This window comes from Sminthopsis crassicaudata, chromosome 3, assembly GCF_048593235.1.
Source record: "Sminthopsis crassicaudata isolate SCR6 chromosome 3, ASM4859323v1, whole genome shotgun sequence".
Lineage (NCBI taxonomy): Eukaryota > Metazoa > Chordata > Mammalia > Dasyuromorphia > Dasyuridae > Sminthopsis > Sminthopsis crassicaudata.
Genome location: NC_133619.1, coordinates 267,421,337 through 267,709,694, shown reverse-complemented (window position 1 = coordinate 267,709,694; position 288,358 = coordinate 267,421,337). Strand labels below are relative to the sequence as shown.

Genomic DNA, 288,358 nt, shown 5'->3' with positions numbered 1-288,358 from the left:
CTGAGGCAGCTACCCCCTCCTCCTTTACAAAGATTATTTGTCATTAAAATGTTCTCTCTCTCTTGCACTCAATCTTTCTCTCACTTTCACTTTCTCACTCTCTGGCTCTCTCTTTTAAATCTGGATGTTGCCTGCACTTTGAGAAAGGTTTTTGAAGAAAGATTAGCAGGATTAGGAAAGGTTCACATATGTTCAGTTTCACTATTGGTATTCAAGACATCACAACTCTGCCACCACCCAGGAAGCACAGGAAAATCAGAAAAAGGGAGTAGGAGAGGCCTCTAGGATAGGAAAGGGGGGAGGGAGGGGAGAAAGCTCTCTACTGACTAAAGGAATGTTTGAGGCAAAGGAAGATAAAGAAATATTTGCATGCTGGGAGCATTCCCAGATGTTTTGCCAGAAATTTTGTTTTCACCTTTGTTTAAATCTTTACTCTCCATGTGGCCTTGGAAGGATCATTTCCCCTAGAATAATCAACAGACATAGTAAAAGGAGGAATCAGAAGTATATACAACAATGATTTTATGACTCTATCAAATTTCCAATATCTTTAATAATTGTTCACTTCTCCCAGCCCAAACCATTCCTCTTACCCTGACCATTAACTTCTTCAACTTAATAGGAACAAACTGTTGAAGTTGGCAATTATGGTAGTAGATTGATGGGAAAGGGAGAAGAGGACACTAAGAAAAATAGCTTTTACTTTCTATAGTCTTATAAAATGCTCTAAATCACTCTTGATTAGAAAAATGCAGATTAATAAAATTCTGAGGTACCACCTTACACAAGAGATTGACTAATATGACAGAGAAGACAAATGTTAAATGTTGAAGAGGATGTGAGAAAATTAAGACAATAATTTATTGTTGATGAAATTGCAAAGTGATCTAACCTTTCTGGAGAGCAATTTGGAACTATTTCAGAAAAGTAATCAAACTGTGCATACCCTTTGATTTAGCAATACCACTACCATATCTGTATCCCAAAGGGATTTTTTTTTAAAAAAAGAAAAGAATTTATTTGTATTAAAATATTTATAATAGCTCTTTTAGTGGTGGCAAAGAATTGGAAATTGAAGCAATGCCCATAAACTGGGGAATTATTATGGTATATGAATATAATGAAGTTATGGTATATGAATGTAATTAAATACTATTGTGTTATAAAACACTATTGTGCTATAATAATTTCAGAAAAACCTGGACTCACATGAACTGAAACACTGATACAAAGTGAAGTGAGTAGAACCAGGAGAACATTGTATACAGTAATAGCAATATTGTATGATGATCAACTAGAAGGACTTAATTATTCTCAACAATTCAATGATCCAAGATAATTCCAAAGACTGATGAGGAAAGATGCTATTCACATCCAGAGAATCAACTGATGCAGTCTGGATGAGTTCAAAGTGTACTATTATCATTCTATCTGTGTGTGTGTGTGTGTGTGTGTGTGTGTGTGTGTGTGTGTTTCTTTTGGTCTCTTTCTTCTTTCTCAATATGACTAATATGAAAATGTTTTACATGATTGCCCAAATATAACCTATATTAAATTGCTTCCCATTTTACAGAGGAGGAAGATGAGGGAGGTAGAAAGAAAATTTGGAACTCAAAAAAAATTAAAATGTATGTTGAAATTTATCTTTGAATATAATTGGAAAAATAAAAGAATATATATATATATATATATATTTTAAATCCTTTTATTCTTTTGTTTAAAAAAGATAGGGGCCCAGGGGAAGAGGGGGGAGAGGGAAGGAGGCCCCAGCCCCACAACCCCTCCCCACCCACCCCCTTCCCCCTTATATATTTATATCTATGTACAGGCCCCGGGGGTGGGTTGGGGGGTGGGGTGAGGGGTGGGACAGCTCCCTCAGCGGGGTGGGGGCAACCCAAGATCCTTGTCCCCACGGGGCCCTCCCTGACTCCTCTGCCCGCCGGGGTGGACCCTCACGAGAGGGTGGCCCTGCCCGCTCCCAGGGCTTCGGCATCCAGCGCAAGGCATCCGGTGGGGAGGCCTGAGGGCAGGTACACATGGAGTCAAACTGCTGATAGAGGTCAAAGCGCTGGGTGCAAAACACACCAACTCCACTATATCCAGTGGGTGGAGCCTTGAGGCGGGAGCTGAGACCAGAGAAGGGCCTTCCCGCTGGAGGGGTTCGAGCTCCAGGTCCCCCAAGGTTGCTCAGTTTTCGATAATCCTAAACGGCTTTAGTTCCATGGGTGCAGCTCTGCTCTCCCCAAGCTGGGAGGGAAAGGCCGGGCGGGTGAGGGTAGCACCCGGGCTGCCGGAGCAGGTGGGGGCCGGACAGCCAGACTAGGGGGCTGTAGGGCAGGGCCCACAGGCAGCAGGGAAAGTGGAGGTGGGGCTGGAGGTGGGGCAGGAGGCAAGGAGCTGAAGTTCACCACAGGTAGCTGGGACTCCACTACTGGTAGCAACATCTGCTGGGTGGGAGCAGCTGGGGGCAGGAAGCCATTTTGGCTACCAGGCTGCAAAGGAGCAGAGTAGAAATCTGAAGGGGATGGCAGATCCTGGCGCACCTGTAGCAAAGGGGGGTCAGGCAGAGGACTGGGACAGAAGGCCGGTGGGTAGAGGAAGGAAGGTGGGGGATAGAGGACACCCCCAGCTGGCAGCTTTCCCAGCTCTGCTGTCTGCAATGCTGAGAAATCCAGGAACTGGCCCTTGAGGGCTACACCAGAAAGCAGTGCTGAAGCAGGGGCTGGGCCAGGGGGTAAATAGAGGGGTTGTGACCTGTAAGGGTGCAGTGAAGGAGTCCCTGGGCGGAAGCCACCATTGGTGGGGTGCAGCTGAGTCTACTATTCCCCCTGGGACCTGAGTGCCTGGAGGCCCTAGGCTGCTGTAGAAGACCTCAGGGTATAGGCGGGGACCGGAGGGATTGGGATCTGGGCCACAGTGGCTGGGGCCCAGGCTTTTAGATGTTGCCTCAGCTGAGGTGGGACCAGGGGGGAGCAATTCCCAGTCTCGGGGAGGAGGCACCTCAGGTCCAGATTGTGGCAACTCCTTCTCTGGCTTTAAGCTATCTCCCACCGCCAGGCGGATATCAGAGTCCTTGTCACTGGTTCCAAACTGGATAGGGGGACCAGGTCGGTGTAAAAGAATATTTTAAAAAGATAATAGCTTTTAGGCTATTAAAATTATTAATTTAATCATTGGTACTTTAAAATAAAAATGTGAATTTCTTTAATTATTAGTGATATAGAATTATTGATAGATTAACTTATCATTTATACTTAGAATTACTTTTATTCTTATAAATTTGAATCAGTTCCTTAAATAGCTTAGAAATGAAAGACTTGAAAGGATCCACATGTGCAAAAATATTTGTAGCTGCCCTTTTGTAGTAGCAAGAAACTGGAAATTGAGTGAATGCACATCAGTTGGCAAATGGCTGACTAAGTTATGATAGATGAATGTGATGGAATATTATTGTTCTACAAGAAATATCAGCAGGATGATTTCAGAGAAGCCTGGAGAGACTTCCATGAACTGATGCTAAGTGAAGTGAGTAGAGCCAAGAGAACATTGTCCACAGTAACAAGAAGATTATACGATGATCAATTCTGATGAATGTAGCTCTTTTCAACAGTGAGATAATTTAGGTCAGTTCCAAAGGACTTGTGATGGAGAGAGCCATCTGCACCAATAGAGAGAACTGTGAGGACTGAGTGTGGATCACAACATAGTATTTTCACTTTTTTGTTACTTGTTTGCTTTTTATTTTTTCTCATTTTTTTCCTATTTTGATCTGATTTTTCTTGTGCAGCATAATAATTCTGGAAATTGTATAGAAGAATTACACATATTTAACACATATTAGATTATTTGCCATCTAAGGGACAGGGTAAAGGGAAGGGAGAAAGAAAAAAATTGGAGTGCAAAGTTTTACAAGGGTGAATGTTGAAAGCTATCTATGCCTATATTTTGAAAATAAATGCTTTAAAAATTTTTTTAAAAAGAAATGAGACTTTACAAAGGTTCTGATAAAGGCTTCATTTCCAAAATATATAGAGAATTAACTCTAATTTCTAAGAAATCAAACCATTGTCCAATTGTTAAATGATCAAAGGATATGAATAGACCATTTGCAGATGAAGAAATTGAAACTATTTCTAGTCATATGAAAAGGTGCTCCAAATCATTATTGATCAGAGAAATAAAAATTAAGACAATTTTGAGATACCACTATACACCTCTCAGATTGGCTAAGATGACAGGAAAAGATAATGATGAATGTTGGAGGGAATGTGAGAAAACTGGGACACTGATATATTGCTGGTGGAATTGTGAATGAATCCAACCATTCTGGAGAGCAATTTGGAATTATGCTCAAAAAGTTATCAAACTGTGCATACCCTTTGATCCAGCAGTGTTACTGGGCTTATATTCCAAAGAGATCTTTTTTTTTTATTAATTTTATAATTATAACATTTTTTACAACATTATCCTTGTACTCCCTTCTGTTCCAAATTTTCCCCTACTTCCCTCCATCCCCTCCCCTAGATGGTAGGCATTCTCATACATATTAAATATGTTATAGTATATCCTAGGTACAATATATATGTGCAGAACCGAATTTTGTTGTTGTTGTTGTTGTTGTTGTTGTTGTTGTTGTTGTTGCAACGGAAGAATTGGATTCGGAAGGTAAAAATAACCTTAAAGAGATCTTAAAGGGAAAGGGACCTATATGTGCAAAAATGCTTGTGGCAGCCCTTTTTGTAGTGGTTAGAAACTGGAAATTGAATGGATGCCCATCAATTGGAGAATGACTATATGAATTGTGGTATATGAATGTTATGGAATATTATTGTTCTGTAAGAAATGAGCAGCAGGATGATTTCAGAGAGGCTTGGAGAGACTTACATGAACTGATGCTGTGAAATGAGCAGAACCAGGAGATCATTATACATTTCAACAACAATAATGTATGGATCAATTCTGATGAATGTGGCTCTCTTCAACAATGAGATGATCCAAATTAGTTCCAATTGTTCAGTAATGAAGAGAACCAGTTACACCCAGTGAAAGAACTATGGGAAATGAGTGTGAACCACAATATAGAATTTCCACTCTTTCTGTTATTGTCTGCTTGTATTTTTGTTTTCCTTCTCAGCTTATTTTCACCTTCTTTCTAAATCTGATTTTTCTTGTGCAACAAGATAACTATATAAATATGTATACATATATTGTATTCAACATATATTTTAACATATTTAACATGTATTAGACTACCTGCCATCTAGGGGAGGGGGTGGGAGGAAGACAGGAAAAGTTGGAACAGAAGGTTTTGAAAGGGTCAATGTTGAAAAATTACCTATGCATATGTTTTGTAAATAAAAAACTTTAAAAAAGAAGAAGAAATGAGATTTTATTAGAGAAGCTTAACATAGATAGGATTTTTCCCACAGTTGCTTATATCAATTTTAATTCTAGCTGCATTTGTGTAAAACTTTCTAATTCTGAGCAAAGTTGCTCATTTTATCTCATCATCCTTTCTGGCTTTTGTTTATAAATGAACAATCTCCCTATCTATGTATCTGAAAGATAATCTCTTTATAATTGCTTTAATTTAATTATGATGTCACTGTTTCTGGTTATATATTCATTTGGAGCTCCTCTTGGTATGTGGGGTGGGATATCTCTATGAACTTTCTGCCAGACTGCTTTTTATTTTCCCTAGCAATTTTTTATTGAATAATGAGTTGTTACTTCTATAAACAGGGTTTCTGGGTTTATCAAAATCTAAGTTATTAGTTTTTTCTATGTATAGTTTTCATTTCATTTCATTCATTTTGTTTCTATGTATAGAATTTAATCTGTTCCATTGATTGACCTCTGTATTAATTAACAGTACAAAATACTTTTGATATTTTACAGAAGAGTTTGATAACTACCTTACTTTTTATTTTTCCATTAATTTCATTTAGATTCTTGATGGTTCATTTCTCAAAATGGATTTTATTCTTTTTTCCTCATTTTACAAAATAATTCTTTCATAATTTGATATATTACTGAATAAACAAATTAATTTGTGTAGTATTATAACTTTTGTTATATTGGCTCAGCCTACACATGAATAAATAATTTATTTTCATAAAAAATATTCTGTAGTTTTATGGATTTAATTCCTGTGTATGCTTGGTAAATTGACTCCCAAGTGTTTTATTACATTCCATAGTTATTTTAAATGGAATTTTTCTATCTTGAGTTTCTTTCTCTTCTCCCTCCATCATTGACTATATCATTAGAGAGACTAGACCAATAGAAAACAATGCATCTATTCAGAGCCAAAGTGGTACCTCAACAACAAAGAGATGAACAATGACAGTCACTTAAGAAAGGGGACAGCTTTAAGAAGCATGACTCCTTATACCAGAGAAGAATGTCACTATGTGCTCATCAATGGACTTCCAAGTCTTAAAGTACCAAAAGTTGTAAGTTACCTCCTTTTTCCCCAATCACCAGCAACTACCAATGCCTCACATAATGAATTCACAAGGGCTAGTTTCTTTATGGAAGAGAAGAGTAAAAACGGAGGTTTATGTGGCTTTGAGTGAATCAAGCCTTAAGTAATTTTCACTTCTGTAATGATCCCAATATCTAAAAATGCAGAATTTCTCTTCAGTTATTGCTGAGTCTCTAAAAGTATAGTGATGCTTATCAGGATTGAAGACATTTAATGCACTTATCACTTTGTGGGTTGTCTAATACTATAGCTTTTAATCAATGTGTACTGATTAGAATTGTTAGAAATTCCTCATAGATAAATTAATTCACTCCCTGACTCCAAAGACAAGCACCTCAGAGGGAAGCAGTTACAACTGTAACTCTTAATTCTTAGTCCAAGTTCCCTTCCTCAGCTTCCCATTTGGTTCTTTAGACTTTATGGGAAAGTCTAGTGAAACAGTTATGTTTCTTCCCATGGACAAAACTTTTCTGTCCCCCCAAAATTATTTGTAGAATATGTAAATTCACATTAATATGACAAGCTATAAAGCAAATCATTGATTAACAAATTCTTTGAAATGGACTAAAACAAAATGCCATTAGCAACAATATTAACAATGATAAATAGAATTTAAAAAAATAGAATAGAAAAAAAATGAATATCTGTACTTAAAATCAAAAAGTATGAACTAATTTGATGGTTTATTGCATAACTTACAAACAACTTTCTTCCTCTAGTATTATGCTTATATATTTACATGTGTGTAGGTATAGATATCAAAATAGTACAGGTATAATAAATAGATATAAATAAAATATAATAATCCAGCATAGATAGATGACACAGAGACAGAGAAAGAGAGAAAGAGAGAGAGAGACGAGATAGAGCGAGAAAAAGATAGAGATGGAGAGATGGGTAGGTGGATAGAAAGAGAGATACATAGATGAGTAGATGGATGGATATAGATAGATAGATTTAGAGATAGATATAATAGATAATAGATAGATATAAGATAGAGGAGACAATGGTAACGTTCAGGTCTTCTAAATTTTTCCATTCATGATTCCTTTTATGCCTGAGAATTTTGTGTATATAGATGTATAAAACATATACAAATCAAACATTTACTGATAATAATTCATAATTTTTCAACACCATTTATGAGACCACATATGGGTTACAACACATAGTTAAGAAGCTTTGGTATAGTTGAAAAAGACCTGAAGTTTGTGCCACAGGGTCTGATTTCTAGTCCATGGCAAATTATTTACCACTTGTGTAACTTTCAGCAAGTCACTCAGTGGTCCCCTACCACTTATTATCTATGGTTCTGTACATAAAATTTGGTTTTTTTTAATTTTTGCAGTATGTGTTTGTTTTATTTTAAATTACCATATTTAGTTTTTCAGTAATAGTTTGTTAGTCCTTTCAAAGAACAAGTTGATCACTTTTAAGTCTTTTTGGTTTCAAATTTATCTATTTATTCTTTAGCTTTCAATATCTCCTTTTTGGTGCTCATTTAATCATTTCCTTTTCAATTTTGTTAATTTGTGTTTTTAGGAATATACCCCTCAGGACTACTTTGGCTGCATCCCAGAAATGTTGGTATGTTGTTTCATCATTATCACTTTTTTCATGTACCTATAAATTATTTTGTGATTTGTTCTTTTAATTATATAGAATTTCATTAGCAAGTCTCTAGTTTGGTCTAATCTTTAGTTTGTACTCCTTAACCTGATTCCTACTTCTATTGCATTATGGCCCATAAATGATATATTTACGAGTTTTGCTCATTTACAGTTATTTGCAGTATCTTTATATACTAATACAAATTTTGTGATGGTAAGAAATAGGTATATTCTATAGCAGTTTCAAGATAACATAATTCTTTTAGCTCTAATTTCTACAGCCATTTGTTCAATTCCATAATTTTACTTTTGTTTACCTGTTAGTTGTATTTAGAACCAAAAGGACATTAAAAGCTCCTACTATTACTATTACTATTTTTCTTCTAATTTATTTTTTCATTCATGATGATAAAGTAATTGAAACATAAATTTAACATTCATATTGGCTTAATATCTACAGTTCTTTTCAGCATAAAGGAACTTTCTTGTTTGTTTCTCAGATTAGAACACTTTTATTTTTGGTTTCATACCACAGTTAATTCATAACCTCCATTTGTTACAAAGTTTTTACCTTTCCTTATCAAATCCGAAGACCCAGATGCTGCTAATGAGTTTGTGTTATAGTAGAGTAGCTTGTAGGCAATAAAATGATCAAGGGAAAGTTAGACAGGGAGAGATAAATTAGAAGAAAAAAAACATAAACCAAAGTTTTAGTCATTAGCATAATGTCAAAGTTGTCAGGAATGTCAATGGCCTGGAAGATAGAAAAATTTTTTAAAAGTTTGTACCACATATATGAATGTTATGGAATATTATTGTTCTGCAAGAAATGACCAGCAGGATGAATACAGAGAAGCTTGGAGAGACTTACATGAACTGATGCTAACTAAAATAAGCAGAACCAGGAGATCATTATACACTTCAACAATGATACTGTATGAGGATGTATTCTGATGGAAGTGGATATCTTCAACATGAGAAGATGCAATGAAGTTCCAATTGATCTATGATGGACAGAACCAGCTACACCCAGAGAAGGAACACTGGGAAATGAATGTGGACTACTTGCATTTTTGGTTTTTTTCCCCAGGTTACTTTTGCCTTCTGAATCCAATTTTTCTTGTGCAACAAGAGAACTGTACGGATCTGCACACATATATTGTATCTAAGATATACTTTAACATGTTTAACACATATGAGACTGCCTGCCATCTAAGGTAGGGGGTGGAGGGAGAGAAGGAAAAAGTTGGAACAGAAGTGAGTGCAAGGGACAATATTGTAAAAATTACCCATGCATATGTTCTGTCAATAAAAAGCTATAATAAAAAAGTCTGTACCACATAAGAGGACCCTATATTACCATACTAAATCTCCTTACACTTAGCCAGTGAGTAACTCAAGCTTTGCAATAGTATTTGTCATAGGTCTCCTCAGTCAAGTCTCTGCCAATGGACTCAGCTATGCTTGTTTGAATTCCCTTTGTAAATGTTGCTGCTCCCCACTTCTGTCCCTTTACCCACATGAAAAGGTTGCTGATCTCTGCTTTGGACAATTCTCTAATTGGGCAATTGAGAGTTGACTTTAATTATACCTATGAAAGAGATGGTTGCTTCCTCAGGGAGACCAGTTTACATTCTACCAAAACTCTTTGGATTCTTTTTTCAACTCTTGGGAATCACAAAGCAAAATAAACCACATCACATGCACTATTTAAAAAACTTTGCCATATTTTGAAAGCATTATTGAAATAAAATTTCTGGGGTGGTCAGCAATCTTTGTATAAGTACCATCACTGAGACAACATTTCCTAAACTAATTTAACCAAATAAAACTTTGGAGCATGAAATATTATCGACAAAATGAATGCTTATCATTCGTCTGATGAAACTCGAATTTGGGGGGAAACATTTTGCAGCAACATAGACAAAATCAAGCCTATTTTATACTAAACTGTTTCCACACGTAGTGTTTTTGAAACATACAATGTGGTCAGGGATGGCATCCTTTTTTGTGAAGTTCTGCAGTGGAAGTTTCAGGTGACAGGTGACACTAAATGTCAAGAGAGGAGAGCTGCTGCTTCCTGCGGAACTTCACAGTTAATTCCCAAGCTTAATTTCATTCAAAGTTTTAGCCTTCTTCTCTACCAAGCCTTCCCCTCTCCTTCCCTCCCCACCTCCCTCACCAGGTCCTAATGAAGAATGACAGATGACAGGTTTGACCTGAAGATAGTTCAGGATCATGAAGGTGCCAACCCTAACTTAATTGTTAAAATTTCAGTGTGAGTATTTACACCTCAGAAATTGATACAAATCAAGGCTTGAACTATCATTTTGTTGGTTAACATATATATACTTAACATATAAACGTAAGAAAATGATGAAAAAAATAATTGTAATGTAGATTAAACCTAAAAGATATAGTGAGTACATTTGTTTTCTTAACATTTCAAGTTGTCTTTCTTCACTTTTTAAGAGGCTATAGAGTTGTTTATGTGAAATGGCCAAAAGAGAAAACAAAAGAACTATAATCAAAAAACAGGGTCAGTAAAAGATAGGAAAAGAAAAAGGAATATATAAAAAAGAAAAGACAACAGAAATTAATTAATGTGTTGACTAAAAGCAATTATTAGGTGCTTTACACAGTAAAGGAGGACATGAATTGAAAAGCATTTGCCTTTAAGGACTTGTGTTCTTAACAGATCCTCTGGACAAGGGTAACTGCTGGAGTCAATTCAATAACACTTTGAGAATCTTTAAATTTTTAGTGTTTGCATATGCACTTCAGAAATTAGAATTTATCATTTTGTTGCTTGTTAAGATTTGAAAAATGTTAATGTAGATAAAATTTTAAAGTAAAAGATACATGTTTTGGAGTGTGTGTGTGTGTGTGTGTGTGTGTGTGTGTGTGTGTCTTTTCTAAAGAGTCTCTTTCTTAAAAATTTAACAGCACATACAAGGTATTAATCTGTAAACATTACTTGAGCTGAGTAAGACTGCAATCAAGTTCATTCAGGGAATGAACTCATCAATAGTCTGGAAGTTTGGTGACTGTAGTATAAAGATAATAATAATAATATCAACAGCAATTATAGTATGTACAGGGTATTTTAGGTAGCTAAGTGGTATAGTGAAAAGAGTACTAGGCCTCATTGTTCTGATTTCAAATCTGTCATCAGACACTTATTAGCTGTATGACCCTAGGCAAGTCACTTAACCTTGTCTGCCTCAGTTTCCTCATCTATAAAATGAGCTAGAGAAGGACATGGCAAACCACTTCAATATCTTTGCCAAGAGAAAACATTTTTACAGTTAAAGGTTCTGATAAAGGCCTCATCTCCAAAATATACAGAGAATTGACTTTAATTTATAAGAAATCAAGCCATTCTCCAATTGATAAATGGTCAAAGGATATGAACAGACAATTTTCAGATGATGAAATTAAAACTATTTCCACTCATATGAAAGAGTGTTCCAAATCACTATTGATCAGAGAAATGCAAATTAAGACAACTCTGAGGTATCATTACACACCTGTCAGATTGGCTAAGATGACAGGAACAAATAACGATGAATGTTGGAGGGGCTGTGGGAAAACTGGGACACTGATGCATTGTTGGTGGAGTTGTGAAAGAATCCAACCATTCTGGAAAGCAATCTGGAATTATGCCCCAAAAGTTATCAAAATGTGCATACCCTTTGACCCAGCAGTGCTACTACTGGGCTTATATCCCAAGGAAATACTAAAAAAGGGAAAGGGACCTGTATGTGCCAAAATGTTTGTGGCAGCCCTTTTCATAGTGGCTAGAAGCTGGAAAATGAATGGATGTCCATCAATTGGAGAATGGTTGGGTAAATTATGGTATATGAATGTTATGGAATATTATTGTTCTGTAAGAAATGACCAACAGGAGGAATACAGAGAGGCTTGGAGAGACTTACATCAACTGATGCTGAGTGAAATGAGCAGAACTAGGGGATCATTATACACTTCAACAATGATACTGTATGAGGATGTATTCTGATGGAAGTGGATATCTTCAACATAGAGAAGAGCTAATCGAATTCCAATTGATCAATGATGGACAGAATCAGCTACATCCAGAAAAGGAACACTTGGAAATGAGTGTAAACTGTGAGCATTGTTTTTTTGTTTTGTTTTGTTTTGTTTCTCTTCCCAGATTATTTTTACCTCGTGAATACAATCCTTCCTTTGCAACAACAACAACAACAAAATTCGGTTCTGCACATATATATTGTACTTAAGATATATCATAAGATATTTAATATGTATGGGAATGCCTACCATCTAGGGGAGGGAGTGGAGGGAAGAAAGGGAAAAACTCGGAACAGAAGGGAGTACAAGGGATAATGTTGTAAAAAAAAAAAAATTACCTATGCATATGTACTGCCAAAGAAAATGTTATAATTATAAAAATTAATTTTAAAAAAGGGAAAAAATATCTTTGCCAAGAAAACCTCAAATATGGTCCTAAAGAGTTGGATAAACAAAAAGAACTAAACAAAAACAACACATAGCATTTTAAGGTTTTTAAAGTGCTTTATATCTATTATCTCATTTGAGACTCATAACATCCCTGCTCATAGGGTTGCTCCCCCAACTTTTTCTTGTTCTTGAATGTTAAGATCTTCAGAGAGTGGTTGTTACCTCAGGTGCTCCCCTTTGGGGAAGCATTGCACCTCATAACCCCCAACTGGTATGCTTCCTATTAACAATCAGTCAGACTTAATTAGCTTTCAACAAAAGCATTCACCAAAATAGTGCAGTAGATAGAATACCAGACCTGGAGTCTGGAAGACCTGAGTTCAAATCCAGTCTCAAGCACTTAATGACTATGTGATCCCAGGAAAGTCACTTCACCCTGTCCCATTTAGTTTCCTCATCTGTAAAATGAGCTGGAGAAGAAATTTGTAAGCCATTTATTATCTTTGACAAGAAAACTCCAATAGGGGTCACAAAAAGTCTGAAATGACTGAAAAACAGCAATATAATAAGAAAAGCTGGCACATAACATTTTCTTCAAAACATGGGCACAATCTCATGAATCCACACAGGTCATTGGGAAAAGGGGGCTCACACTTAGAGTGTAATGACAATGATGTACTCATGTAGGCAAAGGGGAAAATCACAACTAGTACTTTATGGCTTGAAAATACTTTATTGAGTCTATAATAGTATTCTTATTTGGTACTGTAACAAATGGATAGGAATTTTATTTCCACAGAGTTATGAAAATTAAATTGGAAAAATAAAACTTAAATTAGAAAATTGAAACCCAAGGACAGCAAAGAATAATCAGGGGTTGAGGTTTTAGATTTGAGCAGAAGCCCTCTGAACTTTGTCACCATAAAAATGTAAGCTCTTTGAGGGCAGGGACTGGTTATGTAATGAGAGGTGGAGATTCACATTCTGTAATTTCTGTAACATCCAGTTAATGGAGAATCAAAGGAAGGGCTTTTTGGATAAGAAATAAAACACTGCATCTGAGGTTTTAAAAGTGTTTCTACTAATCTACACATCCATTCTTGCAAGAATGTAAAATAAGGAGCAAAGCCAGGAAGCTGCTGGAGCTCTCCCAGTTTCCCTCAAAAATCACATGAAACCAAGCCCTTGAACAGAGTTTGATGGAATGAAACCACTCTCCAGCTCAAGATAGACTGGAAAAACTTCAAGAAAAGTCAGTTTCACTGGAGTGAAAAGAGTATTCAACCCACCTCAAATAGACTCTGGGAAAGCTGGTGAGAGAGTCTTAATCACAGCAAATCAGTAACTAAGACCTTCAGCCCTGGTTTAGAAGAAGAGCACAGCAGGGGGCAGTTTCCAATCCTAATTCAGAAGGCAAACTCTGGGAAACCAGGCTGTTTCCTAGAAAGAGCAGGCAAAACTATCTCCTGAAAACACAAGGGGCCCCTGGGCTCAAAGCCAAAGCTCAGAGGTGCGCAGGAAGCTTGGGACAGCACCCACTTTACCCCAAGAGCAGAGATCAACCATAAAAGTAAAAAAGAGGAAATATCAAAAGAAAAAGAAAGAAAAGAAACAAGAAACAGAAAAGAAACTTGACCATAGAAAGCTACTATGGTGACAGAGCAGACCAAAATATAAACTCAAATGAGGACAAAATGTGCACAGAAGAAATATCAAAGAGTAATATGAATTGGTCTAAAGCCCAAAGAGGCTTCTTGGAAGTGCTCATGAAAGACTTTAAAAAGAACATAAGAGAGGTAGAAGAAAAAATGAGAAAGGAAATGAGAGGTATGCATGACAATGTCAGCAGCTTGGAAAAGAAAGGAAAAAAAATGTCTGAAGAAAATTCCTTTAAAAAAACAGAACTAACCAAATTTTTAAAAAAAGAGATACAAAAGGTAACTGAAGAAAATCACAAATTGAAAACTAGAAAAGGGCAAATGAAAGCTAATGACTTTGTGAGGTAGCAAGAATGAGTCAAACTAGCAAAAATGAGTCAAACTAAAAAGAATGAAAAAAATGGAAGAAAATGTGAAATACCTCATTGGAAAAACAACCAACCAGGAAAATAGATTCAGAAGAGAAAATTTTAAAATGATTGGCCTAACTAAAGGCCAAGACCAAAAAAAAAATCTGCATATCATTCTTCAAGATATCATTAAGGAAAACTGCCAATACTCTAGAAAGAGAGGAGGAAATACTCTTTGAAAGAATTCCCCAATCATTCTTAGAAAGAAATAACACAAGAAAAACCCCAAGGAACACTGTTGTGAAACTCCAGAACTACAATCTCAAGGAAAAAAATATTGCAAGATGCCAGACAAAAACAATTCAAATATCAAAGGAGAAACAGTCAGGATTACTCAGTATCTGGCAGCTTCTACAATAAAGGATTGGAGGGTCTAGATGTCAAAAGACTTAGGGTTATAACCAAGAATTAACCACCCAGAGAGATTCAGCATGATCTGTCAAGGGAAGGGATGGAGCTTCAATGAAGTAAGAGACTTTCAATCGTTTCTATTGAAAAAATCAGAACAAAACAGAAAATTTAATGTACAAACACAGGAATCAAGAGAAGCATAGAAAGGTAAACAGGGGGAAAATAGATATTATTTAAAGGTTAAACTGTTTACATCCATAGATGGGAAAACTATAACTGTAACTCTTAAGAACTGTATCTGTCACTGAACAGACAGAGTGGGGCATCACATGGGCTGAGAATGTGATTGTGAATGGATTCTGATATGATGACATCAAAAAAAGACATTAAGGGGTGGGAAAAGGTCTTTACTAAAAAGAGAGGAAAGGAGACCTATTATAATTGAGGAAAAAAGGGAAAGGAACTTTCATTAGTTTTGGCTCTAAGAGCAAGTTACTTAGTCATTCAGTTGTGTTCAGAAATTTGTCTAACCCTATAAAAAAGTAGGAGGAGAAAGAGAAAAAAAAGATAGGGACAAGATAGAAGGGAGGGCAGAAACACTAGGGGAAAAGGAAAGAGAAATGTGGAAGGGTTGATAGAAGACAAGGTAGTGGGTGGAATGGGTTTAGAAAAACACTAAGAGAAGGGGGAGGAATGGTAGGAGATAAGGTAATAGGTGGGGTGAGTAAAAAAAAAAAAAAACACCACTAAGGACAGGGTGGAAAGACAGAACAAAAGTATATGCAGGGGAGAAAGTAAGATGGAGGGAAATACAATGCTAGTACAGAATACAGAGTAAACATAACTGTGAATGTGAATGGGATTAACTCTCCCAAAAAACTGAAGCAAACAGCCAAGTAGATTAAAAAAGAGAATCCTCCAATATGTTTACAAGAAACATTTTTGACACAGAAAGATATATACAGAATAAAGGTAAAAGGCTGGAACAGAATTTATTATGCTTTGGCTGAAATTAAAAAAAAACAACAAGTAGCAATTCTGACTTCAGATAAAAAAAAGTAAAGATAGATCTTATTAAACGATATAAGAAAGGAAAATATAGCTTGATAAAGGGTATTATAAACAATGAAATAGTAATGATACTAAATGCATATGCACCGAGTGGTAGAGCAGCTAAATTTCTAGAGAAGATTTTAAGGCAATTAAAGAAAGAAATATACAGCAAAATTATTCTCAACCTTCCCTCTTAGAATCAGACAAATCTAACCATAAAATAAATAAGATAGAAATTAGAGAAGTTAATAAGATACTAGAAAAGCTAACTATCATAAACCTCTAGAGAAAATTAAATAGGGAAAGAAAGGAATACACCTTTTTTCTCAGTAATACATGGCACTTGCACAAAAATTGATCATGTATTAGGGCATTAAAACCTCACAATCAAATATAGAAAGGCAAAAATAGTAAATGCTTCTTTTTCAGACCACAATGCTGTAGAGGGCTGGAACTCTGGAGAAGTATACTTGAAACAAGGTGTTAACTCAATGGAATTGATGAGATGATGATTCTTTAATTCACATATATACTTAGTATGGTGATGTAATGGTTCTCTAATTCACACATAATCAGTATGCTGTAATGATGTAATAACAATAAGTTAAATAAGAGCTAAGAAGTACTGGAAGATAGACATTCTATCTGTGACCAGCCTCATGGTGGCTCTCATGTCTCCTGCACTAAGATCAAGACTGGGCCAAAATAAAGAATCTAGACTCTCTTCTTGACCATTCTTGTGGTGTCTATCCTGCTGAGAACAAGGCCTTTCTGGAGGACCTCCAGAAAGCTAGCTAGAACATTACACAATGCAATAAAAATTATATTCAATAAAGGATCAAGGAAAAATAGACTAAAAACCAAATGTAAATTATATAATCTAATTCTAAAAAATGAATGGGTCAAACAATAAATCACAGAAACAATCCATAATTTCATTCAAGAAAATGACAACAAGGAGAAAACATACTAAAACCTATGGTATTCAATCAAAACAGTTCTTAGGAGAAACTTTATATCTCTAAAGTAGATAGATAAAAAAGAGAGAATTAGGCAGACAAATAAAAGAGCTAGAAAAAGAACAAATTAAAAACCTTCAATTAAGTACCAAATTATAAATTCTGAAAATCAAAGGAGAAATTAATAAAATAGAAATTAAAAAAAAACTATTGAACCAATAAATAAAATTAGGAGTGGTTTAATGAAAAAACCATCAAAATAGATAAACCTATGGCCAATTTGATCAGGAAAAAAAGGAAAAAAAAAACAAATGACCAGCATTAAAAATGAAAAGGATGAACTTATCACCAATGACAAAGAAAATTAAAGCAATAATTAGGAGCTATTTTGTCCAATTGTATAGCAGCAAGCTTGACAATCTAATTGAAATGGATGAATATTTACAAAAATATAAAATATAAATACATAGGTTAACAGAAGAGGAAATAAATTAATTAAATAGTTCTATTTTAGAAAAAGAAATTGAACAAGTCATTAATGAATTTCCTAAGAGGAAATAAGTTAATTAAATAGTTCTATTTTAGAAAAAGAAATTGAAAAAGTCATTAATGAATTTCCTAAGAAAAAATATCTAGGGCCAGGTAGATTCACAAGTGAATTCTACCAAACATTTAAAGAACAATTAATTCCAATACTATGTAAACTATTTGGAAAAAATAGACAAATTCCTGCCAAATTCCTTCTGTAACATAAATGTGGTACTGGTACCTAAACCAGGAATAGCTAAAATAGAAAAAGAAAATTACAGACCTCTCTCCCTAATGAATATTGATGCAAACATTTTAAATAAAATATTAGAAAAGAGATTATAGCAACTTATCAGCAGGATGACACATTATGATCAAATGGGATTTATATCAGGAATGAAGGGCTGATTCAATACATTGCCATAATCAACCATATCAATAACAAAACCAACAGAAATCATATGATAATCTCAATAGATGCATAAAAGGCATTTGACAAAATATAGCATCCATTCCTATTAAAAGCACTACAGAGCACAGGAGGAAAGGGAGCTTTCCTTAAAATAATAAGCAGGATCTAATTAAAACTTATAGCAAGCAAGATGAGACTAATGGACAATGGACTTATGGACATTTATAAATTTTCAATTTATGATTATTTGATTATGTTATATACTTCTAGCATGCGTTATGTTACTATGTTACTATGTTATGCTTATGTAATTTATGTAATTATCTGTAATACTTCCCATATTGATGGATTTATGTTTCAAGGTCATTTATGTAATTATCTGTAATACTTCCCATATTGATGGATTTATGTTTCAAGGTCATGACTGTCCTATGTTCTAAATCAAAAGAAAAGGGGAGATGTTAGGATTACTAAGTGAGAACTGAGGTTGTCTGGACAGTGACAAGGTGAGAATTCAGGTTTTCTGGACAATTACAAGGTGAGAACTCAGGTTGACTTGATAGAGGGGGCAAGCTCATTGGCTGGGGTGGTTCTTCCCAGAAGCCCTTGCATTATCCCACGCCCATTCTCTGGGAGAATAAAAGAAGAGGACTCTCAGAGAAAGAGGAAGACTCTCTGCATTACATCAGGCCTGACGGGGCTCTCTGCAGGAAGGGAAGTCACTTCTTTGGACAAGAGTTAACAGCAACTGCCTGGAGACAACGGTTCGTTACAGGAAGAAGAATCTGTCTGAGAGATTTGAGTAGACACAGCAGATCTCTTCCCAGAGAGCGATCCAGCAGCTTCTGGAGACGACGGCTCGTTACAATTTGCTACTAAGAAATAAGAGTGGTGTATCAGTGGAATAGATTAAATTCACATGACACAATAAGCATTATTGTAATCTCATGTTTGATAAACTTCTGAACTCCATCTTTTGGAATAAGAACTCATTATTTGACAAAAATTGCTAGGTAAACTAGAAAATAATGTCAGAAACTCAGAATAGACCTACATCTCACATCTCATACCAAAATAAGGTCAAAATGGGTACATGTTTGGGGCATAAAGGATGATAACATAAACAAATTAGCAGAATAGGAGATGATTTCCTATCAGGTCTTTGGAGAAGGAAAGATTTTCTGACCAAAGAAGAACTAGAGAACATTATGAAAGACAAAATGGACAACTTTGATTACATTGAATTAAAAAGTTTTTGCACAAACAAAACCCACATAAACAAGGTTAGGGAAGTACAAATATGAGGGAAAATCTTTATGGACAGTGTTTCTGATAAAGGTCTCATTTCTAAAATATATAAAGAACTGTGTCAAATTTGTAAGAATACAGGTCATCCCCCAATTGATAAATGGTCAAAGGATATGAACAGACAATTTTCACATGACAAAATTAAAGCCATCTATTGTTGTATGAAAAAAAATTCTAAATCACTATTGATTAGAGAAATGCAAATTTAAAAATCTGAAATACCAATTCACGCCTCTCAGATTGACTAAGATGACAAGAAAAGATGATGAAAGTTGAGACATTAATGCATTGTTGGTGAAGTGAAATAATACAACCATTCTGGAAAGCAATTTGGAACTATGCCCAAAGGGCTATAAAACAGTGAATACCTTTTGACCCATCAGTGTCCTACTGGGCCTGTATCCCAAGGAAATCTTAAAGGAGGGAAAATTATCTACATGTGCTAAAATGTTTGTAGCAACTCTTTTTGTGGTAGCAAACAACTGGAAAATGAGTAGATACTCATCAATTGAGAAATGACTAAACAAGTAGGGGTATATGAAGGTAACAGAATATTATTGTGCTATAAAAAATGATGAACAAGATAATTTTAGAAATGCCTGGAAAGATTTACATGAACTGATGCTGAGCAAAATAAGCAGAACTAGGAATACATTGTACACAATAATAGCAAGAATGTGTGATGATCAACGATGAAGGACTTGGTTCTTCTCAGTGATTCAGTTGTCCAAAGAACTCCTAATAGATTTTGGACAGAAAATGCATCCAGATGGATGCATCTGCATCCAGAATTAGAAATAAGAAGACTGAATATAAAGCAACACATGCTATGTTCATTTCTTTTTTCTGTTTTTTTTTCCTCTCTCCATGGTTATTCTTTTTTTATCTGATTTTTCTCTCCCAATATGATTCATAAAGCAATGTGTATTAAAAATAAATAAATTTATTAGAAAAAAATAAATAAATTTTGGGGGGAAAAAGAATGTAAAAGAGGTCTTTCCTGCATTCATTAGTGAGTCAGTGGAATTCATAATAAGATAATTTTGTTTCTTACAGTACTAGAGGTCGAAATCCTTACAGTTGCTTTCTCCTTCAAGTCTTGTCTATTTTATTTGTCTTTCTGTTCCATGTGATGCATTGTTATTTTTTTTTAGTGGCACAGTTTCTTTAATGATGTAGTCATTTAGGGAAGGGTAGAAGTTGAGAGGAATTGCAAAAGTCCCTTCTTCCTCCTCTCCCCTTATTAGATGCCTCAGTTTTTCCAAAAGTTCTGGCTCCTACTTGAACTGACAAATTCTGATCTAGAACTTTTCCATCAATGGATACACTTGCTATACTAATAAATTACTGTATTTCTCTGGCTATTTGAAGCCCTCCAGAAGTAGCCAGCCTACTGCATATCAAAAAGTACTGTTCCATTCTCTACTGAATTAAAAAGGAATGACAAATCATCTTGTTGACACTATTTAAACTTTATTTTGAAATGAGGACATTCCATGTGATTACATTAGTTAGGCTAGAGTAGTTGTTAGAAAAAAATCAGATACACACACATCACAAAATTAAAATGTATTTTATATACTTTTCATATGTCAGTTGGTATACTAAATAATGGAGAAGAAAACAACTACAAAAATGGAGAAAGTGATTTCATAGGATTACATTCTAATAGTGGCAGACAATACATATAGAGGAGTAGTGAATGACCAGGAAAAGCTGTTAGTCAGTTTGGTAACCATTATCTTTTGATATTGATCTTCCCTTTTCTGACAGAGGTTAACTTATACTCTATCCTATTCCATCTCTTCCTCAACCCCCTCTTTTTAACTATTGGCCTGAATCACTGCAGTTTTTTCTTCTAATATATAAAGGCAGATAAAATGAAGATCCAAGGGTGCCTTGAAGGGGAAAAGAAATTATACAAGGATAAAGTAGTTTTAGGATATTTGCAGAAAGTCTAAAGACTTTGTCTTACTGTGGGAAAACTAGGAGCTTATTAGAGGTATACATTTCCTTTAATAAAAGTGCTTATATGTTTACAATCCTCCTATTTGCACATCATTTACAATTCATTAGCCCAAAATCCTCAAAGAAAGGGTCTTTCAGGGAAGAATTATTTTTTTAAAATGTTCAAATGTATAGATTTTTCTGAAATAAAAGGTTTTAACCAAATCTTTTCAGAGGATTGCAAGGGTAGGTGGCTGAGGATGCCTTCTGAATATGGGTGCTGAAATCACAATTTATGATGAGGGTAGGGGAGTAGGGAGTTGCTATTTATTCCCAGTTTTCAAAGAGGAGCAATGATATCATGAAATAATATCCTGACCTGGAAGTGAATTGGATTTAAGTGAGACATAGTTACACAAATTAATTTTCCTTAATTTCTCTTCTAAAGTTATCCAAGGGGATAAAGGCAGGATGCCATCTAGGGAAATTATTCTTTGTATTTTCTTTATTATTGCAAGACAGACTGAAAGCTTTATATGAGCCAAAATAAAATCAAATAATTAATAATTAACATTCTAATGTTGAAAGCAATTGGTGCATGGGAAAGAGGATTGGGTTTGGTGTGAAGAGACCAGATATCAATTCTATGTTCTAATACTTAATAACTTTGTGACTTTTAGCAAGTCACTTAAAATCACTGAGCTTTTAGTTCCTCCTTGTAACGTGCTGTTGTCTCCAGAAGCTGCCAATAGCTCTCTGGGAGGAAATCTGCTGTGTCAGCTCAAATCTCTCGGACAGATTCTTCTTCCTGTAGAGAGCCAACTTCCCTTCCTGCAGAGAGCAGCCTCAAGTCTCGTACAGACAAAACTCTCTCTTTCCTCCAGAGCTGCCCTCTTTTATCCTCCCAGAGAATGCGTGTGGGATAATGCAAGGGCTTCTGGGAAAAATTACTTCAACCAATGAACTTGCTCCTCCTAAGCATGCAAGCTCCTCCCCAGGAATTCACAAGTAAACTCCCAGTAAAGACAAGAACTAGAGAATTGTCAAGTACCTACTTAGCACTTAGTAAGAACCTAATATCTCATTATCTCATTAGCACTTAGTAAGAACCTAACATCTCCTCATCTATAAAACTGGAATGATTATGTCTATACTATACTTTTTAAACCTTGCAAATGTTATATAAATGTGGATTTACTATTATTGTAGCAGTTTTATAAATACGAAGTTCTAAGTCGGTAGGTCAATATTTAAGTATTTATTACACACCTATCACTTTCAAAGCATTGTGTAAAGTGGTGAGGTCCTGAGTAATTATGCACAGTTGGCAAAGAAAGACTGAAGTATTGATAGAATTAGTCCCTGAGGCAAGCAGGGAAGGACAATAATAGGGATCAGTTTAGCCTTATAGTCCTATCCTATGTGGAGCTCATAGGTAGCCCCATTTTACTATTCTTGATCAATAATCCAAGTTATGTCAAAACTCTGAGGTTAAATTTCCCCTATAAATCTATCCGTGGCTCACACCCATCTATGCTAAATCCTTTTCAGGGTTATAACTCAGAGGAGTGACACTTCAACTCCTCACTCTTTCTTGCCCTTCCTTTATCTAATCTGTTACCAATTCCTATAGATCTTCCATATTAACACTCCTCTATACCATATTTATTCCTTAAAGCAATTTTTTACAGGACAGTCACCCTTAAATTTCACTTCCAAAAAAACCAACGGGACCAATGGATGAATTTGGATAGATAGCTGCTGCTCCCTCTGGCTGTTTTCCACTTTATACTAGATCAAGCAGGTTATTTGGAATTTCCCTCTTCATCAGAATCCACAAAAATTTCACAAAGACAGCATTATCTCTAAAGGCAAATCTAGACTGGTGAAAAGTCAAGAAGACTTAGGGCAGAACAGAGATCCAACTGATACAATCCAAGAAGATTCAAAGAAAAACTCCAGGCCCAGGATTAACCTGTGTGAAGTTTAAATACCTCTGGGCTAGCTCCACAGAAACAGCAAGGGAATCCCTGGGGATAGCAGGGTTTGGCTGGAGCCTCAGCTGAAACCACAGAGACTTTTACTTCCCAGACAGCTTAAGGAATTTCGAGTCTGAGTCCAGGAAAATTGAGGAAACCCCAGCTGATTAGAAACACTAGGTCCAGCTGTGTCACAAAGCCCCAGCCAGGGAGAGAAGGAACCACAAAATCCATGAGGGGGTCAGGGATGCTGAGGGCTACTGGGACTTGCAGGAGGAGGAGGTCTTAATTTGGGGTTCCAAGTCAGAGGGGAGAGCTGAAGTGAAACTAGATCCATCATTCCCCCACCCCATGATTAGAGGTGTTTACACTAATATCTCCTATTTAAAAGAAAAATGAACCAGTAAAGAAAAAAGAACCCAACAATAGAAACTTACTGTGGGAACAGGGAAGACCAAAGTTCAACTTGGTGCTGAAGTAAAAAAAAAAAAAAAAAAAAAAAAAAAAAAGCTTCTACCTCAAAGAGTAATATTAAATGGCTCTCTGCCCAGAGAAAATTTATAAAAGAATTCAAAAAAGAACTTAAAAATCAAATGAGAGACATTGAGAAAAAACTAAGAAAATAAAAATAAAAACCATACAAAAAAGAAAAATGATTATGGAAAAAAGTTAACCAACTAGAAAAGAAGATATGGAGTCTCGAAGATAAAAATAACTCTTTGAAAATTGTAATTGGGCAAGGGGAAGCCAGTGAAACTATTGGAGACCAAGAAATAACAAAACAGGTCATAAAGAATGGAAAAAAAAAAGAACAAAATGTGAAACATCTTATTAAAAAGGTAACAGATCTGGAGAACAGATCAAGAAGAAAAAATATAAGAATAATTGGACTACCTGAAAGGTGTGACCAAAATCAAAAAGAACCTTGACACAATAATGCAAGAAATAATCCAAGAAAATTGTCCTGGAGTGATAGAAGATGAGGGAAAAATAGAAATAGAAAAAAATCCACCAATCATCACCTCAAACAGATCCTTTGCAGAAAACACATAGGAATATTATTGTCAAATTTCAAAACCCCCAGTTCAAAGAAAAAAATTTAGAAGAAATAAGAAAAAAACTAATTCAAGTATGCTGGAGTTACAATTAGAACTGTACAAGTCTTATCAGCAGCCACAATAAAAGACTGCAGGTACTGGAATCATATCTTCCAAGAATCAAAAATATCAGCAGCCAAAAATATCACATCTAGCAAAATAATCCACAATATCGAATAAGAAAAACAATGGATATTCAAAGACTTGCAGATTTTCAGAAATTTCTTTCAACCAAACCACAACTCAATAGAAAATTCAATATTTAAGAGCCAATATCAAAGATCAATTTCAAGGAATTCAACATGGACAAATTGATTTTTTTACATGTAAATGTATACCACAGATTTAAGATTAACATCAATAAGGTAGTTCAAAAGAAAGATTGGGGCAGAGTTAAGGTAAAAAGTAATAATTATGTTATACAAATAAGATACAGAGGAAGAATGGACACAAAGACATTAGGTGAGGAAGGAGGTCTAGTGAGTCTGTAAACCTCACATCAGGAATGGGTTAAAATAGCAACACTACTTATATACTATAAAGGTTATAGCATCCTCCAAAATATATAAGAAAAACAGTAGGGGGGGGAGAAATACATGAAGGGGAAAGAAAAAGGGTGGGGAAAGAAGACAAGGGAGGGATCCATGGGTGAGGGGTTAAGTGACAGCAAGACAAGTTAAGGAACAGAACAAATTAAAGAGTTAGCAGGGATAGAAAAGATATGTGTGAGGGGGTAAGGGGACAAGGGGGCAAGGGGGCAAGGGGGCAGGGAAGTGTGTGTGTATATATATAAATATTTATATCTATATATATAAATATATTCTTGCTTAACCATAGCATGCTTGGTGGAAGGATGAATAATGAAAAGGGAAAAAATATGCTCAACAGAGAACAAAAGAACAACCAACAAGGAAGTAAAGGAAAAATGGACACCCATAAATATAATTTCTTCTACAATTATATATTCTTTCTTGAACTGGTAATTCATTGTTATATATTTTGAATCTTCCCTTATGTTCTATATGTTTCTATGTGTATATGTTTCTATATGTATAGAAATATTGATAGCAGCTCTTTTGTGATTGCAGGAATTAGAATCTAAGAGGATATCCAGTTAAGGAAATGGCTTAATGAACTATGATGTATGGACGTAATGGGACTCTAATGTGCTGTAAAATATGATGAAATGAATGGTTTCAGATAAAACTGGGAAAATTTTATCAACTAATGGAAAGTAAAGGGAGTAAAACAATTTATACAATATCAATACTATAAAAATGTATATTGAAAGACTTAAGAACTCTGATCAATGAAATGACCCATGATGATTCCAGAGAATCAGTAATGAAGAAAATACTACATACCTCTTGACAGAGAGATGATAAACTAAAGATTATGGAATGAGACTATTGTTGAATATCATCAATATAGGAATATGTTTTTGCTTGACTATGAATGTTTGTTACAAGGGATTTATCACCTCGCCCCTTTTGGGAGGCAAGGGAGTAGAAGAAAGGGAAAACAAATGCCTATTAATTTAAAAACACAACTACAAAACTGGAAAGTGCCTAGTGTAGAAAAGATCCATAAAGTATTGGCTCAAATGATTTATAATTAATGGCACATAAATATTAGCAAAGGTAGGTATTTTAATGATGAGGTAATTGAGCCTCAGAGAAGTTAATTTCCCAAGATAACACATTTATTAAATGCCTGAAATCTGTATGATTCAAAGCCTAGAACTCCATTTGCTATCTCATGACATCTATGATGCAGCACTCATTTGTGGGATCCTTGAAAATAACTTCTAAGCATCAATTTCATTATAAAAAGAAGCTTTAAAAGATCAAATCATGTTGCTTACATCATAAAGTTATAAAAGAAAGATCTTCATAACTTATAGAGTCTTATATAAATGTGAATCTTTCAATTAGTAATAATATATTACCAGATTATATATATACTCTATGTGACTGTGAGCAAATTAATTAATCCCTTAGAAAAGAAATCTCTGAAGACAATACATAACAGTTTTATTAGTGTTCTGCACTAGTTGAGGAAGCTACCACACTGGTGGTCCCCATCCCAACGAACTTTCAGATCCAAAACAAAAAACTGCAAAAGTACTATTGCTAACTATAATAGAGAAGAGTCCCATACATATCAATTAGCAAAGTTAGAATGAATCTATGGAAGACATATGTTTGCAGTACATGGTAGCAATCAGTAATTACTGTGCTTAGGTTACTGTCTGTCCTATTCCTATAATGAGTAAGATAGTTAAAGTCTCGAACTGTGTATGTGACATTTCAATAAGCAATGCAGAAATTTAGCAACATTTCCATATTCCTCTTTTAATGTCTGAATGTCTCTGACTTAATCCTAGTTCCTTGGCATTTATTACTGTTTGTTACACTAACAAGTAAGATTATGAGAATTCTAATGAAGGCTTCCAGTGAAAAACTCTGTGATTAAAATGCCATAATAACAGTTGTATGCATTTATGTGCCTGATTATCATAATCTATTTAGCACAAGTAAACATACAAACAGAAGGAGAAAAGCAAGCACACTCAAACTCTAGCTAAAGGAGAATTTTAAATGTGGGGAAGACAATGTAAATATGTAAATGTCTGTGTATTCTTTTTTATCTTTTCCTTTTCTCATCCTAGCCTTTTTTCTTTTCTGTTTGTTAATGAGGCATCTATGCTTCATCACATGTGGTACAGGCTCTACTAGGCCAGGGTGCATTTGGGGGCCATCTGCTGGGGACAATATCCTAAACAATGCCATCCAGAAAGCAATAGAGATATTGGCAGCCACCTTTGACATCATGGAATACAAGAGATGGTATCATAAAGATGGTGTCTTTGATGTGCTCATGCTGAACAATTAAGTTCAGCTGTTACTCCATTAATGCAAGTCCCAGTATAACATGATCATACAATAATATGTTCTTCTCTTCCTCATTCTCTTTCCTTCCTCTGCTCCCCCAAATCTGCATACTTTACTATCTTGTTGACATTTGAAAAGCAATAACATCAAATTTTGTCTTTTTAAAATAAATTTCTATTTATAACTTATGGGTTTTCCCCAGTATCCTGCTTCTAGCCCCTCTTGGAAGAATCATTCCATATAAGAGGTGTGTGTGTGTGTGTGTGTGTGTGTGTGTGTGTGTGTGTGTGTGTGTGTGTGTAAGAGAGAGAGAGAGAGAGAGAGAGAGAGAGAGAGAGAGAGAGAGAGAAGAAAAATTAGCATAACTACTGATTACTTATTAGCATTTATTTTTACCATTTATCTATTGAGGAATAATTTTACATTGGATGGAAAAGACTGAAAATATATGCAATGTGCAATACTTGTAAACTTTCCCCCTCTGCAAAGGAGTAGGTTGAGAAGAATCCCTCGTTTCTTTTTCTTTTTAACTACGTTTGTTCTCTATAGTTTTGTACCACTTACTTTTGAGAGAGAGAGAGAGAGAAAGAGAGAGAGAGAGAGAGAGATCATTATATTATTATACTGGTATATATGTAAATTTTCTTCTTATCAATGGTCTCCTTGGTGTTTAAGCCCTGTAATGGAATCTTTGGGTTAAGGGAATAAACTTTTTAGTCACTTTCTTTACATGATTCCAAATTCATTCTCCAATTGGGCAACCTGATTCACCAACAATGCACCAGCATACTTAACTTCCCATACTTTCTCCAACATTGAATGTTACCATCTTTTATCATATTGAAATTTTTATGGTATGAGAAAAATAGAATTATTCTTGATTTGCATTTCTCTTATTGGTAGTAATGTAATTACTTTTTCATGTGGTAATTAATACTTTACAATTCTTCTTTTGAAAACTTCATATTCTTTTATTACTTGTCTATTAGGCAATAGATATTGCATAATACATTTCTTAATCAGTCTCTCTGCTCTCTTCATTATTTCTAGTTCTTTATCAAATATCAATGGACAAGCTGATTAGAACATTCTTATACTTTTGTCAGTGAAGAATTTTGAAAACGTTTAAGAAATGGTGAAGAACCAAGATAGTGAGGGGAATTTATTATTTCTACTGAGCTCATCCAACCTAACCCACTAAATAACTTTTTTAAAAATCTCAAATCAAACTCTGAATGGAATAACAACAATAAAAAATATCTCTTGTTTTTCAACCCAAGACAGCTTATGAGAGCCAAAGAATTGTCTGTCTCATCATCACTGTAGTAAGGACTGGCAGGGAGTACCTAGAGAAAGAGAAAGCACCAATGGCAGTACCACCACTAGCACCAATACCAGCAGCAGAAGCAGCAGTGACAATGCCAAGACAGTGGTAAGTAGACTAAACTCTTGGTTACTTGGATACTGGGAGGATAGTGACCAGAAATCTATGCAGTCATACAAGCTTAGAAGTACCAAAAACCTACAGGCCCCCAGACCCAATGACAGAAGCTCAGGTCTCCATCCTCAGAAGTGACCAGACACTAACATAAAAGTCCAGAGCCAACAAAATGAGGAAATGACTCAAGAGAAGCATAAAAAAGAAAAGATGAGAGAAATCATAAGGGACTTAAATAAGGTTTAAATATTTATATTCCTATATGGAAAGATAATACATGTAATTCCCAACAACTTTATCATTATTTGGGCAGATAGAAAAACTCTACATGGACAGAAAGCATGATTACAAATGTATTATGTTGTATAGAAGGATGAGAAAGAGGGATATATTGGAAAATGAGAGAAGGTTAAGAAGAATAGGGAAAATTACCTCATATAAAAAAGCCAAAGAGAGGAAGAGTTTTCCTAGTAGATGGGAAAATGGAAAGGGAAGCCACACTTGAACCTCATTATCATCTGAACTGTTTCAAAGAGGGAAATATATATATGGGATATAATTGAGGATAGAAATTCACCTTATCCAAGAGGGAAAAGGGAGGGAAAGGGGCTAAGGGGAGGAGGTATAGCAAGAGGGAGAGTTGATTAAGGAAAGCAGTGATCAAAAAGATAAAATGTTTGAGGAGGGAACAGAGTCAAAAAAGGATATACATAAGAGAATAGGATAGAGGTTCTCAAACAATCTATTATGCTTCAAATTGAAGTTTAAAAGGCAGAGGTTGCCTTTTTTGATGTCAGAAAAAGTAAAAGTAAAAATGGACCCAATTAAAAGGTATTCAGGGAAACTACATTTTGCCAAAAGGTACTATAGACAATGAAATAATATCAATGCAAAATATATATATATGCATCAAACAGCATAGTATCCAAATTCTTGAAGGAAAGTTAAATGAGTTATAGGAGAAAATGTGGAGGACCTAAATTCGCCCCACTTTTACCTAACTAAATCTAACCATAAAATAGACAAAAAAGAAGCTGAGATGAATAGAATTTTAGAAAAGTTAAATATACTAGATCCCTGAAGAATATTGAATGGGAATAGAAAGAATATATCTTTTCCTCAGCTATACATGACCTTAACAAAAGTTGACCATGAATTAAGACACAAAATCTTCATAAATAATGGAAGACAAGGAAAAGTTTTAGTATGTCCCTTTCAGACCATAAAGCAGTAAAAATTACAACCTATAAAGGGCCTTTGAAGTACATATTAAAAATTAATTGAAAACAAAATAATCTAATCCTAAAGAATTAGTAAATCAAAGGACAAATCAAAAAAGCAATCAATAGTTTTATTAACGATAATGACAATAAGACAACATACTAAAATTTATGGGATGCAGCTAAAGAAGTTCTTAGGGGGAAAAAAAGTGCGTACCTAAATACTTACATCAATAAAGCAGAGAAAGAAAAGATCAAAAAATTGGATTTGCAAATAAAAAAACTAAGAAAAGGACAAATTAAAAATCCCTAATTAAACACCAAATTAGAAGTTTTGAAAATTAAAGAAAGATCAATAAAATTGAAAGCAAAAAAAAACAACACATTAAACTAATAAAACTAGAAGCTGATTCTATTTTTAAAAAGCTACAATAAAATAGACAAATCACTGGTTAGTTTGATTTTAAAAAAGAAAGAAGAAAACCAAATTACCAGAGTCAAAAATTAAAATGAAAATAAAATTAAAGCAATTATTGGAACTACTTTGCCCAGCTATATGTCAATAAAACTGACAGCTTAAATGAAATGAACATTTCTAAAAAATATACATTGTACAGATTAACAGAAGAGGAAATAAAATACTTAAATGACTAACTTAGAAAAATAAACAAGCTATAAATTAACTCCCCAAGAAGGAAAAACTCTAGAGCCTAATGGATTTACAAGGTAATTATACCAAACATTGAAAGAATAATTAATTTCAATATTTATAAATTGTTCAGGAAAATAGGTAACAAGGATATCTTGGCAAATTCTTCTATGACACAAAGATAGTTTTTATATCTAAACTAATTTCCCTAATGAATATTGATGCAAACATTTTAAATAAAATACTAGCAAGGAGTTTATAACAATATATCACAAAGAATATACCAAAAACAGTAATCATCAAAACAATCTGGTAGTTCATAAGAAAAAAAGAGTAGTTGATCAATGGAATAGATTAAGCACATGATATACACAAATAAATGATCACAGTAATCTGTATTTGACAAACCCAAGAATCCAAGCTACTGATACCAAATCTAAAACTAAAAGAAAAAACCGTGTACCATCAAAACATCCAAACTACAATGGCAAGAACTCACTATTTGACATAAAATGCTGGGAAAACTAGAAAGTAATGTGATAGAGACTAGGCATAGACCAACATCTTATACTGTTAAGTTACTAAGTTAAGATCAAAATGGGTACATGATTTAGACATAAAGGGTGATAACAGAAGCACATTTCATCAAAAATGCAAAAAAATACATATTAGATCTATGAGTAAGGGAAGAGTTTATGATATATGATATAATAAAATATCATTGGAGGAAAATGTACAATTTTGATTAAATTAAATTAAATAGGTTTGGCACAAACAAAACAAATGCAACCAAACTTAGAAAGAAATCAAGAAACTGGATGAGGGACAGAAGATTAAAGCAGGTTTCTCTGGTGAAGGCCTCTTTTTTCAAATATACAGAAACTGAATCAAATTTCTAAGAATAACAGCTATTCCCTAAATGATAAATGGCTAAAGGACACAAACATGTAGTTTTCAGAAGAAAACAAAGCCATTCCTAAAGAATGAGATCATAAATAGATTAGAGGAACAGAGAATAGTCTGCCTCTCAGACCTGGAGGAGGAAGGAATTTATGACCAGAGGAGAACTAGAGATCATTATTGATCACAAAATAGAAGATTTTGATTACATTAAACTAAAAAGTTTCTGTACAAACAATACTAATGCAAACAAGATTAGAAGGGAAGTAACAAATTGGGAAAATATTTTTACAGTTAAAGGTTCTGATAAAGGTCTCATTTCCAAAATATATAAAGAACTGACCCTAATTTATAAGAAATCAAACCACTCTCTAATTGATAAATGGTCAAAGGATATGAACAGACAATTTTCAGATGATGAAATTGAAATTATATGCACTCATATGAAAGTGTTCCAAATCAGAGAAATGCAAATTAAGACAACTCTGAGATACCACTACACACCTGTCTGATTGGCTAAGATGACAGGAACAAATAATAATGAATGTTGGAGGGGATGTGGGAAAACTGGGCACACTGATGCATTGTTGGTGGAGTTGTGAAAAAATCCAACCATTCTGGAGAGCAATTTGGAACTATGCCCAAAAAGTTATGAAACTGTGCATACCCTTTGATCCAGCATTGCTGCTATTGGGCTTATATCCCAAAGAAATACTAAAGAGGGGAAAGGGGCCTGTATGTGCCAAAATGTTTGTGGCAGCTTTTTTTGTAGTGGCTAGAAACTGGAAGATGAATGGATGTCCATCAATTAGAGAATGGTTGGGTAAATTATGGTATGTGAAGGTTATGGAATATTACTGCTCTGTAAGAAATGACCAGCGGGAGGAATACAGAGAGGTTTGGAAAGACTTACATCAACTGATGCTGAGGGAAATGAATAGAACCGGAAGATCGCTGTACACTTCAATGCTGTATGAAGTGGATATCTTCAACATAAAGAAGATCCAACTCACTTCCAGTTGATCAATGATGGACAGAAACAACTACACCCAGAGAAGGAACACTGAGAAGTGAATGTAAATTGTTAGCACTACTGTCTATCTACTCAGGTTACTTATACCTTTGGAATCTAATACTTAATGTGCAACAAGAAAATTGGATTTACACACATATATTGTATCTAGGTTATACTGTAACACATATAAAATGTGTGGGATTGCCTGTCATCTAGGGGAGGGAGTAGAGGGAGGGAGGGGATAATTTGGAAAATTTATTACAAGTGATAATGTTATAAAAAATTTACTCATGCATATATACTGTCAAAATTTTTATAATAAAGTGACTTTGTTTTTAAAAAAAAAGAAAAAGAATAAAAAAAGAAAAAAAGAAAAGAAAATTAAGCCATTAATGATCATAAGAAAAAAATACTCTAAATCAATAATAGAGAAATGCAAATTAAAACAACTCTTAGGTACCATTTTACACCCATCAGTTTGACAAAAATGTTAGAAACTGAAAATGACAAATCCTAGAAAGGGAGGGAAAGAATTTGGAGCTAAAATTTTTAAAAATTTTAAATGGGAGAGGAAAAAACACTTTAAGAAAAATTATTATATATATTTCAAAGAAAATGGTTTAGCTTGTAATAAGGACTTTATAGGCACAGTTTTGTTTGGAAGGATTAAAGAAATTTAGCAGTTTGGTGGACTTTTTATTCTGGTAAAACTTCAGTTTAAATATTAGCCACTCAGAAAACTGTAAGAATTATAACAAAAATGTTACTAAATTCTATTCTAATCATTTAGTTGATGCATGCTATAATTATTTTATGCATGGGAATAAGTTATCTATCCCTTATCTTGATTCATATTTCATACTGCACACATATTTTTCTTTATACTCACTTTGGGGGGTAGCAGATAAAGAAACTTCCTAGTAACTCATTTGTTAGAGGATAAAAAAAAAATCTTTCAAAAGTTTATCAAGCAAGTAGTTATTTCCTTACAGCAGAAAAATAAGTATAAAGTATTTGTTGAAAAAACAGAAAAGTTATTTTAAAATATCTTTATCATGTTAATTGACATTTATATAGTGATTTAAGATATGCAAAGAACTTTACATGTGTTGCTCATTTTATAGATAAAGGAACTGAGGGATAGAAAGGGATTCTGGTCCCTTATGTAGGAATCACACTAAAGTATTAGAGGGAGAATCTGAACTTGCATCTTCTCAAGTTCCTGGAATTGGGAGAACACAGATTCAAGCCTTGTCTTGATACATATTAAGTGTGTTACCAAAAGAAAATTATTTGAGTCCTTCAAATTTATTAAGTTAAAAGTTTAGATGGAAAAAAATCACAGTTTATTAGTTTGAAAAAAATTGAAATAATGTTTTAGTTGATAATTATATTTTAATATATTTCTTTGGCATCCTATTATTTTATTTTGTTTATGTGCTTTAATTATGTTTTTCTAATTATTGGTGATTTAGATAATTTTCTATTTGGTGATTAGATTTCTTCTCTGACTATAAATTAGGAAATGTTTCATAGTTTTATAAACTTCTATTCATTTCTTAATTATCTTAGATATGAGATCTCTATCAGAAATGCCTGGTATTACAAAAATTTCCCCCCATTTATGTTTCCGTTTAAATTTTTGCCACATTATTTGTGCAAAAACTTTTATGATTATTTTTAAAGTAAGTTATACTTGACAGTTAAAATAGCACATACTTTATTGTAGGAAGACATGGCTACTTCAGTGCACATTCCAATCCCCCACCAAAAAAAAAAAAAGACACAGCACACACATCATCATACATATTTCTAATTAAATGATAATTTTTTTTAAAAAAGAATAATGAAGCTGGAGAGAAACCTTATTGTTCACTTCCCTTCAGTGGTGGTGAATAGGGCATTTGAATGAATCTAAAGGAGTCATTTCATGGAGCGTGCACCTAGAACTCCACTGGAAACTTCCAGGGATTCCAAAAAAATGACAATTTATTGCTTGAGTTTTGAAAGTTTGACAAAATTCTAAATTCTTCTAGTCATACTGAGATCCAGCACTTAAAGGGATTTATTACTTGAGAATGATGTGGAAAATGTTGAATGATCTCTTGATTCTACCCCTTGCCCGGTGACTAACAAGGAAGTGAAGAAATGTCTCTTTTAAAAAGAAATAGTTTTTGGCTCCAACCTCTTGGATGAGATTCCCCTTTATGGCAAATAGTGCATTGATCCTCTAATTCAGGGGAGTAGAGAATATGTGATGTTCATTTCCTCATTCTGCCACTGGTCCCCACTGGAGCATGGACTCAATGAAGCAATCACAGTCTCCTTTGGGTCCTTTCCATTTTGTATTTCCTCTCCTGAGTAGGAAACCTTGAGATTTTAAAGATTTAAATTTTGTAAGTACAGGAGCAATGATGGCAAAGTTTACCAAGACTGGTTGTGTCATTGGCACATGCAGAGGTTAAGTAGAATGTAGAATGACTAATTTGCAACTTGACAGACTTTTAAGTTCTGAAAAAGCTTAAGTTTAAATATTTACTGAATTCTGTTTTCTTTGTTCTGTTAAATCATGCTGATTTTTTATGCTTAGCATTTCTTTTTGGAATTAGGAATAAATTATCTAAACCATAACTAATTTATTTTGTGCACAAAATATCAATTTCCACCCCACCATTTTGGGGAAATAAAATAGCACATGTAATGTGTTTTGCAAACCTTAAAGCACTATATAAATGCTAGTTATCATTATTATTACTAGTATTGTAAATGTTTTTGACTTTTGGCTCATTATCTAATTTCCTATAATTAAATCATTCCTAGGATAAGGAGGAATAATCTTATAAAGTCAATGAATATGAGATAGAGACAAGTGGCAAAATCCCCAAGACTGAACCCAGTCCAAACCATGTTGCTAAGTATAGGATAAGGAAGATCAAGTGCTCCAGCCCTTCTAGGTTGCTCAAATGAGGAGTTCCTCAATGTTAGATAAACATTTAAAGTTTTTTAAAGAAAAAAAAAAGACTTGTAAACTATATTACATTTATGCTTCATGCAATATGTACCTAATAATGACAGGAATAGGATGAAAATGGAATTCAAGAGATATGAACCCATAAAAAGGGCAATGGTCCAGTTAGAAGACTGGAAAGCAATCACACCCTCTGCCACTTCCTGTTTATGTGACCTCAGACAAATTTATGTTACCTCTTTGGGTCTTGGTTTCTACATCTGTATAAGGAAAAATTTGAACTAAATGGTCTTAAAGTTCTCTTATATTTCCAAATCTATTATCCTAAAATGGCAGTTTTCTCCCAAACTGGGTCAATTTGACATGGAGGGGGGGATATTTTGTCAATGAATTCATTTTTAATGTAGTGAGGGCTCTTCCTCTACATATAGCATGTGAAGTGTCATTATGTGACTTGAAAAGGAGACACAACAAAAATCTCTAGTCTATCCATCCCCCTTCGCCCCCCCTGCCCCTTCCATTTTATCATTCTCCAAGGGAGGCTTTACTTTCTATGAGGAGGAAAAGCAATAATCTTTTACCAGAAGCTTGGCCATTCTACTCTCTTCAGAGAGAGGAGGGACTAGATTAGAATTATATCCATCTGCTCCTTTAAATATTATCAGGCTAGGTAGTGAGATTATTAGGTTCAGCATAAACTTCTGATCCCTGATTCTGATCCTTCTTAATGGGGAAAGAGAGCCTCAACTTTTATATTCAAGGCTTAACTCCCTTCCCACCAAATGCCAGTTCCACAATGATAACATCTATAAGTAGCAAAGAAACCCATTTATTCAAGGGAATGGCAAAAGAGAAACCAGAGAAAGTATAGAGAAGATAATAATATACCAGACAATACAGAATGAAGAAACTTTCATTCAGAATGAAATCCAGAGCATCCAGAGTGCTCAAAGATCTCACCTAAAGGGGAAATTCCCCCAAAGTCTCTTGCAGATTAAGCTAGGGATAGAAGCATGCCAGAGACTGCCAGCTCCTAGTTTGTTCCCAGAATATTTTCTTTCAGCAATTGGAAATAGAGTTAAAGTCTTCTATTTTCTCTTTTAAAATGGGAAGCCAGGAGCAATAGGAGAACCCAAAAAGACAATAGAGTTTGTAGATACTGATGTCTCCTTTCTCTTTAATTCTTGCCAGTTCTGTCCCAACCCTCTCCCAAGCTCAAGGAATTTAAAATAAAGGATTGAAAAATAATTAGAAAATGATAGGAGATACCTGCTGTCAATGAATGTTGTTGGATATAGCATTAATTCAATAAACTTGCTCCATAGAATTTCTTGCTAAGATAATGGCATATATAACAATTATGTATAGCTAGTGTTTTATATAGCACTTTAAGGTTTGCAAAACACTTTACAAATATTATCTCCTTTTATCTTCATAATTATCTTGAGAGGGGGGAATGCTCTTTTTATATTTTATATCTTATAAATTTTTGTTTTTTCATTTTATAAATATTTTCATTTATAATTTTATAAATGAGGAAATTGTGGCAAACATTGATTTCAGATGGATCAATATATTTACAAAATAATTTTAATCATTAAAAAAATAAAAAGTTAGAAGTTCTATCTCTGCCACTGTTTCATAGTGGTAGAAAAATTTTATCTAGTCAAAAAGTAGAATAATGTAGAGTATACAAAATAAATCAATTTGGATCTATAAAAATAAAGTTTTGGTACAGGATATAATTCATCCTGAATTAAAAGGAAAGAAATAAAATCAGAAAGTAAAATCTTTGCCATAATTTTTTTTCTGATAAAAATCTGACATTTAATATCTATAAGGAATTGACCTAAATCAAATCAAGCTATTTGGAAGAACAAAGAACTGCACATTGAAATGATTCTTAGACACTGCCTTATTTATTATGTGCATTAAATTAGCAAAGATGGTTAAAATTCAATGTTGGCAAGATTGTAGCAGAACAATTACACTAGAAAAACTCTGATGGAACAATGGACGGACTCATTTTTTAAAAATATCTTATGGCATTGTACTGTAAAGACTATAAAACTATTCATATCCTTTGTATCAGTGATTCCACAAGTAGGAAAAATGATCTATTTATACAAGACTATTTGTTTTGATAGGGATATTAGATTAGTGTAAATAACTGATATGTTCAACAAATGAGGAATGGCTAAACAAATTTTGGCATACACATGTAATAGAATTATTTAGCACTAAAAGAAATTATAACTATGAAGAATGCAAAGAAATGCAGGATGACTTGTGAAATGATACATGGCCAAGAAATCAAAATCAGGTCAAGATAGACACTGAGCAATTCTGTAAAACATTATAATAAAAATGACAATAATAATAATAATAAACATACACAGAATAAAAAGAATATACAAAGTGCTTTCTGTACAGAGAATACAGGTTTTTTTTGGGGGGGGGTAAATATCTAGTGAAATTTAATATACATTTAAAAGCTTTTTTACATACCAGAACTTTGTAACTCCACAAATGAGAAATATTCTGCTGTTATTGCCATCTGTATGTTAGAATTCTCATTTATGGTGACGATTATTAAATTTAGAATAATTTAAAGAAAAGTAAAGGAAATACAACATTGTGTTCCTTTGTTCATTTTTGCTCGCAAATCAAAATTCTCTCTATGTTGGAGGAAAAGAAGAACAACAACAACAGAAACTACTTAAAAAAACTGGTAATTTAATTTTTATCTTTTCCATTGATTTCATGTCTCACTATAAGACTTGTATGTATCCCATTTGATCTTTCCAACAATACTGTGAGGTAGGTAAATATAATCTCTGTTTGACTTTTAAGACCTTTCACAACCTGGCCCCAATTTACTATGCCAACCTTATTGTAAATTATACATACATACTATGTGTGCTACTCTTCCCATACCCTATCATCCAGCCACACTGATTATGTTGCCATTCTTTGCAGATAACACATCTTCTTCCATCTTCATGATGCTGCACTGGCTAGTTCTGGAATATCCTTCCTGCTAACCCTACATCTCTTAATATCCCTCACCTTCTTCAAAAATCAGCAAAAGTGCCATCTTATATATGAAGCCTTTCTACATCTTCTCAGTTAAGTAACAAAGGAACAAAAATTATATCCTCTCTCCCTCCAAGATAATGATTTTTGTGCACAACACACACACACACACACAGAGAGAGAGAGAGAGAGAGAGAGAGAGAGAGAGAGAGAGAGAGAGAGAGAGAGAGAGAGAGAGGGAGAGAGAGGGAGGGAGGGAGGGAGGAAGAGAGAATTGCAAGACACCCTGGAAGCTAAAGAGATAAATACAAAAGGAAAAATAGACTATGTTCTGAAGGTCATTGGAGTCCCTGATTAATGTAGAATGCAGAAATATAAGATCCACCTTTTCTAGAGGTCTATGAAATAACTCAACTCTTGTCTTTTCCTTCTCTTTCTCTCCCTCTTAGACTTCTAGACCTAAGATTAATGGGAGGGACTTCGTCCTTCACCACCAAGGAATAGAGATTGGTGTCTTGCAAGAGAAACACATATCAAACCTGAAAGAAGTTTTCTTAGATTACTAAATCCTGGTTGACACACACTGCTTCTCAGAGCCCAAGTGTGATAGGACCAGGATTCATCCCATTTCCTAGGAACAAAGATTAGTTACTCCAAAAAAAAAAAAAAAAAAAAAAAAAAAAAAAAAAAAAGGACACAGTCATTCCCAAGACCTACTTGACTCTTCCCTCCTTTAGCACAGTTTTCTGGTCACTCTAGGGTATAAAAAAATTCTACCCTCATTGAGTCAGAGCCCCTTGAAGTTGGTGGATATATCTGAAGACCAGTGAATCTATAGAAGCTAAGTACCATTATATCCTTGTTTTATATCTGGATCAAACAAAGCAAAGTGAATCTGTTTCTGCTCCTCTTAGAATAACTCATGAGTGCCTCATTTCATTCCATAATTGATCTTATACCATGCTAGTCTAAGATTTATCCCTAAAAATAGGCCATAGACCATTCCTAAAAATGGATTGTACTTATAAATTATGAGAGTATTCAAGAGACAGTTCCTAATTTCTCTTGGTCAGCTAAAGTGAGAGAAATTTTCCTCAACACCATGTTTTTTGGTAAAGGAAATTGAAAAGAACTTATGCAGATGAAGGACTGAAAGCCAAAAGCCTGGGGGAAACAGGGAAAACTTTTCTAATTTTCCATCATATTGCTGTGAGTTGCTGTTAAAGTGCAAGTAGGCACTGAATAGGTGGTTAAGCACTCTTCGGATTGTATTTACCTTCCAGATCAGAGTTCAATTGGAAAGAGAGGGCCAGTATTTGAGTGCTTTATAATACCAGTATTTCTTTTAATATGAATTTTTCCATAGTATGTAAAAGAATGGCTGTATTATGCATAATATTCATACCATTTATTGATTTCCTTTGGGAGTTGAGCATGCTGACACCCATATTTATTCCTAAGATTTCTTTTTTTAATTTCTTTCTTATTTAATATTTTATTTTTCCCCAATTACATGTAAAAACTATTTTTAATGTTCATTTAAAATTTTGGGGGGTGTTCCAAATTCTTTCTCCCTCTCTTCTTCCACATACCCCCTCCATGAGGAAGAAAATAATTTTATATGGGTTATTTATTCAAAATATTTCCTTATTAATCATGTTAAGAAAGAAAGAAAACAAGACAAAAACAACAAGAAAAAGAAAAGTGTTCTTTAATCTATATTTAGTCTTCAAATTTTTTTCTCTGGAGATGGATAGCATCTTTCATCATAAGTTCTCTAGAATTGTCTTTAATCACTGTATTGTCAAGAATAGACAAGTTATTCACAGTTGATCATTATCCAACATTACTATTACTATTTACAATGTTCTATTTGTTCTACTCCTTCCACTTTGCATCAATTCATGTAATTTTTCTGAGTTTTTTCTAGAAAAACCTTTGTCATTTTTTATAGCACAATAGTATTCCATCATAATTACATACAACAATTTGTTCAGCCATTTTAATGAATGTTCCTTCAATTTCCAAACCTTTGCCACCACAAAAAGATCTGCTATAAATATTTTTGCACATGTAAGTCCTTTTTCTTTGTAATTTCTTTTATCTTTTTGGGATAGAGACTTTGTAGTGGCATTCCTTGGCTAAAGGATATGGAAGTTTTATAGCCCTTTGGGTATAGTTCCAGATTGCTCTAGACGCAATGGTCCTCAACCTTTTTAAATAGGGGGTCAATTCACTGTCCCTCAGACTGTTGGAGGATCCCAGACTATAGTAAAAACAAAAACTCACACTCTGTCTCCGCCCCTCAGCCCATTTGCCATAACTCTGCAGGCTGCATAAATGTCCTCAACAGGCTGCATGTGGCCTGTGGGCATAGTTTGAGAACCCCTGCAGAGAATGGTTGAAACAGTGTAAAAATTCACCAACACTAAATTGGTGTCCCCAAATTTTTCACATCCACATCCACATTTGTCATTTTGCATTTCCATAATATTATGAAATATGGTAGTTATGAAATAGTATCCTCAGAATTATTCTAATTTACATTCCTCTAATTAATAGCAATTTAGAGCATTTTTTCATAGTTATGAACAGTTTTGATTACTTTATCTGAAAATTGCCTGTTCATATCCTTTGACCATGTATTAATTGAGAAGTAGCTCTTATTTCTAAAATTGGACTCAATTCTCTATATATTTGAGAAATGAGAAATATTTATCAGAGAAATTTGCTATACATCTTTCCCTGTAGTTATGGTTAGTAATTTTTGTTCTCTACCCTATTTTCTAAGATTTAGTTTAGAATTCTGTTTTTTTCCTGGAGAATTCCCAGTAGAGACCATGAATCAAAGATAAATGGTGACCCTTTGATGTTTAGGTTCCCAGAATTAGATCCAGGGCCTTTTAGGGACAGTGGACCCATGAGTGATACATTATTTTAAAAGTTAAACTTCCAGGCAAAAAAGGAGGAAAAGAAGGGAAGGGGATAAGCATTGTTTGAACTTTAGTTTTATCAGCTTTGCCTCACAGAAGAATACCATACATATTTAGTTTGTTATAGAAACTTGCCTCACCCTGTGGGGGAGTGGAAGGGGAAAGAGAAGAGGAAAAGGGGAGACTAATAAAAGGAAGAACAAAAGTAGAAAGGAAAAGGGATAAAAAGGAGGAGGGGGTGAAAAAGGAGAGGACAGATTGAAGGAGGTGATGATCACAAACAAAACACTGGTGAGAAGGGAAAGGAGAAAAGGAAAAGGGGGAAAATGGGATAATGAAAAACACAGTCATTTTAACTGTGAATGTGAATGGAAAGAACTCTCCCATAAAACAGAAGGAGATAGCAGACTGGATTAAAAGACAGCATTCTACAATATGGCGTTTACAAGAAACACATGTGAAGCAGAGAGATAAAGAGTAAAGGTAAAAAAAAAAAGGCTGAAACAGAATCTTTTACTTCATCTGAAGTAAAAGTTACACTTCAAAATCTATTCTGAAACCTAATTACATAAAATTCTCCAGAAATGACCCTGGATAATCTGGTTATGTGCTTTTAGGTGTGTTTTTGATTTAGACAAATACGGATTGTTCAGTTCTTTACAAAAAAGCTGAAAGAAAAAAAAAAGAATTAGTGGAGTAGTAGCAAAATACATATATAATATAATGACATAATCACAAAAATACACTAATGAATGTTGCAGATCTCCTGACTCTAATTAGGCTCCTCAGGGATAATAATTATGAGTTATATTAAGTGTGTATTGCCCCCATTTTCTAGCATATTGCTTTGCATATTTTAGGAACTTAATAAATAAATGTTTATTGAATTGAATTTTAAAAACAAGAATACCACCAAAATATTGACTTCTACCATAGAGTTTACTGAACAGTACTAGGAAAGTGTGAATTTTCTATTTATTTCTTCGAAATTTTCCTCTTGGTTATAGTATGATCTGTATGTAAGTCAGTTTATTTTGGAAATCATGGGTAATTACACACAGCACAGACTCTAGATTTAAACATCAGTTCATAAAAATTGCCCTACACACACTCACACACACTTTTCATAAAGAAGAATTTGGAGAAGAGAACATAGAAGTGATGGGGAAGAAAAAGTGAAGAAAAACATAATTGAAGAAAGGAGAAGGAAAGAAGAGAAGCAGGAGGAGGAAACAAGGGGAGGGAGAGTATATGAGGAGAGGGAAAGGAAAGTCAGAAGAAAAAGAAAGGACGAGAGAAGGAAAAAGAAAGAAAAGGAGAGAGGAAGCGATGAAGAGTATGGGACAATAAAGGCTATGCAACGACAGTTTATAGAAGAGCACGAAGTACTTTTGAGAGAGCCCGCCTGCTCTTAAAAGAAAATGCGCTTCAAATTTCGCTGTCTGATGTCCAGTTCCCTCCTACCTCTTTCCCAGTCGCATAGCTGCACAGCACAACTAAGACTAAGGGACTAGAAGGAAATGCTTGACACCTGCAGAAAAAGACAGCCCTCGCCAGCGACCTAGAAATTTCAGGTTCTCTTCTCTATAAGGAACCCAAGGAATGAAAAGATAGGTTAATGAGGAGACCCCAATAACTCTTAATAAATCTCAATTGCTCATAAGCTGAGTCGGATTTACCATTATATTCTCCTTGACTATGAATGAATGTGCATGGATGAATGGATGGAAGCATGAAAGAATGAACGAAACGAATCAACCACAAAACTTTCTTATTTCTTCACTTTTATTTGGCTTCAGCTTCCTTCCACTCCCTGCCCGGGCACCTCCGAAGGTCCTTTGGCACAAAATACCCATTACTCTTCACTTGTCAGGATTGGAGAATAGTTCCTGTAGTCTGAAGAAAAGGGTGTGCAGGTGGGTGGTACAGGTGTAAGTTTCTTTGAGAAAGCCGGTCTTGTCCTTCGAGCTTAAGAGATTGCCTAGTGCTTTGTTCCCTGAGCACTTGAGACCGCTGTTTTTGAAGTGGAAAGGCTCCTAGCCTCCTGGATCTCCGGGAACGCGAGGTTCCACCAGCCCGAGCTGGATTCTCGGTCCGTAGGGAGGAGCGAGGGCGCCCTCTGGACCTGAGGGGCCAGCGAAAGAGTGGAGATGGTCGACTTTACAACAATGAAGTCTTTCCAGCTTCAAGGGACTAGCCAAAAGACAGGGTCACTCCCCTACTATCAGATCAGGACTTCATTCAAAGACACTTATTATCATCTTCCCATGTGGCTATGAAAGAATACTTAAATTAGTGTGAATGTAAAGATACTGCAGAATTTTCTTATTCTCATCAGAATTGATAATGGTGCAACATAGGAAATCAGTCTCTGGTAAAATGTGATTTCTCCCCCCCAATAATAATTACAATAACTATTGCCATATCACTTTAAGGTTTTCAAAGCATTATTCCCACAATAAGCCAATCCACAACATTGGGTTGTGGAAAAGTGATTGAACTTGGAGTCTTAGGAGAGTGGAATTCAACTTTCATCTTTGCAGCTTACTACCTGTATATCATTTAAATCTTTCAGGGCTCTGTTTTGTCTTCTGTCAAATAGGGAATTGGACTAAGTATCTTGAAACTTCCTATTTTGTTGGGGGAAAAAATCTGAAGTCAAGCCAATCTATACATGTAGTGAGATGACAATGTAGATATTTTGACAATATCTCTTACAAAATAACAATAATGATTGTTTAAGTTTAGTGTAGGTTTTTCTGATAGGATCAGAGGTTCATAAAATACATACAATTTCAGTTAAAAGGAGGAAGGTCGAACCAAGGACATATATCTAGTTAAATGAGAGGCTGAGTTCTTCATGTTCCATTGTACTTTTCATACCTTTTGGAGGTGTAAGGGAAAGGTGCAGAGCCTGCCTCACAAACCAGATGGGAAAGTTCTTTTTCTCTGAAAATCACCATTTTCTGGGACGTCTGTTGTAAGAGCAGGGAGGTGAAAGCTTAAACTGTTGCATTTGTTTTATGCAATATCCCATTTCTAATGGGATTGAATCTGGTATTGCTGCTTCCTGTAGAAAAGACGACTGTAAAAAATATAGGTTTTATCACTTTCAGAATCCTCTAAATCTTTTTACTCAAGTACTCATCTATGCTCCATCTTCAGGAAGCCTTATTTTATTCCTCCAGTCAGCAATAACCTTTTATTCATACACTCCATTCCCTTTGTTTATGTCTCTTTGTGCTTAGATCCATACACTTAGAGAAGAGTAAACTAATCTCATTTTACAAATGAGGAAACTGAGGTCTGGAACTCAAAGTACCAGAAGCAGAATATCAACCCAAATCCTCTAACACACAATCCAATTTTTCCACTACCACGACTATAATGTTTCACCTTATACTATAATGATTTGAGTCCAGTTTTCTCTTGAGATCAACAAGTACTCCTTGTATAGCACTGATGAGTCTTTCTACAAAGGGATAATGGGAAAATTATACTGTTTATCCCTTGATGTTTTTTATAGGTTAAATCAGATCTCATTTTCAGAGTTATCGAGATATCAAGGGAAGTGTTGGGTTCACTCTGTATTTAGGTATGCAGCAGGCTTTGTGATGCCTTGGAAAGAGCTTCAGCTTTGCATTTACTGGCTATGATTTTTGGCACATCACTTTAGATCTCTGGGCCTCTATTTCCACATCAGTAAAATAAGAGGAAGACCAGATGAATCTCTAGGGTCACTAACCGCTCTAGGTCTACAATCTCGTTGGAGCACCCTGCAGAACTCCCCAGGCAGCATTTAGCAATCCAGAAGCCTGAGGTTCAGAAAAATAACCCTCATTAACATCAAAATAAAGAGAGATCCAAGCAAGTTCCTTAAAGTCCTTAAATTGCCAGGGGAAGAATCAACAACCTGGAGAAGTTACTTCACAGAGGGTCAATTCAGGAACTAAATTATTTTTGATCTTTCCATTGAATTATATAGACAGATAGTAAACCTCATTGAGATTTTGAGAGTTTTGGGGTTTTAAGAGCTGAGGAAGATCATAGAGATAAACTCCAAACCATTCATTTTTCAAATGAAGAAATTAAAAGCCAGAGCTATTTAATGATTTGCCCAAGGTCACCTTTCTAGGTGTCTGGTGGTTTTACCACTCCCTCCTTGCCAATCACAATGGTTCCCAAAGTGGAAGCCTTAAATTAAGCCTTCCAAACTCAGGACCAAGTAAGGGTTTAGATACACTGTTAAATAGAAATAGTGCTCATTCATTTTCTATCTATCCTACACACATATACTCATTCATATGTAGAAGTCACAATGACATCATTTTATTCAGAAACTTCCACCAAAACAGAAACCTACACCTCAAGTTCTTAATTCTTCAAAAACAGCAGTATATGTACCACTTAAATGGATGCAATTATTCTCATTAACAACCCAAAGATACATGCATACAAATCCATTGACATGTACTTCTATAACATGCAGACATGTCAATACATGTTAATGCTACAAAATTTTATTGTATCTGATCTTAGTACTGGACTGAAGACTATGGGCAACGATACAAAGATGAATAATGATAATAATTGCTCACATTTCTACTTTCCTCATAACAATCTTGAATCAGCATCACAGAATTGCACTGTTAAAGTTGGGAGGGATCTCAGATGTCACCTAAAGCAACCCATTCTTGAACCAGAAAAGCAATTTATAATATCCCAAGTTCGACCTCTAAAGGCAAAACTCAGAGGAGAGCAAACTGCAAATATCGATTGCTCTTTAAGATTTTTTTTTCTATGAGGCGGTTCTGTCCAATATACAGGTGGAGAAATTGAAGTTTAGAAATATGATGACTTTCAGGGGACCAGAGTGGTACTCCAGTCCAAGTTTTCTGATTTGAGCCTATGACTTGCTACTGCAAAAGATCAGGAGAAGATGCACATTCAATTGCTTTTGGAGTTCTATGGTCTTGAAGTTTGTGGTCTTGGTGTTGCTTTTTTGCCCTCCCTCATGGCCCCATTGGCTGAAACGGCCTTTTCCCCTCTGCCAGGAATTGTTACTGCTGTGCCTTTTGGACCGCGTTAGACAGGACAGGAAGCCGTTCAACTTGGCAGCCACGGCGCTAACAGCCCAGCAGGCAGAGGGAGGGATAAAACTTGAATGCCCAAAGGAAGAGGAAAGGGAGGAAAGATAAAGAAAAGAGAGAGCAAAGGAAAGAAGTTGGGAGGTCTATCTATTTCTAACTCTGAAAGTAGAAAACCGAGCCTGAGAAAGTTCGGCGGGAGCTTTTCCCACCCAGCCACTAGGCGGCTTGAGCAGAAACCGACCCTTTGTGAGAGGAAAATGCAAAAAGAGGAAAAAGAAAGAAAGAAACTCCATAACTCCAATGCATTTGAACAGCGGATTCTGAGAGCTCCAAAACGCCCGCATCTGCTAAGAAACTCCCTGGGATTTTATCGACAGTAAATACAGCGAGTGACTCTCCTGCAAAGCGCGCGCGTGTGTGTGTGCGCGCAAACACACACACACACACACACACACACACACACACACACACACACACACACACACACACACACACACACACCAACCAGCACCACACCACCATCCCTCAGCTGGAAGCAAGTTGAAAAGAAGAAAGCGAAGCATTTGAGAAGCCTTTTTCCTAGAGCTTCAGAAGCCACAATGTTTTTCTTTAACTACAGTTACTTTCACTTCTCCCCTTCACCCTCCAACCCCCTTAGTTTTTTTTTTTTTGTTTTTTTTTTCATGAAGTAGAAAAGACCTTTCTGACAAGGAAGTCTGGAACTGTACAGAGGAGGACACGGCTTCAAAGCAATGAGCTCAGCTTTATCCGCAAGTCTGGGGGCGAGATAACTCCCCTAAGCACTGTCCGGGACCTCAGTCTCTGCTCCGCCCCTCCCATCCGCCGCAACTTCTGCGCAGCCACTGGACTGGCCTGAGGAGAATAGGGAGGTTACTAGCCTTGCGTACTCTGCTCTGTACACAGCTGGTTACGGGAAGGATGCGGTTGAGGGCCTAGTTTTCTGATTTGATAATCACAGACCCATAGGACTTTAAAGCTGGGGGATAACAAAACAAAACAAAACAAAAAAACATAGATCTCCTTCTAGTCCAACACTGTCGTTTTATAATTCAGTGCTATTGCCCTACGTTCAAGCTGCTGCTGCTGTTCTACTGCTCATTTGGTTTCATATTGAGTGGTATCCAAGTTTCAGATGCTCTTTTTAGAGACCCTTGAACTAGATCTCTTTGCACTCCTCCTCATACACAGGTGCAATTACGTAGAGTCACCCTCCTGCCCCGCCTTTAATCCCGCTACAGTCAGCTGCCTGCGGGCGGCTAAGTCTTAGCTCCTAACCTGGCGGGTAGCCATGCCTTCTGCAGCTGGTTGGCCAGACTCAGACTAGCCTCCTTTACAGGCCAATTTGCCTATAACAAAACCAAGACAAACGGCACCACGTTCTCTTGGGGATGGTTTTCCACACTGTATTGGGGGACGGAGGGGGGGGAATGAAGAAGAGTAGAGTGTGTATACTTATGGATGATCATACATACAAATGAATTGTTTATACTTGCACAAACCAGAAAATGCGTGCACACATAGCACAAATGTTTGTGCATGTGTGAACACACATACCTAAAAGCACGGAAATGCAAAAATTAGACTCACAAGCACAGAAATGGGCGCTTTCGCACACCTTTTATTCATGGAGACTGTACGTATCGACTCTTGTGCACAAGCAAGCTTTCCCAACCCCCCACCCCAGCCAGATTGTCTATGTGACAGATTCTCCTAATTGAACTGTTATGGGTCATCATCATAACCGTTAGGCAACATATTTCCACGCTTCAGGTCTTAACGTTTTAAATACATATTTAACGGACGGTTTGCAGTGCCAGCTGCGAAACACACGGTTAGAAAAGCAATTCTTCAGAAAGAAGATACCAAGCTGGGGCTGGGAAGAAAACCTGCTGAGATTTACGTAGATATATGGGCAAGGGCAAGTGAGTAAAGATTACAGTAGTAAGGTCCTCTCACTTCCAAAGTTCTCAAAATGCATTTGAATTCAACTCATTGGTTAAGTATTGCATAGAGAGCATGTTACTGTGCGAGGCACTGTGTATAGAGTCACAGCTTACTCTCACAAAGAAGTTCCCTGGAGCAGGGATAAATTTATATTTTCTTATTGAATACACATTGGCTCTGCCCTTAAAACATTTTTAATATGGGAAATAAAGTAAAACAAAAAAAAACTCGGAGACAGTTATCAGCAAATTTCAAAGCAGAATACAGTTTCCCTTTTCATTATAACAACTTTCCTAAAAACTCGTGTGATTCCAAAATGTACCAAATCTAGAAGATCGGGGATAGGGAGTAGGTTTAGGCAGATCGCAGTAATTTAGGAAGCAGCCAAAGCAGGATAGCCATTGTAAGGGCTCGCTGATTTTCTCAAAGTGCCTGTTGATTATAATGAAGGAACTCTTAAGAAATGTTACCGGCATTCAGTTCCAAACTGTCAGGACTTTTCTATGTAGCTTCTCTCAAGACCTTTGAATCTCAGTTTCCTCGTTTTTACAATGGATGGAAAATAATCTACCTTTAAGCTACTTCGAGAGATTGTTCTATCGACAGAGCAGTTACGTCCCATGGAGTTGTTTTGTTTTTAAGCTTTCAAAGACGTTCCGATGTAGCCTTGTAAAATTGGCGAGATCCCGTTTGTACAATATCTGAAAGAAGTTTATCTAGGCCTAAAAGATTTCAGACTCAAGGCAAATAAATTTAATTGCTACTGCTTCTCCTAATAGTGGAAATACAACGTAGAGCTCCAGTTTTGTATGTTAGAGTGTTATTAATATATCAGTGGTCAGCACTCACTATATTTACACTTGGTTGCTCTAACTGGCAAGGAGATCTGAGACCGGGAGGAAAGCTAGTAAACCTACATGAAATTCAGCATTCAAAAATTTCAAAAAATTTAAAAACCATCTATCCAATCAACAAATATTAAGTACCTATGATTATTTGGTGCGATCAAAATTATCATGCAGATAAAATAGGGTACTACCAATAATGTTTTAAAATTTGGTTTTCTTGCAAGGCTACTTTAATTTATAATCTCTGTCCATTCTCCTGGATCTTTTCCTTCTTCCTTCGACTCCCAAAGGCACTCGGAGAAAAATATAAGTTTTCGGGAATCAGCAGATGGCTGGAGCGCCGTTATTGCCTCCCAGACACGAGGTAAGTGTTTAAGTGTGGGATGGGTTGGTTAGCATTGTGCCTGGTGAGTGTTTACATTCGGGGCGAGAAAATACAGATGGGATTGTGAAACCTATTAAAACTCTCCAGAACTGCTCGAAACCAAGGGAAGATTCAGAAGGGCAGAGGCAGACGGGACAAGACTGGGAGGGTGGGGACGAGAAGAGGTTAGTAAGATATTTTTCAAAATGGTATTGTTGCTTGCTTTAAGTTTGTTTGGTCTGCGTCTTCCTTTCCCTACTCACGCTAACAGCTGTTCCTAACACTAATCATTGTTGTATTTTTATAGAGATTTGACAAAGCTTCTCTCTCTTCCTTCTTTCCTCCCTCCAATTCTACCCTCCTTTTCTCTCCCTCCCTCCCTCCTTCTGTCCCTCTCCACGACTCTACTTCTTGAAGACGTCCATTGGCTCGGGGGTGGGAAGAGGCGTGTGCCCGGGGTCCGTTTCATTGAGCGGAATTAGCCTGGATGACATCAGCTTCCCAGCCCCCTGACAGAACGGTGCTTATTGGTGCAGAGGCCCCTCCAGGACAATAACATTGTTCTCCTTCCCCCAACCCCCCTCCTCAACCTCGGCTGTTGCCGGCTGATGTGCCTATAAAAACCCGTCGAGACCCTAAAGGTGCTAAATATCATTACAGCTCTGAAACAACGCCTATCGCCGAACGCGCAGAGCGGATACCGGTTTCTCCTGGCTGCACCTTGTTTAGAGATCGCCTGGAAAAAAAAAAAAACAACTAGTAAGTGTCGGCCGCCAATCAAACCTTCTCCCCACTCTTTACCTTAGCCTAGCAGCCCTCCGCCCCCAATCCCAACCCTACCGGTATTTCTGACATCGAGTCAGAGTAAATAATCAGTTTACTCAGCTCAGATCCGGAGTTAGGGGCTGAACTCTAGACGAGATGTACCGAACCCAGAAATAGAGGGTGGGGGGAGGATGTCTTCTCGTCAGCACCCTTTTCTTCTACCTTGTTGACACTTCTGCCCTCATCTCACCCTCAAAGCAACAAATAGGAAAAGAAGTAGCAAGTAGTTGCTTCTGTTTATTCGTGTTCCTATCACCTTGAAGAGTTAACCGACAAGAAAAAAAAATAGAAAATAGAGCGTGCGTGTTTTTGTATGTATGTATGTATGTATGTATGTATGTATGTATGTATGTTGTGGGGTGCCGGTAAGGGCTAATATAACAAAAGCAAAGTACTCTGCTATTCAGATTAGGTTTTCCCACTCTACAAGAGTTTTCCTCTCTTATAACCCTCATTCCTCCTGCCGACTGCCCCGATTTGCTTGAAACCTAAAGCTAGTTTTCCCACACTGACACAATCCTCCTCCCTTTCTAAACTAGTCGTTCTCCTCACCCCTACCCCACTCATACTCCTAAGGTAAATTTCCGTGCACTGCATTGGAGAGTAGCATGTAATGAGAACCAGTAAGAGAAAAACGAGGAATAATAAAAAGATTGCCTACTGCGGAAGGCCGGGATGTGGGTGGGAAGTGGGGGAGAGAAACCTAGTAGTTGTGGGAATTCTTGTATGTTGCTAAAAGTTAGGTTAACGTACGAAGATCTTAAGCTGCTGGGGACTTGCTGCTGCTGCACGGTTGTAGAGAGGAGGAAATTTTTCTTTCACTGACTTAGTGTTTCTCTCTCCCTCCCTCTCCCCTCCTCCTCTCCACAGGAGGCGTGCGAAGCGGCTTGGCGGGCAGGGACTCCGACTGTGAAAGAGGGAGTTCACTAAGAGACCACCGGTGTGTGTGTGTGTGTGTGTGTGTGTGTGTGTGTGTGTGTGTGTGTGTGTGTGTGTGTGTGTGTGTGTGTGTGTGTGTGTACGCGCGCGCGCGCGCGTGTGTTTGTGTGTGTGTACGCGCGCGCGCGTGTGTGTGTGTGTGTGTGGCGCCTGCCCAGGGGATATGGACTCCGATGCCAGTCTGGTGTCCAGCCGCCCGTCCTCACCGGAGACGGATGACATCTTCCTTACAGCCCGGAGCAAGGGTAGTGGCGGTGGGGGTGGGGGTGGCTTCTCCGGGGGCACGGTCTCTTCCTCCACACCAAACGATTGCCAGTCGGAGCTAAGTGTGGAGCTTCGAAACGCCATGGGCGCGGCGGGCGTGCACCCGGGGGACAAGCTGGGCGGCGGCTGCTTTAAGTCTTCGTCCTCCACCACTTCTTCTTCCTCTTCCACCTCATCATCTTCTTCGGTCGCATCTTCTACCAAGAAGGACAAGAAGCAGATGACAGAGCCAGAGTTACAGCAGCTTAGGCTCAAGATCAACAGTCGTGAGCGCAAGCGGATGCACGACCTAAACATCGCCATGGACGGACTTCGAGAAGTCATGCCATATGCGCACGGGCCCTCGGTGCGCAAACTCTCCAAAATCGCTACTCTACTTCTGGCCCGCAACTACATCCTTATGCTTACCAACTCCTTAGAGGAAATGAAGCGGCTGGTCAGTGAGATCTATGGAGGCCACCACGCTGGTTTCCACCCGTCAGCCTGCGGGAGCTTGGCACATTCGGCGCCCCTGCAGGCGGCCGCTGCGCACCCAGCAGCTGCGGCAGCGCACGCCTCTCACCACCCAGCAGTCCATCACCCAATATTGCCGCCCGCTGCGGCGGCTGCAGCGGCGGCGGCTGCAGCGGCTGCGGTCTCCAGCGCCTCCCTCCCAGGTTCTGGCCTCTCAGCAGTCAGCTCCATCCGACCTCCTCATGGCTTGCTCAAGTCTCCTTCGGCGTCCGTAGCCACCCCGTTGGGTAGTGGAGGGGGAGGCGGTGGCAGTTTCCAGCACTGGGGTGGGATGCCCTGCCCGTGCAGCATGTGTCAGGTGCCACCACCTCACCACCACGTTTCAGGTATGAGCACGACCAGCCTCCCCAGACTCACTTCCGACGCCAAATGAGCTCAGCCAGAACCAACTAAGTCTTTGGAATGGGCTCTGGGTGGGGACCAAGAGGGTGAGGAGCAGAACTAGCTCCAGCTGTGGATCATTTTCCTAGAGAAAAAGGGAGAGGAAAGGATGAGGAACCCTAGACTGTGAATCTCTAAGAGACCGAAAAGACAGAGGCCCCAGTTGCTAAGGTCGGTGACCTTTTCCCTGTGGCCTCTGCCATCCCTCCCGGACCTACAAACAAAACAAAACACTTGTTTGATAAGGCAATTTAAAGAAGGCACTGGCAACTTCCACTTCTATGTTCCCCTTCTCTTCACTAGGCAATACACTGTTTCTTTGCTGCTGATTGAAGCCGAGAAGGATCTGACAACACTTGCACCAATTTTTTTTTTTTATTATTTTCTTCTCTTCTTCCCCCAGTTTCTTCTTCCTATGGATCATTTAATTAGCTCAGAGACCTGGAAAAATGAGTCCGAGAGGGGCTAAGATCTGGTTGCAACAGGCAGACTTGCAACACACCTCGTATACTAGTTCTTTTAGTTTCCCCCTTGTATAGAAGTTGGATGGCGGTATTCTGTACAGCGCATACTTGTTCTTTCCATTTTCACTAATTGTATACACCCACAACTTACCGTGAATTATGGCAATTTTTTTTTTTTTGCTTTATTCAGCGTTGTTCTTGTTCATCCGAGCTTTTTGTTATTCTTGTTGGCTTTTTAATGTGAATTTGTATTTTCTCAAAAGAGGAGACACTTGGTAGGCAAAGCGAGAATAGATGTTTTTGAATTGGAGTAACCAAAACGGCCAATGCCTTTTTAGTGGTGTTCTTAGTTATATACATTTTAAAGGCATTTTACTTCTCTCTTCCTATTTTTTCTGTTGCAGATCACAAAATGTGAAGGTGGATTAGTTTCATTTCTTACATGAAGTTTGATATCCAGTAGTTTGAAAGAACTAAAAAAAATGTTGCTGTAAATGTAGTCTAAGTAATTTTTGTTTGTTTGTTTTTAAAGTTTTTCTTGTGAAGTTGTAAATATAATGTCAGATGATGAAATGCGTTCTTTTTTTGCTGGAGCTTTCTGTTTGTACATGTGTGATGTATGAGGCTCGTGATTGTCTAAAGTTTTCCTTTATTAATGTTTTCTTTAGGCCACATTTAACAATGTTATGACAAACCTTCAGTGTGCTTTCTTTGTCAAAACAAAACAAAACAGAATTCCATATTACCTTACTGTAATACTTAGTGCTGGGCTTCTTAGTATCTGCAACATAACATCACTTTTCTTATCGCTGCTCCCTGCAGAGATTTTATCATCTGTTTTATTTTTGTAAAAAAAAAAATGCTAAATAATATTTATTACTTGTTTGGTTGCAAAAACATAAAATAAATGATCAACTGTTGAAATTTTAAATAAAAACACATTTTAAGTAAGTAGCAGGTTTTTCCCATCTGTTTGTAATATGAGAAAGTCTTGGGAACCTATTGCACTGAAGTATAAGACTTTGAGCCGGGAAAGAAAAAAAGTATCTGATGCCTAGGATCACTAAGAACTCCATCCCAGAAATCAGTCAAATTTGTTCCACAATTTGGGAGAAGATATAGTGAAGGGGAGCACTTTTCCAGATTAGATTTAGAATTAAGAGAATCATTACTGAATTTATGTTCCTTCAAACTCCAATGACAAAACTAATTCACTAGGTTATTATTTAGCCTGGTATGAGATCCAAATTCTTAAGATTAGTGAGTATGGAAACAACTGAAAGATATGAAATTGGTCAATTTTGAAAGGAAGCTAAATAATGTAATTTGGGGGATAAAATTTGTCATTAAACTAATTTTTTTGATTCTCAGCACATCCTTCAGTTAGATTCACAGGAAAAACTTCTCTGTTTTTCTAGTCTAGTTTCCTGGCAAGTCATTGGGGTTTCTCCCTCATCAGTCACTAGGTCATTTAATAAATCTTAAAAACAAATATGTGAAAGAAAAAAATATAATGAAAAGTCTCATCAAATTCTTAACTGCTCTCTTCTTAATTTGGACCAGAAAAACGCCTCTCTGGAACCACAGAACAGGTCTATGGTTTCCTTGTCTTCTTTTTCTTCTCCTAATTTAAAAGAATTTGCCACAGATGAGTGTCCTTCTACAGCCTCCACCAAGTTCCAATTTTTCCTCTTGATTCAATGTTTTTATACTCAGATCTCCCAGACTAGCAGCCAAACAGGTTGGCAGACCCTATTCCCTTTTTAAGGAGTATAAGGGAGAAAAGATATTTATTAGATAGATAGATAAACATTTAAAAAATCATTTCTGTTTGATTCCAAACTTGTTTTTAAAGTTAAAATTATGCTGTTCTAAAGTACATAGGCTGCTTAACAAACCTACTGGCCTATACCCATTATCTTAGTAAATTTTGTTGTTGCTGCTGAGGGATAGAAGGAGGCTGAAAATGGTTTTGGTGCCAAGCTTGTTTCTCCAACTGTAGCCACTTCTTTTCCCTTATTCCACAGCGCAGCCCTCAGTCAACCCTACCTTCTGTTCTCAAGGAGTTAGCAATATTGGGGATGGGGGGAGGGAATCAACAAACACAATATACAACCTAATGAATTCCCAGGAGACATGTTAAAATAATTTGGTTCATCTAATCAAAAGATAAAGGAAAACTTTACATTAGTCAAATAACCCCAAACACAGTTCAATCTAAATTCTCCTGGCCCTGGTTAGCTGTACTTGTCTCTAGAGCAGAAGAGTGAGTATGTGGGAGGATTTCCTTCCATGACAAATTCATCAGGAAACACTGAGGGGAGGAGACATTAATTCACACATTTTCTCATTGATGGAGAAGTTTTGTGTGGCTATATTTCTCTTAAATAAATGCTATTTCTTTTAGCAGTAGGAAAACAAATGTCATAGAGGCCATTTGTGAACCATTTTAAAGGAAATGTTTTATTTTTAATAATATTTTCAGAGAATGATTTAGGAGCTGCCAATCTGGTTTCAGAAGGATGGATCCTAAACTAGAGGCATTTTGTCTTTCCAAGAGAAGCATTCACCTTATTATGGGATGGAGTGGAGGGTGGGGTATAGGCCAAGAAAAGGCAAAGAACAGGAGGAGTGAAAGAAGTTTAACTTTTCTCAAAGCTCCATTTTAAAAGGAAACGGAAAAAATTCAAAAAATGTTATTTGCTCACTCTTCATTAACTATTCTATTGGCTAGAAAGAGATTAGAGAAAGAGGATAGGTAAGAAGGGATCTGAGGAAATGAGAAATGATCTCTGTTTTGCTTTGTTTTGTTTTGTTTTGTTTTTTCTATTGAGTTGTTTATTGGAACCTTCCTTGGTTTAGATAGGGTATAAATCAGGTTATTGAAGGTTAAACAACACAGGCCCAACCAAGATCCCCTCCAGATTCTTTCCAATTCAGAGCAGCCTTCTTCAACCAACTAAAAAGCAAGTCTTCTGCCTTAGTCCTATTCTTTGAGCAACTCTGCAGAGTTAGAACTCTACCCACTCTCCAGCAGCTCTGACCCAGCCATCCAGGGTCTATAAGAAGATGAAATATGCTGAAGAAAAGCCCCTAGAATCTCAACTGGGAAATGTATTTGTCCATTCAATATTTCCTTTCAGCCCTTTATATTCCACCCATGGATTGATTCATTCTCTCTCTCTCTCTCTCTCTTCTTCCCTCTCTTCGGTCCTGCCCTTCCCCACCTCCCCTCCACTATGCTTTTCTTCCAATTTTGTCCAGAGCCCAGGGTCTAGCAGCCAAAGACTAATTCACTTGGGTTGGGTATTTATGTGTCTCTGAGGGAGTGGGAATGGAAGGAAAAGAAAGAGGGGGACTTGTAGGAGGGAAATGTTTACTAGAGATGACTTGGAAAATGGAAAGGTGCCTTAGCTAGAAATCTGCTTTTGTACTGAAGATAGTTGTCGTCTAGTGTCTGCAGCAACAAGCTCAACTTATAAAACAAGAACAAATGTATGACCCATAGGTCTCCTCCTCCACCAAAATTTCCCTCTCCTTTACAGAATTAAAGAGGGGTTTTCCTTTATTGTCATCCCACACAAGCCCCCAGGACCATAATATGACATCCCATTCATTCCAAGAGGTTGAGTAAGCAGTTGTATGCAGGTGGAAATCATCTTCACTTTTCTCTAGGAGGCTGAAGCCTCATGGTTTTCCCAAGGGCAGACTAGATTCCCCTGGATCACTTGGAAGATTAGAAATTGAATTCCATAGGTCAGATTCCCTAGCTCTTGTGAGTATAGAAAAGCTCTACATTGTTCAATTACTATAAATGATTTGTTTTCAAGATTCCTATGAACAACAAAAAAGTGCATGGAAGCAAAACAAACCCATAGAGGAAGCAATTTATTTTGAGTAACTGTATTCTTGTCTTAGAAAACAATTAGTAAACATTTCACAATGTAATTTCTTAAAATGTCCCACAAATTCTAACTATAGTTACAAGTGCTAGACTCCATTAAATGTTCTCAGTCCTACTGAGAATTTTTAGCAGCCTAGAAAGGTTAGGAGAACTTGAAATCAGATTTTGCTTCTTCAGATAATTAGATACATCCAAACCTTTTAAGCCCAGTGCACTCTCGGGGCAGAAACCAAAAAGAATCTTCTGGCTTATTATAAGGGAAAGGAGAAATACTCAGGGATAAAAGGCCTAAGAAAATTAAGGGAGGAAGGGAAGAAGAGTTATATTAACATAATATTTGTAAAGAGCTTACTAGTGTACCTGATACAAAATAGGTGTGTAAATAAAACTTGTTTCTTTTCCCTTCTCTCACACCCAAGAATCTATAAAGTTCCAAAGAAAAATCAGACAATATTCCAACTGCCTCCAAATTAATTTGTTTCTTCTGACTAGTATTTTTAGAGCTTTCTCCTTTATTGTATCATTTTGCCTTTATTCCCCAAAATTACCTATAAGCAAATGTCTGGGGGGGGGTATAGTGCCATAAATTGTGATTCTTTGGATTTGCCTATATTTGGTGAGGGCCTAACTTACAGAAGAAAAAAAGGAGCTTTCCAGGAAAGTATAACCAATAAACAATTCTCTCCACAAATTTGTGAAGAGGCAGAGACGCTATGTCTGAGCATGGTAGAGAAATCCTGAGGTCACAAAGAAAGAGTTAAACTTCTTTACCCAAAGTCATAAATATGTTCAGGAAAGGGATAATCAATATAACCAAACACCCTAATCACTGATTCAGGGACTTTCTCTGTATGACTCAGCAGAATCATTTTTAATGAGTCAGATTGGGTTTGGTTAAGATGAACAAAACAAAGGAAATCTCTGCTGAAGTTTATATATTGTAAAAATTACTTATTTGTAATTTATAAATATCTTCTTAAGGGAAAATCATTCCAGGGAAAACAAAAATATGAGTGAAATATATACACACATAGCTTTGGAGTATGGTGTTGCTTGAGTTCTGACATAGCTACTTACTATCTATATCATCTTACTATCTACTACTCATTAACCTCTTTGAGCCCCACTTTTTTGTGTGGAATTGCACTAAATGACCCTTGAGACTTCTTTCCCCTCTAAATTTAATGTAATAGGTTTAAAAAATAACATGTGCCCCATGTATAGCAAGTTGGAGAGAATTATACTCTATACCACATGGAGCAAGATTATAAAATCTGGAATTAGTTCACACAAATTTGTAGATAATTTTAAGGTAGCCTCGGCCTACTACTTGACTCATTAAAGCTTAAAATTGCACTAAAATATTTGGGATACTCTTGAGTTCTACGATGGTCTAGGAATATATTTAAGTGATTTATTTCTTATAAACTTGAAATCTCTTTCTCATCTGATAATAAACTCAAACTCCTATTCCAATCATTAAATAGTATTTTTAATTTTTTTCAATAGTTATATTCAAATAATATTATTTTGTATATCTAAATAAGTATTAAATTATTACATATGTAACTTAAATAGAATCAATAATAAACATAAATGTATTTTGATTCTGACCATGTCATAGCCCAAGTTATCTACAATCCTCAGTGTATCAGGAGATATAGCAGGAGATTTTGTCTGGTAATAGTCTCAAATCATTCAACTGAATCCAAATAATGATCATAGTCTCAAAGTATTTTCTACTTATTTCCTCCCAGGATTAGTCCTTTTTCTTTGTCCTCCATTCACAATAATAATAAGAAACAGTCTTTCAATGTTTCTCAACTCTTTGTTAGAATTTCTTTATAAATGTTTTTCTAACATGACAGTTAAAACAGTTCCAACAAGGAAGATTTTCCTAATGTTCTTTCTCTTCCTTCAGACAAACCCAAGAGTTTATAAAGACCTTAGTCTTTATAAACTCTTGAGTTTGTCTTTTTTTAGGCAAGGAGACTTTTCACATGAAGTTCTGGCAAGAAAGGAACAGTCTGAACTAGGTTCCAGTCCTACCAAAGTTGTTGATTTTCCTGGTGTAATGTTTTCTTTATTTAAAGCAATATTTTTTTCCACAATTTTCCATGATTTCTGGAAAACAAGGTTGGCTACAGAACTTTTGAGTTGCTTCAAGTTAGCCATTTCTTTTAGAGCACTGTTTAATAGTTCTTTTGTAAGTAGCATATTGCTTATTTCATTTCTTAAGAATGATTACTTCTCTTCTGAATTTTTCACCTTCTTCAATTGAGATTTCTCACATTTAAACATTTCTATGAGGTTATCAAGAATTCTTTCAGTTATTGTAGTTTGTTCTTGAGTTGTGCTACTGGTTTACTCTTGTGGATTTTATGACTACATTATTTTCCAATTTAACTATTTCTCCAATACTCTCTAACTACCAACAGTTGTCAGTTTTATGAAAAACTTTATCATAGCATCTCTTGTATTTCATCACTGGTTTTTGGGCATCAGTTTCCTCTGAATCAATTGGTAATTCTCAAGTGCAGTTGATGTTTATAACCATCCAGGGCATTTACAACAGAAATTAGTTTTACTTCTCTGGTTGCATCTCAGTTGTGTTATTCTTTAATCAAACTATAGTGATATAACAAGTAACCAAACCAATTTTTATTGTTTTCTTCATTCCAGAATGACTTCTGTATCTAGCCCTATCTAGCCCTATCTTTGCTTCCCAATCCTGACTCTTTAGAATTCACCTTCTTACCCTCCAATTTGACACTGCTTTTTCCAGAATATTCATCATTCATGTGTTCTTCAAGGCTACAACTGCAACAGAAGATACTTTTTCTCCAAAGTACTGGGGTTGAGAAATTTTTCGTCAAATAGATGTTTTCTTTGTTCCTTTGGTCTTTTAGCTTTACAAATGGAATTGTCTATTGTTCAATTTTCCAAAAAAAAAAATTGGTAAATTTTTGTCTCTGAATCTGTATTATGACTTCTTTGCTGGGCTTCTTTAGTTAGGAAAGGCTCCTTCTAACATCAGTCAGCATTGATTCTCCCTGTGAGGATATATGCTCCATTGCTCCCATAAGCATTATTTTTCCATAGTATTTTCTAGAGATACATCTGAGAGAGATTACACTAGAATCCTATGAGCCTACCTTCATGCCTTTGTTCAATTCACTTAGACTTTCAGGAACCTAGTTTCTTCTTGTGTAAAAGAAGAGATTATAAATGAACCACAAAAGGTCCACTCCAGCTCTAAATCTAGACAGATCTTTATTCCCTCCCTCACTTGAGAGTAACTACTAGGCTGTCTCTCCATCAACTAGTACTAAATGTTTTCTGTGCAGATGATTGAAAACTGGAGAAAAATCCTGAAAGCCCTGGCTTAGGTTAGGACTCAGATCCAATGCAGAGAATTACACCTGAACTTGTACCATTAACATTCTTCTCTCCCTGCTCACATACCCTTTCTTCCCCCTTTAGACTATAAACTGAAGACAGGGACTTTGTTTTTAATTTGTATTTGCATCCTCAGTTCTTAATACAGTGGGTGGCACATAGTAAGTGCTTAATTAATAAACATTTTGATTAGTAACTGACTGAAGGTTCCTTTACACTCTAAGATCCATGAGGAAAGGAATATGATACAAAGGAAAGAATATTGAGGCATTTGTAGAGGGAATATTGTCCTTCAAAGCCCAGGTCTGCTATTCTTTTAAAGCCTCAGTTTCCTCAAGTAAGAAGGTTAGACTGGATGATTTTTCAGCTTTATGGATCTAAATCTATCTCTTGCATATTGTATATTATATAGAGTTATCCATATGTAGATAGATAGATAGATGAAGTATATATAACCTGAAGCTCATTTTGAATTTGAGCCCAACACAATGTTATTTCTTTGTATATAATGGATCTTGAATGTTCATTCAGGTTAGTCAGAGACTATTTCTCAGAATCCCATGCATGGATCCACCAGAAAAAAAACCGAATGCTTCTAGGACCCATCTGACCCCACCCTTTGACCTCAAGCTCCTCCACCCAGATTGTAATGCACTTTCCTTTGATGCTTTAGCAATTTCTGGTCTATTCATCCTCTCACCTCACTTGCACCTCTCTGTGGGGAGATGGAACGAGCAGACCAGCTTTACCAATTAACTTAGCTCCGGTGCGTTAGTGCTGCTGGAGGGAGGGCAGGAGCAGGTGAGAACGAGGGGGGAACACTCATTAGGACATATTCTTTGCCTCTATTAGAGGCAATAATTAAGTGCTCTGACAGCTGCAGCAGCACATCATTGGAAGCCAGAAGCTACCAAATCCGTCCGTCTGGCTTTACCCAGAGCACTCCTCAGCCTAAAGGGTTCCTTTTCCATTCCCACAGCAGTTAACAGGTGGAGGGAGAGATGTGGTAGGTGAGGGCACGACAGACGGACAGGAAGTCAGCTCTCTTAATCCACTTGCAGCCTGAACTACTTGGCAGGTAGAGAGGTGTCCCGGGTTTCCTGGGTTCGTCGTATTCCCTGGAGAAAGGGACAATTGGGGTCAACGGGGAAAATCAGGGACGTCCTCACTTTCTCCCTCTATCCTTCCACCCTCCTTGGCTCTGATGAATCCCAAGAAAATTCAATTCAAAATCCAAGGCTTCGGGAGACAGATGAATCACGGAGAGCATCCTATCAGAACTGCCCAAATCAGTGGCATTTCCCCCGGTTTTGAATTCTGCTCTACTATAGGGCTCTCCGCTTTATTCATGGTGCTAATGAATTGAAGTCTTTTGTTTGTTTGTTTTAAGAGTAGACTAGCAAACGATTTTATGAACTTACATTAAAGTAATAATTATAAGTAGTTTTCAAGTGTATTTCCTAAGTCCGCTTTTCCTCCTTCGATCCATCATTGAATTCCATACTGATGCTGCTCGCGCAGGGCTGAGATTTCTCTCCTCTGCACACGCCAATCTGAAATCCAGTGGTTTGAGTTTAAGTTTATGATGTGTGTGTGTGTGTGTGTGTGTGTGTGTGTGTGTGTGTGTGAGTGAGTGTGTGTGCGTGTGTGTGTGCAGGATAGTTTCCAGGACTCGGCAAACAAGTTCTTTTTCGATTGGAGGTTCGAAGTTAACTTTTCTTTGCTTTTGGCCCCGTTTCTTGGGGGTTGGGTGGACAGAGGTAAATTCCAAACTTACTTAGACCCAGTTAGATGAGTCCTAACAAAGAGCGTTACTACAGTGTGTCCAGAGACCAGTTAAATACACCCAAAAGTGAGTTTGTGACGACCCGAATTACGGAAGCAGGAGATCTGGATTGTATAAGATCAGCTTCTCTTTAGAGCCAATGCAGTCCTCGAATCACGTAGGGCTCAAGCAAAGCAGCTGGAGAACTGGAGAACCTAAAGGCTACCTTCTTGTGTTTTTATACCCACAGTTTAGAGCTGGAAGAGACCTCAAAAATACCTGATTAAATTTCTTAGAAGTGGCAATTGAGGACTATAAAAGTTTTTGGGTTTTTTTTTCTTTTTCTTCCCCCCCCCCAAGTGATGTCGTTCATCTTAGTAAAGATACAGGAGTGGTTTGCCATTTCCTTCTCCAGCTCATTTTATAGATGACGAAACTGAGGTAATCAGAGTTAAGTGATTTGCCCAGAGTAACACCTCTAGCATCTGAAGCATCTCAGGATTTGAACTTAGGAAAAATGAAGCCTCCTACTTCCAGATCCAGCATTCTATTCACTGCACCATCTAGCTACCGCAAACTAGTAGTGTCAAGTAAAAAAAAAAAAAAAAAAAAAAGATAGAATTCGAACCCTCCTCCAACTCTCCCTTTCTCCACTAACTTGAAATGCAGGTATACTACAGTCTCTTCCTGTAGCAGCATCCCCCCAGCAATTTTTACAGGATCTTTTACTGAAGCTTCAACAGACGAGGTCCTGGGCTCCATCAATCAATCAATTAATCAACATTAATCCCCCTTTTCAATCCTGAGCTGTTAAAACATAGCATTTAAAGCAAATTCTAGTGCCTTGGACAGCCCCTTCTTTTTTTCTCAAGTAAGGACCACTTTCCAATAGTTTAAAAAAGCCAACTTGGCAGCATGCAGCTTTCTATTTCTCTGTCATAATGAAACCACATCAGCCCAGCAAAAGGCTCCCAATCATGTGGTCTCTAAGAGCTGGGACTGTAAGAGGCTTTGGTTCTTGACCTTGATCTGAGAAAGGATCTCCAGGCTGGACTTTTACCTCCTGGCTGGTCTGCCAGACCCTCCCAGGGAGAGTCAATATCCACAGATGTCATCAAATGGAAGGTTAGAAGGAAACTTATTGACCATCTAGGTTCCTCCACTCCTATTGTCAGACCAGAGAAGTAGTCACATATACCAGGTTAGTAGTGGGAAAATCATAGGATTTGGAATTGAAAAAGACTTTAGAGTTTATCCAATCCAGCCTCCTCCCTTACAGATAAGAAAATAGAGGTCAAAGAGACTAACTAAAATAAACACAGTCACACAGATGCCTCATACTCACTTGTTCTCATTTTCTTCTGAGAGGCAGTATTTTAGAACCCAGAGATCTGTCACTCACATATGAAAAAGAAAATGGATGGAAAAAAAAACAAATATGGAAATATTTTCTATAACTTTATGAATTGTAGAAATCTGACCAGAGGAATTTCCTTAGACTACTACTGTAGCACTCCACATGTTCTTTTTCTTCTAGGTCATGCAGCTCTTCAGCATTCAAGGTAAGGCTCAATGAAAGGAAAATAAGAGATTTGGTTCTACATCCACTATATTAGTCTGAGCAAGTCATTTCGCCCTGGAACCCTGTGCTTTGTAGAATGAGGAAGTTTATCTTTGAGATAAAATCCAACTTTCATATTGTTTGATTCTATGAAAAAATGATTTTTTTCTCACTTTGTTGAAGCATTTTTTATTTTCTTGACTAGAATAAACCAAATAAAAGTAGGAAAGAAACCAGGATAGAAGCTCATCCTGGCCTAGATCTTGGAGGGAGCACTGGGAAAAATGTTAGCTTGTAGAATATGGTCCCTTGAGAGTATATTCATGTCCTCAGATGTATTCATGGATATGCAACTGACTATCCCTGTCTAAATATATAGAAAGAAAATTATAAATAACTCCAAGCATGCCTAGAAAAACTCTCTCTACTCATTATACTGTGAGCTCCTTGAGAACAGGGACATGTCTTTTGCTATTTGGATCACTTGTTCTTAGCACAGATCCTGGAACATAGTAGGAAACTAGCAAATTTATTGACTGAATGATTACCTCACAAAGAGATGGGGACCTACAGAACAAAGGAAAAATGGGAAATTGGGGAGGAGCTAAAAGAAAGATAACTAAGGTTTAAAATGGCCTAAGGAGGAGCAACAAAATCACATATGGGAGCAGAGTAGAAGTCGTAAACAAAGTCTAGTTATAGACACATCTAAAATGCTCATTTCTCTTTCCTATCTATTACCTTGGTTTCTAACATGCTATAGAATCTACTTCCTACAGATAACTGGACTTGCCCAGTCCAGAGATTGTACAATTCCCTTCCATCATGTGTTGTTCTCTAGAAGATTCTCAGCTGTTTATTACATTATGGATTTTTCCATTTCCCAAAAGAGAAAGAATTCTGGAGTCAATAAATCTAGGTTCAAGTCCTGGAATTTGCACTTTCTGAGTTTGGGTGACCTTTAGGAAATTATTTGACCAGTCTGGATACCAGTTTCTTCAATTGTAAAATAAAAGGGTTGGACCAAATCAACTCTATGGTTTATAGTTTTTTTTAGTCCCTAGAAAAGAAGGGAAAGTTGTCAGGGAAGGTAAACATGCTTGGCCAGAGTTACCTACATACTTCTCTAACAATAAATATACTAGATGGACATCCTTGCTCCCTGATCCTAACAACAAGGCCTCTATGCTGAGCTACTGAAAACTCTTCCAGATCTTGCTGAGGACATAAACACAAATGAAACAGAGAGGGTGACAGTTTGAGAAGTAGAAGCTAAGATTTTAATAATTGTATGATATGATTGTAATTCGCAAAATGCCTTCACAAATGTATGTATATTTGTACATATGTATATGTGTGTATATATTCACTAAAATATACTTTGATGCCTCATTGAATATTGTAATAAGCAGTATATTATCACCAGCGAGCAACTAATGCAAAGCAATGGGATGTTCCTTTGTCTGCCTCTACCAAAGTCAGCAATGTTTTGTTTGTGTGTAGAATCTTATCAGTCTGGGAAAGCAGATGTAACACTACAGTTTATATGGCTACACAAGAACCCTATTTTTGGAACAGACTAAGATTAAAGCCAGCAGTCAGCGACTCAGAAAAGCGGTCAAATTTAAATCCCATGTTTTATATTTAACTATATGTTGGGCAGTCAACTTCTCTGGACCTTGGATTTCTTCATATGTAAAATAAGAGAATTTTATTCAGTGGTCTATAAGGTACTTTCTAACTCTAAATATATGATCCTAAGATAAGTAAACACCCTCACAAAGTATATTATTAAATACTCTATTTATTACAGACACACTCTTCTCTACATCATAGTATGTTACACAGACATAAGATGAAGCCATTTTAAATACTTAATATCAAAGAATCACATATTTAGAGCTGTACCTAAGAGATGAGTTAATCATTTTATTTATTAGAAACCTGTGATCCAGAGAGATTGAGTGACTTTCTGAGGTAACAGAATTTGTAAAATGAGTAAACAGAAGAGAGGAATTTGAGTACCTCTCTTCTGACTCCAAATCTAGTGCTCTCCATTGTCAAGCTCTCTTACTGAAGGCTTTCAAACAGATGCTGGAGGCCACTGGTCAGTGCTATCATGCAAGAGAATCTTGGTGAGATAGTAGTTGTTTTTCAGTTGTGTCCAACTCTTTATGCTCCATTTAGGGGTTTCTAGGCAAAGATACTCGAATCTGCCATTTCTTTCTCCAGCTCATTTTACAGATGAAACAAACAAACAAACAAACAAACAAACAAGCAAGCAAGCAACAGGATCAAGCAATTTGCTCAAGGTAACCAAGCCAATAAGTGTTTGAGGCTAGATTTGAATTCAGGAGAATGAAGACTTCCTGACTTGAAACCCAGTATTTTACCCACTGTGCTACCTAGCTGCTCTTAGTTGAAGTAGAAGTAAGATGGTCTATGAAGTCCTTTCCTACTCTTAACATTTTGTGATTCCATGCAAGGTGGGCTATAATGTTAAGGCAGTGAGTTGGTGGAAGGGTCAGATGGGGAGAGAAGGCAATACAAGAAAGTAAGATGCTCAAAAAGGCAATCTACAATAATACAGGCACTCTATGCTTTTTCAGGGAATGTTAAAGAATCTCAGATACATACTAGATGGTGATTTGGAGAGAAGATTCTCCAATATTTTATCAAAAATAACATATTTTATAAAATTAAACAAGTAATAATCAGCACTCTGAAAATAAATACCATCTCCTAAGCCTCTCATACAACTCTGTGCACAAAAAGGATCAAGGCCTCAGATGTAACACTGTCCTGAAGATTAAAGGGATTTAAAGTTGGATGCTTTTTATAATTCTTTGGGAGACAAATAAATGAGTTGTTGTTCTTGTAAGTTTTTTTAAGTCAAAAATTTAATGCATGTATGGCTTCTATGATAAATATATTTGAAGAATTTAAAAATATTCCCTTATGAACATAGTTTCTTCAACAACACATTCACTTCAGTGTCATAGATAGAAAGAATTATATTCGAAAGGAAAAGGGGAGGCAACTTTTCTATTTACATCACTTATAGCCCATAATGTTAAAACCTTAGTATCTTAGATCTTTAAAAAAAAAAAAACCCTTCAGTGCATGTATTTACCCCAATGCAAAACTGTCCTCTTTTGTTAAGGATAGCTGAATTCAGCCCAGAGAACAATGTTTAGGCTGACTGGCTGAGCCATGTGTTAATGTGTTAATGCATTACAGTCTGCAACAGATGGTTGTGAGAACACAGTCTGACACTGCTACCCAGGGTTTGGACTCAGAGCTTCAAGAATACAGTTTTCTTTTCTATGCAATCAATCAAAATGCTGCATCTCTTTACAATAGGAAAGATGGGCTTCATAAAAATCATCCTTTACAGCCTTAGGTCATGGTTTTTATTCTAAAAACAAATTGAACTGAGGTCTCTTTCTGGAGAGTATAATCAGGCTAAAATATAAAGATAAAACTTTTAAAAATCATCATCCTTCTTAAAAATTGGCTTCACTAAAAATACCTCTACCAAAAACTTTCCTCTGATCCCTCATTTTCTGATAGTGACTCTGGCCTTTAAGATTTCATGAATGCTATGACAGCAAAGTATAAGACCTCTAGATGATCTTACTAAGCTCAAAATAGTTTAAAAATTGCTCCAGCAGGGGATTGCATATTTGTTACTCAAGGACCTTTCTTGTCGAGCATGGAGAAGCGCATTACCAGAAGGCTGGCCACCAGAGATGAATCATTTTTTGTTTCAATGACTTACAAAGACAATAATACAAAATGAAAAAAATGAACATTAGTACTATAGGAAAAGACAGATATGTTATATTCATTACAATATGGTATATTCATTACCATATGCTTATTACATATTACATGATGAATTTTTCTGACTTCTGCTATGAAGTAGCTGTTGAACATTTAGTGTCTCCATACTAGTCAAACTCTCCTTTGAAACCAAAATGCCAGCTTCAACTAATGAGGGCCCTTGGCAACCCATTCTATTTCTATTGCCCCAATTCTTCTTGTACTTTGTATTTATTTATTCACACAAATGTTATATTCTCCACCCCTTCAGTAAAGTTCCTTGGAAAAAAGGACTATTTCTTTTGGTCCAGAAAAGCACCAAATGATGAATAACTACCTAACTCATGATCCCATCCTATCCTCAGGAAGGCTCAGCATTCTTGGGGGCAGAGCTGGAGCTAGCACAAAAAAACTACAGCTATGCTCAAGCAGAGACATGGAAATACTATTTCCTCTGCCATTTGGAGCACCTGCTGCGCAACTTCACTTACCCAGCTGGGATCCAACAAAGAGGGTCTTGTGGCCTTCTCACCCCTCTCCTATGACCACCTGGGATTAGCTAGGGACCAGGAAGGGGAAAGGAATCATTGAGATGCAGACCAGTGGGTGATGACTGCTAAACATAGTGCCTATCAGCTGCTGTCCATGTCTCCCTCCAACCCATTACATCACATCTAGACCATGATTGACTAGTAAAAAGGAGATAATAAAACATATCAAATTTAGAGGTTACTTGGAAAGAAAGTGCTTTGCAAACAAGCCGATTGCATTAAGACTTTTGAGTTCTAGACACTTTAATACATTTTTTACTTAGCAGTAAATATTCAATACATATTTATTTGATGAAAATGGGATATTAATAAAATATTGTGTTAGCAGATAGTGATCACTTATAATACTATAAAAAGTCTAAAATAATCTCATTTCACAATTATCAAAAGAGAAATCTAAGTTAACATAGAATTGACTAGTACTGACCATGACTGTGATAGATTGTAACTATGTAACTCTTTATTACATTTCTCATACAAATCAATAGAAAACACTCATTAGAGAGAAATGTTTTTGTGAACTCTTTGAGTTTAGAAATAACCAGATTTTTTTGCTAGTTTTATTTCTTTTTATTTATTTCAACATGCTTGAAATAAAGGATTTTTAACATTTTGTATCAAGATGCTCTTTGAGTACAACCTGAGAGAGATTGTAGAATTGTATCTCAAAAAGCATTATGCAAATGCACAAACTGGAATACACAGGATTACTAAGAAAGTCAATAATTTTTAAAATATAATTACCAACATTTGTGTATTTGTCCAGGTATGCATATATATGTATGTGTAATGTATAAAATGTATCTGTATATGTACATATTTAAGCTTCACAGACCTCAGGTCAAGAATTCTTGCTTTTAATTGTGTTCATCATTAAGTCACTTGGACATGGTAACAGAAAATTATATCAATGTCAATGAATAATAGAAAATGATAACAGGCAAGAATTTTACTTCAAGGATTTGTTATTACATTAATGATGATAATTCTTTCACTGACTGACACTGTGACCTTTTTACAACTTAGTTATTTTTTGTGAATTATTGTGGCCAAAAGAAAATTCCCATTCTGTAGTCAGCCTTGTGATGAGTGTCTCTAATTTAGCTTGGAATGTTCTTGGACAACAAATAATGGTCCATTATAGTAGGATTCTACTCTGATGTCTTATCACAGTGTGGAGGTGACTTTGCCCTCACCCCCACCCATCTACTCAACTGAATTTTCTCCCCATTTCAAATTTTGCTTGAGGGCAAAGGGTTACTGAACCATTATGGCCTCTGGGAGATAGAAGGTGTCCAAAGACAGATTGTGTTAATTGGTTAAGTGGTGTTGGGAATTCTGGCTGTAATGAATTCCTGGGACCTTGTCCTACTATGGTACCCCACTGCACATTCTTATTTGAAGAGGCTATCATTGTAGGACAATTGAAATAACAGGTTTTTGCTAACTCTTCCTTTCTGTGTCCCAAAAGATGCTTATCTTTCCCTTTGCTCATATTTTTTTCAAACACAATAAAGCAATTTAATTTATGTTTTATATAAATTTTCATAACAGAACAAGTAGATACCTAGTACTTTAGAGCTTCCCTAATGCACTTCAGGATAAAATCTAAACTTCTAGGTCTGGTACCTAAAACCTTTTATATTTGTTTCCCACTTATCTTTCTAGTCTTATTTCATATTCCTCTCCTTTTGTGTCTTTCTGTTCCAATCAAACTGATGTATTATATGAGACAGGTTATATAGAATTTCTTATTTTACTTCAGTGTCTTCACAAAGCATACCTACATGCATGAAATATAGTTCCTCTTTAACTCTATGGAATATCCAGGTTCTTTCAAATCATCACTCAGGTAGCATGTCCTTGAAGAAGTCCTTCCTGATTGATGTTTACAAACACTCTCTCAGACCCTCTTGAACTTCCTTCATACACGTTTTGTATTTACTTGTGTATATGTTATTTCCCTTATTAGGATGTATGTTCCCTGAGAGCATTTTGCTTTTATCTTTGTATCCTCAACATTTTGCATTGTTCTTATAATATCAGAGGTACTTAATAAATCTTTGTTGAATTGAATTAAATAGAAATAGACTAAATATTGAGTAGATGGTGGACAGAGAAGTTTCCTAGGAGCAGCTCACTTCAATCACATCAAAGGGAGAGGAGAGTAAAAAGTCCCCAAAATCAGAATGATGAAATAATGTTTGCAGAATGAAATAGCTAAAGATTAACTCACCAGAGCTTTCAGAGCACTCAAACTTTTCAAAGTATCTCCCATATAAGACAGACCTTGCCACTGCCCTGAGCCCTATGATTCTTATGGCTATTGGAGTTTTAGAGTTAGATTTTGAAATGAACCTCTTTTCAGATTCCTGGAACAAGGGATCATATTTCCAAGGCAGGTTGGGACTCTTATCTCTCCAAGATGTTCCTGCCACTTTCTAGCCTTCTACTTTAGCATCATATGGCTACTGAAGTTTGGCTGTAAACCTGGAAATAGGATGTAAACCTGGGAGAAAGCCACTATCAGGTGAACTAAGACTCTTGAATCATACCTTTCCCAAACATTAAGAAGAAGAAATGGGGGGTTGTAGTGGAACTTGAGTAGCAAGAAAGTTGAGAAAATAGAAAGATGCCTTTAATTAAAAATATTTAGTGTTGCACAGGAGTAAACAGGTAGCCAAGAAGAGGAGGGAGATAAAACTGACTAAAAGGCCCATATGCAAAGACTTCTACAAGTATTCCTTCCAGAAAGGTCTTAGGAGACTCTCCTCTTTAACCTTTATAATCAGGGAATATTTTAAGGACTAAACAAAGTCAGTTGCAAAAAGTATGGCAGAACCCAATAGAGTAGGATTGGTAATGATGGAATATACCCTATAATATAGTGACCACTCAGAATCTCTGTAAGTTGTCTCTTAACTGTTCACCTCTGAGGGAAACAAATATAGCTCTGAGGGTTGGAAGTAAAAGATAATAGGTAGAAAAAGCTGGAGAGGAATATGGCAGTGATGGACCTCCTAAAAGAAAGGGGTTTTCCATAAAGCATTTATTCAACAAGGACACCTGAGTAAAAGACAAGGCAAAACACTGATCATTTAAATGAGTGACATTGTGCTTTAATAAATACTGGGGATATTCATACAAGCAAAAAAACACAAAATAATCACTGGTCTCAAGATGACTACAGTCAAATGAAAGGAAACAATATACAAAGAGAAACTGGAAAACGGGGGTAGAGGATTGGAGAAGAGGTAGTCAAAATTAGAACACAGTATTCAAGTTCTACAAATCAGAAGTACACCCAAAAGAAGAATGGAATGGAAATTCAGCAGAATGAATTACTGAGACAAAAGCTGATTGAAAAATAGAAATCAATAAGCATTCAAAGACAACATCCATCTCAAACAAGTACTTTGGATATTGAGTCAAAATTATCTAAGGAAAATGAAAATAGCACAACAAATTATGTAGTATCCCCTGAAACAAAAATGGAACAATACCAAAAAACCATCAGATTTGAAAAATCAACTGAGGATATAAGGGTAGTATGTTTTCTTCTCACTCTGGCAATGCCTTTCTCACCATGGCTTCTTCCTCCAAGTGGTAAGTTCCTCTCCAAGCATCCATTTGTTATTCCATCCATGTTGCAGAAGCTATCATGTTCTCTTCACTGCTAGAGTCAACACTAAGCAAGCACCTTTCCCATCATATCTTATTCCTGCTTTTCTTTTTTTAATTAATTTTATAATTATACATTTTTGACAGTATATATGCATGAGTAATTTTTATAACATTATTTATTCCTGCTTTTTAAATCCTTTTTTGTCTTCCCTCAGTACTACATAAGTAACTTGAAGGTCAGAGACTGGTTAGTTGATGTTGTTGTTTTACTTATATTGATATTACCTGTCATTATTATCTTAGCACGGTACCTTGCACATAATTTATACTTGATAAATATCCTATTTATCTATGTGTGCAAAAATGTTTGTAGCAGCTCTTTTCATAGTGGCAAGAAACTGAAATTGAATGTATGTCCATCAGTTGGAGAATGGCTGAATAAGTTAGGGTATATAAATTTTATGGAATACTATTGTGCTTTAAGAATTTATCAGCAGGATGATTTCAGAGAGGCCTGGAGAGATTTACATGAACTGATGCCGAGTAAAGTGAATAGAATCAGGAAAACATTGTACACAGCAACAGCAAGATTATATGAAGATCAATTCTGATGGACAGGGCTCTTTTCAACAATGAGATGATTCAGGCCAGTTCCAATGGTCTTGTGATGAAGAGAACCATCTGCACCCAGAGATAGTGGACTGTGGGGACTGAGTGTGAATCACATTATAATATTTTCATTTTTTTATTGTTGTTTGCTTGCATTCTGTTTCCTTTCTCACTTTTTTTCTTTTTGATCTGATTTTTCTTATGCAGCATGATAATTGTGGAAATATGTATGGAAGAATTGCACATGTTTACCATATTAGATTACTTGCTGTCTGGGAAAGAGGGTAGGTGGAAAGGAAGGAAAAAAGTTGTAACACAAGGTTTTGCAAAAGTGAATGTTGAAAATTATCTATGCAAATGTTTTGAAAATAAAAAGCTTTAATAAAAATGTCATATCTATCTATTACAATACCCACAGAATTTTATAAAAATTACAGTACCCACAGAAATCTAATCATATATTAGAGAAATTACAGTAAAACATAAACAAAAATACTCTCTAAATCAATCAAGATTCTTTGGGGTGAAAAATCTCTCTTCCCCTCCCCCCCTCTCTGTCACACACACATACACACACACACCAGAATTGGAATAAAAATTAAAAAATAGAAACATTTTTAAAAGATTAGAAGTGTTGTTAAATGGGAGCCACCTGCCAGTGGCTGCTGGAGACCTGTAGAATGGATCTCTTCATGTGAGAGCATGATGATGATACAAGAAGACTTAGAAGCAGTGGCTGTTCTTTGACCTCTCCACTGAGAGGCAGTTGCGTGGTCTGACCTCTCTCTTCTTCCCTCTGCCTCCAATTTATTTCATTCCCAATCCACAAGGAACATCTACATTAGTAAAGGCCGCTTTGCAACTCCTTCAAGTGTTATTATTCACAGCTGTGGAGGCTCTTAGAGAATTGACCTGCCCTTTCACTTAGGTATGGTCCTTAACAATTCTCTGTTTTTTGTTTTATGATATTGTGATTATTTTTCCTCCACAGCATGGTCAGTAAGTTTATGCATTAGCTATTATCTAAGTCCACATGCTAACTTATCTGAGTTCACATAGTAGGGAGTGCAAACACCACTATAGCAGGTATTGGACCATGTCTTGGAGGCAAATTTTCAAATGGAGAAGAGGACTATAGTCAGAACAAGCATCTTTCTTCTCCTGGCTTGGCCCTTTGATGTATTGGCCCATTTAATTACCCCAACTAAAAAAGTTTTAACACGGCTCTTCTCCCTTTCCCTTCCTGCCGGTTACTGAAGGAACTCTGAGAGGATCCTACTCATGAACAGCTCTCAAGTATTGCTGCTTCTTAGTTTCTTGTGTTTGTTATGTTCCATGTTTGGGCACCATATATTGGGATATGAGAGCTGCCTGCCAGTGGCTGATGGAGGTCTAACTCAGACCTATAAAATGGATCTCTTCATGTGAGAGGATGATGACAATGATACAAGGAGACTGAGAGGCCATTGCTGTTCTCTGACCTCTCTCCTCTTCCCTCTGCCTCCAATTTACTTCATTCCCAATCCGTAAGGAACATCTACATTAATAAAGGCTGCTTTGCAACTCCTTCAAGTGTTATTATTCACAGCTGTGGAGGCTCTCAGAGAATTGACCTGCCCCTTTATTTAGGCATGGTCCTTAACATAGAAGAATACATGAAAATAAAATTTTTGAATTTGAAGATAGGATGTGAAGAGATACTCTAGTACTTATAAATCTTCCTAGGAAAAAATCAGATAGATAAAACCTAAATATCATACAATAAATCATACATACAAATTGCCTCCAAAATATTAGAAGCAAATGCAAATTTCAGATCAGAAGAATCCATAGAAAACAAACAGGAAAAAAAATTTAACTTTAAATTACTAAGAAACATCATGGTTAAACTTTAGAACTGCAGCTTAAAGGAACACATTTTACAAACAGAAAAGGCAAAAGTTCCTTCAGATTCCAAAGAGAAATAATCAGATTGTATTGAATTATCTGTAATTCCAAGAAATAGAAGGGGAAAATGGCAATGTGCTATCCCAAGAGTAAAGAACATAGACTGGGGTTTCTAAAATGCAGAAGTAAGGAAGGTTTAATATAGCCAAAAGCACAAATTTAAAGCAAGAGATATCATTATTTGTACTAGAATAACATGAAAAAATTTTCTAGTACAAGGAATAAAAGATTCCTTTCTCTTTTCTATCATTATTTGATATTTTTATAGAAACACTTTTTGGGGAAATAATACAAGAGGTATAAAATGAAATATATTAAATATCAAAGAAGAGATGAAGCTTATTTTATTTGTTGATGGCTTCTTATACTTAGAAAACTACAGAGAAGCAGAAAAGAGACTAGATGAAACTATAGTTATAGAAAGAATGATGTAAAATAAATCCACAATACTCACCAGTATTTTTGTTGAGTAATAACAAAAACTGTTAAGAAACAAGAGTAAGAAAAGTCTCCTAGAAATATTTACAAAGTACATCAAATATGTGTCAAACCACAAAGACGCATATAAGATTTATGTAAATGTAATTACAAAACACTCTTGGAAGAAATAAAGAGTAAGAAGTAATTAAAGAGGCATATTCCCTACTCATGGCTGCTTCCTGTGAATACAATAAAAACAGCAATAAGCCTACAAGAATAAGAGCCTATATAATAATATAATAATTAGATTGTAAGCATCTTGAGAGTGGAGACTATTTTTTCAATGCATAGTGCATTACCTAAAATATAGTAGGTGCTTTTAGAAGAACAAAAGGTCTAAAATCTTAGAAAAAGGAGAAAAATTATGAATGAAGGGAGAAATAGAATTGGCTATTCTTGCTCTCATTTTCTTTGGGCAGTTTCTGCTTCTGGGTCCCTTTCCCCCTCCCTTCCACTTCTACAAGTAAATGGAGACAAAGAGCAGGTGCCCAAATTGTTCCATGATATTAGTAACAAAGTAAGTTTTTTTGACTTTCAAGACTTCCATATCCTCACTAGGCCATATTGCCTTCCATGCATACACATGGATAAAGTCTGTAAATGCAAATCCAAATTTTATTCCTGTTTCAGATTTGTTATTATATCAAGTTTTTATTTGGTGATCTGGCCAGCTTATTATAAGAGAATAATATTTATTTGTATGAAAATTATGCAGAGAGAGCTATTTTAAAAACAATGAAGCATCCAGAAATGAATGGCACAAGACATGTCTTGAGGTAGCCTGTGATGTGTCATCAGGATGGAATTCAAAGAAGAGTAAAGATTGCTTTCTTTCAACTATCATTTTTGGGGAAATCTATATGGAGGAATTGGGATTTTACTTAGGTTATGAAGGAGGAATATTAAAAATAATCTTTTTTCATTATAAACAACACAGCAAATACTAATAAATAATCAAACTGCATTTGAAGTAAATCTCCCTCTGAAACGCTTTTTCAAAATTCAAAGTATTCACATTTTATTAATAATGAAAATATTAGGATATAAATGTTACAAAGATTTAAAAAGACATTATATTTACTTTGTCTCCTTTTAACTTTGATTTTGTATTTTAAGAAGTTTATTTTCTTTGCTGTTATTTTATATGATTACATGTGTTTTATGAAAACATGTGTTTTGTTATTCCTCTGAATTCTTATTCTGAAAATCTTTTCAAACTTGTTTCAATTGGTATCACTTCAGATAGGTCTTCTATATTTCTTTGTATTCTTCATATTTATAATTTTATGACATAAAACTATTTCTTTGTGCTATACTTCTATATTTCAATGGATCTAGGAGTTCATTAATGTAGAGTATGTCCCACAATGGTGTGATTATAAGCCAGCAAAATTCTCTCATTTTATACAGTTCTTATCTATGTCTTCTCACAAATCTATAGGTAAAATGCAAGATCTTGGTTGGAATCTGTCCTCAGGATTTTTTTTCCTTCTTTTAAACATATTGTAGATAGATACTAGTGTGGCACTCAAACTGTCCATCTGTTATCTTTTACCCTTGCTACATGACCAACCCACCTCCTTTTTCAATCATACATCTCTTAGATAATTGCTTTCATGACACTTCCTAAATACAAGCTGTAATTGGTAACATGCTGCAGTTTGCTAATACCCATCATACATCTTCTTTATTGCCTGTGAACCATTTGTCATTTTGTAGATCACCACAGTTTATGATTCAAAGCCTTATAGCAGAATTGTGAGAATATTGATATTAAAATAAATAAGTTTTTGTTTCAAGGAGTAACATCATTGAAAATGTCCTGCAATTTCCAAAGAACTATCTAGCCTTCTCTCTTCTACCTGATTCATTCTGGTCCCAGCTGCAATGTATGTTTGAGATGTATATCCCAGTGGACTAATTCAATATATTGTTCCTCCAACTACATGTAATTGTCTAAGCAAAAGTCATTGTTTATTCATTTGGTTTTTCATATGTGTACTACTCTGGTCTAGTCACATTATGATGATTCACAAAAATAGGAATTTGGGAATGGGATGGCTGAAGAGGATTCCATTACATTAGTACATTATAGTTTATGAAAATATTCCTCAATCCTTAGTCATATGCAGCAGATTATTTCCACTTTGAGGGTTTTTTTCATTTGATATATTACAGATATTTTTATAGATGAGTTCTTTTTTTTTTTCATTTTAGTGATATATTTAATACACAGCTCCTTCAATAGTTTGCATTCATGGTCAATCACACCAATACTGTAATACATCTCTCATTAGCTTTGTACAAGATGAGTGTATTGAAAGATTACATTGGGAAGGCAAGAAAAAAAAGCAAAAATCAGGAAAAGACAGGATTAAAATTAAAAATGAGATCTGATCAGTTTCTCCTCCCCATTTAAGTTGGGTTTTTTTTTTTTTTTTTTTTTTTTTACTTTGTCAGCAAATGCGTCTTTGATGAGAAACTATATTGTGTCTTCACCAGGAAGGGTAAAAGAAAATCCACAAATGTGTATAAAGAAACTGTATCAAATGAAATTTTGTAGAGCTAGCCAGAGGCAAAACTAGGATACTACAAACCTCTTAATCTGAGTGCAGATTAAGGAGATTTTGTGTCAGTCAGTTCCCCAGATTGCAGTGGTGAAGCATTTGAAAGATCTCTCTCCAGATTTCCCTTTTATACAGAAAAAAAAAATCACTCTCTCATATTAAAATGTAAGTTTTCATGAGTTGGAATTGTGTCATTCTTTGAATTTATATCCCCTAGTACCTGATGTACTTGCTAAATGCTTATAGATTGATTGGCATGTGCTAGAGATGCTTCCTCCTTTTCAGGATTTGAAAGATGATCATTGCTGGGGTGTATGGTGTTATTTGCTACTTCTGCTTCCAGATTTATACTATGGAATTTTTGCATAAAATAATTTGTTGAGGGGGATGAAAATATTCAAGGATATTCCTTAATTTATTCAATATTATCTAACAACAAAAATATAGAAGTTCTTATCCAAGAGTATGCTGGAGTTAACTCATGTGCTTGGGAGAATCAATTACTAAATTGTCAGTGCAAGCATTTACACCTTGGAAATTGGCAAATCAAGACTTGATCTGATTTTGTTGACTGTCAGGATTTTCAAAGGTAATGGAGAAAAATGTTAAATTCAGATAAAAATTAAAAGTGAGCTATACATACATTTCTCCTCCCCCCCAAAAAAAAAAAACCCTGTTTGTTAAACATTTATCAATAAATTCTTGTTCTTATCTAGCTTGGCAGATGCTTTAGGGCTTTCTAAGTTCATGTGGGTACTTTAATTCTGGGGTTATTGCTAGTAAAACAGACCTTGTCTGATTTTAAGGGCAAAAGCAAAAAGCAAGGGGCAATTGACAATCATGTGGGATACTTGCTGATTAATATGCAAGTGTCAGGAGAATGACCTTGAATTGTTCTCTCAAGTGAAGAATCAAAGGACTCTTAGAGATACTTCTGTTTTGTGTTTTGTTTATTTTTTTCCCCTCTTGGGATTCTACGAGTGAAATACTAGCTCAGATTCCATAGAAAATGAAGAAAAACTTCCAGTACTCAAATGATCTTAACAAAGGCAATTAATTAAATTAAGGATTTAATTCTTAATAATAGATATATAGATATATATTCTATGGCAAGCAAAATTAATTCATCTCTCAGCAAGGAAGAAATAACTTGAATATAAGACTTTTAAGAAGAAAAACCATATCCCTATACACATAACAAGATACTATAGAAACTGCATGTACCATTATGAAAATGATTACAGAAGTTTATGTTTTATTGTTGTTGTCACACATCAATAAACAGAATGAAGAGGATGTCCCTAAACCTTGTAGAACACATGAAGAAGCTTAGCAAGTTCCTCAGCCAGTTATAAAATAGAGAGGGAGGCCAATTAATAGCTTTCAACTCATCATGCAAGTCTAAGAGAACTTTGGAGAGATCTGATAACATTTGACTGAAAGCTAGTATTAAGCTACTAAGCACATGATGCCATGAAGCTTAGGTTTGCTTAGGTCCTATTTTCTGCTGCCTAATAAAAAGAGATGTAAATACAAAACAGCTTCCCCCCCCTTTTCCCCTCTGCACTCTGCCCCTCCACACCCACACCCACACTCATTATTATTCTTAGGTTTATCTTTAGAAGTTTTGTTCTGTCATTTATCTTCACTTGTTGAACATGTCTTGACAAACTCATGAGAATCAATTTCCCATCAGCTTTTCCCCTGTCTCTTCTTGAACTGCCAAGTCAGATCTTACCCTGTTATTTTGATAAAAAGGGTTATTTTTGATGGGCCACCCTGCTCTGTTGTCCCTTCTTATGCAAGTCTCTGTCCTGGTAGGGAGTCTGTGTAACGTAATGGGGAGGCCCCTAATACCCTAATACAAGCGGAGTCAAGCTCCTCTTCTCAACAGACCTCAACTGCCTAGCCATCATTAATCATTGTGTTGCTCCTGCCAAAACCCAATACAATTGGATCAGACCCAATACACAGAGTGTTTCCTCAAACGTAGAAGTGTGCCTTTTACTTTAATATATTCCTTTCATTGATTCTATTAGAAAGAAAAATCAATCAATGTCATTCCTGATCATCAGATTTCAAACTGATCATAGGATCGGAATTGTTGGAAAACTTGTTTTGGATGACTGAGACAATTGTTAAAGATTCTGAGGATTTTCTCCTTTTTATTAAAAAATCACTTTCTCTAGGCTTTCACCAACTGACCTTTCATTCACTTTCCAGAATGTGTATCTTCAGCAATATTCCCTTAAGATTCTCAAATTATGTGAGCTAAAATGATTGGGATGTATTAGAAAGAGATAGAAAAGCACTAAGCAAGGGAAAGCTCTTTGTTTCAGGGATTAGATAGGTGATTCCATTGCTATTGTTAATTACCATGTGAGGAAACTTTCACCCTGTCTCTGTAGTTAAGAGTTTTAGAGAGCTGGAACTTGACCCTAACTCTATTAAGATTTAGACCCAGCTCTTTATCCATATAACCCTTACTGCCATAATACCATAATACAGCTAATTAGATGGCTACTTGGTTTTGCTTCCTTGAATATTAAAATAATCTTCTAGTAAGTATATGAAGCACTTAGAATGATAAGACCATTTTTAAAGGATTTCTATACATTTTTCTCCATTTGCTTCACTCCAATAGTTGAAGACTGCATTTCAGGTTCTTTATTGGCTTTCTTTTCAATCTGATCCAAATTCAGCATCTATATGCAAATATTACAAAGTCTTCAATGGCCATCTGGAGAGGGATTTGATTTATTCTATGTAGCCCCAGAGGGTGGAACCCATGGGTATAATTTATTGAGAGGCAAATTCAACTCAATATAAGGATGAACTTTCTGACAAGTACAAGTATTCAACAATGGAAAAATGACTACCTCACAAGGAAGCGATTTCCTCTTCAATGGATGTATTCAGGAAGATGTTGAATTATCACATCAGATGTGTCACAGAGACTTCTACATGGAGAGAAGGTTGGATCAGTTGAAGGTTCTTTCCCACTTTTGACATTCTTTGATTTTACTTGTTAGTAGCCTACCACAGAGGCTTAAAAACGCAGAATAAAGATGAGAGTAGTATAACTTCACCCCACATTGTGCCATCACAACCCAGATTTCCAAACCACACAAGTTAAAAATAAGAGCTCCAAATTCTTGCCTAAGCAATAAGGCAGGAACTTTGTTCTAAGTCTAACAATATGGCCTCACATAAATGAAAGCGAATGTTACTCATGCTATTAAATGTACTTTTCGTCTCATAAATTTCTTATTCTAATTTCTCTTTAGTTGTGTTGAAAATCTCATTGGAAAATCTGTGCCAAGAACCGGCTGGGTTTTATTGTTGTTTCTTTACCTATGTGACCCTTTTGCAACCTGGGGAAATGAGACAAATAGGCAAGAAGATGGGCTAATTGCAATTCTTACATGAGAGTTTGGTTGAAATGTAAAGGGTACTAGTCTTCACAAAATGAAGGATTAAAATCTTGCTAGTAAATGAGAGACAAATATAGTGAATATTTCCCCTATGGATCATCTAATAAGATTAGTTTTGCCTAATATAATTTTGACTTTTTTAGAAACAACATTTTGGAAAACCTCATGATTTTATTTTACAGCATTTTTAATACACAAGATGAAAACATGATTTAAAAGTTCCATTGTTAGGAGAAATAGATACATAGAGAGATAATCATCATTATATTAAGAAAACAGATTTGTGGGATTAAAGAGGAAAAATCAGGTAAGTATGATGTACTGGGAGGAAGTATTAAAATCACTGAGTGTGGGAGAGAGCTGGAAAATCCTAAGGGAAAACATAATTAAAGCACAACAGATGACAATTGCCCTAAAAAAGCATGGAAAAGTAAGGCGATAAATCCACAAAAGGCTGGTTTAGGGCAGGGGTGGGGGCAGTGAAAGTTCTATTAAGAAATATGTATATATATACGTATAGATATATATATCTATACGTATAGATATATATACATAAGCATATATCTATATTATGTGTATATATATATATATATAATTATTCTGAACTTAGGACAGACATATAAACATAAAGGAAATAAAACTTACTATTGGCAATATAATTTATACTGTGAATCACTACTATTAATAGTAATTATAATACTATTAATATTATCAATCAGTACCACTATTAATGTGGTCAAGTTTATGAGGAAAACAGAGACTTTATGGCTATGTGGATATATTTGTCTATCATATTTTATATATATATATATATATATATATATATATACACACATATATATATATATGAGTTTTTTCAAAGAGAATACATCAAAGGACTATCAAAAATTTGGGTGGAATAAATAATTCTAAAATCATTAAGATGCTAAACAATAAAAATTTCTGAAAAAAAATTAGAATTAGTACTGTTGAAAAAAATAATAAGAAGAAAATAATTACCAAGCAGAAACAGATAAGGAAGCCTTGGAGAAGTCAAACACAAAGCTATATTTTGGACTGTGGTATATTTTAAACTATATTCCATGCTATTATGTGAACCTTAGAAATTCCATAAAGTATAAGCATGCTTTCTGTCTTTTGATATACAGATGATGCAGAAAGAGACAGACATTTTCAGATATGGCTAATGTGTCAATTGTTTCGATTGACTTCATTTATTCATTAGAAGGGAGGATTTTTATCTGTGAGAGAGTACATGAATGTCTGTGTGTGTGTGTGTGTTGAAAAATGAAAGGAAGAAGTTGGTGAGTGGTAGGGGCTGAGATTGGATTTGTGATGTTATTGATGCAGGGAATTTCTCCATAAAAAACTCTATCAATGCAGGCCAGCTCCTTCTCTGGAACTTAAAGTCTTAAAGAATTACCTAAAACTCTGGCAGGTCAACTAACTGGCACAGAGTCACACAGCCAAAATGCATTAAACATGTGACAACTTAGATCTTTCTGACTCCAAAGTCAATTCCCTTTTATTATACCATGTTGATTTTAAAGAAAGAAGAAGAAGAGAAGGGGGAAGAAAAAGAAGAGGAGGAGCAGGAGCAGAGGCAATAAGAGGATCAGGAGGAGGCTGGAGATCAAAAAGCAGAAGAGCATTCAGAAAGGGACACAGACAAACATGTCAGTTTAATTTCTATCATATTAAATAAATTACAGAATAGAAGCTCAAACTTTTATATCTAATTCTCTTTTCTGCTCTTCTTAAAGTGTTCACTTGTGCTGTTGTAAACTAAGTTCATAATTTTTAAAAAAGTTTTTCAAAATTTCTTAGGTCTTGATACAAAACTGTTTTCTGTGCCAAGAATTCAGTTAGTTTGCATATCAAATCCTGCCTTTCACACTCATAAAGAACCACAGAACATTTCCCCCATAGTAACAGGGAAATCCTATAATGTTGATGTTATTTTTGTCTCTTCCATACCAGCAGTAAAACAGGCTTTTACTATATGTTTTAATCCAAACAACAACAAAAAACACACACAAAAAGAGGGAATGAGAGATGTCAAAAGAATGGAAAACAAGGAAATGTGATATAAGTATAAGCATACATTCTCCATCTGGCTTGTGGCATTGTTTTCTCCCAGCTCACCCACTCCTCCCTTTCCCCATATGTGCTATCTCATTTGGAGATCTAAGTCTTTTTTTTGTGGAAGTGGGAATAAAGAAATAAGCAGAAGAGGTTGGAAATAATAGAAGGAACTTCTCTATAGGCAAATAATATTTGATGCAAATCTTTCCACAGTCATACAATACAAATTTCCAAAAGCATGGTCCTAACAATGTGGAGTAAAATAAGGGAAATATGGTTAAAAGTCATGTAGCATCCTTTCTAATTATTTCTACCACAGATCCCCCCACAACCCAGCCCAACTCATGGTTGATTATATATACACTTATGATTCAGGCAGGTCTCAGGAGACAGCCAACTACTGCTACTCTTAAGGTTTGAGGTGTACCCCCTGTGGTGATATAGTTCTAACATGGTGGTTGATTAGCCCCTACAGTAAGCTTTCCATTAATAGTCAGTCAGTAAACTCAATTAGCTTTTAGAAAATGCATTTATTAGAAAGGTATAAAAAGGAACAATGTGGCTACAAAACATTCTCTAGCCCATCCCCAAACCTCAAGCTCATTGTTAACACATATAAACATTCCTTCTATAATGATTCCTTCCTCCTACTCCAGGTATAGGTGTAGGGGTATGACTCCACCTAGTATTCCTGGGATCTTTAATCACGAAAACCCTCATTTGATCCTTCTGGGAAACCCAACATTTTCTCAGGCATCTTTGAAATACTGGAAATTTACCTGGAGGTTCAAGAGCATTCCTCAATAGGACAAGTGGGCTAATTTTAAAAGGAAAAAGCCCCAAAGAAGTATGGGTATTCCCAAAAGAATTAAATGCTTACAACTGATTTTTTTAGGTTTCAAAGGCAACAAGAAAACTTTATCCTAGATAGGATAAAGTCCATAGGATAAAGTCTCTAGGATAAAGTCCATACAGTCCATAAAGATATTAGATTAGCTGTCTGGATTTATATTGCAATAAATTATGTAATTTATGGCTACTTAAAAGTTAATAAAAATGAACATTTATGTATCAACAGAGTGTACTTTATCTAGGGAAACTATTAGGCATCAATATTTTGGGCATGCAATATCTATATGGCTGATGTTAGCTATAATTTTCATAATGAATATAGTGGCACAAAAACTTTCAATACTAAAAAAAAGCAAAAAGTTTTCTTTAAAAAAATCTGTCATAAAGGAAATATACTGGGAAATAGATTGTCCAATTATAGTCAAAAACTAAAGAAAAAAATGAAGTTTTCTTCAGTGGATAACTACAAAAAAAACACAAAAAATAAATAACTATGATATCCAAGGATGATAGTCTTATATAGAGAACTTGTGTATCAGGTTCTTGCAAATATGAAGGGCACCCAAATTATTCTAGTTGAGTTTCTGAACATTACCAACTCCTATTCTGGGCTACTCATCCAAATTATATCCAAATATTTTTTTACTTATTTTTATTAATTTTATTAAATTATTTGATTTTATCCTCACTGCCCCACACCAATGTGCTTTCCAATAACAATCATTTGGTAGATTAATTAGGTTGTTTTTTTCAAGGTATATTCTACAAAGATATAGCAAAAACTAGTGATACCAAAGACTCCCCCAAAACATGAGAACATGAACATGAGTGGATATGCCTCCTTTTCCTTTCAAAGATTTACTTGATTGCTTCTTTTATATTACCATAATTTATTATCATTCCCCTAACTGATCAATAGCCATTTATCAATATTAGAAATTCTGTTGGCTTGGTTTTTAACCTGGTTGGTTCTTAATGCCTGTTCCTTTTTCTCCCAAATTTGATCAGTGAGGATTCTACATTCTACTGCTAACCAATGGCCATGTGTCTGGGGATTTAACCCTTTCAGCCCTGAAATTTCTACTATCCTGATTGGTGAGGGCCTCTCATATCCAATATATCTAAGCCAGCTTCAGGTTCATTTTACTCTACAGTCATACAAGACTGATCATCTTCTTAACCTTCAACTTATTAATACATATTCTAGTCCTTCCAACTTTGGAACCAAAATCAAATCAATATTGTCAATATTATTGCTATGTTCTGCTAGAGAGTAACCTTTTTTTTTTTAAACTTTCTGAAGCAAAGCACCCTTCCCTAAACCTTACTCTGCTAATATGTACCCTTTCCCCAAGAATGTAAGATCTTTAATGGCAGGAATGTCTTGCTTTTGAACTGTTGCCTAAATGCTTAGGATCATGTTTTGTTTATAGTATGCAATTGATAAATGCCTTCTCTTTTATTTATTCATTTTTGTATTTGTTCCTTCATTTTGTGGATTCCCTCTTTCTTATATGTGAACATTCCCTTTTTCTTCATAGATAATGACCCATTTATGCCTTTTCATTCATTATGTCCACCCACAAAATAGAACCTATAGATGAAATTTTTAATTATAAGGGATCTTTTTCCAGATCTTTTAAGACTTTGTGGGCTTCAGTAACCTATTTAAGCTGCCTATCTTTTGTCCCTTCATCTCAATACATGAGTTGCCTTCCTCCTTTTCTTTTTGTATATTTTCTTTATTTCTTGTTTTATATAACCATAATTTATTATTGTTCCCTATCTAGTCATTATCAATACAGTTTTATTATCAATCATGAAGGGAGAAAATGTTACAAGGATCCAAAGAGTTGAAATTCCAAGTAGCAGGTGATATGAAAAAACCATATGCTAAGGTGATAAAACCCTATCCACTCTCCAAGTTTCCATTCCATTCCAATTAAGGTTTAGAAATAATATCCTGGATAATATTATAACTAAGCTCAGCTAAGTGGCAAAATATGTAGAGTGTTGTACTTGGAATCAGAAAAACCAAAGTTTAAATACTTTCTAAGACATTTACTAGCTGTGTAACTCTGGGCAAATCGTTTAATGTCTGGCCTCATCTGTTAAAAATGAGGAAAAATGATAGCACTTCTCAAGATTAAGTGAGGTAACCAAATCTCTTTATAAGCTCCCAAGTGCTTTACATGGTAACCATTAAAAAAATAATGAAATTCTTATATAACTGTTGTGATATTTAGTTAAACTCGCATTTATAAAATATTTCCTGTGGCACTAACTTTCCTTTTAACTCTGTTCATTTAACATATTTTTGCAGAACTAAATTAGGCATTTCATGGGTATACTCTCAGCCCCAGGATCCATCTAGTAAACCATGTTTTGTTTTGTATTCCTCATTTGAAATTCTTTTACTATTTTTCTCAATTACATGAAAAATAATTTTTAACATTCACTTTTTTAAAATTTTGAGTTCCAAATTATCTCCCTCCCTCCTTCCTCGAAAAGGCAGTCAATTTGCTATCAATGAATACATGTGTAGTCAGGCAAAACATATTTCCATATTAGCCATGTTGCAAAATAAAAGAGACAAAAGCATTGCAAGAAAATTAAAGCAAGTTTAAAAATATGCTTTGATCTGTATTCATACTCCATTAGTTCTTTATCTAGAGATGGATGGCATTTTTCATCACAAGTCCTTTGGAATTATCTTATATTCCAATATCCTTATTTTAAAGGTGAGACTAAGACTCAAAAATGGTTAAGTGATTTGCCTCAGATCTCACAGATATCAGTAGCTGAGCCAGAATTTTAACACAGGTCATTTTACTCCCAGTGTTCTTTCTACTACATCAGGGCTTTATCTCTCCATTCAGGGCCTCTATAATCCACCTTTCCAATGTTATCTCCCCCACTCCTTCCTTGCACACATTAGGTTTCAGCCAAACTTCTAAATGCTTATTGAACTGAATTGAGCTGGACCACCCATCATCCTGACTTCACTTCATCATGCACATTCCTATTATTAATCCCTTGGCCAAAACCATCTCCCATATAAAGAAAGAACTCTACCATCTTTTCTGCCCATTGGCCCCAAAGAGAAGACCAAGATCAATGGGTGGAAGTTCTAAAAAGTGGACCCTGTTTTGTTGATGTCCTTTTCTACAATTTGGAATTGGCCTGATGATACTCCTTATAAAACCAACTCCAAAATAGATAATGCCTTTATGTAAGATATTGAGTTCTTATCTAAACATGAGTCCATAATTTTGAAAATTACATATTCCAGAAATCTAGTGGTCAGCATGGAATGGTATCATCTAGGAAATTGAACTGGAGGCTAGGTACAAGAAGCTCAAAGGCTGAAAGAGAAAGAAGGAAGAAGGAAGAGTAGTAGGGACTGGGAGAGGGTATTGCCTTGCCTCATCCTACTAGGGTTTACAAACTGAGACTTGTTTTTCCCTTCCTGCCAATACCAGGCTTTGTTGCATTGAAGCAGGAACACTTCTGCAGACATTGAAGTGCTTTTCCATGTATATTGATGCCAGATTTTGAATCTGACATGGTCATATCTTGCCAACTTTTTGAGATCTTACCTGGGGCTGAAGAATACTGAAGAATCTCCAGCCAATGACAAGGGAAGATTGTGACCTAGACATAGAGATATAGCATTGTTCCTGATTCTTTAGTGGTCAAATTATTAACCCACTGATTTAGGATCCCTTAGATTAGGTGCCACCATAATAGCAAGGGCACAGTTCTAGACCTGAATGAACTTGAAATCTATTGTTGGGGAAGTTTAATTAAGTAATAGGTGGTAAGAATATTTGCTGCTCAAGGGATTTTCCTGTTATTTACCCTGCATTCCTGGTTTAAGTAAATTTTAGATAAAATTTCTAATTTAAATAATTTTGGGGGTGTATAACATAATACATATTATGTGGTTAACCTTGGCTGCTTCTGAATGGGGATAGAATACAATAAAGGGGAAATGGAGCAGTAACTGGAATAGGAAGGAATCTAAACTGGGTACAAACATGTGTAGGTAACCTAACGGGATATCTTATATATGTAATACAAATATACACATATGCATATATGTCACATATAGGCACACATGTGTATATGTGTGTGTATGTGTGTATGATATTCAAAGGCCAGAGACTCTTGCTGCCAGTCATGTATATATAATTTGGGAAAAAAATGTTAAAGGTATTTCCCCTGTCTTTCTTTACTCCCATTTATTTCATTGGGTAACCAGAAAGAAACTCAGTGTTGAGAAAATCAGAGTACCTCAGACAACCAGTGGCAGGTTGTGAAAAGGGAAGCTCTGAAAATGTTTCTGGGGGATGGGGTTTGGAAATCAGAAATTGTTTGGATGTTACGAGAACTTTCTAACCCTAATTTGGATTGAGTCTTAGAACAGTCCTGACCCTTAGAAAATAAAAGTGAAAGTCAAAAACAATAATATATTTAATGTGTAAGGGCTGGTTACTCTATTTCTAAAAAGTTTGGTCCCTTGAGACAAGACTTTTCTTTCAGAGAGTCAGAAATCTTGTCAAAGTCAAGAGAAATGATGACTCTAAGATCCTGAGAACTGATAGACTCTTTTAATGGAGCAGAAAAAAGCAGTTAAAGTTTGGTTTTTTCCTAGTCTATTTATTAACTATTATAAATGGCTTAAAAAATCCTGAAGAGCCAATACCAGATCCTCTGAGCTGCAGGCTGAAAGGGAGATGGGAGAATTCAGTGAACCTCTTTTGGGGGAGAAGTTACACTTCAGTTGAAAACTCCTTTTGAAGTCAATAATTGGAAATGGAAGTTCACCTCCTCATACCTCATAATTTAGCAGAGGTACATCAAGAACGAGGAGCAGTAGTAGTAGGACCAGAGGCCATAACAAGTTAAGAAGCCAAAAAGGGAACAATACTCATTATCTAATGGAGATTACACTAATAGAAGACATTGCTTTCTCATAAAACAGGCCTAAAGTAGGCCTGGGGATGGAGTGGGGAACCTTTTTTTTTCCCAAGGGCCATTTGGATATGTAGAGCATCATTTGTGGTCCATACAAAATTATCACCTTAAACAAGTCAAGCAGCAGGAGCTGCTTGTCACCTGCAGTTGCCTTGGCGGGGTCAGACCAAATGATTTCATGAGCTATATAAGGCCCGTGGGTGTTCCCCATCCTCAGGTATAGAGGTATAGAGCAGATCACAGGAGCAATAAATATTTTTGACCATTGATCTACAAAGTTCTAGGGGAAAATGAAGAAATGGTGACACATGCAGTTAGATATTAAAATTTACTAATGCAACATGCACCTTGCATATGATTGCATATAGTCAAGCAGGGAAAAGGAGAGGAGATGAAAGCTGAATCAGGGGACTAGAGATAGGACACTGACATATATATACATATATATGTATATATACACATATATGTATATATATACATACACATATATGTATATATATGCATGCATACGTATATATGTGTATACACACACACACACACACACACACACACATATATATATATATATATATATATGGCTCCATAGGACCTGTGTCTACAGAGCCTGTTAGCAGCTGTGGCCTGAATAGTCTGAGATCTTATTGAACTATTTTTCTCTGCTGTGGGTGGCTTATTCTACTTCTCATCCTGGCTCACATCTTTGGAATCTTCCTTCTATCTTCTAGTTATATATGGAGAAGTGGAATCATTTGTCTGCTTAAAAACCCATAGACAGTGGGACTCAAACTTCAGGCATGATCACAATTCTGAGACCAGTGATTTTTTTTAAAGACACTATATTCCACATTAATATAGCAAATATATATTGTCTACTATATGTAGTGTACTCAGACATCTGGAGAGACACAGAGTTGAATTATCCTCAGGAATCTCAAAGTCAGATTTTCTAAAAGAGAACTCTTTGTCTTGTATCTCGTCCCTTCCTAACTTTGGTATTTGTATCCCCCAGTACCTAGGCACATAATAAGAGCTTAATAAGTGCCTGCTTCTTAATTGCTTGATTGACTGGAGAGAAGGAAATGTTATTGTGATACAAAGTAAGAATAAAGAAACTGAAACACAAATTTGTATTCATCTAAAAAAATGTAGCAAATTAATTTAGCCCATAGTAAGTCTTACCATATGTATTTGCTAAGGCAGCTGAAGGTCTTGAAGGTTTTATCACGAAGGTCAACGAAAATGAACTTCTCCCTAATTTATCTATATTAAATGAAAATGAAGCAAATGATAATAGAAGTCCAAATCAACTAATCTATATATTTCCTAATATGCTGCAAATTCCATATTACTGTAAAATCCAGCATAGGACATTTGTGAGAAATGACATTTAGATTTTATTTTGAAGTGGTAAAGAACACAGGATCTAAATTAATTCTAATATATTTGGAATATATTCATCATAATGAATTCAAAGTGAATTTCCATTTTTTCCTTCCTCTCAATAAAGTGACAATGCCCTGCTGCAACTGCCCCTGGGTATAAATAATCATTGTGTCATTTAATTAGATATTCTTGAAGCTAGTGTGAGGGACATATGTCTATTCCCTGTAACAAATAGCAAGAGCCTGCCACATGCTTTCATGCTCCTACTATATTGAAATAAAAACAGAACAAGTGCAAGCTCTCCCAAGGACCTGTGGCCCTGGGACCGTTTGAATACAATCAGCCTGTATTCATGGATTGGTTACAGTTTATTAACAGCCTATGAACTTCTCATCTGCTCCTGGGGACTTGTTAGGATTGTCACCTGCAACTGCTGGACCATAGTTTCATTGCTCTTCAAAAATAAATCTGTCAGAGCCGATTTGCACATATACACATTTGGATTTTTGCACCACAAAGGGCACTGTATTTTGGAAACAACAAATGGTTCATATTAAAAGGCAGATCAACTTTTCAACTGATTGGGATTATTTGGCACCCAATTTAACTCCCAACATTGGAGTAGAAGTGAATTAGGAATAAGCCAAACTAAATCTGATTTACTCTGGCAGCTTCAGGTTCCATTTGAAAAAAAAAATTTCAATGTATACATACAAGGCAAGGCAAAAAAAAAAAAATAAGAAGAAGAAATCAAGTTTTGTCTCCATTCCATTTACTATTTGAAGATTATTTTTTAAAAAGAAAAAAATATATCATTTAATGTCTATAGTTTACTTTATGAAAAAAAATCTTTCTGTAATGGGTAAAATATCTTACCAGGTAACATTCCAATTTTGGAAAATTAATATTAGGAAGTCCAAAATCTCCAACTGATCAGAGTAGCACTTTTCTAAATAGCCAAAGTCACTTGTCACTTATATTTTTGTGTCTTATAAGATTAAGAACTTAAAGTGACCTTAAATATGATCTAGTCCAACTGTCTTATTTTATGGGCAAGGCCAACAAGAAGACATGAGTTGGCCAGACTTATATAAATAGTGACAGAGAGAAAATTTGAACCTAGGTCTTCTGACTACAATCAAATGGTTTTATAATACTGCCTTCTGCTTTTAGGAACAAAATCTAAATTCTTTACATTAAAACCATGGTCATAATGATTGTTGTAAAACTCACTTTTAAAAGCAAACATCATTTAAGGGATTAAGATGTCATTCTTACATTTTATTACACTTCTATGTGGAGGGTATATCATCACAATTGAATATGTGTACATTTCAAAATGAATGAATGTCAGATTAGACACTAATTGTTACCAATGAATTACATGCATATGAATTTAAACTTGGTGACATAAAGGCACATTGTCAATAACAGTCTCCTTTCCCTAAACTGAAAAGAAAGAGAAAATGGAATCACAAAATCTTAGACTTGGAAAAAACCCCTACCTTAAGTCCATGTCTCCTCAACAACCCAACTTCTTAAACTGTGGTTCATGATCCCAAGTGGGGACATGTAACTGAATATGGGGGTCATGAAATTGTGATTTATAATCAGTAAATGTTTGATTTGTATGCCTATTTTACATGTCTATATATTTAGGGTCATGTAAAAATTTCTCTGGCAAAAAGGGGTCACAAGTAAGAAAAGTTTAAGTAGCCCTGCTACAACATCATTTATCTTCTGCCTATTGACCTTTAGTAATGAAAAATCATTATCTTATGAGGCTAGGCATGTTATTATTCTCATTGTTAAAAAGGAAACATTTTCCATTAAAAAGGGGGTTTGAGTAAGAGAGCGTAGATTCAAATTTTATCTCTTCCTCTCATTCGTTGTGTAACATTAGTGTCCCTGGAGCATCAGAGGTATGAATAAAACCTTACAGAATAAGTAATGATCATATTCTCTTGTTGTTGTTATTGTTGTACATATGTACAGATTATGGAGGCAATTCAAATGCCAGACAGAAGATTTTATGTGGGTTTCTGGAGGTGATAAGGAGCCTTTGGAGCTTATTTAGTGTCAGGGTGAGGGGGTTAACCTAGTCAGATCTTCACTTTATGAAGATCATTTTGGCAACTGAGTGGAGGATGAACTGGAGTGGGAAGAGACAAAGCAAGAAGACCAATCAACAAGCTACTGCAATAGTCCAGGTGTGAAGTTATGAGATTCTACACCAGAATGCTAGTAGTATCAGAGGAAAGAAAGGGACATATTTGAGAGATGTTAGGAAGGTTAAATTTAAATACCGCAGCAATAAATTGTGTACAGATGGTAAAATTGAGGAATCAAGGATGATTCATGTTTCTTATGGGTCTTTGGATCTCATATGTTCCCTATATTTTTATATAATAGATGTGTCCACTCTTCCTAGTGATGGCATGTGTATGGGACACATTGACCTAGACTAATGGGGGAGATAAATATTTCAGTAATATATTATATAATTATATTAGCATAGTATGGAATATTCTACTACATTGTCATTGTATACTATATATTATAATTCTGTTTATCATTTACAATTTAATTATATATTAAATATGCTTATGATTTATAATATATCTATTACATATTACTGTGTAATGTAAATTTATTAAAATTTCATGAAGTGATTTATATCTGACTGAACTTCTGAATGAAAGAAGTCAACCTTTCAATGGATCTTATGAAGTATGGTTTTTAGTGACTATGGTTCCACCAACCATTGTGAACCTGAAGTAATCTGTCTGAGATTGCCCATTTGGGGTGGAGATGGAGGTCCCAGGTATTATACAGAAAAGAATTTTAGAAATCAAACTTGAACCCATGAGCACTATAATGTAAAAATAATTTTTGACATTTGTACATCATTTAAAAGTTTACAAGGCATTATACACACATACACATACACATACACACAATTGTCTTATTTGATCCTCAGAATAACCCTTTTCACAGGTGAGGAAACAGTCAAATGAAGTTGCTATGTCACACAGTCAGGTCATATAGCTGGTATCAGAAGTTGGATTTGCAATCTAAGTCTCTCAGTACTCTTTTTTCTTACAACAGGCTACTTTGCAGGAAGAAGAATAGCATTTAAGATACCTGGAATCCAATCATAAGATCCATGATCTTAGATTTCATTTAATTGCACTGGAGCTCAGTTTCCTAATCTATAAAATGAGCTGAACTAGATGTCTTCTAAGGTCTCTTCCAACTCTAAATATTTGATCCTATAAATTTTCCAGCTTTGGAGCAATCTAGAAGCAGGTATGCTATTATTCTCATTATGGGAAGTATGAGAGCTTAAAAAATGGGAAAAGGGAAAAAATAGGTCTAAAAAAAGAACTGACATCGAATTGTGAGATTCTGTAACAGCCCATATTTGTCAGTTTTATATTATACATATTCTTGGTTCCCTTTTTCATATTTGTATATTCTCATAATTTATATGTACTTTTGATTCAGATCTTTGATGGATCTATTATCTCACTAATATTGATTGATACTCCTTCCATTGGTACCAATCATAAGTTATCCATACTTTCTCAGTCTTTGTGATGATAATTATGTTCTTCCATAAACCCTCAGTGAAGGATCTACTCAATGCACTAGAGACCTTCTTTAAGATCTCATAAAATTCAATGGATGAATCATTTGAGTGGTCCATTTGTTAATTCTTACTTTTGTAGACCCATATTTTTAAAATTATCATACATTTCTTATATTTTATGTCATTTCTTGGGCATTATTGGTGATTTGTCTTCATTGTGTAAAGTGGGCTTTAAGCCACCTCCTTTTAACTCTTATACCTTAAAGTAAGAATGCTTTTTGTTTGAGTATGAATAGAGCCTGTATAATTCTTGGAATCAATCAAAGCCATTGAATGAGAGACTTAGTGTCTCATGCCCTTAGTTATTTGTACAAAAAGAAGAAGCCATCTTAGCAGTAAGGGACAGAGATTCTCAGGTTCCAGATTCTGAAGATAGAAACAAGTATGGTGGTTTTACTACATCTGTAAGAAGCAAAGGGAGGACTGAGTTATAGAGGAGAAGACAGAGATCTAAAATGCTGGATGCTTTATAAGCATCTCAGAATAGAAAACCCTGAGGGAAGTCTCAAAAAATGTCAATTCTTCCCAACTACTTAGATACCTGTCTATTCATAGATTTTATATAAGCTACTATTTTGTTTCCTAAATGTTTCCAGTGAACCAAATTTTGCCTCAACCACAAAAACTTCAAGGATTAACTCGAGATAGATTTAAATGTAAAATTAGGCAGAGAGCCCATCTCCTATCTCATTGTTAGGAATTTCCCTAACTATACTCAAAGCAATTTTGACCTAATTCAGAACTTTTCATCTAAAATAAACTCCCTAAAATTGAAGAGCAGGGATCAAAATGACCTGAGAAGAACTAAGCTGAAAATGAGCTAATTATTGCAATGGAAAGTTACAAATTGGATATCATATCTGTTAGATGTGGGTGATCCTCCATCCTCTCACAGGTAATCTAGATTCAACTAAAGTTCAACCTTCTGTAAGAAGTCTTTTCCACCTTAATCTTGGTGCCTTCCCTCTGAGACTTCTCCCAGTTTATCCTATATGTGTATATTTTGTTCATTCATAGTTGTTTGCATATTGTTTTCTCACTTAGATTGAGGTTCTTGAGATCAGAGGTTGTATTTTCCCTTTCTTTGTATCCCCAACATTTACTATAGTACCTGGTTTATAGTAGTCACTTAATAAGTGCTCACTGATTTGCTACATGGGAGAGTTTAAGAAAGATAATGAATCAGAATGTATCTCTTCTTTTTATATAATAAAGCAGTCCATCCTCTTACTCTTATGGGGCAAGCAACCACCCAAAATTTGTCACATCATGCCAAAGTGCTAAGTCATTTCAGTGCTGATCCAACACAAGGTAGGAAGCATCTAGTCATTTTCAATGTTCCTGAGTGCTTACAAATGGTCTACTGGAAGCATGAAGGACAATTTTTCTCATATTCTGCTCAAATGCTGGTTACACAAAAATTGATTGGAAAGGAGAAACTGAAAGCAGAGGACTCTTAGAAATCTAGAAGTGACTATTCTGGGTAAGACATGATAAGACACTTAACTAAGGTGATGGCCACATAAATAGAGGGAAGAAGAAGATTGAAAGACATGATTTGGAAGTAGACTGACCAAAACTTGGCAACTAATTGATTCTAGCAAATAAGAAAGAGGAAAATATTAAGAATAATTTCAAAATTGTGCACCTGTGTGATTGAAAGTAAAAATGGGGAAGTATGGAAGAGAAGTTGGCTTATGGGGCTGGTCATTTTGAATCTGACATATTGATGGAACATCCAAGTGAAGAAATCCAGGGAAATTGGGCATGTTAATGCATGACTGGCATGTAAGCTTAACAACTCAGGTGAGGACCCTGCTTCTAGGAGAGTCAAAATGACATTCAATTTAAATACATTGTGTGTAAACATTCAATAACTGATTCTGTTCTGTTAACTACCTGAAGCTATGGAAGTAGAAATGAAGTAGAAATGCCTTCAAAAGAATTTAGTTGACTTCTTTCTTTCTCATGGTTGGATCCCTACTCTTGGGTCTGACTCCACTGATGGCATTCAGTGAGAGGCAATGCTGTAAATGGTTAAATTTATCAATTCAATTCAGAAACAATAAATTCTGCAAGTCATTAGGAGAAAGACCTTCAAATTCAAAGGAAAGGACATTTGAATAATTCAAGATTATTCTGCACCCATTAGAAATAGGAGGAGGGAATGGAATAATGTGTTCAAAAGAACAATGGAGCTTAGGATGTAATCCAGAATCATCTATCTGGGTGTTTATTTTATCCCTTCATTTTGTCTGTAACCTCTTCCTTAAATAAATCTACCTTTTGTGAAAGAGAATAGGCATTGTGAATTCTTCATACAACCAAATCCAAATTTTTGGTGCCTGCCATCATTTGGTGTCTACATCACTCACATCGATTATAACATGACAGTGTACATGGAAGTTGTGAAAGATAGCAGTGAGATAGAGAGGAGTAAATGATGCATTATTCAAGGACTAGCAAAAGAGATAGGTGACTTTTGTGATCTCAAAAAAAAAAAAAAAAAAAGAGCCTATAGGAGACTCACTGAGGAAGAGGGAAGGACTGAAAAGGTTGGGAGAAAGGAAGGAAATCTTACTTCAGAAAGAGGAGAGATTTACACTAATGAATTTTCCTAAGAGTGAAGGAAGTTGAGGACTTTACACTGAATGAAGCTATGAAGATTTGATGCTTGGAAAGTCTACCTGTCCTAAGAAGAGGGGTAGTTAAAACTTTTGGGAGAGATTGGCACCTGTAGGAAGCACCAGGAAGATTTCCATGCAAATGTAGTGAAGGAAAAGTCAACAAGAGAGGGTACAAATCAGTCGGAGGAAGGGGGAAGGTGCTCTATCCTGGAGCAATGTTCTCTCTGATACCTGAAATAATTGGCAATATATTGAAAGTAAGGCACAATGGGAAAAGGAGAATTCACAATGTAAACCCTATAAAGCTGCCCCAGAAAGCACCTAGAAAAAGAAGCCTAAAATGTCTATCTTGGATGTTTTGGTTTATAAAAAATACAGAGAAAAAAAAGAGATCAGATTGATGAGGTTTAGATTTGGGGTACCCAAATGAAAATGAGGTTTAGTGGTGATGCAAGCAGTTCTCGATAAAGGAATTTACAGACCCAAAAACCTAGATTGATAGAAGGAGGTTTATTATGGGGATTGGAAGTAATGTTAAAGCCTAGTTAAAGGAAATAGGTAATAAAGAGAGGAGGACACTGGAAACATTCCAGTGGGCAGAGAGTCTTTGGGGTGCCAGGCGGGATGCCAGGCATGGGGCTGACATGTTTAGACCCTCTGCCAAGAAAGGGTTCCAGTCTGGCTCTTTTATAGTAGGGGGCTTTGGCTACAAGCTGAAGGGGGCTCGAAGGGGGCTCATAGGTGGAGTCCCATATTGGCTCCTGATTGGGTTTCAGCCAGGGTTAGAATTTGAATTGAATTCAATGGGTTTGAGGACTGAGCCGTCCTCACCAAGATAACAAAGATGAAACTGTTTGTCCTTGGAGTGGAGTCCCCTCACTGAGGCAGAGTTGAAGAAGGTTTTCTCCTTTAAGGATTTTTCAGAGTTTGGGGCTTCCCTCTTCAAGATGATTATAGAGTTTATGAATTAGAGAATGAGGGTTTAGAATAAACAGAAAAAAAGATGGACAATGAAGAGAGTGAGAGAAATCTTTTTTGAAAAGGAAGGCAAAACATCTACATCTGGAGAAAGGTCTATGAGGAAGGAATGTGGATCCCGATATAGTATTTTCACCTTTGTTGTTGTTTGCTTCCTTGTTTTTCTTTTCTTATTTTTCCCCTCTTTTGATCTGATTTTTTTCATGCAGCATGCTAAATGAGGAAATATGTTTAGAAGAATTGTACATGTTTAACCTATCATGGAGTTCCTGCTATCTGGGGGGGGAGGGAGGAAATGAGAAAATTTTGAAAAATAAGGTTTTACAAGAATGAAAAATGAAAAATTATCTTTGAATGTATTTTGAAAAAATAAAAAGTTATTTTTAAAAGAAAGAAAAGGGAAGCAAAAGTGAAATTAACTATGAATAGGACTAGCTGAAAGGGAGGAGAGCAAGGGGAAGTCAGTCTACTTGCCTAATTAGGAGGAAAAAAAGAGAGAGAAGAAACATATAACCAGATAAAGGCAAGAAAGAGAAAAGAACTAATAAATAAAATCTTAAAGAAAAAGAGGTAACAAATGAGAAGTGAGGATCAGGGCTAAGAGGAAGAGAGGCAGTGGGAACATGACCACCATTAAAAAATTAAAGGAAAGGAAAGAAATACAATTCTGTGTTTATCGCAAAAGATGGAGAAAATCATTACTTGAAAGAAAAAACAATTTTAGAGACAGATGAAGGAAAATATAAATCTAATCCTTATAACTTTAAGTGAACTTTTTTTCCTCTCTAAAAAACCAAAAACCTATTCGTCATATGGGATGATTCTCAGGGAGAAGGGAAGGGAAGGATACAAGGGATATTATGGTAATATAAGAAACAAAATATCAGTAAAAAACATTTTTTTTAAAAATCAGTGAGCAAAACACAACTTATGGAGCTTGAGCCAATAAGATTAGAGAAGTTTCCAACTCCTCTTGGGCACCGCTAAAATCCTGAGAGGAAGATATAACCTATGAGGATAGTGGGACAGAGTACTCCATTTCAATCTAGGAACCATCTACATAGAGATGATAATTGATCCTATGGGAATAGAGGAGAACACTAAAAAAGAATATAGAGAAAGATCAGAGAATCCATAAGAGGAGTTTAGTGGAGACCCATACTTTGGTTTGGGGAGAGAGGCAATGATCCAAAAAAAAAAAAAAAAAAAAAAAAAAAAAAAAAAAAAAAAGAGGGCTTATTCAAGTAGAAGAACCAGGAAAGAACAAGAGCCAAGGAAGGAGAGAGTATCTAGGAAGAGAGGTGACTAACAGTATAAAAGGCTAGAGCATGAATGTCTTCTGTGTGCATTTGGTCTAATTCAGAAGTTCTTTCTGATTTCACCACTTTCATCCTTAGGAAAATTTGGAACTCATCTCAAACTTACTGCAGTTTTTCCTCTTTTATTACTTTTTGCTATTTTCCAAAGTAATACTATGCTTAATCTTTTGACCATCCTCTGTATAATATTTTATAATAGAGTACAACCAGTTTATACTCTAGTGTTGCCTTTGCCTGCTTTTGCTTGGCTAACAAATCAACGATTTAAGCTAAAGCAGTTTATATTAGGTTATTTTGGACTCCTTATGGCTACTAAATTGGTTGAATTTCTTTAAGAAACATTGATAAAGACTATGATTTTAATTTTAACCATATCCATTAAAAAATAACAAAGTATTTTAATAGGTCAGATCAATCTTCCTATTTTTATCCTTTCTTCAAATTTGTTTGGATTTTTTTTGCCTTTGTTCTGAGTCATGGCTTCTTTAAACATTTCCCATTTCATCCTTTTCATCCTAAAAATTTTTTACATAACCCTGGGAATATAGGTATATGAAATAGATAATGGAAAACAGACATACACTGATAATAAATCAAAAAGAAATTTATTTTAAAATAATCCTTTGGTATATAAATAATTTTTATCATTTATTAAAGACAAAAGCAAGTTTGCATACTAATGAGCTAGATGCACTTGTTTACTTTTACATAAAGAATTAAATCTTGGCTGAATATTTGACACCTTTTCTGATGCACAAATTTTTGCAACTCCCACATGCAGTTACATGACCCCATATGGAGTTGTGATCCACAGTTTAAGAAGCTTTGTTCTGACTTGTTGATGATCTGATTACATGTAAGAAGCTAATTTGGAAAATTAGGAGAAATGTGTAGACAATTTAACAGACAGAGGTCTTTTATCTAAAATATATAAAGAGCTTGTGTCAAATCTATAAGAATTTGAGTCTTTTCCCAATTGATAAGTTTATCATTATATGAAAGAGTTCTACATCATAATTGATTAGAAAAATGCAGACTAAAATCATCTTTATATATCATTTATATCTACCAGAAGGGGAAAATAACAAATGTTGGACAGGATATGGAAAAAGATCTAAGTCTCCTTCATTTTTTAATCCTAAACCTTGTTTTTCGAAATATTATTCACCATCTTTCCTTGTGTCCACTTTCACATGAAAGTCAATGACTGTTAAGGTTGATTAAATTGGAAGGATTCTTTCAAGTTCTTCATATTTTTTTTTCTCTTTCTTTTATCCTCTGCAACAGATGTTGATATAGAAGCTGTAATTTTTCAGTATAGTACTTTTTTAGAGGAGGGGAAGTGATCACAAAGACTGTAAAGCAAAATAGGTAGTCTTATATTTTCTGAAATAATGTTTCAGAAAAAAAACAAGAGATAACCAAATGCTTCTGAAATTATATTTTTGAAAAGTGATGAAAAGAAAAAATCCTATGTCTCACCAAACATGATAGTAGCCCAGTGTTTTTAAGGCTATATTAGGAGCAAACTCTCTTGCAGGTTCTTTGTAGCTACAAAAGCTACAAAAGCTAAATATATCTCCAGGGACTAAGTTACTATATATGTTGGAGGTTGATCACTAGTAGGTTGGCCAGGTGATGAATCTTTTTAGTCATAACAATTTACCAAAACAAAAAAACAACAACAACCAAGTGTCAAATGACTTTCAGTTTTATATGGTCTCCTACCACTGTTGAAATCATGCTGGTCACATGATAAAAAATGGAGCAGAGGATTCTAAGAATCACTCCATTTTAAATTTAACTTTCACAGAGTAAAAGTAAAATATATATGTTATGTTCAGTGACTTGATATACTACTAGAAAAATTGAGTCACATGAACATTGATATTCTTGCTGTAAATTAAACCAGAAATCATAAAGAAGTTGTAGCTAAATGGAAAGATTGGTCATAGGTTCTCTTTTTTCCTACAAGTTTTGTTCTTTTGGTTTGTTTTTTGAGGTATTTGAGGTTAAGTGACTTACACAGAGTCACACAGCCATTAAGTATCTGAATCTGGATTTGAACTCAGATTCTCCTAACTTCAAGGTTAGTACTCTATCCATTAAGGTTTTCTGTAGAGAAGCAAATAAAGTTTTTTCAGAACTGATTTCATCATATACCCCAAGGCAACACTATATCATGATATTCAGTTTTATTAACTTACTCTACTATATTCTTATGATATGAAACATATAACAGAAAAGGGAAAAAAAATAAAAGGGATTGAAAATTGGATAAAACCAGAGCACAAAGGCCGGATCCAGGCTTTCAAACCCCCTAGTTCTGTGTCTTTTTTCATCATGGTACCTCTTTAGCACCCTACTTAAAAGAGGTAAACTTGCTAAAATATACCCACATATTATTTGTTAAAAAAAAGTTTTCAATCATTATTCTTTAATAAAGGGAAGTGGTCTTAGTGGAGAAAAATAATACAAATAAGTAGGAATCTCAACTTAGTTTTATATAGAAGAATTTCTTTCCCTTTCTCTCCCCATCCCCCATGATGTGATATCAAGAGCACAGAGAACCCCTTTCCTAATGATACCTTCTCTACTCTGGGCTCTGCTGTTGCCTGAAATTCCACAATTAGAGAGAACTTCATTATTTTGTCTCTTGTCAAAATACAAATACCTGTGGGATTGGTAACATATTACCAGTTATTTACACCTTAGAAGACAGCTGTGGTACAATGGAAACAGGGCTGGGTTTGAAATCAGAGAACCTTTGTGAACCTGGACAGGATACATAACTTATCTGAAACTCAGTTTCTCCATTTGTAAAATGAGAGGCTTGGATTAAATAATCTCTAAGGTTTCCTCCTGCTTCTTTAAGCCAATATTTTTTTCAATTAAAGTCCCTCACTGATGACTTTGCTTATGGGATGAAAGTCATGGCACTTCCTAGCAAAATAGAAAGCTTTAAGCATAGGTCTAGACTTTGTATCTGTTATCCTGGGACCATCCCAGCGAGATTTAGAAAAGTTCATCATCACACTATTGGCCATTAGGTAATGATTAAAAAAAAAACCCAACAACACAACAGCTCATTAAATCATCTACTGAGGCATGGAGAGGTTCCAATTTGTGCCAGTGAAGGGAATACCCACATCAGTGAAATCACAAATTATTTGATATAAGTAGAAGCAAGCCAATTAATGTGCCATAGAATCAGAGCTGGCAAGAATCATTGAATTTAAACTCTTCATTTTACAGATAAAATTTAGGTCCATATAGATGGCTTGACTTGCCTAAGTTTGCACAGCTCATTAATTAGTGGTGGATCTGGGACTAGAAGCCAAGTCTGCAACTAATTTTATATGTGTGTGCATGTATTGTACATGTACATTTGCAAATATACACATATACACAAAATATAAATTAACAAAGGAAGATACAGAATAATGAAAGAATGGAAGAAGGGAGAGGCCACTTATAATTAGGGATATGCTGATCACCCAGTACAGAAATTAAGGGATACAGAACAAGGGAATACGTTCCATAGTCACATTCTAAAGAGGGACACCACTCTTTTATTTTTTTAACATTATTTATGTTTTATTGTTTATTTAGAAAATTCCAATTGCATTTTTTTAAATTTAATAGTCTTATTTATCAGATATATGCACAGGTAATTTTACAACATTGACAATTGCCAAACAAATTTTGTTCTAATTTTTTCCCTCCTTCCCCCCACCCCAGATGGCAGGTTGATCAATACATGCTAAATATGTTAAAGTATAAATTAAATGTATACATGTATACATTTATGTATACATGTCCAAACAGTTGTTTTGCTGTACAAAAATAATCAGACTTTGAAATAGTGTACAATTAGCCTGTGAAGGAAATCCAGAATGCAGGCGGACAAAAATAGAAGGATTGGGAATTCTATGTAGTGGTTCATAGTCATCTCCCAGAGCTCTTTCACTGGGTGTAGCTGGTTCAGTTCATTACTGCTCTATTGGAACTGATTTGATTCATCTCATTGTTGAAAATGGCCACATCCTGGGAAAACTGGGACACTAATACATTGCTGGTGGAGTTGTGAAAGAATCCAGCCATTCTGGAGAGCAATCTGGAATTATGCCCAAAAAGTTATCAAACTGTGCATACCCTTTGACCCAGCAGTGTTACTACTGGGCTTATATCCCAAAGAAATACTAAAGAGCGGAAAGCGACCTATATGTGCCAAAATGTTTGTGGCAGCTCTTTTTGTTGTAGCTAGAAACTGGAAGATGAATGGATGTCCATCAATTGGAGAATGGTTGGGTAAATTATGGTATATGAAGGTTATTGCTCTGTAAGAAATGACCAGCAGGAGGAATACAGAGAGGCTTGGAGAGATTTACATCAACTGATGCTGAGTGAAATGAGCAAAACCAGATCACTGTACACTTCAACAACAATACTGTATGAAGATATATTCTGATGGAAGTGGAAATCTTCAACATAAAGAAAAACCAACTCACTTCCAGTTGATCAATGATGGACAGAGGTAGCTACACCCAGAGAAGAAACACTGGGAAGTGAATGTAAATTGTTAGCACTAATATCTGTCTGCCCAAGTTACATGTACCTTCGTAATCTAATGCTTATTGTGCAACAAGAAAATGGTATTTACACACATGTATTGTATCTAGGTTATATTGTAACACATGTAAAATGTATGGGATTGCCTGTCATCGGGGGTGAGGGAGTAGAGGGAAGGGAGGATAATTTGGAAAAATGAATACAAGGGATAATATTATAAATATATATATATAATAAAAAAAAAAGAAAAGAAAATGGCCACATCCATCAGAATTGATCATCATATAGTATTGTTGTTGAAGTATACAACGATCTCCTGGTCCTACTCATTTCACTCAGCATCAGTTCATTTAAGTCTCTTCAGGCCTTTCTATAATCATCCTGTTGGTTATTTCTTACAGAATAATAATATTCCATAATATTCATATACCACAATTTATTCAGCCATTCTCCAGCTGATGGGCATCCACGTAGTTTCCAGTTTCTGGCCACTACAAAGAGGGCTGCCACAAACATTCTTGCACATACAGGAGAGACACCACTCTTAAATCCTTGAAAGATGGCAACAGAAGCAAATCAGTGTTTGGGGGAGGTAGGTTTTTTTAGGGGGGTTGTGTTTAATGGTAGCCTAGGAAGTTTTTATATTTTTCTGTTCCTGCTATCATTTCATCACCACCCACTCACACTCCCATCCCTCTCTTTGCAAATTATGCTGTCCCAAGACGATTCAACCCAGCTTCCAAGATGTCTAGCACCAGTTGAGTTGCTCTGTACCAGGGTTATACCTAGGTACCCTAAGGTCCCTCTTTCCACTCCACAAGGCAGAATTCTGGACTCATTCTCTTTAAGAGAGCTTTGTAACTGAAAATCTAAGGTCTCTTTCCAGTCTCTCCCAACCTACCTGCAAAGTGATTAGGGGGCATACGTTCTTTTACTTGGCCCAAGCATCAGAGTTTCTAATTATAGCTCTAATATAAACCCAAAGAATTATGAAAATGTATCTCCCCTAAAAATTAGAAGCTAATAAATAGAAAAACAGACTGGTGATATGGCCCTAGAATAGGTAGTCAAAGTCAGGAAGAAAGAGGCAATTGGAGGAAAATGCTTGGATAATCCATAAAATGAGAGATCAGTATTATTAAGTATTGTGGATTTGTTCGTTGATATGTTCTCTGCATCTAGAAAAAAAAGAATAATATATAGAGTATCCCATATAGTATTGAGCAAAAATTCCATATTCCAATATTGTTTGATGCCATTTCTATAATGTCTGCCTCTTTTAAGACTTGGTTCAAGAATTATTTGCTGTGCCAAGTCCTTTCTGAATCTCCCCAAAACTAATAATCTCTGCCCCTCTGCCCTTGTATTTTACTTTGTATGTTTTCAGTATCGACTTTTACAGGATATCCCAAAAGTCTTAGTGTTTGTTGCTCTAATAATTTAAGTAGCCTTAAGCTTTAAAAGCTTAAAGCTCTCCTAAAACTTTTGGAGCACTCCATATATTTGTTTATTGTTTCCTCCCTTCTCCCTCCTCCCCCTGCCATAGAAAGTATTTTGTTTTATTTTTGTATCTTCAGTATCTGGCACAGTACCCAGTATGTACTAGGTGCTTAATAAATGCTTATTGATTGATTGATCTTTTTCCAAATTTCAATATATTACAAGTTTAAATTAACATCTGAGCATAGTAATAACAAAGTCTATAAGCAGGAATGAATAAATATAAGAAAGTTGTATAGATGATTTCTGATATTTTTCATTAAGCTCCTGGCTCACTTTCCTTGTTAAAGACTATAAAGCAAGCTTTTTACTTTGAAAAAAATAGTTGAGAATTTCCTAAAAAAAATAAGCGAAGCAATGTAAACAGCTGGCTTTTCAGTTTTTAAATTCCTTACACTTACCAGAATTATAATGAGGAGAATATATTGTTGTGTTATTTGTCCTTCCTTTTCAAAGGGGACCAGTGACACAGCAGGCAATGTCTTGACTCATGCATGAATTGGATTTAAGTGAGGCAGAGTTGCACAAAGTCATCAGCTTCACTCTCTTCCAGTCATCCAAGTCCAGTGACAAAACAAAAGTCAGGATGATTGCTGATGGCCCAGCATGCAGTGGATGACCTTGGCATCTCTGATGTCTGACCCAGCTCTAAGCACTTCACAGCACTTGCTTCATGCACCTTCATAACCACTGGAACAAAATAGATAACCACAAGAATAATGGTGATGACAGATGCATTTACATAGCACTTTAAAGTTTGTAAAGCATTTTACAAATATTATCTCATTTAATCCTCACAACAATTGTGGGAGATATTATTATCCCCATTTTACAGATGACTTAATTGAGGCAGACAAAAGTGAGGTGACCTACATAGCTAGTAAGTGTTTAAGGTCAATTTGAACTCAAGTCTTCCTGATATCAGGCTTAAGTGCTTGGCTCTGTAATATGGTAACATATATTTCATATTGTTATATAACATTTTACAACCTGGTGAGATAAATTATTATTAATAATCAATGATTTGGGGAAATCCAGAATTTCCCCTTTTTCTATAGTCCTCATTTTAAAGTCCAGCCTCTTGAAGGACATTGCATTAACTCTTCTAATCTTGATTTCATGACATGGGAAACACTGGCACAGAACTTCCCAGCATGGTGTACCCTCATCAGAGAAGGTGCTGTGCTCCAGAATACTTGTCTTTCATAGGTATATAAACTGTGAACCTTCTACCATGATTGTCTTTGACATTTGAGAGTCCACTGCTCTCTTTTACTAATAACACACTAGCCTTATTAAGAAAATGATTAAAATACTCATAAATTACATCTCTCATTTTTTAAATATTACACTGGCTTCTGAAAGATTCTGTTTTCATTTCCAAAGCACTGGATACAAGAAGGTCAATAGAAGGATATGAGACTGGAAAAGCAGATAGAGGCCAAATTGTGGAGGTTTTGTATATGAGGTTGGGAGAAAACATTGTATATCAATTCAGACACTTTGAATTGAAACCCCACCCCTACAACTTACTACCTGTCAGACCAGGACTAGTCACCATTGCATCTGGAATCCATTTCTCCATCCATAAAACAAAAAATGAGAAGAGTGGCATTGTTTTACATATTTTTGGAAATATTTTTAATGTCTGACTTAATAGAAATCAAAAGTTGTTTTCTCATAACTGTTTAATCTATTGACATATGTTGTTTTGATTGAAATTTATGAAGAATATCTAGCCTCACACAGATATGTAGTTGAAATGGGCAAATGATGTCTTTGTATTATTATACAAGTAGTTTTATCCTTGGGGATCCCCCTAAAAGGGTCTTGAGAACCCACAATTCCACAATCCCATACTAGAGGATCTAAGTCCCAAGAAATCAGGAAATCTCTGACTTCTAGGACAGCACACATTTTATATCACTGTGATGCCAGTTTAAACTCTCTATCAGGCATATATTTTGGCAGGATGGAAGGGAGAGAATATGAAAACCCCAGAAAGATGAACACTAAAGATGCTGTCCAGAGTAGGTGAAAATGGAAGCTAGATAATGGAAAAATAAACTCCTTTTATTTGCTTTACAATTTTGTTTAAGAATAGCCATAAAGATAGGTGTTTCCTATAAATATAGAGCTTCTATTATGTAATAATAATAGTAACTTTAGTCCATAAACCTTCCATAACTAGAATCTTATGTTTTAAGAAAAAAAAAGTTGGGGGAATCATACATATTTAGTTCCATGAAAGCAACACACAACAAAGATCCCTTCCAATGGGAAAGAAAAAAATTTCTTTCCTCCTTATCCTCCTGTTTCCCCACTTCTCCTCCTCCCCATATAATACACTCAATGCTTTGAATATTTGAGTGCTTATAGTGTGCATAATTCTGGGTCTCATCTGGGCATGGACTGTCAATTATCCACAGCTGTTTCAAATACCTTGTGAGTCTGGCTATATTCATCTGGGGAAACGTGGTATGTGGCATTGCTCCTCAGAAGCTGTTTGTTTTCTGTAGATATAATCTGCAGCAAAAGATCTCTTTTTAAAAGTCACTTATCTTTCAATTCAATGAACAGTATTAGCTTTCAGTTCTCCACTTCAAGGAGTTTCCAAATGCTCCTAGAGCCTAACTTCTATCTTGCCAGTTCCAGAAGGACACTGTTGGGATGGGCAGCCCATGTCCATGTAATTCCCATTAAAGCAGTGGTATATGTAGGGATGAGGAGTAGGGAGATGTTATGCTCCTGTGAAAGGCTATTCTTTGCCTTCTCTAACCCATTTCCAGTGAGTGCTTATACTTTCTCAACTCTCTTAACAGTTCCTTGAGGGTGATGTTCTTTCTAGTCACTCACTTAATTCCATCCTTCCAAAGAAATGATTTTCTTTTATACATGGGAAAACAAAAGAGGAAATGTCCAAGGTGCTAGTATTCGTACGTGACAGTCTCCCTTCAAAGCTACTAAAATCATTGCCTGGGAAGGTCCTGGCCTATCTTTTTCTCCCACTTTTGGAAAGTATAAAATGAAGAAATAATTCTTATTTGTTCATCTCATGCAGACAGCTAGGATGTGTTTATTCTGTCTCTCTCATCATTCTGTGTGTCTCTCTGATTCCACTCTTGATGCCTTTCTTTTGCTGCAAACTCTTAGGAAATGGAGATTGGGGGATAAACACAGCTTTGCTGAGAAGGGAGTGTGGGAAAGAGAAAGGACAAAGAAGTGTGGAATCACTAGCCCTGTTTTCAGCTGCTTGAATGGTTCCCAGAAACTGTTTTGTGCAGCTCCTGCAAAGCCCAGTCACATAGATATTGCCTTAGTGTTCCAACATTTGCTCCTGGCTCCTACTCTTTGGCATTGACACAGGTCCCAATGGTTAGCACCTCCCTTCATGCTACTTGTTGCAATATTCTGTAGGCTTATAAGAGATATAGTTTCCAAGGAGATCGTGCCCTTTCCCACCAAGTGTTTAACAAGAAATATAGACAAGAATCAAAAGAATAACAGATTTGATCTGTTTCAATGGAATTGTTCATTATATTAACGGTTTTAATAATTTATAAAATATTATAGTTAGTATTTATATAGAACTTTAAATTTTGCAAAGCACTTAATTTGATCTTTGCAACAACCATGGCACATAAATGCTATTATCATTCTCATTTTATAGATGTGGACATTGGCTTTCTGACTCCAAATCCAGTACTCTATCTACTACACTACCTGAATACTACACCAAAATACAAGAGTAGCTCACAATTCTCAGTGCTGTGTTCAATGCATTGTCATTATCTATCAGGAATACCAGAGACCAAAATGAACCCATTTCTGATCTTATGTCCCTATATTCCAAAGGAATACAAAATGTACATAGATCAAAATAATACAAGGTAAGAAAAGTTGAGGTGAGGAGAGAGATGAGATGAAATACCCCAGAAAGAGGGAGAGGGTATAAGTGAAGGTTACATAGAGGAAGTGCACCATAAACATTCTGAATGTAGAACTGAGGAGTTAATGGCCTCAGGCACTGGGGAGAAGATGTGCAAATGCCTGAAAGCAAGAGGCAATAAACTATACCTCAAAGAGAAACCACTAAAGGGTTAGGAATAAGAATATCCAAGAGTAGAATTTTGACGTGGTCAGACCTTTGCATAGGGACAATTATTTTAGCAACTATGTAGAATATAGAGAAAGGAGTGGGGATAAAATTCTGCCATAAAAATTTGGGCAAATGTTAATTGCCTGAATTAGACTAGAGGCTCTATGAGAAGAAATAAACAGAGTGATTGGAGAGATATTATGGAAGTAGAACAAATAGGATTAACCTGGATGACTGAAAGAATAGTGGTGTACCTTTACAGAATTTGAGAAGTTTTGTGAGGGGAAGTATGGATATAATAAGGAGATAATTTGCTCAGTTTTAGATTTGTTAAATAGCATCCCATAACAGAAGAGTAAAGTCAGGCCAGGAAGAAGTTAGCGGGTGTAGGGGTGTGGGTTGGGAAATGGGGTTCAGTGTGTGGCCATATTGAGCAAAAGGCACAAAAGGAATAGTCTTATATGAACAATATCTTATACTATATAACATGCACTATCCAGGACATAGCTGTTGGAATAATTCCATTCTGCTTAGCTGGTGAGCAGTCAGAAGGAGTATGTAATCATGAATTACAGTCATAGTACCCAGGGAATATTAAAGAACTAAAGAAATGAGGAGGGCCTCATTTGAGGAGAAATGAGGTCCTCCTATTCTATTAGAATTTCCATTTTGAATGGAGAGAAAGCAAGGAACCAGCCCAGCTGATTGTACACGGAAGGCAGTATTTATTGACTAGAACCAGACTGAATCTAAATTTCGTGCTTCATAGATGATTCCAGGTTTTAGAGAAAAGAAACAGGGTCCTGATTATTCAGAGTTTTTCATCTTCTAAAGAAAGAATATTCGTGGTCCTAGGTATTGTAAATTTCTTGAAGAAAGGAACTGTTTTTATTTTATTTTCATGTTTATATTCCCTGTTTTTAATTTGAATCAAATTATTGGAAAGTAGTGGTTCCTTCCACATTTTAGTCCTAATACCACTGCTCATGTTTAAGTTACATCAGCTCATATTATGCATCATGAAGTGGAGAATAAAGAGAAGATGGGCTGAAAAAAGATTTGTGAGTTCCAAGCAAAATTATAATGGCAAAATTCAAAGTAGCCAGTAGGGGACAGTATGTCATACTACCCTGTGTGGATAGAGCTGCATTTTTATATTCCTATGGTACCACCATATTAATAACATCCTATTGTTAACATTTCCTGTTCCTATAACTCTTAATACAATTGTGTTTCCTTATCTGTAATTTAAGACTAAACACTTATAATGATAATGAGCTCAATTCTTCCCTTTGTTCAGAGGTTACGAATTCATCATTCATTTATCAACTTTGTACTCAGATGGGGTCCATAGGAATATGGAGAATATAACCAAATCCTTACTATCCTTTAGTAAATGAATGTTTACTCCACAAAAATCCTATATACCTGCAATTTTATGTTTTCTAAGTCATGCTCAGTATTAATAATAAATGTTATTGATATTATATTTATTATTAATAATCATGATTTCTTCCTCCTTCTCTTGGCAGCTGCTATATTCTAGTGAAGTTAAGGTCAGAGACTGGAGAAAAGAGCATGAAATCAGCCCCGACCTTAGTCTCTGTTTGAATGTGGGAAGTAATACCAGGTGTCACAGCTGCATCCCTTGCCATCCATTGGAAGGAAACTGATGGGAAACAAAACTTAACCCTGGGAAAGTCTAAGATCATTCAGATTTACAGAAGCCACTGGATAAAATGGGTCATAGCCTGGAAAAACATTAACTGTTAACCAAGATGGTCTTCCCAAAGGCCTTTAAGAGTAATTCCTAACAAACTTTTCTCCCCTCATTCGGTGTCCATATTCATGATTTTTCATTCATATCAACAGGAAAGAAGACTGGGGATAAAGAAAAAAGAAAATCATTCTACCAGTAAATTAGTCATACAATTGATAGTTGGAAAAAATCTTCATTATCAACTAGTCCAATCCTCTAAATAAAGATACTAATCTGCAGAGAAGGAAAGTGATTCACACAATTGGTGAAAGAGCTATCAAACTGGGCATGTGTTGAGTCCTATTTCTGTATTTTGTAGGAGGGTGGGAGAGGAAAAGAAAACATTGTACTCTAGAGTAATGAGTCTTGTGTTCTAGTTCTAGCACTGCTATTAGTTAATTGTGTGATCTTGAACAAATCATTAAATCTCTCTGATCTTCAATTTTTACATCTTAGAAATGTATGACTCTAACCATCTCTCCTACCCACTCACAAGCATGTTATATTGTCAGCACAAAGTGAGGTGAGAAATGTGACAACCACTTTTGAAAAGATTAAAGTGTTGCACACAAGTAAGGCTACACTTGGTTTAGAATTCAGTCTTTATGTCAGATTCAAACACTGAATGAAATATATAGAGAATTAAATCAAATTTATAAAAATGCAAGCTATTCACAATTGATAAATGGTCAAAGGATATGAACAGACAATTTTCAGATGAAGAAATTAAAATTAAAATCATTTCTAATCATTAAAAAATGCTCTAAATCACTATTGATCAGAGACATACAAATTAAGACAACTCTGAGGTGCCACCACAGACATCTCAAATGGGCTAAGGTGACAGAAAAAGATAATGATGAATGTTGCAGGGGATGTGGGAAAACTGGGACACTACAATATTGTTGGTGGAGTTGTGAACTGATTCAACCATTCTGGAGAGCACTGTGAAACTAAGCCCAAAAGGCTATCAAATTGTGTATTCAGCAGTGTCTCTACTGGGTCTGTATCCCAAAGAGATCATAAAAGGTAAAGGACCACATGTGTAAAAGTCTTTGTAGCAGCCCTTTTATTAGTGACAAGGAATTGGACTAACTGGATGCCCATTAGTTAGTTGGAGAGTAGCTTAATAAGTTATGGTATATGAATGTTATGGAATATTATTTTTCTATAAGAAATGATCAGCAGGATGATTTCCTGCAAAAAAGTGAAAATGCTATGCTGGTCTACCCTAGTTGATAAGGTCATGAACTGCCACCTGATATGACTCAGGTAATTCCAAAAAGGGAATCAACACATAAATCACACCTACAGTATATAAGGCACCATATGGAGAGCTAAAAACAAAAAACGCCACCAAAATCTATTATTTTATATGAGCTTCATAACAACCTTACAAAGTAGATGCTAAAAATTGTGGCTGGTCATGCCAGGGCTTAAGTTCACCTTCCTATCACTATTCATCCCCTCCAATTCAGAAAATTCCTCTTGCTACCAGCCATCGCCCACTAAGAGACTCAATAATTACTGATCTCTTTAAATCCCACCACCAGGCTACATCAAGATAAGGAATATCCACCTAAGAATAACTCACCCATAATGTTTGGGTGACATTTGGATGTCAGTCATTCCAAATCTTTAGGATTTGGAAATGAGAAATCAAAATTCCTGGAAATTTTCAGAAATTCTTGAAATCATAAGTTACTCTGTTTTTGTCATAACATTTTATTTGCATATTTTTAAATCATAATGTGTGACCATAATAAATAGTAAATCACTTTCTATGTTAGTTATTTTTAAAATTTGTAAATTTATACAAATTTCTATAAACATTTTTTGCAAAAATTATGATGATAAATATATGGCTTATTATTATTATTATATGCTGTGACTATCATTTTAAAATATATGATAATGAGCTGATTTCCTTTATCTTTCTTAAAATACAAAATTCTTCATACACTTTACTCATTATGGATATCTAAAAACATTAATGAATAAGAAATGTTAGATTTAGTAGCATTTTCAAGAAATTGTAGACTATCACAAATATTCAAACACTGGGAAATCTGAGCAGACATTATTGGGTAATATTCATATAGTGTAATATTCAGATAATCTAGAAAGGCTAATTGTGTATGAAAATTGTTATTTTGCTTTCCAAAACATTTCCTGGAACACTTCTCATACAATTTTTATCTCATACAATATATACATAATATATATAAACATTAAAATATTTTATTTGTAAGAATAACTCGCCATTAACAGCAGACAAGGCCACAAACATATACTTAGCACATGATAACAGTTACAGGTAGGATTGACTGATGAGATTGTGATCACTTCTTTCCTACATGCTCCAGTCCTAGTTCTTAGAAAAGGTCAACTTTAACTGATTTCAAAAGATTCTTTCAAACCAATAACAGTCAAATTGATTCTTAACACTTAATTCTCATAGAATTGGTTGTAATCCTAACTCCTTTGTCTTCTAGAATATCATATTCCAAGTTCTCCCCTACTTTAACGTGGTATCTGCTAAATCTTGGGTGATGCTGATTGTGGCTTAATGATATATGAATTGTGGGGGTTTTTTTCCTGTTTGCTTGTGATATTTTCTTCTTGATCTTAGAGCTTTGAAATTTAGCTATCAAATCCTGGGGTTTTTAATTTTTGAAATCTCTTTCAGAAAGAAATTGAGAGATTCTTTCAACTTTTGATTTATCCTCTGGATCTAAGATCTTGGGGCAGTTTTTCTTTATATTTTTTAAAAAATATAATATTTAAACTTCTTTTTTATCATGGCTTTTATATAATTCAACAATTTTAAAATTATCTCTCTTCAATCTATTTTTCATGTTAGTTATTTTTCCAATGAGGTATATCACAGTTTTCTTCTATTTTGATTTTGTTTTGTCATTTCTTGAAGTCTCATGGAGTCATTAGCTTCTACTTTGCTCAATTCTAGGTGTTAAAGGATTGTTTTCTTCAGTGGGTTTTTGTACCTCTTTTTTTGATTTGCCAATTCTGCTTTTTTAAGAAGTTATTTTCTTCAATGAACTTTTGTGCCTTATTTTACCATTAGGTCAACTTTATTTTTAAAGTAATTTTTTTTAGTATTTTTGTATTTCTTTCACTCAGCTATTAAATATCTATTCATAAATCTTTTTGTAGCACTCTCATTTCTTTCCCCAATATTTCCTCTACCATTCTTATCTCTTGCTTTACCTTATCCAGGAATTCTTGCTGGTTTGAGGTCCAATTCACATTTTTCTTTAAGGCTTTGCCTGTAGCTATTTTCCCACATTATTGTCTTCTTCTGAGTTTCTATTTTGGCCTTTTCTTCCACTGTAGTAGATTTTTATAGTCAAATTATTTTCTTTTTTACAATTGTTTGCTCATTCTTCCAGCCTATTTCTTCACTTTGAACTTTATATTAAAGTTGGGCTATACCCCCCTGAGAGTAGAGGCTCTATGATAAGCTTCTTGCTGCTGTTTTCAAAGAAAATTTTGGAGGTATACAAGTTTTTGGTGCTTCCAGAGTGATGTTATCCTGAGAGAGTGGTCATTGCTTTCCTGGACTGTGCTCCAGTGTTTCCCCAGAAAGGGCCCTTCTTCCCCTATAGCTACAAGGACTAGTCTTTTTCCTCTTGGTGCTGGAACTATAATCAGGCCTCCGTTCCTTTGTGATCAACCAAAAGTGCTCCTCTATACCCTGGTACTATGATTCAGAGATCCATATGGCCAATAGACTTGCCAATCAGAGCTAGTTGCACCCAGAACCAGCAAAAGATCACTAGTAATCTCTTTCAGATTAGTTAACTGACCTTCTTACCATCCCTGGGCTGAGAGTTCCTGAACCCAATGTTCCTGTCATGCTCCAGGCCTATACCCATTCTGGTGTTATAGACCTCTATTGTGAACTGCCTAACTTATCTTACTCTTATCTGGACTTTTATTGGCCTTGCTGCTCCAAAATTTGATTTGAGGTGTTATTTTAAAGTTGTTTGAAGGGAATTTTGGGAAAGTTCAGCTGAGTCCTAGCTTGGACTCTGCCATCTTGGTTTCCCCTCCTCTTTCTATCACCAACTAAATTTTAATTTCTAAATCAAATGACTTTTCCCATTTCCCATCCTAAATCACCCATTTGCATCATTTGACAGTCTTGGCCATCCTTATCTTGGCTTGGTATCTGTACTATGGAATTTTTCTGATTATCTCCAAGCATGATTTCCCCAAAAGTTCTGTCATAGAACTTCTTCCATTCTTTTTCTGCATTCTCTCAGTGATCTAACAGGCTCAGAATAACCCAGATAGCAGAACTAGAATCAGAACAATGAAATTGTGGGCCAGGCAAAAAGTTAACTTTAAGCTTGTTGTCAGGAAAAATTTATTAAAATTATAATAATTTTCTTCTGTGTCATATCAGAACTAGTCTAATCATTCCTTCAAATGACATCCTTTCCAATACTTGAAGAAAGATAAAGATAATATCCCTTTGAATTTTTTGTCCTCCAGACTAAATATGCAGTTCCTTTACCTTTTCCTCATATTACATGAACTTAAGGCCCATTGTATCAATCATATCTCTATCATATCAGTGTCCATATTAAATTGTGGTGCCCAGAATACTCCAAAGAGGTCTGGCAAGGATAAAGAATATAATGAGACCATAATTTCTCTATTCAAGGAAACTATGGCCCAATATTTAGCCAACCATCCTACTAGCTTTTTTGACTACTGCATTATATTCTGACTCATAATAGGTTTGTAAACCATTAAATCTCTTCTAGACATCACTGTTTAACAATGATTCCCACAATTTATACTTATAATGTTGATTTTTTTCTGATCCATGGTCAAGACTTTACATTTATCCTTATTGAATTTCACCTTATTAGATTCAGCCTAATGCTCTGTACTTAATATGTTCAGCCCTATAAATTTGCCCTTCATCTTCACAGAACTATAGATTTCAACCTGAAAGGAACTTTAGAGATAATCTTGTCAAAGCCCTTCATTTTACATTTAGGGATAAATGCTCAGAGAAATGAAGGAAATGGCCTAAAGCCATATAATTCATAAGCATCAGAGTCCAAAGTCTTGGACTCCGGAATGCTTGCTTTTTTTATTACTAAGCTTCCATATTTTTGTTGAGGGTATCAGCACCCATTTTCCAGTTAACCGTGGAATCATTCTTGACTTTTTCCATTCCTTTACTACTATATCCAAATGCATGCCAGGTCTTAACTACCTTCAAATCAATTTCTGTCTCTAATAAGAACACACATCTCCACTCAGATGGTTTCCAGTCTACTTCAGTCCCCATCACTTCTCACTTGGATCACTGAAATAATTTTAATGGGTCTAATCTCGCCTTCTATAATCCATTCTCTACATCCCAGCTTCTTAAACTGTGGGTCACAACCCCATATAGGTTCTTATAACTGAATGTATGGAGTCCCAAAATTATGTTTTATTATCAGTAAATGTTTGACCTATATGCTCAGAGTTTTGGACAAAAAGGGGTCATGAGTGGAAAAAGTTTAAGAAATCCTGCTCTATCATTGCTGCCAGTGTAATTTTTAAAACATAGATCAGAAACTATTCCTTCATTTAAAAAAAATAGAGATTTCCTATTATAATCTTTAACATAAAATTCAAACTTTTTTTACCTTAGCACTGAAAGCTCTCCCAAATGTGACACAGAAAGAAATGATTATATCTACAATATTCCAGGTACTGGGACAGCAATTTGATCTTCAAACAAGCCTGTGAACATTAATTTTTCCCATTTACAATTGAAGAAAATGAGACAGTGATTAAGTGACTTATCCAGAGTCATACAGCTAGAAAATATCTGAATTGAATTTGAACTGAGGCTTTCTTAACTCTAGGCCCAGTCCTTTATTCACTGCACCACCTAACTAGCTCCCACCTACTTCTCCATACTCTGTTTTCCAATCAAACTGACCCACTATCTGTTCTCCACATTTGATGTTCCATCTGTTGTGAAGACTGTCCTCTATGCCTACCCCCTTATTTCCATTTTGTAGAATACCTAGTTTCCTTCAAGGTTCAGATCAGTACCCATTTTCTGAACAAAATATTTCCTGATCTCTTCCAGTCCTTAAAGTTCTCACCTTCATCTAATCATGTTTTCACAGTCTATGGACATATTATACCTTCCTCCTTTCTCAGTAGAAGTGCCTTAAGTTAGGGAATCTTCTGTTTTTGTTTTCATTTTCCCAGATTCTGTTGTTGTCTAACTGCAACTTATGGAACACCACAGTCTCTGATAAATTAAAATTGAAAATAACTCAAAGGGCAAAGGATAGTGTCTTTGTGAAATTGAGCAGGCTATTATACATTACAAACATAGATTATATAGGAGAAGTAAAGAAAACCACTGAAGAAATACAAAAGCCAAAAAGAAGGTAGGTTGTTAACATTGTAAAAGTGAGGAGGAACTATTGAACAGTCATATGCTTCACTGGAACTTCTCAAAATTGGGACAAAATGAGGTAGCTGTTGGCTAAACCTTCTGTAGTAAATTTATGGAAAGACATAAGCAGTTTGGGATGGGTAAGCATGCACAGGCTGTGATATCATGCTTAGCTTGATAATATCACTAATCCATTGGATTGGATATTTGAACATCTTCAGAATCTGGTACAATGTCTTGCACATAGCAGGTGGCTAATAAGTGCATATTGATGCATGTTCAATAGAATCAAATTATGTGACTTGCTCATAGCCACAGTTAATAAATCAGAGAGTAATTCATGCAGTTCATGGTCTTCTGATTCCAAATTTGAAACTCTTGCTGCTTCTAAATGATTGTCCAGGTATTCCTGGAAGGTGGAACACATTAATTAAATCCTTTCCTGAGAAATTTTGTAAGGAAGGGGAGAGAGAGTACTTGAAAGTTGAAGAGAAGGAATCAGTGGGAGGGGAACAGAGAATGTTAAGAAAAAGTTGACTGAAATTGAAGGGTATATTATGAAAAATCCTCAACTTCATCAAGGGAAACCCGGAATCTAATACTTAATAGTTGTGTGATCATCTGAATGTGATTCAGATGAATTTTCTCATCTATAAATGGAAAAAATAAGGGAATGGGAAAAGCATTTAATTTTAAGCCAAAATAAGCCCATACTCAGCTATGTATTACCCATGTAAGTTTTATCATTTGTAAAATGTTCAGGTTGGGACAGCTAGTTGGTATAGTGGATAGAGCACCAGTCCTGAAGTCAGGAGGACCTGAGTTCAAACACTTAAAACTTCCTGGCTGTGGGACCCTGGGAAAGTCGCTTAACTCCAATTGCCTCAGGGAAAAAAAAAAAACCAAACAAACCAGAAAATGTTCAGGTTGGATCTCTAAAGTACCTTCCAACTATAAATTTCATGATTTATCAAAAATAATAATATTTGTAGTGCTCACTTCACATGGTTACTATAAGGAGATGATGTGACAGTTAATACAAAATTGTTTTATAAATCTTAAATAACTATGTGAATATCACTTATTGTTTGAATAACCTAAAAAACAAATAAGTACATCATTTTTGTGTTTTCCTTTCCCTTCGTTCCTTCTCAAGTAAGAGAAAGGATAAGAGCAGTTGCTAACTCTCTGTTAGGAATTTAAGTAAGAGTAAGGATTATAGCACCACAGAATTTGAGAGTTGGAATGAACCTCAACAGTCATGTAATCCAACTCAAGCACAAACAAGAAATTTCAAGTGGGAAGCTGGTGAGGTATAATGAATAGAAAGTCAGAATTGGAGTTATCTAGCCCTGGGCTCAAGTCAAGCCCCTGGCACATAATAATTATATGACTCAGGATAAGTTTTTAATATTTCAATATTCCTAGTCAAGTCTCTAAAACTTGCTGATCTATGTTGTCCATGGGAATTCCCAGGCTGGGAGTTCCCTACATTAATGAAACCACACTTCTGGACCTATCCTAAAAGAAAGGGAGTTGAGGTATATCTCTAGCTCCTTCTCTGCAGTTGAGCCTTTGCTCTTCTTCCTCAGCATTTCATTCACTATCTATAAACTATAAGAACTCAATAAGTAACTGATGATGTAACTTCGCTTCATGGCAATCTTCCTAAAGAAATCACCCACCAACTGAGAAAGTGTGTTGCTAAAATGTGAGCCATTAGCTCCTTGCTCTCATCTCTAAGAAATGATCAGGGCAAGGCTTGAGAATAATATAGTGCAATATTCCCAGCTGACAACTCTCAATTATCTGTTATATTTCTACAACACTTGTCTGTGGGGAAAAAAGGGAATGAGTTGGGAAAGCCTTCTCTCCTTAACTGCTCTCTGGAAAGTCTTCCTACTGCCTTTTTCTTTCCTGTTGGTGGTCTAATCTGGAGTCAGCTCCAGCCACGAACTATTAAAAATGGCTAAGAACCTCAAGCCAAAAGGGAAAACAACAGGTGAGATTATGAACAGTCCCCTTCTGTGTCTACAACAGGGTGCTTAACTGGCCAAACGGAGGGGGGTGCTTTGACTTAGAGAACCCCCTGCCTTTGCAGGTGTTTTAGGGACTTGGCCACAGTGCTTCAGTGACCCATATTTTATTACCTTTCGGGTTTCTAGAATTCATCATTCATTCCTTTCTGAAAACGGAGAATGAAAGTTGAGCAGCTCACTGCCCCCGTCTCTTTCCATTCTCTCCCCTAGTACATTCGGCCTGTTTGTTCTCTTTCATTCCAGTTCTTCCTGTCGCATTTTGCCCATTCAATAGAGAAATAGTGAAACCGGATGGCTGGACTCAGCACAGGGAAATGACTTCAGAGCTACCTTTGTTTTGCCCCCTCATTTCTCTGAGCACACTTGGCTGTGGGTCTCTATGAAAGGGCTTGTTTAAACCGTTTGGAACATCCAGTAAGCAAAAGATGCATAAGCCAGCCTCGCTCACATCTTTTCAGGTTGACTGAGACTGAGCTAAACTGCCAAATTTTTTGCAACAAAACTAACCATGACATTGGACATTGTGTTATAAATTAGCCACAGCCTTCCAAGCAAATTGTCTCTTTTTATTGTATCAGTGTAAGCTTTGGGGGCATTTGGCTTCAGCTTCTGACTTCAGGGAGTCTCAAAAAATATTTTTGTTCTACAGAAAAATCAGCTCTTGAGACATCAAGTATGTGCTAAAATTTGAACTTTGTTTCTGGATTTTTAAATAAAAGAAAACATTTAACTTCACTGAAATGCCTGTACATATTTCCATTCTCTTTTTTTGCATACTAACCTGGCATTTACTTTTGCTGTGAATTAAATTATCTCCTATCTCCTTAGAAAACAGTCACATAATTATTTCTTGAAAAATACTAATCACAAAAATCACTTTTATGTTTTCTTAAATTAATATACATTTGGAAGTAGAGTCAGCAAAGAGTTATATTCAAAAACAAAATTTTCATAAATCAGCAATGATATGCAAGAGGAGTGATATGTAGCATCCTACCTGGGAATGCATAGAAGAGGGACAAATGTAAGAACTTTGCTTAGGATACAAAAAAAAAATCAAGCCATATGTTAAACTGTACTATTACATTGATCTTAAATCCAAGCTCTTGTTCTAAATACATACATAATACACACACGTTGTTTATTAAAATGATCCAACCACCATGTATAAGTTTTAGAACGGTCATATTTACAACAAAGTAGAGAAAAGGCTGTCTTTGGGGTCATTGGGCCAATTCCAACAGTGCCACTTGCACTGTGACCTTGGGCAAGTCATAACCTCCCAAAGCTTTGGTTTCAGATATAAAATGATGGATGTTTCAGATAACCATAAGTTCCCTCCCACTCTAAATCTGTGATTTTATGATTGTTTTCCTTTAATCAGGAATGAAACATATGCTATAGAAATAAAGACTAGATGGTAGCTTTCAAATAGCCCCATATCTAACATACATAGTTTCCTTACCTTTTGGAAAAGAATGAAATCAGCATACTTTCTAATTTTCTCAAAATAAATTTTCATTCTCTTTGTATCATTTGTAAGTCTGATTTGTAATATGAAAAATGCCCACACAATTGAAAATCAGTAACTGAGAGGGCACAGAGCTATCAGTTAAGAGTTTATTTCCATCCAAAGGTAGACTAAGGGTACTAAGAAGCAAGGGCACCTTGCCATTCTTCCTCTTAGAAAGAGTCTAGGGTCCTGTCAGGCTCTAAAATTTGATGAATGAGTCTTCTCCTTTTCAATAAAATATCCACCTGCTTCTCTATAGCTCTTACAAAAGAAATTCTCATAGACATAAAGCTAAGACATATATTATCTCTCATCTCCCATCAGTCTAACCCTTAGGGCAGTCAGAAATGTTATTTGAGGGGCCCAGGACAAACTTAATTTGGATAAAATATTTCATATTGCTGCTTCCATCTCCAAGTAGTGTAATAAAATTTACTGTCTATTGGATAACTTAAGACTTCTAAAGAATAATTACTTTCTTAGAAGAAAGTAGAGTGGGTTTTTAAAAGTGAACATTATTCCATTACAATCTAAATAGAGAGAGGGAGGGGTGGAGGGGGAATGTTAGAGTTGTTTGGCCTTTGCAGAGACTTTGTCTTTTTTTTTTTTTTTTTTTTTTTTTGTGCTTGAAACCTAAGGTGCTTGGGAAATATAATAAAGGCACTAAAATCACCCTCCCCCAATCACCACCACTCCCTTACCAATGCTACAAGTCTTCCATTCTCTTTAATCTTAAAAGTTCAAAGTTCCTTGGCCAAAGCTGGAGGGAGGGCGGAAAGAGGAAGTACTTTAAGTTTCTTTGGGGGGGAAAAAAAAGGAAAAGCGACAGGACATCTCCTTTAGGGTGAAAAGCAGCCACCACTAGGCACACAACAGCCTTTAGGCAAAAACAACAGTGGTTGTTATGGTGGATGTGAGTAACTGAGAAGCAATGCGTCTAGTACATGAAGGCCCAGCAGCTGCTTACTGCTAAACAAGGCACATGGAGCATCTCTGTCAGTAGCCACAGACTGGTCTTTAACTCCTGTCAGCTGTCACACTGTATGTTCCCTGGAAGCACAGGGCATATACAGGAGAGACCTCCTGCCTCTGTTGTTCTCTTACCTTGGCTCCACTCTCCCAGCCAGAAGTTGCTGCCATCTGGGTTATGCTTCACTCCGTCCCTCAAAAGAGTTTGTTTCAAACTTCCTCAGATGCACTCTCATCCAATTCTCTCAGATAGTGAATCCCCTCCCCTCACTCAATTCCTAGCTCAATTCATCCAACTTTGGCCTCCCCAGTACTCTGGACCCATTCCATCTTCTATTTCACATAAGCAGCCTCTGCCAGGGCTGTATCAATTCCATCAAATGCTTCCTCTGCCCCTGTGCCTGCCTGTATAGCCAAGTTCTGTTGGGGAAAAAAAAATCTAGTTACTCAGTGCTCTTCCTTGATACTGGTAGACTATGTACTAACTTTCAGGAATACAGTCCTGCAATCCATCAACAAGCGTTTATTGAGTACCTATGTTCCAGGCAGTAAACTAGGCAATGGAATTACAAATACAAAAAATGAAGCAATCTTTACTCCCAAGGAGATTGCATCCTAATTCAGGAGAAAATATGTAATAAGTATATACAGCATAAACATATTGTGAATTGCGATGATCTTGGGTCCTCTCAACAATGTATTGATTCAAAACAATTCCAATAGACTTGGAATAGAAAGAGCCATCTACATCCAGAGAGAGAATTATAAAGACCAAATGTGGATCAAAGCATTTTCACTTTTGTTGTTGTTTGTTTGCTTGATTTTTTTCCCTTTTTTGGCTTTTTCCCTTTTGATAATGATGAGAACTAGATAAGGGGTACCTAAATGAAATTAGGTTTAATTGAGGTCTAGTGGCAGGTTTGGGGTACAGGGAGTTAAATGGAGCTCCCCTGCAACTCCTTTGGATTCAGTGCAAGGATACAGAGTTAAATGAGGTCTAGTAGCGGCGCAAGAGTCCCCTATAAAGGAATTTACAGACCCGAAAAACTAGATTGATAAAAGAGGTTTATTATGGGGTTTGGAAGTAAAGTTTAGTTAGTAAAGTTGAAAGTAGAGATAAAAGGCAACGGAACCAGAGTTCCAGTGGGCAGAAATCCTTTGGCATGGCAGAAATAAGGATGTCATATTTGGGGCCTCTGCAAAGAGAAGATTCCAGTTTGGCTCTTTCATAATAGGGGCTTTGGACAAGCTGAAGGGGCTCATGGGTAGAGTCCCAGGTTGGCTTCAGGCTGGGTTTCAGCCAGAGTTAGAATTTGAATAGAATTCAATAGGTTTCCGGACTGAGCCAGATAATAAAGATGAAAACTGTGTTTAGGGTGGAGTCCCCTCCCTGAGGCAGAGTCCAAAGAGGTTTTAAGAGTTTTGGGGTTTCCTTATCAATATGATTTTTCTAGTGCACCACGACAAATATGGAAATATATTTAAAAGAATTGCATATGTTTAATCTATATCAAAAATTATTGTCTTGGGAGGGAGGACAAAAAGGAGAAAAATTTGAAGCACAAGGTTTTGCAAAGGTGAGTATATAAAACTATCTTTACATGTATTTGGAAAATAAAATAGGACTGATTTTTTTTTGGAATAAATATATTGTGAATAAAAAATACAAAGTACTTAAATTTGAGGCAATTTGAGAAGGAGGACATTAATAGTTGAGATAATGTATTAAATCATGGTGACTGAGGAAATAAGTTTGGTCTAGGCTATTAAAATGACTGTGAATAAACCCACAGGACAATCAATTGTCATCTCTCCTGTAGCAATGGTAATAGTAATTGGATTGTTTTCATTGAGAAGAAGAATATTTAGTAAAATGGAATTTCTTTGACAGCAGGGTCTGTTTTTCTTTTTATATGGAGACCATATGTGATAATACCTATCTCACAAGATTATTGTGAAAATCATATGAGATAATATTTGTAAAGTATGTATTTAGCATAATGCCTGGCACACAGTAGGTGCTTAATAAATATTTATTGAATTAAATGGTTGAATAAAAAAAAAACAGTTCAGGATTTCATACATGAGACGGTATATAAGCTACCCTATAAAGGAAGAAAGAGATTGTGAGGTGGAAGTTAGGAGGGAAAATATTCTAAACCAAATCAAAGATAAGAGAGATGGGAAGTAGAATGTCATGTATGAGAAACAGAAAATCCAGGCTACTGACTTACAATATTGGAGAGAGGGAATGATATCTGAGAAGGCTGAAAAGACAGGTGAGAGTGAAGTAGTGAAGGGTTTCCACTGAAGATTTCATTCTTTATTCTAAAGGCAATGAAAAGCTCCTGGAGTTGATTGAGTAGAATCATATGATTAGATTTGCCCTTAAGGAAAATTACTTTGGCAACAGTGGAATGGATGCCCAGTGTTGAGAGAATTGAGGTTGAGAGAACTATTAAAAGTCTGCTGCAATAATGTAGGTGACAAGTGATGAAAGCCTGAACTAAAATAATATAACTATATGAATAGTGAGAAGGAATCAGATAGAAAAAGCAAGAACTAGAAATTGATTGGATATGTGGAATGAGGAAGAGTTGAGAGTTAAAGATAATGATAACATTATGAACCTGTGAGATTAGATGATAGTGCATCTGACAAAAATAATTAAATTAAGAAAAGGGGATAGTTTGGGTAGAATGATTATGAGTTCTATTCTGACTGCTTGAAATTTCCATGTGCTGCTTCCTTAATAGTGTCTAATGTACTATAAGCACTCAATAAATGTTACTTCATCTCCAAGGACTACATTCTCCAGAACATTTCTTTGACCATTAGACTTTCCCTGCAGGAATTCTAGTAAGAAAGATCTCTACCTAGTTCCCTCTCCCCTACACCCAATGGGAGGAAAGGGGATTTATTGACTGAGGTTCAATAAGCATTGATGACATGAAAAGGGAAGGAGGGAGGGAGAGAAGGAAGGAAGGAAGGAAGGAAAAGAGAAAAGAAGGAAGGAAGGAAGGAAGGAAGGAAGGAAGGAAGGAAGGAAGGAAGGAAGGAAGGAAGGAAGGAAGGAAGGAAGGAAGGAAGGAAGGAAGGAAGGAAGGAAGGAAGGAAGGAAGGAAGGAAGGAAGGGAAGGAAGGAAGGAAGAGAGGGAGGGAAGGAGGAAGGAAGAGAGGAAGGAAGGAAGGGAGGGAGGGAAGGAGGAAGGAAGAAAGGGAGGGAAGGGAGGGAAGGAAGGGAAGGAAGGAAGGAAAGAAGGAAGGGAGGGAGGGAGGGAGAGAAGAAGGGAGGAAGGAAGGAAGGAGAGAAGAAGGGAGGTAGAGAGGGAGAAAAAACTAAATTCCAAATTAGTTAAGCAAATAGTTGACTATCAAAAATGGGAAATGGCCAACATATAACATTGACAATAGAAATGCTATCAATGATAATTATAATAACTTTGTAGAGACATTTAACTAATTTAAACAAAGAAAACTATAAAAAGCTCAGGACATATCTTGATCAGAAAACATCTTGCTTAACTGAACAAACTAAAAGAGATGGCTGCCAAAGGCAACAGTGAGTGAAAATATAAAATCATTTGTGATGTCTTATAAAGAATGATAATCATGTATGAGTAGTATCCTCTCATAAACCAAAAAGAATAAAAGAACTTGTTTAAGGAAAGTTTGACAATTAATCCAACTAAACAAAGCCATAACAGAATTAAAACATAAAGACAACAAACATAAGAGAAAATTTAAAAGATCCATAAAAACTACTTATACCAAACTTTTTTCTCAACAAGGACAGTGGAACCACTTCACTTGGACCCTAACTTCCTATATATGTTAATAGGTAAAATAAAAAATATCCCCAAAGAGAATAAATATGAGAAAGAAAGTTGGATTTGGACCAAATGTATATAGGAGAGATCTATGTAGGAGGCAAAACAACTTTGAGGATGTTAGGAAATCCATAAAATATTTGATGGAGGGGAAAATATAAAAAATGGGGGAGGGAGGAAATCTGATCTTATAATATTAATTTTCTTAAAAGGTGACTAATAGAACATTAGTAACTACTGATGTCTTTCCCAATTCCCCCATCTATACAAAATGTTTATGAGTCATATCGACATGTGGATATTCTTCAATGTAGATATTCAACAAAATAATTCAATAAGTAATATTCAACAATGGACCACATACTTAACCATTTTATAATGAAATGAAGACATAAAGAATAGCATACTTATGTTTTGTTTATTATGGAAAAGAGTTTCATATGGTAGAACAAAATGGCTATTTGCAGGCTATTTCTCCACAGTGTTAATGGCTGCTAACTGATCAGGGCAATGATTGCTAAAGATCAGAATGGCTATGGTGATTTCTTAAAGTAAGACAATTACATTTGCTGCATCAATTGACTCTTTCTTTCACTTGAACACTTAGAGGTCTTTGGAGGGTTATTAATTAGCCTAATTTCAATATTGTTGTGCTCAGGCAATAAGGAGGTCTGGGGAGAGGAAGAAATAAAGGAACAGCTGATCAGTGAAGCAGTCAGAACACACACATTTAACAATTAAGTTCATCATTTTATATGGGCTTGGTTTGAGGCATCTCACAACAATTGCAATAGTAACATAAAAGATCGTTGATCACAGATCACCATAACAGACGTAATAGTAATGAAAAAGTTTGAAATATTTGAGAATTATCAAACTGTGACACAGAGACACTATGAGAACATGCTATTAGAAAATGATGCTAATAGACAGGTTCAACATGTTCAACAATTTGTAAAAAGCCCAATATCTGCAAAGTACAATAAAATGAAATATGCCTGTATTTATGTATTTATATATCTGGGACAGTACAGTTAAGTAATGGACAAAAGGAAAAGAGCTGAGAGGAAATGGCAAACCTCTTTTAATGACTCCAAAGCTTCCCATGAAAATAAAGGTCCATATTTTTAATACCAACATTCTACTGGTATTACTGTATGACAGTGATATAGAATATAACAGTCTCCAATGAATTTAAAATGAATATCATAAACAAACAATGAAGGTGTGTATGGTAGCTATGAAAACCAGCAACATTTAACAAAGCACCACTTCAAAGAACAGGAAAGACATCATAAAGGAAATAACCATGTGATAGGGAAAGAAGGTTTACTCATTACATGAGAAATGTGTGTAGATGGCCAGAGGGGTCCAATGTTATTCTTGTGATGGTAAAAGAAATCAAGGGAGGCCTCCAGAAACTTTGTTGGATTCCTAGCAGTGACATTGTAGAAGGTCACTGTATAAGAATCTCACAAGATGAATAGGTATGAATAAAAAATAATGATGGCTAACATTTATGTAGCACTTACTATGTGTCAGGCACTTCACAATTACTATCTCATATGATTTTCACCCTGTGAAGTAGGTGGTATTATTATACCTATTTTGAAAAAATAGGGATTTGAAAAATTTTGAAAAAACTTAGGCAAATAGAGTTTTGCCCAGAGCAAGTGATTTGCCCAGTATCCTAATAGCTGATATTAGTCAGAAGCCAAGTTTCAATTCATGTTTTTCTAATCACATGCAGGGCACCCCATCCACAGCACCATCTAACTGTCTACTATGGATGGCTTTCCATCTTTATCATTGGAGGTCAAGACCTTTTTAGTGACATGAACATAAACATCCTTGCCCTAAGGAAGTGCCTAAAGGAATACAACATGAACATAGATAAATATAATATAGGGTAGAGAATAAAATGATCCAGGAGCTGGAGGTAGTTTACCTTTGTAAATTGGCAATTGGAAAGGGGAAATTGTATGAACAGAATAGAAAATGGGAAGTTTGATGGTAGGAGTGAACAGGAAGGCATAGCAATTATTCATATAAATATTGCATCTCTTAAACTCTCACACTGGTGTAAAACTCGAGGTGTCCTGGTATAGTGAAAAGAGTGCAAGGCTTTGAAAGAGTTGGATTTAATCGACTCTGAAACATCCTAGATGTATGATTTTGAGCAAGCTGTTAAGCCTCTCTGAGTATCAATTTCATGATATGTAAAGTAAAATAACAAAACTTTAGTGCCTTCTCACCACAAGTTTCCTGAACATTAAATGAGATAAATGAACAAATAGGCATTTCTTAAGAAATTATTTTATGCAAAGCACAGTACTAAGCACTGGGGATATAAATAGAAAAGCAAGACCATCTTTTCTCTTAAAGAATCACAAAACTACAGAATTGAGAGCTTAAAGAGATCTCATCAGAATCTAAATCAATGTCAATGCAAAAAGAACCTTCTCCACAACAAATGATTGTCTAGATTCTGTTAGAAGAGCTCCAAGAAGAGGGTATCTGATACCTTTTCTCCTGCAGGCTATTCCACTTTTGAACATTTCAAGTTGTTGGAAGTTTTTCTTGATATCAAGTTTAAATGTACCTTTTTATCACTTCTTCCTGTTAGTTTTTGTTCTATCTTGATGAACCAAAATGAAAAAAAAATCCTTTTTCCATATTACAACATGGAAATATTTAAAGATTAGTTGCTGTGTCTCCCACTGAGCCTTATTTTCTCTAAATGAAACATGTCCAGTTATTTCAGTTACTTCTCATAGGACACAGACTCAAGACTCCTTACCATAGTGGTTGCTATGCACTAAACACTTTAGTTTATTAATATATTTCTGCAATTGTGGTACCCAAAAGAGAATACAGATGAGATTTGAGAAGTTCAGAGTACAGTGGAACTATCACTTCTTTCCCCATTCCTGGAAACCATGCCCTTCCTCGTGAGTTCACATTTTTACAGGGTGAGACAACATATGGAGGAGATTTTATGTTCAAGACTCATTGGTCCCTTAGGGTGTAGCAGCAAAGCAGATGTATTGTCTTTATGAAATTTACATGAATAAAAGCATATTCATTTTACATTCATTTTTTAATGTTGAACCCTCTGATGGCACCAAGAACTTTGTCAAACAAATTGCAGTTGATGATTGGGAGTTGGGGATGGGAGAGGATGATCAGGAAGTAAGTTGAAGAACCTGAAGGAGAAGTCAGCAGGTCATATCTTCCCAAAAGTTGCTTCCTTGGACAATGATTTCTGTAACTGGGATGGAATTGTGTGGGAAATATGATGGGGCAAGAACTCTAGGAGCTGCTATTCCCAGGACTATTAGGCTTATCTGCCCATTGGAGGGCAGGAATGGAGAAAAGGAAAACTTTCACAGGAGATAATGTGGGAAATGTTTTTAAGTCTCAAAAAACTGAAAGTGATATATGATTCAAAAGAAGATCCTGCCCCCCCCCCCCAAAAAAAAGCTTGGTGAAGTTCAGCTTTTCAAGGAGATTCTGGATATATTAGATAGCTTCTGAAATTGTAAATCTTGTGTAATTTCTAACATGTCCCTTTTGCTAGTCATCAAAAGTATTTTAATGTCAAGGAGGCTATTTCAGCTTCAAATAACATAAATGTAAAGAAAATTTATCTTCCTTCTCTTAGTTTTTGGAGTCATAAGGATACATACAGATCTGGCAAAATAGTATGTTCTTTTCTTCTTTCTGAATTTTTACACCAACAATATAATTCTCAAACACCAACTGCAAGTATATAGCTGTAAAAGACTATAGTACTTTTAGAATGCTATCAAATGATATAATGCTTAAAGGACAGAGTGTACAAGTACATCTTATTAACCAGCTGGTTTTTATATTTCTAGTTGCTTTTTTTTTTCTATTTGTATATTATGAGTTTGGGTTTGTAAGTGTTTGGTTTTTTTTTAATCCTGTAAATGGACAATTTGGGGGCACAAGCCAGCTTAGGTATAACAGTGGCAAAGTCAAGTAACTATAGAAGATGAATATACAAAACACACGTCTAGAAAAACTCAAGTAATTGTACCCTTTCCCCATTTATGAAAATTTTCCCCAAAAAATGAAGAGGTTGTACTAGAGCTCCAAGTCACTCTTGCATTTGTAAAAGCCTACAATACTTTATTTTAAAGGAAGGAAGGAAGGAAGGAAGGAAGGAAGTAAGGAAGGAAGGAAGAAAGAAAGAAAGAAAGAAAGAAAGAAAGAAAGAAAGAAAGAAAGAAAGAAAGAAAGAAAGAAAGAAAGAAAGAAAGAAAGAAAGAAAGAAAGAAAGAAAGAAAGAAAGAAAGAAAGAAAGAAAGAAATGGAAGTGGAGACAAAAAAAAAAGGTACCATATTAAATGTCAAGGATTAGAGATCTTGTTTAGAAATAAGCCTTTTTTTTTTTTTTTTTTTTTTTTTTTTTGCTTCTTGACCGGCAACTGGAGGAGGGAGGAAGGGAGTTGGGTAGAAGCATTGGATTTCTAGTTCCAACAAGGAAATCATGTCTACTTTAACACCCCGACTCCATCAGGGAGAAAAAAGGCCTTCTTCTTTCTCCTTCCTGGAGAATCATGTCGCGTGATAGCTTGAACCCCGGCAGAGAAAATCACACAGTTTCTTAACAATAAACTATTTCAGTGGTGCCAAAAATCACCTCTACCCCATCCCCCCCAGTCTCGCCCTCCCAACCCGCAGCTAACTACGTGTGCGCCCCAGCCAATGAGTGCTTGCCTCAGCCTAGGCTCTCGACCCAGTTGGTTCTTTTCTTTTCCCCAAGTTCAAGAGCTGGATTTAAAGGACTTCTGGTCAGTACACTTCTTCCCTCTATCCCCTTCTCCCAGCATCCTCAAGCAGCAGCTCCCGCAACCAGATCTTGGGAGCAGGGAAGGTTCGCAAAACACTCCGGAAGCTTTTGAAGTGTGGATTCGTTGTCACCTCTGCCAGCAGCTTGGAAAATCCCCCCGCGAGCGAAAACGCGATTACACACACACACACACACACACACACACACACACACACACACACACACCACACAGCCACGCGCACACACGCATACGTTACCACCCCCTCTCCTACGTCCCCTCTACTCCCTTCTTACTATGAAGGTTTCTAGGCTCGTTTGAAAGCAGTTCTGCCTAAGATGTTGAGGCAACAACGGCCCGGGGATGTGCAGCTCGGGGCTTCCCCATACGAATTGGTGGGCTATAGACAGCAGTTGTCTTCGTCCTCTGCTACTGCTACTTTCCTTCCCAAGCAAGTGCACGAGAAGCTGGAACCGCCTCTGGAGCAGCTGCAGCAGGGCGTGGGAAAAAATGTCAAGGGTGGCAGCGGCTGTGGCGAGAACGGGAGCAGCAGCGGCGGCAAGACGGAATTGAAGGAAGAACAGCAGCAGCTGAGGAGGAAAATCAACAGTCGGGAGAGGAAAAGGATGCAAGATCTCAACCTGGCCATGGACGCTCTGAGGGAGGTCATAATGCCCTATTCCGCCGCCCATTGCCAGAGTTCCCCGGGGAGGAAGCTCTCCAAAATCGCCACGCTGCTCCTCGCCAGAAACTACATCCTTCTGCTGGGCAGCTCCCTGCAAGAACTGCGGCGGATCCTGGGCGAGATGAGTGGGCCCGGGCCGCGACTGCTTCTCGCCGGCTTGCCCCTGTTCGCCGCCCCGGGATCGGTGCTGCTAGCCCCAGGGGGCGTGAACCACCCCGAGACTCTGCACTCCAGCAAGTACCTGTCGCTGGAGGAGCCGCCGTGTGGTCAGTTTCCTCTTCCTGGCAGCCCGGGTCTCTGCACTTGTGCCATCTGCAAGTTCCCGCATTTAATTCCTTCAGGCCTCGGGCTAGCTGCGGTACAGACACAGTTCTCCAAGTGAAGAGACTCCCCCCCCCCCTTTCCCTCCCTAGTCTGTCACTCCGTCACCACCGCCCCACAGATAGCTCTACCACCATCATTCTCATCCCTTCTCCAGTCCCGGCTCTTCAGAGCCACCTGCTGCAAGAAAAGAACGCGAAGGTGGAAGGAGGTGTGAAAGGACTCTCTTTGCTAGGTGCATAGTGGATAAGAAGGCTGGAGACTCCCTCCAAGCACAGTTATGGGGACGTGATGAGGGAAGAAATAGTAAAAGATGTTTGTTTTTCTTAATTCGGGTGGATCTTTACCTGGTAGATTTCCCACTGGCAAGAGGGTGGATTAAAATAAAGCTTGCAGCTTGATCTCTTCTTTCTGTCTCCTTACTCTCTTGATCCCCTTCCGTCTCTACCCCTCTCTGCCCTGCAAGTGTAGATCTAGCAGACTATTTCTTGTCTTTTGCTTTCCATCACTAAATGTCGGGATTGTTCTTGTCTCTTGTTTTGCTTCGAAGAAAGCAACCCTTTCCTCATTTCCAATAAAAGCTGTTCCCGGGCATTTATGTTACGAGAGGGGATGTCAAGGGGTGGGGTTCTTTCCCCTCCTTTGTGTCTACTTTTCTCCAGCTTCGGACAGACTCTCGGAGGGGAGTGTGAGTACGAGGATCCGAAAGAGAAATCCTTCGGGTTTGTGGAAGGTCCCTTAGTGAAGACTGATTAATCACAGAATGCTACTTGTGAACAGAGTGGGTTAGGCAGCGTTTGGGCTCGCTTCACCCTCGGCAGAACGCTGGGGGTGAGCAAACTCGATTACTGAGTTCAAAAATCCAAATCTTATTGGAAATGCTGGTCCAAGACTATGTTTACCTTCTTTTGAGGCTAGCTTGTTATTTTTCAGGGAATTTCGTAGGTTTTTAAGTGTAATTTCTTTTTTGTTTGTTTTATTTTTTCCCCCGTCGTCTCTATTCATCCTTTTAGGAATGGAAACGAAGAGCTTTCCACTTTAGCCAGTTTTTCAAGTTAGCCTAACCAGCATTTGACTTTGGCATACATCAAGATAATGCCCTCTCTTCAAGCAACAGTTTTCTTAGATTACCGAAAATAGGTACAAGCCTCTCACACTGACTTAACAGGAAAAAACAACAACAACAACAACAAAAAAAACTAGATTAACTTTTATTTCATTAAACATCAACAACTTGAAATTGCCTGGAAGCAAATAGTTAAGTTGATCCTTTAATTAATAAAACTATCAGTGCAGTTTTCCTGTAGGTTCGTTCTGGACACTGGATTCTAACAAGTTTTAATAAATACACAGTCCTGTTTTCTCCTATTCACCCCATACATAGATTTCAGATCTTGATTTGTAATGGGCATTAAGTATATTGGTTTGGTTTGGTTTGGTTTTAAATTCAGGATCCGACCTTGGATTTTTATTGTTGAGAATTTTGTTGTTAAAAACCCATTTTAAAACTAACCATCTTTCCTTCTTGTACTATCAAATCATCAAAATAAAAAAATAAGAAAAAATAAACAATTATTTGACTTGTTTGTATTTAAAGATTTTTTTTCTAAACCTCTGAAGGAATACTGAATTGGTATTTTAAAAAGCAGAAGGTGACAATTTTGTTTATTTGTTTGGTTAGTTACGTTTCAGGAGAGACTTTGACAACCCGATGGAAATCTAGGGCTAAGAAGTTCTCATCCCAACCGTTCTGTTAAATCATGGCTTAATTTTGAGAAGGCAGCCATCCCTCAAATGCTTTTCACCTGGAAAATAAGTTATAAAGTAAACTAATTATCAAATTATGTACCAGATCTGCTTTATCTAAGTGGACATTTATTATCTTTATGAGCTAATTTGTGATTCTCTTTTCTATAGCTTTCATAACCAGTTTTGGCTGGTGTCTCAGTGAATTGTAATATTTGTTTTTCATTAATATGTTTAAAGGGAAAGAGAAATTATCCTATCAGTCTCAAAAATAGTTAATTGTGTGGTTTGACATATGTTAAAGTTAACATTTTATTGTCAATTCCCAAAAGTACAGAGCACTGAGATATAATGAAGTGATTTGGATCACATAGCAGGTTATCCATGTTGATATTACTAGGTCATGCTACTAAGTGATTATTCCTTCTAAAGTTGTTTCTCAGTGGGCCAATTATAAAGGGCAATATGAGCTTTACAGATTGGAAAGGGTTAAGAATGGGGAAAAGGTATCACATTTACTTCCCTTTCATTCTAAGAACCATCTTCCTGACTAAATGAGAAAAAATAAAAAAAGGGGGAAAAATGCTAAACCATTCCATTTCATAATCTCTTTAGACTTTTGCACTCTAATCACTCTGTCAACAGAAATTACTGAATTTTTTAAAAATATAATTATCTCTCTTCAGCCCCTTAAAAATTAAAATAAATAATAACCAGTATAGGGTTCAAAAAAACTGACCTCAATAACTGAAGAAAGCTCAAACTGGGAAATAACCAAATTTCTAACAATCAGTTTTATATGAAGTTAGAAATGAACTATCTCCTACAACTCCAATAAACATTTATTGAATGCTGAAATACTTGAATTAAAAATAATAATGGAGATACAAAAAATAAATGACATAGTTCCTGTCTGAACTAATAAGATGATAGGTATTGTACAGCAAGATGTTATATCATTGCAACCAACTTGAACTTTATAAAGGAAAAGGGTAGAAGATAGAACTATACCTCTATTGCCTCAAAACTATCTCATGCAAACACTGGTACTATATTTACAATGTTATTGACTAGAAAAACATAAATCTCATCACACTTGAGACAACTAAAGATTATGTTAAACAAAGATAGATAGGATTAAATTTAAGCACAACCAAATAGTTTTAAAGATCATTTTAAGAAACTGGGGGTGTTCAGCCTGGACAAGAGAAGATTCACGTGATAGAGGTGGGGATGGGATGAAAGACAGGCATGACCACAATCTTCAAATATTGGGAAATCTATCATTTATTTGAAAGAAAACTTAGACTGGTTTGGTCCCCATGGTAGGCCACATCTGACTCAGGCTGATCTGGTAGTTTAGGTTTAAGACTGGAATGAAAGAATATCATAGAACATCCAATAGTTAATAAAAGAAGTTTGCTTAGCCATAGCGAGAGATAATCATTAAAGATTAAGCACTGCTTCAGTTGGACATAGTTTGCCTGCCATTCTATTGCCCATGGTGGTTGGTCCCTAAGTCAGAAGCCTGAAGAAGGAGGCACGTGATTTCTTCTGGACTAGCTTTATTTATATTTAAGCCTCCAGGAAGGCACTTAAATTTCTATGGCTAAATCCCAGATGAGACCTGGAACGAAAAACTAGTAACAATGGGTAGAAGTTACATTTAGGATAATTTAAACTTGATACAAGGAAAAGTTTCTTATGATTAGAACTATTCCAAAGTATAATGGGATGCCTTGGAATGAAGTTAGCTCCACTTTATTAGAAAACTCGAAGTAAAAACTAGAGAGCATTTATTGGGTATGTTGTTGAGAGGATTATTTTTTCAGGTACAGACTGAACCTACTAGTTTCAATAGAAATCCTGTTATTCTGTGGTTTATTAGCTGCTTGATTGGGACAAGTTGTATACTACACTATGTAGTAAAATTGAGGCAGAGTAGTATAGTGGAGCTGATAATAGGCCTATAGTGAAGAACATAAGTTCAAATCCTGTCTTTGGATGCTTACCAGCTATGTCAAATCACTTTTTATGCCTTAATTTCCTCTTCTCTAATTTAATGGGGTTAGGTTTGTAGCTCTTTAAGGTTCCCTTCCAGTTTTAAATCTATGATATTATAACTATTTGGGGCCAGTTAGGAGACAAAGTAGATAGCATGGACCTGAAGCCAGGAAGACTCATCTTTCTGAGTTCGAATCTGACCTCAGATACCTACTAGCTATGTGACCCTGGGCAAGTTATTTAACCCTATTTGCCTCAATTCCTCATCTGTAAAATGAGCTCGAGAAGGAAATGGAAAACCACTTCAATGTCTTTGTCAAAAAAAAAAAACCCTAGGGGTTATGAAGAGTCTGACATGATTAAACAACAACAAACATAACTATTTCTCTGTAAGAAATAATTAATGAATACAGAATAGCATGGAATGCTACAGACTGATACAAAATAAGCATAACTAAGCAAATGAATAGTACAATGACACAACAATTTTATTGTAAACAATTGAAAATTGATACTGTGAAATTATAATAACCAAAGATGATCCAAAGAAGAGATATAATGAGAAAATAAGTTCTTCCATTCTTTGCAGGTGTAGTACTGCAAATTTAGTAGATAACAGCAGATGTTTGAAATTATTTGGCTAGTTTTATTGAGCTGCTTTTTTCCCCTCTAAATTCTTTGTTGTAAAGAATGACTCAATGTAAGGGAGAAGAGTGGATGAAGGAATCATTCAAAAATATGATGATCTAAAAACAAAAGGTGTCACTAAAAGTTTACTTAAAAATGAAAATATTAAAAACGAATACATAACAGTCTGTTACAAAGCAATAAAAGCTGACCCATTCATTACTCTTATTTTCTTAAGAGCTTATATTCTAAAATAATATCAGTGTAGATATTCAAAAATCATGTCCAGTGAAATATATACAAAATAATTACATACTATATTCATAGCTAACAGTTGTAGCTCCCAGTACAGTGCCTAGTGTAAGGCAAAGTGCCCAAGAGTCATATGATATTTTTGGAAGATTAAAATGTAGCAGGTGTTGCTGAGAATAGTATTGTACTTTCAGGTATGGTGTGATCACACCTGTGAATGGAGGATTGCTCATACGTCTCAAAATGCTATCATGAGGGAAAAATAGGATGATGTATATAAAGCACATAGCAAATTGAAAGTGATACATAAATAGTAGTTGTTATTATGAAAGCTTCAGGGAAAATATATAATAATAACCACTATGCTCTCAAAGCCCAACCATGTCATTGCAAGAGTTGGAGTGTGTAGAAACAACAGAGTAAGTGAATACCAATCCAACTGATATTCAGTGGACAATCTATGTATGTGTCTCATGACTGCCGTGAAGATCTGACTGGAACACTGAAACTCTAGCCAACTGGGTTCGAGGAAAAAATTTGATTAGGCTAGCATCCTGGCTACTATGATATAACTGCTCCTGTGAATCTAATAAATAGATGGAGTAGCATAGGGTGGGAGAGTGGCCCAGTTTATAATCATCACTTGGCAGGTTGTTTTGTGACTGTAGGAAGGCAGGATGTAGAGGAACAAATTAGAAAAGCCAGTTCTCTCCCTCCCCCTCTATGATATGCTTTAGTGCAAATGGTACTGAACATCAAAGTAGGTATACTAAGATGTACCATAATGCAATGGATTGAAGCTATGAGTGGTTATTATATATTAATATTGCATTACAACTTAATGTAAAGTCACTAAAAATCTACACTACCAAAAACTCCAAAATGATATTTAATAATGAAACACAATTGGTTTATATTTGGAGAGATTGCTGATGTCCTCATCTTATGGTAATAAGTATGTGATGCTTTCTGTTAAGAACGCTGGTATCACTAGAGAAATTTATGCATGTTTCTGATTTTGAAGAAATAGATAAAACTGTGTTTGAATGGAAGTCAAATAGTACACTTTTCCCAGATACCCATCAGAAGCCAAAGGCACTAGTTCGCCACATGGTAATGGTTCTGGTCTTACAGTCATTAGCAATTCACCAGAACAACCTACAAGTTGAGGTAACATAATATCGTATAGTTTTCCTGATGAACAACTCAAAGAAGTGGACATCAAACATAAAGATAATTTACCATCAGGAAAGCTGCACCAAAAAGTAAAAAAGAAGAATATCAAATTACATTTAAGGAACAAAAAAAAATTTCTGCCACAAAAGAAAACAGTATTTGCAGTTTACCAATATAGTATTTAATGGCATTATCTCAAACCAGTGAAGACAATTCTGAGTTTTGAGGTTTTACCAGCCATCTGAAAACCATGGTTCATGTGACATGTTAGAGGTTTAAGAAAAAGAAAAGAGAAGTAAAAAGGGAAGAAGAAAATGAGAAGAGCTCATTGTTTCTCTTTTCCCCTTCTTCAATCTCCATGTGTACTTTTAAAGGTGGACTTTTTGTTTTTGTTTTTAATTTGTATTTTTCACAAATGGTGAGTTGTATTCCTGATACACATATATGTAAAAGTTCTTGTTTTATTATTTGTGTATCAACTGTACATTTAAATAACCAAATGTAACTATTAAGACTAAAAGTGATTTTTAGTTAAAAAAACAAACAACAACAACAACAAAAAAAAAAAAACCCGATCTGGCTTGCATCAGAAAGAAAGCTGCTAAAATATTTTCCTGGTATTTCATGTGCCTGTGAAACTCTATGGCATGAGTGTGATGCATTTGAATCAATAAATATGAATCTTATTTGACTCTGTAGCTTTCTAGTTTTTGAAAGAGGTTAAGAGTTTTATTCACTATTTCGTTTTTCAATATGTTGATAGTGAACAAGTTTTCTGTTTGTCATTTGATTGTATCAGTCTTCTTTTGACCATATAGACAACCAGAAAATTTTCATATCCTCATTCTTTAGCTTTTGAGTTTGAATTACTATTTTCTTCGTTAAATTTCTTTGACTCCTCATGATACTATAATGTTTTGACTTTTGTTTTTAATTTTTGTTTACTTTGTATAAAGGATTTGATATATTTTTGTTTTCTAGATTCTACTCCAAATTTCTTTTTATTTGTCTTTATAGTGGTCAGGTTTTCTAATGAGAATAACAACTAAATATTGATATAATCTTTAAATGGCTTTCCACATACCTACCATGGAGATTTGTTAAGTAGCTACTATGTACTAAGCATTGGGCTAACAGAAAAAGAGACAAAAGACATTTGCTGCCCTCAAGGAGCTTATATTTTGATGAAAGATAATGTGCAAACAAATACATTCCTTAACCTGAATTTATAATGTAGTCTGGTGATTTGTGTTGTCAAGCTTTGTTAAGTGTCTATGAATGAAGTTCTTGCTGGAATTGGGCCCAGGACACAATGTCTTCTTCACTAAAAATATTATTTTCTGGGCCAGTGACTGGTGGAAGGTAGTTTTTGTTTGTTTTTGTTTTTGTAGCAGCAAATGCCCATCACTTCCCACACACATATATGTATACACAAAAATAGACACACTCACACGTGTGTGTGTGTGTGTGTGTGTGTGTGTGTGTGTGTGTGTGTGTGTAGAATAAGGGAATTCAGTTATTTCTCTTATGGGCAATAAGTGGTCACAGCAACTGTTTTTACACAGTCTTCTCCAGTGTCTGTATTTGTCCGGACAACTCCAAGTTGTCTGTCTCCAACAGTAAGCATGGAGTTGCTTTCTATACCTGCCTGCTCTTTTGGATGTTCCTTGTACACTTAGTTTTTCATTACTCTGGCTACTTGTTAGGGGGCTTGACAATGAGCTCAAACATCATACCATTGTTTGCATTGTTCTTTTGAGCTGAAGACATGGCTATCTGGTAGGTATCTTTCAGTCTCTCTTTCCCAGCTGAAATGTACTGTTATAAGAATTTGCATGTTTTTTATCCTCTGATACTCCAAAGCACAAGTCAATGTGTAGGCATAATTCTCAACTGAACATTAGCAAATATAATGTAAAGCTTGTCACATCACTCATGGCAATGTTGTACACTTGTTCTAGAAATGCCACGTGTTGATTCACTGAGCTCTTTGCTCTGGTTTCAGTGCTCCTAGCACATTCAACCATATATTGTTATGGTTGAAACACACAAGCTATGGCATTCTTGTAGACAAAAGGCAGTTCTAGATGTCGTGCTTGCAAAGTCAATCTTGTCTTTGGGTAGTTTGCTCTCAAAGTTTCTGCTTTGGTCAGAATGGATCTTAACCAAGAATCCACACATTGAAAAATACTTCCACAGTTCTTTTGTAACTTTGAATGCTTTCTAACTCTTGGCAGAATATAGTTATGCATACTTAGTGAAATAAATAGTTATAAATAGTTACTGCTAAACTATAACTCTTGTTGTTATAATATCCTTCCAAGAAAAAATTGATAAAAATCAATCTCAAAGGTTTGATAATGCTTAAATTATCTGTATGCACTGCTTGAGTTAGTGACACATTTCTTTGAATAAAACAAATTTCTCCCTCTTAATAATATTTTTTGCTGTCTTGAACCAGTAAAATGTGATTATTACTAGCTTTAGGGTTCTCTTGATTCTTTTGTCATATAAAATATTTTCATGGCCGTAGAGTTATAGATGTTGGGCAACACTAACTGTTTCTTAGCACCATTCATGGGATCATTGACTGACCAATGCAGCACTCACTTATGTGGTTCCACCTTCTGCCATTATTTTAATGTTAAGTGCTTTCTTAGAAATAAAACTTGAGTCTTTTACCATAATTATTTGGCTCCCTGACTTAACATCATTTCTTATAATCCTTCATCAACCACTGCTCTGGTCATCTCACAAAAATAAGGCAGATAATCTGTGTCCACATTAGTCTTTGTCAGGTAGTGAATGATGAATTGATGTTAGTTTGTGCCAATGATCACTGATAATTAACTTCAAACTTGGCATTGGTCAAAATGTTAGTGGTTTATTATCAGGCCATATTTGCAATTTAATTCCATACATTTTAACTTTTCAGTAATGTTCCACATCAAAGCTAAGAATGCAAAGCTTATAAAATAAAATAGCAAGTTTCTATTTCTCAGTGTCCTCTTTTAGCAAATGTAATCAGTTTCTGCTGACCATCATTCTCTTGATACAAACCTGCTCCCAAGGCTTCCAGAGTGGCATCTATGTGAGATGAAAGGTTGTTTGGATTTCCATAGGCCAACCCTGATATATGTATTAGGTGATGGTCAAGTCTTTTGGAGCTCAGCCAAAATGATGGGTTACATAAAAAAAGAAACTGAAACCTAAAGAAGTTAAATGACTTTCCTAAGACCAACAGGTAATAAGTAACAAAGCCAACATTTGAAGCTAGACCTATTGATTACAAATCCAATGAGTTAATTGATGGGGGGGGGGGAGAAGGGAGTTGATAGCTGTGGAGAGTTACTTCATTGGATTTTGCCACTCTTTCACCAGTTACAAAATTCATGTCTTCCACATCAGTTAAAGCAGCCATTGCTCTAACTTTCCTGAATTGTTTTCTCGTAGAGTCCCATTTCCCTTGGGAAAGCTGGGATCAGTAGCAAGGAGAACAAGGGGAGAGGAAAATCCTGTGAGTAATTCTCTGGTGATTACATGTTTGTCATTGGGATTTCAGGAATAAACTTTCATGTTCTTTTCAAGAAAGAGAAAGTAGAATTTGCAAACTAAAACCATATAAATGAAAAAGAAAGCAGTGTTATGTGAAAGAGTATAACTCTCCTTTTCTCCGTTTCAGTCTTTTGATGTCTATCGATTTGAACTTATTTGACATTTGAATTCATTCAGCATTGTAGGATACTTTGTTGTTGACAATTTTTCATATGTGAGTGACTTTTTTTTCTTGAATCCTTTCCAAGAGGTGTTGCCCTAGCAGTAGAAGATGAAAAAGAGGACTCAGGCTCCCCATTCCCCTTGAGGATGGAAAGAGAAGATATCACAGACTACTTGCCCTGCTCCAAGAGGCTTCTGCAAGAGGTAGGAAATGGATTCCTAGAAAAATGAATGGTATAGATTCTTATATTGAGACTTAAAAAGATTCTTCCGATCTGTTCCCAAGAAGTTTCTATGCATGTCAAAGACCTTAGGGAATAGTAGAGTGTTATGGGTATTTTTTAAGTTGAAATCATGTCAGAGAAGAATGATAAATGCAAAGATATTTCTAATTATCTGAGTGGAAAGATGAAGGGTAAGGAGAGAAATCAAAACTAATGAGGCAGAAAATATTTTTAAAAGTATTTTTAAATTCAAAAGAAGAGCACATTCTTTTCTTTCTATCATTTCCTATATAAAAAATTGTCATACTATCATAATGACTGAGTGAAATTTTGGAGATGTTTCACTCTATATAGAGTGCTGCCTCACTAAAAGTTGAGGATGAGAAAAGAAATTGTCCAAACATGGCATGAAATAAAATTAATCAAAACATTTCTCACTAATGGTTGTTGTTGATTAAAATGCATATAATAATGTAATATTTAATATCATACAAATTCTAATAATGCACTAAGAAATAAGTAGCTACATCATATAGCCTCTGCCCTTTAAGTTATATTCTAAGGTGTCATGTAACAAGATAGATTCAGTTCATAAATGCTGAATTCAGATTCATTATTATCATATGATGGTAAATTGGGGCTATTTAGTTTTTATTCTTTTATGTTTTTTGAGTCACTTTTCCAAGTTTCTTTGTGACTTTCCAGGAGGAAAGAATAAAGTAGAATCTATATAAAAGTACAGTTTTTAAACAGTTAATAGGATTTTCACTGAACTTTCCACCTTCCAGAAAGCTTCTGCTTCAGCTACTTTTAGTCTCCATGCAGAAAATGTGCTTTGAAATTTTCTATTGGTGGCTAGGTTTGCTCAGTTCAAATAGAGTTGAATTAATAAAATAAGTGAATAACTGAATATTATTAGACATTCAGATTGAAGCAATGTATAGTGGTGATGGTAATGTTTTATTTAGCTTTTGATATTATCGATCATGATGTACTGTCCTAACTGTTCACAGTCTTTTGTCTTGCAAAGCAATAAAATCATACTTTAGATTTGAAATCCAGGAGTTGTTTGTGTCACTCCATTTATAGTGAATGTTGCTTTACTAAGTAAAAGATAAAAAAGGAAATTGTCCAAAAGACTTTAGCATAAATAGCATGCTCACAATAACACTGATCTGTATTTTACCCTATAGTTCCAGTGCTTCTAGCCAATTTATTTTGATATTTACATAAAAATCGGTATTCAAGCTTTTCATGCTATTGATTTTAGATTGGTTCTTCAAGCCCTGCCTACAGCTTTGATGGTTTTTAATTATAGAAACTTCCTTTATCTTCTGCTTCTACTTTATATTTTTTCTTTGCTCAAATCATTCTTGTATCAAATAAGGTAATATTTGTAAAATGTCTTGTAAACCTTAAAGTAGCCCATATATGCTAACTGTATTTATTATATTACTATGCTATAAGAAATTATGAGCTTGATATTCTGAAAAAACATGGATAGACTTGCATGAAATAATATAACATGAAATGAGCAGAACCAACACGATATTGTATACAGAAACAACAATATTGTTTTAAGAGCAACTTTGAATGATTAAGTCATTTTGATTATCACTCACTTTTTAGTTCTCCGTTTTTCTTCATAAGCTGTTTTTTAAAGTTTTTTTGAGATTCTGTTCTAAACTACCAATTCTTTTAAAGATTTTTCATTAAGAACTTTAATTTCATTCTTTATTTCTTTTTTCACTTCTTTCATTTGGCTTTTGAACCCCTCTGAGGATTATTGTGGTCATTACATTCTCTTTTTGGAAGTCTGAATTGATTATTGAATGATTATTCTCCTCCTCTACAAGTACTTTCTAATACTGTTTCTTCTGTAGTAAATGCTTTTATGTTCTTTTACTATATTTTGCACATTTCTTTTTGTTTTGAGATAATGTCAAAGGGCTGAGATTAAATATAACTTATTATTCAGTCCTTCTGCTGGAAATCTAGCATTCCTAGAAATAATTATAGACTCAAAGAACATTGTGGAAAGAATTGTTTACTTCATCAAAAATACATTTACACAACAGGTATATGATATGAAACCACAAGATCTCCAAAGTGAAAAAATTCTCACTTTGAGACTCAAGATCATTTGTACTAAGTGCAAAAGAAAAAGGTTAACATAGTTGATCTCCAAGGAGAAATCTGGTGGGATAAAGACAAGTAAGCAATCATTCCATTCTTGACTTCTAATTTCACATCTTCTAGTTTTAAGAAAATGTGCCTTCTAACAACATAACCAAATAAGACCTCTTTTCCTCCTTACTTTACTCCTTTATTTCTTCTCTTCTGCCCATCTTCCCTCCCTTCCATCTTTCCTTCCTTTTTTTTAAATCCCTAACACAGTGGCTTAGAATATTATTTGTTTAAATTAAAATGCATCATCACACTGAGAATTAGAGTAACGATGGTTCATGCTTAATAGTCTCTGTCCTCTCTTATAATACAGTAGGACATAGGATAACATCCAATAGCACTGAGTCAGTCTCCACTCGATAGAAAAAAAAAAAAAAAGCTGTGTTCTAAAATACCCATCTCCCTTTAGCACTTATATGTAATTTTCATGAAGCTTTTCTATTGTCATAAAGAGCCAACTACCACCTTACTTAGTTCATGCATGATCTTTCAGAATTTCCACAGAAGTTAGAATGGCCACAATTCATAGGGCTTTTCTCTCCCTGCCAATTGACTAGCAAACAATAGCATTTTTGAGAAGCTACCATCTTTCGACTCTTTTGGCAGCAGAAGCAACAAGCTTACTTTATATCATTTTCTGACAGCAGAGTCCCAGCTCCGAGGAACACAACAATATCAGTCAGTTTGTGGCCATTTGCATAAACAGCAGTCTGGGGTGAATGAAATCATGGATTCAATCATCCTTTACATCTGAGAGTGGGTGAATGAAATTTAGTAGGATTTGAAGGAATGAGTTTTTAAAGAGGATTTCATGACTTTTTTTCTTCATAAGCATTTTATTTGGAGGACAAAACATTGGGAAAGTAATTCATCTATGTTGATATTGCTAATTTCCACTTTATACATATTATATATGTATATATATATATATATATATATATACATATGTACACATGTATAATGTGAAATGAAATTTCTCATTGTATATCTGATAAGGGGTTCCCTAGGCTATGGGTGCAGAATTCTATTTAGGGAGAAATCCCCTACTTCTCAAAGTAACCATATCACTTATAGAGACATCCAATCATTAGGGAGTTTGTTGGGTGCATTAAAGTCTATGGTAAGTTTCTTTAATCCTTTCTCTTAAAACTTCATTGAAATATGTTATATTTGAAAATTGATGGCCATAAATTTTACACAATCTAGTAGTATGTGCAAGCCGTTGCTAGATGTAGGAGCAACTTTGTTGTAATGATTGATCTTTTTGAAATGCAATAGAATGTCTTGAAGAGGAATAACAGTTAACTCATAGAGGCAGCTAGGTGCAACAGGGGATAGAAGACTAGGTCTAGAGGAAGGGAGACCTGAGTTCAAATTCCTTACTAGTTGTGTGATACTGGGAAAATCACTTAATCTTCATCTGCTTCAGTGTCTTCAACTACAAAATGGGAATAAGTTCTTGTGGGAATCAAATAAGATAATAGCTATAAATTGTTTAGTACAATGATAGATATTTTCCCTTACCTTATTTCCCTCCTAGGTTTTTAGTCAGGAATACTACTAGTAAAGAACAGAACTGCACTTGAACATGGCTTGTTATAGTTATTACAGTATGATTTGTTGTTGTTCTATATCCTTTGATCTTGAGAGGGACCATGATATCAGAAAGGTGATACCATGACATGAGAGTGAGGTTTTGAGTGAGGGAAGGCTATGCAAAGTTACCTGCCTCACTTTCCCCTCTAGAGCCATCTGGGTCCAGTGGCAAGATATAGATCAAAAGAGCTGGAGATGGCCCTGGTTGAAGTAAAGACCTTAGCCTTTTTAAATTAAGACATTCACAGTTTGTCAGTTTGACTAAGACTGTACCCATTCTGTGATTAAGGCTAGGTGGCAAATGAGATAAAGAATCTCCTCTTACTTACACCTAATCCAAAAAAAATCTAAATAAATAAGTGCATGAATGAATCTGAAAGGGAAAGACCCTCAAGCCAAAGCAGAAATAATTACTATTTGCATTCAATTTGAATCAATCAGGAGCCAAGTAGTAATGCTAGGTCAAATCATGGCTTCCAAACTACACAAGATAAACATTAAAAAAAAAAAAATAGTGAATCAATGGTATGGATGTTAGTTGTCTTGCCCAATGGCCAAGCAACAAAGCAAGGATCATGTCTTTATATTGTGATGTCTAGGAATAGATTAAGGAGACAGCTAGGTGGCACAGTGGATACAGAGATAGACTTGGAGTTAGGAAGACCTGAGTTCAAATTCAGCTTCAGACACTTTTTAACTATATGAACCCAGACAAGTCACTTCATCTCTATTATTTGCCTTAATCCTCTGAAGAAGAAAATTACTATTTTGGTTTACTAACCAATTATCTTTGCCAAGAAAACCTTGTAAATGGGATTTCAAAGAGTCAAACATGACTAATAGACTGAACAACAATAAAAAGAGATGCTATTGAGAAAGCCTGTGGAATCACATATACAGGAGAAGATATTTAAATATAGAATAGACAGGTTTATATGGTTAGAGGTGCAGGTATAAAATGTATGGCCTTTAACTGTCTCTTCCAGCTTTATAATTATCACAAACTGATTTTCCTCCTAAATGTGCAGAACACAGTAGGAGAGTGGAAGTTACTCTGCTTTCTTTTCAGAATGTTCTTTGTTACACATATACATATTCATGGTCAGTCAATCAGTAAACATTTATCAAATGCCTACTATGTGATAAGTGCTGGGAATATGAAAGGGAGAAGGACAATCCCTGCTTTTGATGAACTCTGAATTTAATGAGTGAGACAACAAACATATTCACAAAATAGATAGATAGATAGATAGATAGATAGATAGATAGATAGATAGATAGATAGATAGATAGATGGATGGATAGAGAATTAATATGAAATAATAAACAGAAAGAGCACCTAGTGTCTCAGTGGATAGAATGCCAGGCCTGGAATCAGAAAGACACAAGTTAAAATATGACTTCAGACATTTACTAGCTATGAATCTGCACAAGTCACTTAACTCTGTTTGCCTCAGTTCTTCATTTGTAAAAAATAAACCAGAGAAAGAAATGGCAAACCACTCCAGTATCTCTGCCAAAAAAACCTCAAATGGGGTCACAAAGAGTCAGACAAAACTGAAATGACTGAATAAGAAGATCAGAAATGACCTGGGTTATCAGAAGAAGAAAGAAGTCATCCATGCCAACAAAATTGGAATTTCCTACTTAAACATAAAGAAGTTGTTTAGCTAAGCCTGTAATGATCTTCAGATGCTTCATCAAGTAGTAATGTTTGCTAGTGTGTTTTTATTCTTGCTTATAATTTCTCTTGAAGCATTTTTTTTACTTCTGCTTGGTAAATTTTGAGCACTTTGATTCTTTACTCAGCTGAACACTGGGTCAGGTGTGATAGCAAAGAGTCACTTATTTAATCGAGTGTTTTGCTATCTTTTTTTGTTTTTTTCTATAAAAGATGTTACATAATAAATCATAAATGCTTGTTGATTTAGTAATGAATAAAAGTTTTTGTAAAATTCTTCACAATCATTCAACAATTATCATAGATTACAGAAATACATTTTTGTTTGCAAAATTGTCAAATGTTATCAAAAAATCAACTCCAAATTATCTAACTTTCAGATCAGGAGAATGGTTTATGTACCCTTTTTGAATTTATATGGATCTGAAAAATAATTTGTTATTTTTTAGTGGGGGGAAAAATGGCTTTCTCTTTGTTGGTAGTTTGAAGGGAATGTTTTCAGGATCTTGTAGTATCAAATGGGAGAGAAATCAGCAGATTGGGATAAATATTTATGTATTTTAAACATCATAGTAAATGAAATAGCATATGATGAAGGCAAATTGGGTTACTAAAAGAAAAAAATCACGTGAACATATGCTTCTCAAGGGACTCTAAAGAGTACTAGATTAAGGATCTCCATTGTGTCTTTGGTTCCCCAGACAATTGATTGCTATTCTTACTACTTTTGTCCATTTGGATTGTTCCTTTTATTTTAAGAACTCAAAGTAAATAATCTCTAGTCATCATCCTTACAGTCTGTGAGGATTATTTGAAAAGTCATTTGTCAAGTCAGTACTAGAAGCATCAATCACTAGATCTTGGCTTTCTTGACTTCTATTTGGCAGTATGATCCTGTCTGAAGGCAGAGGGGTGGATCAAATGCCCACTAACTTTCTAAATCTAACAAATCATTGTGCTCCAACTCTTATATAAACTCTAATGCCCTTCTACCCTTCTGTCTTCAATTACAAAGTAATACGCATTTTGAAAGATAAATGACTTTCTGTACTTTAGATACTTTAGAATGTATAAAAAAGCAATTAAGAAGAAAACATAAATATATACCCCACTATTGCCATCAACAACTTTATATGCTAAACCTGTTGGGCTGCTAGGGACTCAGTAAGTTATAAACTTAAGAAAGCCACTTTTCTTTTAAGGTCACCCTGGCTCTGAAACTGGACCATCCCCTGAAGCCTCACTTTAATCATCATTTTTGCTATAGAATACATGTTGGCTAAAGGACATAGAATATTAGATCCCACATCTTGAGATCTTTGTTATAAATTATCTCAGCTACATATAGGTCAAAAGCATAGACCCCAGGACAATGTTTAGAAAGACCTGAAACTGCCTTTTTGATATTTACATAGGGTCATTAACAAAATCAGAAAAGGAATTTGGAATTATTAGTCCTGATACAAAATTCAAAGTTGTTCTGGACTATATCAATATAATCTCAGTATCAATGACTACCAAAAGGGAAAATCCATTTCTGCCTTCTAACCTAAGAATATATATTCAGGGAATTGTTCTGATTAAGCCAAGAATAGTATAAATACTCACAGGAGTAGCTTTGATGCCACAGCATACATGAGCTGTGTGATTATACTATTTTCCCCCATCATAGATTATACAATTTTTTCCTACCACACTTAAATTTCTAAGAGAAAAAAAGGGTTAATCTTATGTTTTTTAGTTTAATCTTCCAAACTGATAGCCCTATTGTACATCAGACTGATTCAACTTTTTTCTGCTTTATGTATTTATTTAATATTTCCCCCAGTTATATTCAAAACATTTTTACATTTTTAAAAAAAATTTTGAGTTCTAAATTATCTCCCTTATCCCACCTATAAATAAGAAACCACATGTGAAGTTATAAAAAACATTTCCATAAAAGACAAATTGCAAAAGAAAACATAGATCTCCCACCATAATGAAAATTTAAATGCTCAAGAAAAATTTAGTTAAAAAGAAAAAGAGAGATAGAGAAAAAGAGAATGCTTCGATCTATATTGAGACATAATCAGTTCCTTCTCCAGTTATGGATAGAATTTTTCATCATAAGTCCTTTAGAATAGTTGTGGATAATTGTACTACTAAGAGCAGCAAAGTCATTTACAGCTGATCATCCCAGAACATTGTTATTGCTTTGTACAATGTACATTTCACATTACTTGAGTTCATGAAGGACTTTCCAGGGTTGTGTTGTTTTTTTTTTCTGAGAGTATCCTGCTCACCATTTCCTATAGAACAATAATATTCCATCACAAACACATACCAGTTTATTGAGCCATTCCCCAATTAATAGGCATCCCCTCAATTTCCAATATTTTTTCCCTGAAAAGAGAGCTGCTATGACTATTTTTGTATGTATAGGTCATTTTCCTTTTTTAAATTTATGCCTAGTAGTATTACTAGGTCAAAGGATATGCATGAATTTATAGCCCTTTGCTTACAGATCATATCTTTTTTATCTTTTTGTCAACTGGATTATTGCTTTATTATAAAGCAGCTGTATGAAAACATGTTGATTTGGCTTGTCTCTATAGGAAGAAAACAAGTATTTATATAGTATATACTATATTCCAGGCAGTGTACTAACCCCTTTACAAATATTATTTAATTTGATCCTCACGAAAATCCTGGGAGATATCCACTATTATGATTCTCATTTTATAGCTGAAGGAACTGAGGCATATGAAAATTGTGACTTACACAGCTAACAGGTATCTGAGAAAAGATTTAAACTCATCTTTCTGACTATAGTTCCAGAACTCCTTCCACTGTGCCAGCAAGGTAGCACATAGCATTTGTATGAGCAATAGTTTAAGAAAGTAATCAGATTCAATAACATTACATTTTTCTGCCAGTTAGTCCTCTATGAACCATAGTGTAAAGGAAGATGGATAAGAAATCAGGAGACCCTTATTTTAGACCCAATTTTACTATTTAACTTTATAATCTTGGTCCTTTAATTCTAGGGTTTCTTTAGCTGTAAAATAAGGGTGGAGGAGGAGGTGTTAAACTAGATGATCTTTAAGACCACTACAAGCTTTATGACTTACATTTTAATTCAGTGGATTAACATTTTATTCTGTGCACAATTCTTATCAATATGCCTCAACAAACTTTTTTTAATCTCCAAGACTAATTTCCTTCTCTGCAAGCCCCTGCCTGAGTGTTTTTTCATAACTCCCTATAGGTTAAGGACTATAAAAGGAATATTTAGGACTTTTTTTTTATTCCATCTCAAGCTATCACTTGTGATTCAAGTTACACAATTCCCAGGAGACAGTACCAGACGCCTGTAGGTCTTGGGACTATTTCATTAGGGAAGCAACTGTTATTTATATCATTTATAAGGTCAGGTCATACAATGCCATTTCAAACAATATTTTCTCTTTCAAAACAGTCTCTTAGTGTCCAAGTTTGTCCTAAAAAAAAGATTTTACTTCAGAAGAGTAATTTCATCGATCTGAGCTAGACTTGGTATAAGAACAGAATAAATGCCTAAGTGGTCTCTGCAAAAAAAAAAAAAAAAAAAAAAAAAAAAAAAAAAAAAAAAAAAAGAAATGTAGCTAGTACTTTTTCTGTCTCCATCTGTAAAAATCAATGGAAATCTGGGGCATCTAGTTAGTGTAGTAGAGTACCAGCCCTGAAGTCAGGAGGACCTGAGTTTAAATATGGCCTCAGACACTTAACACTTCCTGGCTGTGAGACCCTGAGCAAGTCACAATCCCAATTGCCTCAGGGGGAAAGAAAAGTAAAAATCAATAGAAATTCAAAAGTTCCTCAAAATAATTTAGTGTGTTTCATACATTAATTTTCTCTTAATATACTTAAATGGGCATATATCAGGCTGTCAATAAAAATCCCTGATTAATTCATGGTGCCCCAAATATGGGATCAACTTTGGCTCATAAGGACCTTTTAACATGCTGATTCCGATCTGTCCTGTGAGAATCTATTCTCTAGCCAAGCTGGACTACTTCCTACTTCAATGCCTTTTTCATACTACCATCTATCTCAGGTAGAAAGGGTAATGCTCTTCCCCTATCAAGGCTCCATTTTTTGAAATCTTGCCAGCTGTTCAAAACTCAATTCAAATGCTATTTCTTCTATGAAACCTCTTTTGATCACCCTAGTCAAAGTAATATTCCCCTCCTATGATTTTTATAGCTTTTTATTTATTCCTTTCTCTTATATACTTGTTTTATAAAGAGTAATTTGCATGTTTTTATTCCTCATTGAACTATAATTTATTGAGATTGGGACTGTTTTATTTTGTTTTTTGTTAATATATATCATTTTTTAAAATTTGTATTAACATCTCACATTCATATCTGAAAACAATACACTGAAAATAGTAAGTGGTCATTAAATATTTTCTAAGTGAATGAATTTATAATTAAATTTAAGCAATGGACAATTACAGTTCTATAAAACTAACAGTAGAACCAGCAAAGAGGTGGGCTGAAACAATCTTTTTGGCTAAGAAATTTGGAAGCTCCAAAAGAAAGGTCTGACTCACTTAGGTAAAAGAGGAACACAATCTAGGACAGGAAGCATTCCAATAACAAACTGCTGGAGATCCTGAGTCCCATTGCAGTAGAGCAAATAAATGCCTCAGCAAACTCCAGCTCCAAGAATCATCACATGCTTCAGCACAGCCCCAGAAAACAGGCACCCTCCAGTGGCCAGATTGCCTTGTGCTTCAATGGAGCCATGGAGAAATGCAGAAACACCTCACCAACCTCAGTACATGCCAGACATCAGCATTAGGACCCCAGCTCAGTACTAAATAAGTTGCCAGATCTTTATGGCTTTCAGCAGCACCAGTCACCCTCCCCACCCCACTACTTACCATAGCATCAGATGTGAGAGTCTGCCATAGACCTCAGGGCAACAGCAGTGCAGCAGCAGATAAACAGCCAAGGTCTGCAAAATCTGGCACTTGAAGCCTGAGATGGTGCCCCTTCCACCCTGGGAGCAGAACTCAAATTTAAAAGAAAGCAAAAAAAGTTTTAAAAGATGAGCAAACATTAGCAACAACAACAACAATCTAACTATAGAAAATTATTGTGACAGGGAAGACCAAGATACAAACTCAGAAAAGGAAAGCAATGTCAAAACCCCTATGGACAAAACTCTAAAGAAAATTGTGAAATGGTCTCAAGCCCAGAAAGAACTCATGGAAGAGCTTCAAAAAGGAGCTTAAAATCATGTAAGATAGAAGAAAAATTGGAAAAAGAAATATGAGTGATGAAAAAGAATTAAATTTTTTACAAAAGAGTCAATAGCTTAGAAAAAGAAGACAACTGCTTAAAAAGTAGAATTGTCCAAATGAAAAAGGAGATACAAAAATCCACTAATGAAAAGAACTCCCTAAAAAAGTATAATTGGTCAAATAGAAAAGGAAGTACAAAAGCTAATAGAGGAAAATAACTCCTTAAAAGTTAGAATTGAGCAAATGGAAGCAAATGACTCAATGAATCAATCAAGAATCAAACAAATTCAAAAATGAAAAATAGAAGAAAATGTAAAATACCTCATTGGAAAAACAATTAACCTGGAAAATAATAAAAAGGAGGACCTGGGGAAATACCCAGATATTCTGGAATCAGAGGGCAAAGTAGGCATTGAAAGAATCCACTAATTATCTCAGGAAAGTGATCCAAAAATAAAAAGTTCAACGAATATTATATCCAAATTATAGAATTTTCAGGTCAACTGTAAGTGGCCAGAAAGGAACAATTCAAGTATCAGGGAGCCACAATCAGGATTACGCAGGATTTAGCAGCTGCAACATTAAAACATCAGAGGTCATGAAACATGATATTCTAGAAGGCAAAGAAGCTAGGAATATAACCAAGAATAGTCTACTCAGTGAAATTAAGCATAATACTTCAAGAGGAAAAAACAGTCATTCAATGAAACAGAAAGATTTCAATCTTTCATAAGGAGACGTTCAGAACTGAACAAAAAATTTGATCTCCAATATCAAGACCCAAGAGAAGTCTAAAAATGAAAAAGGGAAATAGAAATATAAAGGATTCCACAAAGCTGAACTGTTTATATCCCTAAATGAGAAGATGAAAATTGTCATTCTTATAAATTGTACTACTACTAATAATAATACAGCTAAAAAGAATATACATAGGGAGAGGTATAAAATGAATTTGAAGGAATGACAAAAATTTAAGATTTGAGAAAAATATGACAAAGAGGAGTACATTGGAAACAAAAGGAAAGAAGAAATATAATGGGGTAGATTATTTCACATGAAGAGAGAAGAAAAACCTATTATAGTGAAGGAAAGCATGAGAGTTGAGCAAGGAGCATGACTTGAATCTTATCATTAGTACTGGCTCAAAGAGGGGAGAAAAGAAAGTTGGGAAACAATATAGCAAGTGTCTCTGAATTTTTTTCTCAAATATATAGAGAATTAAGTCAAATTTATAAGAATACAATTTATTCCCCAATTGACAAATGGTCAAATGATATAAATAGGAAATTTTCAGATGAAAAAATCGAAGCTATCTATAGGCATATGAAGAAGTGCTCTAAATCATTTTTGATTAGAAAAATGGTAGTTAAGGATTCACAAAGGGAAATCCACATCCAGATAAAGAACTAATCAACTTTTAATGCAGATAGAAACATACTTTCCTTATTCTTTTCGTATTTTTTCTCCTTTTGATTTATTTCTTCTCTCACAGCTATGATTAATATAAAAATGTGTTTTACATAAGAGTATGCACAATCTATATCAAATCACCTACCATTTTAGGAAGAGAAGAAGGGAAGGGAGAGGGAGAAAATTTGGGAACTCAAAAATCTTGTACAAATGAATGCTAAAAATTGTTTTGATTTATAATTGAGAAAAGATAAAATACTGTTCAAAAGAAAAAAAGTGAAAAAATAAAAAAATGAAAAAGCAAAAAATAAGGTGCAGCCAAATTAAGAAAAATAAATGATTTCAGGGTGGGGAAATCTTGTTTTAAACATTTCTAGAAAAGATTGTAATCTAACCATAGGGAATTGATACAGATTTGTAAAATTAAGGAGCTTTTCTCAATTAATGAATGGTCAAAAATACATTTAAACAATTCTCTAAAGAAGAAACACAAACTATCACAAGACACTTGGTAAAATCACTAATAATCTCGTAGAGAGGAAAATTTATAAAATTCTAAGTTACTTTCTTTCATTTATAAAAATGGTAATGGTGGTAAAAGATGACAAATTTCAATATAAGATGATCATGTTAATAATTCAATATTGATGGAAGTGGGAATAGGTTCCAACCAATTGGTTGGGACTATTTTGCAAATATATGTGGAATTATCTAGTTAAAGTTATACAAATATATTTTTTTTTACCTAGAATTTCCACTTTTAGGTTTATACTCTTAAGTAATTTATTGACAGGATGAAAATACTTTTTATTTATTAGATATATGCATGGGTAATTTTACAGCATTGACAATTGCCAAATCTTTTGTTCCAATTTTTTCCCTCCTTCCCCTCACCCCCTCCCTCAGATGGCAGGTTGACCAATACATGTTAACTATGTTAAAGTATAAGTTAAATACATTAAAATGTATACATGTCCATACACTTATTTTGCTGTACAAAAAGAATCGGACTTTGAAATAGTGTACAATTAGCCTGTGAAGGAAATCAAAAATGCAGGCAGACAAAAATAGAGGGATTGGGAATTCTATTTAGTGGTTCATAGTCATCTCCCAGAGTTCTTTTGCTGGGTGTAGTTGGTTCAGTTCATTACTACTCTATTGGAACTGATTTGGTTTATCTCAATTTCAATAAGTACTTATTAAGCACTATATGACAAAGTGCTATTTGACATAGTTAAACACAAAGACCCTCCAAAAAAAAAAAGAAACAATGCCTTGCCTCAAGAAGCTACTACCTATCAGTTGAGACAATATGTACACTTATAAGTACATGCAAACTATGCACAGAATATATACAAATGATGCAGGGGAATACTAGCCAAGAAAGGCCTAATGTAGGAGGTCTTATTTGACCTGAACTTTGAGGAAAATCAGGGATTCTAAGAGATAGAAGTGATGTAGAAGTACATTCAAAGCCTAAGAGATAGTGTTACAAAGGTACAGAGATGATGAATGGAATGTCTACTATAGGTGAGGAATACTGAGACCACTAGTTTAGCTGAATCAAACAGTACATGAGAAAGAATCATATATAATAAATCAAGGGACAGGGGAAGGTTGTAATCTACTTATGAAGGGTTTTTAAGCCAAATGGAATTTGTATTTGATTTTAAGAAGTAATAGAGAGCTATTGTATTTAAGTGCTTTTTTTGGTGTAGTGATAATAAGGAGTGGAAATGAAGGATAAATTCCCAGATAAGGAAACTCTACCTATGTGGGTTGCCTCATTCTGTTCAACTTATACATTGAAAGGTTAAGTGATTTGTCCAGGATTATACAGACAAGATGTGTTACTGGTAGAACTTGGACCCAGATGTTTTGGTTCTAAAGTCAGCTCTCTATCTGCAATGTAAATTGTTTTTCTTTTGTTTCTGGTGATAAAAGATAAAATTTATGAATACAAAAATTCAGATAGCATAGTAAATTGTATTTATAAGGAACTATGAAAACTAATTGGGATGCAAAGACAAAACAAAAAACAAATAGAATGGTTTCATCTCTGCCCAATAAATTTTCTGGATGCAAATCTAACACTATGAAATCTAGAAATGAGGTCAGAGTCTTGCTTGGTAATGTAATATGCAACACAAGCATAGCATGGCATCCTCATGGTGAGTTGTAGCTAACTCCAACTTTCTTCCTCTTGTAGAAAAATTTTGTACAATTGGGCATAACACTGCATCAAAGCATTATAGATTAAGAGCTGGGGGGGACCTTCAAAGGACACTTGTAGCAAACTGGGACCAGATCTACACAAAATGTTTGATTTTCAAATACAGAACTAAAGAGATTTCTAAAAAGGTAAAAAGAAATCTTGAGAACTATATTTCTGCCATAAGATATGTAAAGAACATATGTATAATTTGTCCTAGAAACTAGAGGTGGAAAGTAAATTATATCATAAAAAAGGGTAAAGTGGTGGTACTACATCTCATGAAGAGGCAAAGGTAACCTATTATATCTGAGAGAAAGAAAGGAGGAGGATGAACATAGTGTGTATCAATAGACATATTCGATTTATGGTGAAACTTCTTCCACTTCATTGAAAAGTGAGAGGGAAGGAGTAAGCTAAGGGTAAGGGAATACAGAAATTGTGAGGAAAACGGGTAAAATAGGGGGAGGAACTTTAAGGTGAGGGAGGGATACTAAAAAGGGAAGGCTGTGAAAAGCAAGTGGTGTTCACAAGCTTAATAATGGGTAGGGGGGCAAGAGGGAAGGAAAGGAGAAAAGCATAAGCAGAGGTTAAGAAGATGGCAAGCAATATAGAATTAGTCATTCTAACCATAAATGTGAATGGGGTAAACTCCCTCATAAAGAGGAAGCAGTTAGCAGACTGGATTAAAAGTCAGAAACCTACTATATGTTGTTTATAGGAAATAAACCTGAAACAGGGTGATACATTCAAACTAAAAGTAAAAGGGTGGAGCAGAATCTACTAAGCTTCAGGTGAAGCCAAAAAAGCAGGGGTAGCCATCCTTATCTCAGATCAAGCAAAAACAAAATTTGATCTAATTAAAAGAGATAAGGAAAGGCATTATATCCTGCTAAAGGGTAGCATAGATAATGAAGCAGTATCAATATTAAACATATACGCACCAAGTGGTACAGCATCTAAATTCTTAAAAGAGAAATTAAGAGAGCTGCAAAAAGAAATAGACAGCAAAACTATAATAGTTGGAGATCTCAACCTTGCACTCTCAGAATTAGATAAATCAAACCACAAAATAAATAAGAAAGAAGTCAAAGAAGTAAATAGAATACTAGAAAAGTTTGATATGATAGATCTTTGGCGAAAGCTAAATGGAGACAGAAAGGAGTACACTTTCTTCTCAGCAGTTCATGGAACCTATACAAAAATTGATCATATACTAGGACATAAAAACCTCAAAATCAAATGCAGTAAGGCAGAAATAGTAAATGCATCCTTTTTCAGACTACAATGCAATTAAAATTACATTTAATAAAAAGCCAGGGGAAAATAGACCAAAAAATAATTGGAAAATAAATAATCTTATACTAAAGAGTGATTAGGCAAAACAGCAAATCATAGACATAATTAATAACTTTACCCAAGAAAATGACAACAATGAGACATCATACCAAAATGTGTGGGATATAGCCAAAGCAGTAATAAAGGGAAGTTTTATATCTCTAGAGGCCTACTTGCATAAAATAGAGAAAGAGAGGGCCAACGAATTGGGCTTACAACTAAATTTGCTAGAAAAGGAACAAATTAAAAACCCCCAGACAAACACAAAACTTGAAATTCTAGAAATAAAAGGTGAGATTAATAAAATTGAAAGTAAAAAAAACTATTGAATTAATTACTAAAACTAAGAGTTGGTTCTATGAAAAAACCAACAAAATAGACAAACCCTTAGTAAATCTGATTAAAAAAAGGAAAGACAAAAAGCAAATTGTTAGTCTTGAAAATGAAAAGGGAGAACTCACCACTAATGAAGAGGAAATTAGAACAATAGTTAGGAGCTACTTTGCTCAACTTTATGCCAATAAATTCAATAACTTAAATGAAATGGAAGAATACCTTCAAAAATATAGCTTGACCAGATTAACAGAGGAAGAAGTAAGTAGTCTAAATAGTCCCACTTCAGAAAAAAAAAATAGAACAAGCTATTCACTAACTCCCTAAGAAAAAAATCCCCAGGACCAGATGGATTTATATGTGAATTCTACCAAACATTTAAAGAACAACTAACTCCAATGCTATATAAACTATTTGAAAAAATAGGGATTGAAGGAGACCTACCAAATTCCTTTTATGACACAGACATAGTACTGATACCTAAACCAGGTAGATTGAAAACTGAGGGGAAAAAAAAAAAAGGTCAAGGTTTCTAACTTCACCTAGGGCTGTTTCCAGTCGGCCAATGAACTTAGGTGACTCTGAAGGAGAGAGTGAGGTTGGTGACTTTGCACAGCCCTGCCTCCCTTAAATCCAATTTACTAGAAAGTCAAGATATCATCTTCCTGATTTCATTGGTCCTATTTGAAAATGAAGGACAAACAACAATCTGTGAGCACAGCTTTCCTATTTTGTTTTTAATGAATGAAGCCTATAAAAGTTTAATGACTTACTAGATGCTGCATAGGTAGTAAGTAGATCTAGATTTTGAATCTAGATTTTCTGATTCCAAATACAACATATTTTCCATTGCAAATCCTGAAGATTTTAAGAGCTTTATAAGTATTTTTAAAAGGAGGGACTAATCATGTCATTTTTACTCTCCTCTCTCATAAAGTTGTGGATAGGATAAACCTCTTAGCATAGTGCCTGACAGAGTCTTTGTTTATCAATGATTTCCCCCCTTCTCTTTCAGACTGCTCTGGCCTAATCTAATGAGAAGAAATAACATTCCTATCCCACAGGCTCATTGAGAGTTTGTGGATAAAGGACCTGCCTTAAATGTCCAAGGTCCTCAGGATCTATCTTAAATGCCCAAGGTCCTTTAAGACTTAAGAAAAATTCTTTGAGTTTTCTCTGGTCCTAACTTTTGCCTATCAGCTAAAACTTTATCTGCCTTTGCCACAGGTCCTTCCTTGGCTTGTGTTTCTTAAGATACTCTAGATTACCATACTGAATGTATCTTGTGCTTCACCTTTACTCTTTATTTTCTGCTCCATCATCAATCTTGCCCAGTCCTAACATTTGCCTATCCAACAACAATCCTTGCTCAAGCTCTTTCTCATGTCTACCCCATCTTAGCCCCAACCTAACTGATGACATTATTGATTCTCAGTTTCTTTTCTTCACAGTGCATGAGCAATTAAATGCACAGAAATTATAGCATTATAGATTTAGGAGACTTAGACCAGATGGTTTGTCTTTAATAAAAAGAGTAGTTGTAAATAAGGTTTCTTTATTTTTAATACCATATTTATAATAATATATATAATGGAAAAGTAAAATTTTCATTAAAGATTATTTATAAATTTTCTTAAATCTTAAATAACCCAACTATCCAAAATTTCACAGTACACCTAGAAAAATTTACACTACATTCTTTGAGAACCACTGGATTCCATTTTGATAATTTATTATTCTATATATCCTCTAAACATTGCTTGGCCCTTAGAAGCTAAGTGTATTCATCCACTTTGTTCTAGAAATGTGCACATAGTCCAAAATAGATTCAGTTTTGTGGGGAAAGGATTACTTAGAAAAAGTCGAATTCCTTTTCTTGCAACCTCAGGTTTATTTTTATTTCCATTCCATTGAGGAAGAATTACTTGAAGCTCAGGTTTGACTCAGGTCTATCATATCCCCAAGATGAGAGTAGAAATGAATAGATAGGCATCCAATGTACAATATAAATCAAGTATGAGACGGATACTTCTTTTTTTTTTTTACACAAAATAAATGTTTAACACAAAAGGCTCTCACAAACGTGCATTGACAGAAAAACTTAAATAGCAGTATTTATTACAACTATTATCTTCCAGAAAATTGAGACTTAAACACCAGAACATGAAACAATTTGCAAGACTGATGAATAAGGCATTTTACATTTCACCTCACTCTGTACTATTCCACCTCAAGGCAGATAGATAATAAGCCTGTGGTTGAGTTGATTTTCTTGTCAGGGGTATCCTTACCATTGCAGATTCTCTCCCTGCTACCAATGATCTCTGACAAGTATACCCAGGAATACAACATTGTATCCAACACTGTATACATTTCAGGATTATTGTTCTATCACCTATATTCAGGGAAGAAAATGCAAAGCAGAAAAGGCTCCAAAAGTTCCAAGGCACCAGCATAGTTGAGTGCCTCCAATATTTATCACATGTGAACCATTTCTATTTCTGAGGGGGTCATGGGAAAGATGATTTTCTTTATCTATCACATGTGGAGCTGCTTTCAGGAAAAAATTAGCACCTGAGGGTGATCACTCTCTTTCAAAGTTACCCAATAGAGGTACTTCCTATTCATTAGCCAATAAGATAATTATTTTGTCATTCCCAAAGTTCCTAAAACTTTCAGTGCAAAATCACACCTGTCTATCTGGAAGCAAGGCTTCTACACCAGCACCTTATCTTCCCCAAAGTGCTCAAGCAGCAAATTAGCATGTGTGGTCAGCTAGAAATAGGCAGAGAAAATGTTGAAAAAGGGGATTTTTTTTTTATTGGTAAGTGCATTAAAAAAAAAAAAAGATTTCTGTGAGGGTGATTTAGTCTTTTTTTCTTTCTTGGCAATCAGCAAAGAAGACAAATTGATGTGGACCTCCAGATAGAGAAAGGATCTCAGGTTTCTTTCACCTAGAACTGGCATGAAACCAATAGTCTGCTCTCCCCATTCAAGTCAATATAACACCATAAGCTCAAGGTCCTGCTGTTGCTTCTGTTCTTATTATGTCTGTTCTTTCTGGCCATAGGTGAAAGAGAATCAGAGGCTGAACAAAAGGCTAGACAATAACCTAGTGAGCTTCAAAAAGTCTGAAAAGAGAGCAACCAAAAATCTAGAATTTGTAGAAAACTGAACCCAGTGACATAAAGCTCCCGATGACCTGCTCAACCCAGCACAGAAGTGGATAAAAAGGAAGTCCAAAGGGAAGAATTTATCTATATCACATCTGAAAGTGAACTTTGGTGGAGAACCAAATACTCTAGAAACTATTTAAGTTGGAACCCATTATGTCTAGGGGATAAGATAGAGAAGACCATGCCCCTGGGTGTTAGGGGGAAGAGCTTATATCTTTCTTCTAGCTATATCATCTCAACCAGTAAATCTCTCCACATAAAAGTTGATTGAGATGAATGGGTTAAATGCAAATAGGGTCCTAATCATTGAAAACTGATATTTGGGAAAATAAGGTCCAGCCAGCAGAGAAAGATATCCCCAGTGTTATGCCTATAATATTGAGGGGAGATATAAAGCTAGCCTTGCTCTGAAGATCCAACATGTCATTTTGAGCATGAGTTGAGATCAGAAGCTCCAACGTTTAAAGCCCATAAAGGCTACTCTTATATTTCCTTTGTATATATCTATAAATGTGCCTACAACATATGAAATGTCATAATCTTTGCTCTCAGTCTTTATGTCTTCCAAATGCTTGATAAATCATGGCAAAAATATGTTTTCTGATACAAATTGAAACAATTATTTTCCCAATTTTATTTTTAGTTTTCATTTTTATATTTAAGTTCCTCTTTTTACCTCATTTCCTAAATAATTCAAGGTTAATCTATACCTATCATCTGGCATTCTACATAACACAACTTTCAGTGTGTGATCTTCTCACCATGTGGACTGATCATCATTATAGCACTTGGGATACTGGACTTGAAGTTAAGAAAGAAGTTAAGAAATTTTGTCTCAGTTATTAACTAGCTGGATAAATCATTTCACCTCTCTCAGTCTTTGTTTCCTTATATGTAAAATAGATATAGTAATATCAACAGAATTGTCATAAGGTTCAAATGAAAAAATATGTTCTGCAAAAATTTTTTTTGCAAATAAAACTGAACCATTATTATCATTATTAAACAAAATGTATCAGGCATTTCCCCTTAATTTTACAAAAATATGATACTTTCCTGTTCCCATCATTCTCCCCCTTCCAAAAAAATTTACTTTGTATTTATTTTGGTTTTATTCTGAACATATTTATTTGCTTGTTTTTGTGCATGTTTTCTCTTTTGATTGAATTTACATTCCCTAAGGGCAAAGATTTTTCAGTTTTCATTTTTGTATCCCAAACATCTAGCATAGAACATGGCAACAACAGGCATTTAGTAATTGGTTATGGATTGATTCTTGAAGATCAAAGTTTGAGATTATTTTCTAAATTATTTATTTGATTTCAGCATTCATTTTTGTTGAGTTCCAAATTCTCTCCATTACTCCCTTCTCCACCTATTATGAAGACAAATAGTATGAGCCCATTATACATATGAAGTCATGAAAAGCAAATTTTTATATTTACCATGTTGGGGGGGGAGCAAGAAAAATAAAGAAAGTTAAAAACAATATGCTTCAGTCTCTACTCGGGAGTTCATCAATTCTCTCTAGAGACTGATAGCATTTTCCATCATGAGGTCTTTAGCATTGTCTTGGATCAGAATAGCCAATTCTTTTTTTTTTTTTTTAATGATGTTTGGTAATTATTTTTGCACTTTTATTATCCATATTGTCTGTTTCTTTTTTAGAGTTAAATCATTTATTCTTTGGTGATGGTTCACTAAATGTTGAAATAGAAAAGTAGGACTCAAATTCCAGTACCACCACTTAAAAAGAGATGTTTTGAGATTACTATTTTGAGATCTTGGGGAAGTAACTTAAATTATGCGAGCCTCAGTTCTTCATCTATTAAGAGATAGAGTTGAACTGGACAACTCTACTGGTCCTTCCAGCTCTGAACTAATAACTCTATCACCCTCGTTGTTTTTCTTTTTTTCTTTTACCATTCATTTTTTAATAATTAAATTCCATATTCTCTCCTTTCCTCTTGCCCCTCATTCACCAACTGAGAAAACAAGCAATAAGACATCAATTATACATGTGAGATCATGGAAAACATTTCTATATTATCCACCTTGTGGAAGGAGAAAGCAAATTATTGAATTGTTTAGAGTAGCGAAGTCTTTTTGTTTTTTAAATGCAATTAGATGATTATATTTGCTTTCTCTTCCTTTGAGTTAAAGAATTTGCTCTTTATTGGAAGTTGCCAGCATTTTTCATCTTGGGTCCTTTGGGATTATCTTGAATCACTTTCTAACTAAGTCTTTCCTAGTTAATCATCCTCATAATATTATTGTTATTGTGTACAATATTTTCCTGATTCTGCTCACTTCACTTTCCATCAATTCTTCTATGTTTTCCCAGATTTTTCTGAAACCATCCTGCTCATCATTTCTTATAGCACAATAGTATTCCATCACAATCATATTCAGTCATTTTCCAATTGATGGATGTCTCCATAATTTCCAATTTCTTGCCACCACAAAAAAAAAGATGCTATAAACATTTTTGTGCATATGGACACTTTTCTTTTTTTCTTTGGTATAATGATACAGACTTAGTAATCATATTGCTGGGTCAAAGGACATGCACAGTTTTATAGCCCTTTGAGCATAATTCTAAATAGGTCTCCATAATAGTTGAAGCATTTCATAACTCTATTGTATAAGATGTGTGTTGTTTTACATGTACATTATTTTCCACATTCTATTGTGTAATCAAAATTATTCATTTTACTTTCTGTTAGCTCTACTTCCCCTTGTTTGGTCATAAGCTCTTCCCTTATCCAAAGATCTGACAGGTATTTTTTATGTTTCCTAAATTTATTTATGATATCATCCTTGATGTCTAAATCGTGTACCCATTTTGACTTTATCTTGGTATGTGATGAAAGATGCTAATCTGTGCCTAGTTTTTGCTAAACTACTTTCTAGTTTTCCTAGCAGTTTCTGTCAAAGTGAGTTCTTATCCCAAAAGCTTAGATTTTTGGTTTTATCAAACACTAGATTAATATGGTCATTTGCTACTGTATATTGTATATCTCATCACTTTCATGAATCAACCACTCTTTTACTTAGCCTGTACTAGATTGCTTTGATGATTACTACTTTGTAATATAGTTTAAAATGTGCTACTGTTACTGTTGCTGTTATTTGTTACCTTCACCACATTTTTTCCACTTCTTTCCTTATATTCTTGACCTTTTGCAAGATTATACAATGATACAATGATCAATTCTGATGGATATTAGATGCATCATCATATTGATGGATATCATATCTGATGGATAAAATAAATACAATAATAATAAATGACGACTTATTTTACATCCTTCAAATTTGCTAAAATTGTTCTTTATTTCAACTGGTTGGTTTTCTAGAGTACTCTAAGGATACCATCATATCTCATGCAAAGAGAAATAGTTTTGTTTATTCACTAATTATTCTTATTCCTTCAGTTTCTTTTTCTTGTCTTAATGCTATATTTAGCATTTCTAACACAATAATATGAAAAATAATGGTTATAATGGACATCTTTGCATCGCCTTTCTTCTTTATAGATAAGAAGATTGGTTTGTCCTTGGTTTTAAGCAGATACTACTTATTCTTTTAAGAAAAGCTCTATTTGTTTCTATGATTGCTAGCATTTTTTAATAGGAAGAGGTGTGGCATTTTGTCAAAAGTTTTTCTGCAAATATTGAGAGAATCATGTGATTTTTTGTTGTTGTTTTTTATTGATATGGTCAATTATGCTCATAGATTTTCTAATATTGAATTAATTCTGCATTCCTGCTTTAAATCCTTCCTGGTTGTAGTATATGATCTTTGTGGTATATTCCTACAATCTTCTTAATAGTATTTTATTTAAAATTTTTGTCAATATTTATTAGGAAAATTGATTTACAATTCATTCTACTTTCCCTGGCTCAGGTATAAAAGCCATTTTCATGTCATAGAAGGGATTTGTTAGGACTCCTCTAATTATTTTTTTAATATTTTATGTAAAGCTAGAATTGTTATCTAAAAATTTGCAAATTCATTGCAAATCCATCTGTAACCTACATTTTTTTTTCCTTAGAGAGCTTATTTATGGCTTTTTCAATTCCTTTTATCCAAGACAAATTAAAAAATCAAATTAACCAATGGTTTGTCTATTTTATTGTCTTTTTAAACTAGCTCCTAGTTTTGTTTGGTATTTTAATCATTTTTTCTCTCAGTTTTATTCATTTGTCTTTTGATTTCCAATATTTCTATTTTGATGGCTAATTAAGGATTTTTAGGGTTTTTAAAAATCTTTTTTTTTAGTCTTTTTGCCCAATTTATTGATTGATCTGCTATTTCTTTCCTTTATTGATATAAGCATCCTTTAATTTCTGCTTTGGCAGCTTCTTATACATTTTGGTATATTATTTCATTATTATCATTATTTTCAGTGAAATTATTGATTGCTTCTATGATTTATTCTTTATCCCACTCATTCTTTAAAATTAGATCATTTAGTTTCCAATTAATTTTTAATCTATCCTTTGCAAGGTCTCTTTTGGAATGTAATTTTTATTACATTATAGTACCAATAGGGTGAATTTAATATTTCTACTCTTCTGCATTTGTTTATGGGGTTTTCATGTCTTAATCCATGGTCAATTTTTGTGAAATTGGTATGTACAGCTGAGGAAAAAGATATACTTCTTTGCATTTCTATTCAATGTTCTCCAGAGGTCTATCTTATCTAACTTTTCTAAAATTCTATTCATTCCTTTAACTTCTTTCCACTTCTTTTGTGGCTAGATTTAGCTAGTTCTGAGAAGGGTAAATTAAGCTTTCTCACTGAAGCATAATAGATTCTGCCTCATCCCCTTATTTTAACTCTGTGTGTGTCTTTATGTTTCAAACATGTTTCTTGCAAGCAACACGTTGTGGAATTCTGGTTTCCAAACCATTCTGTTATTCTATTCCATTTTGTGGGTGAGTTGGTCCAACTTTTAGATTTTCTAAGTGGCTTTTTATGAGATAAGAAGGGAGGGATTCAGTACTTTCTTAAGACCTCTTTAGTAAATAATGCCTCATTAAAAGCTTTAGACCATGGCTATTGAACTGTATATTTACCATCTCACACAGCCTTTACTCAAACACACTAGGGACAGGTCGGACATCCCAGGTCCCAAACTACTTCTGCCAGCAAACAATCATCTTTGGAAAGCAATAGCAACCTTCAGAACGTGAAGTTCATTAACTACATTGTTCTTAATAACCATCTTTCTGTGGTTCCTCTTATTAACTTCAAAAGTCAAAGAACTGTCAGGATGAAGATGGGGCACTTTTCTATAAGTTTTCTGCATATGAAGTTCTATCAGATTTTTAACACAAGCCTTTTTGCTTTCTTTGGAAAAGAAAGTATGATTTTCCTTTTGGCTATGGAACAACAGAAACTTAACAGAAACCTAAAATTAGGTGGAAAATAATGAAAGGCTGTTATTTATGATTAAGGTATAAATATATTTATCAAGAACAATATTGAAAGCTCAAATTGAATTCTCAATAGATCTTAATAAAAGTTAAATAGATCTATATTCTCACTGATATAGATATTCCTTTTAATAATACAGACCACAGCCCATCCATGCCAGCACATCTATTTGATTCTCTTCCATATCTTCCCATAAATTCACTAAAGAAGAACTACACAATGTGCTGGAGAGTGGGGAAGAGGACAGATCTTCCTTGATTCTTGTTGACATCATGAGGATACCGCTGGCACACACAAGCTATCTATTTGTTTTCCCTCTTCTCCACAAAACCAACACATCATAAATTTTGCTCATACATGTTTTTGGTGAAATTTTGTAATTAAGTTCTTCTGAATTCCTTATGTGTAAATCCCATTAGCACAAAATTAATGCAATCTGAGACCAACAATTATGAGTAATAGAAGTAAATCTCTGCTTTTGTTCTGCAAAGTTGGACAATAAGATTAACCAGATCTTGGATTTTAGTCAAAACATAAGATTCACACCCACAACTAGACAGTGCAGTTCTCTTGGCAGAGATTCTTGAGATTTCAAGCACATGGATGAACAAAGATGATCAATGTATGAGATTTCACCATTTCATGCTTTAAGATATAAAAAGTTCTTGCAGAGACCAATGATTATAAAATAATTTATAATCTTAAGAAAATGGCCAACATTTTCATCTCATTTCTCAGGGATTCATTTTCCCCTAGAGAAATAACAAGACTGGCATATGTAAGATCAATAGAACAACACTGGGGCAGTAATACAATTGATCCTTCTGTAGTAATGAAAATGTAAGTAGGACAGCAGGCAGAAGACCTCCAGACTTTCACTTGAAACAAAATATTCTACCTATTTAGACTATTGTTGAGTTGTGGTTTTTTTGTTTTTTGGCAAATGCAGGGTTTTGAGTAGAAAAGTAGTTCCACTTGTCAATCAGCTAAGTTGCAGTGCTAATAGATTCTGGTGTTTAGGGGGTCAACACAGAATTTAATTTAACGACTTACAATACACCCACATGCCCAGAAAATGTGGACAGCTTGATAGGGTTCACTGAGCCAAAGAAGTAAGACCAAAACAGTGCACTAATGTATAGGGGAAGAATAGTTGCAATCAGTCCCCTTGTGAATTAGAAAGAGAACTTGGAGATGAAGCAATTATCAGCCATCGGGGATTAATAGTAAAGTGTGAATACCAAGCTGTATATGTTAGGGGCAGAATATGTTGCCTATAGAAAACAACAAAGAGCGTTTCTTACTATTAAGTGAGATTAAACGTAATGGCCTGATTTAATCACAAAAGCAGAATTAAATTCAGATGGCAACTTCAAAGTGGCCACATGCACACAGGCTACTGCATACATTTACATATAGCTGGTCCAGCTTGCCTTGCATCACAATGGGATAAAGTTTCTTTGGCCACTTAAACAATTTTCTATTATTTATTTTTTGTGATCATTCACTGTATTTTATCCCATAATTGCGTTGAGTTACTAAGATGGAGAGAAGAGTTACATTGATTCATGGAAGCTGTACTTTTTAATTCTTTCTAATTTCAAGGGGTGGGGGAGAAAGCAGCAAAGGGTCAACAAGAACAGAGTAAGCTGTAATCAGATAGGCATAGAAAAAAACCATCAACCTTTCTATGGTGATCTAGTATCTTATTTTTTATGTGTCCTGGACTTCAGAACTCACTGCTACGGAGACCAAACCTGTTTATATAGAAGAATGTATTCTTCTTACCTTGTATAAATATTCAACAATTTAATTAAACACCTAGTATGTGAGAGGCACTAAGATTCCATGAGATTCAAACATGGTCCTTTGTTAACTGGTCCATTTAAACCTTCTTTTCTTCCTCCCTTCCTGTCTCCTTTCCTTCCATCCTTCCTATGAAAGCCTGACTTTTCACTTCTCACTCCAAGAATTGGCTTAGGAAAAAGTTCAAGGAAAAAAATTTGAGGATGACAAGCTTCTTCATGGGGTTGCTATTAAGAGTGAATTCCCATAAAAATGAACATCAGATAGCCCAGGATGTGCAGACTGGCTAAAAGACATGTTCATTTATGTTCTCTGGGGAAATCTATTTGAATGTGTGAAGCTAGGCAAATGACTTAACCTCTGCCTCAATTTCCTTACCTGTAAAATAGAGATAGGACCTTACCTCCTAGGATTTAAGGATCGAGGATCAAATGAAATCACATTTGTAAAGCATTTAATACAATGCCTGGCTTAACAAATGCTTGTTTTCTTTCTTCCTGAATGCCCTAGATTCATAAAATCCCCAGAAAAAATATTGCCCAAAACATTCCCTTCTACAAAGCCCCTTTAATTGAATTTGATGAATGCGATTATATGGATCCCATATATACAATATGATATAGTGATAAGTGACCTTGTCTGAGAGTCAAGGTTCAAGTCCCATCTCTGAAACATTCTTGGTTTGAGATCAAATGCTTGTTCTCAGATTATGCAGTCTCTCAAAAAAACTAAACTAAACTAAACTTAAAGTTGAGTTTTCTATTCCTCTTCTATTCCTAGGCAATGCATTTTTTGCCTAGAAGCAAGTCAATGATTTAAGTTGTCAGTGCACCAAGGCAGTAAACCAAGTCCTCATCAGCCTTGGTCAGTTAGTTTTCCCACTGGAAGTTCCCTACACTAGTGAAATCACAGATCTATTTAAAAAAAAAAAAAAAAAAACTGATCCCTAATTTTAAAGGCAGATAGAAAGTAATTGTTTTTGAGACTTCGAGAAGCAACAGATCTAGGAAGTTGTCTGGCAATTAATTGCAAGAGAAGCAGTTATGAGTAACACTTGCTATCAGCAAATCCTGAAACCTTTTATTCAATAGAGACAACTACTTCTCTTGTGGGTTAGCCAGACCACCTGGCTTCAAGCACTTGGCTTGTTGCAAAGTCTCAATTTGGGTCTGAGAGGATTTGTCTTTTATTCCTTTCCTTTTCTTGATGAGGGATACTTTCTGAATTGATAGTGAGTTTGGTTGGTTGGTTGGTTGGTTTATGTGAGGGTTTAATCCTGTCATTTATGTTTGCAACAAGACAATTTCAGTCATTCCAATTTTTTAAAGAAAGAGAGGAGGTAGGATTATAACTTATCTCTGGTTATAACTTCAAATTGGAGTTTGTTGGGTTTTCTTATGGAACTCCTTTTCCATTTATCAATGTACTTTTTGCCATTCATCTACATCTATAATCTATATAAGTGAACACACTACAGTTTATACAAAATAAGCTCACATAGCTTCTTGGTAATTTGAGATGAGAAAAATCTTTTGGCAGCCATAACCTTTGAAGTAGGCCTGCCGTATTTGAATAAAGCCTTCAGAGGCTCATGGCTTCATTCTAGCTAATCATGAGAAATTTCTACATGCCCCCAGAAGAAAAAAGACATTTGAAATTATTTTAGATGTTTTAGAAGGTGGCCAGTCACACTTGGAAATAGTTTTGTTTGTCAGAAATCACTAGCACCTCTACAAACATTCAAGTGCTAGAAATTTGACTAAAAAGATTACTACATCTCATTTTATACTAGGACCAGTAGATATTGACAGAAAAATCATAATAGGAAAGAATGAAACAAACATTTATTAAATACCTATTATGTGTCAAGCACTATGCTTATTATTTTACAAATACTATCTCATTTGACCTTCATAACAAACCTGGGAATTAGGAGTTATTATTATCCCCATTTTACAGTTGAGAAAACTAAGGAAGGCAATAGGTGATTATTTGCGCAGGATCACAGAGCTAATAAATATCTGAGGCTGGAGTTGAATTCGGATCTTCCTAATTATAGTCCCTGAATCCATCTACTGGACTACTTAACTGACTCAACACATAGCTGAAAAATGTGGATTAGCATCTGGTTTATTCTTATTCCTCCTCTAAGAATTCAGTATGCAATTTTAAGTAAGACAATGGATGACAAATGAAAAACATCTTCAAAATTGTATAGGTGGTTTCCTGAAGGAGAGCCCTATGATGCAATCTGCTATGTATAAAGAAAGACACATTTAGAGTAAAATAGCAATGGGATACACACATGGAGAATATGTGTAATTTAAGCAATTCAAAAGTCTTACCAGAGCCCAGTCATCCTTATTCTCTTTAGGTGCAGCAGAATCCCTCCTAAGTAGGCTATTCCACTGGGTTCCCAGGGTCTGGTACTCTTCACAGTTTGATTCTCAATTACTAGACTTGAGACTATCTTGAGTTTATATGGTCAATACTTTTCTGTATTGCTACTTCAAAGCTACTTCCTCTTTTGAGTGGCTGAATTTCAGTATCCACCTTAGTTTCTGCTCCCTCAATTATGCCTCTCAACTGTCTCCAACAGCTAAACACTCAAATTAAGGAACAAGCTCTCAGGACAAGTCACCCTATGGCTAGTTGGGAGTGAGTGGGGAAAACAGAAAAGGGAGAAAAACCAAGCATAGTCTTAAGGGAAACTATATTTGATAAAAGCTACCTTTTTAAATGGCTCCAGGAAAAGAATAGGAAGGATTCAATGGACTAATGTTCTTGTAGAAGTCACTTGAGATGGATGAAAGCTCATCAAGGATAAAAATCGTATATGAATCACATAAGCAGAAATCATTAAAGTGAAGAGCAAAAATGGAAGCTGTCCTAAAAGATCAATATGTCTGCATAGAGACCAGCTCAGATTTTTAAAAGAGAGATGAAAATAAATAGAATGTAAACTATAGAAATAAGCAAATTCCTCAACAGCAAAGATTGTTTCATTTTTGTCCTTACAGTGCTTTGCATATAATAAGAGCTTAATAAAAAAAAAATTAACTGAATTTGATGATAATGGAGGTTGGTAAGAAGGTTAAATTGCTCAACTTCTTTATTTATGTTTTCTCTGCCAAAGAATGATCTTGGGATGTCAAAGGACAGGACAAATAGTCAGGATTTGAATCAAAGATATCCAGAAGGGTGAACGCAATGGTAAAAAGCATTGGAAACTATATTATATGAAAGAACTGAGATGGGGAGGAGAACGGGAAGTATTTCCTTGGACAAAGGAAGCTTTAGTGGGAGAATGATAGGTATTTTCAAGTATTCAAAAGACTTTCACGTGGAAAAGGGATTAGACTTGTTCTATTTCTGCCCTAGACAAAACTGAGAGCAAAGGATAGAAGTCATTAGGAAGGCAGATTTAAGTTTAATATAAGAAAACACTTCCTCACAAATAAAGCTTCCCCTTTGTCCCCCCCTCTCCCCTTGCAAAAAAAAAAAAAAATAGAATAGGTTACTTTAGGAAGTAGATTCCTCTCCTTGCTAGAGGTCTGGATAGATGATTTTGTCTCAGTGATTGGTCTCTAATGTCTCTTCCCACTCTTAGAGTCTGTGATTTTGTGTGAAAGAAATGAATTTCTAAAAAAAAAAAAAAGTATGACTGGTAATACTGATCAGTTCTACTTAGTTACTTATTAGTACCAAATAGTACTAATTGGCAATAGTAACATTATTGCTTTCTTGGTTATCAGAAGCTTCTTTTTCTAGGGAGCTGGATGTATTTTACAAGCCTCCTCCACCTTCCTAGTTCCAAAAATTACCCTCCTCACCTCAAGGCAGGGAGGAATTCTCATTTTCTTTCAAATAGACCAACTAAAATATCAGTCTATTGCATTCTTAAACAAAACGGCTAGAAAAAGAAGTTATCTGAACTACCACACATCCAAAGCAATTTCTATTTAAAGTCACAAAGTTAAGGCATAGGAAGACCCAAGAATAGAAATTTGCTCACTTTCCTCTCTGTCAAATATTCATCTTTGAAAGCATCACCTGTCAAAATAAGGGAACTGGACTCAATAAGCTCTGAGACCAGGGTAAACTTTTCAAGTGATATGTTTCAAACATAAATGTGCACATACAAACACACAGACCACAAAAAAGGAGTTGTGACTGATGGGAATAACCTAGAAAAGGGTAAAAAAACCAACCCGCTGTCTATCACAAACTCAAACCATCCTTACCTCTTGCTGCTGCTACTCATGGAGAATCCTCTTTCTTTGCTAACTCCATCACTCTTACTAAAGTACAAGGCAAGTTGACAGTTCTAATGTCACAGTCCAAGTCCTCTCACATAAAGAAGAGGAAGACCAATTGTTCCACACAAAGGCCTGAAGTGCTGGTGTGAAAAGGTCACTAAGTACTATCATCCAGGGCTTGGGGCAGAGGCACTGAAGGAGGTTCCCGATGAAGAAAGAATTATAGAATGTGGGGCAAGATCTTAACCTCTGCCTGTGGCCTCGGCTGCTGGGGCGAGAATGGAAAGAATCTCAAGTACGAGAAGGAGGAATTTGGGAAGGGGTAGAAGCCAAGGGAACCAGAGAGAGCTTCATTGAGAAATGAGTGGGAGACAGAAGCAAGTCCCTGAGGTAGGTAACTGAAGGTACTACTTCCCTAATAAGGCAGGTGGAAATAGAGTATCATAAAAAAAAAAGGAGCAAGAGAAGGAAAATTAGAATATCAAGGAGGACAGCATGGAGAAAAGAGAGCCCTTCTTGTGGCAGGATAAGTCACTATAAAGTGGTAAGACCAATAAAGTAGAGTACAGAAATCCAGAGTTATTCATTATTTTATCACTTTATTCTCTCTGCCCAATTCCAAAATTCTGTAGTCAACATGCTAAATCTTCCATATTTTCTGTAAATAGTGCTTTCTTTTCCATAGAAGCTGAGTACCCAATTCATCTAAACTATCCTTAGGAATAAGAAAACAAACATCTGAAATTAGAGGCTATATCTACTAGTAATTACTAGTATCTAATTTTTCCATAAGGATGAACTTTTTTATTACCAGATACAATCAGTCATTGGTCTCAGAGGGACCAATGACTGATTGTATCTGGTAATAAAAAAATCAGAAATGTGTATAGGCACATAAGAGTTCTTTATGCTCCATTGTAGTCTCTGACTTTTATCTACCTAGTCACCTATAGGAAAATGGAAAAGGCTTAGAGTTTGAAAATTTGGGAATACAGAATCTCAGAGCTATTTGGTAGTAACTGGGATAATAACTGTTACCTGGTTTGTAGTCTAGCTTTCACAGTCTAAAATCGGGAAGTCCATGGAATACTCACTGACTGAGAGTGGAGCTGCCCATGGAAACCCCAAGCTTTGAGACCAGTAATTGTAGTCCAGTGAAAAGATTAAGCCTGGAAGGATTAGCTAGTTGGGAGAACCTTGTCCTTTGTTCAAAAAGCTTGGCTCCTGGGGCTGGGAATATCCTGCTGGGGTCATGAGAGGCTTCTAACTAAGACTCTGAGAGAATGAGACAGAAGTTGAGAAGATGCTTCTGGGGGGGAGGGGGAAATAGGGTAAGGGAGGATGGGAAAAATAAGAGAGGGGAGGGAGGAAGATAATGATCTTTATGGTAAAAGAACATGATAGCACCTGTTCTTCTCTGGAGAAAAAGATAGCCAAGGATTTAATCTGAGGCAGAAACTGGAAGCAAATATCAAATGGAACAGCATCATTTGGGACAGATTCTAATATATCAGTCAGTCAATCATTCTACAAGCATTTGTAGTGCCAGGTACTATGCTAAAGCCTGGAGATGCAAAAAAGGGTTAAAACACACACACACACACACACACACACACACACACACACACACACACACACACACACACTGTCCCTACCCTCAATGAGCTCATATTCTAATGGGGGAGATATGTAAATAACTATGAATAGAATAAATGGAATTTAATCTCAGAAAAATCATTTGGGAACTACTGGGAGCAGGGGAGAACTGAGAAATATCTACCACTTCCAAATTATCCTATATATACATATATACACACATATATATCTTGTACATAGTCGTTTGCATGTTATATTGCTTGTTATTTCCTCTTTTAGAAATTTTATTTATTTTACTCTGAACTTAAGAAATAAAACAAAAATTTCTATAATGTAATACAATAGAAAAAAAGATAATTGCATATAAAATCCCAAATCTATTATGTACAACTTGCTATTTCTTTTAAATATATAATAAAATTAACATGCAACTTTCTGATTTTTTTTACTTCCCTCCTCCTCCTCTATTCTAGAGATAGCTATCATTAGACATAAATATGTATGTGTGTATATGAATACACATGCACACACATACACACACATATATATGTATATATATATATATATATATATACATGTCACACACACGTGTGTGTATGTATATATGCATACAGATAGGTAGATACATAGGTGTAAAACTACTCTATGCATACTTCTATTTACCAGTTCTTTCTCTGGATGAAAATAGCATTCCTATTCGGGTTTTGCCCTTCTTTTCATCCTAAGTACTTAGCACAGTGTCTGGCACATAACAGGCACTTAATAAATGCAAATTGACTGATGGCTAGTAGAAGGTAAGATTTGATCTGGCATTCCACTTATAGGGGAGCTACTATTTCAAAGGCACAGAGCTGGGGAGATGGACTATTATGTGTGAGGAACAGCAAGGAAGCACATGTTGCTAGATTGTAAAGTATATAGAGGGGACTAAGTTGTGAGATTGGAAAGGGATATTTTATACATTATGCTATTAATTGTGATTGGGATGTTTAAAAATCCCTTCTTTTTAGTTTTTGATAATAATATATGGACTGTTTATTTTTGTAAGTTTTTGGTTTTATCTAGAAAGATATTGTTATGTTTGATTCTTTATGACCCCATTTGGGATTTTCTTAGCAAAAATTTTGGAATGTCTTGCTATTTCCTCCTTCAACTCATTTTACATAGGAAACTGAGGCAAGCAGGATTAATTGCTTTACCCAGGATCATACAGCCAGAAAATGTCTGAGACCAGATTTAAACTCAGTGATGAGTCTTCCCAACTCCAGGCCCAGTACTTTATCCACTTTACCACTTAGATGCTCCCTAAAAGTGTTCATTTATTCCTATGCTTTTTAATGGATATGGTATATAAAAAATTTTTTCTACATCTATTTATATAATCATGTTTTTGGTTTTTGGTTTTCTTATTAATATAATCTGCTACATTTATGTTTTTCTAATACTGAACAAACTGTGCTAATATAAGTCCAATTTGGTCAAATATGTACTCATTTTAATATGGCATTGTAGATATTACTGGTATTTTGTTCAATGTGTTTGCATTCATTAGAAATAGTTTTATAGCTTTGGTGGGGGTTTTTTAACTTTCAGGTTTCAAAGTTTCAAGGAGATATCAAGGTCCCATTGGTTTTATAAAAAGAGTTTGATAGGATGCTTCATTTCCTTATTTTTGCAAATAATTGCTTTAGTGTGGGGTAAGGCATTTGGGGCAAAGTGACTTGCTAGTAAGTATTAAGTATTGGAGGCAAAATTTGAATTCAGATTTTCCTGTCTTCAGGGCTGACACACTTTCTAATGCACCATCTAGTTGGCCCAAATAATTTATATTATGTTAGAATTAATTGTCCTTTAAGTGTTTGATAGAATTCTTTTGTAAATATAGATTTCTTGGGGTTTTTTGTTCCCTTTTGGAATTTCTTTATGGTTTGTTCAATTTCTTTTTTCAGAAATTGAATTTTCTATTGCTTATCCTGATACTCTTGAGTGTTTTTGAAAATATGAATGAATTTCATTTGGGTTATCAGTTTTGCTAATGTAGAATTGGACAAAATAGTTCAATAATTGTTTTTATTTCTTTTATCCTTTATAGTGATTTCTCCTTTTTCCTTTTTTTTTTTTGATCATTTGTTTTCACCCCAATTTAATCAATTTAAACTATTAGCTAATTTTATTACCTTGTAAAATCCCACAGATTTATTAATTTGGTTTTTTTAGTTTATACTTGTGCTTATCTTTTCTTTGATTTTTCATAATTTTCATTTTTGTTTGTAATGGATTGGGGATTTGGGGCTGCTTTTCTAGTTTGTTGTTGTAATGTTGTTGCATTCCCAATTCATTGAATTGTTTTTTCCATTTTATTGTGTAGGAAATATTTTGTGATATAATTTCCTCTCCTCAGGATAGCTTTGACTACATCCCAAAAGTTTTGATATATTGTCTCATTTTTTTGGTAAAGGTAACTGTTGTTTACGTAATTTTTTCCATATTCTTCCATATCTACCAATCCAATATGATTGCTGTCTATGTCCTACCATAAATTTACCACACTCAATATTCTGGGTCTTAGTCAATTTTTTTAATAAGGATACCAATGGAGCATACTATTTATCATGCCATACTGTCTCTTGGAGGTCCAACCCATCTTCTTTGCTCATAGGTAATATTAATTTATTCAATAAGCACTTAACAAGGGCTCTATGGAAGACCATACACTAAGTAATAGAAACACAAAGACAAAACAATCCCTGTTTCAAAAAGCTTAGAGAGGACCAACATGTATACAGAAAAGTAAACATAATAAATACTAAAGTAATTTCAGTGGAAAGGGGGGAAAGTCAATAACATGTAGTATAAGAATGGGCTTTCTATGGGAACTCAGTTTTGAGGGAAGAAGATGTTTTTATGAGGTGAAAGTAAAGAGAGAATTCATTCCAGATATGAAGAAGAGCTCCAAAGCATGAAAACAGGAGACAGAATATCATGTACAGTGAACAGAAAATAGGCCAATTTAGGTGAAGCATAAAGTGCATGAGGACAGCTAAATGGCACTAAAGATCTGTAGTCAAAAAGACCTGAAAGTTCTGGAACTGACATGGCCAGATCTTCTTTTCAGGAATTTCAATTTGGCAATTGATGGGGAAGAGACCTGAGGCAAAGAGAGCACATAGGAGGCTGTACCAAGAATCCAAATGAATTCTATTTGTTTGTAATGTGTTGGAGTGGACTCATACCCATCAATCACCTCTTCATTGCCTTTGAAATGAAAGCCATTTTCAGTTCTATGACTCTAATAAACAGCATTATCAATAGAATATTGCAATATCCAATATACCATTCTACCTCAAAGTGATATTTCTCTATTTTTTGCACAGTCCTCAAAATTTAAACTTACATTGTTGTACCCAATAAAGTCTGTAAAATGTTATCCTTCTATATGACAGCTCTTGAAATACTTGAAGACATCTATCACATACCACTTAACTGTTTCTCTAAATTAAATAGCCTAGTTTTTTAGCCAGTCCTTATATGGAGCCTTCCATTATTCTGGATATTCTCTTCTAAATGCTTCCTACTTTGCTAATATTCTTCCTACAATAGAGTGCCTATAAATAAACTCAGTACTCCGATATAGTTTGATTAGAGCATAGTAAGTACAGTGGGGCTATTAATTTCATCTTTGAGTATATGCCATCTTTTAATGCAGACTAAGATTGTATTTTGGGGGTTTCAAAAGCACACTCATTAAGTGTGAAGAGAAATTCAAATTTGCAATCCAAATAATGACTTTGAATTTATACCTAACAAATTTATCTTATTAGATTCAGCAAAGTACACTAGACAATTGAACACATTTTAAATCCTGATTATTAGTCAATGTGTTCATTAACCTTGATTGTTTTGACCTACAAGTTTGATAAGCATGCAATCTCTTCCATTATTTAAGATATTCATAAAAATGTGAAACAGCACAGGGCAAGGACAAATGACTAGCAGTGTACTAGAGACCTCATTCTAAGTTGACATCGAATCATTAATGACTATTTTTTGGTTAGCCATTCCAAATCCACCTTCTATCATCTATTCTATCACTCCATTTTTTTCTCCAATAATAGTAAGATAAGCTTTATTCAAATGTTTTGTTAAAATACAGATTAAATTGAATCTATAACATTCCCTCTATCTTTCATTCTGGTATACATTGCCTTCTTCTAAATCACTGATAAAAACATTGAATAGATTCAAGGACAGCATTCTACTAGAGACTTCTCTCTAGGCTAATATTAAACAATTAATGTTGACAATTATGTTATAATAATGTAACAATTTATGGGTCTGGTCATTCATCCAATTTTGAATTTATTTTACTCAACTGTCATATAGGTCAAATATTTATATAAATAGTACAAGTGATTTTGTCAAATGCTCTGCTGAAATTAAAATATACTATATATGCAACATTCTTATAATCTATTATTCTAGTTACCTTGTCAAAAAAAAAAAAGAGGGAATGAGTTAAGCTTGGCTTATTCTGGGTATAGTTGGTTATGCTGGCTCTTTGTGATCATATATTCCTTCTCTAGATATTCATAAGATCAGATTTAGAGCTGGAAGGGTCCTTATCCCCTTTCATCTAATCCAATCTTCAAACTGGCCATCATTTTAATAATACATTTAAGAATTAAGAAGAAATGGAAGTCAAGGTCTTTCACAAAATCTTACTTCAATATCTCATCATTACATAAATTTAAATGTGAGCTCTAGGAAGTTACAAAATGCTCCCTGAAATAATCTCCTATGTTGAAAAATCTTCAAATATAATCCAAGCAACAAATTGTGTTTATTTTCTGAGGACCAATCAGATGAACACAGAAAGATTTATCATCAGTAGACTGGCCACTTGGTGCCGAATTGTTTGGCCAGCACACCCCACCAAAAAAATACAAAATGATCCTCAGGTCCTTATAACCCCTCTTTGCTTTTGTAATAAAAATGGTAATGGGGCAAAAAGGGGAGGGATGAGAAAATAATAAATAATATCGCATTTTAGGCCATCTATAAACATTAATTTAGCTTTCAGGATTTAAAAGTGAAATTTTGTCCGATAATTTTAGACAAAGTATTAGAGGAACGGAATCACAATGTAACATTCTCACTACAAGTGAAACCAGAAGACTGAGTAAAATTTAAAGTTTAAATGGAAAGATGGCTTCAAATAGAAACAAAGTTGGTTTTGCAAGATAAATAAATTAATTAATTAATAGATAGATAGATAGATAGATAGATAAATAAATAATAAATAAATAAATAAATAAATAAATAAATAAATAAATAAATAAATAAATAGATAGATAGATAGATAGATAAATAAATAAATAAATGAAATGTTGGCTTTGCAAAGAAGGGTTCATGATAAGTATTTTGGAAAAAAATTCACACAAAAATAATTGCAATTTATGTGCCAGCATCTATGATAAAGGTTGGAGAAGTTGAGAAATCCTACACTTCACATGATAAGCATCAAATAGAATCACAAAAATTTAATTGTTTGTATCTTAGCAAATTGAGAATAGCTTATGACTAAAGTGAGTTACCGACCTATTTAAATTATCGATGCCCTCAAAATGGAAAATAGATGAAGAAAAGACACTGACATCAATTTGAACATTTTCTTCTAGAAATGTAATCAATGTAAATCAATTGCCATAAAACAAGGAGAGCAAAAAGAGACTAAAAACTGCCTTAGTCAGAAAACACTCAACTCCTTTGACAAATGCAAAGGAAGGCTAGCCAAGGACAGCACTTTTTAAAATAAAAATTCATTTGCAAAATCTTACAGAGAATGATGGTCAAAGATTATGAATAAAACTACATAAAACAGCAAGAAGCATTGGAATGGGTGGGGGAAGAATAGTTTAAAGAAGAGTGGTGAACCCTCTACAACCTTTCCCAGCATTTCTTATTCCTAGTGCCTTCTCTCTACTAATTATCTCCCATTATCCTTTTTGTATACGTATTTGCTTGCTTATTGTCTCCTCCATTTGGTTGTGAGCTCCTCAAGTGCAGAGATTGTCTTTTGTCTCTTTTTATATCCCCAGCACACATCACAGTGCCTGGCATGTAGTTGGTGCTTAATAAATGCTTATGGATTGTCTGAATAATAGATCTGACTAAGCAAAGATATCCTAATGATATTGACAAGGGCCACTATAAGAACAAAAAATAGGTGAAATAGAAAAGATAGGCAAAGCTATATAAATTTTGGTTTTTGTGTAAAGGCATGGAAATATTTACTTCAAATAGTATTATCATAAATAAGCAAATTTACTTCCCCAATATATGGGAGGAATTATCCCCCTCCCACCTATAGCTCAGTCCCTGAGGAGGAAAAGGGGATGAGGTTCACAACCCAGCCCAATTTATATAGAGCACAGTCCCAGTTCCATACATACTACACACACACACATATACATATACACACGTACATGTATGTGTACACACAGAGAGATATTTTACATAACATATATGTATATGTGTGTGTTTATGTATATGATAGATTATTATACATTATCTTAGATAGACTTGTAAATTCCTCATAGCATTTAGCCAACCAGAGTTGTATCAGACTGAGTAATGTCTTACCCTTTATCATAGTTATTTGCACATTAATTTGACCTGCTGCACAATCTCCTATAAATTATGAAGTCTGTAGGATCTGATTGTGTCTTTGTAAATACCATACTTATATGCCTTACACATAGCATGAGAGTTCTTAACCTGGGGTTTGAAGGCTTGTTTTCTTTTTTTCTTTTAGCATTTTGAAATATGTAAATATTTGTATTTTTTTAATGTAAATAATTTGACATTTTAACATGATTGATTTTGTTTGTAAGACATTATTCGGAGTAGGGATCCATAAGGAATTAGACTGCCAAAGGGGTCTGTGACAGTTTAGAACCCCTGACATAGAAAATTCTATAAATATTGTTTGGTTTTACACCTGGGTCTTGTGGCAACATTGGGCAAGTCATTGCACTTCTCTTTAGACCTCAGTTTCCTCCAATAAAAATGAAATCATTGGGTTTGATAATAATAATTTCGTGTTCCTTAAGTTCATTTCCACTTCCAGTGTTTCCTGATTTTATTGGGATTCTAGAATATAGAAGAGGCAGGTCATTATGGTCTGAATGAAGGATAGGCTCTAATAGCAACTTTCTTTAACCACAAGGGACTGAAAAGCTGGGCAAACTTGTTAAAATCAACAACAAAATTCATCTCTGTTGGCAGCAGAATTTCAGGTTAAAAAAAAATCCTGTTTTGGGAGCAGTTGATTGCCAGCTTGAGTCTTCTCTAAACACAGAGGTCCAAACATCATCAAAGTCCTGTGTCTGAGGGTATATCTGATGCTTTGCCAAATAGCACTCAATTGAAACAATCTGGGTTCGGACAGGTTCTAAACTTCCCCAGGCCTGGATCAATATGTGTGGCACCATAGGCGCCCCTGCCCTCTTGAAGCCTGCTGTGAATCAGACTGATTGTTATTCAGGTGGGATGGCCCGGTCATGAACTGTACTAATCAAAAAACAAACTGCACCAAAACCAGTGAGGCTCCCACACTGGGCTCAGGCCTCCCCCTGACCTCTGTTAATCAGGCCCTTCCAATAGGACAGGATTGCAGGTTGTTCTTCTGGATTTTTGCACCTTCCACAGTTACCAGACATCTGGGTAAGTTTTGTCTCTCTCTCTCTGTCTCTGTCTCTCTCCCTCTTCCTAAGTCCTTCTTCTCTCCCCTCCCCTCCCTCCCTTCCCCCACTCCTCTTGTTTTGGGCATTAAGGTCAGAAATGTTCAACAATTCAACGTGGGAAGTCTCTCTGAGGAAGTACCAGGCCATAAATTTCATACAACAAGAGCCACCTATCAAACTCAGTCTTGTTAAGAAGCACACTGCTCTCTCCACCCCACCCCCCCATCCCCAATGAACTAATTTCTTCTCTATCACATAAAGGGAAGACACTTAAGCCAGCAGAATACAAAGAGTTGTTCAGCATTAAACGTATTTTTTTAAAAATATTTTAGACCCTTTTTTTCTTCTTGTATGGTATTGATTGGTTACCTACATTTTCAGTCCCTAAAGGTTAGACCAATGCTTATAAACAATAAAATTCATTTATAATGACAAGTTTGAGTGATCATCAGAAAGCTATTTATTAACACTAAGGGGAAATATTAAATCAACCTGGATAGTTCAGAGAACAGAAGTAAAGATGCAGCCTTAAATATACAATGGGAGTTATTTGCAAGAAAAGATTAAGTATTGCTAGAAGTATTTCATAGGTTTTATTTTTGCATCCTGCTACATGATAGTGGCAATTTTTCTGGTATGGTAGAAAGATCCCTGGACCCAAATCAAAAGCTATAAATCCTGGTTCTGGCATATGATCTAGCACAAAAAATTGAATTCGGTTTCAACTTTCTCAGATAAAAAATGGTGGTGTTGGCCTAGGTAATCTCTAATTCTATTTCTAATAATCTATTAATCCATATCTCTGACTGCTTTTTTACCCAAGAACTCTTCAGGATCTGGAAGTTGAGGAAGGGGCCTTAAAGTGCCTGACTTCCTTAAATGAAAACAGGTTTGAGAAGGCAAGACATGCCCCTGTGGGAATCAATCTGACCATGATAATCTAAATAATTCAGAGAAATGTTTTTCCCAGAAATATCCGGATAGCTTAAAAGACACCTTTAAAAAATACAGTTATCTAATTTAATGCCTCAAAAGTTATATAGACATAATCCTCAAGAGAAATTTCATTAGTCTACTTTACTTCCAAAATTTTATCACTTGGTGAACGGAAAGCGTCCTCTCCATAAACAACAACAAACAACAAAATAGACAATGAATTTCTGTGTCAGAACCATTTTTCACATTTAAACAATGAGTCATAGAAAATCGGGGCTAAAAATAAAATTAGAAACCACGTAGTGCAATTTTCTCAGTTTATCAATGAGAAAACTGAGGCACAAAGAATTGTATTTTGCTCACGGTCATATAACCAATTACAAAAAAAAAAAAAAAAAAAAAAAAACCAGGCCATATCATAGTCTTTGCCTAGAGATTAACCATTTTTGATTAAACATGCAATAAGTCATACCTAACAGCTCATCCTTCAATGCTTTCAAATCAAAGATTGTACTAACAATAATACTACTGTGATCTAATCACTGGCATTTAACCCTTTAAATTTATTTTTTTGAAAACCCTTATAAAGTAAATTTGTTTTATCTATTTCAAAATCTCACAAGCTACACCAGAATTTTTTCCTATATTTGATATCACAATGACATTGTGTCTCAGGTAGCATTGCTAGCTATTCTTCAGATGTGGTCTCATCTTTAAATAAGCAACCACATCCACAGACATTACCCTACTATTACTGAGGATACATTCTCAGTAAGTACAAATTCAAATGTTGCTCCAGGCAAGCAGTCTTCTAAACTACAGAGAGGCTCTGCGAAAATGGGGGGCTTCTCTACACTGGAGAGCTGTTAATCAGTTCATCTAAGATAAAGGAACCCTTTTGGATTTTTATTTGGCTTGGGGAAGAGAGGAACTAGAATTTTAATTGATGGTACTGACATCTTATGGTTCTATCGCAGAAGCTAATCTATTTTTTCATTCAGTGTTCATGTACTCTAAAGCTGGCTAAGTGGTTTGTGTCACAGAATGTAAGAAAATTTATTTAACTTAGAAGATATCTGAAAACCAAAGCCTACTCTTCCTTTCCTTCTTCCTTCCTTTTTTTTCCATTCTTCCTTCTTGTCACAAAAGTAGATGCTTGGAGATGAAAAGCATCATTATTTCATCATAATCTCTTCTAAGATGAATTGATTCAAACCCAAAAAACATCTTTATACCTGCTTCTCCCTTTGATCTCCCAGAAGTGGGGATAATATAAAAGGAGAGGAAAATGGGCAGAAAGTTGAGGAGTCACAGACTCTATTTGCACAAACAGAAGGAGAGAGAAAAGATGTATTGCAACCATTTCTTTAGGTCAAAGACAGAATTCCTAGGGCCTATGCTTTTCCATTCCCAAGGGAACAATTTAAGATGAGGGTATTTCCCTTCCCTGAGAAAAATGAATATCTAAGTCTAGACTAGATGGTACAATTTGTGTTCAAAGCATATGGTTATTTTACATATGTTATGAGATTTCATGAGAAAGGGAAAAGTATAAGATGGTAGGCTAAGATTCAAAACAAAGACCCCAAAGTCCTTGCTGTTTTAATATAATTGAAAAAAATCTGTTTTTTCTCTAGCAGAGCTAAAAGCAAATAGTTTATGGATATCCATCTAATAACAAGATGGGTTAGTTGAAGTTTTTAAATTTTATTTTTTTAGTTCAGGCTAAGATGCATCCTCAGTGCTTTAAACCCCAAAGTTATTTCAGTTTTAGTTGTATTCACTATGATGTACCAACAATATGTCTTGATAAATTTGAATGGCAATGTAGTGTAAGATTCCTCCTGGCATGACTCTAAAGCAAAAGCCTTGCTTTAGTCAACCAGCTCAGGAATGTGGGTTAATGCAGCCAACCTTTTTTACCCCCACAGCTCTGTTTTTGTGAGGTTGGCAGAAACTGACACTTTTTCTTTTGCTTAATTAAGTTGTTCAGAGGAAGGCTGGTCAAACAGTTGCATCTACGTGGGGAGTCTTGAAATGAACAGAAAGCAGTGGGCGTTGCCAACATAAAAAGGGGGATTCCGTTATTGTTTGGGTGTAGACGGGTCATTTTTTCAAAGTTACTGCTGCCTGAGTGGCCACAACCCTGCAAGAAGTAGTGAAAGGACGTTAAAGCTGCTTAAATACAACTACCTTAGGTTCTAAAGTTTATTTGAAAGAGAAAGAGAGAAAGAGAAAGAGGGAGTGATTTAACATTTTCTTTCCTTCTCTCTTTTCTCTTGCTCAGTCTGCTTAAAAAAAAAAAAAAAGGCAAATAGTAGGCTCATTTAAACAGATGTCATTATGACTTACAGAATTTTCAAGCCTTCATTTCAATAAGTAAAACCAAAAAACTGTTGCCAGTAGAACTTAACTTGGTTCTGGAAGGCTCAACATCACTGACTCTGAGGGACGAGGCAAAGTGTAAACCCCTCCCTGCCCCATACTGGGATTGGAAAAAATCATAACCTAGATCACAGTCATTGAAATTCCAGCTTTCGTTCTTGAGTGATGTTATGACAACCACAAACAATATCAGTCTCATGGATATTCAAAGGGAATGAGACTTGATTTCAGTCAAGATTCTCCCCACACCCTTTTTATTTCAAAAGCCTCCTAAACTTTTCATTCATACTCTCTTCTCATTCACTACCGCAGATCCCACACTAGATTCATTTCAGATATTTGAGTCTTCAAAGAGTTCTCTTCATCACAGTCTATCCCATGATGTAATTAGGAGTCATGTGGATGGAGCCCAAGGCTGGGGATTGGGCTCCCAGGTTCTGTTGGCAGTTTGGCCACTGACTTTCGATTTTACCCTGAACATTTTTGCAATTTTGCCATTTTGTATTTCTGGTTATCCATATACAAAATGGAGGTGATAATAATGGTACTGTATTGCATGCCCAGTAAATATTTAATAAATAAACATGTCCTCTTTATTCTGCTTTATAGAAATAGTCTGTGTAAATTGATATTTGGAAAGTGCTAAGTCAGGTGTCCAGGTGCCATTGCTAGACTGATAAGCAGTATATTGCTGCCCACCTTTTATCAGCTAATAAATGAAATGGATAGTCAGATTGCTTTCCTGACATTGGTTATATGTGAGAATGTTCCGTGATGTCCTGAGTCTTGTATGCAATGTTTATGTACATGAAGCTTCAGGATATGTATGGTATCATGGGATATTGAATTTATTCAAAGCTATTTACTTGGATTTCCCATCCCCTCCAGAAGAAATAGCTTTTGCAGAATATAAAGAATTCTGGAGAACTGAAAAGAGTAAATGACCAAATTTTTTTAGTACTTTTAATCTGATTCCTCAACAAGTATACCTATCTCTTTTTTATAAGTGTTACTGGCTTCCACTCTGACCATGTCTACACAGCAGATAGCAGTTGTCATTTAAAATGTCACTTTTGAGCATTTTTGTAAAAAAATACAATTTGTGTCTAAATTTGGGAGCATGGTTCCCATTAAGAAATGAAAGAGACAAAGTCAAGTTTTTGCTTTATTATATATAGCAGCATTTGGGCTACCATATGTCATCAGATCCAGGTGTCTGCATTTTTAGCCTTCAATATCTATAAATACACATGGTAACAGGGCAGCTAGGTGGTACAGTAGATAGAGCACTGGGCCTGGGTTCAAATCCAGCCTCACTTACTAGAGTGTATCCCTGGGAAGTCATTTAATCCTGTTTCCTCATCTATAAAACAGTCAGAGAAGGAAATGGCAAACTGTTCCAATATCTTTGTCAAGAACACCCCAAATGGGTTCATGAAGAGTTGTACATTCTTGTTGTGGTGGTGGTTGTTTGTCCTTCATTTTAGAAGAGGTGATTCATGCAAGTGAATTGGATTTAAGAGAGGGAGGGCTGTGCAAGGTCATCTGCCTCACTTTCCCCTTCAGAGTCATCTGGATATATATAGAGAGATCAAGATGACTGGAGATGTTCCTGGATGAAATGGGAGACCTTGGTCTTTTTAAACTAACAACAACTTGCTATGGGTAGACAGCAAGGTATGATGATAGATTGAGAGCTAGACTCCTGGTCAAGGAGACCCATGCTCAAGTCCCAACCCTGACAAAAGTGCACTTGCTGTATGATCCTGGCAAAGTCATTTAAACTCTCTGGGTTCTAAGGAATACTCTAAATTAGAAGATGCAAAGCAGTTTTTAAATTAGTAATGGGACTACAAATGCCAGGCATAATGAGATGACTCCTAGATAGCCCTTCCTTAACAATAAAAACATCACCAATATTTTTTAAAGCACCAAGTCAAGCTTTAAAAAACTAAGGTCCGGGGCAGCTAGGTGGCACAGTGGATAGAACACCAGCCCTGAATTCAGGAGGACCCGAGTTCAAATCTGATCTCAGACACTTAACACTAGGAAGTCACTTAACCCCAGCTTCCAAAAAAAAAAAAACTAAGGTCCTAGGGGCAACTAGAAGGTATAGTAGATAAAGAGTGGCCCTGGAGTGGGAAGATCCTGACTTCAAGTTCAGCCTTAAAACTTACTGTGTGAGCCTGGATAAGTCACTTAACCCCAACTGCAAGAAAGAAGGAAGGAAAGGAAGGAAGGAAAAGGAAGGAAGGAAGGAATGAAGGAAGGAACAAAGGAAGGAAGAAAGAAAAAATATTTTTAAATGGTCATTTTATGGGACAGTGGGTGATGTCCTATACTTGAAGTCACAAAGACCCATGAAGTTAAGTTTGAATCCCACCTTTGGCCTTTCATAGCAGAAATTCACCCATTGTTTCATTGTTTCCTCATCTGTAAAATGGCATTAGTAATATTAGCATTCTTGTTTTGCAAGGTTGTTGTAAGAATCAAATTAAGTAAACAAACAAATATAAATGAATGGATGAATGAATAAATTTTTAAAAATCAAGTTTTTAAAGAATCAAATGAAACATGGTTATCTACAGTGCTTTCTGTAAAGCATTATTATAAAGGTCAATTAGTAATAGTATTGTATTAAAGTCCAGATGAAAAAAGCTATAGCAAATTGTTTTCCCATCTACTGAGGTGAAATGTATAATTACTACAGCTAAGTAGAATTGTTATATATCTCTCCTCCCTTATCTCCTCCTGAATAATGTGTACCTCCTTAGGTGATCATTTAGGCTGGCAATTCACTTATAATGTTTTCCACCAATTCTGAGACAAGGGAGCAATCCTTATAAGTACATCTCTCTTAAGGAAACCTTCAATTCAATATTGAATAATTCAATTCAGAATTCAATAATCAACAAGGCAAATTAAATACCTACACAGCTTTCTAATAATAGTCAAATAACTGGTGGCTATTCCTATCATCTCTTGAAAAGTCGAGTGCTCTGCAGCTGAGGACAGTACAGAGCAGATGGGAGTCACGAAAGCCTTGATCATAAAATGCTCCAAAAGCCACCTGGCAGCCATCCTGTGGTCCAGAGCCTCAATAGGTATGTATATGACTGCTGAATCTATTCCCACTTGATATGACAGCCCCTCTCCAATTTTCCAATTTCCTGGCAGATTGGGCAGATTTTTTTTAAAAAAGTTAAAAAAAAAATAAAAACCTATTCCTCAAAGTTTCCAAATTCCAGCTGCTAGTTGGAGCAAGCCTTTTCCTGTTGCCACCCCAATAATATTATGTCTTTTCACCTCAGGAAATAGAAAGCCTTCCTCGACAGGGCAATCCCATAACAGTTTAGATATTGCAACTAAGGCCCTAAAGACAGAGAGTAAGATTCACAAGGGCTGGCTAGGAGCCATCTTACTATTCCTGGCATTTGCAGTCCCACATGGAGCTTTGCAGCTTGTCAGGACAAAGAGTACAGTTTTTATCAACCCAACATTCTGCTGACAAATGCATAATAAACTGACAGAAAGAGACCGAGCAGCATTTCAAAACCCCAGTTACATGGGAGGTAGACCCTGAGTGGGGATGGTCACTTTCTGCAGGTGTTCGTCCAGTGTCCCTGAATTTGCATTTATTTGCATATACTGTCAAACAGTTGGCTGACAGAAACTCTGAGAAGGTCTGGACAGAGCCCAAACCTGTCAGTGGCTTTCTCCTTGCCAGTCAAGGTTGGCTTTGGCTGCAATTAAAATGGGAAAGCAATACTTCTAACATTGTAATAGAAGAAGCCACAGCTGGGATGAAGTTAAAAAGGAAAAGTGTAATTCCTAAGAAGGAAAAGAAGAAGAAAAGTTCCTACAAAAAAGTGAGCTTATAGTAAATGCTCAAGGAAATACTTATTTAAAGCAAAAAATATTTTTCAAGGAACAAAAAGTTTTCCTTTTCTTTTCCATCTTATTGTATCATCATCACTAACACCATCATCATCAATGATCAAATAGATAACCATACAACAAAATCTCAGCTCAACGTATAAATTGAGGTGCTGGGCTAACACTTTCTAGAAAATACAGAGGAAGACAGAACAGGGACAGTCTTTTACAGACAAGATACAAATCTTGAATCTATGTTTCAGTTACTCTTCATATAAGACTGATGTTCTCTGTCTAGGGTGTGGGATGAAAAGACTTATAGGAGTGAAAAAAGTTGGTGGGGGAAGAATGCATGTCTAATTTATTTTTTTCTTTCTTAGAACAAGGATTACACATCATATTAGCATATGGATTGCTGTGGGAAAGAAAAAAAAAAAAGAAAACCCTGTGTTTTTACTACTGTAAAGCTGAATGGCCATAGTTAAATGGTTGGAGGGGGAAGGAAAGAAAGGAAACAGAGTGGAAAGAAAAAAATTTTAAGAGCACATGAGATTTATCTTTGGAGGCCTACATCCTTTTGAGTTGTTGTTTTACATATTCTTTTACTGAGCCATAACAATTTATTAAATACTTAATCTCTCAACAGTGGTGGGCACTAGAGTTTCATGAGCAACAGACAATAGATTCTGTTTTTTCATCAACAATAAAGACACTGTTTAGCTCGGGACTGCAAGTATCTGAGCCATCTGGCCCATATCTCCACAGTAAAACATTGTCTGTGACACAAAAAATGACTACATCCACAGGACAAACTAATGTGACCTCTACATAAAGCCTTCTTCTGAAGCTATGATATCATACTGCCTAGGGGACACCAGCACAATTGAATCTGGTCACCAAGAGCACAAGTGAGATAGGACTATTTAAACCAAATTTTATAGGAGACTTTTGTCCTCCGTGGCAAACCATCCAGATTCGACTCCGGCACTGAAACATCTTTTTTTATTCACTCTTAAGGCAACAGTGCGGTTCTGTTTTTGTATTGGCAGTCCTTCCTCTTGAGCTTCTGCAAGGTCCAGGAAGTACACATCCATTTTCAGAGTCCAGCACCTGCAAGTTGGTCTTCCAACAACGTTTTACTGATAGATTCCCCCACCTGCATCAGCCTTTTTTCTGATACCCCTAAAACAAGCAGCTCTTTCTCTTCCTGCCAGTTAGTAGGTCCGAGTCTGCCAGCTTCACAAATAGCTGAACAAGTCACTCACAGCTCTGCATTACCTGAATGGCTGGTTCATAAAGCAAACAAACCACACATACACACACACACACACACACACACACACACACACACACACACACACACACACACACACACTGCTAGACATTCTTCCACCCCAACCAAGTAATGGAAAGAGTGTCAATTTCCTGAAAAGGCACAATTCAGTTCTGGCTTCCTTGGAATTCATTTCCCTGCATTTAGGAAACTTTCACTGGAGAAATATGGATCCAGTAGAAAAGAGATCACATCATGAACATAAAACACCTATCTGAGTTTGGTTTAAATATTCCACTTATTCTGAGTTTTATTTATAATTTCTTTTCAAAGAAAAGTAAAATATTTGCCTCCTGAATATCTGGTATCTTTCAGATACTGTACTAGTATAGTAGGGTGTTGTTAATTAGGGGACCTCTGGATGATCAGCTTAATCATACTTTCAGACTTTGATGGGACAGTGTAAAGAATGTAAGGAAAAAATGTTTATAATTCTCTATTCTTTTAGGAGTTTATACTACTCACTCATCTTGTTGGAATTACAGGGTTGCTAGGTTTTGGTTAGCTGAAAGATCAGCCATGCTCTCAATAGCTTTAGAAAGCACAAGCAAGCTCTGAGAAGATAATAATCTCTGGCAGTTGAGAAGAGAACCAACTTTGAAAAAAACGATTCCAGCTCTTGCAAGGAAATGATTATTCACTTTCCACTTAAGCTTCTGGGGGAGAGAGGAAGGGAGGAAAAGGAGGAAAGATTCCATCTTCCTTTTCCCATCCATGAAGGCATCTTGTAGCAGAGAACTTGCTTGTGCTCAGGAAAGATCAATCCCAGAAAATGTAGTTATGCAATCAAATTCAGTTACAGAAATGAGCTAGACCAGAGAGCCTAACTGAGCAATATTCCCAATAGAAATGCTAAACCCAGAGGGTTAGCATGAAGTTAGCATTAGAATAGAAAATACATCAGGACCCTAACGTGCTGAAGTTATGTTTGTGAGTCTGACTACATGAGTGATTTATGTGTGTGCTTCTTTAATGATGTAATTCATGTGCACCCATTCTCCCTTCTGACGCTATGTGTGCTTTTATGAGAGGTCACCCTCAGACTTATAGGAGGGATGTTTTTAGCTGCAATTCTTACTGTTCTTTTCAAGAAATATATTTAGTTTGAGTTGACTGTGTTTATTGACTCATTGTTGAAGATAAAATGAACCAGTGGAAACCCTACAGTTTGGTTTGGGGAAAGCAGCCCCACAAAATGCCTTGAGCATGGGTAATCAGCCTCTGACCAAGATGCAAGTACAAGTTTTGGGGTGACTACTCTAAAAATGGATGAATCGTGTTGAAAGTCCTTTCCTTCCTTAAGTAATAATTATACCCATTTTACTTACAGTCTGGGGTTTTACAGGCATACAACATTAAAGTCAACCCAATGGCTCTGTAAAACTTCAGTTTGGTACTCAGCCAAATCTTTTTTATTTCTTTCAATGACTCCTTGGGCTAGTTCTGACAATGTATTCATCAGTATTATCATCTATATATACATTCCTGGAAAGTATACTGCCAAGGTCAGAGAACTTATGCACAGCATTCAGCATTTCTCCATTTGTTGTAACTGATGGCTCCATGTATGGATGGTGTGGTCCTGGCTGATGAGGACCTCTGTTTTCTTGGTATTAATTGTCAAGTCAAAATTAACCAAGTAGTAGAAAATCAATCCATATTCTGTTGCATTTTAGCCTTAAAGGCTACATTGACTGTGCAATCACCTGTTAGCAAAAAGCTGGATACCAACTCTCCTTCCACTTTAGTATTAGCCTTTTCAAGTTAAATAATGTACTGTCTGTGTGGTGGCTGACCTTGATATCACTTTCAATTTTTTAGAAAATGTCTGACAAACATTACTGAAAAAATTATGCTCAAAAGCATGAGCACACGCCCTAGGTAGGTGACTGGGAAGGCATGAGAACATCATCCACTATCATAACCCATAAGAATATGCTGTTATGAAATTGACAATCAGTAGCCAGAAAACGGAATCATTTCCACTTGAATTGTCTTAGGAAGATTTTGAAGACCACCTGGCAGGATAAGGTACCAGACACTGAGGTTGTTTCTTGAACTAGACTACCACAAATTCAAACTGTACTCACTGAGCGCAACTCCAATGGACTGACCATATTGTTCAAATATCAAATATATATTTGCGTAAAATACTATGGTTCAAAGAACCCACATAAGGCAAAAACTCACATGGAAATCAGAAGAAGGGACACAAGGATACTATTAAAGTCTCTCTGAATATTGGTTGTGAGATGTGGGAGACACTAGCACAGTACCATCCTGCATTGCATGTTCATATCAAAGAAGGTACTGGATAAACAAAGCAAAATTGCAGTAGCCCAAAAGAAATGTGAAATTTGCAAATTTAGAGACATTTCCTTCTCAAATATTTATATGGGCTGTTAGTACCCAATCTCTGGTAGAGCCTTCTGGACTCATACTAGTCTGATTAACCACAGCCAGATGTACTGTACATGTACACTAATATCACAGTGTAATTCTGATCCTCTTCAATCACAAATGACAACTATAGTCTGGGGAACACTGAGGCATAGATGTAATTCAAGGACAAACACAGAATCATTTGGCAAACTTAACGCCAATAATTGCAACTATGAATGTTTTGTCCTTTCTTCTAATCATGAGGCTATATATTAATATGATTTAAATTATCTGAAAAATAATATTAAGAATTTAATGTCTCTTTAACTGTCTCTTTTTTTACAGAGACAGTTACATTTTAATTATACAAAACCCTGTGTAAAATATTATGTAAAAAAATTAGAGATAATAAAGTAAAAAATAAGCAGGCATTGTGCTAAGTGTTTTACAAATATTATCTCTTTTGATCCTCACAGCAACCCTGGGAGGTAGATGACATTATTAACCTCTTTTAAACTTTTCACATATACTTTGCCTTGGGAAACTGAGATATATAGAGGTTAAGTGACTTGCAGAGAGTCAAACATCTAGGAAGTCAGTCTCAGATTTGAATTCTTCCTGACTTTGTCTCTCTTTCTCTACTGTGCCCCTAGCTGCTTCTTGATGAGTAGTTAGACCAAAAAGTCTATGAGATTCTGGTCCATGTCCTCACATAAATTCACTATAGGGGGCTCTATCTAATGCCCTTGTTTATTTTCTCCTCACAGCATATGAGCTGTCCATTATTCTCACTCTTATCATGTAACCAGCCCATTTTCTTTTTCTAACAAACATTTCAGTGTTGACATCCTTTACTACAGTTCCTTCTTTATTATTCTTTAATTGATATGGCACAGTAAATAAAACACTGGACCCAGAGTCAGAAACAATTGAGTTCAAATCTGACCTTAAACATATCCCTAAAGCAATCTGCTTAAATTTGTTTCAGCCTCAGTTTCCTCATCTATGAAATGGGAATAATAATAGCTACTATATCACAGGGTTATTGTGAGGGTCAAATGTAAAATGTTTTGAAAATCTTAAAGTGCAATGTAAATACTTATTAATAATAGTGTTAATAATAATGCCTTTTTTGTACTGCTAGCTATCATTAATATTGCATTCCTCACACCTACTACAGACTTCTTCACTGTCTTCTACAATAGTTATTTTTAATTCTTCATAGATTGTAGTGTTCTATGACTTGTCATCCTATAACAACAATGGCAAAATTTTAGTATGAGGAAGATTTGTTTCTGAAGCAAACTTTGGGTAATTAAAGGATATTTATTCCCCTGAAAGGAATCCTGATTCCTTTCCTCAAATTGTTATCCAAGATAGAGTTGAGAGAGTCAAAAGTTCTGCTGCTCACCAGCCAGGTGCTCTGAGATGAAGTCCTTGAAACTCTGAATTTCCTCATCAATAAAAAAGGAGGTTAGATTAAATTCTTCTAAATTCTCATCTAGTTCCAGTACCATCACTCTGTGTCTAATAGAGAAACAGACAGACAGAGACAGACACAAAGACAGAGACAGAAAGAAAGATACAGATACAGAGACACACAAACACAGAGAAAGAGACAGAGACAGAATGACAGAGACAGAAAAAGTAAAAGAGAAACAGAGAGAGGAAGGAAAGGAAAAAAAAACAGAGAAAACATATCCTTTACAGATTAAATTGAAATAATAATCTGGGTGACAGTCACTCTTCATATACTTGAGTTTTTCTGAGTGTATAAAAGGTTATTACAGATTTCTTCCAAGACGTTCTATGATGTTTCGGAGCTCAATGTAAACAGTACTCTGTCATACACAGACAAGATCATGTGGAGGACCTTTTCATTCCATCAACCTGGTCTCTGTGCTGAATATCCCCCATGACAGTGGTAAATACCTTTGGTGAGCATATGGGTTGTCAAACAAAATTTTATGTATTAAAAGTAAATCTTTCAAGGAATCTTATATAATGTCTATGGAAACACTAATTTTTGTAAGAGAGATCTTAAAAGCAGAATTCTACTCTATCAAATCAGTATTTTTTTCTGTGCTCAACAAACAAGTACAGAGGTCTCTTATTTATATATTTCAGTCATTTTTAATGGTAAAGATTTGATCTATTGGGGGCACTCACTTGTGAAATTCTGACTTTTCCCTACAAATAATCTCATTGAATTTGTCTTCAGTGGAAATATAGGTTAATTCTTATGAAAATTCTAGTTTCTTAGGTCTATTATATTATTGGAACATTTACTCAAGTTTATTATTAGAAAGAGTTGGACCAGTCATGCATCAAAAATCAAAGATGTTCAGAAAGCATATGGACCAATAATTATTGATATTCTCTCATCTTTTGTCAATGTTACTAAAACCTGATTCTCCATATTTGCCAATTTTACCTTCCTTGTATATCAGACCTTCAATACGCTCACAATTGTATAATCTCCATTATGGATCCTCTTCTTTTTTGTACAGCTGGTCTAATCCCACTGCATTTTCTATGTATATGTTCTTTAGTGTCATTTCTATCTCTTCTATAAGCATATCTAAGACTATCTCATTAGAGTCCAAGTGTATATAGATGATACTCTACTACCCCTAATAATGAAAAAAGTTCATTTTAAACATCCTTGAGAATGTTTCCCATTTTTCCCTTTTTGTTGTCCTTCCAATTTCATGAATCACATAACCAAGTGATATTATGACATCACAGTATAATAATAGTTAATATAATATAGTATTAAACTCTTATTTTACTCCATTTTACAATTCAAATATTTTGATGGAACAAATTAAAAAGTAATGGAATTTAAACGCACCTCAATGAATAGTATATAGTATATGTATAATAGCATATATATAATAGTATACATAAAAAGATTTGGAAGTAGAATTAGGATTTCATCATTTAATGGTTTTTTTAGAAATTGCATCATTGGGTTTTCTGACCTCTTTTTGGCTTTCTCATTATAAGTTTCTTTCTAACAAGCTCAGATATCAAGGCATTCATCTTTCTGTTGCTTTCAGAGTTGGAATCCATTTCTTCCAAATTGGATAGAGCATGCATATCTTCTTGTCCCCTGCATAGCATGAGTTCTATAAATAATTACAAAGATGTGGTTGGCAAGACATTGACCATAAAAATCTCTGTAAATTAAGTGAAAGTTTCCTAAACTCATTTTTATTCTAATCATACTGGAGGGGTTGCTAAAGGAACCTCTACAATCAATCTGTAACCATTAGAAGAATCTTTATAAAACTAGCTAGACTTGATTTTTAGAATGATAATAATAGTCGATAAACATTTTTAAGTGCCTACTGTAAACCAGGCACTGTACTAAGTGCTAGAGATAGAAAGAAAGGCAAAAAACAATTCCTGTCTTGCAGAGCTCTCAATCTAAAGGGGCAAACAAGCAAATAATTACATACAAACTCTATACAGTGTCAATGATAACTTAATTGCTTTTAATCTCACTCAAATAATCCAGGCTGAGCAATAGTTTTCTATTTTGTAAAATGAGCATAATAATATTTCAATTATTTCTTAAAATATTTTCTCAATTTTGTATAAAAATTTTGATATTCATTTTTCTAAAATTTTGAGTTCTAAATTCTCTCCCTCCCATCTCTGCCCCTCCCTGAGACAGTAAGCAATTTGATAATATTTCAATTTTTTAAATTTATCAAGTTTTTAGAAGTGGAGCCAAGACAGCAGAGTAAAGGCAGGAACTTGCCCAACCTCTCTCCCAACTGCTCCAAATTCCTTTAAACAATGACTCTAAATTTTAGAACATCAGAACACCCCAAAAGACATAGTAGAACATCTTCCAGCCAAAGGCAACTTAAAAGCTCAGCAGAAAAGTATGACAACAGAGTAGGAATGCCTGGATCTGTGCAACCCTGACCCAGACCCAGACTCAGCCCAGCCAGACCTCTGAATCAGTGGCAGTAGTGGTGGCTTCCAGACCTCTCAGCCCAGAGACACCAAGGAGGAGCTGGAAGGTCAGCAGAAAAGGTCTGTGGAACCAAAGTGAGAGCCTAGCCCACAATCCCACTGCAAGCCCAGTCTCTGCCCCAGCTCCGGCCCAGACCCCAGCATCAGCGAGGCAGAACCTCAGAATCAGCAGCAATGCTGGAAGCTTTTGGACTTCTCAGTCCAGGAACACAAGGGAAGACTGGGAAAGTCAGTGGAGAGGGTCTGTGGCAATGATGTAGGAGTCTTGTGTACCCCAGCACAGCCCCAGCCAGCACAGATCTTACAGCTGCAGTGCAATAGCTCTGGGGCAGAGAAGAGTGCTTATGGTCAGAATCCTAGAAGGATCTCTGAAATCAGCTGCACAAAATCCCTGGAGCTTGCAACAGTGCACCTTCCACCCTGGAGACAGAGCCCTACTTTACCAAAGGGTTAAAAACAGAGTAATAGACTAGGAAAATGAGCAGAAAACAAAAATGTTTCTGACCATTGAAAGTTATTCTGGTGATAAGAAAGATTAAAACATACTCACATGATGGTAACAAAGCCAAAGTTCCTACATCCAAACCCTCCAAGAAAAACAAGAATTGGGCTCAGGCCATGGAAGAGCTCAAAAAGTAAGAGTGATAGAGGAAAAATTAGGGAAAGAATTGACAGGGGTGCAAAAGGAAAAAGAAACTAATTAGGGGAAGAATGCCTTAAAGAGCAAAATTGGCTAATTGGGAAAGGAGATTAAAAAAGCTCACTGAGGAAAATAATTCCTTAAAAAATAGATTTGAGCAATTGGAAGCTAATGACTTTATGAGAAATCAAGATGTAATAAAGATAAACCAAACATTCTTAAAAATAGAAAAAAAAAATGTGAAAGTGCTTGTTGGAAAAACAACTGACTTGGAAAATAGATCCAGAAGAGATAATTTAAAAATTATTGGTCTACTAGAAAATCATGATCATCATCTTTCAAGAAATTATCAAGGAAAATTGTCTTGATATTACAGAACCAAAAGGTAAAATAGAAATTGAAAAAAATCCCCTGACCCCCTCCTAAAAGGGATTCCCAAAGTGAAAACTCCCGGGTATATTACAGCGAAATTCTGAAACTTTCAGGTCAAGGAGGAAATACTGCAAGCATCCAGAAAGAAATAATTCAAATGAAGGAAACACAGTCAGGATAACACAAGATGTAGCAGCTTCTACATTAAAGGACAGGAGGACTTGGAATATGATATTCTGGAAAGCAAAAGAACTAGAATTACAACCAAGAATCATCTACCTAGCAAAAATGAGTATAATACTTCAGAAGAAAAAGTGGTCATTCAATGAAATAGACAGTTTTCAAGCATTTATGATGAAAAGATCAGAGCTAAATGAAAAATTTGATTTTCAAATATAATAAATACTCTGCAGAAGCATAAGAAGGTAATCCATAAAGTGACATCATAAAGCACTTAATAAGGTTTATCTATTTACATTCATACATGGAAGGATGATGCTTGTAACTCATTAGAACTTTCTCATTATGATGCCAGTTAGAAGGAGTATATATGAATAAAGGTCACAGGTATGAGTTGAATATGAAGAGATAACATCTTTTTCTTAAATTAAGAAGTTCAGGGGTGAGAGAGGAATATACTGGGAGAAAGAGAAAGGGTGAAGTGAAATGGTACAAATTATCTGCCATAAAAAAGACAATAATAAGTTTTTACAGGGGAGGGGAAGAGGGAGAAGAGAGGGTGAGTGAGTGAACCTTACTCATCAGAATTGGCTCAAAGAGGAAATAACATACATACCCAATAGAGGTATAGAAATGTATCTTACCCTGAAGAAAAATAAGAGGAGAATGGGATATAGAATGGGGGGAGAGTAATAAAAGAGAGTGCATATTGGGGGAGGGAGTGATTAGTACCAAAACACTTTTGAGGAGGGAGAGGATGAAAGGAGAGAGAGAATAAATGGGGGAAATACAATTAGTAATAGTAATTTTTATTAAAGCTTTTTATTTTCAAAACATATGCATGATAATTTTTCAATATTGACCCTTGCAAAACCCCCATCCCCTCCCTTAGATGGCAAGTAATCCAATATATGTTAAATATGTTAAAATATATGTTAAGTCCAATATATGCATATATTTATACAATTATCTTGCTGCACAGAAAAATCAGATCAAAAATGGGGAAAATGAGAAAGAAAATAAGATGCAAGCAAACAACAACAAAAAGAGTGAAAATGCTATGCTGTGATACACCCTCAGTTCTTACAATCCTTTCTCTGGGTGTAATTGGCTCTCTTTATCACAAGATCATTGGAACTGGCCTCAATCATCTCATTGTTGAAAAGAGTCACGTTCATCAGAATTGATATCATATAGTATTATTGTTGAAGTAAATAATGATCTCTTGGTCCTGCTCATTTCACTCAGTATCAGTTCACGTAAGTCTCTCCAGGCCTCCAGAAATCATCTTGCTGATCATTTCCTATTGTTTGGGACAAGAAGACCTACCCAAATTGACTACTCAGAGATCACTCAAAGAAAGCAGAATTATTTATTAGAATCTCAAGAAGCGGTCTGCTTCTTTGGTCTGCGAGCCAAATTTCACAGCAGGATAGGCCAGAACCTTGAAAATGTTTACAGCTTTTATACATTTCAGACAAAGAACCTCCAAAATCCCGCCCTCTATATGTTGTGATTGGTCACATAAGTCTACTGTATCCCTAGTTGGTCAGTGGAATGTAGTAGACAAGGTTGATATACAGCTTCTTCTGCCATGTTGGACAATGGAATGTAGTCCAGGCCTTATCTAAAATCATGTGACTCAGGAGAAGCCAAAACTGAGGCCTAATAGGCTTCATCTACTTTAGCTAACAGTCTCTAATCCATATGTGCTGTAAGTTCTTCACCTTTTCCCACACTATTGAACAATAATATCCCGTAACATTCATGTACCATAACTTACTCAGCCATTCTCTAACTGATGGGCATCCACTTAGTTTCCAGTTTCTTGTCATTACAAAAAGGGCTGCCACAAACATTTTTACACATGTGGGTTGTTTTCCCTTCTTTATGATCTTTTGGGGATATAAGCCCAGTAGAAACACTGTGATCAAAGGATATGCACAGTTTGATAGTCCTTTGGGCATAGTTCCACATTGCTCTTCAGAATGGTTAGATCAATTCACAGTTCCACCAACAATATATTAGTGTCCTAGTTTTCCTACATCCCTTCTATCATTTATCATTATCTTTTCCTGTCATGTGAGCCAATGTGAGAAGTGTGCTTCAGAGTTATCTCAAATTAGCAATAGTAATTGTAAAAAAAAAAAAAAATTCAAAGCAAGTTTTTTTTTTTTTTTCTGATAAGGTCTTATTTTTCAAACATAGAGGAAATTAGTCAAATTTATTAAAAAAAAAAAGAAAGAAAAAAGAGCCATACCCTAATTGATAACTTATCAGAAGATATGATCTGTGTCCAAAGGGATGCAAATTCATGTATATTCTTTGGTCTAATGACACCATTATTTGAGGTGAATATAAAAAGAGTTTGTGGAAAAAAAAAAAGATAATGACCTATATGTACAAAAAAATATTCATAGTAACCCTCTTCTCAGGGCAAAAAAAAAATGAAAATTGAGGGGATGCTCATTAATTGGGAAATGGCTCAATTAACTGAGATGTGTGTTTATGATAGAATATTATTATCCTATGGGAAATGATGAGCAGAATGCTCTCAGGTAAAAATAAGCCTGGAAAGTCCTCCATAAATTCAAGCAAAGTGAAATGTACTATATACAAAGTAAAAGCAATGTTTTGTGATGACCAGCTATGAATGACTTTGCTATTCCCAGTAGCACAATCATGCATGACTAATTCTATCCATACCCAGCAAAGAAACTTATTTGTGTCTGAATACAGATTAAAGCATTCTCTTTGCCTCTCTCTCTTTTTAATTTAATTTTTCTTTCTTTCTTTTTTTTCTCCTGAAGCAATTGGGGTTAAGTGACTTGCCCAGAGTCACACAGCTCAACATGTTAAATATCTGAGAACAGATTTGAACTCAGGTCCTCCTGACTTTAGGACTGGTGCTCTATTCACTGTGCTACCTAGCTGCTCCTAATTTAATTTTTCTTGAGGGTTTTTATTTCCATTAGAGTAGGATGGTTTTTTTTTTTCACAATTTGACTTTTATGAGAATGTTTTATGTAACTTCACAAGTGGTATCTTAATTGTGGATGGGGATAAAGGGAGAGAATATAGAACTCAACAATTTGAAAAAAATGTAAATTTATTTTTGCTTTCAATGTAACTGAGGCAAAATATTAAATATATAAATAGTTAAAAAATAAATTTATCAAGTTTTTATATTGAGGAGACAGCACCCTATGCAATAGGTTTTAAAAGAAACAACTTTTGTGCTCAAATGAGAAAATAAATGTAAAGTATTTTGTAAATCTTAAAGTACTATATAAATTCTAGTTGTTATTTTATTAATAGCCTACAGCCACCAAGCCTCCAATTTGGTGATGACTTCATTCTCTGAGCTTTCTATTACACTTTTGCTGAATTCAAACAATGTATCTATAGCAATGTGGGAGTATCCTGGCATGGGAAGATAGATTTTCCAAGTGATAGATAAAGCCTTGCCTACATTTCCCAACTAATCACATTTCTCTCTTAGTCAGCTAGAACAATCAGAAAGAAATGTCTAAGGTTTTCTTCAAAGTGTCAGGAGAACAGTATATAACATCTCAGCTTTCCCACTTATAACTTATATGATTTTGGCAATGCATTTGACCTCTCTGGGCCTCAATTTCCTTATATAGGATTAAAAGGTTGAACTGGATGACCTTTATGTTCCTTTTCATCTCTAAAGATCTATGGACATGTGTTCTATTTTTCAAGCTTTCAAACTTTTCAGTACTTTTGGGTAATGTTTAGAAAAATCGTGCCTGATTAATTTGTCTTGTTTCTCCATTTTTGTAAATTTGTTCACCTTATATTTGAATGAAGATGAAAATCAGGAAAGAACATTGGGTTTAGAAGAAAAAAAGACTTTAGAGATGTATCTTACAATGAGGAAGCTAAGCTTTATTAAAATACTTAAACAACAAAATTAGAATTTGAATCTAAGTAGTTCCATTTTGTTCTCATCATACCACACAGAGTAAGATTTATCATTGTGCTAAAAAGTCCAAAGTAGCTTATGCTTTAGTCATTTCCTCCACACGAATATTCCTCTCCATTTATGCAGAATACAACTTCTCCATATTACTGTATCCATTGTGATTAATATCCATATTTCCCAAAAATTCCTCATAAAGAATTTATCTAGGACACTTAAGACTCTCCCCTAATTCTCTTCATATAAAAGAGTGTAGCAAAAGTGTACAAAGACAAAAACAAAGGTAATTTTGATCATCATATGTTATAGTACTAATAAATATTGAAAAAAAAGATGACCATAAAAAAAGAATATCCATCTTTCATTCCTGATACATCTTGAACCTCTCATTTTTCACTAATATTTTTCCCATAAAATCTTGCTTCAGTGCGTTATTGTATCATGGAAGTGATCCTAGATTTTCAAACACTATACCAGAGGCTAAGCCCTGGCAGGTTCTACCACATTACAAAATCTTCCAATAAGACCATAGCAACAGACTGAGGCTGTTTTTCAAGAATTATCCTCTTAAAGTTATGGAAAGTTTATCAGCAGTAGAATGGCCAGTTGATGATGAATTCTTTTGATTGTGGCAACCTGTGAAATAAAGAAAAGTACAAAAGAGGCCCCAGTCTTGTGTATCCTCATTTCACTTTTTTAGTGTTTGTCATAGGGTAGCTAGTCAGTCAGAAAATTCTAAGAATCACAGCTTTTAATTGTGAATAAATTTTAATTTGACACTTAGGTACTCTAAATAGAAGAGCTTTGTCCATCATTCAGAGGAACAAAATAACATCTCTCTATTCAATAAGTACATATAGTACTAGAAAAGTCAAATCATATCAGTCATGATATTCTTGCTATAAGTGAAATCATAAGAAGCAATAAAGTTGTAATTAATGAAAGGATACTTAATAGGTACTCCACAGAAGGGCAAAAGAAAAAAAGATTTAGTGAGGTATACAAAGACAATATACAGTATACAGAAGCAATTTTGGTCATCATATATTAAATTACTAATAAAGATTTATAAAAAAGATGATCATGAAAATTATTACAGCTTACATATTAAAATCACTTGTTACAAATAAAGAAAAATTTTATGAAAAATTCAGTGACATCCTATAATAAATCATTATTATTTAAATAATAATAAATATACTCTAATACTTGTACACTTAAGTATAATGGTAGAAAACTATGAAAACAGGATATGAGAAAACATAGAAAAAAAAGAATAAGAGAAACCAAAGACTTGTAGATTATACCTGTACATAATGAATATTTTCATGAAAAAAATTAATAGGTACTGGACATGACTAATACCTAATAACATCACACATAAAAATAGGCAAATTATAATTTAAAAGACAAGAAATGATTTGTTGTTGATGTGAAAATTGCCCTTGAAATCAACTATTTGTGTCAATTTACTCAATAAAACTAAGACCAAAATTAGTTTTAAAAAACTGAAAAAAAAGGATAATGAAAAAAATGGGACATATAATTGAAATAATTAATTTTGAATTACAAAAATGGGAAATGAATAACATTGACTCAATATTATCCAAAAGTTTAGTAAATATAAATTAATTGCCATGAGAAAAAAATCAAAACAGCACAGAAAATGCCTTAATCAGCTAAATACTGATTTGCTTGACAAAAAAAGATAAAAGGCAAAGGTAGGCATCAAATTAGAATGTAAAATCTTATGAAGAAGAATGATAGACATTTATGTACAGCATTGTTTCATAAAGCAGAAAGAAGAAGGAGAGGATAAAAGCCTTTATAGAAAATTTGGCAAATTATTCAACTAATTTTAATTAGTTTTAATTAAATTATTCAACTATATATATATATATATATATATATATATATATATATATATATATATATTAAATGGGAGAAGTACGTCATCAAGGAATTAGATAACAGAAAAAAAAGGATAAACTTCTTGTGTGTTGAAGATGAGGGTGACAGGTAGATAATAGGAATAGAATTAGGGAGAATATGTACCTTTTTAATTTATAAACAAGCATGGGTAGAGCTCATAGTGAAAGAGACTGTTGACTTGCAAAGTCATTGTTATATAAGTAAGTAGTATTATCCAATAGAACTTAGTATTTTCTATCTATATCGAATTTAACTTTGGATAGTAGGTCCCCATGAGATAGCACAGTATAATGAAGGAAGAATTGGTCTTGAAGTGGCAAGATCTAAAGCAATACTCACCTCTAACATTTAACTAGGTTTTATCAAGGACAAGTAATTACTACCTGTTTTCTCATCTATAAAACTGGGGCTTTAGACTAGTTAGCCTCTAAATTCCCTCACAGAGATATATCTCTGATACTATGAGCTGTCAAAATTACTTTGTCCTCCAGGTTTAAGTTACAGCAGAGAGCCAGGTTCAAGGATTTACAGAAAATGGTACTCAAGGAAGCTAACCTAAGCATGAGTTTTATTATTAGGTAGTGTAACAAGTCAGGAAAAACAAAAGCGGGCACACACACACACACACACACACACACACACACGCGCACACACACACACACACACACACACACACACCCCCACACACACACACCCATACACTATATGGCAATACAAACAGTAAGAGATTTGCCCCCAGAGTGCCAGTCACTTACACAAGGGAGATATGTACATTGGCAAAATATCAGGAGGTACACTCTCAGAGTGGGGTCTGAGCAGGAAAACATTTTATCTTGAAGTTGAGAGAAAGGACATTCCTAGTCAGAATAAATATGAAGAAATTCCCCCAATTGCTTATTAATACCAGACTTAAATGGGGGAGTTTCCTAATCAGAACCAGAAATTAGGTTATGGTCCAAATCTATAATGAGGGCTTGCACACCTCCTGCAATAGGCTGAATATTATTCAATCAGGAACTACAGTCATTGACATGTTTGACATAGGATCAGAATAAATCAGGCCAATCAAAAGTGCAATCTGTCACTATTGACTCCACGTTGGAGTCCTATCACTTATGCTACCTCAAGCAATATGTTTTTTAAATTGCGATTATCACAGTAATAATATTTGTGATACCTACCCCATAAGGCTGTTGTTAAGCTCCACTGATGTCTTACATACAAATTGCTTTGCAAACCATAAGGAACTATCTATCTATCTATATCTATCTATATATACATATATATTAACTAACATTTATATAGGTTCACAAAGAATATTACATATATTATCTCATTTGAGCCCACAACCCTGTAAAAGGAAGTGCTATTATTATTCCCATTTTACAAATGAAGAAGCTGAAGCAGAATGGTTGTGTCTCTCTCAGGGTCACATAACAAGATTCAAATCTGTATCATATTGATTTTATCAGTCCAACACTTTTATCAGTTATAATTATAATTTACAAATGGAATTACTTTTTAAAATTGTATTCTAAATTGAACAAATTTCTTGGAACTTGTCTAAAATTTTCACTTTTGCTACTAGATTTTGGAGCTCTGTTCTAAATGAGTTGTTATTTCATTTTCAGTTTAAGAATCGTTGCAAGTCCACTAGACAACTTAAAAAGTTCCACATTCCCTGAGTTCAATAAATGAGACAGCAGGCACTTTGCACATTTCATTTCTTCAGCATATATATTCTAAACATCTCTCCTATTCCTAGGGCATCTCTTTTGTAAGTTTCCCCACCCCATTTGGAAATTACCCAATCTTTATGAAGTCTGCCCTTTCTTTACATACAAAGAATGCAAGATTCAAAAAAAAATTCTTTTAAAAATGAATAGAGTTCTTAGATGTTAACATATCAGGGGCCTCTGCACTGCTCCCATTCTATAATTGCTCCTTGATAACTTCTAGTGCTTGGAACCTTTTTTTTTCCACCAAACCAACTTAAGCTGATTATCGCAATCTAAAGCATCACTTGCTTCTAGATATGTCCATTTAATATAGCCAATACAAGCAGCCAACTGCTGTTTTCAAAAGACTATCTGACAGATTCTATTCACTTTCAAAGTAGCTCTCCATGGTTTGAATAATTATCTTTCATTTCCCTCCTTCTGACACCTTTCAATGACTTGTTGACATCTGAAGAGATATGTGCAGTCTTACAAGAGGCAGCTGGACTTTCTACCCCAAAGATACAAATACAAAAAGGATTCCCATACAGCATTTGAAATAACTACATTCTTTGCAAATGAAAGTCCAAATCTGCATTTTAATGGAGACACTTCTCTTCCCCCCCCCCAAAAAAAAAAGAATTCATGAATAACCCTGGTCTCACTTTAACTTTTTCATTGCCAGCCAGAAATGAGGCACACTTCATCTTCAAACTTGGGATTTCCTTCTCAATGATGAATAGGGACAGAAATATCTTGAATTTTCAAACATCTGAGTTTGATGCAGTCTTCTGTTGGTAGAGAACAGCAGGAGGAATCCAAGGAAATGGCCAGGGGCCTCAATTGTTTTATCTGTTGCCAACAGGATTTTTAAATGAGCATTACTGGAATAACTGCTAATAATTTGCACTTCTATAGCCTTTTCATCTCCGTCTCAAAGAGCAGCCCCAATGAGTTCTGCCCTCATCTTGCTGGAAAGGGAGCATTCTAGGGGAGATAAACCACCTTGTCTCAAGTCACAGAATGAGCCAGCTCCTCGGAGAATCCAACACTTCTGTCCTAGGGTCCAAGCATGAGATGATACCATTGTAGGCATTCATTGTGCCAGGGGGTTGGGTGTAGGGAGGGAGACAAAGATATTCAATACAATTTGACAAGTGTAAATTATGTGTCTACCGTATGCCAGCATCATACCATCTTGGGAATACAAAAACAATGACAAAAAACTGAACCATCCCTGCCTTCAAATGGCTTAGATTCTCCTCAGTCCAACAACTTTTGTACATATTCACACAGATTCAAAATACATGCAAAGAGAATATAAAGTAATTTGGGGATAAGGAGGAGATGACTGATAAATGGAGAGGGGATCTGATCATCAGAAATCTTGTGTAGGAGTGACACTGGGCAATTCCAGAAGATACTCCTAAAAGTATTAAGAAGAAGGTGCTAAGGGAAAGAGAGAGCATTCTAGGCTCAGGGAATAATTTGTATGAAGTTATGAGTGGAAGTAGGAGATAGAAAATCAGGTAAAGGCAAAATCAAGTGTCCTAACAACTAGAATACAGAGTACAGGAGGGGAAATATATGCAGTCTAAAAGGAAAGGTCAAACCAGATGACATATCATTACAATGCTTATATCATATTTAACTTAGTTTTTTAAAAAAAGAAAACTTTGAAAGAGTATTATTCAGAAAGAAATCTTTTATCTCTCTGCTCATGGCCATAGAGAGTAGAAGTTTCCAAAAAAATTTTATTCACACTTTTTTATTTAATTACTTCAGGTCATAGAAAAATTTTAAGAGCTAAAAGGGACACTTAAAGTCACTAAATTTTACCAATGAAGAAACAGAGGCATAATGAGATGAAATTATTTAGTGGAAGTCACAGTGAGTCAGTAGTAGATTAGGGACTTTTAAAACTAAAATCTCTCAGTATTTTCCATTACATCATTATGGCTCATTTTTGGTGTGGAGACCTCTTTAATGTTATTATTCTGTCATGGAAAATCTTGAGCTAATTAGAGAAAGGATTGCTAATGTAAGAGAGAAGACTGTCAGGAAAACTCATGGGTTTTTTTTTTTTTCACAATCAAAATCCCCTCTGGGAAATGATGATGTGCAATGATGTTGTCACATGTAATGAATTTTTAGATTTTGATCGAGTATGTATCTTATGCATCTTTATAATAATCCTTTGAAACTATAAATATAGACAAATAAATCCGGAGATCACTTCTTTTTGTCTCATTACTACAGTCTCTCAATCAACAGCGTCACCTACTGGTTACTTGATTAGAGTCCCAGAGGGAATTTTTTTAATCTCTTAGATAATTTACAAAATGAAATTAGCACACACATATATATATATTTATTTAATCTCTTTTCATAAAATTTTGAATATAAAGGAAAGAATAATTCTTTGAATATCAGATTGAAGTTCTTGACTAGTTCATCAATTCACATTCTGGCCCCAGCCAATCTGCAACGACAATTATTATCAAAGGAGTTTGGTCCCTAGTGAGAGTAACAGTCATAAATACATTTTATGTGAGCTTTGTAAATCAGAGAGGCTAAATTTTAATAATTTTAAACTGCAATGTTAGACAGGAAGATCTATTTTAATTGGAAACTTAGATTTAAATTCAAATGGGCAATGTCAAAAGCCATCTAAATGATGTACATATTGTACATAAAATGTACCAAAAAAACAATGCACACTGGCATTTTTCAAATGGTTTGTTAAAGATCTTTTTGGAAAAATACCAAAGTGTCTTACCATTTCTTTCTCCAGTTCATTTTACAGCTAAGGAAACTGAAGCAAAAAGGGATAAGAGATCACACAGCTAGGCAGTGTCTGAGGCCAGATTTTAACTCAGAAAAATGAGTTTTCCTGATTTCAGATCCAACACTCTATCTTCTTTACCACTTAGCTGCCCACTAAAGTACATTTGATTCATTAAGTAAACCAAATGCATAGTAGCTATGGATATCATGAACCGAAGTAGGAAATAGCCCTTCTCAATTGATGAGGAGTTGAGGGAATTTGAAGTAGAAGATGATGAAGTCAAAAGAACTTATTTGGTCTTTTCCATTATTTTCTTGTTTCATAAGAGTTATAAGATGGTCACATTTTGTTACTTAATTTAAATTTTTGTAAAGTGCTTTCAATTTTTCTGAAAAAATGTTTTACTTTAAAATAAAATGACAAGCATATTGATGTCCCAAAAGCTTTTTCTTGAATTAATGAACAAAAGTATTAATTAATGATAAGGGTAGACAATCTGAGAGAGGAGACATTGGCCAAAATACTTAACACCAGAGTTTTTTGGGTTTTTTTTCCTTCTTGAACAGAGTAATTTATAAAATAAATAGTGCTTGGGGCAGCTAGGTGGCGCAGTGGATAGAGCACCAGCCCTGAATTCAGGGGGACCCGAGTTCAAATGTGATCTCAGACACTTAACACTTCCTAGCTGTGTGACCCTGTCACTTAACCCCAGCCTCAAAAAAAGAAAAAAAAAAAAACAAATAAATGAATAGTGCTTTTGGAAAAGTTGTCTGGTTCTACAATTTACAATCTACATCAGCATTTGTGGATGAAGGGCATCAACAGAGAAGGGGAAAAGTATTATAAATTTACACACTTCCTCTAATGAGCCAGTTCCCTGCTATGGACTAGAAATTGTTTTGTTTCTGTATTATTTTTGAGGTAAAAATTGACATGGTGGTCTTGAGGTTCTTCTGAAACCTTCTCTTATCATCTGTTATACTAAAATAGTACTCCATTACATTACAGTAGTTTTTCAACCATTCCTCAATTTATGGGTGCCTCCTAAATTTCTAATTCTTTTCCATGACAAAAAAAAAAAAAAAAAAAAACCCTACTATAATACTATGTGTGTATTTTCTTGTTGCCTCCTTGTGAAATTTAGCCCTAATAGTATTATCCTTAGGATTTAGGGCATGCACAATTTAATAACTTTTTAGACATAATTCCAGTGTGGTTAAGTAAAATTAATAATGTATTGACCTCATCTGGAAGTTCATGCAACATTTCATATCTGTAGTACTACCTATTTTTATTTTTTTTTAACTAAAAGAAGAGATTTTCTTTCCCTTCTACCTCCCACTCCAATAAAGAAAAAGGGGGGAAGCAAATTTCTTGTACCAAGTATTCAAATTTAAGGAAAACAAATTTCCCCAATGGCTGTTTTTTTAAAAAATTATGTCTTTCTCTATACCCTAAGTTGATGGATTCATTTCTTTGCAATAGATAGCATATTTCATCACTAGTCCTCAGAATCATGAATAGTCATTGAATAATTCCTGGCTTAGAGTTATGAAAATTGTTTTTACAGTGTTGTTATATAAATTGTTCTCTTTGGTTCTGCTTATTTCATTCTTGATTAGTTCATGGAAGTTCTCAAAGTTAGTCATTTTTATAATATTAATATTTTAATATAAATTGTCCTATTTCTGCTCACTTCATGCTTCATCAATTCATATGAGTCTTTCCATACCTTTTTAAAATCATCTATTTCTCCACTTTTTACATAACAAAAATATTCCATCACATTCAATTAATCTAACTTTTTCAGCCATCATCTTAGTTTCTAGGGCTTTTTTTGCCACCAACAATTATCAGTTATAAATATTTTTGTGCATATCACTTTTTCCTGTTCTTTAATCTTTTGGAGTATAGGCCTAGAAATATTATGCTCAGGTCAAACAACACAATATATAATAACTTTGGGGGTAATTGTAAATTACTTTCCATAAAGGTTGTACCTATTCACAGGTCTACCACAGTGCATTAATGTGTCTATTTTCTTATTGCCCCTCCAAAATTTGTCATTTCCCTTTTTTGTCATCTTTGCCATTTGTATGAATATAAAGTTGAATCTCAGAACTATTTTTATTTGCATTTTTCTAATTAATAATGATTTGGAAACATTTTAATATGATTAGAGATCCTTTGTTCCTTCCCTTGCCTGTTCATGGCTTGGATTTCTTCCTCCAAAAAAAAGTACCTGTTCTTATATTTTTAAAATGTATCTATTGGATAATAGCTCTTATTCTTTTAATATTGAATCCATTTCCTATATATCTTTACCAAAGAAATTTGATGCAAAGATTTTTTTTCCCCACAACTGTTTCCCTTCCCATTTTAGCTGCATTGGTTCTGTTTGTGCAAAAATATTTATTTTCATTTTATTATCAAACTTGTTCATCTTTTCTGTCCCTTGATGCCATTATGAATTCTTCATTTCTTCTTTGTTCCTCTATTTTGTGTATAATGTCAACATTTATATCTAAGCCATGTACCCATTTGGAGATTTTCTTGGTATCATGTAAGATACTGGTCTATGCTTAGTTATAACAAACTATACCAAGTTCCTTTCCAGTTTTCCACAAATTCCTGTTAAATAATATTTAATTACTGTTTACAAAACACTAGGCTATTGTGTTTGTTTGCTTCTATATATTATATACCTAATTGGTTCCGCTCTTCATCTTCCTTATTTCTTAACTGGTACAAAATTATTTGAAAATTACTGCTTTATAATATAATTTAAGAACTGATGCTAAAAGCTCCTTCCTTCTTTTTTTCATGATTTCTCTTAAGATTCTTGATCTTTTGTTGCTCCAAAGGAATTTTGTTATTATTATTTCTAAATCTATAAAGTGATCCCTTAGTGGTTTGATTGGCATGGCACCAAATAAATAGATTTAGGCAATGTTGCCATATATTTACTTAGCTTTCTCATGAGTATTTTATGTAGAAATTTTCTATCTCTTCATACTAGAGTTTGTTGTTATTATATGCTGGTATTATATATTATTATAAATGCTGGTTTCTTATGTGAGTTTATTTTATATCCTACAACCTTGCTGAAGTTGTTGTTGTTTCAATTAGGGCAAAAGCTAGAAAATTATGGCCTGTGGGCAAAATGCAAGCCACTGTGATTTTTGTAAGATTCATGAGCTAAGAATAGTTTTTTGTATCATATTATTATTACATTAATATTTTATTTTCCAAAAATATGTATTTTTAACATTAATTTAAAAAATAATTGAGTTCTAAATTCTCTTTCTCCCTTCCCCTCATTGAGAAGGAAAGTAATTTTGTAAAGATTCTAATGTGCAGTCATATAAAATATATTTCTATTTTAGTCATGTTGTGAAAGAAAACAAAACAAAACAAACAAAAAAAAAACAAGAAAAATGAAGTAAGAAAAGAAAACTATGCTTCAATCTGCATTCAGACTGCATAGGTTCCTTCTCTGAAGATGAATAACAGGTCTTTCAGACTGAAAGGGAAAAATTGAGGTCCCCTAGTATTACAATGTTGCTATTTCTCCCTATAACTCATTTAACTTTTTCTCTAAGTATTTAGATGCTATGCCATTTGTGGCACAAATGTTTAGTATTGATTTATTATTATTCATTATTTATGGTACCTTTTAGCAAACATTTCATTTCCCTATTTTTTTCTTTTGATTAAGTATATTTTTGCTATTTCCTTTTATGAGGTTGTGATTTACCCTAGCCATTTTTAATTTCACCAGAAGCATTGGAAGTTTTGCTCCAGCCATTATTTTAACTCCATGTAAAATTTTTGTCTCAGGTATGTTTCTTGTGAAAAGCATATTATCAGATTCTACTTTCTAATTAATTCTGCTATTCTTTTCTGTTTTATGGGTGAGTTCACTGACACTTCATGTTAATTGTTTACTGTGTGTTTTCCCCTTCTCCTTTACTTTCTTTCCATTTGACTTTTACCTCCTGTTTACAGGAAGAAAAGAAAAATAGTAGACTCTGCTACAGTACTCTAGATTTGGTATGATCTGTTTTTGTGTCCTGTCCCTTTTCTCTTTTCCTTACCCAGAGCCAAGTTTTTACCCTTTCTTTCTTTTTATAACCGCCCTCCAAGAGTCATCCTTTGTAGTTTCAGTTTACTTGGCTCCATTAACTTTCTTTCCATTTATTCTCCCCTCTCCTTTCTTTCCTTTCCCTCCTGCTTCCCCATTAAGTAAAATGAATTTCTCTAACAGTGTGTGTTTGCTTTTTTCCATTTTTTGACCAATTCAGATAAGAGTGTAATCCAAGTGTCATCCACTTCCCCTATATTTTCCTCCTCATTTGTAATGTCTTTATAAGTCATCTACTTGTGCACTCCAATTATATAAGATATTCCTCCTGACCTTTACCCTCCCTTATACCACCTAGTGTATTATCCCTCATTTCCATTCTTCTTTTAAGATCACCAAACCTAAGAAAATCACTCCTAGGTTCTCTATCTTTGACACTCTGTTTTTCAAGTCATTGTTTTTGCTATGGGACAACTTACATTTTTTCCTTTTTTTCCTTCAGACATTTGACTTTAAAGAAAAATTTTGCTGTCTCATGGAGTTATTAGTTTCTATCTGGTCCATTCTAATTTTGGAGAATTTGGTTTTTGAGTAAGATTTTATATCTCTCCTTCTAAGTTTTCTAATTCTTCCTTTAGGAATTTCTTTTTCTATTTTTTCCTTTAGCACTCTCATTTGGTTTTTTAAAATATCATTTTAAAAATCTTTAAAAGTTTAATTATGGGGCAGACAGGTGGTACAGTGGATAGAGCACCAGCCCTGAAGTCAGGAGGATATGAGTTCAAATCTGGTCTCAGACACTTCCTGTGTAATCCTGGGTAAGTCACTTAACTTCAATTGCCTCAGCAAAACAAAAAAACAAAAAACAAAAAAACCCCCTCTTAATTACTCCTAGGAATTCTAGTGCCCATATTCTGTTTTCCTTCAAGCTTTGCTTGTAGATAACTTAGAGTCATTTTTTTCTTCTAGATTTGTGTTTTAAGCATCCCTATCAGCCTATCCCTATATAACCTTTTGTAGTATGATTTCTAAAAAATTTTTCTTGGTATTTACTCATTCTTCTAGCCTACTTCCTGAATTTGGACTTATGTTAGGATTAGATTGTGGACATTTCAAGAGGAAATATCTGGGTTGAGCTTATATCTTCTTTGTCCTTCTGCTGCTTTCTTGGGTATCATGTTATTACAGTAGGCTAGGAATTCAGGCTAGGAATCCACTAACTTTCAGTGCTCTCAAAATGGTTTGACTCAGGAAAAATCTACCAGTTGCCTTCCTGGACTCAGCTCTGCAAATTCTTGATCCCAGTTTAGGTCTGAGCAAACTTCCTATGACTGTCTCTGGTTGGAACTCCTGGTAGATTACTGATGGCTTCAATCACTATCAACCAGTTGGAAAGCTCTGCATTTTCAGAATGACAAAATTACAGGTTTCTCTTTGGTCTGGGATTTCTGCCCTGGTGCTTCTTCTATAAGCTTCAGACTGAGTTCTGCTCCTAAAGTCGGGGTCACTTACTTGTCTCTGAACTTGTTCTTTACAAAGCCCTTAGACCAAGACTCATGACTACTCCTCACTATAAAATGCCACTTCTAGATACAGGTCTTCTCTTAGTACTAAGTAGTAATAGAACTATCAGTTGGCATCCATTCATCCTCATTTGAGCCTTTTGTGTGGCTCTGGGATCTCTTCTTTCCCTATCACAATCTCAATCCTCTTTTAGTTGCTACACTAGAATGCTCCATATGGTACATTCCTACCTGGACTCTGTCCACAATGCCCATAGTCCTCTTTATGTATCTCTTTATGATGAAATTGGCTGGAATAATGACTCAAAATGATTTTTTTCTTTGATTTCTCAATCAAGACTCAATATGGTGAATTTTCTAAATTCTTGTGGAGGAGTTATAGTAAAGAGCTAGTCTCTATTTTTTTTTTTTTTTGCTACTTTCTTTCTACTGAGAAGAGGAAAGTATGTTTCATTATCTTTCCTCTGCACCAAAATTGGTCCTTGCAATTAATCTTAGGTTGTAATCATTATGTATATTGTTCTGATTCTGTTTTTATTCTGTTCTGCATTAGTTCATATGAGTCTTCCCATATTTCCCTTACTTTCACATATTTATAGTTTCCTACAGAGCAATAATATTTTTATTATTTATAATATTCATATACAGTTTTAGCCATTGTCCCATTAATGGACACATATTTTATTTTCATTATTTTTGCTATCACTGCTATAAATGTATATTTACAGATATACCTCCATATATATTTATATATGTGTTGTCTTTCACTTACTTTGAATATATGACCTGTAAGGAGATCAATGAGTAAAAGGAATTAGTGACTTTTCTAATTTCAAACTATTTTTCAGAAAGATTAGACTAGTTCACAGTTGTACCAAGATTTTATTAGTTTACCCAAATTTCTATAGTTATTCCAACATTTACTATTTCTATCTTTTTGTTAGCTTTATCAATTTGACATGTATATGGTAAAACCTCAGAACTATTTCGGTTTGCATTTCTCTTAGATTTTTTTAGTATTGTTGATAATTTGAATTTCTTTTTTTGCATGTTCTTTGACTCCTAAAGCTAAACTTTTCTTTTGGGAAGCAGCTTAAGATTGTTGAAATTAGCATGAAACTTCCCAAAAGCAATGAAGTCCATTCTTTTTCTCCAATTAAATCCTGAGTCCAATTCAGCATTTATCTGAAATATCTGTCCAAAATATATACAGATGGGGCTCCTCAATAGCCTATCATCCTAATGCCTATCATAAGTCTTAACAATGAGCATTCTTCATCTCTCTGGTTTTTCCTATGTGGAAAACCACTCTTTTAGTGGCTGTAAGTCTCATTTAAGAGGCACTCTAGTATATAATGAAGCAGCATGAGGTCATCAGCAAAAAAGAGCATTCATAGAATCTCACAATGTATCAGTAACCCATTTTCATTTTGTCATAGGACTGGCAAATGCCATTGCTGAGCATATGTCTCCATAATTAATAATAGTACCTGGGAGCTAATTAATAATTCAAAAGTCAGATCCTTACTGAGCAAAGAAGGCTTTCCCACACACATTCAATTCTGAAAATATAATTTCTCTTGTAGGTAAGAGTGAAACCAAGCCTCCTGTGGCAGAGGATACTACCAGCCCAAATTTGGCAACTTTTCAGGCTAGGAACCATGACTCCCAATGTAACAACCCTTGGATGAGTTAAGCATCTGATATTCTAAAGCCCTGGAAGGTACTAGGGGCAGAAAAGATGAAAAGATTTATGGTGAATCCCAAAGGGACAATTCTTGCCTTACAGCTAAATAGCCTAAAATCACCTGGCAAAATTTAGAAATACAGTTGGTGACAGTGGTACTTCACAGGAAGCTCTACTGCATTTATCAATCCTACCATTTAGCAATAAAGATTAAAAGTCTTTTACTTTGTAATCAGATTATGAACTTCATTTCAGAGGATATTATTGATAAGAACTATAGAAACTAAGAAAGAGAACATGGTCAGGCTTCAGAAAACATACATAAGTCTAACACACAACTATGTGAACATTGTTTCATTGAGTCAACCTTCCTTGCTTCAGCTATTTATTCATGACTGGTAACAAGAACAGATTTCTGATCTGAGGAAAATGAGACAAACCTCAAAGCAAGGAAGTGATAGTAGAGAATTAAAATTACACTTATCAGATGATGCCTTACTATTGAGGCAATAGTGAAATTTCTAGCTATGCAATGGAATGCTGTCTTGGACTATGACTAATTCCAAAATTGAAGCCAGGAAGCAGTTATTGCTATCCAGAAAATCCACAAAATAACTTTGCACATGTAAGTCAAGCAAAGACCCTAAAACTAATAAAAACAGAACAAAACAAAACTAATTTTATGGCCCTAGCATCAAATATCCCTTAGAAGTGTTCCCAAAGTGTGCAAAGACGTATTACAAATGTATACTGCATATTTAATTAATATGAATCAGCAACCTTTGGAACTTGTATGAATTGATTTTTATTACTATTAGGAGATAGTAAAAAAAAAATCATGCCTTAGTGATAACTGGTCATTTCACCAGGTATGCATAAACAATTCTAAGTAGGAAACAGAAAACATCATTGTTTGTAAAAGTGTTGTGGGAGAAATATTTTTCAGTGTGTGGCTTCCCTAGCAGAACTAATTCTAACCAAGACAAAGACTGAAATTTACTTGAGAAAATATTGATTTTGGTTGGTATCAAAGAATGTCAAGTGACAAGACTCAAAGCCTAAGAGTTTCAACTGAATACTGTTGAATGAGTTAGGACTGAGACCAGGACAAACATTTCAATGGAGTAAACATATGGTATTTCTAGTACATGCATCCAACTCCACTGGGAGTGAGGTTATAGGATTTGCACCCTATTTGTTTATCTTTGGATGATAGCTACAAATACCTACTGATTTGGGCCAACTCTCTTGTCCTTCCAGATTAGAGAGATAATACAAATACTTACAGCCAGAATATCTCTCAGCTGAACTCAGAGAAAGAAACCTTTCAAATGGCCAAAACTTTAACTTAAAAGAGCTGAGATAGAAACACCTAGAAAGTAATTACTAGAGTCAAGACTTTCAACAAGGAAAGAATTACATTGAGAAATCTCAGTATTCAAGAGTTACACAAGTTACCCCACCAATGGAAAGCTAGCTCATACAAAGAGAGAAAGTGCAATTTACCAATTTATAATTTACTCAGATTATGAGATAAAAAATAACCATTTTATTATCCACAGGAAGATTAGTTCTATTTGATGATAAGCAGGTAGAAAAATAGTAGCTGAAATTCTAGACAAGAAAAGAGTTGCTTCTGAAATTATTCAGTTCTCTTGCCCTAACTGAAACTGGGTTTCCCTTGTATTGGAAGCAAAGTTTTTTGGACAATATCTCTTTTATTTAAAATAGCACTTTTAGAGATTATATCTGGTTTGGAGTTTTTATAGAAATAATGGGATAATGGGTAATCTTTTTCTCTTACTGGAAAGAATCCATCATTTTTCTACCTGCTTATCATCAAATAGAACTAATCTTCCTGTGGATAATAAAATGGTTATTTTTTATCTCATAATCTGAGTAAATTATAAATTGGTAAATTGCACTTTCTCTCTTTGTATTGCTACGTCTATTGATGTATTAATATACATGTTTTTCTTATTTTCTTTTTTTATTTTTGTAAATAGAATTTTTCCCAACTACATGGAAAGATATTTTGAATATTCATTTTTATATGATTTAAAGTTCTAAATTTTTTTCTTCTTCTTTCCTATTCCCTCCTCCCCAAGATAGTAAGCAATGTGCAATCATGTAAACAAATTTCCATATTAATCACAGCAATAACAAGATTATATAATGATCAATGTGATGGACTTGGCTCTTTTCAGCAATGAGGTGATTCAAGGCAATTCCAATAGACTTGTGATGGAAAGAGTCATTTGCACTCTGAGAAAGGACTATGGATAATTGAATGTGGATCACAGCATGGTTTTTTCATCTTTTGTTGTTGTTTGCTTGGTTTTTTTCCTCACTTTTCCCCCTTTTGATCTGATTTTTCTTGCACAGCATGATAAATGGGAAAATATGTTTAGAAGAATTGCACGTGTTTAATCTATATTGAATTATTTCTGTTTAGGGGAGGAAGAAAAATTTAGAATATAAGATTTTGCAAAGGTGAATGATAAAAACTATCTTTGCATGTATTTTGAAAAATAAAATGCTATTGTTATTTTTTAAAAAGAAGTAAACAGAACTATGTATTTCCAGACTTTTCACTCTTCCCCTTTCTTTTGTTCTCTAGTATTTAGATCCCAATTATATAAAAAGAATTGGACCAATAATCCTTTGTAACATATTTTAATTTAACAATGTCAATAAAGATTTGGTGGAATGGCCAGTAAAAGAACTGGTCTGTCATTTCCTGGCTCTAGAATAAAGGCTCTGGCTATTTCAGAAAGAACTCCTTAGTGGATCAGCCAAGGATTACACCTTGGCCAGGAACTAGAGAAAATTGAAACTCACAGAGTTGTTATGAGTTCAAATAGGTAATATATGTTAAGTACTTTGCAAATCTGAGAACCCATGTAAACATTAGCTATTTTAAGTCTTTTGACTACTGGGTGAGGAAGATGGGAGGAGGCAATTACTTGAAGGAAAAAGACAATTGGGGGATAGGACAGGATAGAAGAGCAACTAGAAATTGGTCTATATAATGAAGGACCATGAATCACAGATCTAAAATTGGAAGAAAACTCAGAAGCAATCAAGTCTAACTCCTTCGTTTTATGGATGAAGAAAATGAGGCCAAGAGAAATTAAATGACTTTTCCAGGGTCATGCAGACAGTAAAATCAGAGGCAGCATCTGACCCCAAGTCCTCTCACTCCAAAGCTAGAACTCTTTTCATTGTAGTAATAGGCTGTGACCTTCATGACCTGAAGGCCAGGTGTATTCGATTTTACCTTTTCCTCAGAGTTCTCCAGCATTCTTATGGGGATTGAGTGGAGTCTAGGCTCTCTGCCAATGGCTCCAGCCCCCACAAATGTTATTCTCTAAGTGGTAGAGGGTGTTCTCTTATGCCCCAGTTCCATTTAGCCACTATGAGATTACCTTTCATGCAGAAATATTTACTTAAGAACATATAATCACAAATATACAAACATTTCTCCCTAACATAAGGGTGCTACAATCTTCCTCCCCACTTTATATCACATCAATTTCTAGGGAAGGGAATAAGTTTAGGTTCATGGCTTAGCTTGGACTTATAAAGCAATGGTTCTCAAAGTGTGATCCAGAGAATCCTGAGGATCTCTGAAACCCTTCTGGAAGATCCACAAATTCAAAATTAATTTTTATTTTTAATATGGTAAATATCTAAAAACATAACCCCACAAACAAAAACTCTTTGGACAGATCCTCAATAATGTTTCATAGTATAAAGGGATACTGAGAACAAAAGTTTGAAAACCACTGCTATAGAACACAATCCCAGTTTCAAGTCCAAACCTCCCTCCTCTCCCTAGTTTTAGATCCCAGTCCCATTCACCATGGGCTTCTAGGTCAGATTGGCTGGTTGACTACATCATCTCACCTGTAAACCTGATCCTAGTTTGAACTCTCAGGTCCTTTGGGGATCATCTCTGGTACCTGAAACTGAAGAAGAAAAACAACACAAAAGAAACAAACACCTCCAGACCCATTTCTAGGAACCAGCATAAAAGTGAAAGCTCAAAGTTAGGAAAGTCCTCCCCTCCTCTCCAGTTCAGTTCATGATATTTTCATTGGGACTGAAACTGTGATCTTCGCACTCTGGGTCCAGTCAAAAACAGGGCAGCAAAAGTAGAGGAAAAAAGAGGAGACTGGTTTGATTTCAACAGTTTTAAAGACACAGGCAGCCATCAAAGGAGCTAATCCCTAGCCACTTAAAAGGAGATGCAATGAATTCCATGTTAGGCAAACTGGGCTTGTTCAAAAGATCCCTCAATGACCTCTCCATATCAGGAGAAGAGTGTGCCCAGAGAAACTTGGGTTACATTCACATGGCACAGGCTGTCTTTCCCTGGTTTAAAGAATATCTTTCCTCCTTATGTAAACTGTTCCTTGCTAAAAAGTAAGTCTTTCATTACAATGTGTTATTTTTAAAGAGTTGTGGCTTTTTTGGAAAGAGAAAAACTTGAAAAATCCATCTTTATTCCAGAATACTGCCTAGGATTGAATCATGAAAGTCCCCAAGCAATTCATATTTTATAGTACTATACTTATTTGTATATTCTAAGACAGGTGTATGACAACCTATTTCTTACTCCATTATGCAGACTGAGGGAACTGAGGCTCAGATAAATGCTCTAAGGTCAAACACTATTATTCAGAGGTAGAATGAGCTGCTTCTTATTCCCAGTTTATTATCTCCACCACTTACCCCACTTACACTATGGAAAGAGTTTGGACTTTTAGAGAATCATCTTGAATACCTGCATTTTTCATGTGGCCCCAAAATGGCAAGCAAGAATCAGTACTCTTCTTTTTGCCTCTTTCCTCTCAGAAATCAGTGAAATCTCTGCTGAAAGATAAAGGGATTAGGCCAGAGAACTAAGTGCTATCAGCTGCTCAATCATTCTCCTAATTCGTTGAAGAAGATAATCAAATAATTTTATCTATGTTATCTTTTACAATTCAAACTCTGAAATGGTATAGGTGTTTACATAAAGAATACACTTTCTATAAATACTTCCATTCTTCCTTTAAAAAGTTCTTCTCAATATTAACAAAGGACAGATAGACTTTGAAGTTATCTTTATTATATTTGAGCTGTGAGGCTGAGAGTAGACATTTCTGTCTATGATGATTGCTCACTGAGGGCTTCACTGACAAGAAGAACTGTAGGTGGGAGGGCAACGGGCTGCAAAAGAGGCAAAAAAATCTTGTGGAAGTCTCCATATGTTTAGGAATTGGTCAAAGAAGTTAAAGCCAACTATACTTTTTTTTTTTTTTTTTTTTAAATTACCCTTGCTCCTCACTGATCTAATATGTCTCAAGTGGTCCACAAGAATTTTATTACATGCCATCCACCCATGGATACTATGACCTGATGTGACCCAAACAGATATCTGTTTTGGCAATGTTTTCAGAGGGAATTAGAATAGCAAGACATGGCAGCAGGATTGACAGTCTTTGCTTTAATAAGGAATGATGGCTTCTGGTGGGAATGAAAAGCAGGTGGTGGGAATATCAGTGAACTTTGTCACAATGCAGAACTTTTGTAAATTTCACAATAGTTTGTTAGACTAAATCTGAATGGACTTTGGAGCAAAATGTGCTCCAAAGACTACAAATAATAAAAAAGGTTCTTACCTAAAACTAAGAATTGTGAAAGCAAAAATTTAAGTCTGCAAAAGATGACTTAATTTGTTTGAAAAAAAAAAAACACTACATTATTCTTATTTCTTTTTAGTCCACATCTGTTATTTTTTCTATACAGAGGATTCCAGGTGTGGAAACTCTTCTCTCATGAAGATCAACTATTGGCCTAGAACATATAGGCTTAGAGATTACTTAGTAAGAGTATCATAAGAGGTTCAATGATTTGCCTATAGTCACATAGCTAGCTATTATGTGTCGCCCTTCCATCCATTCAAATGTAGTTCATTTAAGCTTGAAGGCCTCTTTATCCCAATTCCCATTCTTACTGACCAGTTAGATACTCAGAATTTGTCTACATTTCCTCTTCAAAGGTCTGGAGATTCATCAAGCTTTTTCCCAAGATTATTAGATGAAGATCAATTTAGTCAGCCAAACTAAGAATAGTTAGTATAAGACATTACTTCCAAAAGTCTGTGACACACTCCCCCACAAGTATTTACATAATACAGGGTAAAATGGGCTCAAGCTTAGAGAGTTCCCTATTGCAAAAAGATAACTCACAACTCTTGATTAGTGGAATTCCTTTTTCTCATTCATATGGCATCCAAAAAGGGCTTGTTAAATTTATCTCTGGTTTCTAATGCAGACACCAACAACAGCTGATCTAGGAATATACTTGGCATTCCATTGGGAAAATGGGAGGTCCAATATCCTCCATCATTGAAATGCATACAATTTTCCTCTAGCCAAAGCAAAAAGGAGAAGGAAATGTGGTGAAGGCTAAAGTCAAGATCTCTCCTTCCCCAGTAAATTCCTTCACGGGGAATTCAGCTAAATTTCATAATCACTTCAATTTCTGGAATTCAATACCTTCTTACCTTATTGATAATTTACAGATGATCCTTAAGGTAAGGACAAGTCTCTTAGTTTTCTTGACCTATCCAAACAAAATTTTTGGATTCTTATACAACTCTGCCAGTTCTTTTTAGCACTTCTTCTAAGACCTGTTAAGGCAAAAAAAAAAAAAAAAAAAAAAATCATACCTGCCCCCAAGGAACTTATAATTAATTGCAGTCAGAGGGAATACTTGGATCTAGGTCTTCCTAATTCCCAGAATTGCCACTGTGACCAGTTTGCTTCTTTCTATTTTAATATTATTTATTCTTAAAATTCAGATAACCTTATACAAACTGATGACAAAATGTGCTGAATTGGCCATTACAATAGCTGATTATTGATTAAGATATACATCTTATGCATCTTCACCAGTCTTATCTGTATAGACTTATAATGATGGACTTTTAAAAAACGTTTTTTGGTGTTTATTTTTGCTTCAACTCTTTGACTTTGGGGTTGTGCCTGTATTTGGGATCATTCCACCAATAAGTTCTATGATGTTTGAATCAAATTTCATAGAATGTCTCACCTTTTGGCCAGGATTTACTGTTCTGTCAGTGTATTGTACTGGTTATTTTGTAAAATATCTTTAATTTAATTTATATTACTACACATATATATATATATTCATGTTATTTAGCTTATTTTAATATATATGCACATATATACACATATATGTATGCCTTGTACTTATGATATTTTATATATGATATACTTTTAATTTCATATATATACACATACACATACACATATACTGCTTTACTAATTCTTTCATTAATCTTCACTTGAGGTTTAATAATCATAGCAGCATTATTATGCCTATTGGAATAATTTATAGATTTTCATCCCTACTGGTAAAAAGAACATGACTTTGGAGTCTGAGAACCTGAGTTCAAATTCTACCTCTAGTCATTATCGCGTGACTTTTACCCCCTTTCTCTCCCTAAGTCTCAGTTTTCTCATCTGTAAAATGAGGCTATTTAACTAAAAGGCTTCTGGTGTCACTTCTACCTCCAGATCTGTCATCGTTATTATCCAGTGGGGAGCATAATAGCAGAGTGTTGGGACTGGGAGCTCAGTGGAATATGGAACTCTGTGATTAGGGGCAAGCCACTCCTTCTCTCCAATACTCAATTTCCCCATGAGTAAAGTAAGGATAATAATGTTTGTACTACTTACTTAATGGAGTGATTGTAAGTAAGGACAGTACTCCAAGACTAAATAAATGCTAGCTATTGTTATCAATCAATTCAGCACACTCTAAGGAGATGTCTCTATAATCCTGGCAGAATTAGAACCTAATGAAAGATTCTGATATTAAGATTTTAAATGTAAAACCTTTGAAAAGTTAAAACTTCTGTAAGTTTTCTATAACTGCATCATCATCAGTAGATCCCTTTGGCAAATAGTTATTTGGAAATAACCAAGGTCCCTTTAACAAGTAATTTCACACTTGAATACCAGTCCATTGTCTTTCCTGATTCCAGAATTATAGCACTGTTGGTTGCTACTGCTTGGAGAGTCCAAACTCCTCATTTGGCAATGATAGGAGCAACAGAGCAACTGCACAGTATCTTTTTTCTGATAGATGGAGCTTCCAAGAGGGAAACTTTACCAATCAATAAAACCTAGGGAAAGTGTTATGTATCTAAATTGTCACTCAGCCTGATTGTCTTAAGGATACTGTCCCTTATAGGTGTGGTCAATCCTACAACTATAGGCCAGGCTCAGGGCCATTTACACTCTGTAGTCTCAAGGAGCTGAGATGTTCACCAACAAACAATGAAATGTATCTATTGAACTGCTACTAGACAGGAAAATGAATGGGCAAATTTTAACTCCTTTTGTCTTTATTAGCAAGTAGAAACACCTTCCTGTGTTTGTGAGAACTTAGTAATGATATTCTGGGCCTTATAAGTAGTCTGTTGCTTCTATAGTGGCTAGCTGATCAATAGAGAATATATAGCTAATTATAATTCACTCCATTCCACCAAAAAAAAAATATTTTGTGGTGGTGGGGAAGAAGATTGTAGGTAGTGTCACACTATTAGTACAAAAAGCATAGATACAGGCACTTACGTGAATTGAGTTTAGATCATTTAAGATGAACATACTTCTGACTTCAGCATATATGAAGCAACAAGAATGTCTAATGAAAAGTTTGAATAGAAAAGTACTTTGATTTATTGGCTTGACCAAATTACTCAGATCATGGTGGGTTGGTACTTTAGTTTAGAAGAGTGCTTTCTCTTTAGAATCATGACATAATTCATTCATTTAGAGATATTTGTTTTGTTTGCTGTTTTTTTAGCATGGGATGCATTATCATTGCAACCAAGTATTTCAAAAGATATGTATTAATTTCAAAAATTCAAGTGGACTAAAATTAATTTAAACTTGAGAATATTTTATAAATTTCTCAATATCCTTTGAGATCACAGCAGAGTGTCACAAAACAAGGGTTGGGAATAGTTGCTCTCAATAGATTGGCTGTTCATTTTTGGAACTTGTCCATTCAACTTCATTCTAATCCAAAAAGGAAAAAAAAAAAAAAAAAGCATTGATAAAGATTCAGTTTTTGTTTGGTTGGTTCACTCTATTTCAAAATAATGAAACATTTTCCCTTTTAAAGTGGACCCCTTGAGGAACCAGATACTTTTGTCAAATGCTGCTGCTCTTGTGCAAAACCTTTGTTATTCTTTTTGAATTGTAAGTAGTCCTGATGCCATGTGCTAGTGAATAACCTTGTCTATTCTTAGAGAATAGATGTGGTTTTACTTGCATTACCTTCCTGATGCCATGGTCCTCTTTGAAAACAAAGGACCACTACCACCAATAATAACAATGATTTCAAGAAATAATCCCAAATCATAATTGAGATAAGCAAACTAGATAAAATCTTTTTAGGTCAGAAAAAAAGTGTGGTGCTACTTTGAAAGTAATTCCCAAAAAGAGTTCCCAAAATGTCATAAGCAATCTAATTGTTGAAATTCAGGCTTATTTGTCAAAAACCCCAAATCAAACATCAGACTACACACAGGCCAGTTAAGAATATTATGTTTCCTTCGAGTACATTTGCATGCAGGGGATATGAAAAATGCTAATGTAATACACATATCTGAAAAGTATTCTATATTTTTTCAACTATTAACATTTTCTCCCTCTTTAATTTACTTAACAGTATATATCTTGTGACCTCCCAGTAGAATATAGGCTCCTTGAGAACAAAAGCCCTGTTTTTGTTTTTGTTTTTGTTTTTTTTTGTCTTGTATTCCCAGTGCCTGACTGTGCTTTTCACATTTTTTTTTTTAAATCCATACCAGTGATTTCATCAGCATAGGGAACTCTAAATGAGAAAATTCTCTTTCTCAAAGCAGATCAACAACTGGGCAACTCATCTGTAGCTTATAGCTTTAAAGGGTTGTTTGGGAACATAGAGAGAGATGAAATGATTTCCCAGAATAGCGAAACTTGAGCCTAAGTTTTCTCAAATGCAAGGTAGGATTATTATGCAGGATTCCTCATTACTTTTGTCAATAATAGTACTTCCTCACAGTCAAACTCCACCACCCACCTTCCAGATTTCATCCTTGCCCCCACAGATTTCTCCAACCATTCCTCCTCACATTATTACCTTCTGTCTCCTTACCTGCTCTCTGGAGCATTACTTAAGCTTGTTCCTGACTTCTGTGAGGTAATGCTCCTGATGCACCCCCAAGATACAACATTACCCCCTGTCACAATATAGACTGAGAACCATAAACATCTAATCACTTAACTCACTCAACAGACCTCTCACCAATCCCTGTTATTCTTCCTGGATTTATTCCCTAAGGGTTAGCATACACCCATATCCTCCTCCTCCTCCCATCTCAGTGATTCTGGATCCCAGCTGCAGAAATACAAACCCTTTTCCCCAAACCTAATCCAATCCATTGCTGAAACAGCTAAGTGGACAGAATGCTGAACTTGGAGTGAGAAAGACTTCAATTCAAATCTTGCTGTATACACTTACTAGCTATGTGACCCTAAGCAAGCTATCAAACCTCTATAAGCCTCAGTTTCCTCATTTGTAAGATAGGAATTATTCTAGCACATACCTCCTAGAATTATTATGAAGATCAAATATGATAAAATTTGGAAATTGCTTTACCAATCTTAAAGTGCTATCTAAATGCTAGCTAAGATTATTATTCTGTCTTTATAATACCTCTTGCTCAACCTCTTTCCACTATGTTCTCTGCAATAGCTGAGTCTAACCTCTCCATTATATAAATGAGCAAACTGAGGTTCATGTGAGTTGGTTCACGTAATTGTGAATGTCTAAGTCAGGATTTGAATTCAGATTTTCCTAAATTCAATTTCATCTGTCATCATGTTGCTTTACTTGAGGCACATGCATGGAGCTTTTCACCTAGAAAGTAAAAATTCTACCACTAAATCATCAGTCCTTCTTCTTGCTCTATCCTGATTTCCTTTTTTTCAGCTTGCCCTGACCAGTCTTACATTGCCCCTGCCAGTTGCCCAATGCCTCACTTAGAGCTGGTCATTTCAACCCCAAACTGTAAACCATTTCTAAGCCTTTCCTTCCCATCCAAACTTATTTGATCCATATCCATGTTTTGAGGGCCCTAAACTCTTTGAAGTGATGGTTAAGTAATATAATTAACTCAATGTGTTCAGTGTGACATATTGGAAAGTGATGACTTCAAAGTCAGGATAAGCACTGACATTGACCCTGGCCAAATTACATAACCAAATCACTTAGAGATACCAACTGACTCTCTAAGATAATAAATTGAAAAGTTATTGCTCATCTGCATGAATAAAGGGAATTTCCTATTCAGGGATCTCACTTCATCTATGTAGCCATACAGATCTGGTCCAATGTGGCCTATGGATATTAATGAGTTTTTGTATAATTCCTTGAATATAACATGGTTCAACATAATAAGGTTCTTTTAAGACAATACTTTAGAAGGATTAAATTCATTCGTTTGTTTATTTTATGCTGTAAACTTCAGACATTAAAGCATTTGGGAGGGTGTGAATTTTTGGCATGAAGACAATGCCCCCTATTTTACCTATATATATTCTTGTAATATATAAACCCCATACTGGCTGGAAGAGATGAGGAGATGGGTGAGGAGGTATTATAGGATGAAAAGTTTTTAAAATACTAACTTTCAATAAGCTCAATTGAGATATTTTCCAAAGACCTCACATGGAAAAGTTTATTTGCAGAAAAAGGTTCAGAGATAAAGAATAAAACATATATAGATATTATAATTGATACTACAAAGATCTACAATGTCCTAAATGAGATATTTCCTCTAGTAAAAGGGATTATAATTCCCTCTATAACTAATAAATGGTTTTTGAGCTTTTAATGGCTGAAAAATTCATCATCTTGTCAGAGTCAACTTGGTAATAAGCCTCTCCAAACTTACTTGGGGTGGTGCTTAGACAAGAGATATGTCAGAATCCTACTTAAAGCCTTTCCATTTTGGTAGAAATTATCATAGCTTGGGCTCTATCGGGATGGCCTTCAAGATCCCAAAGTCATCTGAAAGCCATGATGAAATATCAGTCCTATTGTTGGATAAATACTTCCTAAATCATAAATAACTCTGTGCATAAAGCTATAAAGAGGGAACTATCTTCATCAGGCTTGTTGGTATTTTATTTAACTTGTATATATATTTCATATTTTATTATAGCTTTTTATTGACAAAACATATGCATGAGTAATTTTTCAACATTGACCCTTGCAAAAACTTCTGTTCCAGCTTTTCCCCTCCTTCCCTCCACCCCCTTCCCTAGCTGGCAGATAGTCCCATATAATTTGTATATTTTTATAAATTTTGTGCTTTTCTGATTGTTAACCTCCTGGTTAAGAAATGTTGGTGGGCTGAGACAGCTGGTAGTCTGATTTGTAAGTAGCAGTTCCCTCTTTTTGACACCCTGTCAAAGCATGTGTTGAGTAGTTTCAAAATATTTATGAATCCAAATAAATTTTAACTTACTTAAATTTTTAAAATAAATATATACTTTATGACACAACTAATGGCAATTAAAATATATCTTGTACTCAAGTGAATAATTATAATGTCAATGATTCCAAGAGGATGGAAATAACTCTTTGAAATAAGTCACCAATTTTTCATGAGCTGGATAATTTGATCAAGACAACAAATCAATGTAAACCATACATCATCCCTATTGTTGTTTCTAATCCTTCCTGAATAGAGGCACATAAGGTGCTGCCTAAGTGTTGTATTATAGGCCAGATGTTATATGATTAGCAATCAGGCATTGCAGAAAACCCAAAGTAAACCAAGCAAGGCAGTTTGACCTGACACCTTTCCATTTTTGTAATGAAATAGAACAGGTTAAGCATTGAAAAAAAGTTCTTAAAAATAAACCAGAGCTGATACCCAAGTGATTTGCTCTAGCTCCGGGTATTTCAAGGCTTCCCTATGTTGTCATGAGGATTAATTAGTTAATGTTTATACAGTATTTTGAAGTAACTGGGAATTATGTATGTGCAGGGCTATGCATGTTTAGCTCAGGTGGCTAAACTATTTTTAAAATGGAAACTGTGTTTGTATATCTATCAGTGGGGACGAACATTGTGAATGCCCTGTCTTATACATTACTACATAATGACACTACATTCAACCCATTACGCAAAGGTTGGCGTCTTCTTTGTCTGTCTGTCTCTCTCTCTCTCTCTCTCTCACACACACACACACACACACACACACTCACACACACATACATACACACACACACACACACACAAACACACATACATCTTTTGGACTATAACTGTAATTGTAAATTCTTGTCACAAAAGAATACTTTAGAAATGTAAAAAAAAAAAAATGTGGGTCAGCAGGGCCTCTTAGCTTTTCATTGCTACCTCTACTAAAAGGGAGGGCTGTTTTAGACTGATACTTCAGCAAGAAAATAATCTGGGGAGTTGATAGCAAATTATAACTAGATTACTCATAGGAAACAGAATGATAGTGCAAGAGTTGACAACAAAGTTCAACTCTTAAATTTTAAAGATGTGGGAAAATCCCCAGGTGATACTTAGAGTACTTAGAGATTCTCTGAGAGAAGCCATACAAATACAAAATATTTCTAATATCTCAAACAGAATTGCCACTCAATCAACTTCAAGCCAATCTTTTAGCTAAGAACTGAAGAAAAAAAAGTGAAACACACCATAAGGTAATATAGCATGTTCATAAGTAGAGATATACTGAAAGTTCTTGCTATATGTAATTTTTACTTCACACATAAAGAATTCTGAGAGAAATCTACATTCCAAAAAAATACCTATGTCAACTTTACTGTACAGCACTATGTTCTCTTTCTGCTCCTGCTTCAGTCCCTCACCCCCCCAAAAAAAATAAATCTTTAAAAATCCTCCAAGTGAAAGCAGAAGAACAGATATTTCCAGAGAGTATATTTTTGCTCTGATGAGTGTCTGTCTTCCAGTTTTTGCTCAGGTACCTTGACTATCTCTACCCTGCTCATCTATCCTGTACTTTGTGTTGGTTCAAGACGGGTCCCAAAGTAGCTGGTTCTGCACCCTTTATTCTTTTTCCTGCTCTCTGTTCTGACCCTTTGAACCCTGTACCTCCATAGGCGAGCAGTCCCTTTTCTCTCTTTTTTCTTCCCTTCTTCAATCTATAGGCAAATTACCATTACACAAAAATCACTTTATGTAGAAATCTCCAGAATGGCTCACTTAATGTAAAATGAAAACTGTTTATGCAAGATACATAATAGCCTTACAAGATACAAGGCAACTTTACAGAGAATGTATGTAGAACAGGAGGAACCTCTGAAGAACAGAAGGAAGTATTCTGGATAAATTTAAGAAACCCAGGAATTCTAAGAGACAGAATGAGGAAAAAAAGCATCCAAAGCATAGAGGCCAATTAGAGCAATTCTAGGAGGGAGAAAATGGAGCATTACATATGATGAACTACATATAGACCAATACAGTTGACTGGATGTTAGAATAGGTGAAAGGGGAGTGAAATATATGAAGACTAGAAGTAGGGATCAGTCTGTGAAGGACTTTGAGTGGCAAACAGAGGAGCTTATATTTTTCCCTAAAAGTAAGGACAGACAGAAAGAGACAGACACAGAGAGAAAGGCACAAAGTGAAAGACAGACACAGAGACAAGGAGAGCAAAAGAGAGAGACAGATAGACAGGATAATCTAGAGAAAGAAAGCAAGAGAGAAGAAAAGTGAAAGACAGAAGTGAGAGAAAAAGACAAAGACAAAGACAGCAACAGAGAGAGAAAAAGAGAGACAAACACAGAGAGAAAGAGAAAGTCAGCAAAAGAAAGAGACAGAGAAACAGAGACAGAGAAAACGAGAGAGAGACAGAGACAGAGAGAGACAGAGAGACAGAGAGAGACAGAGACAGAGAGACAGAGAGAGAAACAGAGAGAGACAGAGAGAGAGACAGACAGACAGACAGAGACAGAGACAGAGAGGCAGAGAGAGAAATAAGGAGGGGGAGAGAGAAGGAGGAAGGGAGGGAAAGAGAGAGAGGGAGAGGGATTGTATTTAGGAGATCAACAGTAATTTTTTTTAAAAGATACAGAAAAGTCCAGAAAGATGAGAATTGAGACAAGGCCACTAGATTTAACAAAAAGGGATCATCATGATCCTGCTCACCTTTAATTTTGTTGGTTATTTTGCTTCTGTGTGGTTATATATGTTGGGGGGATAGGAGAGAGTGTGGGGAAGTAGTATGGGTTGGAGGAAATAACCTCAATTTATTCTACCACTTTACTAATGCCTCCTACTTCCTGTTTTTGAGGAGGGTTCTCAGTGGGTGACTTGAAAAAGATTGTCTTTCCTCCGCACCACAGTCTTTCAAATCATCAGATAATCCTGGCAATATCCAACGGCATATAAGCAGGTGTGTGTTTGAAAAACTAACTATAGCTCACAATTATGCAGCACTGAGGAGTTTTTACAGACATTATCTCTTTGAATCCTCACAAAAACCCTGAGATGTAGGTACTGTTGACACCCCAATTTGAAGAGCCATCATTATAGATTTAAGTGACTTACTTAAGATCCCATAGATAATGAAACTGGATATGGACCCAGATTTTCTTGACTTTAAATGTGATGCATCATCTACTATGCTAGCTACTTGTCACAATTTTGTGCTAAAGGCTCTTAGGATATAAGATTACTTACTTATGGAATACTATGATTCCATGGGTTGTTTTAAAGGAAATTATTTCTAGTACATTTTTGAAAGTAGGTATATTATGCAATGTTTGTTCATTGAGTTATATGAATGTGAATACATTATGTCCTTTGTATTGCCCATAGTACATTATAGTATAGATATTTGAGATCCTTTACAATCTGACTCTCATTGTTCTTTCCAGTTTATTTGATGCTACTATTCATCACTTATTCTGCATTACACCCAAGATGGACTATTGTTTATCCTCGGTACATTCTTTGAATTGTAATTCCTCTATACTTTTACTTATTCCATCTTCTATGTCTGGAATGTCCTCCTTTTGTCCCCACTCACTTAAAGAAAGGCAATATGGAGTCAGGAAGATTCCTCTTCCTGAATTCAAATCTGGCCTCAGACACTTATTAGATGTGTGACTCTTGATAAGTTTCCAGGATCATTTGCCACCCCATTTGCCACTATTTCTTCATCTATAAAATGAGATAGAGAAGGAAATGGAAAACCATTCCAATACCTTTGCCAAGAAAACTCCAAATGGGATCACAAAGAATCAGGCATGAGTGAAAATGAACAATCACACTGTGATATTCTATCTCCTTGCCAAAAAGCTTAGTACTTGCATCAAAAAAATTTTCCACCCTAATGCTTAGCTTCCATAATTTATCACCAGTCTATGATAAACATAAACAGTAACAATCATAGGTTAAGCACTTTCCACTTCTACTCAACTGAATCTGACCCAGGTACCATAATTCCTAGTTATAATGGCTGGCTCTGTCTCCTAAATATTTTATGGAATCTTTTTCATGACTATTATTACATTTATTATAGTTATTTGTGTCTATGCCTTATTTTCCTACTGCATTATAAAAAAAGTTTAAAAGGCATTTGGAGGCTCATAGTTTTTATGGAAACTGGGGTGCTATGTCATATACTATCCCACAGAACCTAGTATAGGGTCTTAGATGCAATAGGTTCTTTTTTTTTAAGTTCAGATCCTTTATTGTCTCCTTCAAAATAGCCCTGGTAGCTTTCTTTTTCTTTCTTTTTTTTTAAAATTAATTAATTTACTTAATTAATTTATTTTTACAAAAATTTTATGCATAGGTAATTTTTCAGCATTGACAATTGCAAAACCTTTTGTTTTAACTTTTCCCCTCTTACCCCCCATCCCTTCCCCCAGATGGCAGGTTGACCAATACATGTTGAATATGTTAAAGTATAAATTAAATATAATATATGTATACATGTCCAAATAGTTATTTTGCTGTACAAAAAGAATTGGACTTTGAAACAGTGTACCATTAGCCTGTGAGGGAAATCTAAAAGGTAGGCAGACAAAAATATAGGGATTGAGAATTCTGTGTAGTGGTTCATAGTCAACTTCCAAAGTTCTATTGCTGTATGTAGCTGGTTCAGTTCATTACTGCTCTATTGGAACTGATTTGGTTCATCTCATTGTTGAAGAGGGCCACGTCCATCAGAATTGATCATCATATAGTATTGTTGTTGAAGTATACAACAATCTCCTGGTCCTGCTCATTTCACTAAGCATTAGTTCATATAAGTCTCTCCAGGCCTTTCTGAAATCATCTTGTTGGTCATTTCTTACAGAACAATAATATTCCATAATATTCATATACCACAATTTATTCAGCCATTCTCCAATTGATGGGCATCCACTCAGTTTCCAGTTTCTGGCCACTACAAAGAGGACAATGCAATAGGTTCTTAATAAAAACTGGTTCAATTTATGAAAACTATAGTGAATTTTTTAGGTATAAATATAGTTTGAGTGTGAATAAATCCTACTTCCCCTCTTTTCTCTCATTCCCTCTCCTGGCTTATTTCTTTTCAATCTGTTCCACACTCTACTAGCTTAGAATTCCCCAAAAAGAAGTGTCTGCTAAAGTTACTGTTGTGCCACAGTTTCCCTAAATTGTCCTGACTCAGTTTCCCTAAATTTTTCTGCTTTAGTCCCCCTGGTTGCAACCCCTACTCTTGACCATTAGAACTGATAAAACTTAGGGCTGGCTACTCTAAGGTTATAAACTGTAAATGTTTAATCTCAGATGAGGGGAAGATCCTCTATTTTAGACATCATGGCTCCAGACCTTTCCAACTTATCAGAATGTCCAGTGCTCACTCTGCCTCCCCCTTTCTGTCTTTGTTCTCCCTTAACACTAAAACCCTATAAAGAATCTCTGGAATCTCCATAATTCTCTATGCAAGTGAATCATACTTTCCATCACAAGTCTATTGGAATACCCCCGATTCACCTCATTGTTGAAAAGAGCCAAATCCATCACAGTTGATCATCACACAATCTTATTATTATTGTGTACAATGTTCTCCTGGCTCTGTCTACTTCACTTGCCTTCAAGTCCCTCTAGGCTCCATTGTATTTTAATTTTTAAAAATTATCAAATATTCCTTATTTTGATTCAAACCACATGCTGTTCACATTTGAAACCTCTTTGTAAGTAGTTCTCTAAAACTTTTTAAGTTGTCAATTTTCATTACTAGAAACATTTTCTTAAATGACTAAAATTATAAATCTAGTCCCTAATCCTATTCTAAAATGAAAAAGTGTTAATAAGAATAAAACTAGTATCTTTAAAAAGCAAGATAAATTTTTCTTTTCATCACATATCTCTAATAAAAGTCTAAAATCCAAGATATAAAGTGAATTAACAAAAATATATAAGGAGAGACACATTCCCCAAGGAGATAGACAAGTGATTGAAGGATAAGAACAATTTTCAAAAGAAATGCAAACTACCACCAACCATATGAAAAATGCAAATTAAAAAAAAAAAAACCCTTGAGTACAACCTCATAAAATGATAAATATTGGAGGGTTGTGGAAAAATCGAGACATTGATGCACTGTTGGTATAATACATGTTATTGTATTGCTTAAAAGCCATACTCAAAGGAAGAGTTTAAACTTTTTGCATTTCAAGAAACTCTAAAGAAAAATAGACTCAATGTTATGGAAGTAAGAGAGTAAAATAGAAAGTAAAGGAATCCACCTAAAAAAGGTCTCAAAATGAAAACTCCCAGGAATATTATAACCAAAGTCTAGAGCTACCAGGTCAAAGAGAAAATACTTCAAGCAGCAAAAAAAAAAATCACTCAAAAATTACAGTCATAATCGGTATTACACAAGATTTATCATGTAAAAGGATAAAAGGGATATGGAAAAATTGGGATACCAATGCAATTTTGGTGGAGTTGTCTAATCATTCTAGAGAAGCCGAAGGCCTACAAAAATTTACATATCTTTTTAACCCAACAGCAGCACTAAATCTGTATCCCAAAGAAGGAAAAAAAAATGGAAAAGGACCTATTTGTACAAAAATATGTATAAGCAGTTCTTTTCACAGTGGTTAAGAACTGGACATTAAGGAGATACCCTTAACTGTGGCATTTGGCTGTAATAGGATATTACTGGGCTATAAGAAATTATAAGCAGGATAACTTCAGGAAAAACAGAACAATTGTATGAGAAATGATGCAAAATGAAGAGCACAGAACCAGAATACTGTACACAGTAACAGAAATATTATAAAGGTGATCAACTGTGAAAGAGTTAGATGTTCTTATAAAAACAAATATCCAAGACAATTCCAATGGAGCCATGATGGAAAAATGCTATCCACTTCCAGAGAAAGAACAGATAAACTTCATGCAGATTGAAGTATATTTTTTTACTTTGTTTTCTTTATAATATGATTAATAGGGAAATGTTTTGTATGACTTCACATGTCAGATTTCAGCAATATCCAGCAGATGAAAGGAGTTGGAGAGAAAAATATTTAGGATAAGAAAGTTTGCTGCCTATAAAACAGGATTTGCAAAAGAGGTAAAAGACATTGGTTGGAAATTTGGTGTGGGAAGGTTGAGGAGGTGTGTGATAAGGGTGAGGAAAGCAGTTTGATAATCTATAAGAGTTCAAGATCACTGAGATATGAAGAGTATGACCAGATAGTATAATTGAGTGAAGAGTGTCACTCCCAAAGGAGGTTGATGATCAGGCAAGACACAAGTACTGTGTAAGATGGAAATAAAAACATTAGATTGTTAGATAGGAGGCATTCACAAATCGTCTTCCCTCCAAAGGGTAGAGGTTAGGGAGAGGGGAAGTTGAATAAGAACAGCAGGAGAAAGAAGGCTTTCCATCAATTTCCATTTCCTTTTCGCTCAAGGGATAGATTCAGTAGGAGATGAAAGGCTTGAAGTTCTCTTTGGATGTAGAAGTTGCCTTGGGCTGAAACAGTTGGAAGTAGTTGCTTTGGGAATGATGGAAGACTCCAGGTCCCTTTCCCCTTCCTCTCAAGGGGCACACTTCGAGATTAGAAGTTTCATTTCTAAATTATAGCTTCCTATACTGGAACAATAAGGCAGGGAGCAGGAAAGTAGGTCCATCCTGGAATGTCATTGCACTTTTAGCTTAACCCTTTTTTCAGCCACTTGTCTTGGTACAGGACCAGATACCTCTCTCTTTGGTTAGAGTCTTCACCTTAATTCCTAGTACCATCTAATATATTTGCCAAATTTTAATTGCTGCAGGATAGATCATAATCATATTTATCAAATAATCACAAAACAGCTCTGGGATTCAAGATTATCAAATTCTTTATACTTTTAGTCTCTCCTTTATGCAATCGAGTAGGTAAGAGAAAGTTACAGGGACTCTAAATGTTCCTGGGGCCAAGTTCATTGCCTCTGCCGGCTGTTCTTCTGCTTTTCTGGCCTTTTCATATGCAAATAAGCTGGTCAAAGCCCCAAATCTTTTACAAGGTACAAATGAGCCTCATCCTTGTTTTATGTTCCAATCAGAAGGGAGCTTACTCTCACCCCTCTTTGTCTCAGTTACTTATGGTTTATATCCTTTAAAAAAAATTGCCACAGTTTTGAAAAAGGCATTAGAATTTTATATGTGGGAGGCAGTTTCTTTTTAGGACCTACGAAGGATCCATCTGGGTAACTCACTCAATACAGCAGTTACCCTCTTCCTTGAATATCTTCTTTTTCAATGTTTTCACAGAGTTTATAGTAGTGTTTGTGGTGCACAGTTCTTAGACACAGCCTAGATTACCAGTCTTACATTAGGATCCACACCACCCACAGCTAGTTGGACAGAAAGCTCAGAAAATCCCCAATCCAAAATTATAGTTTCTCTAGGCAAATGCTTCCCTCAGCACTTGCAAGGATATGTTCCTCTCTCATACCACACTTACCCCAAAACCTCCCTTTACAAAAATCACAAAGTAAAAATAAAATAAATAGCCGCAAAATAATAATAATAATAAAAGAAACTACAAAAGAAAAAACAACTTTGTAACAATGTTACAAAGCATTCTAGATTTCTAGGAAATGAAGCAATTTCTACTCCTAGGCACCTGAAAGTATCTGCCAAGGGAAGGGACAAGGGATTCCAGGCCAGGACACAAGATGTATGCATATGGTATAAGCTCCAGGGATTTCCCCTGAGCTGTCCTGAGTAATACCATGCTAGGGCAAGTAATTGGCTGCTCATTCCATTAATGCAATTAGAAAAAAAAAAAATTTTAATCAATATATAAATAAATAAGCAGCTAGAAAGCAAAAGGTGAGATGAGTGACTACAAAATGTTTTTGCTATCTAAGCAAGCAATCGAGGACTCCCAAATTACATATATGTTGTGTGTGAAACTAATAATGCTTTTTCCACATGGAATCCATATAGACAATGATAATAAAGGGATCCTACTAAATAATTCCTAAAATCATTTCCAGAAGTCCCCTTTTTCAAAAGTGTTTCAAAAGGATTTAAAATCCTATTGACACCCTGGCTTAGCTATAGGAGAATACTAAAAGAGCATACCAACCATAATCATAATCATAATGAAGTGTGTGAGTCAAGGTTCATATTTTGGTTGAAAGAATTCAGAGATTCCCTTATAGTCACAAAAGAATACCAAGGCCATAGCTGACAGACTAGTCTCTAAGAGAGTCTAGAAATTAGAGGAAGTTTGGGAGAGTTTTTATATACTTAAATATGGTGTTCAGCTAGCATACTAACAGCCTACATGGGGACAGCAAAATACACACAAGAGAGGAAGAGCTAAGATGCCTTTTAGCAAAGTATTTATTGTCAATCAGACAGGATAGGGTTTTTGTAGGAATAAATAAGAAGTTACAAATAAGAGGTTTATTGCTACACATTTCCTTACCTAAATACACAGTGTTGAGTAGACTCTAGACTCTGACCCATCATTTAACAGATGAGAAAACTGAAGTAGAGCTGAGAGTTACATGACTACTGAGTGTCTAAGTCAACATTTACTCCAAATCCAGTACTCTGAGCACTCTGACAATGTAGCTGTTTCTTAATATTGTTTCTATGTGAAAATATTCACAGTTCCATCTTGGAATGCCAGGAACATGATTCTTCCTCTCCACTTTGTGCATGGGGCAATAGCAGTGGGACCAGACACTCCATCAATAACAGGAATCAATCCATCATCAAGTACTTATTAAGCATCTCCTAGGTTCTAGGCTAGGTGCTGGTAATGAAGTCCTAAATAGTGTGTTGGACAGAGAGAAACTAAATAATTGATCCCTGAGGCAAGTGGGGAGAAGGGGCTGATAGAGATTAGTTTAGTTCCATGGACTCATCACCCTTTGGGAAGGTGGTCCGGTCTGAAATCCAAGTTATGTCAAACTTCTGAAACCTATCCTCTGCAGAGATCTCCAGGAGTCTCACCTTGCCATGCCCTGTCAAAAATACTGGTCATGTCCCTGAGGTTTAATTTTCCCTGTAAATCTACTTACGGGCCATCCCATCGTGGCGAACCTCCTTTGTGTCAGTCTGCCTCGAGGTGTCTTACTCCTTGCCTGACCCCCATGCCACATGACATCTCTCCTAACTTTACTATGCTTCTCAACCCCATTTCTCTTTCTACTGGCTAATTAGTTCTTTTAGGATGCTGAGTCCTTTTCGGGATTTAGCCTGCCAGCTAAGGGCATACCCCAACCTCTTGGGGTACTCCCTTTCTCCTGGGTAATTGTGAGTTCCACTGAGGAACTTGTCTTTCATATGCTTTCCCACTCTATTGTCTATTGTATCCCTTAATTTTGTCTGTAATCTATTACCTAAATAAAGCTATCTTTTGCCGAAGAGAATGGCCATTGTGAATTCTTCATGTGACCGAACCCCAACTTTTGGTGCCAAACCTATGATCCCTATAAATGTACCTGTTTGTCCCCTGCTCCTTGCTTTCCTTCTCTTTTGGAATTTAGCCTGCTTTAATTAGCATTACAATTATAATAAAACTTTGTCTCTTCTTAATTCTTTTGGGACACCCATGACATTGATCTAGAACCTCAATATATATTGGGGATTCCTGAACATCAACATTTGATTTTCTCTCTTTTAGGGTAGGATTAATAGTGAGAAAAGTCTTGACCATGAATGTAGGGTTTTATCTAGCTTTAAGAGTAAGGACTAGAGGCAGCTAGATGACACAGTGGATAGAGCACCAGCCCTGAAGTCAGAAGGACCTGAGTTCAAATCTGATCTCTGACACTTAACACTTCCTAGCTGTGTGACCCTGGGCAAGTCACTTAACCCTAATAGCCTTCCCCCCCCTCCAAAAAAAAAGTGACAATTAAAGGAATTCAGGGCCAACTTAAGCCACCTTTCTTATTCCTTTCTATCCAAACCCTGGTTCTTAGTGGTGTGTCTAGATAGAAACTAAAGTGTCTATTTTCACATGGATGTATTTTCATTGTTGAGAAGAATCAATAGCTCAGCCCCCATGTAAAGTGTTTGAGTCAACATCACTGTTAATAAATGTCCTATTCTCTGAGGACAAATAATTACTTCTCCTGTGGATACTTGATTCATTCTGTCCTAAGCATCTCTTTTCTGCAGTGTGCACATGACTCAGGGTAAGTATCAGAATAAAGAATGACATCTGAAGTAACCATTGAGAGAACACATCTTTTACTTTCTTTCTTTCTTTCTCTCTCTCTCCTTTCTCTCTCTCTCTCTCTCTCTCTCTCTCTCTCTCTCTCTCTCTCTCTCTCTCTCTCTCTCTCTCTCTCTCTCTCTCTCTCTCTCTGTGTTTCTCTATTTTTCTGAGATGAAATGCTTGAAAAAAAGGTACCTAGCTAATTGTTTACAAGCTGATAGTCTTCTCAGTTCCATCTCACACCAAAAGCAGCAAACTTCTTAAAAGGCAGGCATGTTGGCAGCTTGCTGGGAATGATGCATGATGGGATCAGCAGTAAGCATTTTGATTTGAGATGTCTAGATGATGACAGGAAAAAGGAAAAAAAAAATACAACCAACCTCCCCCCCCCAAAAAAAAAAAAAAAACAACTGAGAAGTCAGTGTTAGGAAACACAAATGGAACTACAGGCCTCTTTTACCCCAATTTTTCTTTCTTCATTTAACTGGATAGTGACTATTATCTGGTTTTGTATTATCTGATGTTCAGAAGGAAAGAAAAGTCCATCACCCAGCCTTTTATTCAGCTTTGTTTCATTGTGTCAAACTTTAAAAAGATGTAACATCCCTTCTGGCCATTTTATTGGGGAGGAGGGAAGAAAAAGAAAAGGAAAGGAAAAAAGAAAGAAAAAAATAGAAGAAAAAAAGACTATATTGAAAGGCAGGCCTGGGCTTAGGGAGACAGATGAAGTACAGTGATGAAGTATTAGGCTCTGGCTTGCTGCAGCCTGGCCAGAAGGTTGTGAGGAGTCTAGCATAAACAGAGGCATCTGGCTGCACAGCATGGAGTAGCAGGCCCATGAACTGCAGCAGATGCAGCTTCAGCTGTGATTGGGTACAGAGCGTCAGCATCCAGGCCTGGGTCACACGGAGGAGCCGTCTTAATTGTGACAGTAGAGTGTCAAACTGCCATCCTTACTCTCTCTGTCTCTGTCTCTCTCTGTCTCTCTCTCTCTGACTCTGTCTGTCTGTCTGTCTCTCTCTCTCTCTCATACACACACACATCCCACTTTTCTATTTCTATCTTTTTTCATCTTTCCATCTCTTTGTCTCTTCCTCTGTTTTCTCTGACTCTCTTTTTCTATCTCTGTTTTCTCATCTCTCTTTCTCCATCTGCCTGTCTTTCTTTGTGTATCTGTCTCTATCTCTCTTTGTCTCTATCTGCACATCTTCGTTTCTCTTGGTTTCTGTCTCTCTGTGTTTGTTTGTTTGGTTTTTTGCAAGGCAATCTGGAGGTAAGTGACTTGCTCAGAATCACACAATTAAGGAAGTGTTTAGTATCTGAAGTTGGATTTGAACTCAGGACCTCCTGACTCTGATTGGTGCCCTATCCATTGTGCCATCTAGCTTGCCCCTCTGTGTCTTTCTATGTGTCTGTCTCTGTGTCTTTCTCTGTCTCTTTCTGTCTCTCTCTGTTTTTATCTCTCTGTGTCTCTATGTGTCTTTCTGTGTGTCTTTCTATGTGTCTCGGTCTTTTTCTTTCTCTTTGTTTCTGCTTCTCTGCGTCTCTATCTCTTTATTTTTGTCTCCCTGTGTCTCTCTGTCTTTCTGTGTGTCTCTCTCCTCTCTATTTCTGTCTGTGTCTTTCTATGTATCTCTCTGTCTCTCTTTGTCTCTCTGTCTTTCTCTTATCTCTCTCTGTGTGTCTTTTTATGTGTCTCTCTCACTGTTTCTCTCTCCTTTTCTGTCTCTCTGTCTCTGTCTCTGTTTATCTTTCTATGTATCTCTTTGTCTCTATCTTTCTATGTGTCTCTGTCTTAATGTGTCTCTTTCTTTGTCTCTGTATCTTTCTATATTTCTCTGTCTCTATATATCTTAATATACGTCTCTCTTTGTCTCTGTATCTATGTCTATCTCTTCTGTGTCTCTTTCTGTGTTTCTGTCCCCCTCCCTGTCTCTTTCTGTCTCTCTGTCTCTGACTCTGTCTGTCTCTCTGTGTGTCTCTATCTCTCTGTTTCTCTTTATATGTGTGTTTCTTTTTCTCTGTTTCTATCTCTCTTTTACTGATATCTTTCCTCTAGATTTTGCCCTGAAGCATAAATTATTTAAAGGAAATGATTTCTAGTTGGTTCAAGCTGATTGCTTTCTCAGGAAAGATTCCAAGTAATTAAGTATTTACTATATCCACTTCTCAAAGCTTCAAAATTGCTAGTAGCAAACTAGCAAGGGTACATGGAGTCAAGGTCTGGAAGAAATTAATCTTGTTCTAATTGAAAATGGGCTGTGGGGAATTAAGACTTTTATTTTTAAAAATTAAAACACAACATTATACTGGAACTAAAAGAGTTCTTCAAGCTATTGAACCTCATACCCACTGGGACGCTACTGAGATACTGGTAACATGTTTCAACTCTGGGTCAGGGGGCACTGTTTTTTTTCTGGAGATTTCTATGTTTACATATTTTTCAGAATGAGATTTGGTGATAAGAATGAAGCATATGCCCACATAATGTTTGCCCCTCAATATGTAGGGACTTGAAAGGCAAAATCTCCAGGCATAGCATTGCCAGGTTGAGTGTGTCCAGAGGTAAGAACTGATGTGGAAAGGCGATCTTAAACCCTTCTCTTCACCCACCTGTGGTGAGGAAAATGAAAGGGCAAATATCTTGGAAGAGCTCTGGAAGAGTTTATCCAATGAAAAGAGTTCTGGACCCTTATGTATGATTTTCAAAATAAATAAAATTGGGTTTTTTTAGACTGCTGCTACAGAAACTGATTGATGAAAATGAAAAACTTCAACAGGATCTGTTCAAACTCCTGCATCAGATCCTTTAAAGAATATGATCAACCAATAAAAAAATAACCTAATAATATCTGGTTAAAATTTAATTTCAAGAAACTACTCTTCCCTCCTTTCTTGCTATAGATATTTCATTCTATACACATATTTGACTTTGTCTCTTTTTTATATGTAAGATACTTGTGTTGCTTAGAAACACACACATATACATGTGTATATGTGCATAGATATATGTCTATTTATTTACATCATTTGCTTTCTTATTAGCTAATTTCCAGATTTAAAAACTATGATATATTTTTCATTGTCTCTTTTTATCTATGTATTAAATATTCTTATATTATTAATCATCGTCTATCTCTAATCCATGAGAGACTGTCTCTATATGCCAATAAATAAGTTACTTAACCTCTCAAAGCACTAGGAAACTCTCTAAGATGATAAATTGCTATACAGAATTTCCTGCACCCAGCAAATTTCAGCGTCTAATTCATGTGGGTGTGGGTGTGGGTGTATGTGTGTGTGTGTGTGTGTGTGTGTGTGTGTGTGTGTGTGTGTGTGTGTGTGTGTGTAGGACCCTATCTGTCGCTATATAACCTATTCATTTATATCTCCTCTCTCCCTTTCTTCTTTTCTTTACTCATTTTCTCTTTGTATATTTATATTCATCTTTTTTCCCTCTCCTTCCTTTTCTCTTTCCCCTCTCTCCTCCTGCTCCCCCTTTCCTGTTATACTCTTTACAAACTTTTCTTTATATATAGATTTGTGTCCTTATGAATATTTCTCTCCTCCCTCAAGATCAAATCTTGAGGACTTGATCAGTCAGTCCATTGCTGTGAGTTCAAATATACTTCTTTGTGTAAAGTTCCTATAGAAACAGAACATATAACTATTAAAATAATTTGCCTCAACACCTGCAAAATATGATTAGCAAAATACACTGATTAGAATTACATATGCATATGCAACTATGTTATTAATATATATTATTACATGAACTATATTATTATTAGTATGTGGAATTATATATGGGTTGCAACATTACCAGCTAACATAGTCTGAACATTTGGACCATCAAGTTTGTCAATGGTTACACAAGAAGTTTCTATTCATTCTCAGCTTCCCCTTTAAAGCCAGATATGACCAAGAAAGATATTAGTGGGTTTATAAGGTAGTATCTGACACATTAATAAACATCAAAGCTCTAAACCGGATGTTCACACAAGGTGCCTTTTCTCTTCAAACATCTGGTCCCTTGATAAATTGTTACAGTTACCATTCCCCACCACCCATCACTCCCTCTGCTATTACTCAGCAGCACACACTGCTCTGGATCTGTTCTCAAGTTGTTGCCCTGAGTCTGCCGTATGATGACAATTAGGAGCAGTTAGTGTGCAGATGAGGCTCAGGAGTGGCAGGTGGTGAGAATGGGACTCAATTAAGTAACATGCACCAAATCCTTTCCTAATGAGGCTGGGCCACCCCAGATGAGCAAGGAAGCATGTGTCGCTGATAGCAACAGAGGATTTGAAATGAAGAAGGAGAGAAAACTGGTCAACAGGTATCACTGGAGACAAAAAAATCCTTTCTTGCTTTGAAGGTTTGGGAACATCTACCTTCAATTCAATTAACTGTGAGGAGAAATTAGGCCTTTCGGAGTTTGGCTTGTGTCTGGGTCTTTCCTCAATTACATTCCTCTTAATTCTATGGGTATGTAAGATGTAACATGTAAAATATCTACTTATTCATCCACCCACTGAAACTACTATCCAAGTGTTTACTTTTTAAATATACATGTGTCCATGAAAGTTACAACTACTAAATGAGATATTGAAATATATAATCTTCTAGCAGATAGAAAATAGGTTAGAAAAGCAATGAATATCAGAAATTTAATAAAAGGCTATTGTCTTGGTTCTCATTTGAATTCCAAATCAGGCACTTTAATACCCTGCAAGTGTCACAATTGGGCTATGAAGTTAAGGATCTCCTACCATGTATTTCCATTGCTAATCTTCTTTGGGGGAGCACTGTGTGAATTCATCACCCGAATGCATATGGCATTGAAACTACACATATCATAAGCCTATGAGATCAAATAAATAAATTAATCCTTCAAAACGTGTTAGGATAATAGATTTAGAGCTGGAAGGGACCTTAGAGATCTATCTTGTCCAACCCCCTCATTTCACAGATAAGGAAACCAAAGCTCCAAGGTGAAGTGACTTATCTAAGGTCTCACAGGTTGTACAAGTGGCAGAGCTAGGGTTTTAGGAGTCCAGTTCAAGCTTTCATTTCACCATAACACATTAACTTCGTAGGAATAGCAGTTGAATTTTTAAAAATATACTTTCATCTACATTTTAAAACACTATTTTTTCTAAAAGATTCCCACAGCTGCAGAATCATCACTGAAAACACAGAAAGCTTGTAGAAAGGGATAGAAAAGGGGTTAAAAAAATTTTATATCAACTCAGAGGGAGGAATTTGAAACAATGAAGAGGTAGCATAGGAACACAGATTTCAATTCAGTACAATCCAATTTACTGGATTTTTAAAAATGCCTAATATATGTAAGTCACTATACTAGGGAATTTGTTCAGTGGCTTCAGTCAAATCTGATTCTTTGTGACCCCATGTGACATTTTCTTGGCAAAGATACTAGAGTGGTTTGCCATTTCCTTTTCCAGCTCGTTTCACTGATGAGGAAACTGAGGCAAATAGGGTGAAGTGACTTGGTCAGGGTTACATAGCTAGTCTTCCTGACCCCAAACCAGGTATTCTACCCACTTCAGCATCTAGATGTCCTTGCCCAGAGAATCTAAAGACAAAAACAAAAATATCCTTCCTCAAGGAGTATCCATTCCACTTGAGATTTAATTCAGAATAAGGACAAACTCCTAAATAGTAGAAGCAAATTTTAAAATGGACTGTTTTAGGAAATAGTGAGCTTGCTGTCATTAGAAATGACAGGCTGGATAACCATGGGTCAGACATGATGCAGAGGGGATTTCTGCATTGGATAGAGATTGAACTAGGCAACCTCTAAGGTCCCTTCCAACTCTGAGATGACTCTTTCCACACAATAAACGTTTCCAAGTTCATTCATTGCTAATTCATTGTTTTGACCACAACATGGGTGAGTTTATACGCAAAAAATAAAATTAGGTTTTATCATTTTCATGATGTTTTATGATGCTGCTCCTTATATACAAGTATCCAATTACAAAGTCATATTTGAGCGTCAGAATCAGCAGCTTAGTTTTATGATGCTGTTTTAAATTAGTTATTTCAGATAGCATGTTCTTCACTAGCTTTGCAAACAAAAAGAAATTGGTGTTGAAAAGACTAAGAATTTTCCAAATGAATATCAGAACCAAAACAAAGGGAAAGAACAAGATGATCCACAAATATACCTGCCTCACTATCCATGTTGGTTGTATGGATATTATATATCATGTATATTCACTAAGCCAATACATCTAGAAACAATAAGGCAAGACAAAAATTCAATAGGGACACTTAACATCACATTTCTTACCTATTGTCATTTTTAAATCCTGAATAATATTTTGATAAACAACTTTTGGTCTTTCCTTATTTATATTACATAAGCAAATAAAAAATAAAAAAAAAACTTTAGGCTGAATGATCTAAAAGAAACCTATCAAGTATTTTAAAGGGAGATTTTTATTCCTCTGTGAACTATTAGCCAATTTTGTCTTTTGATTCTTGATCCTAGTCTATAATTCTGCAATTTAGAGAACTGTAAATCTTATTATTTTTGAAATAGGTTCTCTAGCATTTTTCCCCTTTATTAAATCACATTATTACTTCTCAGGTATATGGTGCCTTCAGAAACTGTTGAAATCCTATCAAAAATAAGCCAATAAATATCAGTCTTATTTTGCAAAAGATTCATGGAAAGTAACATTATTCCCTTAAATCATGAGGTTCAAAGGGAATATATATTTCTCTCATTATATAAAATAGCCTCTCCAGACTACCCCTGTTTCCTATGCTTAAAACTAGGAAGGAAATAGAATTACATCATTTCCATCAGAGTCCTGTTCTGGTATTTTATACCTATCACAGAAAAACAGAGAAAAAATTTTTACATACAGAAATTTCATATATCTTCTTAAAGCATAAAAATTGAACAAAATTAGCTTAACAGAATTATAATCTTATACATCCCCTAAAGAAAAAATCTAGTTAAACCAACTCTGTAGATAAACTGTCTGGTGACAAATTAAACTGCATTTAAAGGCTCACAATAGGCTGATTGAGATGAAAAGATTTACATATCACAAATATAAGAAAGATATTACAAAATCTCTAAATCAGAAGACTCTTTCCATACATAGTTAAATCTCTCTGGAAAATTTAAACTATACATTGGTTTCTTATCTGAGGAATGTCAAAAAATCTTCTTTTAATACTATAATTTCTTGAGTCAGGTTTTAATCAGGTGAAGTTAATATTAATAGAAAACAGGCTTTGACAGTTAACCAAATGTTCTAAGAGACATAGCATATGAAAATTGAGTAAAAGGAAATTTTTAAAATTCCCCATCACATTCTAAAATGTTTTAACAATGCTCTTTTCTTCCTTTTTTAAAAAAAAATCTCTCACTGCCAACTAATTCAACACTCCCTTTCCCAAATCAAAGCCCTCCTTTGTAAGATTAAGAACAGTATATCAAAACAAATCAATACATTGGTCATATGTAATAATGTATGTCTCATTCTATATATCTCAGCCATAGTAAAACATAATTATCAGTTTTTTGAAGTCAAAATTGAGTATTACATTGATCAGAGTTCTGAAGTCTTGGAGGTTATTTTCCTTTACATTATAATTATCATCATATAAATTGTTCTCCTGGTTCTATTCATTTTACTCTGCATCATGATGTTTGTAGAAGTCTTCTGAAGTTTCTCTAAATTCTTCATATTCATCATTTATATCAATATGATAGTATCCCATTATATTCATATTCTACAGTTTGTTTACCTATTCCCCAGTTAATGAGCAGCACGCTATAATTCTCCACAGTTATAACCCATTCATATTCTCCATTCTACTCTCATTTGGGTGACTCACAACTTTAATTCTTTAGTGACTGTGACTATGCCATAAATTGCACCCATAAAAAATGAACTAGGAGAATATTGATATTAAAGACAAAAGAAGGCTTTTGGTTACAAAACTTCCCCAAAGGCCAACCACCCCAACATAGTTGTATTGATATATTAGTTCTATCGGATATCCATTCAATTTTATATCACATTCTACAGAGTAGGCATTCTTTATCCACTTGGTTTTTCCCGTGTTGATAGTTATGCCTAACTATTAAGCAGATGGGCATTTTATTTAAGAGGCCCTTCAGTATTCCAAGATTTGCTGCTTTCAATCCAAAATCATTAAAAGGCAAATGTTCAGGATCTAACCATCTAAAGAGAATCACATTTTTGTTTGAATACCACACAGAAATTCTCTATGGGAATGGTAAATACCTTTGGTGAATATATAACTGCTGATTTTAGACCTTGCTTGATATTAATCATTCATTGGCAAATATTTTTGCCAGGTGTTGTACTAGATGCTGGGGACATAGAGATTAAAAATAAAATAGTTCCTTCCCCCAAGGAGGAAATAACATGTACATAGAAATTGCATGGGGAAAACAATATGTACATAGAAAAACCATATACAAAATAATTTCTAGAAGTGTGGCAATGGGAGAGAGACACATTTGAAAGTCACATTTGAACTGAGCTAAAGGAAGAAGTGTATTCCAGAAATAGTGGCCAGTCTTTATAAAACCAGAGGAGGAAACTGGAATGTCATATACAGGGAACAGCTAACAATCCAATATGGTTAGAACTTATTATTTTTGAAACAAAGTAAAGTGTGATAAACCACAAAAGCAAGCTGAAGACAAATTGTGAAAGATTTAGTTATCCTACAGGCAAGAGCAAAACAATGGAGCTTCTTGAGTAGGAAAGTGAAGTCAAATTTGAACTTTGGGCATGTTATTGGAAGTCATTTGGAAGAGAATTTGGAGTGGGGAAGCTATTCTGAGGCTACAGAAAAACTACAGTTCAAGTGAGAAGTGTCTGAATTATGAGTGAAAAGAATGAATAAGAGGGGTGAAGAAGGAAGAAGAGTCATGAAAGAGTTTTAAATTATGAACCAGGGTTTCCAGAAGATGTAAGATTTATTCCTGAAAGTAAATGGGAAATTTTGGAAGGTAAAAGATAATTGAGTTTTGGACATACTGAGCTTGAGATGCTGGTAGGATTCCACGTTGGAGAGGTCTACAGATAGTTGGTGATAAGGGATCTAGTTCAGGAAATTTGGGGATAGGAAAGATAGATCTGCAAGTTATCCATGGAATCTCTCATAAGATCACCTAGGGAAAGAAAAATCCAACACACACCTCTGGATTATAATCACACACAATCAGAATTGTTGAATGAACTTCTCTCTCTCTTATCTTTCCAATAATTATGTACATTTTTTGATGTATGCATGAGAGATATCTTCTGGGAAAACAGGCTTTAAGGCAGTATTTTGTACTACTAAAATCAAAAGCTTGTTTTAATAATCAATAAATAATAAACATATCAGGGTTGTATTGGAGCCTGCTCAAACCACTGTTGAATTTTCAATGTGAACATTTACACCTCAGAAATTTAGCAAAATTACAAGTCAGGGCTTGAATTATTTTGTTGATTGTCTGGACTGAGGAAAATAAGAGAGAAAATGTCAATAATGCAAATTAAACTTAAAAGTATACATGAGTACCTCTAGAGAGACATTTATCAGCATACCACTACATAATTGCTATAAAGGTAAGTTACAATACTTGCCTAACTGTCTAATCCACAATAGGAGTGATATACTGATTATTAGTTAACTTTTCATGTGTGTATGATGATGAAATAATCTAAAGTACTATAAAAAACTACTTAGTCTGGTTGACCAGCTCCCAAGTAAGATAATTAGCCCACATTTTATAGATGAGGTGTTTTAGATCAAAATTTCAATTAGATCAAGTAATTTTCTTAAACTCACATAAGTAATGAGTGATATGATAGATAGATTTTGCTAGATAGATTCCAAACTCCCAAAGATCAGGTATTGTGTTATACACTTTGTTTGGTGCCTATATTGTACCTTTTGCTAGACTTCTGAAGGTCTCAGCAAATGATAGTGTCCAGTCCTATTCATGCTTGCTGCTAGATGAAGATCTCAAATATAACATGATTTGTCCTGGACACTTCCAATCCCTACTCCTGCTTCCAAAGAGACTGGACTTCCAGTCACCCAGGAACACAGCTTTTGTAGGCTTCTAGGACACAAAAGTTCCTTTCAGGAGTCTGGGCAGTTAAGGGCTATATAAAGACAGACCCTCCTCTTAAAGACTGGACTCAGTGATGCTTTCAACTTTCTAATCATTTGCTGTCATCTGAAGAACTCCTTTCATTGATTAATTCTCAAAATGTAATCATTCTAGAAATGATGGGCTTATTTCCCTACCATCTTATTCTCCCTATCCCAGTGATACTGAACCCCACTTCAGTATTGAAGAAAGGAGTCCCCTCCCCAATACCAGCTATCTATTCCTTTATGCATCTCCATCTCAATCTTAACCTACATGATGGCCCACTCTGGATTTGTCGACACTTTTCATGTGCCCTCTATAACTCTTACTGTAAAAATGATCAAACTTCTTTTTATTTTTAAGCCTCTTACTCTCTTGCTCCTAATATCTTCTGAGATCACTGAGACCTAGCTCCCTCTTGATGTCATTGTATCTATGTTCACTTTATCTCATACTCTTTGAACCCTCTCTCACATGCTATAATATGCTGGTCCTGAGGAGAGTGGGATAGGAGGCAAAGTTAAACTCTTTGTTCCCCATTGTTACTTCTATCTTTTACTTCCATTTCGGATCAACCTCTCCCTTTTTGAGTTTCATTCAATCTAAATTTATCATCCAATACAATTTTTGGTAGTGATTATACACATGACATTCTTCTTCTTTTCTCAGTGCTTGACTTACAGGCTCTCTCCATATACAATGTTTTCATACTAGTGTGCCTTCACATGTTTTGGTTCTCTCAAAAACTTTCAAGTTTCTCAGTCCACTCAACTCCCACATTCTACTCTTCCACTTTTCAATGTTCAAGAACTCTGCAAGGTCTTTATCTAATTAAAAAAATATATTTTTATCCCTTGTTACTCCCAAGTCTATTCTTTGTTCTCACCATAACCACAATCCTTCAGTGCTCTCCAAGGCTCCTTTCCCTTTCTTAATGAACTAGTTCAACTATACTTTAGAATCTTCTCTTAAATCCTTTGCCAATTATGCTTTGCCAAACCAAACTGTGGATGATTCCTGCCATCTGCTTCTCTTGAAGAAATTCACGTTGCTGGAGTTAGAAATCATGCTGATTGACTCCTCTACAAATATATATAAATTCTCTATTTTACCATCTTATCAAGATGGCTGTTCTAAACATTGTTATCTCCTATGGAGTTTCCCACAGTAACTACTTTTGCCATCATTTCTCAACCTTCATTTTAAAAAATTATTTCTTCCCTTTACCTTGTCTTACATCTTCCTAATATCATCTCCCATTATGTCCTCCCTCACTCCAGTCTCTGATTTTAAAAAAAGTGGCCCTTCCCTTTTCTAAAAGCAACCTGTCTATCTAAACTTTCAATCCAACTGATGAGGGTTGGGGTCCCTTTAAAATTCCTAATTGCCCAACCCATGACTGACCTTGATTCAAAAATCCTGGTCAAAGGCACCCTTTGAATATCCAGGCCCAGCCCTCCACTCTCAGCTCAGCTTCCCCCAGCCCTCACCTGATCTGGGCTAACTGAAAAGCCCGCCAGAACTGGGTACTGCCCATCATCTTCTAGGTATAAAAGAAACAAGCTGGACCGCCCTCATTGCAGGAGCCCTCCCAGCCAACGCATGGTATTCTTTCGGCCATGTAAGGGTCCCTGCCTGCCAATGGCCACCTTTGGCCCTGGCGTCTTTCTAACTGAGCTTTACTTCCAAATTCCTACAATAAACCTTTTATTTATCAATCTAGGTTTTCGGGCCTGTAAATTCATGTTACAGGGGACACTGGGCCTCATGGAATTATTTATGCGCCGAGAAATGGGGTTCCTCCTTTCCTTTCCCTCATTACAACCTTCTTTTTTCTTCAGCAGATTGATCAATATCTGTGACTATGTGTGCATCTCTCTATATTTTTCTGCTATCCCTCTGTGTCTCTGTATTTCTTTCTCTGTCCCTGTTTCTCTGTCGCTCTCCTGTCTGCTCAAATAGTTTACAATTTAGTTCAAGCCCTCATCACTTCAATCCAGTCCCATTGCAATAGGCTTCTAATTAGTCTTTCTTCCTCAAGTTTTTCTCCTACTCCAAGTCAACCTTCACACAAAGACCAGTGATTTTCCTACACAGTAGGACTGACCATGTCAGCTCCTAAATCACTTTACTAATGTTAGTCATTCAGTCATGTCTAACTTATTTGTGACCTCATTTGATATTTTTCTGGCAACCATACTGAAGTGGTTTGTCATTTCCTTCTCCATCCCATTTTATAGATGAAGAAACTGAGACAAATAGGATTAAGTGACTTGCCTCAGGTCACACAGCTAGTAAGTCTCTAAGGCCAAATTTAAACTCAGAAAGATGAATCCTTCTGACTTCAGCCCAGACACTATCTAGTGTGCCACCTATCTTTCAATAAACACTTCAGGATCAAACATAAACTCCCCTGTTTAGCATTTAAAGCTCTTCTCAAACTGACCCCTTCTTTCCAGTCTTCTTACACATTACTCCATTTCATGTACTCTACAATCCAGTGAAACTGGTATATTTTGTTATTCCTTACTCATGATGTTCCATTTCCAATCACCACACTTTTGTATACTATGTCCTACATGCCTAAAATCCTCTGCTCTTTATCTTGTCTCTTAGAATCCCCAGCTTCCTTAACTTCACTGAGCCTCAGTTTCTTCATCTGTAAAATGAAGGAGTTTGCTGTCTGTTGGTGATCTCACAGGTCCTTCCAGCTCTACAGCTATGTTTCTATCATTTTACATTGAGGGCTAAGAACACAATGCTAGAGAAATATTATATGCTCTACTGAGCATGACTAGGGAAGAGGATTAGTCTTTATAGCAGGGAAGTTGCTAATCCCTTTCAGACACTGAGCTATATATAGCTCAGGACCAATGTGGGAAGAGAAAAACATATTAACAGGAAGAAGAATATATTTCCTAGTCTCATCAACACAGAGATTTGTATCACATGATGTTAAAGGCAGTTGGGTTCTGTACTAAAACTTGGTTTTCATAATTAACTGCTTATTTCACAACTTGAGAGGAACATGAAAAATTTGGTGAGAGCCAAGGGGTCATTCCACTCTGCATCTGCTCTGTGGAACAAGATGCCCCATTGTGGATCCCCTCAAGCTCCTTTTGAGCTCCCTGAGGATAGAGGCTCTTTCCTTTTATTAGTTATACCCCCCAGCACTTAGCATAGTGCCAGGCACATAGTAGGTGCTTAATAAATGTTTATTGCATGGGATTGGGAAGAAGGGAGAAATGATTGGACAAAAATAGGGGTATTGGGAATTCTATGTAGTGGTTCATAGTTATCTCCCAGAGTTCTTTTGCTAGGTGTAGCTGGTTCAGTTCATTCATTACAGTTCTATTGGAACTAATTTGTTTCATCTTATTGTTGAAGAGACCCAAGTACATCAGAATTGATCATCATATAGTATTATTGTTGAAGTATATAATGATCTCCTGGTCCTGATCATTTCACTCAGCATCAGTTCATGTAAGTCTCTCCAGGCCTTTCTGAAATCATCCTGTTGGTCATTTCTTACAGAACAATAATATTCCATAACATTCATATACCACAATTTATTCAGCCATTCTCCAATTGATGGGCATGCACTCAATTTCCAGTTTCTGACCACTACAAAAAGGGCTGCCACAGACATTCTTGCACATACGGGTCCCTTTCCTTTCTTCAAGATCTCTTTGGGATATAAACCCAGTACTAACACTGCTGGATCAAAGAGTATGCACAGTTTGATAACTTTTTGAGCATAGTTCCAAATCATTCTCCAGAATGGCTGGATGCATTCACAATTCCACCAATAATGTATCAGTGTCCCTGTTTTTCCACATCCCCTCCAACATTCTGCATTATCTTTCCCTGTCATTCTAGCCAATCTGACAGGTGTGTAGTAGTATCTCAGTTGTCTTAATTTGCATTTCTCTGATTAATAATGACTTGGAGCATCTTTTCATATGGCTAGAAATAGTTTCAATTTCTTTGTCTGAGAAGTGTCTGTTCATGTGATATTGTCACATTCCCTAGTTCTTTCTCCTTGTTCTTATTTTGCTAGAATTTGGGTTGTCACTCAGTTTTAGTGCTGATAATATGTATTTATAGGTTGTTTTGAGATCCCTTTACAATAGGGCTTCTTAAAATTTTTTTCACTTGTGACCACTTCACCAAAAACTTTTTATGTGACCCTAGATATATAGATATATAAAATAAATATACAAATTGAATACTAAAAATAGAATTTCTTCTACTCCCATATTCAATTATGAAATTATGGAATTGTAACCCACAGCTTAAGAAAGTTTGTTTTATAAGATGTATATAAAACAATTTCTCTGTCAGTTACTACTCAGCTATAACAAAGATAGGTTGGATAGATTACTGGGTTTAGAATCAAAGAGACCCATCTTCATGAGTTCAAATCCAGCTTCAGAAAATTATTAGCTGTGTGACACTGAGCAAGTCAATTAACCCTGTTTGTCTCAGTTTCCTTATCTGTAAAATGAACTGGAGAAGGAAATGACAAAACACACCAGTATCTTTGCCAAGAAAAACCCAAAAATTCAGTCATGAAGACTCAGAAGCTATTGAAATCACTCAATAACACATAACAAACATATGGTAGGATATTGATAATTGCTCTTTTTTTGCTAATTGATTGTTTGCATAGGGAATAAACTTACACATACAAATAAAATCACAAAATATTCTTCCTGAAAACACTGAGGAAAAAGTATGAATGATTTTTTAACTGATTATTGATACAACTATTACCAACTTATATCCATTTCACTTTTGCAACTTACTTATGACTGTTGGGTACTTTGAAGCTAATATGGTAGAATCCATTTCTTCAGCTGTAAAAAGAGGTCAGACAAGATGGTCTCTGAGGTCATTTCTGGATCTAGGTCTATGATTCTATGAACTTCATTGTAAAAAATGTTTGATGTGTTCAATTACAAAGTTGTGGTCAGTATATGTAGTATTCTTTTGACTCTGATTTTCTCTCTCCTTTGACAACTTTATCCTCTTTCTGTCATACATATTAAAAACAACATTTTCTGCTCATTATTGAAAGAATAACCCTGGTCAGTATTTGCTTACTATTTAATATAAGATTCTTTCATTAGAAATACATGTATGTATTGTGTATATTTCACATCAGCAGCAGCTTATTCTTTCTTTATTTACAATATTTAAGTGTTCAGTGAAATACCAGGAAGCTTTAACTAATGTATATGTCTGTGAGGTTGCTGTTAAATTCTTGGCACAGAAATAGAGACACAGAGCTTAATTGCTGTGATCATGCTACATTTTGACAGTTCCAATGCCTGGTTTAACATCACTGCAAGCAAAAAGTCACCCATTAAACATGTTTTCTTAAATAGTGACTGATAAGTTATCTTTCAGTTTCTCCAGCTAATTAGACATCATGAGTCAAAGTTAATTTGGTGGAAAACATTTCTCAATTTAATGACATTTAGGGGCAATTAGGAATGTTGTAAAAACGAACACACATTTACATTTCAGCCTATTTCCAGTGCTTAACAAGAATCCACCTCTTTCCCAGCTGGAGATTTCCCATTCTCTAAGGAATATGCTCAATACAGACACCACTCTTGTTATTCTGGAAACCAGCAATTGTTTGGATGAAACAAGCTACCATACAGTAATGAGGCATAGACAGAGATAAAATTAGACACAATAAAGTCTTTCGTGTTGTTTAGACCAATGTTTTGTCTTAAAAAGTCCTACCCACTTCATCTCCAGGCACTAAAATAAAAACACAAAGAGAGTTAATAAAAATATCAAACATAGACATATCTTTCAGAAATTACTAGTATTTTATACCTGAAAAAATTAATTAATTGAACAAAGCAAAAGTTTTAATTGTAGAAATGATTTGACTTTTCCTTTTTAGGTGAAATATATGACCTATCAATTTGCCATTTTTGCTGTGAAAAATTTCCTCTAACCTCAAATAAATTAATTTTACCTCATTTTATATTGATGAAAAACAAATACATAAGCATATATGCTTATTTAGACTTCTGATTAGAACAAAAGGATAAATTAATGTCTGTTTCTGGTGACAGACATATGAGAAGTTCAAGAGAAGTTGAACTCTCCAACAAAAATGCCAGTAATACCTGATAAGGGCTACAGAAAGGAAAAAAGAGAAAGAGAAGTGGATAGAAAGAAAAAGAACTGAAAAAAAGTATCAGTAAGGTCTTTTTTGCCTAGAACTGCACAAAGAGATGATCAAAAGCTGGTAGAAGTTAGCAAAGAGCTAAGTAATACCAAATAAGTTTCCATTTGTGTAAATTCCCACAAATAGAACTAAAATTAGTCCTTTGAAGAGAGGATCTACCAGTGTGAAGCCAGTATGAACTCAGTAGTTGGGAAACTGTAACAAGTTTTATCCCTGGTTAATCAGAACAGAAGCAGAAGAACCAATTTACAAAACACTATCCATTGCATAAGACAGAGGCTAGCCATATACCCCTCAGAGTACTGAAAGTCAATATTGTTTTGATAATTAGTGCTTTGCAGTTTAACATCTGGAGATGCTAGGTCTCCTACCTTCATACTTTATTCATTATATCTGATGAAATTCTTGACCTTTTGTTTTCCAAATACATTTTTTAAAAATCATTTTGTCTAATTCTATAAAATAATCATTTGATATTTTTATTACTATGACATTGAATCCTTAAGTTAATTTCGTCATTACAGCTATAACCCCACTCTGAGAATTTAATTCCTCTCCATTTATTTATCTTATATATTTCTATAAAGGATTTTTAATAGTATTTTCACGTATTTTTTGTATATATTTTGGTAGACGGGCTCCCAGATATTTTGTACATTCTGCAATTATTTGGCATGGATTTTTTTCTATATCTTTCTGCTGTGTTCTGTTGGTTAAATAAAGCAATACCAATGATTTTGTGCATTTATTTCATATCTTGCTGCTATACTAAAGTTATTGTTTCTATTAATTTTTATTTGAATCTCTAAGTAAACCATCATATAATCTGCAGAAAAATTATAATTTTGTTTATTCTTTACTCACACTTATTCCCTCAATTTCTTTTTCTTCCCACGTAAGTATTTCTACAACTAGGTGCATAATAAATGTCTTTGATTTTATTTGAAACACCTCTAGCATGACTCTATGAGACAATTGCAACTCTCTATTTAGATAGGTACTACTGACAATATTAAATTCCAATGATTTCTGGTATTTTTTTACATGAAATTTTGTTGATCTTTTCTTTTTTGTTACCAAAGTTTCCACCACCACCCAATATTCCTCCTCCCCAATTGTAAAAGGAATCCATATGACAAAAACTATTTCTAAGAAAAAGAAGAGAAAAAATGAGCAAAACAAATTAATACATTCAAAAAAATCCTGCAAATATATGTGCTATACCACACCTATATACTTACCATCTTGGCAAATGCAGTGCAGTAGGGTTGTCTTTTCATATTTCTTTTTTGAAGACATACTTGTTCTTTATAATTTTGCAACATTCATTTTTGATTGTTTTGATTGGTTAACACTGCTGTGATCATTATGTTTGTTTGTATTATTTTGGCTTTACTTGCTGTATTTTACATTAATTCATTTACACAGTTACCATATTTATCAGTTCTTACAGTTTAGTAATATTCTGTTACATTATAATTGCTTAGCTATTCCTCAATTGATTGGCATGTACATTGTTGCCAATTATTTGCTTTCTCATAAAATGCTTTTCTCAGTATTTTGGTGTATATGGAGACTTTCTTATTCTCAATAACTTGCTTTGTCTGTCAGATAGTAGAATCTCTAAGTCAAAAGGTATGAACTTAATTGTACTTAATTGCATAATCCTAAACTGCTTTCCAAAATAATTCTACTTATTCACATCTGTACTAATCAAGGGTAGTATACCTATCTTCCTACAACTCTGCAACTTTTGTTATTTTTGCCTCATCTTTTGAAACTTTTGTCTCTTTCTGATGTTTTTTAAATATATGTATTTTGTCAAAAGCTCTTTAATTATCTACTAATTGAATCACATTTTTTTGTTTTTGTTATTAATACAATTAGTTATGTTTAACATTTCCCTGACATTGCTATAATGTCCCTGAATTTTTGCTATAAATCTAACATATTCGTAATTTGTAATCTTTTTAATTTTATTGTTCAGTCATTTTAGTTATATTCAACTCTTGGTGACATCATCTGGAGTTTTCTTGGCAAAGATCCTGGAGTATTTTGCCATTTCCTTCTTCAACTCATTTTTACATGTGGGGAAACTGAGCTCATTTTTATATGGGAGGAAACTGAGATAAACATAGTTAAGTGATTTGCCTAGGGTCACAAAATTAACAAGTCTCTAAGGCTGGATTTGAACTCTGCAAGATAAATCTTCCTGATTCCAGGCCTGACATTTTATCCACTGTATCACCTAACTACTCTAGTTGTTTTGATATTTTGAATTAAAGAACTGGAAACAAAGTACATGCCCATCAGTTGGGGAATGGCTGAACAAATCATCATTTGTGAATGTACTAGAATGTTATTGCACCATAAGAAATGAAGAAAGGAATTTTTTCAGAGAAACCAAAGAAAACTTGTGAGAACTGATAAAGTGAGCAGCACCAGGAAACTTATTTATATAAATATCATAGCTATAGATGAAAACAACTTTGAAAAACTTGAGAACTCTAACCAAAAAGAATATCAAGGGAATTATTTTAAAAATGCAAAAGAAGGTGACATAAAAGTATATTATAAACAAGCAGTCATCAAAACCATCTGAAACTGGCTAAGAAATAGAGTTGGAGGATCAGTTAGATATCCAAGAGACAATAATCAATGACTATTATAATCTACTGTTTGATGAACCCAAAAACTACAGCTTCTGGGATAAGAATTCACTATTTGACAAAATTGCTGGGAACATTGGAAAATAGTATGGAAAAAACTAGGCATAGACTAACATCTCAGACCCAATGCAAAAAAAAAAAAAAAAAAAAAAAAAAAGGATCAAAATGAGTACATGATTTAGACTTAAAGAATGATACTATAAACAAATTAGGAGAACACAAGATAGTTTCTCTGTCAGAACTTTGGATAAGGTAGGAATTTTTGACAAGAAATAGAGAAATGCAAATTTGATCATTTTGATTGTTAAAAAAGGTTTTGCACAAACAAAACCAATGCAGCCAAGAATAGAAAGGAATCAGAAATCTGGGAAACAATTTTAACAGCTATTGTTTCCAATAAAGGTCTCATTTCTAAAATATAGAGAGAGCTAAGTCAAATTTATAAAAATACAAGTCATTCCCTGATATGAACAATTTTCAGATGAAGAAATTAAAGCCATCTAAAGTCATATGAAAAAATGTTCTAAATAATTTTTGATTAAAGAAATGTAAATTAAAACAAGTCTGAGGTATCACCTCATACCTAGTAGATTGGCTAAGATGATAGGAAAAGAAAATGATAAATGTTGGAGGGTATGTGGAAAAACTGAAATATTAGTGCATTATTGGTGGAGTTGTAAAATGATCCAACAGTTCTGGAGAACAATTTGGAACTATGCCCAAAGGGCTATCAAATTGTGCATATCCTTTAATTCAGCAGTATCTCTATTGGGTCTGTATACCAAAGAGATCAAAAAAGAGGGAAAAGGACCTACATGTTCAAAAGTATTTATAACAGCTCTTTTTGTAGTGGTGAAGAATTGGAAAATGAATTAATGCCCATCCACTAGAGAATGGATCTATGTCTCTGACCAGAGGGGATCTCCCACCCCAATTCTCACACCTCATCATTTGCACCTCATCAAATCTATATAAAATTCTGTGCTAAGCAATGGAATTCCAGATAGAAAAATAAGTCTGTCCCTACTCTCAAGGAACTCACATTCTAATGGAGGAAACAAAAGATAAGGAGAGTTTCAGCTACAAGTTAGATGGAAATGTTTTATGGTCATTAGAGTGCACTAGAAAAACCTCTTTAATATTATTTACACTGACAAAATCATATCAATTTTTGATCATTTGACAGTGCTAAAGACTTTGGCAATAAGAACCTTCCTTCCACATCTTCAGTAATTGTGGCTAAAGCACCTATAGGAGCAATTGGTAGATTGCATTTCCATAGGGGTTGCATGCCAGGAAGGTGGATGACGACACTGGACTGGAAGCATTACTATTTCCAAGACTCATGGGTCCAGTATTCTAGGCTGTCTCCATCAGGACCTGAGGAGAAGTAGTGGTACAGATGGTTTTGGTGGTTTGACTTCTAGATGTGGATTGCACAGGACTATAAACAAAACTACATTTGTTATAAGGAAATAGTTACTGGTTACCAGACACCCAAGCCATTTAATGTGAAACTTTCAGGAAGATTTTAGACACGGGCTAAATGAAGAGTTTGGAGCTGGTGCTGAACAGATTTAACTTGCCCAAGATGCAATAGTTGTATGTAAGAAGTATGAGAAAAAGAACTTTCAAATGAAACTCTTACTGATTGGCATTGCTTATTTGAGGATAAGCAGAGCAAGATAAGAAGAAGAGATTTGTTGAAACAGACTTCTAGTCTCTGAATGGGGGTAGGAAGAAAATAAACAATAATCAATTAGTAAAGAACTATTACAGTTCTAGCCAAAGGTCTATCCTTTCTAGAGATCTATCCAAAGGTCTGTGGGTAAATGTTTAACAATCAGATTCTAGAGATAGAATAAATGCATGCACAATTTAAAATTTTAAACAAGCAATGGCATGATACTCCAGTTCATTATTAGGAATTTAAATCAAGGAAATAAATCTTGAGATGAAATCTTTATACTCAAAGAATGTAAGGTAGATAACCAGTCTAGTGTCACTTCATACTAAGTAATTAGAAGCTCAATTCATCTACTAGTCTAAAAGAGAGCTCTGAAGAATTGTCAAAATCCTGCAAAGATGAGGCTGCACAGGGGTCTAATGGTCATGGAAGAAAAGTTATCAGAATTGAAAGAAGTCGAAGACTAGAAGGAATTAGGCTCCAACAAGTGGTCATTCTGCAATTGCTTGGAGGCATTTTCTCAAGGGCCCAAAGGAGGATCTAAATGAAGATCTGGATGAAGAGGAAACTGAATGTTGATTCTCTCTTGGGAGGTGGAGAAGCTTTCCAAGGCAGCCCAATCCGAAAGGAACCTCTGATGAGACAAGGGGAAGAATAGAAGAAGAGAGCAAGTGTTTCTTAAGCAACTATTATGTATCCTGGCTCTTTACAAATTGGAACCACATAGCATCAAACCTAATATGTACCCAGCCACAGGGAGTCCAGAGAGTGGGGATATTTATGTGATAGCATCATCACAAAAGATGAAGAACTAACTAGCCAGTGTCCAGATCAGACAGACAGTAAAATGATGACTGATATAAGTTCCCATGGTTGTAGAGGGTCACAGAGAGTGGGGAAACGGGTGAGGCATAAGACCCTTCAGCCCAGAGGGAATCTGCTAACAATGTCTTGTTCACATGCCCATCTTTCCTAAAAGCTTTCTGCCTTCCTGAGAAGTCAAGGGGTGGTAACAATCTCTGTTGTGATTGAAGCAAAGTGATACCAGGTAGAACAGTGATACCACATGGCAACTACATAGCAAGTTGTTTATGTGGTCCCACATGCACAGTATACTTGGCACATGCCCAGTGTTGTTTTTGTTTTGTTATAAAAAGGGGAAAGTCCTTGAAATAAACAGACTCCATTTTTCCACCATCCTCAAGAGTCTTGCCTCATCACTTTTCCACTATGAAGGTATATCTTAATCACCCCAGTGTGGGGGCTCTAGAAAGCAACAGTACGTTTTGTCACCCCAACTTGGGGGCTCTAAAAAACAGGACACAACACATGATAATGACTGAAGATGCTCTACCAAACTATACTCCCTAATAGCATGGCAAATGATAAGTAGTCTATAAGAATCACATAACCACAGAATTTCATTTTTTCCAATTATATACAAAGATAGTTTTCAAAATTCCCTTTTGTAAGATTTTGATTTATGAATTTCTTTTCTGCCTCCATTCTTTTTCTTTTCCCTAAGACAAGCAATCTGATACAGGTTGTACATGTATGATCACTTTAAACATATTTCCATATTATTCATGTTGTGAAATAAAATCAGAAAAAAAAGAAAAAAAACACAAGAAAAAAAAAAAAGAAAAAGGTGAAAATAGTATGTTTCAAACTTCATTTAGTCTCCATAGTTCTCTCTCTGAATGTTAATGCCATTTTCCCATCTCAAGTCTATTGGAATTGTCTTGGATTACTGCTTTATTGAGAAGAGTAAGTCTGTCATAGTTGATCATTACATGATTTTAGAACCACAGAATTTTAAAGTTGGAAAAGACCTCAGTACCCATCTAACTTCACCTATACCAAAGAAATCATCATTATAAATATATCCAAAAGGGGATCATCTAGAATCTTCTTGAAGGGATCTATTGAAGGGAAATCCCCATTGTTTCCTGATGCATTTCATTCCATTTTTACATATTTCTAATTGTTAGGAAGTTTTTTTTCTTCTAACATCAAGTTGAAATTTAACTCTTCAACACATTCAGCTATGTTCCTCGTTCTGTTCTCTATGATCAAACCAAACAAATCTAAACCCTCTTTCATAATTCTTCAAGTATGGAGAAAATTATGGTGTCCTTCCCTGTCTTCCAGACTTCTCTAGTTGTTTTAACCACTCCTTAAACATGGACCCAAGTCCCTTCATCATCATTTTTTCTTTCATCATTGATTCTTTCCTCTGGGCATTCTTTGGCTTATTAACATTACTCATAAACCATGGCATGGAGACCTGGACACAATGCTCCAGATGGGATATAATGAGGGCACCCAAAACATGATGTGAAGGATGAGTGTCAGTGACTACATTATCTATAAATTAATGGATTTTTTAAATTATAATAGGTATTTTAAGCTGTACATGTGCACCCAGGTGCTATTTTTAGATACTGCAAATATTTATACAGAGAATGGGCATTGTTCAATTATACATGATGGAAAGAGAATTGCATTTCCCTTTTTCTTCTGAGAAAATTGGATTAAGTGACTTGCCCAGAGTCACACAGACCGGAAGTGTTAAGTGTCTGAGAACAGATTTTAATTCAGGTCCCCCTGACTTCAGGGCTGGTGTTCTATCCACTACACCAATAAGCTGCCCCTGATAATTGCATTTTTTTTCCCTGAGGCTGGGGTTAAGTGCCCAGGGCCACATAGCTAGGAAGTGCTAAGTGTCTGAGACCAGATTTGAACTCAGGTCCCCCTGACTTCAGGACTGGTGCTCCATCCACTGCGCCACCTAGCTGCCCTCAGTAATTGCATTTCTCATGGAACTATGGGTCTCAGGAATAGATTTCATTTGTCAGAATCCCTAGGTCCAGAAAATGAAACCACCTCCCCCATTGCCATCTTGCTATTGCTTATAGAAGAAATTCTCAAGATTCAATTTCAAATGAGTACCTAGGTAATTGTGTTACAAGTGATCATCAACTCTCACCAAATCACTTTGATCTGGATTACAATGTACCTTTCCATTTCAGAGCAATCATTCTGGGCTGCAAAAGCACCAAATTCCATGCACATGTTACTTTTCCCCTGAAGCTGATAAAAGAAAAGTGGGTTTTTGAAATCCGAAGCATAGATGTAGAGAGTGACATACAGTGATATTCCAAAACCCCACAAACAGTTTTGAGGAAATAAGAATGTCATAGATAATGAGTTTACTTGGTTCTATAGTCCATAAAAAGAATACATTATTTCTACTCAAGTTAATGCTACTGGGAAACTACAGGTAGAAACAGTACCAAGACAATTCCACTGGTTTCTTATACAGAGCAAATGTTAAAAGGTTACAAGGTAACAGATGTACCTCTGAACAGCAAAGAAAGAGACATTTTCTCAAGCAACTCATTGCTGACTGCCAAAAGGCTGCAAAAGTCGCTGGCAGTGTTCCAATTGCATGTTTATTGTCTGGAGAACAAAAGAAACAAGAATTTCTTAATTTTTGAAAGAAACAGCAAACAAGTATCCTGTTGTTTCTTTTTTGGATTGATGACTTGAAAAATGTAGATTTATCTACTTGATTGAAGGAATGTTAAAAGATTTCAGATAGAAAAGCCTCAGAGTGAAGTAAAATGAAAAAATCTCCAAAATTAGGATTCTGTCTATGAAATACAGTATTCTTCATCTAAATGAGTTAAAATAACTAAGGTAGTACAATGGAAAGAGAAGGAAATAGAAAGGGAATAAGCCTACTATGTGCCAGGCACCATCATGCTTAGTTAGCACTTTACAAACATTATTTCATTTGATCTTCCCATCTGGAGATAACAGAATTTTTGAGAAGCTATTTGGATCCTCACAACAACTCTGGGAGGTAGGTGCTATTATTATCCCCATGTTGCAGTTGAGGAAACTGAGGCAGACAGAAGTTAAGTGACAGAGATCTGTTAATGTCTGCAACTGGGTTTAAACTTGGGCCCTAAAAAGGGGACAAATTGAAAGGCAGGAGCCCTAAGTGGGAGTTCTAGCTCAACTTCTCATCAGCAGTATGATCTGAGATAAATCCTTTAATCTCTATGAGCTTCAGCTAAAAAAAAAAAAAAAAAAAGTATCTAACCAATGGTTTCTAAGATCCTTCCTAGACTACCATTGTGGGAGAAAATATTTTTATTTTCTCATGGTTCCATATGCCAGTGTAATATAATCTTGATGGGGGTGAGGATGGCAGTGATAGTAGATTCTTCCTCAAATTAAAGTATTAGACTTTTCCTTCTGAGAATTGTATGCCATGTCAGCTGGTAGGGTGGACCCAGGAGGTAGAAGGGGGCTGGGCCTCTGAGGCAGAAGGTTTTACAGGTGTTAGATCTTTTCTTAGGACTCAGCACTAACTCTAGGTGTCTCCCTTCATAGGATCCACCTATGCTAAGTGGTCTAGGCACAAGGTAATCCCAGAGGAGAGTAATATAAATGGCCAGCTTTGCCATAGGTGAAAGAGAAGGATGGGGGGGGGGGAGAGAGAGAGAGAGAGAGAGAGAGAGAGAGAGAGAGAGAGAGAGAGAGAGAGAGAGAGAGAGAGAGAGAGAGAGAGAGAGAGAGAGACAGAGACAGAGACAGAGAGACAGACAGACAGACAACAGCTCTTGTTTCCTGATAACCCCTACCTGGAACACCAGTAAAGAAAGGCTGTTTTTGCACCTTAACATCGGCTTGTCTCTATGTGTATCCTGGAAAGATTGGTATGTATGGTCCTGACAATCAGTAACCCCTCAGAGTGGGAGGTTACAAATGGCTCCTGAAGAACATGGATGGGATTGGCCAGGGACCTCACAAGTTTGGCTTGTCTGATCGTGGAAAGGGAGATGAGACCCCAAGACTGATAAAGCAAGCCAAAAGTAGATGTGACATCACAGGAAGAAGCAGTGGGGAAAGAAGCAGGAAGTAGATATTAAAATATATGTTACAGAAGGCTGCAATAGAAGGGAACCAAGAAGCAAGGATTTGGTTTGTTTGATGGCCCCTAGGAAAGAACGAGGGCCCCATTAGAGTGAAAGGAAAGAGGATATTAACACTTACAGTGTTAAATTTCCAAGGAGCTGCTGACTCTTCTAGCCTCCAGCAGTATAAACTTTCCCTGATTTTGTGGCTTGCCTACAAGTGGTTGTTGACGAGGTTAGTGGGTAAAGAAGCAGCTAGTCTTCTTATCTGGAAATTAGCTAGAGAGAACACTAACACCATTGCCAGAAAGCCATGTCTTCTTAGATAAGGACAAAAGCCTTGAAGAGATGATAAAAAGATGTGAGAATGTTGGCTCCAGTGTCTTTCAAACTTGAGTTTGCAAGTTCCTGTGTCTGGATGCTCTGTTGAATAAGAACCACTGCTTGTTGAGGCAGTGGCCAGAGATGTCAAAAGGTCTGGGATTAGGCATACAGTCAGTCAGTAATCTCTGAGGGAGAAGTTACAAGTGAGGATTGCCAGGCTCCACAAGAAAAGGTTCAATAGCCTCGTTGAGAGATGGGAAGGTAAGAATGCATAATGGGTTTGCCTGTGATCATGCCCAGTGAAACAACTGTAGTATATAAGTTAGAGAGCCAGAAGGGAGGATGTGGATAAAGTCTTAAACAGGGCTTTAAGCATCAGAGAACATTCAAAATGTCCCTAGGAAGGGCATTGGCAAGGTCCAACCTTAATACTTTGGAGAGGACCGGAATATTTATGTCTTGCAGGTCCTGATGGGGAAGGCTATTGGATTTCAGAAAGATTCAAGAAATACCAACCACTGGACAACCTGAAATCACCTTATACCTGATCTTGACATTTGGTACCGGATGCTGCTGCTGCCTACAAGTCACTCAACTCCCCTCTTTAGTCTGGACCCCATTGGGTAGGGTCAGCTATGCCCCTTGTCAGCTTGAAGAAGTTATAGAAGATGAGACCTTAGTCCCTTTGCCACAGATGAATCTCAAATATACTTCCCTTCTTATCCTCTTTATTGCATCTTTGTACTTTCTTTTAACTCTAAGCCTATGTTTTAAATGCAGATGTATTTTTATATTTTTTTATATCAAAGATGGTTTTATGAGCAGTCCCTGCTAAACAGAAAGGGGGATATGTTACCCTTTCCTTCTGAGAATTGCCATCTAGGCAGAAATGAGATATGGATCCACACTTAACACCATATGCCAAGATAAGATCAAAATGGGTCCATGATTTAGGCATAAAGAATGAGATCATAAATAGATTAGAGGAACAGAGAATAGTTTACCTCTCAGACCTGTGGAGGAGGAAGGAATTTATGACCAGAGGAGAACTAGAGATCATTATCGATCACAAAATAGAAGATTTTGATTACATCAAACTAAAAAGTTTCTGTATAAACAATACTAATGCAAACAAGATTAGAAGGGAAGTAACAAATTGGGAAAATATTTTTATAGTTAAAGGTTCCGATAAAGGTCTCATTTCCAAAATACATAAAGAACTGACCCTAATTTATAAGAAATCAAACCATTCTCCAATTGATAAATGGTCAAAAGATATGAATAGACAATTCTCAGATGATGAAATTGAAATTATATCCACTCATATGAAAGAGTGTTCCAAATCACTACTGATCAGAGAAATGAAAATTAAGACAACTTTGAGATATCATTACACACCTGTCAGATTGGCTAAGATGACAAGAAAAAAATAATGATGAATGTTGGAGAGGATGTGGGAAAACTGGGACACTAATACGTTGTTGGTGGAGTTGTGAAAGAATCTGGCCATTCTGAAGAGCAATCGGAATTATGCCCAAAAAGTTATCAAACTGTGCATACTCTTTGATCCAGCAGTGCTGCTATTGTGCTTATATCCCAAAGAAATACTAAAGAAGGGAAAGGGACCTGTATGTTCCAAAATGTTTGTGGCAGCTCTTTTCGTAGTGGCTAGAAACTGGAAGATGAACGGATGTCCATCAAGTGGAGAATGGTTGGGTAAATTATGCTATTTGAAGGTTATGGAATATTATTGCTCTGTAAGAAATGACCAGCAGGATGAATACAGAGAGATTTGGAGAGACTTACACGAACTGATGCTGAGTGAAATGAGCAGAACCAGAAGATCACTATACATATCAACAACAATACTGTATGAATATGTATTCTGATGGAAGTGGAAATCTTCAACATGAAGAAGATCCAACTCACTTCCAGTTGATCAATGATGGACAGAAACAACTACACCCAGAGAAGGAACACTGGGAAGTGAATGTAAATTGTTAGCACTATTGTCTATCTACCCAGGTTACTTATACCTTCAGAATATAATACTTAACTGCAACAAGAAAATGGTATTTACACACATATATTGTATCTAGGTTATATTGTAACACATGTAAAATATATGGGATTGCCTGTCATCAAGGGGAGAGAGTAGAGGGAGGGAGGGGATAATTTGGAAAAATGAATACAAGGGATAATGTTATAAAAAAAATTACGCATATATACTGTCAAAAAAATTTATAATTATAAAATTTTTAAAAATTTTTAAAAATAACCAAAAAAATAAAAAAAAGAAATGTTGCCCTTATCATATGATAATTAGAAAAGAAAGAAATCTATAACCCTCCTGAAATATTAAAACTATTTTTGTTCTTAAAAGAAAAAAAAAAAGAGAATTGCCATCTATGCCATATCAGCTGGTAGGGTGGACCCAGAAGGTATAAAGGGGTTTGGCCTCTGAGGCAGGAGGTTGTGTCTAAGAGGTATTAGATCTTTTCTTAGGACAAAACACTAACTCCAGGTGTCTCCCTTTGTTGGATCCACCAACGAGATTTTGCCATAGGCAGAGAAGAATGTGAAGAGAAGTAGAAAGAAGCAGCAATGTAGAGAGATTCAGAGAAGCAAAGAGAGAGAGAAGCAGAGACATACATACATACATCTGCTCTTGTTTCCTGCTAACCCATGCCAAGAACACCAATAAATGGCACTTAACATCGGTCTCGACTCCATGTCTATCTGGGGAAGAATGGTATGTATGGCCTTGGCCATCAGTAACCCCTCAGAGTGAGAGATTACATTAAAGAAACCATTAAAATGATGCAAGATTATCTTTGGATCATTAATAATTAGCTCTTTTCTTCATCTTAGCTTGATAATTTCTGATGACTACTAAATAGACAGATTCAGTTCTTTTCGATTTAATTCAAGAAACATTTGCAAAAATGCTTGCTATTATTTGGAACTATGCTAAAAAAGTTATCAAACCATGCATATCCTTTGACCTAGCAGTGTTGCTACTGGGCTTATATCCCAAAGAAATACTAAAGAGCGGAAAGGGACCTGTATGTGCAAGAATGTTTGTGGTAGCCCTCTTTGTGGTGGCCAGAAATTGGAAACTACGTGGATGCCCATCAATTGGAGAATGGCTGAATAAATTGTGGTATATGAATTATTGTGGAATATTATTGTTCTGTGAGCAATGACCAGCAGGATGAGTTTCAGAAAGGCCTGGAGATGACTTACATGAACTGATGCTAGAGTGAAATGAGCAGGACCAGGAGATCGTTGTATACTTCAACAACAATACTATAATAATAATAATCATATACTATTTCAAAGTCCGATTCTTTTTATGCAGCAGAACAACTGTTTGGACACATATACATATATTGTATTTAATTTATAACATTTATAACCCTAAATTTATAACATATTTAACATTTATTGGTCAACTTGCCATTTGGGGGTGGGGGAAGGAGGAGAAAAATTAGAACAAAAGGTTTGGCAATTGTCAATGTTGTGAAATTGCCCATACATATATCTGGTAAATAAAAAATTAAAAAATGCTTGCTATTTAGCTAGACCAAAATAATCTATTTTAACTGAAATAGAAATGGATCCTCACTGACTAGCATATTAACTTAGATAACCACAAATTAACATTTTCTACATTCTGTTATATTTTTATTTATTTTGTTAAACATTTCCCAATTCTATTTGAATCTGCTTTAGTCCTCACTGGTTTATGGCCCTTTGCCACAAACTTGAAACCTCTGTTCTAGAATGCTGAACCATCATCTTGTTCTGTAGCCTGGTTTGTGTCTGGACAGGGTTCAGTTCTGAGAACTAGGTTGCCTGTTCTTAACTCATTAAAAAAAAAAAAAACAAAAAAAAAAAACATTCTGCCCCAGGGACAAATTATTTAAAGCTTAGATTATGGCTCACATCTAGGGTTTCTCCCAGAGAGAGTAGTTGAAAGCAAGTCCTTTGAACTGTCCTTGGGACAGGTAGTTATTCTTACACATAAAATAAATTACAAGCATAAAAGACTCATAAAGTCATGAACAAAACAATTTACAACTGGATTTAGTAACAATTCTACAATGTAGTAAGATGTTGATACTTAAATCTAATTATTTTATTTCTCCCTTCTTTTTTGCACTGTCCAAACAATTCTGAGTCCATATTTGATTGTAGGACAGGCCAGGATTGTTCTCTCATTGAATCTTAACAGCATTGGAATTGTTGGGAGGAATTCTTTTCTGCTGCCATTACTCTCCAATTTGATAGGCCCTCAGAACCTTCAAATCTCTGACACTTACCAAATTACTTCCAATCCTGGGTACATCCATCTCAGGATCAAAACTTGTTCACTTAAGATCAGAAAAGAATAAGCATGAAAGGAAAAAAAGTAGTCACAGGCCCAAGTACAAGCTCACTTATTTGAGTTCCCTTATACTAGCTGAACTTACACATGCCACTTACATAGGGAGTTCACAATGATGCTGAAGTGGAGAAAAGCCAGTCTTTCTTCACCCCTTATTGGGAATCTCAGATGCCATGGAGCACTGAAGAGATTCAAAGCAGATCTGTCTTCTCATTTAATGGATTCAGCACTCCACTCCGTTGCCATAGGATGAGAAATGACCCAGGGACCTCTCAGAATTTGCCGTGTCATACCAAAACACCATCTTCTTTCAATGTCAGATCACATTGTGAGCTATTGTAGAATATTGTTGACTGAAAGGAAAAAGATATTCCTTAGAATGGCACATTTTGCAAAAGGCATTGGGGGTATAAAGACAAAAATTGACATAGTTCCTGTCCTTAGAGAGCTAATAATCTCATAGTGAAGATTAATTATGGGCACAAATAAATGTAATATAAAAAAGAACATGATAACTGTATAGAAAAAGTGAGACAGAATCATGTTAGGTTCTTACTAAGTGCTAATGAGATAATGAGATATTAGGTTCTTACTAAGTGCTAAGTGGGTACTTGACAATTCTCTAGTTCCGTCCTTTACTGGGAGTTTTTACTTGTGAATTCCTGGGGAAGAGCTTGCATGCTTAGGAGGAGCAAGTTCATTGGTTGAAGTAATTTTTCCCAGAAGCCCTTGCATTATCCCACACTCATTCTCTGGGAGGATAAAAGAGGGAAGTCACTACTCTGGACCAGAGTTAACGGCAACTGCCTGGAGATAACAGTTCTCTACAGGAAGAAGAATCTGTCTGAGAGATTTGAGTTGACACAGCAGATCTCTACCCAGAGAGCAATCGGCAGCTTCTGAAGACAACAGCACGTTAGAGAATCACCCAAGAGAAAGTTCACTTCTACTGGGAGAAATCCAAGGACTCTAAAGTGTCACCTCAAGAAAAAGGTGACATCAGAGCTAAGACTAGAAACAAAAGGAAAATTTCAATATATGAAGATGAGAAGGGAGGAAACTTCTCATAGAAAGAATAATGATCCATTTTTGGAATCATGCTGAAAAATTTCAATTAAATTCAACAAACATTTATTAAGCACTGAGGGCTAAGTATTGACAATATAAAGACAAAAATAAAACATTTCTGACCTTTATTCAATAAACATATTCTACTGGGAAGAAAAGGTGAAATAATCATGAGAAATGATTAAAAAGTTAGAGAACCAGCCTAGAAAAAAAAATCAATATTTTTTATGGTTCTTTTGCATAGTTGTTCTGTCTGATGAAGAAAGTAAAAGATAAATATGGAATGAGAATATTTGGTTCTTATTTCTACTTATCAAAAGATGTAAATTGAGAATATATGATTATTGGTCCAAGTTAGACTGTCAGTCAGACAAATCTCTAAAGTAAAAGGTAGACAAAAGTCTCCTGAGTCATGTGATTCTTCCCTTCTGAATGCACCACTGGGCTGGCAAAGTACTCATTGGAGTTCTTTTCTTAGGCAAAAGGACCCTGATAACAAGTATGCTATACGTGTATGTATATATGTATAAACAGGCTACATATTGGATAGAGATAAAATAAAATAAATGACAGAAGGCTATAGAATTAAGAGGAGATGGGAAAGGTTTGCTGAAGGAGATAGAATTTTAGTTAGTACTTGAAGGAAAATAGAGAAGATAACAGGCATAGATGAGATGGGAAAACATTCCAGGCATGGGAGATAGCTAAAGAAAATACCTGGAAAGGTAGAATAGAGCAGCATGGAGTAAGGTATAAGGAGACTAGAAAAGTAGGAGAGAATTCAGTAGTGAAGGGCTCTGAAGGTCAATCAGAGCAATTTATATTTGATCTCAACTGAATATATTGATTCCTGGTTGAATGTAAAGGTCTAAATCAGAGACTGGACTCACTCCCCTATGGATGAAACTATATGACAAGGAAAAATATTTATAATGTCATCTTTTTGTGGCTATAAACAAAGGATATGCCTATAGGCTTGGGAATGACTAGACGAATTTTGGCATGTGAATCTAATGGAATATTACCATGCTATAAATCAAAGCTTTTTAAACGGTAGGTCATGTAACTGTAGCAGGGGTCATGAAATTATGTTTTATTATCAGTAAATATTTTATTTATATATCTATATATCTGGGGTTGTGTAAATTTCTCAGACAAAAGGGGGTAACAAGTAGAATAAATTTAAGAAGCCCTGATATAAACAATGATAAGAATGATGTATACAAAGGAGCATGGAGATACTTCCATGATTTTATGTAAAGTAAGCAGAGCCAAGAAAATAATATAATTATATATGACTAACATAATTATAACAAAATAAGTGGAAAAAGAACAACCATCATCAAGTAATCAGATCTGAATACTATAAAATTTTGAAGAAAAATTTTGGACCTTAGAAAAGAGATATGAGATGATCTCTTCCTGCTTGGCACAATTTAAAGTCTGCAAGAATGAAATGTTGCATTTTTGTGTCTTGCACATTGCACTTATCTTTGCTTATTTTTTCTCTTCCCTTTTAAATTTTTTTAATCTTTGCTATAATGTCTCTGGAAAAAGAGAAGGAAGAGGGATATATGAAAAAATCTAGACAGTACAGAAACAGAAGATATCAATAAAGTCCATTTTTAAATATACAGCAGGGGACATAAGAAAGTTTAGAAGTAGAACAGGTAACAAGGGCAATGTTAGAACTACCATGTGAAATTTTATATGTACTTTTAAAAAAAACAAGCTGTACATAATAGAGATTTCTGATGGCGTATGGAATTTCTTTTTTTTTTTTGTTACTTTTTGCCTATGGAAGTGTTTTTTGATATTTTGTCTTATTCACAATTATGAGTCAGAAAACTTTAATTTTAGTTTCCATCTTTGTTTTTAATTCTACTAATTCAAGTTCTCCACATGACAATCCTTCAAATATTCAGCTAGTACATGCTCCTCCCTAATGGAAAAAGTCATTTCTGACTATAGTTCTATATTCTCTATACTCTCATACACCCTTATCCCAAGACCAGGTACCAAGACAAGCCAGCTCCACTTAATAGAGAGCCAAAGACAATTATTAAATTTTTGATGTAAGCATTTACACCATTAGCAAATACTATAAATGATAATTTTGTTTTATTATTTTGTCCATTGTCTAGACATAAGAAAGTTAAAAGGAGCATATTAATAATGCAGATTAAACATAAAGGTGTTTTAGGGATGCATTTTTTGAGAGTATGTTACTAAACATTTATCAACAAACCTCTGCCAAAACCAACCTTACCTCAATTAGAATGGGCTTCAAAATGAAAGGTGGATAAACAATGATAACTGTACTATAATGCTCCTTAATTTCTTATATGGAAAGTCTATATTTTCCTAACCAAGTCTTTGACAAATCTCTAAAGTAAAAGGTAGACAAAAGTCTCCTGAGTCATGTGATTCTTCCCTTCTGAATGCACCACTGGGCTGGCAAAGTACTCATTGGAGTTCTTTTCTTAGGCAAAAGGACCCTGGTAACAAGTATGCTATAAATGTTCAGTTATATATAGACAAGTCCTCTCTAGGGAGGTATTGTCTCAACTTTCCCTGAGGAGAGCTGAACAATTTACTAAATTTCAGCACCAGAAGGCTTTTACTGACAGTTATCTTGAAATTCCCTTTGCTTAATTTCATTCAATTGCTCCCACTTGTGATTATCATCACTATCACCATTATCATTACCTTCATCAAAAAGCAATTATTAAGCAACTAATTGCTTGTACCACCATATTAAGAACTACCTATATCTGATGAACTACATAGATCTAACCTGTGGTCTCTCATAGTGTATATTCTAAGACAGATTACACTGTTGCCAATACTTGTACACCAAGAATAGATGGAGTTTGAAGGTCTTTTAAAATTTGGAAAGTACAAAAAAAAAAAAAAAAAAAAAAGATTTGGAAAGTACTTTACATAAATTTATCTCATTGGAATATGACAATGGTAAAAGTTCACATTCATCTGTATATTGTTTAGAAGCTGAAAAGTCACTTTCCTCCTTTAAAAAAAAAAAACTGAGAGGTGGGTACTCAGGAATTTTGTTCACACTTTATCGATAAGGAAATTGAGACTAAAGTTCTTATGATTAAATCACATGGTAACATGTCCTAAGGAGGATCTAAATTCAGTGCTTTAATCACTATACAATAATGCTTCTTGCTTTAGCTAGATGATAAGATAATGAATGCCTGAAAAGTGTAATTTTTTAAGCTCAATTCAGCAATTTTTTAAGAAGTTACCATATGTAATTACACAATACTCTATCCTGTGAGGAATGTAAAAATTGCTGGACACAGTTGTTGCTTTTAGTCTAGTAGGAGAGTTGTTATTTGTCCTTCCTTTTCAAAAGGGACCAATGACATCGCAGACTGATGCTTTAACTTGCATGTGAATTGAATTTAAATGAAGCAGAGTTGCACAAAGCTGTCAGTTTTACTTTCTTTTCCAGAGTCATCAAAGTCCCCTGGCAAGTCCCATGGCAAGACAAAAGTCAAATTGACTAGCAATGGCCTGGGACGCAGTAAATGATCTTAGCATCGTCAATGCCTCTAAGGGATCCACATTAAGGAAAGAAGCGATAGACTATGAGGTTTCATAGACAAAACAGCACTTGATCTTGGCTTTTGATAAGAAAGATATCAATACATTCAGAGAGAATTGGAGGATGAGGGAGCACTTGAAAGACTGGAAAAAGCAGACTGAAGTTTGAGAAAGACAAATAGTTCCGCATGGCTGGAATAAAGAGAATTAGTAAGAAATAAGTCTGGACAAGGTCACTACTTAGATTATATCCCAGAGAGATCATAAAAAAGAGGAAAGGACCCACATGTACAAAAGTGTTTGTAGTAGCTCTTTTTGTAAAGGCAAGGAATTGTAAATTGAATAGATACCCAACAATTGGAGAATAGCAGAATAAATTATGGCATATGAATGTAATTGTATAGTATTGTTTAATAAGAAATGATGATAGAGAAGAGCTAATCCAATTCCAATTGATCAATGATGGACAGAATCAGCTACATCCAGAAAAGGAACACTGGGAAATGAGTGTAAACTATTATTTTTACCTTCTGAATCCAATTCTTCCTGTGCAACAAGAAATTCGGTTCTACACACATATATTGTATCTAGAATATATTGTAATATATTTAACATGTATAAGACTGCCTGCCATCTGGGGGAGGGGGTTAGGGGAGGAAGGGAAAAAATCTGAACAGAAGTAAGTGCAAGGGATAATCTTGTAAAAAATTACCCATGCATATGTACTGTCAAAAAAAAGTTATAATTATAAAATAAAATTAAAATTAAATAAAAAAAAATAAGAAATTATGAGCAGGCTGATTTCAGAAAAGCCTGGAAAGACCTACATGAATTGATACTGAATGAAATGAGCAGAACCAGAAGAACACTGTACACAGTAACAACAAGATTATGGGATGATTAAATATGATAGACTTGGCTGCACAATTATGCAGTGATCCAAGATAATTCCAATAGATTTGGGATGAAAAATGCCATTCATAGCCAGAGAGAGAACTGTGGAGATTGAATGTGGATTGAAGCATACTATTTTCACTTTTGTTTGTTTCTTATGTTTTTTCCCCTTTTGACCTGATTCTTGCGTGACATGACTAATATGAAAATATCTTTAAAAGGATTGTACATGTTTAATCTATATCAGATTGCTCACTATCTTGGAGAGGGGGGATGTAAGGGAGAGAAAAAAAAATCTGGAACACAAAGAGCACTGAATTTGAAATCCAGATGACTGGGACACAAATCCTCTTCAGGACACATTGCTATGCAATTTAGTCAAAAGTTCTTTAGTCTCAGTTTCCCTATTTATAAAATGTGAACAAAAATTCCTAGAGTACCTACCACCCATTTTTTTAGGAGGGAAGTGACTTTCTAGCTTCAACACAATATATAGAAGTGAACTTTTATCATTGTCATATTACAATGAGATCAATTTATGTTAATCATTTTCCAAATCTTAAAAGACCTTGCAAATGACAGCTATTTTTATTGCATGAGTGTTGGCAATAGTGTAATCTGTCTTGGAGCATCCACTATGAAAGACATTGGCTTGATTTATGTAGTTCTCTATGTGTAATTCTTAAGTTACTTAACACTGATTACCTTCCTTTCCTCCCCCTCCCCCCAAAAATGAAACTTTGAAAAGCATTGAGTACCAGGTTCAGGAGTTTGAACTTGATTTTGTAGAATGTGGGGAGCCTTTCTGAGTTGTTTTGTTTTGTTTTGTTTTTCAGCAAAATAATTATTTATTTATATTAGGATAGTAAAGTGTGTTTTAAGGTCAAGTGATATTATGACCAATCTATGAGGTAAAAATTAGTTAGATACTGAGGACTGGACAATCAACAAGCATTTTTAAGTACTCACTGTACCAAGTACTGTTCCAAACTCTGAGGATGAGAGGAAAGATTAAAAAACAATAACAACAATACCCCAGTCTCTGCTACTAAGAAGCTCACCATTTAATAGGCTAGATAATACTCAAACAACTTGTACAAATGAAATATAGACAGGCTCAATTATAGATGTTCTCAAAAGAAAGGACCTAAAACAAAGTAGAACTTACTAGGAAGTCTCTTGCAAAAGGAGAGGTTTTAGCTCAGACTTAAAGGAAGTCAAGGGATAAAGATGAGAAAGGAGAGCATTCTAGACCTGGGGCACAGATAGGTGTGTCCTGTGAGAGGAACAGCAAGGAAGTCAGAGTCACTGGACTAATTACAGAGCAGATATAAAAGGGAAGAAAACTGGAGAGGTAGAAAGGGGGCCAGTTAATAGAGGATTTTAAAAGTCAAACAGAGGGTTTAGATTTGATCCCAAGGACAATTTGGAACCACTGGAGTTTACTGAATAAATGAATGATGTGGTTAAACTTTAGAAGATCGTTTTGACAGATGAGTATAAATTTTGAGATATCATCCCCACATTTGATAATACAGTTTTATCCCAAGTTTCATATTTTTGTCAGGAAAAAAGACATAACTAACATTTCTAGAATGTCATTACCCTGTAAAGGGGTAGATATTACCAAAATGGGCTTGATCAATTGATGTCCATTTGTAACACTAATGATTCAGATTGGCACTTTAGACTGTTAATGGACAAACCTTCCCTTTGCTCTGGCTCCAATCTCCAGGGGATTGGTCCTTTTTTATTCATTCTGCCCCCTTTTTCCTTTCCCTGCCTCTTAGCGAAAACTAAGTTTTCTTTAATTTGTGATTCCAAGGACAGACATACTAGATTAAAATAAACACATTGGATTAAATTCTTTCTTCAACATTCCTGATGTGACAAATGAAGTATCTAAAACCAAGAAGATTTTGATTCTGGTGCTTGTCTGAGGTTAGAAACTTGTGACCTGTGACTTGCAACCAGATGGCCTGTGTGACTTTGGGGGATATCACTTGGCTGGCTGTCTATATTGTACTCATCATTTCTTCTCTTGCATTGGTTCCAACAAAGTAATCCAATTTATTCTGAGATATTACCTGTCTCCAAAAGACTTTTCAGCATTATATCTTTTGTAGAATATTATGCACATCCACAACCTATTTTTATTTAAAATTTTCTTTCTCCATGTTACTAGTATTGTGCTTTGGTGATTCTTCCAGTTACGTCAAAGAATGAACATATTTCCTTCTTTCAAAAACAGTCATATATGGACATATCAACAGTGAAATGATTCAGGCCAATTCCAATAGACTTGTGATGGAGAGAGCCATCTGTATCCAGATAGAGAACTATGGGGACTGAATGTGGATCACAACATAGTATTTCCACTTTTTTGTATTGTTAGCTTGCTTTTTGTTTTCTTTATCATTTTTTCCCTTTTTGATCTGATTTTTTCTTTTGAAGCATGATATTTGTGGAAATATGTATAGAAGAATTGCACATGTTTAACATATTTTTGGATTACTTGCTGTATAAGGGAGGAGATGGGGGAAAGAAAGGAGAAAAAAATTGGAACACAAGTTTTTTCAAGGATGAATGTTGAAAACTATGCATATATTTTGAAAATAAAAAGCTAAAAAAATCATCTAATAGAGGATTACTGAGGCACTGAACAAAAGGCATCTCAGGAATTGTTTTCTATGCTTTAGATTTTTTTCCCATGTTAATCATAACTTTAAGATAAGGGAGACTAAAAAACAATCTTGGGTCACATTCATTTCAGTTCTTATTTTTCTTTTATATCTAGATTAATTGGGTATATCCTCTCATATATTTCTTTAAACATGATTTATTTGACCATGTTCAGACTGAGTTTGGATCAAGGGACCATTTAGGCCAAGGTTAACTAATCCAAATGACTCATTTTGGACATTTAGGTCATATGAGCAGTAAAACAGCAAACTATTTGTTTTTTCTAGATTCTTCACAACACTATAACCCTCCTCCCCTCTCAAAAAAACAAAACAAAACAAAACAAAAAGTAACTATGTCCTGATGTATAGTGATTTAAAACTAAATCCACAGAAGAAGAATTCAAAATCTCCAACAAGGTAAAAATCCCTTATGAATTAACATTAGCCAATTCTAAAACTTAGAGAGTTCACTCAGGGCTCCTACCCTCGTGCATATGGAATAGGAGTACACAAAAACTCCAAGGATGGTTTAGGACTTGATCCTACAATAAGGGCCTCCAAATTTGTACTCACTCTGCCTAAATATCTCCCACCCTTCCCTAATATGGAAGAAAAGGTAAGCACTATCTCCATTCAGACATTTGAAGGAACATGACCATCAGGTCTCAAAGAAAGAGAACCAAAACCCAGTAAGGGCCAATCCTGTTCAAAGGTACTCAGATCAGTGTCCAGAAGCCTATGCCTGATACATAATAGGTTGTTATATAAATTATTATTTTCTTCTTCCCTCTAAATTAATTATCCACTAAGTGAGGAGAGGCTGAATGAATCAGAGTATATAAATATACTAGAGTATTATTTTTCTATAAAAAATATAAAGGGGATAATTTCTAAGAAACTTAGGAAGACTTATATAAATTAATACAGAGTAAAGTAAACAGAATAGGGAGAACAATTTATACAGTGATACCAACACTGAAAAAATTAAAAATTCTGTAGTCTTAAGAACTCTGATCAATGCATTAGAGAGAGGTAAAGAAACTAAATATAACATACAATTTGGGACATGGCCAATGTGGAAATTTGTTTTGCTTTTATTATGCCTATTTGTTACAAAAAAAATTCCCTATTTACAGTGGATAAAGAGAAAGAAAACCTTAAATTTTTCTGAAAGAATAAAAGAGGATGTCCTAAGTTGTGACATCGAATGTCTCTTGGCAGAAAGGGGTAAAGTAGGGGGAAAAAAGGAGAAAAGGGAAAGAAAATAAGTTCTGTTTTGAACATGTAGAATTTATGATTGCCAATGGTATATCCAAATGCATATGTCCAAAAATGTGTTTCCTTTACCTAGTTCAATGTCATCGAAAGTTATAAATGTATGGAATATTGTTATACAATAAGAAATGAGGAATTTGATGAAGAAATAAAAAGATGTATATAAACATACAGAGTAAATTAAGCTTAAATATATAAAATGATTACAAAAATGTAAGAGGCAGTCAAATCCTGAGTAACTGAAAAAAATAATAGTTGCCAGGAAGAGATAATAAAACATATCTGGTACCTTTCAGTTAAGAGACAGAGAAGCATAAGGATAGACTGTTGTGTACATTGATATATGTAGTCACTATAATGGTTGTTTTGTTTCAATGTTTTTTTCTTTCTTAGAAAGGAGGGTTCAACTAAGTGTTGGGAAGTTGGGTGATATGTACATGAATGACTGCGATGTAATACAGTGACATCAATAAAACTTTTTAAAAAGCTACAAATTTTATCAACTTTTTCCCTCTGCTCACAGAAATTATCTCTGGGTAAATAATTTGAATAAAAATTTTATCCTATACTAGAAAGTGGGTAGGGAAAAGAGAAGATATTTAAAATAAATAAATAAAAGGAGTTTGGAAATTCATGAATAACATTATCCAGTGGAGACCTAAGGTGCCTGAAAGAGATGACCTAAATGGATGGGAGCCACTATTCAGAGTGTTGATCAGCATTAGTTGAAGTCCAGAATGAAAATTATTAACTGGTCCCTTAAAACTGGCAAATAAAGGAATAATACTATGCATTCAGTCTGAGCAATTCTTTGGTCAAAAATAGACAAAGGATTATTTCTCTTCTTTCTGTCCTGATCAATGATTTTTTTCCCTTTCCTTCATTCCATCGTAAAGACTCTTAAAGTGGGGCTCACTGACATGCAAAGATTTTTAGATCAGTGACTGACTCATAAGGGGAGATGCTACTGCCCTTTGGAATGTGAGAGAGGCATTAGCTTTAGGAAGATGCTGTGTCTCTACTCTTCTTGCCAGGGTCCTCCCTCCCCAACAATGAGAACAGGGGTAAGACAAGACCAGCCTAGTGAATATCCTCCCCTCCCCTTCCTTCTCTTCTTAATACTCTGGGCTGGGAGGCTGGGACTTCTCCTGGCTCTGGGTTTCACTGCCTATGTGCATAGTGTGTGCCCAAATCCACTGGGACCCATGCAATATGCTTGGACCCAGAGCCTTAAGCCACCAAGCTGGTTAATTAATGCTGGCTCCTAGGAAGCTCCATCTGTTCCCTACCACATTATGCTACTGAAAATTTTTCTTTTCTTCATGATTCCAGAGCCAGGCAAGAAAAGAATTCCACTTTGCCTCCCATTTTTCCCCGAAAAATTTTTTCATGAACCTTGATGCAAAAAGATGTTTGTCTTGTTTATGATATAACGAATCTTTTGCAAACCTTATCTCCATAAATGTCCACATTGGCATGGCATCCATTAATTTGGTAAGATCAATTCCAGGAATCTTGGTTGAGAACACTATGACCACACGGGATCTATAGTATAGGGTTAGATTCTCCTAACCATGTCCCTTCCAGATCAGCTGAAATTTCCATTGCATAGGCAGGAAGTTAGGAGAAAATATAATGCTGCATTGTGAGAATGGGAAAGCAGATGAATCCTGAAGGAAAGATTTTCTCAATAGACTAACTGATGAATCTGTAAAATATGCAAGGTTGCTTCTACAATGAGGTAAGTGAGGATAAAAAATGGAGGATAAAGTGAGGATAAAGAATTCTGGCCAAATTTCAGATGTGAATAGTGATAAATAAGAGGCAGTAAATGAGGTAAATCTTATCCAGAGGACTTTTGAGAAAAACTGCATATTAGTTATCAATATGCCCCTCAGCCCCTCAGTGAACTGCTCCCCAAAAGTAGCATAGCAAGATTGGTTCAGTGGGCATAATTGATCTGTCAAAACATCTCAATATTAGGTTTATTTTATTTTCTACTTTGGGGATGCTGTTCCTCAATTTGCCTTTTCTCAACTGCATTTCCAAAAAGTATACCCAGATTTAAAGATGCCTATGATTAACATTATTTATAAAGACAAAGTAAATATTTAAAACAAAGAAAGTTAACTAGACTTTCCTTGTACCTAGAGGGAAGGGCTCCAGGTGTCAGTGAAAGAACCCAAGGGGGATAATATCATTGCTACCTTGGAGGCTATAGTTGAGAGACAGGGAGAAGTTTCAGACAGACATCTGTCTCATTGCCCAAATGACTTCATTCCCAGAGCCCTGATTCTTATCCTTTTGGTGGCTGCCTTGCCTATCTACTCTTTCATCTCCATGTAGCATCTCACAGTCTTTTTTCCTTCAAATTCTGTGTATCTTCTACTCATCTTATCAGGATCTATATTCTTCTTCTAGTCTAACATCTGCCTAGAATGATTGAACTGAATTTTAAATGTCATTCTGGATGTGGCCAATCATTGTTCATCCTATATTACTCCCTTTCTAATTCACACAAGGGATTTGTCCCTACCTCATAAATGTTATAGCTACATTTTTAGCTTATTGTTAGCCCTTTTCTATGATTATGTTTAGGTTTTCAAATTCCAATTCCCTTCTATATTCATGTAAGGGCATCCAGAAACCAGAGTAAGGATATTTGATGAAGAAAAGTTTGAGTGGAGATAAACAGAGGAAGAATAGAAGTGATATTATCATTGGAATATATTCCTAAGCACTTGGGACAGAAAGAGGAAATAATAGATAAGTAAATTATAAAAACAGTTCATAGGAGGCAAGTTAAGGTAGTGTGTCAGGACTTCAGTTATACTGACATTTACTGGCGCTCTTTTTCTGCCAAAAGCAAAACAGGTAATTTCTTGATTGTCTTTAATGGTAATATTCTTCAAAACACAGAGGAAGCAGCAAGAGGAACAACTCTTCTGGATCTGATTCTGAAGCAAGAAAAACTGTTTGTTGAACAATGTTGAATGAGCATTTTGAGAGGAAGTAACCATTCCATCTTGGAAGTCATGACAAAAAAGAGAAAAGGCAGGAATATTCTAACAAGTTTTGCCAGAGCAGTTTTCAAAGGCCTCAGAGAAAAGACAAGTAGTATCTCAGACTAAAATTCTTTAGGGGAGGCTAGCCTGTGAAGAATGGGAAGCTTTCCAAAATAAAATTTAGAAGAGAAGTCTGAGGAAGAAATGGGAGATTTGGCCAAAAAAGATTGATGTGCATTCACAGATGACTCATCACCTAGTAGATTTTAAGAAGATATGAAGAGTGACCCTGAGAAAGTCATTTAACCCCAATTGCAAAGGAGGAGGCACAGGAGGAGGAGGAAATGAGAAAGAGGAGGAGGAAGAAGAAGAGGAAGAGGGAGAAGGAAGAGGAGGAAGAAGGAATAGAAATTCAAACAAGATCAAAGAACCGTTTAAGTCACAAGTGTGACATGTTTAGATAAGAATAGTGTCAAGACAATTTCAAAATGCTCTTGATGGAAAATTCTGTATCCAGAGAAAGAACTAATGGAATCTGAATGCAGATTAAAGCATACTATTTTCCCCTTTATTTTTTCTTTTTTTTTTTAGTCCTATTTCTTCTTTCACAACATGATTTATGTGGAATTGCTTTACATGATTGCACATATATAACCTGTATCAAAAGGAGAAAAATTGAAAGTCAAAAGTTTATTTATAAATGAATTTTATTAAAAATAAAAAATTATCTTTATATGAAATTTAAAAATGCTATTAAAAATAAAAATAATAGTGTCAAGACTATTAAAATTCATAGTTAACTGAGCCAAGTAAGGAAATTTAAAACAGCAAAAAGGAATTTTATTTTATCTTTATGGAGTTAAGAAAAGAAGGAAAGAAAGGATAGAGCCACTATGTGGGGTAGATGAAATGGTGGTAATAGATGAAGAAAAGAAATCAGTATCACTCAACTTGTTTCAGTTTGCTATATCAAGAGGAAGAATTTCTGTATAAGAAATTATCATATAAAAATGGCTAATTAGAGTTGAAGCCATATAGCCAAAATTATGAAATTCCACTTTCTGACTGTAATCTGTTTTCCTTCCATCTCTCTTTGTTGCCCATCCCTTCTAAACCTCATCCTCATTTATATATTTAGAATGGGTCACATCCATTTGCCAGATTTCATTGGGTCTCAAACCTCTAATCACTTTGTCCTTTGCTTTCCCTGTTCCATGCATCATCTCTGCTCTGACCTCACTTATATATGATTAGGCCAAATAACTCATTGGCACTCCTATATAAAACCAGAAAACTCCAACAAGAACTAGAAAGAAAAACTCCATTTGAAATAACTATGGAAGTTACAAAATATTTGGAAATTGATCTTCCTAGATTTGCCCAGGGTTTATTTAAATCTAACTATAAAACACTTTTTGCAGGCCTAAGTAATTAGAAAAATATTAATTGTTTATGAGTAGGCTACAGCTTGATCCAGCAGTGTCTCTACTGAGTCTGTATCCCAAACAGATCATTAAAAAGGGGGAAGGACCCACTGTTATGGGCCAGAACTCTGAAACAAGGATTCTTTCAAGTCAATGGAATTGATAAATACAAAGGTTATCTAGTTTAGCATGGTGATTAATAGTACTCTAAGTTCAGTATGATTGATTTAATCTTACAACAAATAATGGTTTCCTAGTGATATAATGATTGGTTTATTCTTAGAATAGAACATATATACCAGGGAGCACTCAGAGAGATTCAATTCCATTTTCAGTCAGGTTCATGGTGGCTGGTCTGGCCTCCTGCATTTTCTCCACTGAAACCAAGCACCCTCTGAAGGCCACGAGAAAGCTAGCTGAGCACCAGGGAAAGGAGACAATAAAGATTTTTGGACTTTAACACCTGGCTATCTTGTGGTGATTACTCAACTGAAAAGAAGAGTGCCCCAAGACCTCAAGAAAACCAATCAAAGAACATTACAATCCACATGTGCAAAAATGTTTGTAGCAGCCCTTTTTAACTGAAAACTGAGTGGATGCCCATGAATTGGAGAAGGACTGAATAAGTTATGTTATATGGGTGCAATTATTGTTCTATAAAAAAATAATAAACAAGATGATTTCAAAAAGGCCTAGAGAGACTTACATGAACTGATGCCAAATGAAATGAGTAGAACCAAGAGAACATTGTATACAGCAACAAGAAGATTATATGATGATCAACTATGAGGGACATGGCTCAGTGAGGTGATTTAGGCCAGTTTCAATAGACTTGTGATCGAGAGTCATCTGCATCCAGAGAAAGGACCATGAGGATAAAATATAAATCACAACATAGTATTTTCACCTTTTATGCTGTTGTTTACTTGCTTGTTTTTTTCTTTCTCATTTTTCCCCTTTTGATCTGATTTTTCTTATGCAGAATGTTAAATGTGGAAATATGTTTAGAAGAATTGCACATGTTTCACCTACATTGGATTATTTGTTGTCTAGGAAAAGGAGAGAGAAAAATTTGGAACACAAGGTTTTGCAAGGATGAATGCTGAAAACTATCTTTGCATGTATTTTGAAAAATAAAAAACTATTATGAAAAATGAGTAGGCTAAAGCAATATAATAAAAAGATAATACTGCTAAGTTAATGTGCTATACCAATCAAGTTCCCAAAAGAATGTGTTATAGAACAGGGAGGGGGATAACAAAAATCATACGGAGCAACAAAAGGTCAAAAATCTCAAGGATAATGATTTAAAATACATAAAGACAAAAGTTTGAAATGAAAGGAATGTCATAGAATCTAAATTTAACAGAATGTTATTGTACAACAACAAATTATGAAATAGACCATCTCAGAGGAAATTTAAATGATCTTTATGAAAAAGTGCAAGTGGCAAAAGCAGCAAAATAACTTATACAATGATAGCCTTATAAAGTAAAACAATTTGAAAAAATATTGGAACTTGATCACTACAGTGGTAAACCACAAGTCCAAAGGAATAAAGATGAAATACAACACCCATCTCCTGATAGAGAGATTGTAAACTTATAATGCAGAAAAAAACTGACATTTTCAAATATGGTTAAAGCAGAAATTAGGGTTGCCAAACTATGTAGATGTGTATTAAGAGATTTCTTTTCTTTCTCTTTTTCATTTCTGTTTATTGAGGCGAAGGTAGTAGGAGAGGAAAGTTAATTTTAAAATGATTATTGAAAAATTGTAATAAATTTGGGAAGGAAAAATAGTTCAATACAGCAGTCCAAAAAAGGTACTGTAACATCAAATTGTATTAGGAAGCATAGTGTCATAAATGATAAGCTAAATGCTCTCAGAAAAACCTGAAAAGACTTACATGAACTAATGCAAAGTGAAATAAGTAGAACCAGGAAAAAATTGTGGACAGTAACAGCAATATTGTAAAATGATCAACTGTGAATGGTTTAGCTATTCTTAACAATACAAGGGTCTAAGACAACTCTGAAGGATTTATGATGAAAAATATTTTTTACCTCCAGAAAAAGAACTAATATAGAGAATATATATAAATAAAATAAATAAAAATTTAGGGGGGAGAAGGAGGTATAGTATATAGAAAGAAGGAGGTAGTAGTACCTCTATAGTCTAACCTGGTTAAGACCACATGATGACTTAAAGAAACTGGGGAAATTTAGACTTAACAAAAGAAAATTTAGCAAAGAAATTATAACTGTCTTCAAACATTTGAAAGACTGTTATGTGAGAAAGAATCAATTCCTGTTGGCCTCAGAAGCCTTATAGAACCAGCACAATAGAATGAAGTTTCAGAAGCAAATTTTGACTTGATAATAGAAGTAATTTCCCAAGCACTAAAACTATTCAAAAGTGGAATTGACACTTTGGTAAATAGTGAGTTCTCTCTCCCAAGGGATCTTTAAGCAAATTCAGAGGTCAAATGGGACCAAGAACAAAAGGGACAGATTAAAAAAGAAAAGAAAAGAAACAAATGAAAGAGTCTCAGCAAGTGAGCCATTAAATAAGGGTCATCAGCCACAAGTGTCAATAGTTTATATTATACTGTACATAGAATCATTTGAATTTTCCTCATTTGCTGTATTACCACAAATTTTACTGAGTGGGCTGAACTCTGAATTTCCTCAGAATTAATATTATTTTCCCTCTCTCCCTTTGTTTCTATTATGAACCACTCTCCAATTTAGGAAGTTTGGCACTTTGACTTTGTCTCTCCCAGTCAATATAATATTGTCAGTAGATTAGTGTCCCTAGGAAGTAGAGTTCTGTTCTATTCCCCATTTGAACTGGTTGTGGTGTTATAATATACCAAAACTTCTTAAACTGTAGGTCATGACCCCATATGGAATCATGTAACTGAATGTGGGGGGGGGGGGTCATAGAATCATGGTTTATTATCAGTAAATGTTTGATTTGCATACCTATTTTATATACCTATATAACTGAAGTCGCATAAAAATGTCTTGGACAAAAGAGTTGGAAGTGGGAAAAGTTTAAAAAGCTCTGCAGTATACAGTTTTCTTCACTTAAAATATCTGAGCCATTTGGGGAAGTCTAATGGGGTTTGCACAACTTGGAACTATAAATAGAAGCAGGAACAGAAAAAGAGTTTAGTATTAGACAAAGAATTAGATACAAAATTAGGGCTCAACATGAAGTTAAATGCAGAAATGCTTAAGAAATGGAATTAGGAATAGATATAGTCTCGTGTTCAGGGAGACTACAAGAAGTATCATGAAAGCCTGGTTACAAGCTAGGTAAAACAAGATCAGGATAGATTAAGAAGCAGGAAAACATGACTTTATCTTTTGCTGAATTTCTGCTCAAACATTTCAGCTAATATTCTGATATGAAGGAATCATCAAAGTCAAATTTCTGAGGTTCTAAGGTTGAAGAGTCAGTCAGTGGTCTTTTAATAACTGTCACAGTCGTCCTCTCTGTCCTCAGGAGGCTGAATGGATGGTCAAAGATTGTTTTTGCAATATCCTACTAGTATTTTATATCAGCTAGATAGGGCAGTGGATAGAATGCCAGACCTAAAGTCAGGAAGACCTGATTTCAAATTCAGTTTCTCCTATTTGTTTCAATTCTAATCTATAAAATGAACTGGAAAAGGAAATGGCAAACCAGTTCAATTTCTTTGCCACAAAAATCCAATGGGGCCACAAAGAGTCGTACATGACTGAATAACAACTAGTATTTTGATTGGAATGCAATTGGTTCCAATTTCTGCTGACATTCCAACAATAGAAAGTAGATTTAGACATACTCATTGCCCTATTAATGCTGAAAAATCCCATGAAGAATTTTAAGCTCACTTTAATGGATCCCAGCTATGGGTAATTTTTGTCACTTCGTGTATTATTACTTCCATTAAGAGATAGGAAAAACATTTTTCTCATGTCTCATAGAAAAACTGGAACAATGATAATCTTTGCATTATTCTGTCCAAGACAACAGTAGTCACACATCATTTCCATTTAGAGTCTTATGAGTTCAGGTGAGATAGATAAGGAATTTATGATGAAGTCATGCTACTAAATGATAAGTTCCAAAGGACCCTCTTTCCCTGGCTCCATCTCCTTTTTCTAATGTCAGTAGTATATATCTTAGCTTCTGCCACACCAACACTACATCACACTCATGAGCGTTTCCTGCCTATATATGGCTATCTTCTCTGCTATTATAATGGAAAATATGACAGTGTTGATGCATCAGTCTGTCATGGTTTTTATTCTCTATTTCTACTAACTTTACTTCCCATCCCTCACTTCTTGTCCCTCACAACATATGCACACAGTATAAATATTATCTTAAAGAAACTGGTTTCTTTTGGGTAGGAGAATCCTTGGATAATGCAAAAAGTGAATGGATTTCTTTAAAGAAACAAGAAATGAAAAATAGTTTCAGGGGAATTGCCAGTGTGAATTATGAAATTGGGGAGAGGAAAAAAGGGAGAGGAATGAGCATTTATTAAATGTCTATTATGTGTCAGACAATTTACAAGTATTTTCTTATTTGATTCTCAGAGAAATTATAGAAGGTTTTATTATTATCCCCATTTTACAGTTTAATAAATTGAGGCAGAGTGCCCAAAGTCACATTTGTCTGAGGCTAGATTTGAATTCAGATAGATCTCTGTAATTGCAGGCCCAGCTCTCTATCTACTGCATCACATAAATGGTGAGGGAGGAGTTGCCTTATTGCTGATTTTGACAGCAAGTTAGCATTTCTTCCTTTCCAATTAGTTAACAGTCAGAGGAGAAAGAGCAAGAGCTCAGTAATGCTGAAGCAAACACTCTTTGGTCTTCTCTTTTCATTACTCTTCTATGTAGTGTTCCTATCCCATCAAGAGTTTATTGACTCTTGAAAGACTTCTCTTCTCTTTGCCCTTTTTAGAATAGAGGAATAATGAAAACTGTCCTTTCAAACATGATCACAGCCTCATTTCCCAGAAGTTTACACAGACAAATGATGAGAACTTTATATCTGCCATTCATCACAGGCCTCCATAGTTTTCTCAATGCTTTCTAATAATCTCAGCAATATACACAAAGTTTGTTCCAAATATCTAAACACATGCTGAACAGCAAAGAGCTGGAAGAAAGAAGGTTAGCAAAGATATGAATGATCAAAAAAGAAGATGAACTAATCAAATGAAAAGTATGAGGGATTTTCTATATGTCAAGAAAAATAGATTATGGACCCTACAACACTGGATTGCCATGTGGCAAATTTATGAGAGCTTACAAGCAAGAAGTACACAGGCTGGATTACAATCTGCATAGCAACCCAGAGGGATCAGTCATGTCAGTGCATTATACTTTGTAGCTCCATTTGAATATTTGAGAAATATTACACAGTGCTTTAAAATTTATAAAACATTTTGCATATATTATCTCATTTTAAAATGTGAAAGAAAATACCCATTTAAATTGAATCTGGGCAAAGAACCTCTGGTACTTGGAAGTTAGTTTCAGGAATCCACTAAAGAGTGCAATAGAATGCTTCCTCAAGACTAGAATCTGAAAACCTTAAAATAATCACCTGAAAACAGTGTATATGTTCCTTTCATCTAAT

General features: G+C 35.3%; 2 protein-coding genes, 1 long non-coding RNA gene and 1 pseudogene across 3 annotated transcripts; 2 read left to right on the top strand and 2 right to left on the bottom strand.

Moving 5' to 3' along the window:
- Window positions 1-1,860: 1,860 nt before the first annotated feature.
- On the bottom strand, window positions 1,861-3,117 carry LOC141562017 (protein PRRC2A-like; annotated as a pseudogene).
- A 48,362-nt stretch (window positions 3,118-51,479) lies between these two features.
- Window positions 51,480-53,896, top strand: OLIG2 (oligodendrocyte transcription factor 2). The gene has a single exon (XM_074300741.1). It carries the CDS (start codon window positions 51,490-51,492, stop codon window positions 52,474-52,476), a length of 987 nt encoding a protein of 328 aa, XP_074156842.1. The 5' UTR covers window positions 51,480-51,489; the 3' UTR covers window positions 52,477-53,896.
- Window positions 53,897-130,350: 76,454 nt separating this feature from the next.
- Window positions 130,351-132,572, top strand: OLIG1 (oligodendrocyte transcription factor 1). Its single transcript, XM_074297360.1, has one exon. The coding sequence runs from the start codon at window positions 130,372-130,374 to the stop codon at window positions 131,098-131,100; it is 729 nt and encodes a 242-aa protein (XP_074153461.1). The 5' UTR covers window positions 130,351-130,371; the 3' UTR covers window positions 131,101-132,572.
- Window positions 132,573-151,166: 18,594 nt separating this feature from the next.
- Window positions 151,167-269,142, bottom strand: LOC141559485 (uncharacterized). Its single transcript, XR_012487433.1, has 5 exons — window positions 268,891-269,142; window positions 221,174-221,299; window positions 219,407-219,492; window positions 218,527-218,588; window positions 151,167-151,292 (listed from the first exon to the last, which is right to left on the bottom strand). It is a non-coding gene; the product is annotated as an uncharacterized LOC141559485 (long non-coding RNA).
- Window positions 269,143-288,358: the final 19,216 nt, after the last annotated feature.

Coding starts and splice junctions, on each gene's coding strand:
- OLIG1 (XM_074297360.1), top strand. CDS start 130,372: ATGTTGAGGCAACAACGGCCCGGGGATGTGCAGCTCGGGGCTTCCCCA.
- OLIG2 (XM_074300741.1), top strand. CDS start 51,490: ATGGACTCCGATGCCAGTCTGGTGTCCAGCCGCCCGTCCTCACCGGAG.